Below are 288,358 nucleotides of genomic sequence, written 5' to 3' on the forward strand. Positions count from 1 at the left end.
CATAGATGAGGAAACCAAAGAGCTAAGAGGTTAAGTAACATAACCAAGATTACACAGCTAACTGAGCAGCAGAGCCTGAGATCAGACCCAGCATCTGGGGCCAGAGTCTGTGCTCTTATTCCCCTTTGTCACTGTCTTTGAGTTAAATTGTGTCTTTTTAATTTTTCACCATTTCTAATGCTATTGCAAATGCAGAATTATTAATTTATTCATCAAAATTATTCACGGTAACTGATTTTGATATTAAGGTGCTATAGTTTCGATCTGGCATGTCCCCAAAGGTCCGTATGTTAAAGGCTTGGTCCCCAGCCTGTGGTGCTACTGGGAGGTGGTGGAACCTTCAGCAGGTAGGGCCTAGTAGAAGGAAGTTGGGTCATTGGGGGGTGCCCTTGGAATTGGCTTTAGGATGCTGGTCTCTATCTCTTCCTCTCTCTTTTGCCTCCCAGCCACCATGAGATAAATAGATCTCCTCTGCTACAAACTTCTGCCATGAGGTACAGTGCCACCACAAAGCCCAAAGCCATGGGGCCAAGTGATCATGAACTGAGAAACAATAAGAAAAAATAAACCTTTGTTCCTCATATGTTGATTATCTTAGGTATTTTGTTACAGCCACAGAAAGCTGACTAACACATAGGCAATGTGGATTTTTTTCAGGACTTTTCTTACTAGTTCTTTGGAAAAATGGTTGTGGAATTTAAAATAGTTTTAAATATGGATAAAGAATGAGAAGGATAAGAAGGAGCACTCCTATCTCCCCTTGTCTTCATGTTGAATTATAGTCATCCCTCAAAATAGAGCATGAACATACACTTCACCTCTTATACGAAGCTTTCTTGGTCAATTCTGGAGTTCCTTCCTCTACTACTACCACAGCTTATGCATGTATCTATAATTGTACTGATTATATTGCATTGTAACTATTGTGTATCTCATGTGTGACCCCTACTTGACAGGAAGAGCTAAGACAGAATCTGTCTTATGTATCTGTCATGTGTGAATTTCTACAATGAAGTCAAAAAACAACAAAGGCTACTGAACTGTTAGAAGAAAGATGCTTACATTAAAATGGATTTCTTTTATTTGAAGTGTCTTTATTATGGCTGATTGGGCAGAGGTAACAAGAGAGAAACTTCTGCAGGCACATGATCACTGACAGCTACTTTTATACAATTCTTATCTGAACTATTGGGGGTGCAAAAATATGGAATGACTTAGCTGCATTCATTCCAAAGAATAGATATTACAGCATGAAATATTTGTAATCCACTCTTTTAAGATTAATGTGAGGCAGGCTTCATTTATTTATCATTGATTATAAAATCTTTTTAGGTCTAAGTTTTTAAGAGACATATAACATTGTGACTTGATTTTTTTTACTATTTGACTTTATTGTATCTTATGTATTTAATCATAAACTGCATATTTGCTTTTTGTTTTCTACATCCTGTTATTTCTGTCACTGTGATTTCTATAGACAATATCATTATTCATAGTACAACAATGACCAAACTACACTGGATCTCAGGGGAAGGAACATAGGGCAGCATAGTACTACAGCTCAATTACACATGGAAAAGCAAATATATTTTATAACAACTTAACTCTCACTGTTTAAGCACTATTTTTATAAGAATAAAAGCAATTATATTGCATAATCTTCAATTAAAATCAGTTAAAAACTGTTATAGCTTTAATATGCTGTAATTCATCTAAGAGTCAACATTATCAATTTTTAAAATCCCAATTTATGTAATTTCTGTGGTTGAATATTTATTAATTCTGAATTAAAGCAAAACTTAAAGCTACTTCTAAATAGTTTCTTGAATTTGTTATAAGAGCTATTTTCACTTTAAATACTTTTTCTTTAGGGGATTTTTTTGTTTTGTTTTGTAGTACTGGGGATTAACCCCAGGGCCTTAGGTATGCTAGGCAAGTGGTTACCACTTGAGTCATGCTCTCCAGCAACTTTAAATATTCTTGAGTCAAGATTTAGAATTTGTTTTGCCACTCAAATGTCATTAAATATACTTTAATATGTTTAAATTAAAAAGATACTGGTGTTTATAATATTTTTACTATAAGCCTTTTAGATCCTGGACCTCTAGGATCCCTGGGGGCTTTTTTAGGAACTTGTGGTAAATATTTAATGGAGGATGTGAGCTTTCTTTTTTATCTTAATCTTTGTTTTTCCAGAAAGGATATTATGTTGTCCATTCATATTCACTCTGTATTCTGATTTATACAGAGTGGTATTCTGTGGTAGACTTATGGAACCTAACTTCCCAATTCCCAAAGGTTCTGTATGTTATGAATGTTTGCCTATAATAGATAGTGTAGAGTCTATTGAGCAAGCTGAAACAATTGGAAAGTCACAGGATGTCAAAAGAAACAATTTCCTTTCTTAAAACTACATTTACAACTAATTATGAAGATTTGAGTTAATATAGAACCAGACTTTTCCTGCAAATGTAGTAGACTTCTCCATGGATATCCTGAGCTGTTAAAAATCAAAACTGTAATTTTTGTGGGATCATCTTGGATTTCTTGCTTTGTTTTCTGAGAGGGGGGTCTTACTATGTTGTCCAGGCTGGGTATCAAACTTATGGGCTCAAGTGGTTCTCCTGCTTGAGTCTCTTCAGTGTTGGGACTGCAGGCATGAGCCATTGTACTTGGCTTATTTTGTTTTTCTTTAATGTTTTTAAATGTGTAGCTGCTCTATTTTAAAACAATAACAGGGAATGTTTTAAATACCCATAACACCATCATCCTTAAAATTTCATTATTTTATGTTTTGCATGAGATTTGTTTTGCATGTGGCTATGTAGTAGCATTATAATCTTAATAGCATAGCTCTTCCCTCATATCTATATTTATATATAAATGCCTGGTATCACTATTAGGCGTTTTAACACAGAATGGATGACCGAAGAAAAATAAGTAATCATTCATCTTTGAAATGGCCAAATCTTTTTACACCTCTCTTTGCAAACTGTGCATACCCATCATGCTTTGCTCCTAACAGCAAATAGTAAGGCTAACTCTGGTCATTACCAGTACTTCCTCTTGTGTAAGTCGAAGTTGACCTCCTTCAACCTATGTTCAAGCCATTTTGGTTGATCTTTCTCTGGGGCTTAGAGTGCATCCAGCAAACGTGGACTTTTGATTCATTGGTCACAAACAAAGGCTAAAAATCTTACAAGGAGATAAAACTCAAATTTGTTTTATCTTAGGTTAGGAGTCAGAGTTGTTTCAGCCCCATGGAGACTCTGAACTTGATTTTGAACTTATTGCCTGGTGCTTCAGAGCAGTGGGATCAATATTTTGAGGCATTTTTTTCAAGACTAAAAATTCCAAATCAACCTCAGCAAGCTGAACTAAACTTCATTTGGCTTTAACAATTCAAGCCCTCAAAATTTTTTGCCAGTTATTTTGAAAGTTATCTTATCTTCTCATTAATGTGTATGTTTTGTTTGAAGAATAGGTGTTTCACACATTTGCTAAAGTGTTGACATACTATGCTCATGAAATACTATAAACTTATAATAAAAAGTTACTGAACTATTATAGGAAGTAAAATATTTATGATACAGAGAGCCATTGTTAAGAGAGTAATAGCAGATGTTCCTTAAAAATGTTTTCCAGAGACTAGGTGTGGTGACTAATGCCTGTAATCCTAGTTACTTAGGAGGCAGAGATCAGGAGGATCTTGGTTGAATCAGCCCATGTAAAAAATGAGTGAGACCCCCATCTCAACAAATAAGTTGGGCATGTTGAGACACTTCTGTAATTCCAGCTATGCAAGAAGGATAGCTAAGAGGATTGTGGTCTGAGGCCAGTCTGGGCAAAAAGGGAGATCCTATCTAAATGAAAAAAAAAAGCTAAACTAAAGTAAAAAGGGCTGGAGCCAGGTTCAAGTGTGCAAGGCCCTGAGTTCAAACCCCAGAGCCACCAAAAATAAAAAATGTTTCCTGATTATTATCACATATCACTATATAGAGACTTTTTAATTCAATATCCATTAATTATTAGATAGCTCTTAGAAACATACTAAATCATACATTACCTACTGTTTTTCACATTGTGTTTATCATTTATTATCTCTTGGCTATCTTTCTATGTTAGTATTTGTCACATACTAACATAGTATTTGTAAAATACTAACATAGCAGTAAAATCTACTGCACTCTGTTCATTGGCCACATATTCCTTAATATATATTATATAACATATAATAATATATATTATATATACATATATATGTATCATGATTTTTTTAAAGAAATCTAATGATGGGCACATAAGTTGTTGCCAGGTTTGCTTTGTTTCTTTGTTTTGTTTTGCCATGCCAATTTTGCTTTTAAACACATCTGGGTACACTTAGAGCCCAGTTTTAAGGCATTAAAAACAACTAATGGAGTAACACTGTTTACATATATTCCATTCTCATCAGCACGTCACATCTTTATTAGCAGCAGACCAATCTCGCAATAAATAATATTTCAAAAACCTTCAGTCCTTAAGGTAAGAGCATTTGTTCATAACTCAAGGATACTGCCCTGCAGTGACCCTCAGCACGCTCCTTTACGATCCACTGAATGGCGGTCCTAATGATTCCTTGACCATTATACAGCTCATCAGTTTACCAACCCTCACCTAATTACCTCATCTGACTCTCACAGCAATGTGGTGTTCGCAGGACAGGTTATAGGAAAAACTGGTACTGACTTAGAAATTTGTACTGCCTGAAATAGTTATTTAGAGTGTATGTCCTTTGTTCTGCTAACTGAGGAGTCAAAGCCACTGTCATGAAAGAAGTGTTATATCATACTGGTACCTGAATGCCAAAAAACACTTTCATGTCACTTCAATAACTGATGTTGCTAATTTGCTATCCAGTTCTCAGGCATTTATTTGATTCTCTGGTATCTAGAGATTAGACTCACCAGGCACTTATTAACTAAGTGCTCCAGTAATTGCCATTCCTGAACTGAGCCTTTAAAAGACATTATGCAGCAGTTGTTAATGGTTAGTGAGTTTCAGTGCCAGTTTTCTTCATTTGGAATTTGTAGACCAGAGGGCAAAGGTGGAAAAGAAGGTTCATAGAACCAACAGGACAGTGCCTGCTAAGACCTTAGAAATTCCTATCCCTACTCATTTTTTCTTAGCCCCATGACCTTTCCTTTATCCAGTGCCTATAATGGCTGGGATATGTGTCTCTCATTTCTCAAATTCCTGGGAGGAAGCAGGCTCTTTTGCAGGGAGAGAAAACCATTGTTATCTTGCCTCTTGCTTTGGGAAAGGAAGCAATACTGAATAACATGACTGTTGCCATAGCTGCAAACTTAGGTTGTCTCATTAGGAGATTTAAGCCCACCCTCAATTTCGCTGAGAATGCACTTCTGAATTTCCTTTCTCCTACATCTACTGTAACAAGCCCAGGACCTCAAAAATCAGTTCCCGTATCTGAAATATTATGAGATCCTGTCCAATTCAGGCACTGCTTAATAAATACGGTAACAATTTCTAACCAGCCATGATTCTGCAGAGTGGCTGCATTAATACTTAAAACAAGTTTTGAAATTCTGGTGCTCTGTTCTCTTTTATCAACATAGTTGCAAGAAGGTGATCTGCCCCATCCCATCTGCCCAATATTACTTTGTACTGGTCAAAGTGGAGTTGACCATCAATCAAGCTGTCTCTTTCCTGTTGTGTGCAGTAACTAGCTCATTTCCCCCCTTCTGCTTTCCTTTATACTGTAACTTTTCCCTTCAAGTCCTCCTCTCTTGCATATCTGAACTCTAATCAAGTTTTGAGGACAAGACCTTAAGTCCTACATGAAGCCTTCCCTGCTATGACAGATGGCTCTGCTGCTATATGTATTCAGGCAGAGAGAACACAACACCTTTCTGCACATTCTGATGTCTTTCCCTTTCCAAACCATGGTTGAGTTACTAAATATGTACCATTGAGAATCAAGCTCTTAAAACAATAACCTGTTTATTGAGTTGCAGTGATGATAGTAGGTACCAGAGTACAGCATCCCATGTGCATTCTCTATTCTTAGGGCCTTTGCTCTCAACAAAGTGAGAGGATGTACTGATGAGCAGTACGCACCTCTGGGCCTATCAGAAGAATCCTGGTGAAGGTAGGAGTGAGGAGTAGTGGTTGATCAGTTTCTTATGCAAGTAGTGTCTGGGAATAGTGCATAGTTCCAGACTGATCAGTGCTCTACCCTTACTGTTTGATGAGCAAATTCCCCTTTCAAGTACAAGAATGACCTCTGGGCCTTCACACGTTTCACTGACTCAGAATATTTCAGGTATGACCACACCATGTCTGGCTGAAATTTCACCAATAATTTCTAGTTTAGAATGGTCTATTTAATAAGTCTAATAAACAAAAGTATTTTTAATTCAGGAAATTTGAAAAATACAAGAAGTGTGGAGTATTTGGAGTGTGAGCATTTCCTATGACAATTTAACCTCACTTCACTGGGTTAATCCTATGACCTACCTAACTTAAGATTTAAAGTCATGTTACATGTTAATTGTTCAAAACGGATCTTGTAACTATAATATAAACTCTCAAGGGCAAAAAGATGACACAAGTGACTTGTACCTCTCAGAACTCTTAGTATAATTCTGAGTATATCAATATATTAACTATGTACTCACTGATTGACGTCACAACCATCTTTAGAATAAAGTGTTTAACTTCTAATTCAATAGGTCTTAAGTAAGAAAGAGATGGTGAATTGATTGAAATTAGGGGAAGAGGACTGGGAGAATGGTTCAAGTGGTAAAGTACCTGCCTAGCAAGCATGAGAAGAAACAAAATTTGTCTTAGATAGTTTGAAGGAAGAGACTTTAATGAAGTAACTACTCAAATACACATAGGCAAAGTTAAGACAAGAGACAATGTATGGTGAGGTATGAGAAGACCAGCTACAAAAGGAAAACCATTATGTCTCCTGGGGCTAAAGAAAAAAAAAAAAGAATGAAAAAAGTCAGAAGAACCAGTGAGACTGGGAGCTGGGGAAGAAGGCCAATCTGCAGAGTGTGATTGGGAGTGATGGAGTTGACAAGAGATGCGGTGCCAAAGCAGAGACAGGCAAGAAATGCCCACTTTTCCCCTCAGATACCCACTGCAGTCCTGCTCAAAAAAGAGTCATTGAGATGTAGTCAGCAAATTCCTGCCTTATGAGGCAATGAGCAGGCAGAGAAGGGTAGAAGAAAAATGGAGGCAGAGCAGACTGAGGTAGGACTGGGCAGGATTGGCAAAAACTACCACAGAAGGTTTTCATTATAAAAGGGGACAAGACAAAGGTTGAGTGATAATTACCTATGGGATAGGAGATACCTGGTAACCAAATATTATCAGAAAAAAACTAGATAGTCTAACAGCCAAATTTAGGCCCTGATACGGTGTTAATTTTCTTCAGTAAATCTCTTTGAATACAATCTGAATAAAGAGAATAAATACTCTGGTATACTCAAAGTTTTAAATTTTCCCAATGTTAAGCCAGGAAATAAATAGGCATATCTACCACTCAAGGTAATGAATAAAATTCATTTCCACCCATAACACCATCATACCCAAAAAGTGGGGGCTGCATACTTAATGAGTATCTCTGGATTTTTTGTTTTGTTTTGGGCTGTAAAGTAACAGGACAAACATGTACATCCTGTAGGAAGAAAATAATATGAATAATATATAACAATCCTCTATATATTTAAATTTATTTTATATTTTTTGGTGCTGGAGTTTGAACTCAGGGCCTCATACTTTGCTAGGCAGGCACTCTACTACTTGAGCCACACCCCTAGCTCAAAATTTTATTTTATATTTATCTTAACACTTTTACTTTAATTTAATGCCTATTCATGACTACAGAGGTGTTAGTACATATTTACATAAACAGAATCACAGAATTAAAAGACATCAAAGGTCTTATGTTCTACCATTTGGTTTAACAGATCAACAACTCCTACAAATTAGGTTACCTGCCTTTTATCAGACAGATACTGATGGCAAAGTCAGACCAGAATGCAAATAGTCTGCATCCTAATCCAATTACTCATATTTCTAGAAATGTTTGATTTGGCTCTTATTAAGTTGCAAAAGAGTACAGGGGTTAAGATCAAGATTTGGAATTAGGCAGATTCAGATCTAGCTGGATTTTAGGCAAATGATAAATTCTTGCTGATACTCCATTTCCTCCCCTTTAAAGATGAAATGATTGTAGAATACCTACCCCAGTTGGATGGATATCAGTGGACTGAGAAAATAAATGTTCATCATAATGTTTGGTACACAGTGAATGCCCAGTAAATAAAGCTATTACATAGTTATCATAAAAGTGTTTTTATCTTCTTTTAAAACAACTGATAATTTAGTCATAAAAAATGATCAAAAAAGAATTTGAGAAGTACTACACAAGGAATAAGAAACTCTTAAATCAAAAACAGAAACTCTAAATAAATCAGAAGAAGTATAGTAAAGAATGAGGGAAACTACTTAATTGGGCTCGGAGGAATACAAAAGTCCTAACAGAGTAAATGAATTGATTTTATGTTTTTCTACATATTTACTAAGGAAACATCACCAAGAGTCTTGCTTTCAAATTATAAATTTTTAAAATAGACTTTGTTTTATGGCAGTTTTAGGTTTATAGAAAAATAAATTACTTTTTGATTCACAGCAATTGATACTACTGGACTCAGTGAAAGTTAAAAATATCTGAAATGGATAAAGCATTATGTAGATTAAGGAGTATACTTCCTATGAATAAACAGTGACCTAGTTAACACACCAGAAAGAGATGAGTCAACAGAACTTGATCTACCTAGGTTTTTAAAAGAATGTCAAGGGCAAACTGCAATTGCTAGCCAAGTTGTATACACTGTTATGGCAAACTTTTCAGGGAACTGATGGATTGCCTATCTGATTTCTATCGAAAATAAAGAGTCACAGGCTTAGTTATGGAATTTATAGATAGTATCACAGAATACTGGACAAACTAGTTGAACTTGTAACTAAAGGGCAGGACCATAAAAATGTAAAAACAACCTTCTGGAGGAAAGGCAGCATAACCTGTAAGGGGTTCATGCAGAAACATTGTGAACTTGCTTATTAAAATGAAGAAAGATGATATATGAATCAATAAGCACATCTTAATTTGGAGAAGCATAAAGAACAAGATTTCAGAGATCCATCTGTGTTGGGACACATAGATTTAAAATTTGTGTAATCTGAAATCTAGAATACTGTTTTCATAGATGATTGAGAGTTCTTCCAGTAGAAAATACCAACTATAGCAATGGGACAAAAATGACGAAAAAAATCTGGGTTGAATAAGTAGGTAGTAATGTAGCAACTCACATTTCCTTAAACTTACCTTGAGGAGTTGACATAAGTTTTTAGGGGAGGGGATTTCAGGGGTGCTAGGATGAAAGGAAGGCTCTCTATATCTCAAGCCCTAGTGTTCATTCTAAACTAGGTAAGTACTGGGCTAAGGATAGAGGTGGCCCACTTTCTCTCTGAATCTGAAATGTGGGATGTTTTGTCAATCCAAAGAAGTCTTCCTGTAGGAGTTGGGTGGGCAGAAGGACTATGAATACAGGCTTTCCCCTTAAGGGTAAATGTTTTGTGAAGATTTAGCTAAAAAAAAATAGGTACCCTAATAGACTCTTTTGTTTTGTTGAGACAGGGACTCACTGTGTAGCTAAGGATAGCCTCAAACTTTCTGTAAGGATGCTGGCCTTGAGCTCATCATCCTCCTGCCTCAGCTTCCTGAGTGCTGGGATAACAGATGTGTACCACCATTACTGGTTCCTATTATTCTCTTAAGGGTTCAGTCAACTCATGGGCAAGCTTTGAAGCTAACTTTAACTGGGATCTCCAAAGGCCTTTGAAGGGTTGCATAATAAGCCTTTGTGCAATGAAAAGCATTTTTAATAGACTAGGAGTTTATCCCAGCATCTATATGATAAATCCAAGGTCAGTGATAATCTGCAGTCCAGTTTATGGGACTAAACTACTAAAATGTAGTAGCTCAAAGGATTCAGAGATCACTCAGCATGAAGTATAAAAGATTTTCCATTTGGATGCTAGCATCTCTGTTTTGCGGTCTTTTTATACTTGATAAGATCACAGAGCTGGTATGGTATGTCTCTTAAAAAGTTCACTGTTTTGGATGCTTTAAAGGGAATGAATGCATTTTGGAAACATTTTAAAAGTCAGTTTCCCTAATTGTTACATAGTCTAATGTTTCTTTTGTGTTTATATAGTTCCTCATTTTTGCAGCACTGGGATTTAACATAGGTCCTAAGGCATGCTAAGGAAGTGTTCTACCACTGAGCTATTCCCCCAGCCCTGCATGGCTCCTCCTAAGCAGTTGAATACAAGGTTACACTAAAAGGAGTGGAAAGGATGCAATCAATTTTCACATTTGTAAATGAAACAGAAAACTGAGTTATCTTTCATTTACTATGTACTGGGGTTTTATTTTATACTTCATTTAAATATTATAGCAAGTCCTTCAGGTATTATTACTATTCACATTGTTAGGTTGGGAAATGGAAGCCAGGAATATTAACAACTTATTCAATGTTTCCTGGCTGGACTAAGAGGACTCAAAGTCAAAGTCTGACTCTGTCCTTGGTGTTTTTAACATTCCTAATGGATTTAAGAACTTACTGATACTCTTAAAGTTCATGCTGGTATTTGACTGTGATTGCCATTAACATAACAAAGGCAATTTCATTAAAATACTTTTTCATTTTTATCTTTAATCATCTTTAGTCTCTATTTTTAAAATGTTTTCATTTTATTCTTCATTCAGTTTTACACTTAGTAAACATCTACCATTATAGCTTATAAAACTATTTTTCAACAGGGACATGTTGCAAAATGTCATGACTATTCATGTGCTGCTTCTGGTGCTTTCAAATAAATTTGTTTTGTGGTGCCCACTCTATTGCATTTTTGAGTAGGTTGTAAATCTTGTTAAAACCAATAAAAATATAATTTCAAAATGTTTCAAAAGCAATCTCTCATGTCACTAGAGCCTCAAATCCTTTGTTTTTACTTTCTTGTTCAGTGCAAAAAGCATTTGACAAAAATATTTTTTGTCTTTAAAGACAATTTTTTCTGATTAGAAAAATACATGCTCACACGAAAGAATTTAGATTATGTATAAAGTTATAAAGAAAAAATCTCAAACTCCATTACCTAGAGATAAAATATGATGAAAAATTTTAATGCACACACACTGTTCTTTTAAATATGTGAGATCAAATAGTTAATTCTTGTTTATTTTAGGGGGTAGTAGAGGAATCTCAAATAATTTAAAATTATATATATGCATACACACACACATACAGTCACATAAGATATTCATGTTTTCAAAGGATTTCTCTAAATTTCATACACTTCTCTACATGGTAACTATGAGAAGCTGTGATGATAAGCAAAAATTTCACTAATTTTTCTAGCTGAGAATTGAAAAATGATAATTGCAGGTAATAGAAATTTTGTTATTTTTGTATGTTTTTATCTTTTGTTTATAATGTGTAATCACTATATACAAACCAAATAACATATAAAAGTCTTAAAAATGGCTAACATTTTCTGAGTGTTTTCTATGTGTCAGACACTGTTCTATATTAATTCACTAATTCCTTTCAACTCTATATAAAGTAGAGGATATTATTTATTCTCCCTTTTACAAATAAAAAACCCTAGGCATCCAGAGGCTAATTTGCTCAGAGTCTTGGTTTACCAAGAAAATAATCATGGCAAACTAGCATGGTTTTTATTTGTTCATTTGGTGTTTGCTTTAAGTGGCAAATGAAGATGATGAATTAGGGCCTTGGCATGGACATATTTTACACACAAACACACATATTCATCTTCACTTCAGGAAAAGAAATGATTGTCTCATATGCTGTTCTTGCAAATGAAGTAGGTAAAGGTGGTGAATGAACCTAAAGAGAATCAGGTTGAACCCCTGGGCTGACAGGGCAGATTGGGGGATCAGGATCAAGGACATGGAGTTATTAAATGACAAAGCTGAGATGCAAACCAAGGGAAAATATCACCAAAGCCCATATTGTACCACTAGCCTCAGTTGTCTCTATGAAATATAAAGAAGAAAGCCTAAGTCCTCTGATTCCGCGACAGTGATAACAGATACCATAATGGTGGTAAACTTATTTCCAGCCTTTTTGATGCAGGGCTCCCCTGTGTCTGATAAAAATTTTGGCAGAATGACTTGTGACCCCCCCGGAACAGGAAACCATGGAAGGCTTATAAAGAACCACTTTAAGGCCAATTCTCATTTACCTCCCTATCTTTTCAGATGGCGTCATAAGCCAGTTTCTCGTTGGGTCAGAGGTGGTATGAGGTTTTCTGCCTTTCCCTCTGCAAAGCAATTATCATGCTAACTATCCAAAGTCAGTCCACATTTCACAGGCTAAAGGCACAGACCTCCGTAAGACTTCCTCACATCAGATGCTAGCTACAAAAGTAGGGGTTCCCAGACCACCCTCCATGCCCAACCAACTGGCTACAAATTCAAGGGGTTCCACTATCCCCTTGCATCTAAAAATTCAGTAGAATGAGTCACAGAACTCAGGAAAGTCTATCCTTAGGATTATGTTCTTACTATAAAAGACAGAAATCAGGGACAGTCAATTGAAGAGATACATAGGACAAAGTCTGCAATGGTCCCAAATGTGAACATTCTATGTGCTTAGGTTATTTTGGCCTCCTGGCACATCACTGTATGTTCACCAAACAAGGGAGTTTACTTGAGCCTTAGTGTATGGAGTTTTTGTTCAGGATGCTGAACATAGGCTTGATTGGTGACTCATTGGCTATGTGACTGAAATCAGTCTCTGAGCCCTTTCTCCTCTCCAGAGTTTAGCCTGATATCATTTGGCACAATCTTCTAACATAGTTGATCTTTCTTGTGTGGCCTGTCTCTATCCTGAGCCATCTCATTAGCATAAACTCAGGTATAGTCTAAGAGTCTACCATAAAAATAACAAAGACATACTTATCTCTTGGGAATTCCAAGGATTTAGGTTACTTCCCAGAAACCAGGAACAAAGGTTAGCCAAAATTCTTTATTCTATGATACCTCTTCCCCTCCTAGCATACAACTGTAGTCTATAAAACTGCTTAGCTGCAGCATGCAATTGGCTCCCTAGAAACAGGAGCCACTCATTGCATTATCATCCAGTCCCTTTGGTTTCTCTATGGTTCCACTGGACAAGGAACAGGAAGGAACTGGTAGTTTTGCTATATTTTCTTTCCTTAACTATGTAAGCAATAAATTGCCTGAATTTTAGAAGGACTTGTTTCTTTTTTTGGCCAAATATGCTAGCCTTTCTTGACTGATCATGTACAGAAATAATAAAAATCACAGGGGGATATATAAAGGGAATTATGTGTTCAATTTGCTTTAGCAGTTTTGACTTTTAAGAGCATGTAAGCTAGGTGTGGTGGTTCAAACATGTAAAACTAGCTGCTGAGGAGGTATCAGGAGCATCTCTATCAGAGACCAGCACATTCAATAAGTTCATGAGACTCCAACTCAACCAATGTTTGGGTGCAGTGGTAAGTGCCTGTCATTCCCAAATACTCAGGAAGCCAAATAGGAGGATCATAGTCCAGGTCAGCCCAGGTGTAAAGTAAGAGCCTAATCTCAAAATTTAAAACAAAGACAAAAACAAAAGATGGGGGTGTGGGTTAAGAGGCAGAGCACCTGCCTAGGAGGCCTTGAGTTCAACACTCCCCCTCCCCACACTTACTAACAAAAAAACATGCAAATGGAAGCCAGCCATAGTGGCACACACCTGTAGTCCCAATACTTGGGAGGCTGAGACATGATTTCAAGGCCAGCCTGGGCTACATAGCAAGACTCTGTCTCAAACAAACAAATAAAAAAACATACAAAGGAGATTTTCAGGCCATATATGAAACTCAAGCATGGAAGAAAGTGGTAAAAGTGAGTTGTGCAGAGGCAATGGCTGACTCCATAGGAAAGGATGATTTCTAGGAAGGAGATAAGGCAGAGAAGCTAATAGTGAAGGACTACTGTGATGTAGCTCAGACATAAGTTATCCTAAAATATGTGAATAAAAAATGACTGTAGGCATCTTATATCCAACCTCTTCTCTGATAGAAGTCTTTTCTACATCATCTCAAGAACTGGTCATATAGCTAGTTTCTGATGTAGTCGATGTAGTGAGGAAGAGCTCAGCCAATTAGTCTCAGGGTAACCAATTCCTTTCATATAAATCAAAACATTTTTGCATTCTTTCTCACATTGAGCAGAAAGCTGTGTTTAGTAAATTTTATTATTGATCTTTTACCATCTCATGGAGCACAAATTCTCAAGTTTTCTATGCTTAGCGACAGATCTGCCACAAAGTCAACCATAATGTCCTCCCTTGATTTGTGTTAAGCAAATGAAACATCTGCCTTCAGCCATGCTCACAGGCCTGTCTTGGGCCTCAGCACCGTGGTAATTCTGCTATCTCATCAGCATCTTTCTTAGACTATCCAGATCCTGTTTCATCAGTGCAGAGTACAATAGAATTACTCTTTCCAATAAAATAGCTTATTTCACTTTTTTTTAAATAAATGTAGTTTGTAAACTTAATCTACTTCCAGAAAGAATATGAAGAGGATAGGAAAATGAAATGTATTAATGTCTCATTGTATTTTACTATAACTGAGTTATAAATTGAATATCTACTATTAGTAATATTTCTAAATAATTTTATTTGGTTTGTATTATTAAAATAATACATACTTTGTTTAAAAATTCAAACAATGGTATTAAGGAAAAGTTTTTTTAAAAAATCTCCCTGACTCAGCTGGGTGCCCATGGCTCATGCCTGAATCCTCACTACGCAGGAGGCAGAGATCACGAGAATCAACTTTTAAAGACAGCCTGGACAAATAGTTCACGAGACCCTGTCTCAAAAAAACCCATCATAAAAAATGAGTGGCTCAAGTTGTAGGGCCTGAGTTCAAACCCCAGTACCAACTCCCCCCAAAAAACCCTCTGGTCCCTTTTCTCTAAAGACAATCACAATTTATTTTTTGAATCCACTTAGGATTTTCTTCTGTATTAAGCATATTTCCATGTCAGCACTAAGAATCTACCTCATTCTTTTTAACAGATGCATTGTATTTTATTGTTATGGTTACACATATTTAGCCAATCCTATACTGATAAGGCATATAGGTTGCATTTTATTTTTTTCATTTTAAAGCAATACAAAAAAGTCATTTCTTGTGTTTCTTTGAATACTTGAGAAAATAATACCTGTAGAATACATTTCTTGAAGTAGATTTACTATGTCAAATTTACATATACAGATCTTGAAAGGGCATACTAATGTACATTTCTACTGTGTGGTATAGCTTATTTTCCCATGTACCAAACTTTGAAATAACTGCAAATCTAATGGTTGACAAATGGAATATAATTTGAGCTGGATCTCTTCTATTTCTGCCTCCAGATCTACCCTGCAGACTTCTTTTCCCTGATCTTTGCCCAGAATGACAATCTGTATGGACCACATCACTGGGTTCCTGTGTCTAGCTTTCTACATGCCAGCTTTAGGAAGGGAACACCAGCAGGAGATGGGGTGGTAGGGTGAGGAGGGTTGAGGTATTTATTTCCTGGGCTGGCTTCTCGGGGGATGTCTGTGGGCTGGCTATGACCCTTAAGCAAAGAACTGCTCAAGCCTTTCTCTTCCCATAGCCTTCTGTCTCCAGGCTCTAGCCAGAGTGTTTTCCTCCTGTTCTTTTTGGCATAGATGGAATAGCTATTCTGATGGTTTAAGTATTTCCCTCTCCATCTTTGTTAAAGGTAGTATCTTTATTAAGCACTCCTCAAAGTACCAATGTGAGTGTTCTGTTTCCTATTAGTTCTTGTTCCTGAGACTTTAGCCTAAAGAGATTTCCCCAACTCTGCAAATGATTCCATGAACTATTTCTATGCTCGTCAAAACCCTTTTGTTCTTAATTGTATTAGTGAGTCTGTCTGAGGGGACTACAGAGGTGAGAGAGGTAAAGAAAATGTTAAAGAATGAAAAATATTGAAACAACCCATTTATATGTGAATATAATATAATGCACTGTAAGGTAAGCTTTTGAATATTAGGGGAGCATGGTGATAGAGAATGAGTAAATAATGGGGGGAGGAGGTTAATTTGATTAAAACATAATATATACAGGCCAGAAGTACCAAGGCAAAACTTCCTTGGTCTATCAATATACACTTAAAAAAATGAAGGGCAAGAGGGAAAAACAGGTCTTTTTCAGGAGTGGGTACCAGTGGGAGGTGGGGGGTCATAAGGAAAAGGGGATTGAGGGTGAATATGATGGATGTATTTATATCCATATATGAAAATAGAAGAACGAAACCTGTTGAAATTGTTCTAAGAAGGGGGAGGGGGAAGAGGGAGAAAAATGGAGGGGATAAATTATGATATATTGTAAGCATATATGTAAATATCACAATATATTCCCCTGTAAAACTATGCTGCAAAAACCTTTTTATTCTAGTTAGAGCAGATTCTGTTGTTTGTTCTAGCTAACTGGCTAAGGAGCCCTGATTCAATCAAGTAATTTCTACCTAAGGATAACTGTTAATTATTTATTGAGCACTCACTGTGTGCCAGACATTGTCTTGCTATTGTCGATGGGAAAGTAAACAAGATAGAAAAAGTTCTTCTTCATGGGGCTATATTCCAAAAGTAAACTAATAAATACATAATATTATCTTAGATAGTGTTGAATATACTATGAGAAAAATGAAGCGAATTAAGTGGAGGGTTAGTGACTATGGATGTGCAGATACTTTATAAAGAATGTTCACGAGATGTCTCTAAAGAGATGAAATTTGAGCACAGAACTGAATGATGACAAGGAACACTGGATGTGAAGATGTTGGACATATGTGTTCCAGGCAGAAGGAACACAAAAGGGCAAAGGCCCTGTGTTTGCAGCAAGCCTGCCATGTTTGAAAAGCAGCAGGAAAAACAGGGTGTCTTCAGGTTGTGTGGCAAGTATGTGGTTTGCTTGACCTACAACCATTAGCCCTTCTTGCTTGCTGCAAGAGGTCTAATTTTGTTCAGTCACAATATGCAGAAGCACAGGATGAACCACCAGGTCTAAGCCAGTCACAAAAGTCCAGTTTCAAACTGTCAGTGATTGATTGATTTGACCAATCACTGTGCACATAGGCTAGGTTTGACCAAAGAGACATTAGAATTTTTTTGGGAGGGAGGGGCTCCTGAGAAATTTTTCCCTGATAAGAAACAGGCATACAAGGGAAAATTCCTCAGTCTTCTTCACTCCCTTTTTGCTCTGGATGCTCTTTGTCTGAATGTGATACCTGGAAATATAACAATCTAACAACTGTGAGACAATAAACAAGGTTTAAAATACAACACTTGAAGGTGGCAAAGTAAAAGGACAGAAAAGACCTTAATAATACCATGGACCTCCCAAACCAATCACCTCAGACTTCTTGTTAAGCAAATAAAAAATGTTCTTACAATTTACGTCACCATTAACTGGAGTTCATATTCCTTGCAGTTGATAACATACCAACCCACACAGTAGGAAATGGCAACCAAGGTAGAGAGAAAAACAGGGGTCAGATCATACTGGTCCTCTTACAGCAAGATATGAAGTTGATTTTATTCTAAGTGTAAGAGATATTAGTAGAGAACTCAACCAATATAGGCAAATTACACTTAATTCTTAATTAAAGTAAGATTTTGAGAAGGTTAGTCAGTTTGACTGGGTTAAGGAATACCTGAATATTTGGTAAAGCTTTATTTCTGAGTGTGTCTGTGGGCATGTTTCTAGAAGAGACTGGCATTTCAATCAGTGGACTAAATAAAGATTTACCCTCACCAGTGTGGGCAGGCACCATTTAATCTGTGGAGGGCCTAGGTAGAACACAAAGGCAGAGGAAAGCAGAATTCTTTCTTTTTTGGAGCTGAATCAGTCATCTCCTAATCTTGGGCATCAAACTACAGGTTCTCAGGCCTTTGGACTTGTACTAGCAGTAACATCATTGGCTTTCCTAGATCTCAGGACTTTTAGACTAAAACTGAATTATATTCTGAGTTTTGCTGGCTCTCCAGTTTTCTTGATCTTCATAATCACAACAGCCATGATAGCTCTGTCTACCTACCTACGTACCTACCTATCAAGATACATATATCATTTACTGGCTTTGTTTTCTGGAGAACCCTGACTATTTTTACCATTTCCATTTTAGTATTTAGAGAAATTACTATTTAGAACCAGATTAAAAGAAATAACAAGCCTCATAAATAACCCACGACATCTATTTTTACTAAAAGCCTCAAATGCTGAGACTTTCTAACCTCTTAACGCTTGGGAGTATCTTTAACACAGGTTCTAGGTATTGGGTCCATCTGCTTTGGCCATGTCAGAGTCTTTACCAATTATGTTCTGCTTCAGAGAGTTTGCAATTGCCATATTAAAGACTCATATTCTTATGAGTTAGTTCAGAATTTCAGCTTCAGCCACATTTCTTTGAAAAGAAGGAAATTTCCTTTCATAAGCACGGCTATCCTGAATACCTTGGGTGTTGTTTTTCTCTTAGCTGGTACCAAAAGAGTCACAAAATGAGATAGCTCATTTAAAATATTTTCCTCATGGTTGTTCTGTTCTCCCATTCAGGAAAAAGATTATTGGTTACCATGGCAATCAGCTTCCACAGCATTCCGGTCTAAGTAACTGCACAGGTATAGCACAAGCTTTACTCTACATCTTTACTGGAGTTCTCTGCAGATCTGTATCTTTTCCCAGCCTGTTTTCTGTAACTGCTGTTTAAAACAACCAAATAACCTAAAGTCCAGCCAGGTAATTTTTCAAGGGCACTGTATCTCCTGAGTATTAAAAAAATGTACACAAGAGTTGTACATCAGTTTCCTCTAATTTTGCTCAATGCAGGCCCTCAACAGCACCTAACTGAAAACCTTCTGGTATCTTTCACAAACCTTGAGATATCTTCGTATTTCATTGACCATGTGTGGAAAACGAGCAATGAATTTATAATAAAAATGAGAGCAGGAGATAGTTCTATGAAATCATTTCCCAAGTTCTATATCATAGTTTTTCTGTGGATAATTCTCCAACTTCCCTCCCTCAACTCCCAAACCATTCTGATAAAAAAAGGCACAGATTCTTTCAGAAGAGTAAAAATTGTCCTTAAGCCATTGCCTTTGAGATGCCAAACACTTGTCTTCCCACCCTTGAGTCTTCTTTTGTCCAACTGAAGAGACTTTTCAACTATCCTGTTTCTGTTGAGTGCATTATTGATAATAATAAAAGATGAGTTTACATGAGCTAAACACAATTTAATGGTGCCCTGGATCTGCTAAATTGTGGATGATGTGGAATGATTTTGCTGAGTCCACTGGAAAAATTGTTTCCCTATAACACTTTCATTCTGTTCTTAGCAGTACTTTTAGTCTTTGCTGGTTATTTAGTTTCTTCATAATTATGTGTCATAAACTAGGGATCCTGAGAGTTCTATTGCATGGAGAGAGATCTTTCTACCTATTATTTCTATGTCTTTATTTAAGTCTTAGTATTTGGTAATTAGAAATACTATTTGGTAATTAGAAAGGGAGCTTCAAAGGGAGTTGCTATTATTTAATGTTAGACAATTAAAAATAGAATCTGACTTTAGCTCTCTTTCCTGCAATATTTTCTATCTCATGAATGACTTTTCATTGAAACAGACATCTCATGATCAATCTATGAACACCCATTGGAGACTGACATCTCCTATTAAGGGCAAGGAAGGAAACTGGGTAACTGAAACAGATGCCTACACCCACAGATTCTAAAATCAGAGGGTATTCATAAACCGCCCCACAAATTTTCAGAGTGTAGTGGGAAACAGGAACTGTGAAAAATTCGAAATGCTACCAAAGTAGTTTCTTCCTCTTCCGGTAAAAGAAAATACATTACTTTCTAGGAAGCTCACTACTTTAAAAAAATACAAAGAAATTAGACGTGGGAATTCATGGCTAGAATTTGGGTTACCTCAGCTCATTTTAGGACATAAGATATTTACTTATCCATGGGAAGTTATAGAATGGGGCTCTATAATTTATTTACTTATCCATGGGAAGTTATACAATGGGGAAGAAAAGGCATCTATTTTATTTTTTTTTGAGAAGATATCCCACTTTATATAAAATGTTTCAAGGTTTTACCTTCTTGTTTGGGTATGTGCTCAAATGTACTTCTTGATGTGCTAATCCTACACAAGCTAGAAAGAAAAAAATTGTTTAATTATAGGTAGACTTTTATAAATTAAGAGGTAGAAGCTAATAATCACAAGAACTTTAATTACATCACAGTGAGCCATTAGTATATGTAGAGAAAAGATGTTCTCAATTTTCAGTGGACAAAAGACAGCTGAGAAGAAAACATGTAGCTGTGAAAAGTAGAAACTGTAATGAAGGGTCAGCATTCTAAAGGCACAGAGGCAGCTGGCAAGCTGCTTTGACAGCTGGGTGAAGATTAGTTGGGTAAAGACTAAATGGTAGGATGGGTGAAGATTGGTTGGGTAAAGACTAAATGGTAGGAAGTTGTGATGAAAGGTTAGCATTAAGTATTTGAAAATGGTAAAGTGAGAGTTTTATTTAGCATGGGGGGGAAGAAATGGAAAGAGGAAATTACTCAGCTCAGATAGGAAACAGTTTGTAGAGAAATTTTTGTAGCATAATAGTATAATTTATATTTTAATTTGCAGGGGCCAAGGGATGACATTATTTGAAGAATGAAAGTTTTATTGTTTTAATATTTTATGCAAAGTAAAAAGCTCCATTTGTTTGAAATCTTAGTACAAGTTCCTATTAATATGATAATAATATATATTAGACAAATTGGCAAGCAGGGATTTGCTTTTCATTTACCTTTCATTATAACTTTCTAAAAACCTCACTACTTTTATTATTTCAAATTATAAGCAAGATTATGATACTACAATGTGAAGATGACCAGAAAGCTTGAATCAGTTGCCAGTTGACCCTAACTTTTTTGTTTGTGGCCTTTAATCTTGGGTTCTGAACTTGAGCCAAAAAATGTAAATGTAGAAAGCTGCAAAACTCATGTTTCTTAGTTAGGAATCATGTGAATTACTTTACATTAAAAAGGCTTTTATAAAACCTCGCATAGTAAGCTGGGTGTGGTTGCTCGTGCCTGCAATACAACACTTGGAAGGCTGAGGCATGAGGATCTTGAGTTCAAGGGTAACCTGGCTACCTGTCCAGACCCTGTATCAAAAACCAAAGCAAAACTAAAACAAAACATCCACACATAGTATACACTTTATGGAGATTTAGTTTCTTTTATTGGAACTTCACTGATACTGATTAGTTAAATCTCCTACTTATGACTTCATCCGTGGGTAATCCTACATGCTGGGTCTTACAGGTTACCTCAGATTCTGAGTATTCTGTTTAATGCCAAATGCTGTGTCCAGATTTTGGTTTGTAAAATATGGACACTGAATTTATAGATTAATTCTGAAATAGTAATAGCTTTTGGCAGTATGTAGTAATCCTATGTCTGGGACATGACTATTATTTTTAAGTCAAGTGAAATCAAAGTTCAGTGTTTGAATCTACACAATAAAAAGCTATCTTAAAACAATGAGGCCATTAACAATCTTTATAGTAATTCACAATTTGAAAAGTACTCATGATTTTTATAGATATAACATATAGCTATAAACCTATAGATAGCTACTCATCCTTATATAGGAAATAAAAAATTAACACATTTAAGAAATACTGTATTTATATGATTAAGACTAAGAAAGAAAATAACCTAAATGTGTGTGTTCTTTCATTCAGACTGGAATTCATATTCTTGATTACCTACAACTGAGAGGGTCACTGGTATTTGGTACATATATGATGATAGTTATCTGAGCGAGTTTTGCTTTAATGAGTTTGATTCATTACACCATGCCAAACTATCTTGGAAACTAAAACATTTAGATCGTTTGATGACCTTCTTCTCCTTTAATTGCTATCCCTTATAACATTACAAGGTTTGTTTGTGGATCTGCTTTTTATTAGTCTCTATTTAGGTAACCACTAGCGGGGGGCGGGGGTAATGAGGGACTTTAAAAGTCGACTATGTCCAGAATGGTACTTATGACTTCCTTCTATAATTAAGGCGATTATTCCCAAGTTTCACTGGCAGTGTATTTACCAGCAGTGATCAGTCTCTCCCTCCCACATCCCCCTGCTGGTTGGGACCTGAGCAGCCCAGGGATGCAGCCGCCACAGGGGTGGGAGTGGGAGATGGGATATTACCCGCTTGACACTTCGGCACTGTTGCTACTAATGATTCACTCGTGTTTGGCACATTTGTGGCAAGGAAATCTCCTCCCGCCGCTTCCTTCTTCCAGCTCCTCTCGGGCTGTCTCCTGCGCTTTGGCCTTTACGGAGAAGCAAGAGCAGGTGGGCACAGACCAGCTCGCGAGTCCTCCTCCCCCTGCTCCTTCCCTAATTTAGCAGTACTTCCGGCCGCGTGACATCATCCCCCGCACCCGGGTGACGTGAGCGGCGGGTGACGTGTGTGCGGAGAGCAGCGCGCTGACGTTGCTATTTAAAGGTCCTCCTGCGGGGAGGATGGAGACACAGCGCGAGCACCTGGTGTGGAGGGCGGAGGAGGTTGTGGCGGCAGGGAGCGGGGCCGGGAGCCAGCGAAGAAGCAGAGCGCGCTGCCCGACCACCGCCGGCCACTAGGGGGGCGGGGAAGGAAGGAAGGACGGACTGACGGACCGGACTGCCGGCCTAGCGCCCCACAAGGGCCGACGCGGCCCCTGATTCCCCCAACCTCACCGCGCTTGGTGGCTGTGCCGTCTCCCCGCCCCCCGGCCCCTTGGGACGGGTGCGTGTCCCAGCCCCGGCGGCGGCGGCGGCGGCGGCGGCTGCGGCGGAGGCCCAGCGACCGCTCCGCCCCCTCCCGCAAGCAGGGGGCGGGGCCACGCTCGCCCCTCGCTTTCCCCGCCCCCCGCAGCCCGCTCGGCTGCCGCGCTCGCCTCTTGCCCGCGGAGCTGACTGGGGAAGCGTCACCCTGCGCTCTGCAAGCGGCTCCGTGGAGGTGGAGGCAGCAGCGACGGGGCTCCCGGCTGCCCGGGCCAGCGCTGTGCTGCTCAGCCCAGCGGGAGCCGGAGGCTGGCGGAAGCGGCCGGTGGTGCAAGTGTGAGGAGGCAGCGGCGGGCCCGGGGAATGTGAGGCGGCGCGGAGCGTGAGAGACGAGCAGGGTGGGGGCGCTGGAGCGGCGGCGCTCACGGCTTCGACCCCCGCTGCCCTGCCACCGCCGCGGCGTTAGCCTCCCGCCTCAGCCCGGGTGGGCGCCAGTCAGCTCTTCAGCTCCTACCACTGCCGCCGCTGCCCGGGTGCCCCGGAGCTGGGGGTTGCGTGCCGCGCGGGCAGCGCGGGTCTTGGCGTTCTGATTCATTCATTCTCCGCCCGGCCGTGCTCCGAAGACGGGAGGGACGAGTGGGGGCAGCCGCGAATGAAGAGCGGGGTGCGAGCCGGGCTCCATTGTGCTCGGCGGCGGCGGGGCGCGGGAAGGGGTTGAGGGAGAGGGATCGGGCCCCTCCCTCTACTCCCCGGCGCGCTGCGCCCCCAGCCTGCTGCCAGCCTGGAAATGGCTCCGTTGATTCTCTCTGGGAGAATGAATCGATCGTGCCCAGCCTTCTCTTCCTCCTCTGCTTCGCTCGGCTTCCAGTCTTAGGAGGGGAGAAATTTAAAAGACAGATTCCAATGTGGAGTGCGGTGCACGTCGCGAGCTGCGGGGTTTGCACTTCCAAGAGATTTTTCTATATAGTTTTTTTTCCTTCCCCGAGTGTGAGCGCAGGGAAGCAGCAGCGTTGCTGCTTTTAGGATTTTTGTTAAAGTGCACGTCGCGTTGGGTTGCACGCTGCACCCCCAGCGACCTGGTGGGGTGGAGAAATCTGAACCCACAGCCTTAGCACCGAAAAGGCCGAGTTACCTGGCTCTCCTCGAGTGTGGAGGAGGACATGAGCGAAATGACCAGCGAACTCGTGTTTTTATAGGACTCTGTGAAGCTGGTTTCTGCGTTTTCCTACGTGTACACTCACTCATTTTGTGGAATAGTTGGCCGCTGTATCTTCCGCGCAGCAGTTTAACTACGATAATAAGCAAATGCCGCCTCGGTTTGAACGTATTCTTATCGACGAGAGAGAAGTCATTTTATCTAAGAGAACTAATTGAATTGCCAGCATCTTTGAAGTCCCTCCCTCCACACCCCACCCCCGGACAAGATCTCGGGAGGGTGGAAAAGCAACTGCGAAATAGCAGACGGAGAAATTCCTTTGGAAGTTATTCCGTAGCATAAGAGCAGAAACTTCAGAGCAAGTTTTCATTGGGCAAAATGGGGTAAGGATCTTTGCTTGTCACAGCTTTAAATCTATTTATGTACGTGTGTCACTGAGCGACAGTGCTGCCTGTTTTCAACAAACGTGCCCCTCTGCTAAGCGGGTCCGACTTTAACATAGGTGTCCTGACCTTTTAACAAGTTTTTGCATTTTTATAGAGTGGCACCAGAGATCGGAATTAAGGACCGTTTGCATATTGCTTGTAACTTAATTATAGTGTTATTAGAAATATTGACAAAGAACGCACGTTACCTAGTCTCACTTAATTGATCAAGCCGCTGCATAAGTGTGTTGCCAAAATCATGTCACTTCGGGTTTTGTTGACGGTTTCTTTCAAAGAGAAGCACTGCATTCCTTTAGTACTTTGGAAGTAAACCAGTTGCACAAAGGAGCGATTGTGCCGAGTGGTTAGACGACATCCTTGAAACGCATCCAGTGTAAATTGTTGCCCTCGCCGTGCCCTCTGCTTTGCCCTTGACTAGCTAAGCTAAAATGCAGCGTTGATATACTGGGGCATTAAGACGAAAATCCTAAAGTGTGGCTGCGGCGGTGGCCCCGTGCGGTGCACTCTGTAGACCCGGGCTGGGCAGGGAAAGCTGTGTTGGAGGAATTTGTGCACTTTTTCTGTTTTTCGCTTTTAAAGCTCAGCCCTTCAGTGTGTGCCAACAATCTCATCAGATCTACACCTTTCACTTCCACGAGTGCACTCCCCAACTTCTAACTCTTTCCCCTGTCGCTTGCTAAAATGCTAGTGACTCCTGTTAATGTAAACTGGAATCCTGTAATTACTCATTTCTCTAACAGATGGCCCGTGCTTTCCGTCACAGAGGAAATTACAGAATTTTCTTTTTTGTTGGTTCAACAAACACATCTGAAGTGCAGTTGAGGGACAGGGCTTGACATAATGGATTCCGAAATTCGTTGTGACGGTTTAGGGGTGTACACACGCTGTAAAGTGCTTGGATAGTACCTTTTTCCGGGAGTGAGAATTTGAAGTTATTAACTTTGAAAGATTTGAACATATGTTACAGGAGTCCTTCCTCAGGAAATAATAAGGTGGTAATTGTTTTTAAGACTTAAACGTCAGGTGATTCGAATATATGTAACTTGCATGATTTGGGGTACTGCTAAGTGTAATTAAAATACCTTACTCTATTTCTAGTGCTGCTATTAGTAGCTTGGTAACCTGAGGCAAATTACTTAACCTCTATGGACTGTAAAATGAAGGGGTTAGATAAGATGACTTTTAAAGACTTCCAACCTGTAAAGATGAATTGTTTTCTTTTCCTTCCCTTTCACCCATTTACTGGCTGGTTTCTTGAAGTAGATCTTTCAGATGGAGAGATTTTTTTTTTTTTCTCTCCCCTATGCTGTTTAGGCACTTAAGTTGTGAAATAATGGCATTTGAAAAATGTTTTGTTGCACCAATTTTAAATGAGAGAAAATACTGAAAAATACCAATATTAAAATCTTTGAAATATGGCTTCCTTTGAGCATCTGCAGCTTCACTGCTTAAAATGTGTTTAAAACGTGTTGGAGCGCCGCGTGCATACAAAATCAAGTGGCAGTTTTTCATGTTGGAGGTTGCATCCTCCAGACTGAAGCAGTAGCATCATGGAAGAAAATCAGTTTTCCACCACTTTTAAACTCCGTGAATGCCCTTCATTTTTCCAAGGGAGGCATGAGATGGTCTTCACATGAAAGAGACTAGTGTTTAAAATATGAAAGAAGCTTCCTACAAAACACCTTTCCAGATGCAGCATAATTAAACTTGCTTAGAAGTGAGTTGTTTGCCCTTTATTGATAACTTTTAAAGGTAGACTTAAGAGAAAAAGAAGCAAGCATTTGCAGTGTTATTTTCCAAAGTCTGTATTTGGGAATAAGACTCTCATTGAGAGTGACTTGTTTTATCTGAGTTGTTGAAAGAGGGAGGGTAAGTGGAAATAAGAACATACAGCAAAGAAATTTGGTAGAAGTTTCCACTTTGTAGGTGCTTATACCTAGTAAATGTAGAATAAACATAGTCGCCTGGACCTATTTAAAACAAAAGGAAACAGCTTTAAATGGCCTTTTAAGTTTTACCCAGGCAGTCCTAAATTACCTCACTCTGACAGCTACCTAAAATTTAATATTGTGGATAAAGAGTTTCACGTTACAAATACATTTTTGATTAATGTTAGGTTATAATAGGATTTGTCTTTGCCTTAATTATGGATATAATTAGGGGCAAAGCCTAAGCAAAGGAATTATTTTTAATAAAATGAGTGATTAGGCAGAAAAAATTGTGGCTTCTTTTATAGTTTATGAACTATGTAGATAGGAAAAGAACAGCTGAAACAGATAGTTGGCAGTCTGTCAAAGTATCTTGGATGTTGCATGAACTGTTTTTAATTCGAGTGAAGGCAGACAAAGTATGGATTTGTAAAAAAAAGAAAGAAAAAAAAGTGTATCATGTACTTTAAAAATAAAGGCACTTATGTATGCAAGATGAAGCCCATGAAAGGCTTCCATGTTTCAGTGAGGAGCTTGTTAGACTTGGCCTCCCGTCACCCCTCCTGCCCAAGTAGTATCTCATACTGAGAGCAGTGAGTCAGTAGCTATTTCAGAACTATTAGAGTAGACAACAGAAATCATGTAACTTCAACCAGTTGTTTCTTGCTACCTTTTGTTTTTACTTAGCTTATACTGGCAAACTAGTGTCCTCCAATTAAGAGCTAGTTTTATATAAAATGGACTTCTCCTTGGTAATGGAGTCTGATAGCAGTGTGTGTAATTATCTGGCTTTAGGAACCTTGAGCCACTCCTCTTTCTCCTCATAACTTCCTGAAACATGGAAGTGGATGCTGCTACATTGCAACCTGAACTGATCCCCTTTTTTTGCCAAAAGACAGGAAGCTGGCATTTCTTTCTGCCTGAGGCTGCAGGGGGTTCTGATCTCTGAGGGTTGTAGCAAAAATGAGGAAATCTTCATCCACAACTGCAGTATGAATGTGTTTTGTTGCATAAGCAACCATCCTACCATTCCTGTCAACAAAGAAGTTCTTCAAGTCCTTAATTATTTGTTCATTTAAATTTTCAGCATCTTTTTTTGTGACCCAATGGACTCAGATCAGTGCTGCGAGACTAGTAAAACAAGCTCCTTCTCTGGAGTTTATAGTTTAGAACCTGGGATGATAGTCAAGTTTAAAATAAAAAATAGTGAAATGTTTAGGAAGTTACGAAGTAGGGCATTGTAGAGGTACCAAGTGTGTGTGTGTGTGTGTGTGTGAGAGAGAGAGAGAGAGAGAAAGAGAGAGAGAGATTGACATTGATTTAAGAGAATTCACTGCTTTTGGAAGGGTAAAAAGTTTTTGTGGAGCTGGTAGTAGATATTACATACTGAAAGGTGAGTATAAATGGGCTTGTAGACACATGAGGGGTATTCAAGGCAGAACAGTGATTGACAGCGCTAAGAAGAGGAACTGCAAAAAAAGTTTGCCATACTGGAGGCATGGCTCAAGCACAAGGCTGTGAGTTCAAGCCCTAGTATTACCTAAAAAGTTTGGCATGAACTGAGCTTTGTTTGCTTAGGCTCCCTTGGGTATAGTGAAATAGGTCTAGAGCCTTGTAGACCAAATGAAAGACTGGGTATGCTATAGCTGGTGCATTTCAAGCTTTTTAAAGGTATGACCCATTAGTAACACATTTTTTATATTGTGATCTAGTACTCATAAATGATAAAATGGCACAAAGTAATAACCTTATTTTGTGTGATACATTTTGGTAGTTTCTATTGTGTTTCATTTTTAAGAAGAAATGGTGGGAACCCACTAAGTTGATTTAACAACCTTATGGTGGCAATTGACAGATTGTCAAGAACACTGTTCTTGGTGGTAGGAACTAATACAGGGTTTTAAGCAAAGTAGTAACACGAAGGATCAGGGAAGTAGTGTAAGAAAAGTTTTTAAAACCTAGTTTTGTATGTTGTGTCCTGTGGAAATACCAAGTGGAACAATGAACTCTGGCTAGGTAGAGGAAGTAGAAAATTGGGCAGGCCCTGGAAAGTTCCAAAGTGGAGAGGGGAGGTATGGTGATTGAGAGAAGTGACTGAGTAGGTCTCTTTAGAATTAGGGCATTTCATGTTCAGAGTTAAAATGTTGGAAACAGCCTGGTATGTTTCTAACAGGCATTCACTCTCAGTTGGGTCATAAAATAGTGAATTTGAGAGTCAAGGGATTAACAAAAGGAATTTATACTTAGTTTGTAGTTTTAAGTGATCGACTATAAAAATGATTAAAAGGTAGTAACATTGCAAAAAGTCCAGTCTCTCTTCTATTATATGATTTTTTTTCCAATCCTCTGGTGTTTAGCTGAAGTATTTACTTTTAGATATTAAATTGATTTATTATATAAAATTAATCCAGCTAACTAGACTGAAGAGTGGGAAGATGAGTCCCAAATATTTAATATTTTCAGATATAATTTTTCCTGATGTAATCTTAAAATGACTGTTTTAAATAGCTTGAGTATATCTTGATATCCTCAAAGTTAGGGCCTGTCTAGTTGAATGAAATGTACAGTTTTTTGTTTGTGTTGCTTATTTGTTATCCCTTTGACCTGTGGCTAATACAGTATAGTGACCCCTTGCAGTTTCTAGATTGTGGAATGAGCAAAATTTTTCTACTGATCTAAATGACTTTACTGTTAATTTACAAATTGAGTAATTTTGAGGCATTGTAAGGCTTCAAGTTTTTTTTTCCAGAAGAAGCTACATGTGACCAGGGAGCATTTAGGTAGATTTTAGCCCATCTACAAGAATTATGATAAAATTTTCAATTTTTTTTCTTAATTTTTAATTTTTTTTGAAACTGGGTCTGGTAACCTAGACCTGGAATGCATGATCTTTCTCCCTCAGTCTGTCAAGTGCTGGGATTACAGGTATGCACCACCACTCCCAGGGAAATGGTCAAATCTTACTGAATGGTATTGCAAGACCAGATAAAACTTTAAAAAAAAAAGCGAATCAATCATTTAATGGTCTATAATATGTAAATCGTGTATTTAACATCTTAATTTTAGGCAAAAAACCTTAAATTTTACAACACACCCTTCCATATATTGTGTATTAGGACATTGTGATCACTTTTTGTTAAGAGATGAATTTATTGACAAACTTGTCAATAAATTAATTAATTTCTTAATTTTAGCATTTCATGCCTCTTGATACTCTTTTTCCTGTCTGTCGTAACTAACATCTTGGATATTTCTGTGTACCTAAATAAAATGAGAAAGGAAAAAAAGATGAAACTGATAAGAATCAATGCTGCTTGTTTTTTAAGCAATATATTTGAGGGAAGAAATTAAAGCCATGGCATATGTCATTTTTAAGGTTTTGGTTTTTGCTTTACTTGTCAGTTTGGTTATTTTCCATCTTATGTATTTGGTGGTACTGGAGTTTGAACTCAGGGCCTCACACTTATTAGGAAGATGTTCTTCACTTGAGCTACACCCCCAGCCCATCTGCTATTCTCTGTCTTATTTTGGAAGTTTCCAAAAATCTGTTCACTTCTCTGGTAAGTGTAATTTAGAGTTAAGTTTGTAGGGCATCTTTTTGGTGACCTTGCAGAGGAGAAAACAACAATGTATTCTTCCTCAGGAGTTTATTTTCTTCCATCATGAAGCTATTATGGCTTTTGTATACCTATAATAATCTTAAATCTATGGAACTAAATTTTGGCTTGGGTTAGTGTAGAATTGAATTTCATTTATGCTTTTAACTATCTTTCCTCTTTTAAGGTAGGCTGCTCAAAGAAAGCAAAAAGTCATTACTTGCTTTCTTGTATTAGAAAATAAAAATCATTTATAAAATGCAGAAAATATCAGTTTAATCAATATTTTATCTTTGTAGTACAGTTTATCTTTGCAGTTTCTCCAGCTTTTGAAAAAGTGACCTTAATCTCTTAATACCTAATATTAGCTCAAAATAGCTCTGCTTTGTGGATGTCTTATTTTAATGTTCTTTTGTAAAACATGAAGATCTTCTACATTATCTTTGAAAGGGTTGGCACCAAGTCCTTAAGGCAGTATGATTGTAAGTATTGAGGGCTTTTTGTAAAATTAAAGCAAAAAGCTGCTGAGGAACCACAGATAACAAAACAGTTCCATTACTTTATATAATAGTCACTTAGAGTCAGGTTTATCATACCATGTCTGTTGGAGTATCTGGATCTATGTGTTTACATGCCTCACAGGATAGTGTTCTTGACTGTTTCTCCCCCAAAAGGGCTTGTTCCTAATTTCTCACTGCCTTTAATTGGAGTCTTAATAGAAAGGTAGTCAGAGTAGCAGCTTGCCTAGCACACTGAGGCCCTGGGTTCAATCCCCAGCAGCACCAGGGCGGCAGGGCGAGGAAGCTGTGGGAACCACAGCATTGATATACATCTCTGTGGATATGTATATTGTGTTTCCTAACAGACTGGTTCATAGTACAGCACACATATGTGTAACATTGGCTAAAAGGATTTGGGAGAATTAGAGCCCATTTTTAGTATACAGAAGATCATGATTCCTAGCAACTGGGATGTGCCAGGTATTTTTCTTCTAATTTTTCTAAGTAAGGTGTTGCACCTTTTTACTTTCACATTTAAGTATGCCTCAGTCTTACTTAAATTAAGTACATATTGTTCTGTTTCACTTAAGTATTTTTGAGAAATTTGAGGGTTATTCTATAAGACTTTTTATAATTTGGAATTTTCTGCCCTAGTTACTTTCAGTTTCTCCCATTATGCTTTTAGGATTATTTCAAATTGATTATCAAAGATCTCAAAATACCTTGATTTGAAGTTTCTCAGTCTGCCTGTATGGAAGATAAGTTTGTACATTCTTACTTAAACTTACATGGGATAATTATTTTGAACCTACTATAATATTTAAATATGCTCAGCCTATCCCTTTACCTTTTCTGTGCTTCCTTTTTGCTTATTCTTTTGTAAAACTGTGTTTTCTTTCTTTCTTTGTTGTTCTGAATCTGTCTCTTGATTTTAACATTAAAATTCTTATTCTTCACTTAATTATCTGTCAGCCTTCAGCATGTTTACAGAATGATGATTCCACCTACTCTTGTTTACTCGGTCTTGCCAGGGATCCATATATGTGAAGCTGAATGGCAGGACTCCCAAGTCACCCTCAAACTTACATCTATTGAGATTCTGTTCATTTAAACAACAACAAGCAGTTTTAGATCATGCAGGTTGCCTTTGTCCTTACTCTACTGGTAATCTATACAATTTTAGTTGTCTGTTTTCATTGTTGCTTTTACTTGTTATTAATGTTAAATAATGTGCCACTGTTCCTATATTACTCTGGGGCAAATAGACATTAATGATAACATTGTTTAATTTTATTTTGTTACTTTAGTGTATTCTGAGTAATCAGTATGTGATCTGTAGATAGTTATAGGTTATTTCTATGGTAGAAAGCTAGTCTAAAAAACATTTTCAAAGAAGGATACAGTTGTCAATTAGATTCCAGGATGCAAAAATGTGTAGTTTTTATAACCTCAACAATATTAAATATTCTGTTTATGTATAAAAAGATTTGAAGGAGGGCTGGGGGTGTGGCTCAGTATATTCACCTAGCATGCCTGAGGCCTTGGGCTCAATCCCCAACATGAGGGAGTAAAAATAGATTTGAGTGAGATTCATTAAAGGGCTACCATGGTTGTTTCTGGAAGAAAAGATTGTGAAGCTTTGTTGAGTCTTTATGAATTGTTCAGTTTCTTTAAGATGGATACATTTAAGATTACAGCTTTTCTTGAGATTTAAGAGTGATTTTTAAAAAAGATACTACATACCTTCTATTCCTTATTATAGATTGTTATATCTACAGTACAGTTTTATCAGGATTAGTCACTGTTCCTACCTATAGATTTGTAGGTGTTTGTATCAGTTTTAGTTTCTTTATCTCAACTTTTATTTCAGTACTCTTTTCAAGATTGGCTGCAGAAATATTTACTACTTAAGCAAAAATGGTTTCTTAAGTGTAAAGAGCATTTCTGTTGTCATTTATCAAAGTATTAATACTAATCTGCACTTTTTATGGAAAAAGAGTTCAAAGGGAATGTGACTTATGGGAGGTTACAGAGCCAGGAACTGGCAGAACATCTGCTACATCTTCCAGCTCTTCAGGGCTCTTTGCATGCAGGAGATACTAATGGATACTCATACATAGAGAGATTCATTTGGAGAGGAGCTTCCAATGCCTCAGTTCTTTAAATGCCTCAGAGTTCTTTAAAAAAAAGCAAACATTCTTGTTTAGTGCAAGCTTAGTATCTTGGTGAGTTCCTTAAATGTATGTCTCTTGCTTTCCTTCTAAATGGTAAAGAACCTGCATTTTAATTTTTGTGTAATTAAATCTCTGCTCAATGCAGTATATTTTAAGTTTACTGAAGTTTTTATAAATAATTTGACATTGTGATGTGTTTAGTATAGCATTTCCTAAGTTGATCTTAAATTGTGTATTTTATAAGTCAAACTGCGTTAACTGCCCTTGTAGTTATTGGGCACAGGAGCCTCTGGAATATCTGTTTCTCTGAATATCTCAAATCAGAAAAAGAAAACATGAGACATTATTTTGACACATTTTTCTTAGAGCTTAAAAGTAGAGACCAATAAGTGGAAGGATCCCAGATGTAACATATTACATAATTTCTGAATCATGAGGTAGCTAAACGTTACTTGATTTTCTCACTCATTTGTAAGAGAAGGTTGTATTTAAAATTATTATTCTTTTGGAGTTACTTTGCTCTAAATTGCAAAACTAATGCTATCATTGGCTAGTCAGAAAACTTGTGATAGTATTAGGTATGCTGGTAGGGACTGTGGGAAAGTGGAGAGAACATATCCTATCTAAAAGCATCATTTTAAAAATTGTCTGGCTTACAAAACACATCTGAAGTCTGATCCCTTATTTATTCAGCAAACATTTTTTTGAGCTGTTACTGTATGTTAGCAACTGTGACATAATCTAGCTCAGATACAGTAAGTTTGGAAAAGCTTTAACTCTGAGCTAAAGAAGGAAGACCAGATTGTAGTATGACACTGACATAAATTAATATTAGGTCAAGGATTCTTAGTTGTGAACCTACATCAGAATCACCTAGAGGGCTTGTTAAAAAGAAAATAGATTGCTGGGCTTCCTTCACCCCCAGAACTTTTCATTCAGTGGACTAGGAGTAGGGTGCACAAATTTGTTCTTCCAACAGATTCACAGGTGATGCTGATGCTGTTTGTTGGTCTAAGGTCCAGACTTACTTTGAGAAAGATTGCATTGATAAATGAAGCTCACAAAGGTGAAAAACTCTTGTCCATTTGAAAGCTTCACTGAAGCGCTCTCTCTCTCTCTCTCTCTCTCTCTCTCTCTCTCTCTCTCTCTCTCTGTTTTCAACAGTTAAGAACTATAATTTTGAACTGGGGTCAGGGGACACATCTGAGTTTGAGTTAGCCACCTATCTATTTTTTTTAGTAAGATGTAAGATCCAAGACAACTTGAACTGATCTCTGTTACTGATGGCTTTTAGCAATTCTTCCCAGGTTTATTCATTTCTTGTTCAGAGTTTCTTCTGCTTTCTGGCATTTCTACATGCACTGATTTTTAAACTACCTGAGACTACTTTGACTTCTGAAGTTTTCTACCTTAGGAGGAAATATGATTTCCTTCTAAGTTGTTTATTTTACTTAGATATTCTTAATGTTCTCCCACATGCCATAAATACTACTTTTCTATTGTGTGATCAATTAACAAAATTTTACTGACTTAAAATACACCTATTTATTATCTTACTGTTTCCATGGGTCAGGAATGTAAGCATTAGTTACCTGGATCTCCCTCTCAGGGTCTCATAAGGTAACAATGGAGGCAATTGTCACTAGAGCCTCATCCTTGGAGAGGCATCTTCTTTCCTTCTTCTGTGGTTGTCACCAGAATTTATTTCCTTGCTTGCAGCTGTTCAACTCACAGAGGCTGTGTCTTCAAGGCCAGCAAGAAGAGCCTCTCTCTGATTCATAGGCCAGAGCACTCAGGAAAGTAATCTTCCTTTTGGTTAACTCAGTCAATTGATTCACAATCTGATCACATAAGTGCTGTTCCATCACAGCCAACTGTTCTACCCTCACTCAGTAGTAAAATATCATGCAGAAAGTGTCCACCAGAGGATGATAATCTTGGAAGCCATCTTAGAATTGGCACACCCCATCACCTGTATATTTTCCAAATCTTCAATTGTCAATATACCCATTCCGTTTTATTTATTTTTTTAAGTCTTTTAAAATCTATAGCCTTCTGTACTCCTGCTCCAGTATGGATTAGTTACTCTTGAGGTATACCATGTAGTTCTCATACTAGAGCATCCCTTAAATTAAAAAAAAAAAATTATCTTTGTTTCCTGGCCAATCTGTTTTTCTCTCTTGGTTTATGCCTTTTATGAAACATATTTTTCTATAGTTTCCTGAGAAGGGAGATAATTTTTTCAAGACATTGTATATATGAAATTTTTCACTGCCTCCCCCACCACTTAATTAAGTATAGATAGCTAGACAAAAAATAACTCCTGTTACTGTTATGAAGATCTTTTTTTTTTTTGGGGGGTGGGGGCTGTACTGGGGTTTGAACTCAGAGCATCACACTTGCTATGCAGGCGCTTTACCACTTGAGCTACTCACCAGCCCAATTGTGAATATTCTTGACTTTCTATAATCTAGTTTTTATTTAGATGTTATTTCTGCTTTTTTCTCTGTTGTTCTATAATTTTATGATGAAACAGTGTGGGATTTTTTGTTTGTTTATGTAATTTACTTATTTTGCAGTGCTGGGGATTGAACCTAGGGCCTCCCACATGCTAGGCAAGCTCTTGACCCCTGAGCTGTACCAGCCCTGTTTTTTTATTTTCATTTTTTTTTAATCACTTGTTCTTTCAGACTTTGGTAGGCCCCTTAACCTGGCAACTCACCTCCCTAAATCTGGGACATTTTCTTATATTTTTAAGAAATATTTTCTTTTGTCTTCCCCCATCCTTGTTTTGTTTTGTAACAGGATGCTGCTGTCTAGTCCAGCCTGGCTTCGAACTTTTGATCCTCCTGCCTCAGCTTCCTGAATGCCAGGATTACAGTGTGAGTCGCCATGCCTAGTGGAAATATTTTTTCTCTGCTCTTTATGAACTGCTATTAGCTGGATAGTAAACATCCTTTTCATCTTATCTACCACTGTGTCTTTCTATTCTGCATTCTTTTGTTTTCTAGTGTTGGGGATTGAATCCCAGGGTTGAGCATGCTAGGCAAGCACTCTACCATTAAACTACAAGTCCAGCCCTTATTCTACCTTTTAGGAGAATTTACTTCACTTGGTCTTCTAACTCTTATACTGGATTTTAAATTTCTTTGTAATTTTTAATTTCTGAGACCTCTATATTTTATTTATTTGAGGACTTGTAGTATTTTGAAGTTTTGTTTTCTATTCCTTAGTCTGTCTTTTGTGATCCTTTTTTGTTGATTTAGTTTCTTAAGGCATTTTGGAAACATTCCTATAATATCTGGTAATCTCAGTTATGTAGCTGATTAAAAATTTTATGAATCAGTGAGGTCTGTCACTCATTTGACTTCATGTTTTGGTATTTAGGCAATGGACTGGCTTTTCCTTGGACAGTCTCCAAGTGTCTTAACTGTTCAATATTTTTAGAGAAGAATCTTTATAACCTCCCACCCCTGCACACACACAAGCACACGTACCTTTGGCATTCTGAGGCAGGGTAAGTATATTTTCCCATTGTATATGATGGAGAGATTATCTGCTAAAATCTGAAAACCATGAAGGGGTTTTTGAGAGGGCAACCAGAATGCTGTCATTTTGGGCTCCACTACAGTTTTCTGCTGTAGTTGACTGACTGGGAGCTGAGGAGGGGTGAAGGGTCTCATTGCTCTGTTAGTTAAGCTTTCATTTCAGTCCCCCAATTTCATTCCCATACCTCACACCTCCTATGCAGTCCTTTTTTCACTTAGTTCTCTTTTTGCAGGCATTGTACAGTTTTCTTGGCTTCACCAAGTCAGGTACTGTTCCTGTATTTTCCATCCTTGAAAAGTGTATTAAAATGACTTATGCACTGTTACCACTTTTTCTGTTCTTTAATGTTATGAGTTTATACCTTCTTTTTCCCTTCACTTTTATTTTAAAGGAATTTTAGAAAGGAAGATAAATGTGTGCAATTAATTTGCCATGTTCTACCAGAATCACTGAACCCTTAGCTCTTGAATTTATATACAGTATCCTTCAGAATGTGTTGACACTGTTGATAATTAATTGATTGAAGTTTGGTAGATGATTAAGTGTTGACTTTCTAAAAATCTCTGCCTGTAACCAACACCTAAAAACTCAATGTATGATGAAAGCACATTTTAAAATTGGTCATCAACCCAAACCTCAGCATAACAGAGAACTTACTCTCTCAACTGTATGGCATAACTAAGGCATTGCTACAGTTTGTCCTCTAACACTGTGCCTCTTCAACGCTTGTGGGAAAAAAAAAAAAAAGAAAAGCACTTAATTTGTGTTGTGAGTCACGCTAGGCAATGGCAATACAAAGATGAGTACATAGACATATAAACAGTACTGTGATTTAAGTACTGTAATAGAGACGTACATTGTGCTTGAGAGCACAGGGAGGGTAGTGCACACCTCCGCCTTGGAAGGTCAGAGACGTTTCATATAGCCAGATACACTTGTTTTGAGAATTAGAAAACAAGAGTTGGGGAGGAGGGAGATGTGTGAGGAGGATTGTTAGGACATTTCAGGCAGGGTGGAGGTAGAGATGAAGTATGCTAGTTAGAAAATTGAGGTAGTTAAGGGAGATGTGACTAGAAAGGTAGTCAGAGACCAGATCATGACTGTGTCATATTAGGGAGATTGTACTTTTCCTATAGGTTAATGGTTTTCATGTGTTTTTGATTACCTAGATACATAGATACTTTGAACACTTTCCTTTCATATGTGAATATTTATAAATTACATATCCTATGTGTGTGTATATATTTATGTATATACATATTTATATAAAATAGGCACATTTATTATAATAAAACATAAAATGGAAATGAAAGAAGAGGAAAACTAACTTTTTCTGCACCTTCAGAAACTATTTCAGTAATGGTGAACAGTAGAACAATTTCAAGCTGGTAGTTATTAGTATGCTCACATTTTAGATTACTCAGATTGCAATATGGAAGAAATATTGAACTTGTTGGAGAGGTGGATCTGTGTAAGAATTTAACTTCAAAGTAGGTTATTTGTAGCAATTTAGTCAGGAATAATGACTTGAATTAAAACAGTAGAATAGGACCTGGATTCAAGAGCTGTAAGTAGTGTTGTCTATAGGAGTTGGCAGTGAACTAGATTATATGGAGGATGGAGGCAGTAAGGAGATTGGCTTGCTTGGCCTATAGTTGAGTTAGGGAACCAGGAAGAGAGAATCAAGTTTTCAGCCAGATGAGTTGGTGAATTGATTGAAACTTAATGTATTTATGCTCATCCGTGTTGGGAGTATCTTATGTTGGATATCTAGGACAGGCATTTGGTAAAAAAGAACTTGGGTGGGGCCAGAGTTCGGGAATCATTAGACTATGTAAGTATTGGTTGATGCTCTGAATGTGGATGAGCTCATTCAGTGTATTTATAAAAGAAAGCAGATCAGGCATCTCTGGGAATATCTAAGGGGCAGGCAAAGAAGTGGAGAGAGCTGTCAGGTGAGTGTCACAAAAGCTAAGAGAGTGACTTTCAAGAAATGAGTGGCTAGGATCAGCTGTAGCAAAATCATCAAATGAGACAAGAAGTAACAATTAGATTGGTTAAACAGTGGTCTTTTGAGGACCTTGAGAAGTTTGAGCAGCTTATAATGAAAAATCAGATTGCCACAGAGTGAGGGTAATGAGGAATGAGGAAGCAGACTAGAAATGTAGACTTCTATAAGAATAAGTATCTGAAACAGAGTGTACCTCTGGGAAGTGCTTAGGCTCAGAAAATTTGTTTGGTTTTGTTTACAAAATAGGATTAAGCACTGGGAAAGGAGTTCATAGCTTGGGTTATTTAAAAATTACGCAGAGGCATAATTATTGAGGAAACAGATGAGAGTGCAGTGTGGAATACAGGTGAAATAGTTAACTGTAAGTAGGAGAATATCTTCATAAACTGAAGGGAAGGATGTAAGGAAAAAATGTAACTAGATGAGTTTGCAGGTTAAAGGGCAGGAAACTGTTAGGAAATCCCACAGCTGACAGACTCCATTTCTTCAATTTGTTCATTTATTCATCTAACAAATAAATTTGTCAGGCACTGTTCTAAGTGTATGAGATACATCTTTAAACAATGAGCCAAGCTTCATGAAACATTCTAGTGAGTAATAAAAGACAAAGCTATCTGCTGAGTATAGAGAATATAAAGGATAGTAAGAGCCTTGGGAAGAGGTGGAAGAATGGGAGAGACTGCTAAACATGAACAGTGAGCAGCTTAGAGGACCCACCTGAGGTGAGCCACACGTTTCCATGCTCTTGAAAGCAGTCTAAGTCTAAGTTACTACTGCACCTGAGTAGGGAGAAGGGTTTTTATGGTCTCCATTCTTCTGAAAACAAAGTATGAAAGGGTTATGATTAATTTTTGTAGTGTTCTATTCAGTTATTGTGTTATGTATCTTTTTTCTCTCCAATTTAGTTGCCCTTTTTCTTCTATAGAGAACATTCTGTTATCTGGGAAGACAAGCCTCATAAGTGTTAAGTCTGCCAGAATACCACCAGTTTCTTAATATTTGATGTCTTTTCTGTGAAAACATCCCGAAGTCAAGTCCTTTGGAAAGTCTCTGTGCTTTGGGCTGGGACTACCTTTAATATATATATTCTCATCTCCCACTTGTGCCCAGTACACATACCACATACAGGACACGTTTACTCATGGAGAACCAAAGTGAATAAAGATTCTTAAGAGTTTTCTTTTTCTTTTTTCATTCCTAAGAGTAAGAGCTAATTGATATAATTACTTAAACGTTGCTCTGGTCTTACTGAGAACTGAGTATATTATTATTATTTTGGAAACAATTTTGCAACTTACTCTATCTCTTACTCTTGATAAGTATTTTCAATTTTTCTGGATAAGGTAAGCTTTTGTTTTCTTTCTAATCACTCAGTACCTGTGCCCCTATAAAATCTAATCTTATGATAGCTTGGATAGTGTATTTTTGTATGAGGATTTACATGCTGAGTTATATCTTAACTAGTTCATTAAACTTATTTTTTTTAATTGACTAAGAACAGAAGCTTCACAATGACATAGATTTTTAGCCTTTGTCCTATAAAATGCAATTTCATCACCAAGCTCTAAATTGGTTGGATTTGTTCCTCTTTTTATAAGTTTTGAGTTTTTGCTCTTAAGATAGGGATTTAAGCCATAGAAACAGCGTAACAGTGCAGGCTGACCAGTTTAGCAATCAAGTGAGGTCTCTAGAGCCAAACAATGGCTACATTTAAATTACTGATTCCCTTATTAGCTGTGATCTTGGGCAAGTTATTTAAGCTTTGTGTGTCACAGTTTCCTCATTTGAAAAGGTGATAGCATTATGAAGATAAAGAGATAAAATATTTAAAATGTTGTTAAAATAGTGTTTTTGTGGTATGTAGTACTTAATAAACATAGCTATTACTTTCTGTGGGATTTTAGGTTTTTCAACATTTCCTTTATTTTGTACATAAGAAAAACAACTGATTGAGCAGTTCCAGAACTGTTCCAGAACTGTTCATTAAGAATGAAATATCAGAAGACAAATTTTCTTTTGCAAACATCACAGAAACTCATAACACATGCAACACAGAGTAAGTATTCAGTAATATTTCTAGAATTTATATTTATATTTCTTTAAATTCTAAGTAAAGAACATGAAAAAACTTTTTTTTTTTTTGGGAGGGGCAATTTTTGGGATTGAACCCAGGGTTTCACTTATGCTAAACATGTGCGTACTGCTGACTATGTCCCCAACCCCTCCAAACATTTTTAAAAGCCTTGGTACTACTGAAGGTCAAAAATAAGTTTGTGGAATTTATCTGTCCTTTTCCAAAGAACTCATCTATTTGTCTATTTATGTTTTTTCTTTTTTGATTTTTTTTGAGACAGGGTCTTGCCATCTAGCACAAGTTAGCCTGAAGCTCTGTCATCCAGACTGGCCTGAAGTCATGATCCTCCTGCCTCTGTTTCTCCTCAAATACTGAGATTATAGTCATGCACCACCACACACGGTGTGGTTGGTTCTTTTGTTTGTTTTGGTGTTACTGGGTTTGAACTCACAGCCTCATGCTGTTAGGCACGTGCCTACCTCTTGATGAACCACACCCCCAGCCATTTTTTGTTTTTCCTATTCTTTCAGGGACATTCTGGAGTGTTTTTGCCTGGGATTGGCCTCAGGCTGTGACCCTCCTACCTACAGCCTCCCATGTAGCTTGGATCACAGACCTGTACCACCACACCCTGCTTATTGGTTGAGATGGGGTCTCAATAACTTTTTGCTAGGGATGGCCTTGGAACCATGATTCTCCTGATTTTTACCTCTTGACTAGATGGGATTAAAGGCATGAGCCTCTGCACCTGGCCCTGGATTGGCTTTTCTGTACATGCTAGGCAAGTAGTCTGCCAGTGAGTTAATGTTCTAATTTTATTGGTCCTCATATTCTGATTTTAGGGGCCTCAGTAGAACCATGAAAGTATTAATTTCCACTAAGAAAGTTAAGTTTTGACTGTTACATATGATATGAATAAATGCTAATACTACTTTAATAAATTGTATAAAATACACTTATTTTCATGAGAAGTCTTGTCTGTATAGCTGAGCCACTGTATTTGTTCAACTATGGGAAAGCATTCAAATAGCTAATTTGGTTTTATTTATTAATCTATTCTCCAGTTGTGGGAAGCCTTAAGATCAGATATTATTGAATTACTCAGACTGGAGTTTAATATATAAGAAGATAAATTAAAAAAATTTAAAAAACACCCAACAGAAAACCATGTTCATATTTATTACCTAAAAATGTTTCTAAATTCTTATGATAGCATTAATTTAATTATAAGTGTCATAAGGGCAGGGACTGCCTTGTCTATGAATTTATTCACTAAACATATATTGGTATATGTTTGACCCTCTCAAATGTTTGAGGCTGTGGGTTTTTTTGTTTTGTTGTCAGTATTGGGGTTTGAACTCAGGGCCTTCATCTGCTAAGCAGGTGTTCTACCATTTGAGCCACGCCACAAGCGTTTTTTGCTTTAGTTATTTTTTGAATAGGGTCTTGTTTTTATGTCTGGGCTGGCCTGTACCATGATTCTCCTATTTATGCTTCCCTCATAGCTTGGCTGACAGGCATGAGTCACCATGCCCAGCTTTTTATTGTTGAGATGAGGTCTCACTAACTGTTTGTCCAGGCTGGCCTTGAATTGTGATATACTTCATTGCCGACTCCCAAGTAGCTAGGATTACAGGCATGAGCCACTGTGCCTGGTAGAGACTGATTTCGTATAAGTTGTATCTTCAGTGCTTGGCACGTGACAGGCTTTCAAAAATATCTGTCCCCACCACAACCTTTAAATGCTTCAGAGACTGATTATAGGAATCTACTAGCCAGTTACTTCTGGAGGCTGTCAGTGAAATTATTCTAGGAAGCTTCATGTTTCCTCTGTGGGTTAGTTGGCATAGGTCTTAAGAGTCTTTGGAGTATCTTAAGCATTTGAATGAAAATTCAGTTCATCTAAACATGTTGCTTTATACTACCTTGACACCAGAGGGGCTATTTTTTCTTCTGATAGTTTTTATGGTTGACTTGCTAAATTGCCCAACCTGGCCTCAATATCTCTATCCTTCTTCCTGATTCCTCTAGTAGCCAGGATTACAGGTGTGCACCACCAGGCCTGGCTCCTTTAGTAGGTTTTTAAATTTTTTCTTTGCAGTACTGGGGCTTGAACTCAGGGCCTTCACCTTGAGCCATTCTGCCAGTCCTCCTTTTTTTGGTGATAGTTTTTTTCTAGATAGGGTCTTGTGAACTATTTGGCCAGGATGGCTTTGAACTGTGATCCTCCTGATCTCTGCCTCCTGAGTAGCTAGGATTATAGGCATGAGCCACCGGCATCCTGGCTCTTTTAGTAGTTTTAAATGTTGTGGTTTAACTTCAGCAGAAGTAAAAAATTATAGAAGTGTGTATTAACTTTTTACATAGATTTTTCATGGAGATAGTAGGCTCTTAGAGATAGTTCTTTTTTTTCTTTTTAATGTTTTATTTTCCTTTGTTTTCAGGTACAAAATGGCCTCTTGTAAGTGGTACCAGTATGTTTTTTTTTTTAAAGTGAGAGAGCTGAGAATCGTGTCCAGAGTCTCAATCCAAGCTGGTGGCAGAGCCTAGCCCTCTTTAGATTGCTTTGTGTGCTTTCCTTTAGAAAGAGAAATGCCCACCATTAATATAGCAATCCATTAGTACAGTGCCATTCTAGAAATGGGTTGGTTTTTGATTTTATATGCTTCTGAAATGATTTTGCGACTTCTCCTTTTCTGAATCCTCTCAGCACTTGATCTTGCTTTTCCTAAAGCACTTATCATTTTCCATTTATATTGTAATTGTTTTCTATTAAAAAAATTTTTTCCCCATTGGGCATGTGATGTATGGCCATAATCCCAGCATTTGGGAGGTGGAGTCAGGAAGACTGCAAATTCAAGGTCAGCCTAGGCTACATAGCGAGTTTGAATCCAGGTTATGCTATATAATGAGACCCTGCCTCAAAAAAAAAAAAAGCCCATTTTTTTTTAAGGTGAAATTTCTTTAAAAATAGGGTCTGTTTATGTTTTCTCTTCATTTAATTTTCTCATCTCTTAGCAGAATACCTGGCATACACTTGGTATTCAAATAATAACATGTACTCAAGAGTGATTGTATTCTGGGTTTGGTAACTTTGCAAACCCACAGTAATGTGTGTAGTCTACACTTTAGGAAGCTCTTTGCCTTAACATCAGATGTAGGTTTGAATCCTGGCTCCGTCTTCAGCTTGGTTGTATGATCTTGATCTTAACGTTGTTCTCATTTATTAAGTGGGAGCATGTGCCCGGTCCAGCTTTAAGATTTAAATTAAATGTATACAGTGTCTGTAGCCTGATCTACTGATAGCCACTCAATGAATGGTCATTATTGCTATTACATTTGACACTTGTTTTCTGTTAGTAGTCTACATTTCAGATACAATTAGAGAACACTATTACTTATTACTGTGTGAAGGACATACAAGAAAGAGAAAGGTCTATGGTGGAGAGTTGACAGTGTTACGGTATTGTCATCACATGCTAGTGTGGGTGTTTTGGCTTGCTAATTGATTACTTAAGGTGTTTGGTATTATACTATAGAACTTATTTACTACCTGAAAACTAGAGACTGATGTATGAACTAGAGTGTTAATTTGTTAATAAGTCAACACATTCTTTCTCATAGGAAAAAAATGCCACTGTGGAAGCCAAATTCTATTCAGAGAGTTGCCTGATGAATAAGGATAGTTGACTAGCTATTTAGTACTACACTGGTTTCACACCTCCACCTCTCCCTGCCACTTGAATATGTCAGGGTTCCCTTGCCTGATGAGAGTATGAAGGCACTGCCTAATCACCTCTCACAAACCCCTGTTCTAACTTGTATAGTTATCTGCTTTCAGATGGCATGTTGATGAAGGGAAAAGCAAAACACTGGAGGAAGTTTTATGCTTAGTCATAGTCCTGTCATTTCTGCTTTTGTTGGATTTTGGGAACTTAGACTCCTCTTTTTCTTTTTTTTTAAGGTACTGGGGATTCTACCCAGGGCCTTGCACTTGGAAACCCTCTACCACTCAAACCATATATCCAGTCCTTTTGTTTGTATTTTTTTGTTTTTGAGACAGGGTCTCCCTAAATTTGCCCAGCAACCTGGAACTTGCAATCCTCCTGCCTCTGCCTCCGAGTAGCTTAGATTACAGGCATGTACTACCACACTGGGCCAAACACCCACATTAAAAAAAAAAACTTTGTATTAAGTTTTAAGTGTTTAAAAAAGGAAAGATTATTATATGATTAACACCTATGTATCTATCACCTAGCTTAACAGTTATTAACATATGGCTCATATTATTTTTTCTACACTACCTATCCTCTGGATCATTTTTAAGCAGATTCTAGACATCATGAATTTTACCTGTAAACACTTGAACATATATCACTAAGATGTAAAGGCTTTTTTAAAATTAAAAAATCCACAAAACCTTTTAACAAAAAAAGAACCCCTAATAATTCCTTAATGTCTAATCAGTGATCAGAGTTCCCTGATTGCCTCATCAAGGCATTTTTTTTTTTTTAACCATTAGATTGTTCAAATCAGCTTCCAAATAAGGTCATACCATGTTGGATATGGACCATACAATGCATTTACTTGATGTGTTCTTGAGTCTCTTTTAATCATTAATAATCACCTTCTTTCCCTTCCTTTTTTTACTCTTTATTTATCAAATTTGTCCTATGTAATTTTTCACATTCTGTATTCGGCAGGCTGCATCTTCATAGTATCATTTAACGTGATCCTGTGTTCTCTTTCTGGTAAATCTGTATCTAGATTAGGAGTGATCAAATTTAGATTTGATTGTTTTTGCTCTAGTAATACATCATGTGATCTATTTCCTGTCTTTTGCATTACACTCAGAAACACATAACAATGTCTTGCCATTTCTCTTTATAATAAAGACTGATCCATTACAAAATATTTTTCAGTGAAACCATTATATTTTGATTCTTCCTAATTTTATTCTCAAGGAGTACCTTGCTTTCAAACATTATTGATTTTCTTCTGATGTGCAGAACAAGGATCCTTTAATACAAGTTGGATTACATACTACCCTGCTTAAAACTCTTTAATGTGCTGTTGCTCATAATCTAATACCTAAACCTGCTACTATAGTCTGTAAGGATCTGCATAACCTGTGCTTGATCTGCCTGTCTAAACATCCTGTTGTCATTTTGTCCTTTGAGAGGCAGTGTGGCATTATTGTTAATAGCATGGGCTCTTGCATTAGATTGAGCTTGTGATCATGGGCAGGTCACTTAACTACTTTTCTGTTTTTTTCATGTATAAAATTGATGTTCTTATAGTATCTTCCATTGGGATTGTAATGATTAAATAACATAAATCATTTACAACAGTGCCTGTGTATCAAGTGCCAAATGTTAGCTATTGTGGTTGCTGCTGATGTGTTGTTTTTTTTATCTCTGTGTTCCAGCCACACTGTACTTTTCATTTTTCTGGACCTGCCAAGCTCTTGATAACCTCAAGATCTTAGTACTTTGTTCTCATTATCTCTTACCATCCCCAAAATTAGTGACTTAAAACAATGGCAATCATTTATTTGTAATTTGGGCAGGGCTTATGAGGGAATGGCATGTCTCTGCCCTAATAGCATTGGTTGGGCTGTAGGATCTTTCAAAGTGTTCCCCATGAGGTTGGCAAGCTAGTATTGACTCTTGGGGTAGGGGAGCAGTCAGCTGAGGTTGGAGGCCTCAGTACCTCTCCATAGGCCACTGGGATTTCTTTATAGACTGGTGGCTGGGTTCTAAGAGTAAGTATCCTAAGACCTAAGCTGAAGCTAAATGGCCTATTACAACCCAGACTCAGAAATACAGTGTCACTGTTTTGTTTTGTTTTTCTCCTGGTTGTCCTGGGATTTTGAACTCAGGGACTCACTCTTGCTAGATAGACCCTCTACCACTTGAGCCTGCCTGTAACCCTACAGTGTCACTTTTGTCTCCTTATTTTGGTCCTGACAGTCATTACAAGCTCACCCAACTTTTAAGGAAGCTCACATAGGCTCACCTTTTGATAAGGAGATGGCAAAGATTCAGTAGAGGGATAGGAGATATTGTTGCAGCCGTTTCTGGACACTGCACTTGATGTTGCTTGAATCTGAAACTATTATCCCTCAGATTCACACTCCTTAGCTAACTAGGTTCCCCTTCTTCCATTCCCATTGTATGCCCTCTTTTTCTTAGCTCTTTATTTTTCTTGGCAACACTTACATTGTTCATACTTATGTCTTTAAATCAGTGAGGGTTAGGCCCCCTCATGTACCCAGTGCCTAGCATTGTATCTATTGAAATGTTAAAATATATTATTTGTGATCTAGAAATCCAAACCCTTTATATCACATTTACACTTAGGAAAGCATGTTTCAAATTTTATGAGAAGGAAAGAGACAAATAGAAACACCAGGAGTCAGTTCTTCAGTACCTCATGTTTTTTTGTCCTATTGCTTCACTCAGGGTGATGACGGGGTGGAAAGGAGAAAGATTTATGTGTAAATTTTATGGAGGATGGGTGAAAGGAGAAAGTAGTTCAAATAGCTGAATTCCCTTCCTACTTGCCCTTCCTAACTTAAAAAATTTGGACCTACAAATCCATTTTCAATTTCTCTAGTACCCTGTTCATGCAAGAGAATTCCAGTTGGTCCTTAAAATATTTATGTTGAGAAGGAAACATGATGGCTAAGAAATATTCAGTACTCTCAGGGAACAGCCAAACAGATGTACTTTACTCAAGGTAAACCAGCCAGGGCCCGAGCCCACTCAGAGCCAATGTTCTTTTACTTTTGGCACAGTCCTAATAAGATTGGTTGGTTATCAGTTCTCTCAGGAGACTGGGTAGCGAACAGGTAACAGCAGGAAGAATGGCTGTTCATAGCCTCAGACAAAGATAGTTTTTAAAAAAACACTTTGAGTAATGATATTATAGCCTAGGAACCATAATGCTGTGGGGGTAGGAGTTCCTGTACATTTTAAAGGATTTTGTTCACCTAACCAATACTGCATGTAACGTTGCTGGGTATTGGATGAACAAAATATTCAGGGTCTCTTCCCTCACACAGCTTGCACTCTGGGGATGGGGGAAGACTGTGACTGATGTTTGCGAGACATATATTCTTCTATCCTTTCTTTTGATCTGTGTATGTCTTTACATTTAAAATGGTTTTCTTGTAGGCATTATATAGTTGAGTATTGTTTTAGATCCAGTTTGACAGTCTCTGCTTTTTAATTGGGGTGTTTGGCCATTTACATTTAATATGATTGTTGATCTGGTTGGGTTTAAATATCCTATGTTAAGTTTTTTATGTGTTCTACCTGTTCTTTGTTCCCCTCTCTCCTCTCTGTTTTGCCTTAGTTTAGATTGTTTAAATGATTTGCTTTTATTTCTTTTGTTGACTTACTTTGTTGAATCCATGGATGGGAAGCCCATGGAGGGGCAACTGTATAGTATTGTTCCCATGCCTTTGTGCTATTATTACATGTTTTACTTCTATTACTGCCATAAACCCCAAAATACATTATTAGCTTTTACTTCAACAATTACCTCTTAAAGAGACTCTAAAAATAAGAAAAAATGTTGTATTTATCCACATATTTATGACTTTTCTTGGTCTTTAATCCTTTGAGTAGATCCAGATATTGATTTAAAATTCACTTATAAAATTAATCACTAACCATTTTGAAGTGTCTAATTCAGTGGCATTTAGCATATTCACAGTGTTGTGTAACCATCACCTCCATTTAATTCCATGACAAAGCCTAAAACTTTTTTATTTTTGCAGTACTGGGAATTGAACCCTGGGTCTCTCTGGCAAGTGTTCTGTCACTTGAGTCATGCCCCAACCCTTTTGTTTTTTATTTTGTTTTTGAGATAGGGCCGTGAACTCACAGTCCTTCTGCCTGCCTCCTGAATAGCTGGAATTACAGGGGTGTGCTGCCACACTGTTCTTTATCTCTGAAAGATGTTTTTGCCAGGTAGAGAATTTTAGGTTGGTGGGGGTTTTTTGTTTGTTTTGTTTTTCTCTCTGCGCTTTGAAATTACTCTGTTTTCTAGTTTGCATTGTGTCTGTGAGAAGTCAGCTACCAGTCTTAACTTTGTTTTTCTATATGGAATGTGCCCCACCACTCAATAAGACTGTGTTTAAGAGTTCCTCTTTTGTCATTGGATTTTCTTATATTTAGGTTTGTTGAGCTTTGGAGGTCTAGGGTTTTATAGTGTTACCAAATTTGAAAAAAATTAAACCAAACTCTCTTCAAGTACTTTCTTCTATCCCTCTTCCTTTCAGAAATAAACTGCTTAAAGTTATTCTACAGTAATCACCTTGGTACTCTATTTCTCAGTGTTTATCCTCCATCCTTCATTTCTGTTTCTGTGTCTTTATGTTAAGTAGTTTTGTTTTCTGCGGTGGTTAATCTGCTGGTGACTTCCTCCAGTATATTTTTTTGTCTCAGGCCTTGACTTTTCATCTCTAGAAAATTGATCTGGGGCTTGTTTATATATTCAAGTCTCTAACTGCTTCCGTTTTCTTCTACCTCCTTGAACATGTGGACTATACTTATAACAACTATATTAATGTTTGCCAGTCCACCGTATACTACATTTGTGGGTATGTTTCTGTTTTTTTTTATCTTTGCTTTTTATAAATTATATTATACTTACTTACTGAATTTTTTTTTAACTTTATTCATTGCAGAGGATGGAACCTAAGGCTTTATACATGATAGTGAGTGCTCTAACACTGAACTAAAGCCCTGGTCCCTGAAGTTTTTTTTTTTCTTTAAGTGTCAGTTTATTGAAGTCTTTGGTTGATCTTCCCCTTTTTCATCAACTGTTTACATTTTTACCCTGTGAAGTGTGTTTTTCTCCTGTATATTTGTTAATTATTAAAAAATACTTAATTATTATGATTCACAAGATTATTTTAAAAGTCAAATCATTTTCCAAAAATTAATAAGTGCTTTCTAAATTAGACTATACAACCCATTTTGTAAAATTTATTTTTATGGAATACAGCCTTTCTAACTGATTATGTGTATAAGAATCCTATAATGGTTTAGAAAGCTTTACGGAAAATATATACAACTTCCTCACAAGTATAGTTAGTAGAGAATTATATTTTAAAAACCAAAACAAGACATTTTCCAGGAAAAACTCCTTTCTTGGAAACCAAAGAGGTGGACTAGCTATAACATTTTATCTTGACAGTGCATTCAAGGTTTTGAAATAGTGATGTTATGGATGAATTTTGATGTACTGGAATTATTAGTTTGAATGACACCCAAAAGCAAATTAAGGGCATGAGTTTAAAATGATCCAGGTTGGTTAACAAATACTGTTTCTTCTTTAAAAATTTATTCATATGTGCATACATTGGGCCATTTCTCCCCCCTGCCTCCCCTACCCCCTATCCCCTTCTCCTCCAGGCAAAACCTAATCTGCCCTCTTCTCCAATTTTGTTGAAGAGAGGATATAAGCAATAATAAGAAAGACAGGGTTTTTGCTAGTTTAACATAAGGATAGCTATACAGAGAGATTCCTAGCGTTGCTTCCATGCACATGTGTATTACAACCCGAATTGATTCATCTCTACCTGATCTTTTCATTAGTTCCCCATCACCTTCCCATATTGACCTCTGCCGCTTAAGGTTACTGTATTAGCTCCTCTATGGTGGGCATGACAAACACTTTCAAGTTTTGGGTTTCCTACCTTTCCCTATTCCTCATGTATGTGTTCTCCCCTTAGTGTGTGACCCATGTCCAATAATATTACTACATTTGTTTTAGGTCTAAAGTCTGCATATGAGGGAGAACATACGATTTTTGGTTTTCTGAGCCTGGCTAACTTCGCTTAAGATGAAGTTCTCCAGTTCCACCCATTTACTTCCGAATGATAAGATTTCATTCTTCTTCATGGCTGAGTAAAATTCCATTGTGTATAAATACCACATTTTCTTAATCCATTCGTCAGTAGTGGGGCATCTTGGCTGTTTCCATAACTTGGCTATTGTGAACAGTGCTGCAATAAACATGGGTGTGCAGGTGCCTCTGGAGTAACCTGTGTTGCATTCCTTTGGGTGTATCCCCAGGAGTGGGGTTGCTGGATCATATGGCAGATTTGTGTTTAATTTTTTAAGAAGTCTTCGTAATGTTCTCCAGAGTGGTTGCACCAGCTTGCATTCCCACCAGCAGTGTATGAGGGTTCCTTTTTCCTTACATCCTCACCAACATTTATTGTTAGTGTTTTTGATGATGGCTATTCTAACAGGGGTGAGGTGGAATCTTAGTGTGGTTTTGATTTGCATTTCCTTTATGGCCAGAGATAGTGAGCATTTTCTTCATGTGTTTTTTGGCTATTTGGATTTCTTCTTTTGAACAAGTTCTGTTTAGTTCAGTTGTCCATTTCTTATTGGTTCATTGATTTTGGGAGAGTTTAGTTTTCTGAGTTACCTGTATATTCTGGTTATCAGTTCTTTCTCTAATGTATAGCTGGCAAATATTTTCTCCCACTCTGTGGGTGGTCTCTTCAGTTTAGAGGCCATTTCTTTTGTTGTGCAGAAGCGTTTTAATTTTATGTAGTCCCATTTGTCCATCCTTTCTCTTAGTTGCTGAGCTGCTGAGGTTCTATTGAGGAAGTCCTTGTCTATACCTATTGCTTCCAGAGCATTCCTGCTCTTTTTCTGTACTAGCTTCAGAGTTTCAGGTCTGATATTAAGGTCCTTGATCCATTTTGAGTTGATACTAGTACAGGGTGATAAACATGGATCTAGTTTCAGTTTTCTGCAGGCAGATAACCACTTTTCCCAGCAACATTTGTTGAAGAGGCTGTCTATTTTCCTTGTATGTTTTTGGTGCCTTTGTCAAAAATAAGGTGGGCATAGCTGTGTGGATTCATATCCAGGTCCTCTATTCTGTTCCACTGGTCTTCATGTCTTATTTTTGTGCCAGTACCATGCTGTTTTTATTGCTATAGCTCTGTAGTATAGTCTGAAGTCAAGTATTGTGATAACTCCAGCGTTGTTCTTTTTGTTTTGAGAATTGCCTTGGCTATTCATGGTCTCTTGTGTTTCTAAATGAACTTTACAGTAGATTTTTCAATCTCTGTGATAAATGTCATTGGGGTACAAATACTGTTTCAAGTGAAGCTTTTCTAATGCCAGTAACTGGCTTTGTCATGCAGTGCAACTTGATCATTTCTTGATCCTTCTCGGTTTTTGGTGAGGGTTGCTTTGTAGGTTACATCTCTAAAGCTCTTTTTAGCATTACTTTCTAATGAGATTCTTTTTCCTTTTTTATTAGAGTACATTAATTATACAGAGGGGGCTCATTTTGATATTTCCATACAGGCATACAATGCACTTTGATCAAGTTGACCCCTTCATTGCTCTTTCTTCTCTTTTCCTTCCACTTTTTAAACAATTTTGATGAGTTCCATTATCCTATTTTCTAACTAAATTTTGGTGATTTCTCTTGAAAAATTTTCCAGAAAAATCTTCATTGGCACACTGCTTACCAAATACTGACATGTAAGAGGCCCCTTTCTCCCTCAGTAATATGACATGAAACATAAAGATACAGTTATTTGTAGTCAAGAGACTCTAAAATAAGAGTACAGTGTGCCTCAATGCATATTTGTTGGAGTTCTACAGCAAAGTTACGTAAAACTCAGTGCAAAGCAGTAAGAGAGACCTGAAATGGTAATTAAAAGATGTGGGTTCTAATTCTAACTCTAAAAGCATAGTTTTAAGTGCAAAATGGTCTCATTAAAATAGTCGTATCTATTGTACAAGATTAAGTTATATATCAGTCAAGATATTATATGCCAAAAAAAAAAAACTCTGAAAAGCACCTTACTTTACCAAAGCAATAATTTTTTAACTTTTTGTTACCCAGTCTCTGACATAACCTAAAGGTTTGCCTTCATCAGCTTGCTACTTCCTGTCTGACATCTCAGCAAGGAAGGAGAAAACAAAACCATGATAAAGACTGGTAAAACAGTCTTATGAAGCATTCTTATAGCTCCTGGCTAACCTTGGATTTATGATTTACTATGGACCTTTTAAAAAAAACTCTCCTTATCTTTTATTATAATTAAAAGGTAGCCACATAAAGAATATACTGAAGAATCTGTGTCATTCTCTTCTTTTAAGTCGCATGTATTGACTCTCAAAACTCTTAGACATTTCAGATGTTTTCCCAAAGATCTGTCCAAACCCCTGAAATACTTTAAATGACAATTGATTAGTTTACTGATTACTCTTTGAACACTGGATATTCTGAGAACCTCCTTGTTCAAGTTGATTTGAATAGATTGCGTTAGAGCAGAATATTGCTTCCTTTGAAGTTTGTGTTCTAAAAAAAATCCAGAGTCAGTGGCCTAGTATCCAGCCCATAGAAGAGATGGGAACATAGAGGTTCTGCAACAGTAAAGATCAGTTTATTTTGGCCAAATTAGCAGAGAAAGACAAAATCTTTTTCTGTTGGCAAGTAAATGGTACCAACAAAACAGTGTATTTAAAGATACTTATATTTTAGTGTGTGTTCTGCCAAAGCAAGCACAAAGATTTAAAGTTCAAAAGATATATTTAGATGTTTTTCCCTGTAAAAGTAACTTATCTAATAAAGTCTCTGAATTGACTAACTTATTGTTAAGGTCAGTGTGGAAGGAGTCCTGTAAATTCAAAAGGTCACAGGTGAGGCTAGACTGTCTTGTTAAAATCCTTTTTATTTTCATCATTTCAACTGGAGAAAATGTAGAAATAAGGCACAGAAGAGCAGTGTTGTCTGTACCTGGCGATAAATTCCTGAGCAGTGTTGATTGAATTCCTATTTGTATATTTGAGAGCTTGATATTTGGGGTCATTGTGCTGCTACTATGGTTAGGTACAATATTTCAGTAACAATGCTGAGGTGACTGAACAACATGGTACTGTTATCCAGAGTAAGTGATAAGCTATTGATTCATCTTCATAAATGCCTCTGCTGGAATTTTGTTGACAGAGGTAGAATAGTAAGGCAACATAACTTCAGTTAATGTGCATGTTAAACATTTTTAAGGGTACTTTGGTGTTTTCATGAGATTTATGTGCATGGTACCACTTTTACTTATATTTTGAATACAATTTGTACTAGAATTCTTGGATTGATAAGTGTAGTTTGGAAGAATTCAAAAGCTTATTTTTAGTCATTACATTTATCATCATTATTGAGCTGTCCTTGAGGGAAAATAACTCTTATCTATGAAATTTTGAAAGAATGATTCCACCTGTAACAGAGTAAAAATAATAGTTGTTAGCCTGTTGAATTAATATATTGGTCTTTGAGACTAGAAGTTGATTATTTATTCCACAGTGTCTCATAGGTGTTTCAGAAACTGGCTAGATTCCATCACATATAATATTCTGAAAAGTAGGACATGATAGGCAGAATGTGTAATTTGATAAAAATGTAAGATTTACATATGTAAAAATACTTTTCTGCTTTTTTCTTCACTGTTTTTTCTATCTCGATTTTGTTTCTGGAAAAACTTCTAAGGATTTAATTCTTCTAGCATTTATTGAACATCTCCTGTGGGCCAGGCATAGGTATGGTGAGAGGTAAACTCAGGTTTGTATAATAAAAGAGTTCTTCCATCCAATGAGTCATTATGAAGATAAAGATACAGGCTCTAGAGTCAGACTTTGTGTGAATGCCAATAATATAATGTGTCAGGTTAATTATATAGCCTCTTCATGCTTAGGTTCCTCATCTTTAAAAGGAAGAGAATAGTAACTACTCGCAAAGGTTGAAAAGATTAACACCTGCATAGTATTAGATCCATGTGTGCCTATGTAGTAAGCTCTCAGTAACCAAAGAATTTACCATATATCCATTTTATAACTTTAGGCCTTCGTCTCCAAGTTTCAGAGCAGTATATTTAAATTTCTTAATTTGAATTGTCCAATCTGTGGCTTCCCTCCTTTGGCCCAAATGAGTGAAGTTGTTGAACAATTTATTGTGTGCTTTTTTTTTATTGTTTTTTTATTCATATGTGCATACAAGGCTTGGGTCATTTCTCCCCCCTGCCCCCACCCCCTCCCTTACTAACCATTCTGCTCTCTTCCTCTCCCCCTTACCCCCTCAATACCCGGCAGAAACTATTTTGTCCTTATCTCTAATTTTGTTGAAGAGAGAGTATAACCCATAATAGGAAGGGACAAGGGTTTTTGCTGGTTGAGATAAGGATAGCTATACAGGGAGTTGACTCACATTGATTTCCTATGCGTGTGTGTTACCTTCTAGGTTAATTCTTTTTGATCTAACCTTTTCTCTAGTTCCTGGTCCCCTTCTCCTATTGGCCTCAGTTGCTTTTAAGGTATCTGCTTTAGTTTCTCTGTGTTAAGGGCAACAAATGCTAGCTAGTTTTTTAGGTGTCTTACCTATCCTCATCCCTCCCTTGTGTGCTCTCGCTTTTATCATGTGCTCAAAGTCCAATCCCCTTGTTGTGTTTGCCCTTGATCTAATATCCACATACGAGGGAGAACATATGATTTTTGGTCTTTTGGGCCAGGCTAACCTCACTCAGAATGATGTTCTCCAATTCCATCCATTTACCAGCGAATGATAACATTTCGTTTTTCTTTATGGTTGCATAAAATTCCATTGTGTATAGATACTACATTTTCTTAATCCATTCATCAGTGGTGGGGCATCTTGGCTGTTTCCATAACTTGGCTATTGTGAATAGTTCTGCAATAAACATGGATGTGCAGGTGCCTCTGGAGTAACCTGTGTCACAGTCTTGTGGGTATATCCCCAAGAGTGGTATTGCTGGATCAAATGGTAGATCAATGTTTAGCTTTTTAAGTAGCCTCCAAATTTTTTTCCAGAGTGATTGTACTAGTTCACATTCCCACCATCAGTGTAAGAGGGTTCCTTTTTCCCCACATCCTCGCCAACACCTGTTGTTGGTGGTGTTGCTAATGATGGCTATTCTAACAGGGGTGAGGTAGAATCTTAGTGTGGTTTTAATTTGCATTTCCTTTATTGCTAGAGATGGTGAGCATTTTTTCATGTGTTTTTTTGGCCATTTGAATTTCTTCTTTTGAGAAAGTTCTGTTTAGTTCACTTGCCCATTTCTTTATTGGTTCATTAGTTTTGGGAGAATTTAGTTTTTTAAGGTCCCTATATATTCTGGTTATCAGTCCTTTGTCTGATGTGTAGCTGGCAAATATTTTCTCCCACTCTGTGGGTGTTCTCTTCAGTTTAGAGACCATTTCTTTTGATGAACAGAAGCTTTTTCGTTTTTTGAGGTCCCATTTATCTATGCTATCTCTTAGTTGCTGTGTTGCTGGGGTTTCGTTGAGAAAGTTCTTACCTATACCTACTAACTCCAGAGTATTTCCTACTCTTTCCTGTATCAACTTTGTGGTCTGATATTAAGATCCTTGATCCATTTTGAGTTAATATTGGTATAGGGTGATATACATGGATCTAGTTTTAGTTTTTTGCAGACTGCTAACCAGTTTTCCCAGCATATTGTGTGCTTTTAATTTATAAAAGGTATACTATTGATACCAGATAATTCCAACTGCAAAAGGTTAAAAACTGGCAAGTTTTTTTTTCTGTCACTGTTACTTTATTTGATTCAATATCTATTTAGGCCATTTAGTTTTTATTACATTAGGTCTGTAACCTTTTCTGTACAGAATTTCTACAGAGAATTTTCAATATTTCTTAAAACCAGGAACATGACAAAACAGGATAGTTAAAAATACAGTGCTTAATGCACAAGGCCCTGGGTTTGATCCCCAGTACCAGAAAAATAAAATTAAATTAAAAAAAATATGGATAGTGATGAAATGAAACAGATGACTAGATGTAGCAGACACCTGAGGAATAATGGAAAATTGAACATAACTGAGTTTCTTAGCAAAGAAATGAATATATTGAGTTGTAATCTTGTTTGGGAATAACAGCAAGCAGATAAGTTTTTTTTCCTGAGAGCTGTCAGATACAGTGACATATACTAAGAAATACAGTAATCCAATGGGAGTTTTGTTTATCAATATGTTAAGAGATTCAAGGAAAAACTATAAACCTTTTAAATTTTTTAAAGACAAGGTCATGCTGTGTACCCCAGGCTGGCCTCGAACTTGAGATCTTCCTGCCTCAGCCTCTCAGGTGCTGGTAATATAGGAATGTACCACCATGCCTAGCTGAGAACCATAAATCTTAATTCACTGAAGGCATTCTAGGGAATTGAGATAATCAGAAATTTGCTCTCTGACCATATTAATATTCTATAGTGGGAAAGAATTTAGATTTAGAAAATTTAGAATAATTTACATACCCTTAAATACTTTTATAATTCTGCACCTGAGGATTCAACCAACTGAAAATGTTTGGGAAAAAAAGTCTACTGAACATGTACAGACTTACTTTCTTGTCACTATTCTTAAAGTAATTCAGTATAACTACTTAAGTAGCATTTGTATTATGTGTTAGAAGTAATCTAGAGATGACTTAAAATGTTCGGGAGGATGTGTGTATGTTATATGCAGATACTCTGACTTCTTATATAAGGACTTGCGCATCCACCTAGGTCCTGGAACCAGTTCCCTGCGGATACTGTAGGGTACTATGACAGCAGAAGAGAGTGATTTAGGGTACTGGGAATAGCACGAAGTCACTTCTTTAAGTGTTAGAGTTTAGCTTATAAATTCATAAAAAACCTTGCATTCCTCACCATACTCTAGCCGTGATGGAAAATTGTTGCAGTGTGATATGCTCTGCTCATGCTTTTGTTTCTAGTACCATTGTTATTAAAAACACTCCCCTCATTTCTTAAGAAGTATAGCTATCTCCCTCTTCCCTCCCTCCCTTCCTCCCTCCATTCCTCCTTACCTTCCTGTCTTTCTCCTTTCCCTTCTTTTCCTTTTTAGATGATTGACTTTCTTAAAGTTGATAGTTTGTGGGGCCCCTTAGAGCAAGCTTGCAGGTTCACAGTTAAAATCATAGAAGTAGTTATAGGTCACTTGTTGGGTAGGAAAACTTTAGGCATTGCTATAGACCAATTGATGGAAAACTGCATCAATGGAGATTTGTGGCTGGTTTCTTTTGTAGGAAGCAGTCTATAGGCAAACTTGTCCTCAAGAGAGCAGTGAAGGGGAAGGGCATTCAAGTATGATATATTTGATACATTGTACTCCAATATACCCCCACCCAGCACAACAATAATAAAAGAAAAAAAGAAAGAAAAATCTGTATTTTCTGTATGAATCCAGTGTCACTAGGTCTGTAGTTATTTTTAACTGGTATTCACTTTTTTTTTTCATTGAAGGCATCATTTAGTAGTAATACAAACCTATTGTTCAGTGAAATGTTAACGCATTTTTCGAGCTGTGTTTTTAAAAGCAAGTTAATAAATTGGATTAAAATTGTTTGCTTAAGCATTTTTTTCTTATGTAATACATACTCACATACAAAATTATAAATTGTTGATAATCCACCACCGAAAAGTCTTGAGCATTTTAGAGTCTAATCTTTCATTCATTATTTTTTTAAGTGTTTAGTAAGTGCCAGGTATTTGAGTTGCTGAAGACATATAACAATTAATAAAACAGACAAAATCCTTTTCCTTGATGAAATTATACATTAGTTGGGGAAAAGGGGTAATAAATACATTGTGTTATCGGATACTGATAAATGTTGTGGAGCAAAAGTAAAAGAGAATAACAAGGAGTCCTGGAAGAGGAGAGGAAGGGACAGCAATATGTATAGACAGTGGCCAGGTTCTACCTCACTGAGAAGATAAGATTTGAGCAAAGATCGGGAGGTGGGGGAAGATGCTGGTATATCTGAGGGATAAGGTACTTCAAGCAGAGGCCTTGAGATAGGGTGAGGGGTGCCTGACATGTTTGAAAAATATCAGGAAGGCCAGTGTGGCTAGTGCAGATGAGGACAGGGGCACATAAGGTTGGAAGGGGGGAGGGGTAGCCATATCTTAACGGCAGTTCTCCCTCCTTGCAATATATTGAATCACCTTGAAAGCTTTTAGAAACCATTGATGCTAGACTGCCCTACTTAGACCATTGATTCTGGGGATGGAGGCTGGTTTGTAATGTATAGCCAGAGTTGAAAAACACTGGTAAAAGGTCATTAGGTCATATTAAGAACATTGTCTTTTACTGTGTGTGAGATGTGAAGTCATTGAGGGATTTTGAGGAACTATCCACCTGACTTGAGTTTTATTATTTAAAAAACCAGTTTATATTAGGAAAATTTCTAGACATAGAGAAAAGTTACCACTATCTGTCCACTTCAGTAGTAATCTACATTTTGTCATACTTGCTTTATTTTACTGTCCACCCCCTTTTTTCCTAGAAAATTTTAATGACAGCTTGGCCTTTAGAAGTCATTCTGGCTTTTATGTGGAGAGAGGGGGAGGCAGGGGAAGGGAGGAAGTAACTTTATCTACCACTTCCTCTTTTCCTTTGCATATGGCCACATTTACACTGTATCCACTTGTTTATGAACTATTTTCATTTACTGTTTTTAACATTTTATGTCACTGAATATTCTGTAACTTTGCTTTTCATGACTATATACTATTCCATTAGATAGATATACCATAATTTATTTGATCTTTTATTATTAGACATTTAAATTTATATCCTTTTGTTATAAAATATGGTGCTACACCCCTGTAGGTAAATCTCTGCACATGTCCATGATTCTTTCCTTATTGTAAATTACTGGACTAGGATTGCTGTGTCAAAGGATATGTACAGAAATTGAAAGGCTTTTGATATACACTGTCAAAGGGTTTTCTAGAAAGACCTTACCAATTTATACTCCCACACACTGTTTCTGAAAGTGTCAGGTTTCTTTAAACTCTCACTAACATTTAATTCTGCCAGGAAAAAAATTTCCTATTTTGATAGGTGAAAAAAAAAAACCTCATAGTTTCAATTTGCTGTTCTTTGATTTCACGTGAGGTAGACATCCATTTTCACTTACATTTTAAAAATAATTGTTATACCATTTGCTAGCTGTGTGCTTGAAGTCACTTAGGATCTCTGTTTTTCTACTATAAAATAGGTATTATACACCTGCTTTATAGGGTTTTCATGAACATGAAAGCATTTTGAATGCCTAAGTTTTTAAACATTTTGACTGTGATCCACAGTTAAAAAAAATCTTACATTGTGGCAAGCATATGCAAATATGCAGCCAAAAATTTCATGAACGACAGACACACCCTTCCCAAGTGTGATGCACTTTGATGTTTTACATTTTTACATTCACATTTATTTTATCACATCCCTCTGGATTGTGACCTAGGGTTTGAAAAGCACCGCTGTAAGTTATTCCCTTTACCTCTAATAAAATTTACTTTTAGGGAAGGTAAATATGGAAAATGCCCCAGATGTAGTATATTGTATTCCTATATCAAATGCTAAACACCTTCACAGTTAGATGATGCCATAAATGATGGGATGATCTAATGCTTTTGATCAGAAACACCACATCGCTACAGGGACTATATTTGCAAATTCCCAAATTGGGACACATCATCTCATAAAAGAATTTTTTTCTATAGTTTTTATTAACTGAGAAGCTGACAAAAATGGATAATTTAAATCACATTTAGTTATTTTTAATGCAACCCCCCCCCAACAGAAAAAGGGAGCATGAAACTGAATAATACTAGGAAATTGAGGATGTGTTACTGCCGTACATAAAATACCAGATGCTGTTTATTGGTAGACTTACAACTAAGTGACTGGAGGCTGCTCAGAAGGAATTAGCTAGCTGTAGTTGGTAGGTGTGAGTAGAGAACACTTGATCAGATGAAAGCAAGTGTCTTTTAAAGTGCGAGAGGTGTTGGAATGAACATGTACAGAGAAATAGGTGGGAATGGATTGTGGGGTTTACTATTTGAACCCCCCCCCCCAAGGAGTTTGCCTAATGACAGTAGAACTGCATCTTACTCTTGACGTCTAGTTTAAGGATGCTTTATTTAAATTGTTTTTTGATGCTGGGCCAGAACAGTTTAAATGTTAAATAAGTTAAAAGTTTAAGGTATTTGGCACTCTTGTACTCCCTCCCCTCCCTCTCCACGCAGCCACAATGGAAAAATTTAGAGGAATGTCAGAAACATTTCATATATAAAAAGAAAAACTAAATTTTATACTGAAGAACCCTTGGGAAAAAGCAAATTGTGTATGCTGTATCTATACTATTTTCATTTTCAAACATTAAATACCATCAAATTTAGAACAGTAAGAAACTCAGCCTGACTCTAGTGAGTGTTGACATTAATTATGTTTATACATGTCGTTAGTATTGGATATATAGGATGCTCCCATGCCTGTGGTCTGAAGACTGAATTTTAGATTGTGGCTTTTTTTACTATCTGGAGCTAAAATACGGTTTAAATAAGCTCAGAAATGAGTGCAGAAATTCATTACGCTCAAATGGCCCAGAATTCTAGGAATAGCTGCTTAGCCACATGAGTAATCAGAGATCTGTAAATTCAGATAACAGTGAAGTACCATTTCATGCCCATATAAGTTGGCACACATTAAAGCTGCTACCTGGACATTACTGAGTGTTATAGAATATAATAAGACTTAGTGTAAGTTGGTACAGTTGCTAGGAAGAGCAGTTTGAATATACGTTACGGTACGTGCCCTGTGGGGGAATTTTGCTGCTTACATGTGTGCCCAAGAAGACATAGGGAAGCATTGTTTGTAATAGTGTAAAAATGGGAACTTGCATGTCTATCAGTAAGGAAATGGCTACATACAATATTGTCTAGTCCAGGATTCTCCATTAGAAATACGATCTGAGCAACATGCAATTTTAATTTACTTTTAAAGTTCAAAAAGGATGAAGTCAATTTTAATGTATCTTGAGGAAGTATATTATCCTTTAAGGTGATTATTATAAAAATCATTGACATAGTCTACATTTTTTTTTTCATACTGTCTCTTAAATCCTTCATGTATTTTAATTTAGAGCACATCTCAATTTGGTTGTTAAATTTTCATCCTGAATACTTGATCTGAATTTAAATTTCATGAAATTTACTGTTGGTAAAAGATTAACATACCCAAGTTTTTCCATACATACTGAAACATTTTTCAGTAACCAAATAGAGTATCGGATAAAGTTTAATTCACTTTTACCATTATACTGGTCTTATTTCAAATGCTCAGTGATAGAGTAGTGGTATGGGTAGTGCCATCTAATTATAGCATGTTAAAATAAATTGCCTGTATATGTGTAAAATAAAATGTGACTGATTACTCAAATTTTGCAGTGTTAGTAAGAGCTAGAGAAGTTGTGCGAGGTTTTATTGTTTGTTTTGAACAGTTTTAAATATTCAGAATAATACAGGGTACTAGTACAACACCCATGTATCCATTTTGCAGATGTTAACATTTTGCCATGGTACCTTTATATCTTTCTCTTCAGTCCTGGGTTTATTATTTAGAATATTTTTTTGCTTCAATATTATATAAATTGAGTATTCACTTGTTTAGTTTATAGCAGGTATCAAAGAAAGGTGACCTTGAGATTATTATTGTTCCTTGAGGGTGATTATATAACATAGACTGGAAATGGGGGTGTGGCTCAAGTGGTAAAGTGCTTGAGGCCCTAGGTTCATTTCCCAGTACTGCCAAAAAAAAAAGAAGGAAACAAAAACTTAAATGGACTTTTAATGTTTAATTCTTTTATAAAGTTTTAAAGAACTAGGTGTCTATTGGGAAATAATTTTTTTTTAGAGTTTTAGTAATGTGTCACCTATATTAACAAGAATTTAACTCTAGTATTACAAGAAGGCTGTTTCCCTGATATATACTGTTAGTTATTTTAGCTTTATTTAGTAGAAATCATGTGGGGAGAAAAAATATTTAAAGTTTAATAAAACTGAAAATATAATACTAATTTAAAATGTAATCATAAAAATGTAACTTTAAATATTTATCAGACATAGTTCCTGATAGACTTAAAAACACCTAGTATTTTAAATGGGGTTTTGAAATGGATAGGGTTTTAAATGCATAGGAGAGGCAGAGAAAATGTCACTTGGCAGTTATCTAAAAAATAACAAACCAGCTTCTTTGAACATTGACAGTGCTGCTTAAGTACATACATTGTGTGGGTTTGCTCACTCTTTACACTAATTGTCACTTTCTCCCTTAATCTTTTAAATGCAGTAACCAAATAAAGTGCCTAATATTTACATGCTAAAGTCTTTTTACAGTTAGTGCTGTGGTTTACTGAAAGCCCTGAGGTAAATAATATCTTCTCAAAATGAGAGATGATATGTTAGGAATATAAACAGTGTTGCTACTGTTGAAGTGTGTTTTATTTAATCATATTAATTTCCAAATGAAAAAATTTATTTGGTATCTACTTGAAATATGTCAATTAAATGAAATACTTCATGTCACAAAAGTATTTGATGTTCAATTCTTGTAATGCAAATAGTGATTTAAGGAACAATTTTTCATTTGAATGTATGGCTAACCAGTTAAAAGATGAAGGAAGGGGGAAGAAATGGCCCACACAATGTATGCACATATGAACAAATTAATAATAAAAAAAACAAGGAATTCAGGTCATACAATTAAAAAAAAAAATCCTTCCAGAAGATATTTTGTGGTGCTGGTGTCACATTTTAAGTCTGTATCTCTCTGTTACAGCAATGTCACTTTACAACTTTGAAATTGCTGCATAGAAACTGGCCAGTTTTAAAAAGCATGGACCTGTTAGGTTTTTAGTTCATCACTAGATGGAGTTCTTGCAATATAACTATGTATTGGGTAGGCTTTAGTAGAATAATCTTTGCTTTCCTCAAAGTAGGCATAAGTATTTTTTTAAATGAACATTCTCTATATAAGCAATCAGCTGTTAAATATATAACATGGTCATAGGAATATGTAGTTGGTAGTACGCTGTTTATGCAGCCTTTAGCAACATCAAACAGGTATTTTGGCTAATAAGGTTTTTCTTAGGTAGGGTTGTATATGTGTGTGTGTTTGAGAGAGAGAAAAAGAGAGAGAGAGGGAGGGAGGGAGAGAGAGAGACAGAGAGACTGATTGAAAGTAGTTCCTTGATAATTATGATTAACATTATTTACTTGTGCAGGTCAGTTCTTTTTACAAAATCCTAATGCTTGAGCTCCTGCTTACCTGAAGACTTGCTGTGCCACCTCACAGTAACACTGAAACTAAATTCTTCAGGCATTACCAAGGAAGTAATGCCTGAAGAATTAAATGGCCGTTAGGTAAATGGTTTGTCCATTCCTTGACTTACCGTTGCTGTTGTCCTTAATTTTAGCCTTACCAAGTGTTGTTCAGCTTGCTGCTTTAAACTCTAAAAACTAGGCCAAAAAGAGAAATAATTTTGTCTTTCTATGTACTTACTGTCTTCAAGGAGAGTATTTTCATCACGAGTTGGATGTACCTTCTGCTCTTTCGTCCTGAAGTTAGGCATGTTTGCATTGTTGCTCCTCTTCTACCTTTCCTTTTTTCTGCTCTATAAATAACAGAAACACTTTCTTACCATGTGCTGTTTAACCAGTTGAGTTTCAAGCTTTTAAAAACTGTCACTTTCTGGTTCTTTGGTAGTCTTTGAAAATGACCTTTAAAGCATTTGTTTCTTATATTGTTAACATAAGTCTATCCACAGTGACATTTCAAAAGATAATTTAATACCTGTACAAGGTTTTAAGTAGTAGTTAAAGAATTATAAAGAAAAATACTAGTCCCCTACCCCATCCCCTTCTTCATCAGCCCCATTCCCAGAGGCAACTACTTTTAAAAATTCCAATTCTTATTTCTTTTGGTGGTTGTGTCCATATAGCTAATAAGGTCTTATCCTGCTGTTTTTTGGGTTGAAAACATTGGAGCTTGAATCCTTGTAGCAGAAAGTCAGCTGATAGTGACTTTTTCCTCTTCTTTACCTCCTACTCATCTCCATACAGTCATTGTTACAACCTTCTTGACTGGCTGCTCTACAATTTAAATGGGACCTCAAAAACCTAGTTATGTGTACTGTGCAGTTGTTAGGAAGTTCTTGAAGAACCAGTCTGTAATTAGCCAGCCAGGAATTCTGGAGGACCACACTAATTATATTTTATTGGGAAGCATGTTATTGCAGAGTTCCTTACCTGTAAACATCTTTCTTCAATTGCCATTTGTGTAACTTTTAAAATGACAACTGTTACAGTTAGGAAATGTGTTTTATCACAGTTGAAGCCTGGAGGCAAGCTGCTTCATAGGTTTGGTGACATAATCAAAGAACCAAATTCTTTGTTTTTCCATCTGCTCTTAAAATGTTAGCCATGTTCTCAGGTATGCTCTCCTTAGGGTAGTAAGATGACCTATTATGTGAGGTAATTATCCCATCTTATGTGAGTAAGTGTCTCTTGTGAGTGTTCCTAGAGTCTTCCGTCAAACTTTTCCTAGTTATTTCATTTACCAGAATTGCTTCAGAGACCCAGTTCTAAACCAGCTTCTGTCAAGAATGGGGTTGCTATGATTAGCCTAAATGTAGAGGAGGGTGGAGTGTCTGAGGTTATTAGGGAGGAGCTAGGAAGCAAAATTGGTGGATAGTAAGCCAACAATGTCTGCAACAATCAAACCCTCAGTGGAAAACCTTGTTTCTAACAGTTCTGTCAGGCCACTCTCTTTTGAAAAATTAAGTAGAAAGTCCAGTTATTTCAAACCATGTCCTTTGTAATATCCTTTGCTACAGTATCTATTTTGTACTTATACCTACATATTTGAAAGCACATTTGTTGGAAATTATCATTTCTCTTCCTTCTCTTGAATTTGATTATATTTATTGGATCTATACCTTTGTACTTCCCTGGAATAAAGATTTATTGAGTAATCACACAATATTTGCAAAAACATAAACTTCAGTGGTAATTTTTAAGTAACATTATCATTGATTTTTTTTTAAACCAAAGCTATCCAAATGGCAAGTGTTGATATTTTTCCCCCTTTTTTTTCTAGTTCTAGAACTTAGCTATCTCCTGGCAAATTAGTCTTTTTTGCTTTGCTTCATTGTTTTTTATTACCCTCATTTCTTTTTTATTGCAGATGCCTAAAAACTAAATGTAGTAATTTTTATGTCAATAATAATGAGTTTGAATAAGCCTCACTTTTAAAACAAAATTCCAATTTTACTGTTTTTTCTGTTATCTTATACTTAAGTCTTCTACTTCCACATCTGTGTTGTTTTAGAATCACTGTATTAGTACATTTACAGAATTTTAGTCCAAGACGAAGAACTTCAGAATTACTCGTATACCAGTTCTCCAGAACAAACCAACAGGAAAATACTCCAGAAAGCTTTTCTATATCAGTGCACTAGATTGAACTGCTTACTGTTCTGGTTTATGTGTAAGAAATGACCATGTAAGTGATTCTTTAGGATTAAACCGTGTATGTATGTGTGTGTAGTTTTTGCTTTTCTAAGCTAGTTTAAAGTATTTCATACCAAATCTATTTGCTATTAAAATTTGGGTTTTAGATTAATGTTCAGTTTCTTACAAGAGTTTCTTTACTGTTGCCATTACCAAATAAGTCATCAATTTTATACTATTGTTATATATATTTTCTAATGACTTTTACTGCCCAATTAGTAATATCAGTAGTAATGGTAGAAGTTCAAAACCAATTATCAGTGAGATAATATTTACCTTGAAAATTGTCGATTCTCATATTCTGGTTTGAAATGTAAGTTCTATGTCATGTTAATGTGTTACATGAAAATGAATTCTGATGTCAAATAATTTTCCACCTGCTAGATTATTCAGGGTTAAGTGGATTTCTTTATTGCAGGACTTCTTAAGATTGTTACTATTGTCATGTGTGTTTTAAATAATTCAAAACCAATTTAAATATGAAGCCCTTATTTCTCAGACTGTTGTTTCATAGAACACTTTTTGAGAAACACTGGGATTTGTTCCAGTTAGTGTTTGTGTAAAATATTGTAAAGGAATAAGGCACTTTACCTTTATAAGTGACATCCAGTATATTAAAAAAGACTACTAATTTAACATTTAGATACCTGGAACAATCAGTTTCAACTGTATGTCAAGTATTTTGAAGAAAATAAAAATCTTGAGTATTAGGTATGCCTTCTTGCTGCTGCTTCTACAGCTTTTCACTAAATGTTACTTATTGACATGAGTAATGTTGAAATAGACTGGTCATAGATCTAGTATTCCCAAACTTCTCCAGCTTGATTTTCTCTGCCAAGTTCTAAACAAGTGTTAAGTTTCTGACCCAGCATTTCTGCGTGGAAACTCTGAGCTTCTCCTCTCCCCTTCTGTTCCCCCAATCTCAGACCTTACTTTCTGTTTTCTGTCTTGGTAAATGGCATTGTTATCTTTTCAGTCACCCAAACTAGGAATCCAAGAGACTCAGATTCCTCTTTCTTCAGGATCCTGTATCAGAATTTCCCAATTATGGTGCAGCTAACGTTCTGGACTAGATAATTCTTTGCTGTTGGGAGTTGTCCTGTGCATTGTAGATGTGTAGCAGCATTTCTGGCTGCTACCAAATACATGTCAACAGCAAGCCATGGTCTTGTGCATGCTAGGTAAGCACAATGCTGCCAGATTTGTCTTCTGAAATACAAAACTATTTCCTGATTATAATTTCAGTCACTTCCAATAGAAATCCTTATGAACTGGCTCCGCTCCTCTATTTCTTCATGCTAGTATCCATACTAAAGTTCTTGCTAAACACAACAGTGTACTTTGTTCTCTTCTTACTGTGACATAATTTATTTCAAACTCTTCCTAAGTATCAGTCTCTCTGTCATAACCCTTAGTCATTTATTTTCAGATAATCTATGATGATGAAGAGCATTTTTTTTTTAACATGTCCCTCTTTCCTCACCAAATTGAATTTTTCAAGGGCAGGCATCATCTCCACTTTTTTTTTTTAATCTCCTCCTCCCTTTTGTGGTACTGGGGATCTTGCTTAGCAAGATGTCCTAGCCAAGCAATCTACCACTGAGCCACACCTCCACCTTCCATCTCAGTTCTTGGCATGTAGTAGATACTCACTAAAAGTTTGAATCATTTCTAGTATGCCCTATTAGATGTGGTTACTTTTAGGAACTCTCTTCCCTATATTGGTGAAAATTGTTTTCCTACTCTTTATCATCCAGACTGCAATAGGTTGGCTTTTGACCCCAGAAATCTTGAATCACAACTCTCTTTAAGAAGCCACTTATTCAGAAGAGACTTGAAGAAAAGCCTGTACTTGGTAGATTTTCAAATGTCATTTCCTTATAACTAGTTAAAAGATTTTTATTCTGAAAGAAATTAAATTACAAGGATTAATTAAATTGGGTTGATAGGATGTGGAGAATCTTTACTGGACTCAAAACTGCATTTCTATTGAGTACAGATTTGTTAATTGATCACAGAAAGCTTGAAAAAGCAGTATCATTATTTTAATAACTAATTTGGCTTTTAAGATAATACTGATTAGAACACATTCCTATTATCACCAGCCTGGGCTTCAAATTTATTCCCTATCTCATCAAATGAAAACAACAACAAAAAAGTAATTGGGTATAATAGCTCACGTTTGTAGTCTTAGCTACTCAGGAAGCAGAGATTGAGAGGATTGTGGTCCAAGTTGGCTCTGGCATGAACATGAGTCCTTATTAGAAAAGCAAAAAGGGCAAAGACCCAAAGCAAAAGACCTAAGTGGTAGAGAGCACCTGCCTAGCAAGCTTGAGGCCCCAAGTTCAAACCCCAGTACCACCAAAAAAAGAAATAAAAAACTAAGTATCAAATGAGTAAAGAATAGCGTCCCACTTCCCTTCCTTATATTCAGTATTAGAGTTTTATATACAGTCATTAGATTTCATTGTGAGTTGGAACTAGCCACAGTCGATCAATGACAGTTTAACCTGGAACTTTAATTAAAAGGTTAAAAAAATAGTGGCTGCAGAGCTTCTGGAAGATAATTCAAGTTGTAACAACAGCCTCTCTGCCAGTCAAGGATTAAAGATGGGGAAAATGGGAAAGATTAAGCCCTCTCAAACTCAGAATTCTTCATTTTGGCACAGTGTGTTGAATACTAATAATTATTTCTTAAGTGAATCTGTATATAATATCAGTTAAGCAAGAAGGAATGACTTTCTGCTTTGTTTTTTAGGGAGTGACACACAGTATATCAATTCCCTTTGAAAGAATTCTTTAATAAGAAAAATTAAAGCTGGACATGTGATCCCAGTGCTGTAATCCTAGCACTTACAACACTGAGGCTAGATGATAGAGGAGGCTAGCCTGGTTAACATACATAGTGAGACATTGTCACTAAAAAAATAAATTAAAAAATAAATAAATGAAAAAATTATGTTGGAGGTTTCCAGAAATAAAACTAGGAAAGAGACAGGTTACCTACAGGTACAGTTCATCTTCCTTACACCAGCACTGAGGGCCAAAGGACACAGAGGACATGATGTGGTGACCAGCCCATTATGATGAAAACCTGAAGACCCACTTTTGCCAAGTACCCAGATCTATGTTGACTGCGTTGCTCATCTTTGTTTTCTGTACTCTCCTTTCTTTAATATTTGAATAATATTTAAAATGAAACATTTAATTTTAATCATTAAATATAACCAGTTAAAATTCTCTTTAGGATCTTGAACTGCTTCAGAAAAGAAAAATATATAATGAAATGAAAGAGATTATAAGTGGACTGGGAAAAAAGCAGCAACAACAACCTGATAAATGCTGTTTCCAAAAGAGTTTTCACTCAGAACTTAAGTTTTGCATTATAATGCTTCTGTTACATATAGGTCATCTCATGCCTGCTTTTCATACTGTCATAATTTTTGAACATATATTTTTGATTAGTTGTGAATATATTTTATATTTTGAAAATGTACATTGTTAGTTTTGGCTCTTTAAATAGTGTTTTTTAAATATTTTGTACATCTACAAGGCCCTACTTGATCTAAAAAAAAATTAATGGTTTTAAGAGCCTTTGTTTTCTATATACTTTCCAGTATAGTATATGGATGTGTAGTATACAAAGTGTAAACTTTCTCAGTGAGTTGTCTATTACCAGAATGAAGTAGTTTTAAGTGAGTAAAACTGTTAATCTTATGAGGGTCAAATATAAGATCCTTGTTTTTTTTTTTTTTTTAATAGTATATTGTTATTACTGTTCACAGTAGTTTTGATCTGTAAAGGTGCAAGGAACATGAAGTTAGCAAATACTGAACTGTTGCCCCTAAGGAAAATACAGCATCATGTTTCTGTAAGCTCACAGCATGTTTATAAGCTAGTCAGTACATAACATTGTTTTATGTGTGTTATTATTTTTTTTTTTTGTCCCACATAGTTTCACTGGTAGCCCCAGGCCGGGCCCCAAACTCCCTCCTGCTTGTTTTGCAAGTGCTGGGATTATAGTCGTGCAGCACTCTACTTAGTTAATGTGTGTTTTTGTTTATATCTTGTTGCTGAGTTAACATTAAACTCACGGCCAACAACAGTATAACTCATGCCTAAATGAAGCTTATCTAACATACATCTTCTCAGTAAATCATATCCAGCTTTCTTGTACCTAGAAACAGACAAAACCCTTTAGCATTTTGTGGAGGGGGCATTTTAAATAGTGAAAGTGCCAACAGTAAGCATAAAAACCATGGTAGCAAACAGATTGCAAAAGGGATGCTTGTTTATATAGTATAAGTGCTGAGAAAAGAAGGCAGAATATTCTCATGTTCACCTTGAGATGAAAAGGTGCATATTGGGTGACTCATGCTTTTCCACTGCTCTGTAGATACGTCTTAAAAAATGCCACAAATTAATTTTGATGTTTCAGATAAACTTTAGGTGGTGAATTCATGTACATAGAACCCATAACAAAGATGGACAATAATTGTTTTAAGGAACCTTATAACTGAATACTTAGTATCCACATTGGAAAGGAAATTTCTCTTATTTTCCAGTATGTGGAAGTTGTTGGCTATTCAGAGTCATCCTTACAGTTTTCATATTCTCTTGTTGAGTGGGATAAAACTGTCTCTTTCATTTTGTCATTTTCTTTTCTGCCCTGCAGGGAACAACCTATCTTCAGCACTCGAGCTCATGTCTTCCAGATTGACCCAAACACAAAGAAGAACTGGGTACCCACCAGCAAGCATGCAGTTACTGTGTCTTATTTTTATGACAGCACAAGAAATGTGTATAGGATAATCAGTTTAGATGGCTCAAAGGTAAGTTACATTTTAAATAATCTTGTGTTGCATTACGTAGTATAGCATTTCAGTTTCATTCAGATTTTTATATTCATTAAAGTAAAATATTTCCATTTGAATTTTTAAACTTAACCTTAAGAAACAAAACCAATCATTCTGAGTAAAATATATTTTTGTTCACTAAATTGCTTATATTAATCACCATCATCTTTCCAGATATACTTCCATGTTAGTCAGTTTTTCAGTATTGCAACAGAATACCTGACATAGGCTACTTATGAAGAAAGACGAATTTAGCTCACAGTTTGGATGGCTGAAAGTCCAAAGGGCACAGCCCAGTCTTGGCAAGAACCACCCCTTGGTTAGGCACTGCATGTATCAGATAGTGGTGGTGGGAGTGTACTGGGAAGTAAGTAATTACATCTTATACAAGGACTGAGAGTTGAGTGGGGCCATGCTTGCTCTTTCTGGAGAGTTCAAGAAGTCTCATTGAGAGCTGCTTTTCAGGTGTACACTCCCAGTGACCTGTGGGCTGCACTAGGCCCACCCTTGAAGCTCTATGATACCACCCTCCAAACACATAAGCCTTTGGGTGAACACAGGTAAACTAAACTCAAATTATAGCAGCTTCTATAGAGTAGTAGGTAGTAGACTCCTTAAATCATATGAAGTCTGTTAATGTCTTCCTTATCTGAAGAGAAGCATCAAGACAGAAACCCTAAGGTTATTTTTAGGAGAGGCAGGTAGTGTAATAGTTAAGAGCAATAACTGCCGGGGTTCAGGTCTCAGCTCTGCCAGTACTGAGTATTTTGACTTGGAGCAAATTACTTCTCTGAGCCTCATTGTTCTTGCTTCAGTATTTCTAGTTGTAAGGATTAAGTGAACTAATATCTGTAGAACACTTAAATAGTGCCTAGTGCGTAGTATACTCTTCAAAGGGAGTAAAGTATAATTTATTCTTAATGATTGTTGTGTAAGTGACTTGCATAATGAAATTGTACCCCCACCCCAAGTGTGGTGGTACAGGTCTGTAATCCCAGCTATTGGGAGGCAGAGGTAAAAAGATGAATTCAAGGCCATCCTGGGCTACATAGTGAGTTTCTGGTCAACCTGTGCTACTTAGCAAGATCCTTTCTCAAAAAAACCAAAAACAACAACAATAAGAAAAACCACAAAAAACAAGGCCTTGAGATACAGCTCAGTGGCAGAGCACTTGCGTAGCATGTGCAAGGCCTTTTGGTCAATCCTTAGCACTGAAAAACAAAATAAAACAAAAAATCCAAATATCCCTTTCTGGATGTAAAGTATGTAGAAAGATGAGATTTCTGTTTTTCTCCAAGCTTTCTTAAAGCCATGAGACCTTTCTAGGCCCCCCTAATTCAGTGTAGGGGTTAACTGCACAGACTGGAGCCAAACTGTGTCATTTGACATTTTGTCCCACTATTTGTTAGCAGTATTATTACCGAGCTCAGTAGTCCTAAGAAGACACTGGTCCAGAAGACTCCAAGTCCTTGTTGTCACCTGAACAGAGAACTGGACAGAGACACAAATTGCAAAACAGTAACAAAACTTTATTGGAAGAAAAAGAAAGAAACAGTGAGAGAAAAGAAAAGCAGTGGGCCCCTGCCTGATAGCAAGGAGGATTGATTAGCAAAACTTTATTGAAAGAAAAGGAAAGAAGGAAGCACTGCAAGGGAGTGGTGGGCCCTTGCCAGGTGGCACAAAAGTATTGACATTTTTTGTTTAAGTCCAATTTATAAGTTGTAAGGCGGGAAAAATCTGGGCAGTCCTTAGGGAGGGGCTAGGGTAGCTGGCAGGTTTATTTAACACAACCTTGTGACATAACAAGGGTTATTCTACCCATGTGCTTAGGCTAATTTTTGAGCCTTTAATTGTATGTATGAGATGTGACTGACATTCATGAGGTCCTAAGTAAGAGAACTTGGCCTGGGAGGCCAAATTGGGGGCAGGTCCCCCCCCTTATTTTTTAACAAGGAAGACCCATAGGTGCCTTTTCTGGATGCTGTCTCATAATGATATTTCCCATGCCAGATGATTTACAATTTAGAGGGGATTTGTTGGTCTAGAGATGGTTCAGGGCTATGCTGGGGTGCTTGTTAGAGAAGAGACCCCCTGGTAAGTTGTTTTCCCTGCCTGCTAACCTGCCTCAAATATAACCGTGAGGGAGGGTATTCAACCTCTGAATACCTCAGCTTTCTCATTTGTAAAAGGAGCTAAAAAACAAAACAATCTACATTATTATAGCATAGCATCATTGCAAAGAGTAAATTCAGGAAAAAGCACAAGGTGTATACAGTAATCATTCTAAAAATACTTGCTGTTAGTGTTATTAATGTTATTAGGTTATTAATTGTATCCTGCCTAGTAGGTTTTAGAGAATAAAAGAACATTTAATTTAGTGCTAAACTTTTAGTATGTTTTTTTTTCAGTCTCATGATTTCCTTATCTTTTAAACCAGATTATAGATTTTAGGGGCTATGTGTATTTTGTGTCTTTGTAAGTGACTGTCCTGGACTTATTTGCATAATTAACCCTCATTTCATTTTTACTTGGAGTATTTAAAAGATTTGAAAAGTCTCGGCCAAAAGGCCGAGAAGCGATTAGTAACAGTTAATTTCTGTGAAGCATTATTTAGCAAATAGTAATTTTGCATATTTTGTAACTTTGGTTTAGAGAAATGCAACAGATATTAAATATTATTATCTCATACTTTAGAGTTAATTTCTTTTCCCTGACTGAACCTTCAATTTCTATTGTCTGTTTTATCTCTTGGCCCAACCACAGATAAAATGTTTTATTAGATACGAGATATAAATGGTTTATGGAAGTAAAAGTCTATGTCCAAGAAAAGAAACTGTATGGAAATGATTAGACTACAGTTGTTAATTTAACCCTCAGCAGATTAAAACACTGAGTTATTTTCAAGGAAGTAATTTAGTGGTTAAATAATCCTCCTCTGTTCTTCCCTCTGAGGTAACAGAACTATTGTTTTCGGCATTTCCATTTCTGAATATACTTTGCTTGTAATTATTAGAATTTAAGCAACTCTTTTTGAAAAGAGAAAAAAGTTTTGTGTTGTTCTTTTCAATAAAACATCTCTCCTATACCAAGTTAAATTTTCTATCACATTTTCATTTTCTAGTTACTTTTCTAAACTAATTCTGTGAATGACAGCAGTGGTTTATTTGACTTGACTGAACAGCAGTTTTTCTCCTTCCACCCCCAACTCCATCTCTTTACTTCATGGTTGAGTTGGAAAGCCTGTAGGTACCCTGAGTAGAAAACGTACATTTGTTCTCATGTAGTGCCTATACTGTGCATGTGAAGTTTGCCTGAAGGTTTTCTGATCCTGCCTCAGAGTCATTAGCATGGCCTAGGGCCAGGATCCAGGCACTATATGATCTGAAATGACGCAGCATTTCTGCTGCTTCCCTTTAGAAGAAAAAGTCTCTAGAGTTGAGGAACATCTTTATGGTAAACCATTAAAATTTTCTTTTAATGGGTTCATAGTAGTGTTCTATTTAAAGACTCCCAAGAAATAAATTTTTTAAGTGTGGGATTATCTATTGTTGTAAGGTTTTTCTTTGGTGATAAAGGAAGGTAATACAAAGGAAAGGAAAGGTTCAGAGTGGAGATTAAAATGGGACTGTTTAACAAAGCAGAAAGAAGTTAATTTTAAACAGTTAAAATGAGAGTTAGTGACCAACAATCCATTGGTCAGTTTTCTTAAATGCCTATAAAACCTATTGCCACCTGACTTTTTTGAGAGTTACCAGGATCATGTGTAATATATGCCCTTATCGTCTTGAAAACCTTCAGGTTCCAGCTCAAATGTTCCTCAGAGAAGAATGAGGGGCCACCAGATCTAAAGTGGTGACTGCCAGTCTTTATCTGCTTGTCTTCCACTCTCTGCCACATCTGTCTTAGGAGCTTCATAGCACACTCTAAAACTAGTGTCAGCTTTTTCTTTACTTGTGCACTGACTGACTACTTTTACAGAACAAAATCCATGATTATATTGCCTCTCTTACTGTATCTCAGACTTTTAGAATTATGCTCAGCATTTAATAGGTACTCAGTAAAAGTGTTGAATAAATGGATGATCCCTTACTATTTGTTAATATTTTTTTCATTTAATCTTTCATTTGATAACAGCCTCACCAATTAGAGTAGTTGTTAGCCACATTTTACATATCTAAAACATTATGCTGGTAAGAAGCTATTTTGAACTGAAGGGTAAGGAAGCTGTAGATCTGAATATGTAAATTTTAAGGATAGGGCTCTCATATGAATTAATAGATAGCACATGTACTTTTTGTGAGAGAAAGGAATGGGCCAGTTTCTATTTTACTTTCGACTTTGGTAGGTGTTCATGTATTCGTTATCATAACTGTCAGTACTGCACAGTTCATAAACATTTTCATTTATGCTGTTATTTACATGGTAAATTTAGTTGTTCTGAAAATTGTCATTCCACATTTAATAGTTTGCCAAATGACTGCCTATGGATTGGATTTGAAAATACGTATCTTTTTATTATTGTTGGAATTATATTTTAATATTAATTTTTGAGGGCATTAGACTACCTAACTAAAAATAACTCTACTTTTCTGTTACTGGCAGAGCATAAATTAATATGGTATTATAGTTAAAAATTATTATGGTGATCACCAAAGTTAGTATTTAGTAACATATTAAAAATACTAATTTTCTAAGAAATTATGTGTTAAACAGAAATGATATTGTCATCACTCTATACTATATTGTGAAGAAAGAAATTTTAGTATATACTTGCATTTGTTTTTATCTTGAGTAAAGAAAAAAGTGCTGAATGACTAAAAGTCTTTTCTGTATCACAATATATTTCAGGTAAATCAACTTTAAGAAAACAATTGCTTATAGATTTTAGAAAATTAACATAGTTTTTTCTATTGTTTTTTGTATTCATTTTTGAAACATAGCATGGGACCCTGGTATCAAACATCTAAGCACTATTAAGACAAAGACCTATTTTTTTCACATGAATATCACCCCAAATTAATAAATAATAATCCTAAACATTTGAAGGAAAAAAACTGAGCACACTAAAAACTGAAATTTTTTAGATTATAAGAAAACTTATTTTGAATATAAGATGTTGACATTTTTAATGGACAGAGAACCATTATATTTATTTTAGTTACAATATTTCCACATTGTCACTTACAATGCTAGAAACTACTACTACAGTTATCTTTAGATATTTAACATTGTGTCTTATTAGTGATCCTAAATTTTTATGTAACTGAATAGTCTGCATTTAATATCCATTTGCTAAATTTTGGCTGGTTGCTCATACTGATTTTATTTTTCAGGCAATAATAAATAGCACCATCACTCCAAACATGACATTTACTAAAACATCTCAAAAGTTTGGCCAGTGGGCCGATAGCCGGGCAAACACTGTATATGGACTGGGATTCTCCTCTGAGCATCATCTTTCAAAAGTAAGTTAGGTCATGTTGCAGTGAAAATCTTTATCTTTAACTCATATGTCTTAAATATATAACAGCAAACTGAGGGAGGCTATAAAATACAAGAGAAAATTGTTTAATTTTCTCAGTACAGCTGTAGTGATTTTAAAGCAAGAAGCAAGAGATCATTGGATTCTTCTGTTGCTTGGAAGTTTTATTGTATACGTTAAAACAGTCACCATTGTCTGAGAAGGATTTTTGTGACTAATTATCTGTATGGCAGGAAATAAAAGGTGAGATTTATCACTTCAGAGGGATTTTGCTCAGACATTATTACTCATTAGTTGGAAATGTTCTGTAAAGACAGGCAGACACATGGCTGGTGGAGTGACCCAAGTGGTAAGGGTGGCTGCCTTGCAAGCATGAGGCCCTGAATTCAAGCCCCAGTGCCGCTAAAAAAAAAAAAGATACACACCAAGCTCTTAGAAATTATGAAACTGAAGATGAGTCTGGGTTTGGTAGCACACAACTATAAGCCCAGCTACTTGAGAAGTAGGGATCAAGAGGAGCATGGTTCGAGGCCAGCCTGGACAAAATATTCAACAAACAAACTAGGCATGGTGGCTTATGTCTGTAATCCCAACTATGTGGGAAGCAAAGGTAGGAGGATCATGATCTGAGGCCAACACTGGGCAAAAAGCTTGAGACTTTCCCTAAAAAATAACTAAAGAAAAAAAGAGCTGCACATGTGGCCCAGGTGGTAGAGCACCTACCAAGTAAGAATGAGGCCCTAAGTTCAAATCCCAGTACTGCAAAACAACAAAATAAAAATCTGAGGCTGAAAGTGATATAAATTTCAGCTTTTGATATGATAACAGGCACATACAATTAATTGTGTTTAGGGGAAATTGTGCTTTATCTGGGTATAGAGTTGCTGAAGTGATGCAGTGCAGAGTGATGTCCTGTAGACACCATGAGGAATTTTATTGCTTCCTGTGGGTTTCTAAGAATCAGCATCTTCTGAATAGCAATTTTTGTTTTGAAATTCCTTTGTGGAGTGTTGTGTTGTTTTCTGGTGCCGAGCATTAGCTGGTTAGAAATCTTTAGTGATGGATTTTAGTTATGTCAGGGATAACTGTATATTTGTAATATTGAAAATAAAATGTCTTACATGAGAGTTATGTTTTAGTAATAGTTTAAAGTGTTTTCTCAGTACTGTGATATTAATAAGTAGACTTAAATTCAGTTTTCTCAGTGACATACAACCAGAATATAGATAACCTAGCAGATACCAGATTTCAACTTCATTGTAATAGTGTTGTTTTTGAAAGGGATTTGTCAAAGGACTTCTTTTTCTGTCATTATCATATAGTTGAGATATCTATATATCTATACATATGTATAGATATATATATATATACACATATATATATAAAATATCAAATCTGAATTGCTTTGGAAGGCTGTGCTGCTTGTGTAAGAGTTGGTTATTCAGAAAATGAAAGAAAATTGAGGTAAAATTGGGCATTGTGACTCAGTATTTGGTTGATGTATACAGTCTTTATACATTCAGTTTGCAGAAAAGTTTCAGGAGTTTAAAGAAGCTGCTCGACTAGCAAAGGAGAAATCACAAGAGAAGATGGAACTTACCAGTACACCTTCACAGGTAAGAACTTCATTTTATTTTTATTTATGAGTCTTATTCATTTCTGATGGCATCCTTTATGCCAGAGTTAAATTTAGGAAAATTATGTCAGATTTTCCAAAGTGGATATAGAACTGCATTCTTTAGTTAATCTCTACTGGTAGAGAAATAGTTTTTTCTATATGTCATTGTCTACAAGAACATGTTAAAAAATCAGTTTAGTAATTAAAACTTAGATTATTTAATGTGCGTAACAACTTACAAGCTAGTTTCATTAGTTTCATTGGGCTCTAAACTATCAGGATAGTTTACTGTAGTACCTGGCATCTGGCCCTGAGCTGATTAAAGTAGAGCAATAGTGTCTGTGAGGTGTGCATGCCAGATAAAGGAAGATAGGGTTCTTTGATATCAAAAGCATGCTCCCTTCTCAGCCTTTGGTGTCTCAAAGTATTGGTTAGCCCTGGGTGAGAGAGGTAGTTTCTCCCAAGCCAGAAAGATATTTTTAAGATAAAAAATATAACCAGGCATCAGAGGCTTACCACCTATAATCCTAGCTATTTAGGAGGCTAAGAATGGGAGGTTCATGATTTAAAGCCAACCTGGGCAAAAAGTTTGTGAGACCTCATCTTAACCAATAACTGGACACAGTTGGACACACCTGTCATCCCAAGCTACATGGGATGCTAAGATTAACAGGCCAGTCCAGGCTAAAAAGTTTACACGATCCCATCTCAATATTAAAAAGCTTGATATTTTGGCATGGGCCTGCCATCCCAGCTACTACAGCAAGCATACAATAGAAGGTCCAGGCTGGCCTGGTCAAAAAAAAATGAGACCCAGTCTCCAAAGTAACTAGGGCAAAATAGGCTATAGGTGTGGCTCAAACAGGAGAGTGCCTGCCTTTCAAATGTGAAGCCCTGAGTTCAAACTCCAGGAAAAAAAAAATCAGAATATCATAGAATACAGAAAAATTTAAAAATATAAACTATGTCATACTCCTTGGTTAGCACTGTCCCCAAAGGTTAGAGATTATACAAAAGTATCACTTTTTCCTTTAATAAATTACCTCTTACTATCCATCAGAATATTTCTTTAGTTGGAAATTGTATCTCTAAGTAAGGTTCATTAAGTATTCACTTTATATTTCAGTTTTGATGTGTGATTTTTTTTTTGGTGGCGCTGTGGTTTGAACCTAGGGGCCTCCAACTTACTGGGCAAGTGCTCTTCCACTGGATCCGTACCTCCAACCTCCTCCCTTTTTTTCATTTTGATTTTGAAATAGAATCTCATTAATTTTGCCCAAACTGGTCTCAAACTTGTGATCCTCCTGTCTCTGCCTCCTGAGTGTCTGGAATTACAGGTGTATACCACCATGCCCAGCTTCAATTTCTTTTAAATAATAGGCTTTTTAACAATTAACTTTTATTGCAACTTTAATCTTGAGTAGGGCTAGTTCTGTAGTAATTGTTTCTGAAGTATACTCTATACTTTTTTTATGAAAAGGAAGAATATATGGAATTTTCCTTTTTCCTCTCTCTCTTCCTCACACCATGTAGCCCATGCTAACCTTGAACTTATGATTCTCTTGCCTTCATCTCCTGAGTGCTAGGATTAAGAGTTACGCACCACCATGCCAGCCTACGTGGAATTTTCTTGAAGTAAATAGGAATTATCTTGGCATTTAGTGAATAGCCAAATGAACAGTTGAGAAAATACTTTGTCCTTCTTCTTCCTCCCTGCCTCTGGCACACAACTCTATTTGGTAAATCCATTAACACAAAGAGAAAAGAAAAGCTCTGTTAAGTGTGCTTAAAGTACATGTTTCCCCCCACATTAAAGGTTTATTCCAAATTGAAGCCAAAGCTCCACCCTACCTTCATATTTGCTATAACGTGGAGTAACTTGGATGATACTTGAAGCAGTATATTAATACTTTTAAGCATAAAAGTCTATTTAAAATTAAGTACCAGTACATTTTGGGAGCTCTTATTCCTCAGGTGAATAATTGTATTATTACAAGAAAATGTAACAAGTAGCATATTGAATAAGAGAATGTTCGAGGGATTTCAATAAAATGAAAGTAGATTAAACTTTGCCATTGTGCTTATTTAGTTCCTGTGTCTCTAACCATAACTTGTAGTTTTTGCAAGTTGCTGGCATACCTGCTCCTCTTTGGTGGAAAGAATGTCTTTAAGCCTTTACTTTCATAAAGAGATACATCAAAGTTACTTGTATTTGGAAAATGCTGTGAAAAAAAAAAAGAATTGGAGAAATATCTCTAAGTTCATCAGCACTTGAGAGCCCAAATATATAGACCTTAATTTATCTTCAGAACACTTGATGTCTGATTATTAATTGATTATACCCAAGCCAGAGACAATAGTAAAAAAAAGTATTACTTTCATTTCTCTTTTTTCCCCCTTCCCCCTTTTTGTGACCATCTAACATTTGTTTCATTTGAATTACATGATCCTTGGCAACTCCTGTCGTACCTAAAAAGGGAGCTTGATTTACTGGTTTAACCTAATCTGCTAAATTAATGCTGTGCTTGATAAGTGGACTGTTACTCAGGAATTCAGCAAAGAGGAGGCTAAATGGGATATTTAATAGTTTAGGTGAAATAATCGATGATAGCGTGCACTTAGTTGGTCATAGCTTTTGTTTTTATTTGAGGAGGCACAGTTAGCACACAGGTTAAAAGTATTTACATAATGTCATAGTTCGGTCATAGAGTGCTTGCCTATCATGTACCAGCCCCTGGGTTCAATCCACTTTTACTGTCACTCTGGAATCTTGGGGAAAGTTGCTTAACCCAAGTGTCCACTGTCTATAACACAAGTATTACATTAATTATTTTGAAGAATTGTTGGGGAATGCATATAATAATGACAGTGTCATAATCGCTAATGCTGTGGACTTTAGAGCTTGGATTTTAATGTTGTACCAAACAAACCCTTAACTAGTTTTATGAATTTAGGCAAGTTACTGTTTTTCTTCATCTGTAAAATGGAAACAACAGCATGGTCTTAGTAAGGTTATTGTGAAAATTCAATGAGGATTAGATAATCCTTAGCATATAGTAAATGCTCAATAATAGACACCTGTTACTGGTCGTGTGATTATAATGGCAAGGATACTGATATAAAGCCCTTAAATAGCATGTGACACATAACAGTTACCTAGAAAAACACAGATGCCTTGATTGTATACACCTTGCCTTCAGATTCCCTGGAAGCCTTATTAAAACACAAATTGTTGAATACTACCCCACAGTTTCTTATTTAGTAGGTCTGAGATGAGGATGAATCACTTGTGTTTCTCACATCTTAGGAAATGATAATGGGACCACATTTTGAAAAGCAGTGCTTCTCAACCTCCCTAAAGGCTTGAGATGAAAGGTATCTGGCATTTAGAGCAAAGTTATCCACTTTACCATTCTTAGACTCTTAGCTAAGGTTATGCACTTGGCTTAATCTATAGGGAATTAAAGGTAGGATGAATCTGACAAGGTAGCCAATAGCTGACAGTCAGGAGATTGTAGTAAGTCTTGGTGAGGTTGTAGAGCAGGGAGAATGGGAGTAGGATAGATAGATTGAGACAATAGGAAGTTGTACAGCATAAGCTCTCCTGTTGGAATCAAAACCAGTAGTAGTTGATCCATTAATCAAAGTCAGTTAATGTGAGAAATTGTTTTTTAAAAGAACCCTTACAATTTAAAAATTAAAATTCAGTAATAAAATGTTTTACTTACTCACTAAGTCACTAACTCTTTGATTTAAATCCTTTGAATATGATCTGTTGATGGGCATCCCTCCTTATCTTTTTTATATAAACTGTTCAGATAGTTGAATTGTCTGCAATTCCCAGGTTTTTCCCCCACTTCCTCTTCTTTTAGGTAGAGCTAACCCTTTGCACTTGCAAAGAAATCTGAGTGTGATATTAGATCTTTATGTTATTTTTCTAACATAGTGTAGTGTATTATATATGATATTATATAATGGGACATACCATATTATACATGTGTAATTCAGTTGTGGGTTTTAATTTTTAGCCATTTGGTTTTTAGTTATTTCAAAGTATTTCATTTGGTTTTCCGTAAAATAACTTCTAGTTTTGCATTTCAAGTTTCATTAACTTACATAATATTTAATTCAGTTATTAATTATATAAATAGAATTGGGATAAACAGTTTGGGGACAAATACAGCTGGTTCTTGTTAAGCATCTAATGCAACTGGTGGATGTAAAATACATAAGCAGAAAGAGGATTAACCCACTAGCATCCATTTAGTGAAGGAGGAGCATGGTTAATGCAGAGTCAGAGGTTTTGAAGTTTTTGAACATGTTGGAGACTTTGCACATGGTAGGCAAATACTGTACCACTTAACTACATCCTCAGCCCTGCAGAAACTTTTATGGTTGTCAGAAAATGGGATTTCAGAGATGGCACCTCTGAGTAGGGACCAAGAATAGGAAGAATTTATAGAGGATTATGGTATGTCTCCCTGGATCTTAGTCTGTCTTTTATAAATCCACTTGCCCTTTCTGGTCTCTTGCCTACCATTGCTTTCCATTTCCACTGGCATGGGAACTCAAAATCATTAGCTCCTTCAGGAGATTTTCATCTCAGAGTCTCTGCACAGAAAAGAGTGGTGGTCTCATCTTCATTTAAGTGGGAAAGACTGGAGTGGAATGAGGCTTCAGTGAATGTTTGTTAAATGAGAAAGAAAGGGCTATGTTTTACTTGAGCCAAAAAAGTGAAACTGTAACGAAATTTTAATTTCAAACTTGATTGGAATTAGATGGAAAGTGATAGTGGTATTGGGTCTAATGGAGAATAGAGATGCTGCCCAGTGCCTCCCACCCTGCCTTATAGAGTAGGTGGTGATACTTGATACTGCCAGTACTGGCCAAGGTGATTTCCCTTCCTTTCTTCTTCTTTTTTTTTGACAGGGTCTTGCTATGAAGTCCAGGCTAGCCTTGAACTCTCTGTCCCTCTACCTCAGCTTCCCAAGTGCTGTGATTACAGATGTGTGCCTAGCTAGTAATTTCTTTTTCATATGATTCAGAGCACTACTAGTCTTTTTGACTTTCTTATCATTTTGTAAATGGATAGGAAGAGGGAATTCTTAAGACGCACTTCCTGAATCTTACATCTGTGCTCAGGCTTCCTTTTTTTTAATTTAAATTTTTAAAAATAATGTACTCACATCTGTTTTGGCTTCCCGGATACTGAGATTTTAATTTCCAGAAATTTATTTTTATTTACTCTATCATTTTTGCATTTTTCTCTCTCTGATTGTTGGGTTTTTTTGTTTTGTTTTGTTTTGTTTTAAGTGAGGATATGGGGAGACTTTCCCAGAAACAAAGTGAAAGATGAGTGGTTTCATTTTCTCAAAATAGGATGTAAAAGCAGTAGAGAGGCTCATTAGATATGGTTTTATGTTTTAGTTTTGCTTTTTTCATTTTTTAATAAAATGAAACTTTATATATACATATAGACGTGCATACTTATATACTCATAAGTGTGTATATATCCCAAAGAAGATATTATTTGATAATTTTTGCCTTATATTTATACTACAAAATTAGCCAGCCATATCAGCTAAAGAATCTCTTCCCAAAGAGAAGTTATCCATTTTTTTCTCAGATGTTTGTAATGCAATACATGTACCCTCAAGTTTTTAATTTTAACACTTGATTGAATGATATAAAATGGTTTTGTAGAAAGAGTAGGGTTTCTTTAAAGAATAATTAAAGTTGAATGTTCAGAAAATTATACAAATTTAGAATGAAAAGGAACTAGATATTAGAATATGTTAAGTAAAAACAAATTTCACAGTGCTATTTTTAGCATACATAACATTTCTGGAAGTTTTCACACAATACTTTTGGGTTCTTGTGGGGCATTTGGAGGGAAAATAGTGTTTTATTTTCCTTTTATGTTTTTATGTGCTATTGGAACCTTATCTTGTTCTTATAAGCAAATATTAACATCATTTTAAATCTTTTTTAAAAATTATTATTTGCATGGGCCTATTGGTTTTCATTTGACTTGTAAATGATTTTCTGTTGTCACATTATACTATACACTTCTTATGCATTGGCTGTCAGTTAATGGAAACAAAGAGGATGTAGGAGAAAGATTTAATAAGAATGAAAGGTTAAAATAGAGATTCCACTGATAACTGAAAAATAGTTCCTTTCGTGCAGTGGCATGCACCTCTCATGCCAACATTTGGGAGACAAGGATGGGATGCCTTGACAGCCTGGGCAACTTACCAAGACCCTGTTTCAAAAAAAAAAAAAAGAAAGAAAGAGGGAGGGAGGGAAGGAGAAAGAAAGAGAGAAAGAGAAAAGAGGAAGAAAGAAGAGAAAAGAAAAAAATACCATTATGGTACTTATTGTTAAAATACTTAAATGTGTAATAGAATACACATGGCAATATAAAATCAGAAATCACCCAAAAGAAAGTCTCATCACTTAAATATTTTCCATAATATTTACCCAAGCATGAGTCAGTATTTCATTTCTGAAGTTTTATTGTTTAGGGATCATAATAAGTTCACCAAGCTGTTCTTCAGCAGTCTGGTGCTAGGACCTCCCATGGCTAGCAGATTATCAAATTGCCCCTCATTCAGATTTCTGATACTAAGTTTGGATAATCTCATGATGGTGGACATAAGAATAAGTGTCAGCTTGGGCTTCACATTAAATTTTATTTATTTTCCAGAGGAATAAATTAAATTTAGTTTGATAGGCAAGTCTCGATTTAAAGTAAAACTAAGAGGAAATTTTGTGAAGAAAAATAATTCTGTTGTGAATACCAGAAAAGATCGGCTAAAATGCACTAGCATACAGAGGTGTTTCTGCTTACTTTCTGAATTGCTCTGTAGGAATTGAAAAATAGGGCAAATTAAAATTTCAACTTGCTAAAGATTTTATTCTCCTCTTTGCCTTTGTTCTTTCCTCATTCTCTTCTCCTTCTCCTATTCCTTAGTTCTTCCTCCAAAATAAAATCATGTCTTGCGTTTTTGCGGGTTTCTTTTCTTGTATGTGTGTATGTGTTGCAACAGGGCTTTACTATGTAGCCCTGGCTGGCTTTGAACATGTGATCCTTATGCCTACCCTCCTGGGTGAGGTACACTATGATTACAGATGTGAGCCAGCTGATCCTTTTTTCTTCTGAAGTAATTATTTGCGTTATCTTTTTGTGTTGACCAATTATTTCTTATATTGACCCAAAAATTTTCAGGGTTTTGAAACTACATTTCTAAATTATGTTATGCTTACAATTCTGAAGTGTATTATGTTTTGGTGAATTTTCTTATGAGTTGCTTTGTTTCATAATTTTTTCTCTTTCAACATTTTTTTAGGTCTTTGATCCAAATTTTAATTGAAATTTAGTTCATAAAAACAGTCACATTAGAGTCAGTTTTAACTTTAAGATAACATTGTGCACCTGAACAAAAGTGTAACTGTTTTTTATCCTTCCAACTCCTTCTCTTTAAGGAATCAGCAGGCGGGGATCTTCAATCTCCTTTAACACCAGAAAGTATCAATGGAACAGATGATGAAAGAACACCTGATGTGACACAGAACTCAGAGCCAAGGACTGAACCAACTCAGAATGCGTTGCCATTTTCACATAGGTACAGATTCAATGCAACAATCATGATTAAGTAAAATGTGTAAATGTGGAAATTTATTTGGTTTCAGAAACTCTCAAAATTACAACCTTTCAGTGCAGGTTAGATTTCTTCTTCTATTACTTTATCATTCAAAGTTGCTAAGACGGACCGGAGTGAACATTTTCTTTATCTGTGTAGAAAAAGGAGTATTGAGCTAATTGTAGGAGAAATTATTTTTCAGTGAAACAAGATATTGTAAATCCCTTCTCCCTATTTTTTTAAATATAGCCCTGTAAAGACCTCCTTTGTTAACTTGTTTTCTTTTTTCATATATCTTCTTTTAGGTTTATAAGTTGTATTTTTTTTTTTAAAATAGGTTCTCACTCTGAGGTTAAACCTTACCATAGTCTTAGAGGTGATCCCATAGCGTGATTTCTCTGAAGAAATCAGAAGGGAAACTTCTAGCATGGGCCTGTTACTGGTTGTGGCAGATTTAGTTTTTGTATACCAATATGAGATAAAGCTTCCTTTGCTTCTGAATTTTAAAGGAATTTGGTATTTTAAAAGATACAGTTTGTCCTAAATATATTTCAAACAAGTTACCTTAATTATTGCCTATTTGTGGTATTTTTAGGATGTAAGGAGACCTAATGCAAATATAAAACAAATCTTTCTGAAAGTTCATTTTTAGCCTTATTTGAATCCTTTTCACTGAATAGTTTTAGGTAAAACAACCAAATGAAATTTGGAATTTAAGACCGCTTTTCCATGTAATAATTGAGGTTAGCAGACAGAGCTTATAATTTTGAGGAACATCCTAATTTAATAAAAAGGATTTACTTGTACATTTTGGGGGAGACCAATTTTTAGAAACTCAGATTCTTTGGCATATTAAGACTTGCACAGTGAGCTATTTTAAACTCTTCCTCATGAGAATTTAGACTTCGATTGTAATTTATTAAATATTAGGGTATCAAACATATTAGAGACTCATATTGAGGGACCTTGTGATTAGGCTGGGAAAGAAGAAAATGAATATAAGAAGTTTTTTGGGTTTTTTTTTTTTTAAGGAGTGAACAGGGAAAAACTTTGATGATGAGAGTACTCTAATTTTTGGTAAAAATGCTAATAATTTTACATAAAATAGTAGACATCTATCAAAGTTATAGGTTTCATCCTTTAACTACTGCAATGTAAGTGTATTTTCTTTTGAAATAGAGACACCTGAACAGGAGAAAGGTTTTAGTTCCCCTAATCTGAAGACTGTATGTTTACATTGATTTGTTAAGAATACAGTTTTTGTAATCTTACAAAAAAATTATACTCTTTAATTACAAATAAAGAATAATAATGTGGGTTGGAGCGCGGTTCAACTGGTAGAGTGCTTGCTTAGTCAAGAGCAAGGCCCTGAGTTCAAGCCCTGGTACTGAAAGAAAAGAATAATGTTAAGTATGAAGTCTTAAAAATATTTTAATTATGTTGAAGGAAGGAGAACTTTCCTGACTTTTAAATTATGAGTAACATATTCATTTGGTATCCTTAACTGAACATAATTTTATGCTTGATTTCTTTAACACCTAAATTGAGCCATCTGCATTAAACACAGTGTCATGCAGAAATAAGTCTGTTTCCAGTTGACTTTGTATACCTGGAAGTTTCTAAATGCTTACTGCTTTGTTCATCAGTCCTTAGCATTTGGCATTGCTTACCTGGAACTGGTTTTCATGTACTGCTTTTTCTCTGATTATAGGAGTCTAGTAGGAGTCACTTTAACTTAATTCAGAATAGAGTTCTTTGACTCTTGGAATTTATTGATTTGTCATGGAGTTGTTTGACAGAGTCATAAATATAAAGCGTAGCAGGCCAATTTAAGCTTTGTTAAAGGATTATGTAATCTGAGAGTTCTATTATTTTAAGAAGACTATAACATTTAGAAGATTACTCCCTGAACTTATTTTGATTTAATATTAATATTCAACTAGTTCCTTGATTGAAATCAAGATTTCCATGTGAGACAGATTATTTTATAGCTAATACTAGAATCTCAGAATGTCAGAGATAGAAAAGACCTCAAAAATGGTGTAATCCAGAATTTTCCAAACTGTAGTAACTTGAAATCAATTTAATAGATTATTCATGGCATTCTGAAAATGAAACCAAGTAAAAAAAAATCTGAGTAAAATTCATATCGAGTAGCAATGGTTTCAGTAATATGCATTTTTGTGTATGTGCTAAATTATGGTATAAAAATGACAAAGTTTGAAAGCATGTGCCTTTGGCTCCATGAATAGATTAAATCCCAGAGTCGACATGGTTGTCTTCAGTCACACAGTTCATTAATAAAAACTTCAAGTTGACAACTCAGCTCTTTTGATTCCAGTATGTACTATCAGCTAGTTAGTGGTACATTTAAGGCAAATAACCAACCTAAGCACATTATTTTGTCATGATGCCTGTTATTGTTTCTATCCTGGAACACTGTATAGAAATATGATCAGTGTTTCATGAATTAGTGGCAGAAAGAATATTAGAATATATTTTATTTAAATTGGAAACTCCCAAGTATTTAAATTGTATACACTGTTCTTTTATTTTTTTAACCCTTGGTAAAGAAAGACAATTAAAATCTATGTTACTAACTAAAGAGACTAAATAGCAAAAAAAAAATTTTGGTTTTGCCAATATTTCTCTATTCTTGTTGATCCCATTTTGCTGCTAACTAGGGAACAAAACCAGTAGAATGTCTTTTTTAAAAATGTGGGAACATAGAAAATAGTGATCTAGTCAGTCCAAATAATTAAGAATTGACTGTGATAATAGCTACTTGTGCTCTTAAAATTACAATTTTATGCCTAAATCTCATGAATCATTATGAGATTATTAGTTAATATATCAAAATAAGACCTTCACTTTCATTTGACCTTGAAAATTTTAGCAATGTGGTTTAGAGTTCTGTACTTTTTGGAAGCTTTATTTTAAAAAAGTTATTAGGTAGCTTAGCAAGATTTTTTTCTTTTAGTATTTATAACTTTTTATTACAAAAAATTTCGCCAGGGCCAGTGGCTCATGCCTGAATCTTAGCTACTCAGGAAGCAGAGATCAGGAGGATCATGGTTTGAAGCCAGCCCAGGCAAAGAGTTCACGAGACCTTATCTCGAAAAAACCCATCACAAAAAAGATCTGGTGTGGTGATTCAAGGTGTAGGCCCTGAGTTCAAACCCCAGTATGGCAAAAAAAAAAAAAACCAAAAATTCAAATATGTATGAGATAGAATACAATAATGAGCTCCCATGAACATATTACCCAGCCTTAACAGTTATGAAAAAAAAATCCAATTTTTTTCATATCTTTTTTTTAATCTTCACCCTCCTCGGTCCTCTACCACTGTAATTTTTTGGGGTGAGATGGGGTCAGGAATCAAACCCAGGTCCTCATAAATGCTAGACAAGTACTCTGTATTATTTTAAAAGCAAATCCTAGAAAAATAATTTAATTCACAGATAATTTTGTTATTATTTGGTGGTACTCAGGGCCTTGCACTTGCTTGGCTGGCACTGTACCACTTGAACCATCCTCCCATCCCCAGCCATTTTAATAGCATCTCATTTATGCCTGGGTGGGCCTGGACTGTGACCTTCCCAATGACACATCCCTCATAGTTGGGATGACAGGTACACACCACTACAACTAGCTTTTTATTGGTCAAGATGTGTCTCAACTATTTTTTTGCCCAGGCTGACCTCAATCTGAGAGCTTTCCTATCTCTGCCTCTCAAGTAACAGGAATTATAGATACGAGCTGCCAAAATTATTTTTGAGCTTAAAAAATTTACATACTAAACTATTATAACTTTTTATATGATATGTGATTCAATGGCATAATAGGTACTTTGAGTTATTCACTATTCGATTTTTTTCTTGTCACCCTTCACACTTTCTTGAATGATTCTAGTGAGTTTCATTCTGTTTTCATACATCTATGAAGTACTTCCATCATATTCATCCTCCCCCCTGCCATTGGCTTCTTTGATTTTTAATTATATTTCTTTTTTTTTGTTTTGTTTTTCTTTTTAAGAAGCTTTTTTTGTTGTTGTTCATTTATTCACATGTGCATACATTGTTTGTGTCATTTCTCCACTCTGCCACCCTCCCCCGCCCTTTTCCCCCTCCCCCACCCTTCCCCCCTCCTCCACCCTTTTCCCCCTCCCCCCCTCAGTTCCAGGCAGGTCCTGTTCTGCCCTCCTCACTAATTTTGTTGAAGAAAAGACATAAGCATAATAAGACAGGGCGTTTTTGCTAGTTAAGGATAGCTATACAGAGAGATTCCTACTATTGCTTTCGTGTACCCATGTGTTACAACCCATGTTGATTCAACTCTAACTGATCTTTACATTGATTCCTGATCCCCTGCTCATGATAACCTGTCATTTTAAGGTTTCTGTATTAGTTCCTCTGGAGTGGGGAAATCAAACGCTTTCATGTTTTGGTTTTTCTACCTATTCCTGTATCTCCCGTATGTGCTCTCCCCTTGTCTTGTGATCCAAGTCCAACCACATTGCTGCATTTGCCCTAGATCTAAAGTCTGCATATGAGGGAGAACATACGATTTTTGGTCTTCTGAGCCTGGCTGACCTCGCTCAGAATGATGTTCTCCAGTTCCATCCATTTACCTGCAAATGATAAGATTTCATTCTTCTTCATAGCTGAGTAAAATTCCATTGTGTATAAATACCACATTTTCTTAATCCGTTCGTCAGTGGTGGGGCATCTTGGTTGTTTCTATAACTTGGCTATTGTGAATAGTGCCGCAATAAACATGGGTGTGAAGGTGCCACTGGAGTAACCTGTGTCGCATTCCTTTGGGTATATCCCCAGTAGTGGGATTGCTGGATCCATATGGTGGTCTATGTTTAGATTTTTAAGAAGTCTCCAGATTTTTTTCCAGAGTGGTTGCACCAGCTTGCATTCCTACCAGCAGTGGATTAGGACTCCTTTTTCCCCACATCCTTGCCAACACCTGTTGTTGGTGGTGTTTTTGATTCTGGCTATTCTAACAGGGGTGAGGTGGAATCTTAGTGTGGTTTTGATTTGCATTTCCTTTATGGCCAGAGATGATAAGCATTTTTTCATGTGTTTTTTGGCCATTTGAATCTCTTCTTTTGAACAAGTTCTGTTTAGTTCAGTTGCCCATTTCTTAATTGGTTCATTGTTAGGAGAGTTTAGTTTCTTAAGTTCCCTGTATATTCTTTAATTATATTTCTAAACTAAATTTTAAATGTATGGCTACACCATACTTCTTAGTCAAGTGCTATAGTACTGTTTTATGTCCTTGTTATAAACTATGCAAAAATATTATTATCAAATAAGTTTCAGTGAATACTTTTTTAGTATACTTCTTTAAATGTAAAATAGGGAGATCGTGAGAATGAAATGTTTACTAATTTCTTTGGAGTTAATGTTATTAAATTTTATCTGAATTGCTCTTTTGATAATATCCTTTTGAGATTGAATAGATGTACACAGACAAACTGAAGTCTTCAGGGCATCCTTTGAGACCATGAGTCTTAGATTAGCTATAGTCTAAGGTAGCTATATCCTCATGGACTAGCATTTATATCTGGGCAAAGATTTTGTTCTCTCATTGAAAGGAATTTTTTTGATTTATATGGTCAGCTGTATGGAAGTCTAGAATTTGTTATTTCCTACAAATAATAAAAAACAGATTTAAAAAGATTAAAACTACTTACAATCCTTCTGGAAATAGTTAATTTTATAATTTTCTGTTGGAGTATAACACTGAAATGTAATACTGAAAAGTTAAGTTTTTATTTGGTTCGTTATACTTGTATGATCCTCACATATACAGTATAATTTTGATAAATAGCTGCTATCATATTTTTGACAGTTTGGAACAGACATACGTTAGCAGTTTGTGAAGTTATTTTTGTACCCATAAATTTTGATAAGTTTGATTAATGTGTGGAAAATATGTTCTTTAAAGCACTGATTATATTTAGATTCTTTTAATTTTGGATAATGTATTATGGTGCTGCTAGACTTTATGCATTTTGGAGGTACTGCATGTATCTTCTGTTCTGTTAGAGATTTTTCTGTCACTTCACATGTGTTTGTATGTTTCTAACAGATACTCATTAAAGATGTATGCAGAAATGTTACTTTTTATTATATTGAGTTTGCTTTAAATCAGTGTGACTACAATTTTACCAAAGGTTAGGACATCTGGGTGGGTTCACTCCATTATGGTTATTATCAAAGTTTCAGAAAGCTACTACTTTAAAATTGTGGCTAGGGATTTTTATACAATTTCTTCTCTTTCTTTTCTTTCTTTTTGAGAGTATAGACAAGAAATTTATTAAGAGAAAGAACAAAGTTCTCACATGAGACGGGGCGGGGTCACAAGCAGGGTGCTCCTTTTATACAATTTTAAAAACTAAATTTCATTGGAAATTTTATATACCATTTTAACTAAAACACAAAAATATAAAAATATGTTAAATACATAGAAAGTTCTTTATGTTTAGTTAAATGCAGTTTATGCTTTGAAGATGTTACAAATAGGAAAAAGGTGAATGATGCTAAGAGATCTGAGTACTATATACTATCCACACTGTGATATCTGTCCCTCTTTTATGGGCAGAAAGCAAAACCTAGAAAGTTATGAACTAAAGTAAAAATAATTTACGTAGATAATTTTTGGATAAAACTGTAGAAGTTGGGTGCTGGTAGCTCATGCTTTATAATCTCAACTACTTGGGAGGCAGAGATCAGGAGGATCACACTTTGAAGCCAGCCCTAGGAAACAGTTTGCAATAGCCTATCTGGAAAATACCCAACACACACACAAAAAAGGACTGGCAGAGTGGCTCAAGTGGTAGAGTGCCTGCCTATCAAGCATGAAGCCCTGAGTTCAAAGGCCAGTCCCTGTCCTCCACCCCCATCCCCCCCCCCCAAAATAAAACTACAGAAAGCTGGGAGTTGATTTCACAAAACTGACTTTATCATTGATATAATTACAGGTGAAAAATCTAAGTTGTAGAAATCCCTCAACTTTCAAAAATTAGATTAGGTTTTCAAAGTTTCCTTTACCATAATCATGAGTGGGTAACATTTTATAAGAAATGCTTTAGTAATATGGCAATATAAATACTATTCGCCATTGTCTGGAAACCGATGATAAATATATGATATATCTATCATATATTTAAAAACTCTTGGTCAAGTGTTTTTTCAGTTTCCTAAATAGATTTACTTAAATTGACTACCTTGAATTTTTGAAAATCTTCTAAACGATTTTGAGGAAAATGTTAATACTTGCTAAAGTATTTTGTTACACATTATCACTTGATAATAGGTTATTCACAAGAAGAAAACACTATTACTCATGTGAGATAAAGTCAGTATTAAGTCACCTCCAACGGGGACTAGTCCCTTTTCTGTTCCGTACCATTATTAACGGGGGAGAATGTTCATCACTCCATCCCTAGGGATTTTCAGTTTTTGTTTTCATGATGACTAGCTGTATTTAAAGGTGTGACAATTTGCCATGGGTTAGATTGATCCTAGATTAATTATGATCTCTTCCCTATTATGGGCTTTAAAAAATTCCTTTTTTCCTCTTTCTGTTCAAGGCAGACCACAGTGGGAATTCCATTGGGAAGGAGGTTTGTGATATGTAAAGTCTGCTGTAGCATACAAGGAAAAATGCTTTTCTTTTGGATTTGGCTTTCTATCTTTCCTATTAGCAGAGTAGTAAAGACCACGATCAAGGTGTGAACCTAAACAGAGGTCAGGCAACCCACATAAAATGTGTGAAATGTGTGGTATATATGACAGTAAGGAATGGTGAGGTCTGTGGTAGATTATAAAAAGTTTATCTAAAGATACTGAAGTCTTAAAAAATGAAACCATGGGTCTAGGTGACCCATCTGGTTTCTAGTCTAGACTTTCAAAGGAATCCTTGTAAAGATTGGGGACAACTCTTGCTTCTTGGGGATCATACATTAGACTTACAGTTCATATGAAAATAAGTTGGCAATTCACTGAAGTGTATTGAAAGTAGTTATGCTCCAGTGAGTACCTTCCTTATAAAGAATGTGTAAAGTGTAGATATGACTGACAATTGAAATGATTGTACATTGTGCTTTTGTTTCCATCTGTTTGCCGTTTTCCATTTAGCTTGGCCATATATCCAGTGTCAATTTAGTGTCCTAAATTGAAGTTTAAAAGTTGGTATTAGACCTTTGGAGATAGAAGGAACTTAGCTGTTAATCATTTAACTACTTCATTTTAGAGAAATGGAAGCAAATCCAGAGAAGAGGTATTCAGCAACATTATTTGTTAATGGCCAGGTTTGATCAGAGAGATCTCCAGAGGTATTAATCACTAGAGTCTTTCCTGGTTGAGTCAGCTCTCCCTCTACTAAGCTCCAAGAAATTTTGTTTTTTGTATAACTTTTCATATACTTACCATCCTGATTTTTATCATTGTTTGACACATTTAACGTTACATGTTAACCTCTTCTAATCAGAAATTCTCAGCTTCTGAACTAGGCCTTGTCAACTTTCATATAGTTTCTAGCCATTTTAGGTATGACAGAATAAATAAGTTTACTGAGCAAATAAATGCTTTTCCTATTAACTGAGATGACAGAAAGGGATAAATAAGTTGGTATAACTTGATCATTAACGTCAAAAATATATATTGGGCAGAGCTAACAAAGATACTAATTTGAAGAGTAATTAACTTAATGCTGTGATTCTAGCAGAATCCACTTTAGCTGTTAATATTGCTTTCACTATTCTTCATTAACAGCTTATGCAACTTTCACATAGTGAATTTTTATCACCTCCCAAAAAACCCTGTACCCATTAACAGTCACTCCGTTTCCCTGTAGTCACACTTTCACCTCCTGCAACCCTAAACAACCACTTAATATACTTTCTGTCTGTATAGATTTCCCTATTTTGCACATTTCATATAAATGGCATCATATAATATGTGTTTGGTCATATGGTAAGTCTGTGTTTACCCTTTGGAGGAACTGCCAAACTGTTGTGCAAAGCAGCTGAACCATTTTATATCTGCACTAGCAGTGTATAAAGGTTCCAGTTTCTCCACATTGCACCAGCACTTTACTTTCTGTTTCCTACCCCTACCCCTGGTGCTGGTGAATGAACCCAGGGCCTTGTGCATGCCATGTAAGTGCTTTACCACTATGCTACTCCTACTGTCCTCTTGTCTTTTTTTCTTTTGTTTTTTCCTTTAAATCAGTCACAGCCATCCTGGTGAGTGTGGTGGCATCTTATTGTGACTTCGATTTTCATTTTCCTGGTGGCTAATGATGTGTGTCATTTCATGTACTTAGTGACCACTTTTGTATTTCTTTAGAGAAATGGGTATTTGGGTCCTTTGCCCATTTTAATTGGTTTGCTTGTCTCTCTATTTCTGAGTTATAAGAGTTCTTTATATATTCTAGATATCAACCATTTACCAGGTAAATGTCTTGCAAATTATTTCTCCAGTTCTATAGGTTATCTCTTCACTTTTTTTTTGATGTTCTGTTATATAGTACAGAAGTTTTTAAATTTACTTAATTTTGATTTATCTATTTTTTTTCTTTAGTTACTGGTGCTTTTTGTGTCAAACCTAAGAAATCATTGCCTAATCCAAGGTCATAAGATTTACACCTATCTTTTCTTCTGAGTTTTCACTCTTCTATTTAGGCCTTTGATCCATTTTGAACTAATTTTTCTGTATGTTGTGAAGTGGACCTACCTTCATTTTTTTGCATGTGATTATCCAGTTGTCCCAGCACTGTTTTCTGACATTGCTATTCTTTATCCACTAAAATGTCTTGGCACCTTTATCAAAAGCTAGTTGGCCATAAATATGAAGGTTTTCTCTAGACTCGTAGTTGTATTCCACTCATCCAGCCTAATCCTTATACCAGTACTACACTCTCTTAATTACCGTAGCTGTGTGCTGAGTTTTGAAATTGCGAAGTATGATCATCCAACCTTGTTCTTCCTTTGCAAGATTATATGACTCTTCTGAGTACCTAAAATTTCCATGCAGATTTTAGAGCATAGAAATTCCCTATGAATTTCCATAAAGAAAGTAGTTGGGATTCTGGTAAGGATTGTTTTAAAATGAATTCCTTAGGATTTTCTATATAAAATTAAGTCATCTGCAAATAGATACAGTTTTACTGTTTCCTTCCCAATCTGGATGTCTTTTATTTCTTTTTCATGACTAGTGTCCTGATTAGAACCTCCACTATAATATTAAGTTGAGGTAACAAGAGTGGACGTCCTTATCTTGTTTCTGACCTTACAGGGAAATGCTCAGATTCTCACTGCTACAATGTCAGCTGTGCAGTTTTTATAGATGCTCTTTTTTCAGAGTGAGCAAGTTTTCCCCGTGCTTCTTTCTTTTTAGCAATTTCCATTAATACTTACTCCTCTGATTGGTGATTTCCTTTCTCATCCCTCCATAATCTGGTGGCTTTAGTATTTCATGCACTGCATTTACTTGCTAAATGCTTACTTCTGAAAAGATAATTCATAGGTTATTTTAAAGGAAAAAAAGACCTGGATTAAGGGGAAAATTCTTATTAAAATGACATTTTTTAAAAGTGTTTACCATTGGGCCTCATTTTTCCTGTATAAAAATTTGAAGCCTTTCTGTCTTCTAGCCTTTTCTCTTTCTCCAAAGCATTTGAAGCAATTCATACAGAGGATAGGAATAAAGTACATTTAATATCTGATTTTTTGGAGGTGGACTATTGGGTTTTTTTCAGTATTAGTTACTGAAAGAAAATAACTGATTAAATTATGCCTTTTTAAAAATGGAGAATATAAATACTCCTTTTAAATTGTAACACTGCAGTTATAAAGCGTTTTCTCATTAAACATAGTATATACATACTAAAAGTTATTCATTTCAAACAACTGATTTCTAATGTAATTAGCACTCTAGAAAAGACTCATTTTTTATGGCACTATAGAAATGTCACTGATGAGTATTTCAAATGATCTGTTATGTGATCAATACTTGCTGTATCTCAACAGTGTTCTACCTAGTTTATCATAGAGGGATTCTGGATGCAAGTATTTTTTTAGAGTATTCAGCATACTCATGTTATTCTTGAAACAATACAGTGATACTGCAACCATATCATAGGATATTTTAAAGGCTGGGCAAACAAGGTAAAAAATTAAGACACTAAATAAATTAATCCAGAAATTTTAAGTCTCATTTAGCTAGGGCTCCAAAAGGATTTGTTTTTAAATTTTCAATAATAAAATTTTCCCTGAAAAAAAAAAAAGTTTTCCCTCACACTTAGTGTGAGACCGTAGTCATAGTTACAGAACTTGATGCCCTCATTGTTGCTGTGTGGCCTCTAACGTGAGGTTAACCGCACTCACTGCCTGTTAGCAAATGAGTCTTTAAAAAGCATATTTGATCCTGTGACTTAATAGTTTTTCTTATAATTGGATCATTCTAAGGTATGCTTTACTTACAAGTTAACTTACTATTAAAGAGACCAACCACATAAGGCCTCTTGGGCTCTAGTAAATAATAGATTTTTTTCTCTAGAGATACAGAGAATGGATATTAATTATTTGTTAATTATGTGAAGAACTATATCATCAGGTTTTGTCTGATTCCAAGAACACTGCTGTTGTACTGTGGTCATACCTTTTTGTTGTTTTTTGTTTTTGAGACAGCATGTCACTATGAAGCCTAGGCTGGCTTCAAACTTGCAATCCTGCGTCAGCCTCCCAATTGCTGGGATTATAGGTGTGCACCACCTCACCCGGCTAATAGTCTAGTCATGGTTTTCAGCTTTTTTTTTTTTCTTATCATATTGTTGTAGTGGAGGTACATTGTGACATTTACAAAGTTCCTACAACATATCATAATTGAATTCATGCCTCCATCAGTTTCTTTTATTTCCCCTTCTTTTAAAAGGTATAGATAAAGTATTCTGTCATTATTAATATGGTTGGAAAGTAGGGTCCATTGCAAGGAAGGGAAATGACCTTTTTTGGTACTTTATTTTAGAAGTTTTGTAATCCTTAGACCTTCTGGTTGTCAACTCCTGAGCTAGTACTGGACAGATTGTCACATTTGGGTGTTTTTGGAGAGAGAGAGTTATCTTGAGCAATACATGATAACAAAAACCATTAAATACCTAAGTAGACTCTCATCCCTTTCCCCAACTACTACTTAAAAAAATTCTATTTAAACATTTCTTTCTTTATGGAAAAGCTGGACTCCCTTACATCCTGATACCTGCTGGGTAATTGTTTTTTGAAACTCAGAAAAAATCAGTTCTTCAAGCTGAACTTTTCCCTACTGTGAAGACAGCCAATTTTCCTTGGTGGATGACTTCTGTGACCACCTTTAGCTGTGGAGCTTAGTGGAGTCACCATTTCTTTTGAAAGAAGAGAATCTGCGGTTTTATTCTAATTGAAAAGATGCAAATAATTCCTGACCGAAACTAACATGGAAGAAACATGACAATTTAAAAAGACCCAGTCATCGCAATTTTAACTTTGAAGAATCAAAAGAAATAGTGCTTTTTAAAGAAGACACTTAGCTGTTTGAATTCTTGTGTGTGTCTAGTTATCTCCATATAGAGGAAGAAAAAAAAAATGACTTGGCATGGCATCTCATATTTTATTCCTTTAGCAAAATGCTATAATTCTTGCTTCGCTAATTTTTAGAAGACTTAAAAGCCCTTTAATGAAGAAAAATTTCCATTTGTTGAGACTTAAAGTAGCTATTATTCCTGATGAAGACAGTAAAAAATAAGCAACCTAATTCTCCTGGACTTCTAAGTAGAACTAGTTTATAGATGTCATTTTTAAAAGACTTACAAGTATAGCTACGTTTCTACATGCAATCTGATCCATGTAATCTTGCTCGGTTTCATCTGTTGTCATATGAAAACACCTCCCTACCTCACAGGGATGTTGTGAGGCAAAGTTTAAATGTTCTTAAGAAAAGTTTAGAAATTATAACTCTCATCTATTTCTTTGTTGATAGTTTCATAATATTCTTTTGTTTATTTTTAAATTTCCAAGTTATGAATGGATATTAGGTAACATTTTAAAATGAAGATAATAAAATTGTATTTGATTTACCAGTGAACATCCTTGTATGAAGAAAAGCTGCATGAAATGTTAAATTGATTCTTTTTAAAACAAGAGCTTTTATACAATTACAATTAAAGGAAAGCTAAAGTAAAAATGTCTGGTTTCCCCTTTTATTTAGTTGGGATTTAATTAATCCGTACTCTTCAGATACCAGGTAACCCAATTCATCAAATTTTAATGATAGAAAATGAGAAATACAATGAAATAGATACAATTTTTAAAAAAATGTAAATCCTGAAATGATGTTCATGCATATGGAGATTCCCAGAATTTAGACTTTCATAAGTACTGAGTAAAACTCTTCGTTATTAAATAGAGGTGAAATCTCAGTAATATTTTCATGAAAATCGGATTACTATAGGAATAGATACTTGAAAACACTTGTTTCATATCACAGCACAAAGATGCAAAAGAAAATTCTCATCTAAATAAGGGGAAAATGTTGAAGTACGAGTTAAAATTTATGCATAGAATATTCTTAAAAGCCTGCAAAGTTTGTTTTCATTTGTCCAATTTCATTTTCATAACATAGTCAAAAGTAAATAGGTAATGTTTTCTGCTTCACATATATCAACCCATTAGTTTTTTTGAAGTTACAGCCTGGGTATATTGATTGCATGAATTATCAGAGGGCTCCCAGACCCAAGGTTTAAAGTTCCGATCAGATTTCTACTTTCTACTATTTATTCTTAGTATCAAAAGACAAACCAAGGTAAAGTGAATTGAGGGATCCAAGCTTATTAAGCTGATATTTGTAAACAAATAATTTAACATTTCTTTTGTTAAATTACCTTATCATTTGAGTATTTGTTTTATAACTTTATATGCTGTAACCAAAAGAAAAGGACATAGTTCTAGGGTAAGAGTGTTGAGATTTTTGTTGTTTTTTTTTGTGGTGCTGGGGATCAAATCCAGGGCTTTGTATATGCTAGACAAATGTTCTACCACTGAGCCTACCAGCTAGGGAACTAGTAACATCTTTAGATGAGCAGCCTTACAAACTTCACCAGAGACCCTACTACTCTCACTGTCCTGCTCACCACCTATCACTCACTCACATTGTTGAACTTACTAACTTTGTGTAGGAATGGGAACCATAGAAGGAACCTTTCCTGTGCTGTTCAGTTTAGTGAAGGAAATTGCTTTGATTACTCCCCACCCTATCACTACTCCGGACTGAGAATTGAACTCAGGGCCTTGGGTATGGTAGGCAAGTACCCTACCACACAGCTACAACCCCAGCCTTATTGTTCCTTTTAAATAGTTTCATCTAAGCATTTTTTATATATCCATACTTGATAAGAGTGGTATAAATTGGTACATAATATAGTATTCCTTATCCATTTTAATGTATATGTGTTTGAATACAGCAATGAGAATAATACAGAAATTCTGATCTCATAATAAAAATTATATAAACAGCCATATAGTGATTTTGAGGATAACCATGAAATCATTGATAAATTTTATATATAAGAATTAATAAAAATAAAGCTTCTTAAAACTAATACTGAAACTTGCTTTTTGTACACCAAAAATGTAGTATAATTATAAGAAGTCATTTTTTATTAAAATATTTAGAGAAAACGTGCGTTCCCCCTGTAATATGATAGCATCTAACATAATAAGTGTGCTTTTCTAGCCAATATATCATATAAAGCAAATGTGAAAGTTAGTGAGTATGTGCTTCAGAAAAAAATGAAGAAATGTAAAGTATTATTACCTTAACAGTATTACTTTTCTAGCATTTAAATCCTAAGAGGGAATTCTTGTACCAGTTCCCATTTTATTATGGGAATAGTTTATAGAATACATCTTGAGCATGAAATAATTTAAGGAATAATTTCCTGGGAAGAATGTGAATTTAAGTTGAGCATTCTTGATCCAAAGATTGAAAATTTGAAACCTTTCATGTGCCAACATGATGCCACAAATGGAGAATTCCACATCATAGCCAAAACATAGGCAGACTAAAAATGTTATTTAACATTTTTAATAACGTAAATGTTAATAACGTAAATGTTATTTAACATATACGTTCAGACTATGTGTTTTAGGGGTATATGCAACATAAATGCATTTCATGTTTAGACTTGGGTTATATTCCCAAGTTACCTCATTATACATATGCAAATATCCCAAAATCGGAAACACTTCTAGTTCCAGTTAGCCTGTGTTATAATGGTATTGTCATCATTTTGTTGGTCTCTAAAAATGCATCGTGTTCTGACCATATCCCTCTCAAAAATGAAGGGATTGTTCTTGGATTCTTCTGGCTCTGCCACCAATAGTTTGCACTTATAGGCAGATGACTTCATTTTTCTATTAGGTAAGGTTGGGATGTGATTTTTCTAAGTACCCTTGTCTTGATTATCTTAACATCATCTTGTCTTTAATCAAGTTTATAATCATTAAAACAGTGCTGTTACTGTGCTACATAAAAGAACCAATTACATAAGGCAATTTGCAATCTCCGTTTTTAAATAGAACATTAGGTAAAAGTACTATCTTATACTTTTTGCACACACAATTAGTTTTTTACAATTCCTTCAAAATGGATTCAAAATGTGTGATCCATTCATTACTTTTCAACAATAGATTCATTTAATTAGAACACTAGTATAAGAGATTATATAATATCAAACATCTTGGAATGTATTATTCTTACAAGTTTCAGAACTATACTGCTCTCTGATATCTAGACTTATATATGGTAAAGGCTAGATTAATAACTTAGAGGTTGAATTAAATCTTCTAAATTGCAAATGGATTGTAGCAGTAAATCATTATCAGTCTAACTGGAAGAGTAACTCAGTGAGGCCCTGGGTGGAGTTTATTCCCCAGCACCAAAAGAAGAAAAGAAACAAAAAATCAAACTGAAAAAAAATTTTTTTCTAGGGGCTCTCTTAGCATGAGGATATCAACTAGTAGAAAATGGTGAAGTCAGATACTACTGTTCTTTGGGAAAGCAAGATGTAAGCATTTAGTAAGTGATGCCTTGCTATACCTGGAAAAATAGTATAGACATCTAGCACCCCAAATAGTATTAATTGATATCTCATCGTGAGTCACACCCAGGCTAGTACAAGTTGTAGACTGGTTTATAGAGATAAAGCATTATACAGAATGAGGCCAGGGGAGAATACCCCTTGCATTTAGTTCACTGAAATTCAGTGATATCAAATGAGAGAAAGACCATCTTGTTTTTCTTCCTTTATTCATCTTCCTGAAGAGATTATTTTGTAATCATTTATTTACCAATATCAGTTTAAGACTCTGAATGCTAGGTCATGTGCATTATCCTTAGTACTTTTTTTTTTTTTTTTAATCATAATGGGGCTTGAGCCCAGGCCTTCGCACATGCTAGGCAAATATGTTCTGCCAGTTGAGACACACTGTCAATCCTTTTGTTTGTAGTTTGTTTTTTGAGATAGTGTTTCAATTTGGTAATTTTTCCCAAGATGGCCTTGAACTCCTTCTGTCTCTGGAATAGCTAGGATTATAGGCTGTACCACCATGCCCAGGTTATCTTTAGTACTTTTTTTTTAAAATATGGAATACACGAATTTCCATATCATCCTTGTAATCGTCTCTGTATTGTTCCAATTTTAGTATATGAGCTGCTAAAGCAAGCATTCCTTAGTACTGTTAAAGGTTAAGTGATACAATGTACATGGAAGTCTGTTCATTAAATGGCCTTGTCAGGTTTATATTTAATCCTATGTTTTTATAAATTTTGATAATTTTGTTTCTACTTATTTTGTTTTACAATGGTCTCATGAGAAGAAACAGATAGCTACCCATTTTTCACCAAAAAAATGTGAGGCATTAGGAGATTTGGGAATTTTTTGAAAATCCATAGGAAGGAGAGTTAAAATTTGACAGATTCTTTGCTTTTCTTCCTCAGTCTTTTTCGAATAAGTCTTGAAGAAATTTTAATTCTCCAAATGGAGACCAGACATCAAAAAGATGATAATTAGCAGGACTTACTCATTTTTTGGCACAAAATAGGTTATGGGATGTTTAAAATGTATGCTTGAAATTCAGCAATGAGTGTTGAGTATGTAGGCATTTTATACATTTGAGAACATACTGTACATTTAGGTTTAGTCAACGTGATCGTGTCTATTATATGATTGTAGGACTTAATTGATACATATCTTAATAGAGTTTAGTATATTTACTTGTGTGTGTTTTTATGGAAGTGCGTGTGTAGACATAGTTTTATTTGCAAAGCAAAATTATTAGGGAATCTTAGATTTAAATTATTTACATAAGTTTAGGCTATAGTAAAATTTACTTGTACATTATATGATTTCTTTACTCCTTAGCGTATTGATTTGGTAATATAATTAAGAATACAGTCTGTATGTTTACCAAAAAGCTTGCTAAAGCTTTTAGTTTTCTTTAAAGATAATGTAATATAAGCAAATAGAGCTTAAACAATATTTCTGGCTGGGTGCAGTGGCTCACAGCTATAATCCTAGCTACTTGGAAACTGAAGATTGGGAGATCACAGTTTGAGGCTAGCTCAGGCAAAAAGTTAGTGAGACCCCCACCTCAACCAGTATAAACTGGTCATCCCAGCTACATGGGAAGTGTAAATAGGAAGATCACACAGTTCAGGCCAGCCCAGGCATAAACATGAGAACTTACTCAAAAAATACCAAAGCAAAAAGGGTTGGGGGTATGACTGAAGTGGTAGGGCACCTGCCTAGCAAGTGAAAGGTCCCGAGTTCAAACCCCAGTACCACTAAACAAAATGAAACAAAGCAAAAAAAACCCAATGTTTCTGAAACCATCAAAGCCTCAGCAAACATTGAAATCCTGTTATAAGAGTTCTCAGATTTGCATGTAGGAGTATAGCAACCTTGCAGCATCTAGAGGGAGCCTTGTAACAGGTCATTTCTTGGGAGCATCAAGTTGACTCTTGCAACATAGCTTCAAAGGCATTCTGCAAAATATGGTTATAATAGGCAAGGGGCATAGATCATATGGAATAGTGCTTGCCTAGCATGAGTGATGCCCTGGGTTCAATCCTCAGTATCACAACAAACAATAATGTAGTTACAGGTCTGGGATTGTTCTCCAGTGTGCCAGTAAATCTAAAGCATATCCAAAGGTGGGACTCCACAGTTATCTTTGTGGAGTATTTTATATGTGTGTGTATATACATATATAGCCACGTGTGTTGTGGGCAGAATCACCATAAGCTCATGCACATAAGGCTCTAGCGATCAAGGTCTCTCTGCATGTCAGCCCTCTGGCAGTTACCTATGCATGTCTGTTGTAATACTCATCATTAAAGGTCATTTCCTGAGCATGTCTTTCTGTAGGCACAGTGATGAATCACATGGCTCCCAAGCAGCTTCCGGAGTCAGCAGAGACAGTGTAGATGATGCAGACGTGGTGATCCTCTGGGTCATCTGGAAGCTCTGAAGGAAAACCTCCTAGCTTTCTCCATGGCTATGTCAACAGTCATGACCTCGTATTGTCCCATGTATTCTTGATAAATATTTAAGTGCTAGGTACTTTGGATACATCAGTAAACAAGAAAAAATGTCTCCTCTCTTTTTTTTTTTTTGACAGTACTGGGGTTTGAACTCAGAGCTTCACACTTTGTAGACAGATGTTCTACCTTTTGAACCACACCTGGCTTTTTTTTCTCTCCAGTGCTCTGTATGGAATACTAGGGGCCCTTGCACCTGCCAGGCAGGTGCTTTACCATTGAGCTGCACTCCTAGCCTAACCAGTGTTCTTAAACTTAAGTAGAGGAGTAAGAAAAATAATTAGACAAGTAACTTTATAACTGATGAAAAATGCTACAAAAGAAGAGATCATTATGAGGGGGAGAGGGCAGGTGGTAGTATCACTGGATTATAAGAGTAGGCCTCGTGCGTTATACATCCCTGTAGTCAGTAGAAGTTGGTCTAAAAAAGAAAGGATGGGGCATTCCAGGCAGAGGGAAGGGGCATCTGCTTTAGTCTTGAAGCAATTAGGTGTTTAGTGCTCTCATCTAGGTCATAGTGATGATGACAAGAAAAAAAATCTATAGCTTGGGATAGAAGAGATGTGAGGAGTATCTACTATTTAGCATTGAAAGTAAGGGAGCAGGAAGAAAAAGATATTTCTTTTTCTGTAGCCTGTGAGCTTTTTGAAGACAATAGCCGTGTTTATTCATTCTCAAATCACATTGCCCAGTAGCGTGCATGGCACATTGTAGATGTGCAATAAATATTTGTTGAGTCAGGTGACTACTTAGTTGTTTCTTCTTTATTTTTCCCCTGCAGTTAGGGTAGAAAGACCTTGAGGATGAGAGAAGAAGTGTTTTATACCGCTATATCCTCCAAAATATTGGACACATTAAAGACAATCCATAGTGTTGATTTATTACATTTAATATACTGGTTGCTTGAATTAAATTCAGAAATTACACAAACTGACAACCTATTTAGGTACACAGTGATTGTCAGATACTGGCATCACATATAAATAAATGTTCATGCAAATAAAAACTAGCTACCTTCTTTAATTATTTTACATCTGTTTTTTCCATATAAAACTCCAGAGCCAAAATATATAAATGCCCAAAGTTTATAGAATTTGTTACATGATTCTCAGTTGCTAAAAGTTATTGAGGCAGAGATACTTCTGATTGTTACAAATCCAGAATGTCATCTAGCTCTGTGTGTTTAGGTTCTCTGTGAATACAGTGGTAATTAGTATTGTAAATAGAATCTAAAATAAGTTTTTCTTTCTTCACTTTATTCTTTTTACAGAAATGTGTCTGAAAGAGTAATTTAACTCTTGAAAGGTAAATGTGTTTTTTTTGCTGGGGTGGGGCTAGGAGGGTAGCTCTGTGGTAGATCACTTGCCTAGCTTGCATGAGATCTGGATTTGATTTCCATCCCCTGGTCCAAAAAAAATAAACATTTTTTAAGTTGCATATGAAATTCATTGCTATATGTCATGCCATTTTAATATTTTTAAAGAAATTCAGCATGGCAGCTAGGTCTTCTGATCTGTTCCTACATAGTTTCTTCTAATGGTTTCATTTGTTCTCTGTAAATCAGTAATAATCACAGAGATAATTTAGTTAGTTGAAAAATGAGAAATCACAAGCACATAAAATAAGGTATTTACAGAAATAGCTCATTAATATGAGTGAACACAATGTGTATGGTAAATGCTCTTCACAGCTTGGAATATGTGGTCAGTTGGAATAGTTTTCTGAAAGCTGTTAATATGCTAAGTAAGCATCTGGAAGCACATTTTAATAATAAGAGCCTAGTTTTAGTAGAATCTGCATTTATCCATAGAAAGCAACCTAGCAAATATTAATAGAAGTGCCTGAAGTAGTTCCATAAATACATTCAAATGTGGTATAATATTATTTGTCATATAAATATAAGCAAAGCATTCAGTCTTCCATCTTCACAACAGACAGCCTTCAAGAGTTGGAGCTCAACTTTAACATTTTCATTTCTGATTAGTATGAGCTGATTATCACTATTTTTATTAACCCATCTTCCAAACTCATGGGAAAACAGTCATCTATTTTGCTGTGATCTCTGTATAGCATTTTCAGAACCCTTAAACATAGGACTACATATAATTGATTGTAGATTATCCAAAAGGCAATGAAGCAGAGGAAACACATGTTAAAAAAGAAATTATAGCTCAGTTGGAAAAACCATAAGATAGGAGTCATAGTTCAAGTCGTAGCACTTTTGCTTGTATATGGAAGACAGTCCCCCTCTATTATAGCATTTGGATTTAGTAGTCTTTGTTAGTTAATTTAGATTTACAATTGATGAAACTTGGTATAAATTAAACCAAATTCACTGGTCTTGATATCATTTGTGACAATTTCACACAAAGAAAAACTCTTTCATTGCAAATTACCCAAGAGGGTATGAGACAGGTCAAGGGAAACTGAGTTTTTGTGAAACATATGTTCAGGTTTCACTGTTACTAGAAGAACAGCATAGCAGATTTCCTGCTGACAGATTTTAGTTGTATTATCTTTTTTTTTTTTTTATAGCTAAAGTGGTGACTGTTGCTGAACTAACATGGAGTTAGAGTACAGCCAGACTTCATCACCTTGGCCAATAAAGTTGGTTTTCAGGAGTTCTAGAGACTTTTCCTTTGATCTGGGCTGATCAGGAAGGTCTTTAGAAGAAAAATTAAAAAGCTCAGCTTGATAATAGCCAAGTAATCAGTAATGTACTAAGCTATTATTCGGGGCTCTATTATTTCTTCTTCCTCAGGGTCATTTTTATATCACAGCCCTTACCTGTGCATATTATTCATGCAGCTTATATACGCACTAATAAATGGAGTTGGTGATGATTCTTAGTTGCCTTAACTAGCAAACAGTAATAGAAACAAACTTTTGTTCATGCTTTAAATGTTAAGTAATTTAAAATCCTTTGATTCTGACCTCTTCCTCAAAAGCAAATTTAAGCTAAAATGCAAATTTCTCTGATTCTGAATGCCACATAAAGAGCAATTAAAGTATTGATTACTCCTAAATTCTAAAAGTTGAAAAGTTTTATAGCTAGATACTAGGAAACAGGTTTTACTATAAAAGGTCTGTTTATTTCCACCTGTTATAGCTTTAGCAAAACTTCTAATACCCTCTTTTCAAAACTGCCATTACCTAGAGTGATTTCTGCTTTCCCCTAACAATGCTAAATGTTGTACCAAGTAATTCTCAGGGTGAATTTTTTTTTAAGTGATCTGCTTTACAAAGAAATATTTTAGCCACCTATCAAAACTGAATCAGATTATAGTAAAAATATTTATTTGTCTTAAATAGATTATAATGATTATAATGCTATTACTTATAAATGAGAGAACAGGCTTGAAATTAATCTTCTTGCAAAAGATAGATGTACATTCATAAGAGTTGAAAGAAACAAATTTTCACTTAATACATAAGACAATTTTCCTCCAGGTATCTCCCCAGTAGAATAATCCAGTATCATGCGGTGAATGAAAGCTTTTAGCTTTTTCTTTTAAAAAAAAGAAATCGGCACAAATACTGACTTATATGGATGTATTACTCACAGTTTTACCTTGGGTCAATTCTGTTTCTCTTTTCACTTAAAGGTCAGCAGTGAGTCTATAGAATAGCTTTTTATTGCCTTCTCTCAGATCTGGCCCCGCACCTTCCAAATTCACTGATGTAGGAAAACTCTGGTTTATGTTAAAATAGTAAAAATACCTCTAAAGCAATTTGAGCCTTTCACACATAAATGTCTTTGAACAAGAAGTAAGCATCCATACCTCCTACCTTTCAGGGAATAGACTGTTAACAAATTTTCAAAGGGAATCGTTAGAAGATTTGGAGCATGGTGACAGGAACCAGTAGTGAGAATGGAAAGTGGAAATGAAATTAGGATCCCCATTGTCTTTCACCTTTGTTATTTCCATTTCTCAGCCATAACTACATTAGCACACATGGCAAAGACCTCAGGAGGCACTATGCCAAGCAAGCTGTATACAGATGTGAGCAGACACATCTGTAGGGGCTGTAATACAGAGCCATCACCAATGCATGCATAGAAACACTGCTCTCGCTGCCAAGATCAGAGTTAGGGGAGCCATGGTGTTTCTGAGGGCCACTTATGGGTCTCTCCATCTTGGCGAATAAAACTGGAGGCAGAGCTAGACTTCCCTCTCACATCAAATGGGAAATTGCAGTAAAGCACAGTGTTTGATGAGGTATACATCATGTAGTTCAGATTCAGGTTTCATAGCTTCTCTTCTCCCCCTCATAAACAGAAGGCAACCATACTGCTTTTGAGAATCATTACTGTTCACTTATTTTCTCATTCCTTCATCAAACTTGCTAAATTTATTGAGGTCTACACCAAAGAATTAAACTTGTAATGTATGTATAATACCTTAATCATTGAATGTGTAGCTGATACGGGTTTGATTTAAATTACATCTACTTCAGTTACATACATCACTAATCAGAGTGCCTGGAGGCTGGGTGTGGTGGCTCAACCTGTAATACTACCTACTCAGGAGGTGGAACTAATTGAATAATGGTTCCGGGCCAGCTCAGGAAAAAGTTCTGGAGAGTCCAGTCTCAGCCGGTGGCTGGGCCCACTAGCGTGCACCTGTCATCCCAGCTACATAGATAAGCACAATTAGAATCACAAACTGGCTGGGCATAAAGTGAAACCCTATCTCAAAAGTAAAGCAGTAAGGGCTGGGAGTGTGGCTCAAGTTAGTAGAGTGTCTGCCTAGCAGGTATGAGGCCATGAGTTCAACTTCCCAGGGCCACCAAAAAAAAAAAAAAATAATAATAATGTTAAATGTTTTTTAGCTTTTTTTTTTTAACTCACCAAAGATTCTTTCAGTGTTCTTTTTGTTTATGCATATAGGGACGGTACTAATATTTGAGCTTCTATTACATGTTTTATGTAAGCTATTTACTTAAAATCACCCTGTGAAGATAGTTGTTATTAATTCTCCTTTTGCAAGTGAGGAAACTGAGACCTAGTAAGGGTAAATAATGTGCCCAGAGGTCCATAGTTAGCACGTGAGTAGAGCAGTGATTTAAACTAAGTCATCAAACTCCCAAGCCTGTGCTTTTTACTATGTTTGAACAGTTTATTCTTTTCCCTTTTTTAAAAATTATTGTTGTACTTGGAGTACCTTGTGACATTTATAAAAGTTCTTACAATATATCATAATTGAATTCACCCCCTCCATCATTCTCCTTTATCCCCCCTCTCCATTCCTAGAATAGTTTCAACAGGTCTCATTTTTCCATTTTCATACATGAGTACAGAATATTTCCACCACATTCACCTCCTACACCCTCTCCTTACATCCTCCCCCTCCCACTGGTACCAGTTCCCAGACTGGGCCTGTTTTACCTTCCTGTTCTCACTTTTTGAAAAAAGATGTCTAAGGTAGCTATACAGGGAGTTGCATTATGACATTTCCATGTATATGTGTATTATAACCCAAATTGGTTCATCCCCTCTGTTTTTCTTCCTTCTACCTTAGTCCTCTTCTTATGGTGATTTCAACAAGTTTAATAGTTCTATATTCGTTTTTGTATAGAAAGTACATCAACCATATTCACCTTCTTAACAGTTTGTTCTTGCTTCTTGTATATATTTAACAAAATTCTTCACAACTCAGATATACAGGTTGGAAAAGATATACATTGTACATTTTGAAGTAATTTGATTAATTTTATAACTTCCTTTAATTTTTTTTTTATTTGAAAGAGTCCAATTTATTACAGGATAGGAACAGGCTCCTAATATTGGGACAAACTTCAGTTTAACAAGTGCTGAATCCCAGGTACTTTCTCATGTCACACTCTTGTCAGTGCACTTTTGAAAGCACAGTGGAGAAGGGTTTTAACTACAGTATTTTCTTTTTTGAATTTCGTCTTGAATACAGAAACAGGTCAATGCATTTTTTACTCTACCTGCACTAAAAACAACAAAAACCTAAGAACAGGACACTGGAGTTAGCACTTCCTGTTCTGCAGAGGAGCTTACCTTCCACCTTATTAACTATCTCATTCCCACCTTGATAACGTGGATGTGGCCTATAACACAAAAGAGCAATAATGAGTATAAAGAAATTGCAAACATGGTACATTGTTGGCTAACTGTAAAATTCGCCATTTCCAATGTTTTGGCAGTTCCACAAAAACTTAACGTAAAGTTACAATATGACCCACCAGTTTGTCAGCTAGTCCTCCGAAGAAAACTGGAAACATGTTTATACAAAAACCTATACATGAGTGTTCATGGTAGCACTATTCACAATAGCATAAAAATGGGAAACAACACAAATGTTCAAAAACTGGTCAGTGCATAAGCAAAATGTGGCATGTCCGTAGAATGGAATGTGTAAGGCAAATGTAGGCCCCAAAGTGACCACGTGGAGAGGAGTGATCTGGCCAAGAGATTCTTTATTGCCGGGTGGGAGAGGGAGAGAGCCGAGAGAAAGGAGGGGGAGCAGGGACTTAAATACCCCTCAGTGAGACTCGGCATGATCTGATTGGTTAGGATCTTATGGTTCATGCTGACTGGAGATTGGGGCAGAAGGAGGATTCAAGCTAGACTTGAGGCAGGACCATGACCCTGGAAAACAGAAGCTTAAGGGTGTAGTAAGAACCGAAACCTATCGGTGTCATTATTGCCCACATTCCTCCCTTTTTTGTTGTTAAGGAAGAAGGGTGTTGTGTTCGCTCTGGCTTCTTCGAGCTCGCAAGGGGCGGCGTAGGGGAAGGGAGGTTTAGTTGGCAAACAGTGTTGGGGTGCTGAGCCTCATGATGGCGTACACCCAGGCTCTGAAAATGAAAATTTCCTCTTCCCTGAAGTTGATGAAGGTCCCTTGTAGCCATAGGTCATAAAGAGTCTCGAGCCAATCCTCCGACCTCCACATGGTGGGTATCAGCCAACTATCCTCACGTATAACTTCTTTTAAAAGCCACTGGTATTTCACTTTCTTTCCATAAACTAAGTTATATTTTATCTGGTTTACAATTCCTTTAATTTTAAGACACAATTATATTTGCATTCTGCCAAGAAAAAGTATTGTCAATGAAGCTATGACTTTGGTAGCTCTGTTAGACATAGGTTTTAATATACGCTACCTTTTGCACATGTAATACATGCAAAATAAATGGTTTAAGAAGTTCTTGTCATTCATATTCAGAGTCTTTGACTTCTGATTGACCTTTTTTTTTGGTGGTGGCGGAGAGTTGTAGTGCTTGGCAAGCACTCTACTTCTTGAACCATGCCCCCAGTCCTTTTTGCTTTAGTTTAAGTTTAGTTTTTAGATCACATCTCACACTTTTGCCCAGCAGTCCTCGAACTGTGATCCTACTATGTCTACCTCTCAAGTAGCTGATATTACGGCATACACTGTCACGCCTGTCTGTGATTCACTTTTAAAAAGAATTTTTATTATCATATTATTGTTGTACTAAGAGAATATGGTAGCATTTATAAAAGTGCTTACAATATATCTTAAATTCACCCCCTCCATTATTCTCCTTTATCCCCTCTTTCCCTCATTCTTAGAATAGTTTCAGCAGGTCTCATTTTTCCATATTCAAACATGTATACATAATATTTCCTATAATTTATGTTCATATTTTTCAATCTTCTATTATCTTTTTGTGCCATCAAGAGCATTGATGATACTGATACAGACAGATCCTCTACCACTTGAGCCACACCCCCAGCCCTTTTTTGCTTTAGTTATCTCCCCCTCTCCCAATAGGAACTCTTTTTTTTTTGCCTGGGGCTGTTAAAAGCTTTATTACTTAAATTCCATTTCAGTTCTAAGTTTTTAGAACTGTGATGCAGAATATTATCAAGTGATTTCCAGTTCACTACAGAAACTGCCTTTAAAGCTTCACTAGTAAACATGCATCTTAATCTGTTTACCCATGCTCACAACTTCTGTATTGTATGTTAATCTATATATACCAAGCTATGTGCAAAGATGGTGAATGGTCAGACAGGGAAGGAATCTGAGATGGAAAGTAAGACTGGGAAGATTACCATGGCATACATTAAAAAAAAAGCAAGGGTCAGAGGAGTCAGTGTTAGAAGCAGGTGCTGATGGGAATATAAAGAATGGACCAATATGAGCATCTTGGTAAGAGGACCACTGATGGTGTCATGTGCCTTATCATCCCAGCATCTGGGAGACGGGAATTTAAAGCCATAGTGGGCTGCATACAAGTAAAACCCTCCCTCCAAAATAATTAATTAATTAATAAAAAGGAAGAAGAAAAGGAAGATCCAGTTAGCCTAATTAATTAGTTAATGAGTTACAAAAATTACAGTAAACTTTGGCCAGTTAGAAAATTCCTTTTTTTGTTTTTGTTTTTGGGTTTTTTTGTTTTTTTTTTTTTTTGCAGTACTGGGGTTTGAACTCAAGACCTACACTTTGAGCCACTCCACCAGCCCTTGTGATGGGTTTTTTCAAGATAGGGTCTTTCCAACTGTTTGCCAGGGCTGGCTTTGAACCATAATCCTTCTGATCTCTGCCTCCTGAGTAGTTAGGGTTATAGGCTGAGCCACTGGCACCTGGCTGTTTTGAATACTAGGCTATTTGCCTTACAGGATCTGAAATCCTTATTCATTCAAGTATTTCCAAAATACTTACTATTTATAAACAAGCTTATAGTGTTTTCACTTAAGAGGAATTTCTTTCCTTTAAAAGGACAGCTTAAATTTTATTAGAAACAAAAATCCAGACCCAGAGCTATTATATGTATCAGTATTTAAGTAGAACTAGGTTGAGCCAAAAGGCTAATGTGAAAGCACAAAGGTGGCATACAAGGAGGTTTAAGTCAGTGTTGGTTACTTCCGTGCTTCCTGTTGGGGGTGGGAAGTGAGGAGAGAAACCAGCAGGCAGATACAGAGACAAGGCAGAACTCAGTGTTGTCATAGTTAGGGACGGATCTTACTCCTGGAAGAGAATCATGTTGAGAAAAAAGCCTATTGCCACCTGATTTTAAATCCTTTTTCAAAAGATCATCTGAGTATTTTTTCTTAGTCCTACCATTCTGCAGACTGATGACTAATCCAGAGCCCACCAGGCGTGGGAGAGAGGCAGCTTTCTTAAACTCTGTGTGAGACCCTTCACACACAGGTTTCCTCGAGAGGTTAAGTACATACATGGCTTATGCATTCACCTCTATTAAAGTACTTTTTCTTCTTTATTTTTATAATCAATTTATCAGGTTTAATACCTTCTCACAAAAATTTGACTTTGATAAAGGAAAACTGTAAAAGGTCCAGTGAAGTAATGTTTCCAACAATGTTTTTTGAATGTTTTGAATTCCCTCTAGATTTGAAGCCAACAGGAAGCCAGCTGGTCCTTTCTGAAAGGCAACTTTATAGAACAGTCACAAGAATAAAGAATTGTTGCCCTTATCCCAACATTCAGACATGAAATCACAGGAGTGTTTCAGTATCTCTGAATTACTGGTATCTTCTACTAGACAATTCAGCTTTCTTTATGAATAATTAAGGTAAAATTATCAAAAATATACCTATAAAAAAAGGACCCAATTAGCCCCCAGAGAACCCTAACTTTTTAAAAGAATATTCCTGAAATGTAAGGTGCAACTTAAAATTTTAGTATCAGAGCTAATCCTAAGGTATTAATTACTACTAAATATCAATCTAATAGGAAGGAGTCAGTATTTTAAGAGTTGAGGATTAAAGAAAGGAACATAAGGTTTTTTTCAAAATTATTGTGCAAATTATTAAAATGTGTGTGTAAGAATTAACTGCATCTGAGAGCTCAAGTGTTGGAACCTCTTTCAGGATAACCTTTGGTATTTATTGTAAGCTGAAATTCTATAAGGTATTTATATAAGTACTTATATACTTGATGGCAAAAGAAATATATAAAAAACTATAAAGAGAAAGCAAGGGAGGTTAACAAAAATATTTCCTAAATTGTATTTCACCCCATGTTCTGGAAAGACAGATTACATAAGAAACAGCTTATAAAGTGGAAGATGCAAGAAATGTTTTCTGAAAGATTCAGATTTACCAAGTGATAACATTTTAATATTGCAGATAGCATTAAGAACATGTATTTATTTATCTTGGAATCAAGTACAAGAAAAGGCAGAAACATAAAAACAGCATTCATTTCAGGATTATTAAGTTTTAGATTGTTATGGTTTACTGTTGTCTTATATTCTCTGCATAAAAGTATCTGATAGGAATTTTTTCTTCATTTATTTTCTTATTTTAGTGCAGTCATCTGTGCTTTGGGACTTTGCAAAGTAAAGAAGGAAAGGACTAATGAAAATTAAGTAGTTTATCAGTGGTCAGATCTTACTACTTAATATATTGGAAACTCAAGCCACATTCATGGAAACAAAGTAAACAAGCTGTAGTATTTCAAGACTGGGTACTCTCATCTTTTTCTGTCCTGCTCCCATGGCTTGCTTCAATCCCTTTCTGCCCCAAGCCACTCTTTCTTTCATTATGCCTTGTTCATATCCCCTTTCTTACTGTGTTTCCCTGCCTCTTTAATTGTACTCCCCCATCTACTTCTTATCACCATCTCTAATTGCTTCCCTACCCCTCCTTTACATTTTTGACTCAGAATAGCACAGCTATTGTGCTTCCTACCCACCCAGTTTCTTCCCGTGCCAAAAAATATAGACATGAGTGGAGCAGCTTAAAGACCATTCATTCTACCCAGCCTAAGAAGGCCTGTCTTTCCAGTTCGTCTAATTATTTGTAATCCTACAGTCACAGAAATAACATCTAAAAGTAAGGGGTTTTTTTGTTCCTTCGCTAATGTAATTTTTAAAAATTGAAGTATAATTTACATAGAAGAGCATTTATCCTTTTAAATATATAGTTTTATGAATTTTGACAAATTTGGACTGTTACATAGCCACCAACGTGATCAAGGTAAGGAAGAGTTCCATCACCCTAAAAAATTCTCACATGCTCTTTCATAGTCAACCCCTCTCCCCATCCCCAATCTCTATAACTTTTTTCATTTTGTAAATCTGAAATGCAGTACTCACTTAAAAAAAAAAATCTCCCTACTCTCTCCTCCCCCCACTCTTGGCACCCACCCTTCTACTTTCTGCCTCTGGGTTTGACTATTCTAGGTACCTCATATAAGTAGAACCATGTAATATTTCTCTTTTTGTGCTGGTTTGTTGTACTTAGCCTAGTGTCTTCAAGGTTGATCCATGTTGGAGCATGTGTCAGAATTTCCCTGTATTTTCAGAATGAGTAATAATTCCTTTTTGTGTGTATATACCACATTTTGTTTATCCAACCATCTGTTGATAGACACTTGTATTGCTTCTACCTTTTGGGTATAATGCATAACGCTGCTATGAACGTGGGCATATGAAAGTCTCTTTGAAACCTTGCTTTCCCTTCTTCTGGGCATATGCCCAGAAGTTAGAACTGCTGGAATATATGATAATTGTATTCCTAACTTTTTGAGGATACTGTTTTCTATAGCAGTTGTACTATTTTATATTCCTACCAACAATACACAGGGTTGTATTGTTTCTCCACATCCTGGATGTGAAGTGGTATCTCATTGTAGTTTTGGTTTGTATTTTCCTAGTGAGTAGTGATACTGATCATCTTTTCAAGTGCTTACTGGCCATTTGTGTATCTTCTTTGGAGTATGTCTATTCAAGTCCTTTACCCATTGTCTCTTTTGTTGTTTTTTAATTGGAGTGAGTTCTTTTATGTATTCTGAATATTAACCCTTTTCAGATATGTGATTTACAAGTATTTTCTTCCGTTCTTTGTTGCCTTATCACTCTGTTGATTGTGTCCCTTAATACATTTTGCTTTTTATTTTTTATGTAGTCCAAGTTATCTATTTTTCCCTTTTGGTACCTGAGCCATATTCAAGAAATCATAGTAAGTTAAATGTCATGAAGCTTTCTCCAATGATTTCTTCTTAAGAGTTTTATAGTTTCAGTTCTCATGTTGAGATCTATGATCTATTTTGAGTTAATTTTTGTTTATGATATAAGGGAAGGATTTAACCTAAATTTTTTGCATTCAGGCATTTGCAAATCATCCAGTTTTCCCATAACTACTAGTTGAAAAGACTGTTCTTTCCCTATTATGTAGTCTTGGAGCACATGTTAAAAATCAGTTGCCCATATGTGTAAGGGTTTATTTCTAGATTCCCTATTCCATTGGTCTATATGTCTGTTTTTATACCAGTACTTTTTTTGCTTTGATAATTGTAGTTTTGAAATCAGGAAATATGAATCTTCAACTTTGTTCCTTTTAAGATTAAGTTCCTTAAGAGGCCACAAAAATTTTAGGATAATTTTTTTATTTCTGCAAAAAAATCATTGAGATTTTGATAGAGATTACATTGAATCTGCAGATGACTCTTGGCACTATTGCCATTTTTAGCAATACTGAGTCTTCTAATCCAGGCATATGAAATATCTTTCCATTTATTTATGTCATTATTTCTTTCATCAACATTTCATACTTTTTACATGTACAAATAATTCCCCTCCTTGGTTAAGTTTACTCCTGAGCATTTTATTCTGTGTAATGCTACTGTAAATGGAATTTAAAAAATTTTTCTTTTTTGGATTTCTCCTTGCTAGTTTATAGAAATCCATTTGATTTTTACATGTTGATGATGTTGCTTGCAACTTTACTGAACTCATTATTTTAACCTTTTTTTTTTTTGAAAGGGAGGGGATAGATTCTTCAGAGATTTCCAAAGATCATGTTGTCTGCAAACAGAGATCATTTTATTTCTACCTTTCCAATTTGGATTAATTTCTTTTTCTTGCTTAATTGCTCTGTCTAGGACTTCTAGTACTTTGTTGAATTTAAAATGTCAGGCATCCTTTTCTTTTTCCTGATCTTAAAGGAAAAGCTTTCACTATTGAGTATGTTGTTAGCTATGGAATTTTCATGTAAGGTTTTTTTTTATTATGTTGCAGTAGCTTTTTCTTCTGCATATATTTTTTTAGTGTTTTTTATCATGCAAGGTTATTGAATTTTTGTTAAACATTTTTCGATATCAACTGAAATAATAATGTGTTTTTTCCTTCATTGTTCCAACCTGGTGTATTGTACTGATTTTTATATATTGAACTATTCTTGCATTCCAGGATCTCTCTTCACTTAAAATGGTGTCTTTCAAAAGTAGTTTTTAATTTTATGATGTCCCTTTCACAGTTTTTTTAAATGGACTGTGCTTTTGGCACTGTACATGAAAATCTTTTCCTAAATCAGGTTTTACAAAGATTTTTCTCCTGAAAATTTTATAGTTATATATTGTATAGTTTTATAATTTTACTTAATTTTTATAGATTATATGATGGATTGAGATTTGTTTATTGTATTCATTTTAATAATTTCTAGATATTTTCATTTCTGTGAAGGTCCATGGTTCTGTCTAGAATCATATTCTTTCACCTAAAGAACTTCCTTTGATGTTCCTTACAGTGTGTGTTTGATGGGAATGAATTCTCTGATCTCTCATTTGTCCAAAAAACTCTTTTTTTTTTTCATCTTCATTTTGAAAGATATTTTCCCTGCGTGAGTTCTGGTTAGAAAATTGTTTTCTTTTGCACTATCACTCCATAGTTTTCTGGATTGCCTAGTTTGTGATGAGAAGCCTACAGTAATTGTTAATTTGTCCCCCAGTCTATATTATAGTTTTTGTGCATTTTGAATCTGGTTTGATATCTTATTTCTCTGCTTTTATATCTTAAACTGTTTTTGGACCTTCTTCTCTTCTGTCTAGTCTTCCAGTTACACACTTGTTAAGTAGTTTCATATTGCTCCACATGTTTGGGTTCTCTGTTCTTTTTTCTCTTTGTGTTTCAGTTTGACTAATGTCTAGTGATCTATTTTCAAGTTCACTGACTTTTGGGGCAGCTATGTCAAATTCATTGAACCTCCAAGGCATTCTTCATCTCTGTTAATCATATTCTTTATTTCTAACATTTTCATTTGACTCATGTTTCCATTGCTGTGCTCAAGTTCATAATCTGCTACAGCATGATGTCCTCCTTTTCCAATAAAGCCTTTAACATGGCCATTTTACTTTCTTGTTTGATATACCCAATATTGCTGAGGATGTATTGATTGCTTTCTCTAACAGTGAGAGTTTTTTTCCCTTGCTTTCTGGTACATACTGTAATTTTTAAAATTGAATGTCAGACATTGTGTGTAAGACAGAATGTTGTGTAGTATAGTTAGTTGTCCCTCAACATCCACAGTAGGTATTGAGGACCTCCGATTGATACCAGAATCTGTGGATGCTCAGGTCCTTTATATCAAATGTATAAACATATAACCTAACACATATTTGCATATAACCTATTTTAACTCATCCGTATGTGAATTATAATACCTAATACTATGTATATGGTATTTATATGGTCGTATTGCATATATGTATTGTTTAGGAAATAATGACAAAAAAATCTGTACATGTTCAGTACTGACACAAGCTTTTTTTTCTCCCAATATTTCCAGTACGGATTGGAAGTCCGTTGGTTGAACCCATTATTCATGGGTTCCATGAATGATGGAGGGCTGACTGTTTTCTCTTACAAGTGGGTATGACTCCTCCTCTGCTAAAGTGTTAGTATGGGAGTTAAATTATTCTACTCATCAAGAGTTGAACAAGATTTGGATTTTGTTTGTCCCTTTATCCATCACTAATAGTCCCTTATGCTTAGGGTTAAGGTTGAGTTGCTAGAGGGTTTTTCTCATAGCTGATCCCTAGTCAGGTTTTTGTCTTTCTTATGTCTCATAAGAAGTCTCTTTATGCTTTTAATCTCCCCACAACAGGAAGCTGCTATTAGTTTGATGGTAAATTCAGAGTAGGGCTCTCCTGTGTCTTTGTCCAGCCTCATCTGGTGTAGGTCTTGTTTCCCAGGGCTTCAGAGGTGGGACTTTCTCAGTGATGTTGCCCTCCCAGAGGTTGGAGACCTCTGAATTCAAAACTATTTTCTGTTTTTCCTGTAGTTAAAGAGTCTTACTCTTTTTATTCCCAGTCATAACAGGCCTTCACCTGAGTGGGTTTGAGAATACTTTCTCCCAGGAGCTTAAGGCTTTTTGTTACATGGAGGAGAAAAGTCCTGGGCAGGCTTTGTGGCTTTGAACAGTGGTGGCCTCTCCCTTTATCCGGGATGCTCTCTCTTACCTCCCTCCCTGCTTTCAATCTTTTTCTTGCAGTAAAGAGCCAGCAAGAGGCTGCAAACATCCATTATGTCTTGGCTTCTAGGAGTCTTAGAAATGCTTTTGATAGCTCAGAAACAAATACCATTCTAAGCGTGAAATTACTTTATTGACACAGGTAGAGAATAAATGGCCTTTACACTGCCCTAGATTATATCATTAGTGTTTTGTTTCAGATTTTACCAGATTTACGTCTTAAACTTGAGGCTCCTGGATCTAAATAACAACCATATGAAAATTCTAGAATGAATTTGAAGAATGTGGTAATCTACTTTAAACACAATTTCAGTGGTCAGATCCTTCAAAGTAATTTATGTAATGTTACAGCTACCTAGTTGCTCATAGAGAATGCTTTTTATTGTTCACATAAAAATGTATTACTGGAGCCAGGCACTGATGGTTCATACCTGTAGTCGTAGCTACTTGGAGGCAGAGATCAGGAGGACTGAGGTTCAGGGTCAGCCTGGGCAAAAATTGAGACCCTACCTCAAAAATACCCATCACACACACAAAAAAAAAGGGTTGGCAGTGGTAGAGCCTAACAAGTGTGAGGCCCTGAGTTCAAACCCCAGTACTAAGTAAAACTAAAAAGTATTCCTCGGCTGGAGGTATAGCTCAGTCATAGAGCACTTTTCCAGCATCTGTGAGACGCCTGGGTTCATACCCCAGCACCATTAAAAAAAGTATTCCTGTCAGTATTAATTTGAAAATTACACCAAGAAAGGAATCTTGTTCAGGAATACTAACCATTTCTTGACCAGGTTCTCTTTAGATTCTCCAGGTCCCATATATTCATGTTTTATATAGGAAATTCACGTTACCTTGCATGCACGTATGGTTAGTTTAAAAATGGAAACCAAGCTGGGTACTCACACCTATAATTGCTGTTCGAAGCTGGCCCAGGCAAATAGTTCACGAGACCCTATCTTGAAAAACCCTTCATAAAATAGGGCTGGCAGAGTGGCTCAAGGTGAAGGCCCTGAGTTCAAGCCCCGGTGCCACAAAAAAAAAAAAAGGAAGCCAAGAAACTACATATGATTATGCTACTCAAGCCAAATGTGAAATGCCATGCCTAATGTGAAGGCCAAGATTTTTTTTTGTAAATTTTTTTTGGAGGGGTAAGTACTTGGATTTGAATTCAGGGCCTCTTGAATCACAAACCCACTCCTTTTGTCTTCAGTTTTTTTCAAATAGGATGTTAGGCTTTTTACATGGGCTGCCCTCAGACCTCAATCTTTCTACTTCTACCTCAGTAGTAGCTGGGACCACAGGCACGCACAACCACTCCTCCTTGTTTTTGAGACAGGGTTTTGTTAGCTTTTAGCCCCGTCTGGCCTTGAACCACAATTCTCCTATTTCTACCTCCTGAATAAACTGGGATTACAGACATGTACCACCATGCCTGGCCTTACATGTAAGATTTTTATTAGTGTTAAAGATTGAAGTGTTACAAAATTTACTACTTTTTATTATTAATTTAATCTTAGTTTGGTTTCATACTTATTGTATAATGATTGCCTTTACTTTTTTGTGTAGTTAGTGCATTGACTAAGCCTATACAGATTGACAAGCCCAGACTGCTAGAAAGTGGAAGGTAGGTAGTAGAACTGAAAAGCACTTGTTGAAGACCCAGATCAACAGAAGAGAAAAATGCAGTCTTATAGACAGATTCTGAATGTAGGAAAATATAAGCAAAAAGTCATGGAAAAGTAGAATAAGAATCTGATTGGAAAGAAGAGACTTCCAGAAAAGCCAGCTGCCTAGAACAGGAAATAGAAGGCACATACTTCAGTCTAGGAAGATGGGGCAAATTGACAGGCAGCAGATACAGTGTGGATTTAAAAACATTATATGTAGTAGCCAAGCAGTGGTACCTCATGACTGTAATTCTAGCTACTTGGGAGACTGAGGTCAGGAGGATCACAGTTTGAGGCCATCCCAGGCAAATAGTTCATGAAACCCCCATCTCCAAAATATCCAGAGCAAAATGTAGGACTGTAAGTATGGCTCAAGCAGCAGAGTGCCTGCTTTGCAAGTGCAAAGCCCTGAGTTTAAATACCAGTCCTACCAAAAAATTCATTAATTTAAAAATAAGTAAATAAATAAAGACATTATGTATATTAGATTTGTTAGATTGACCTAACAAATACCACAATGTGGCTTAAACAACAGAAATTTATTTTTCTCCCTGTTGAAGAGGCCATAATTTCTGAGATACAAGGGGTCAACAGGATTATTGCAGAAGGCTGGTCTTTCCTTATACATGTCTCCTAATCTTCTCTTGTAAGAATGTCCTGTAATGAATTAGAGTTGATGAATGAATTGGGCCCACCCTAGTGACCTCATTTAACTCTACTTGGCTCTTGAAAATCCTTTCTCCAAATACAGTTATACGGTGAAGTCTGAGGATTAGAATTTTGATTTATGAATTTAGAGACTGGGGACACAAGTTATCCCATAAATAAAGACTTGAAAAACTGGCCAGAAAGGTAGAAAACTTGTAGGAGAACTTTGTCCAGTAGAACTCTGTCATGATTAGGTGTTCTGTATCTTTGCTGGCCAGTATGGTAGCCACTAGTTATATTTGTCTGTTCAGTGCATGAAATGTGCCTAATGAGGCTGAGAAACTGAATTTTTAACTTTATTTAATTTTGAGCAATTTCAGTTTCCCTGGCCATAATGCAGCTCATGGCTAACATTCGGACAATGAAAACTTGATTAATCTCTATTTAACATAGAAAGAACTAAGCTCAAAATTCAAGGTGTTTGAGAGGAGATCACAGGTATTGGCACAGGCCCCATCTTAACAAAAAGTTAGTGAAAGATCCCATTTCAGCAAACAAGCTCGGTGATATTTGCTTGTAATCCCAGTTACACAGAGGCATAGGTAGGAGAGTGGGGTCTAGGCCAGCCCAGGCAAAAACAAAAGATCCTGTCCAAAGAATAAAGCAAGTGGCTCAAGTGGTAGAATACTTGCCCAGAAAGAATGAGGCCCTGAGTTCAAATTCTAGTACTGCCAAAAGGGGGGAAAAAGTGGTTGAGACATTAGTCTGAGATCACACAAATAATTATTGAATTAACTGATGTATAGACTGAATTACTAAATTCTTAATGCATTTTTGTGCCTATAGACTATAAAAACCTAGAAAAGTAACACCCTCATTTTTGTTCTTTCTCCGTTATAAAGACATGTGGTGATCCATCTTACTTTATAATTGTGCAGTTTTGATGAATGGATTTTAGAAACAAGTTCTCAAAATCATTTTTATTCCTCTTAATTTTTTAAAAAGTTTTGATGTTTTATAGAGCAAATTATATTAGTTTAACAAGATTTCAGTTGTCAGATTGAAGAGTCCATTTAAACAAAGCTTACCTCTAATTAGAGCAGGTGAATAGATACATGCTTTGTTCAAAAACTGTACAAATGAAAAAATTCATTCCACAGAGAAAGAATTAGAAAAGAATTTCCATTTTAGGGATAGAAATGAGTTGTTAAATTATTAGTTTATCTTCTTGTTTTGCTGTCCTTTCATGTTTTGATGAGATTTTCTCAGTTAGTAAACCTTAGGAACATTTTTAACTTTTCATTCAAAACTAATTTTAGACCTAAGGGAAAGCTGCAAAACCTGTGAGAGTCCCCATAAACCCTACACCCAACGTTCCATAATGTTAACCTTTTATATGATCATAATGACCATAATGTAGTTATCAAACTCAGGAAGTTAGCATTGATCCAGTACTACTAACTAAATCTCAGTTTTCACCAGTGATCTTTCCAATTAAATCAATCTCTCTTTCCTTTTTTTTTTGTTTTTTTTTTTTTTTTTGTTCAGTGCTGGGGTCTCCCATGCTAGGCAAGACCCTACCACTGAACTGTATATCCCTAGCCCCAATGTCTCATTTCTGTTCCAGGAATCTATCTAGCATCCTACATTGAATTTGCATTTCATTGTTATTTCTTCCTAGTTTCCTCCATTCCATTCCTTAGTATTGTCTTTTCTTTACATTTTTGATGAGTTTTCATCACTTTGCTTTGTGTCCTTAAGTTTGGGTTTGTATGATGTTTTCTTCCTATTTGATTAATATTAAATATGTTTGTAGGTTTTCCTCCCAAGAATATAGGAAATGATCATCTGTTCTTCTCTGTGCATTGTGCGTTGGGGCTCATGCAGATGTGTTTTCAAACTCTTGATGGGCTTTGGTAACTTTGATGATGGAAACCACTTTCTTTAAAGATAGATTAATATTACTACAAAATATCAGTTCCTCCAAACACGCCCTGTGATATGAATGACTTGCAAACACAAAGACAGTGTGAAAGAAAGCTGTAAGCATCACTAGTTGGTTAATAGGATGAGATCAGTAGAATTTCACCAACAACCTTTTTCTTTCAAAAGAGGCAATTCTTTCTTCATTGGGAAGTTAAGAGAGAGGTCTTCACAACTAATAGAATTGGTTTTATAATAGCAAATAGTCTCGGTTTTGATATTTAACTCTAGGTAACTTATCAAGTGTAGTTCTAAATGAAGAAAGGGGAATTGCTTCGTCTGAATTATATCAGAAGCTAAGTCATTAGAATCAATCTCTAGTGTGGGCATACCTTATAAAATTAGTTTATTGCAATAAATTTTGGGTTTTTTTGACATTTTAGAATTCCAAATAAGATGATATAAATCAATAATTTCTAAAGAAATATCACATTACATACCCCAAATCTTATTGTCACTTAAACATATTGTCATTAAGGAATGGATTTCATTAAGGAATGGGTTTGTACTGGAGACTTTTGATACCTTTAAACATACAGTACATTGTTGGATGTTGTTTTAGATTTAGGGGGATAGGGTGATAATGTTCATTTTTACAAAGAAAGTGGGTAGATACCTGTATCTGTTATAATAAAGGTGGGAACTATTCCATGTTCTAGTACTCTGATACTTTTTGTATTTCTTCACTTGCCACATTTTCTTCACTAGGAACTGACAGGTTCCTAGTAAAGTATTTGGGTTTTTACTGTTTGGGGTTCTCTTTGGAAACATTCTGAAGACTATAAACCCGACAATGCAAGTGAGCACTGCTGTGCCTGTAGAAACAGTATTCAGTGTAATAGATAGAATTTTCTCTTTATTTTAGTTCAGCCATCAGCAAACACTGGGAAGCTGAGTTGGCTACTCTCAAAGGAAATAATGCCAAACTCACTGCAGCCCTGCTGGAGTCCACTGCCAATGTGAAACAATGGAAACAGCAACTTGCTGCCTATCAAGAGGAAGCAGAACGTCTGCACAAGCGGGTAAGTTCAGGGGCTGCTGTCAGGGACTCAGAGATAACAGGTTTCCTTGATCCAAACAAATCTACATGTAGATTCAGCACATAGACATCTGGTCATTGCTTGTCAGGACATACATATGGGTTGTATTCAGTGAGTTTGTTTGGTTAAGGAAAATATTTCCAGGGTTAGCCACACTGGCTCACACTTGTAATTTCAGCTACTTGAGAGGAGGAATTAGGAGGATCAAGATTTGAGGCCAGTCCAGGCAAAAAGTTAGAGACCCTATCTCAAATAATAAGCCGGGTATAGTAATGCATTTCTGAGGTGGAAGTAGGAGGATTGTGGTCTGAGGTCAGCGCTGGGCATAAGTTCAAAACACTACCCCCCAAAACTAAAGCACAATGGGCTGGGGGTGGGACTCAAGTGGTAGAACCCTTGGAGGCCCTGAGTTCAAACTCCCATACCACTAAAAGCAAATAAACAAAAGTTCTGGTAGTTTAATGAGAATGAAGACTATACAGCTTTTGAAATCAAATGAACTTACTGAAGATTCCAGTTTTGCCACCTTTTGCTGTATGACCTTTGGTAAGTTACTTCTTTGTTTCAGCTCAGTATTTTCATCTGTAACATGGGAATAATAGGAACTCTGTATAATTTCTGAGAAAATTAATTAAAACCCAAATTGGCATTTAATTACTATAAGTCAAAAATGAATATTCTTTTGGGCATGGTGACTCAAGGCTGACATCCTCTACTGGAGAGGTGGAGATCAGGACAATTGCTATTCAAGACCAGCCCGGACAAAAAATTCAGGAGAACTCATTTCAACCAGTAAAAGATGGACATAGAGGCATGTCCCTGTCATCCCAACTGAATGGAATAGGAAGATAAGATCCGGACCAGCTGGGGCATAAACTCAAGACCCTATATGAAAAATAATTAAAGCAAAAAGGGCTGGGGATGTGTCTCCAGTGGTGCAGTACTGGCCTACCAAGTGCAAGGTGCTCAGTTAAAACCCCAGTACTGCCAAAGATAATAGGTATACTGTCTGGGTACATTGGTGCATATGTATAGTCCCAGATACTCCAGAGGCTAAGGCAGGAGGATTGCTTGAGCCCAGGAATTCAGTGTGTGCCTGGCCAATGTAGCAAGACACTGTCTCAAAAATACCCAAACATATTCTGTAAAATTCCTGTGAACATAATTAAAAGAGACACTTAAGTGGTATGTAGTTGTACTGACTCTGTAGGTTACAATGAATCAATGAAAGGCTTTTATTATTTTATTTTTTGCTTTTTAAAGAAGGAAAAATTTGAAAAATACAGGTAGAAAATTCTTTATAAAAATTGTTAATGATAGAGATCTGAGACAAAAAGTCAGAATCCTAATTCTATTAATTATATATATATTCATCCAGTAGGAGGCAAATGCCACTAGTTTTTCTCTTTTTTTCCTCTGGTACTGGGGTTTGAACTCAGAGCCTTGTGTTTGGGAGGCAGACTGTCTACCATTTGAACCACACCCCTTGCCTGAATTTACCTTTTTCAAAAAGGATGCCAAATAAGTGAACTCCATAGATAACAGGGAATGGCTTAGCAACAATACAACATTAGGAGTGTAGTAGGATGACAGATGTAAATAGAAATGGAGTAGAGACAAGGAAAGAGAATTAGAGCCCTGAGTAAATGTCATCCACACTGTAGGTAAACATTAGCTCTGGAGGGAGGAAAGGGAAAGGAGTTGCTTAATGGGCATAACCTTTAAGTTTTGTAAGATGAGAAAGTTCTGAGATCAGTTCCTCAATAATATGAATATACTTAAAATACTACTGAACTGTGCACTTAAAAATGATTAAGGTGAAAATTTTTGTTGTTTTTTATCCCAATACAAAACTAACTAAAGACAAATAAATCATTAGCAATAAATATTTATTGAGGAGCTATCTTGTCTCCTTATTGTGTAATTCCTTCCCATAAAGAATTTTTGCACCAGTCAACTGAATATTAAAGAATTAATTTTTAAAAAATAAAGAAATGCTGAGTGTAGTAGTTGTCACTTGTAATTCTGGACTGCAGAGATTGAGACAAGAGTATCAATCTTGCCTGAAAAAAATTTGAAAAAAAAAAAAAAAGAGGAAGGAAGGAGGGAGAGAGGGTCTTTTTATTTATTCTCATATTTATACTTTCCAATACTTTTCTTTCTATAGGTCTGAATTTCCATCAAATGTCATTTCCCTATAGCTTAAATAACTCCTTCAGCATTTTTTATGAGGAAGATTTTCTGGGAACAAATTATCAGGTTTTTTGGCTTGGTTTTGTGCAGTACTTGGAATCAAACTCAGGACCTTGTGCATTCTAGGCAAGCGCTGTGTCACTGAGCTACACCTCCAACCCCATTATCTCAGATTTTTGTCTTGGCTGTAGGTTTCAATTTCCAGTTTTTTAAAAACAATTTTTGATTCATATTGGACATTGTAAATGAGGTATTGTAGAGACCCTAGATTCCATTACCTTCCTGTGAAGAGTGTTGAATCACTTAGTACTAGGATCTGTATCTTTAAGTCATAACCTTCTAAGGTTTCACTGGAAAGCTTGAACTGTTTACCAAGGCCCTCTAATTTGGCAGGAGTAAAACTTCTGCTGTCTTCGCTGTGGCAAGCTTTGTGACAGCTTAGTTCTTTCAGCCTTCCAGCTTTTTCTCCATTCCTCTGGACTCCTCCAATCTCACCTGTGTGTACTCATTGAGGCATTAGTTAAAGATTTGTGGGACGTCTGTATGTTTATTTGGGATCTTCCTTTCACTCATATCCTTCAATTTCTAGCCACTCCAGCTACTCTAAGGAATCCCAAAATGCTGAGGCTTTGAAGGAGAATAATACTGAGGTTTCTGCTTGAGTTCTTTCAAGCAACACATCCAACCTGGCGATTGACTATTTTCTTTCAGTCTTTTGCCCAATTTGGTGGCTTCTCAGGGCTTTCAGTCAATTTCTTTTTCTTTTGTAAATATTTTGCCCACAGTCTGAAGTTGTTATCTGTGGTAAGATTATTCTAATAAAAATCACTTCATCCTTATCAGATTGTTATTTAATCAGACAGAGAAATCTTATATATATATTAAACAATAAGTAAATAATTCCCAAGGTTTTTGATCAGATGCTTCATTTTATGAACCTCAGGGCAGGGGAGCTTTGCAATAGGAATAGCTTTTTGGAGAAAGTAAGTGGATGCTGAGCTGGGAGGTGATGTTTTGGTATGATCAGAATGGTCTTCAGAGGTGAGAAAGGACATTCTAGTTAAGTCAATAACATGGGCATGGATGGTTTGTTCTTAGAAAGGAGATCTGTGTCTCCTAAGTGACATACATATCTTGACCAGAGAAGATGCTTAAATAGGTTGGGGCCAGTTTATGGAGGGCCTGAAGGTTTAGATTTGATATTGTAAAAAAGATGAGCCCTTGAAAGACTTTGAATAGGAGAGCCACGCAATGAAAGATGAATCTGTTAGCAGTTGCAAAATAGGCAAAGATAACCAAAGGTAATTATTAAAGTCCACTGGGGAGCCATTGCTTTTGGTCAGGCCTAAGTGACAAGGGTCTGTACAGTGAAATCAGGATATGAATAGAAAGGAAGAACATTATGAGAAGTAGATTAACAGAATGTAGAAAGTAATTAGCTATTTAGAAAATTCAAGAGACGGGTTATTTACTCTGCTTCCGTAATGGTCTGAAATTTACTGTAGTCTACACATTCAGAATGTAAAGCTTAATGTGTATAAAGAGCTGCGATTGCGTGTGTGTATGTGTTTGTTTACATGATTTCTGTCTATATTGATCTGTTTTAGATGGTGTGACTTTTAAGGACACTGCCCTTTTCTGTTGACTTAGAAAGTACTTACTAAGAATTACATTGTTTTTCGGGCTCTGATTAAATTCTTACTGACTAAAGAACTGTTAAGTTGGATTTTAAGCATATCTTTTCTCTCAGCTTCTCTTACATTTTGTAAATGTATTTGAAAAAAATTCTCACTTCCGCAAGACTAATTTTCAAAACCAATATTTAATTTGAAGACTACAAATGGAGAAGGCAGATGACTACAACTGATCTTAGGTATATTGTTAGAAAAAAAATGTTTTTAATTTGTTATTGTTTTTGTGGTGCTACGGATCAAATCCAGGGCCTTGTGCTTGCTAGGCAAGCCCACTACCTGAGCTGCACTCCAGTCCTAAGAACAAATTTTTAAAGAAAGCTTCCGTTATAGGACTTCTCTACTGTGATAAATTACTTATGCTGTCCTAACCTGTCCCATGATCAAGCATGGAAATAATTATTTCCTTTGTTCTTTTTCCCTTATCTTAAATATATCTTTTAAAAATCTATTCATTTTGTGCTGAGTGTTTTAATAGTTCTCAAAATTAGTTACCATATATTGATCCAAATTCATTATTTACTTATCAGGAACTTACTGTGTTTTCAGCAAGAAACTCTTTGAAATTGCCATTTAATTTAACCTGTGTTCTCATTTAATTTTAGGTGACTGAACTTGAATGTGTTAGTAGCCAAGCAAATGCAGTGCATACCCATAAGACAGAATTAAATCAGACAATACAAGAACTGGAAGAGACATTGAAAGAAAAGGAAGAGGTATTTGCCACTTTTCATTCATCTGTAATCCTTCTTATGTATGTATATAAAATACTAGAGTCTGTGTCAAATTTAAAGTTATTTTATGGAATAAAATAAAATTACTAACTTTTGGGGGGGATGAAATTTTTCTTGAGTATTATGAAGCTTGGTCCTATTTTCTCCAGTTTTGTTTCTGTTACTGTGAAATACATTAAATTGCGGGGAGGCAGTCATGCTGAAAGACTGCTTTTTGCCTAATGTATGAGGGTTGCATTCATTCAATCAACAGAAAATCATTAAAGAGTAAATGAATTTTACAGTCTTTTGCTTTCTGTAGTTTCCAGTCAAAAGCTTTACTATCCTGGGAAAGAATTGTATCTCAAACTTGAAGCAATCATAAAAGGTCAGATTGTCATTTCTAAACAGTGCTATTACCAAAGCCATCAAGTTAGATTTGTTGTTTAGGATCATTCTGAGCTGGGCATGGTGGTGCACTTCTGTAACCCCAGCACTCAAGAGGCTGAGGCAGAAGGATCTTGAGTTCAGGGTCAGCCTGGACTGCATGGCAAGATTATCTCAAAAACAAAACAAAGCAAAAAAGATCATTCTATTCTGGATAACACACCTATAAGGATGAACTCATCCCTATAAAATCCAGTAAAGGAATTTTTAAAAAATTATTACTTTCTAAGATCTGGAACAATGATTTCAGGGAAAAATGAGGCTTTCCTTTTCCTTGATATAGCTTAAATGTTATTAAAGACATTACTCTCTCTTTTTCAGGAAATAGAAAGATTAAAACAAGAAATTGATAATGCCAGAGAACTACAAGAACAGAGGGACTCTCTCACTCAGAAACTGCAGGTGAGCTACAATAAAATATTTTATTCATTTTTTTCATTCTTTCACATAGTGTTGGCTTTTTTTCTGAGACTTCATTTTGTAGGTTTTAGACGTTTTTCTTTTCTAGTACAGTCTTTGATTTTTCAAAAATTATTTGATAACTTCATCTAAGTAGCTTATAACTTACTGGTGGCCATTTATAAATTGTTGTTAGTAAGTTCCTTTTGAAATTTATACTTTTACCATAAAAAGTACCCTGAATTTAAAGACAATTTGTCAAAAGATTTCATTCAATTTAGGAACTCTGCAAATTTTTTATACTGAACTAATGTACAATTTATAGCAGTAGTTTGCCCTAATGGAATACAAGGTTAATTTTACAGCTATATCCTGAAATTGTCAATAACAGTCTTACCCATTCTTTCACTGAATATCCAGAAGTTATTATCAAAACCAGCCTACCTGTCACAGGGCTGGGAGGTTTTCAGAAAACCTGATAAATTCTGTAAGACTAAGACTCAGAAATAAACTTTTTTTTTTTCCTGGTTAGAAGGAAATTCCTCTATTATAGCCTAGACCCTCTCACCTAAGCATTTCTTATTTACCAAAAATTCTAACAGCTCAGATTTCCATTCATAAACTTAGTCTAGAAAACTGGAATGAGCATTAAATTCCTTGGATGGTAAAGAACTTGTGAAATTGCAATATATGAAATTTAATTGGTGGTGTGAATATGGGTAGAAAAATCATAGCTATGGTTAAATTAAGAATATATGATACAGGTTTCTAATATCCAAGTTTTTGATATTTGGATATTTCTAAACATAGGCTCATTGTAAAAGATTTAGAACAATATACTTAGCAGAGTAAAAAAAAAAAAAAAATCAATCCTAATCCCTCCATTTTAAGACAGAGAATTTGGCATTTCCTTTCTCCAGTGTTTGTTTAGATAATAGTTTCTTTACCTGGCTTTTTCCTCCATCATTCATGTGATAGAAGTTTATGTTGTTTTCAATGTTATACTATAATACATAGTGTCACAGTGAATGTTTTTATATAAACATTTGCCTTTCTGGTGATTTCTTTAAGATGAACTTTTAAAAGACAGTGATGTGAATGTTTTACAATATCTTATACTGATAAATAGATAGGGCACCCCCTGATTATTGGTCTCCCATCATCTTTACTATCTCATAGGAGATAAAGGAATAATCTTTTGAGGGGGCTTGACCTTTTTCATACATGCTCGGCTATCTCTGTACCTCTGAATTACACACTTAGTCCTAGCTCACTTCTTTTTTTTTTCATTAGCCTGAACAATTTTCTGTATGTTTATGGTCCTTATCTTTCTGTATCTTGAGGGCACCAATTGCACTTTCACCTTAAAGCAAATGAAGTGTCCTTTCCTGGAAATCGGAGCCCCCTAGATCTTCATATGCTTGACTTCTCCCTGTTATTTGGTCTTAACTCGGATGTTAATTTCTCTGTTTTGCCAATTTAAGCACTTACCTGCAGATCCCCTCTCCCCTGCACCAAGTGTTCTTTGTAATAGTACCCTGTTTTCTTTTTTTAACTTTTTTCATTGTTGTGCTGAGTAGAGATACATTGTGGCATTTACAAGAGTTCTTACAATGTATCAAACATATCATACTTGAATTTACCCCCTCCACCATTGTCCTTTATCCCCCTTTCCTCATTCCTGGAATAGTTTCAGCAGGTATCATTTTTGCATTTACATATATGTAGACACAGTATTTGCACTATATTTACCCTCCCATCCCCTTTCTCCACCTCCTCCCCACTCCCTCTGGTACTAGCCTCCCCAGGCAAGACCTACTCCACCCTCCTGTTCTCTGATTTTGAAAAGAGAAGAAACAATAACATTTTTGCTTGTTTAAGATAGCTGCACAGGGAGTTTCCTTATGGCACTTCCATGTATTATAGCCCTAATTCGTTCATCTCTATTTTTCTTCTTTCTACGTTAGTCACTTTCTTATTGTGGTTTCAACAGGTTTAAAAATTCTACTTTCATTCTTATTTAAAGAATACCTCAACCATATTCCAACTAGTATTTATACTGTCTGAAAGGATCATTTGTTTTCTTCCACTTTATTTTTAAATTTTTTTATTTTGAAATAACTTCAGTCTTATAGAAAAGCTACAAAAATAATAAAAAGATTATTTGATATTCTTCATTTACATTCCCCAGTGTTTATATTTTTGTCATATTTGCTGTGCTTTATCGTTCCAAATCTCTCTCTCTCTGTCTCAAACTCTTTAAGTTGTACATACCCTTCTACCTCTAAACACTTCAAGTATATGTTTTCTAAGAATAAAAGCCTTCTGTTACATAACCATCAAGATCAAGAAATTATCCACATATCTCAGTCAAATTTCCATTATTATCATAATTATCTCCTTTATAACTAAATTTTAAAATTGTTTTCCTGGTCCATGATTCATTCTAAAATCATGTTATATTTAGTTTTAATGTCTCTTTATTCTGATGTTCAAATTATCCCAGATTTGGCCAGTGGGGTCCCCTTCAATCTAGAATCTCTGTCCTTTTGATGCAGTCTATCATTCTTTGAAGAACTCCATGTTCTAGCACATAATAAATAAATATTCCAAGTTCATATTAAAATTTCTCACCCACAGCCTTAGAATTCACTACTTCTTTAGGAGCCCTCCTAATTTCTCTTAGCAAAGATTAGTATTTAGAACCAAGATCTGAAAGGTGGGGATGTAGCTTACTAGAGGAGCATGTGTAAGACCCTGGGTTCAATCCCCACCATCACTCAAAACAAAACAAAAACAAGATCTGGGCACTAGGTGTGCTTGTTGCTGTTGAGGTGTTGTTATTTCTAAGCCCTTTTGTAAACAATTAGAAGTATATATATAACTTCACTTAAGATGATGTTCTCCAGTTCCATCCATTTATCTGAAAATGACAAAATTTCATTCTTCTTTATGGCTGAATAAAATTCCATTGTGTGTAAATATCACATTTTCTTAATCCATTCCTCAGTAATGGGGCATCTTGGCTGTTTCCATAGCTTAGCTATTGTGAATAGTGCTGCAATAAACATGGGTGTGCAGGTGCCTTTATTGTAACCCGACTTACATTCCTTCAAGTATATCCCTAGGAGTAGTATTGCTGGATCATATGACCATTCTGTTTTTAGATTTTTGAGGAGCTTCCATACTGTTTTCCATAGTGGTTGTAATAATTTACTAAAATAAATCCTTGCTAATCTTCTTTTAAAAAATTTAAAAACTGAAAATTTCCTCCTAGCCTTCCATTACAGTTGAGTACTATGGACTGATAGGTGAGAAATGATAGTTTTAATTTGTTTCTCTTACTATGAGCAAGGTTGTAGCCTTCCCCATCTCCATATTTATAACTCTTTTCCTCAATACTAAAAAACTTGATTCTTATTATCAACAATATATTTATTCAATCCTAGAAAACACAGAAAGTAGTTTCCAAATGGCTAATCAATATCACTTCAAAAAGTAAAACCTGCTAACTAGAGATCAATGTAATCTTTATTTTTAACCTATGTTTAAAAGTTGGTTGGGTTAGTTGTTCCTCTCTTCAGTTAGTTAAGCTATTCATTTTAAATAATTACATTCATTTGCATTTTAGTTTTTCCAGCCATTCTTCTTGATTTTAAGTATGTTTGTAGTTACTAAGTATATGAAAAATTAACATGGTTTCAAAGTCAGAACCATTCAAAAAGGATATCTTAGAGACATGTCATTCCATTCAAACCGGTATACCAGTTTCATCCCCATCCTTCTTGCTCCATTCCCTCTACCCTTAGGATAACCAATCTTATTATTTCCTGGCTTGTCTTTTCTATGTGACCCCATGTATGCATGAAGTTTTTCATTCCCCCCCCTTTTGTTATACAAATGGTTACATACTCCAGATTACTTTTTACATGTTTTCAACTAAAATATCTTCTGAAAATCACTCTATGATTTCATAGAGATCTCACTTATTCTTTTTTATAGCTGCCTTTGACATTATGTTGTTTCCAGTATTCTGCAATAATACTAGGATGAGTAACCTTGTATATAGGTATTTTGTTATTGTTGGAGATGTATCTTCTGGGTAAATCCTTAGAAGCCAGATTTCTAAGTGAGAAAGTAAATACTTGCATGGTTTTGTTAAATATTATCAAATTCTCTACCAGAAGGGGTTGTACCATTTCCCACTCCTATCAGCTGTGTGTGACTGTTCTTCGATTTTTTTTTTCACTAACAAAGTATTTTGTCATTCTTTTTTACATTTTGGCAATGTCTAATAGCTTCAATTTACTTCCCTTATGAAAGAGGTTCAGCATCTTTCATAAAAGACTCTTAAAGACCACTTCTGTGTCTTTTTGTATGTGTGAATTGTCTACTCATATCTTTTGTCCTTTTCTCTACAGAGTTATTAGTCGCTTTCTCCCCAAATTTCAAGTGTTTCTTTATATAACTGTGATGATATGTTAGAAACATTTTCTCTATGTCATTGTCTTTTAACAATGATGATGTTTTATGCAGTCAAACTTACTTTTTTTTTTTCCTTTTGGCTTGTAAAACATAGAAAAAGTTCTTTTCTGCATTCAGGGTGTTATTTAGGAATTCACATTTCCCTATAATAGGGAAATTTCATTTTTTACATTTAGGTCTCTGATCCTTTTGGCAAGGATTCTTTTGTGTGTGGTGTAAAATATGGATCTAATTTTTTTTTCTAAATATCTATCCAGTAATCTCATTGCTATTTATTTAAAATTTGATGTTTTTTTCCTGTGATTTAATATACTCAATTTTCTTATGTATTTTGCTCTATGTTTTGAACTTGTATTCAGTTCCTTTGGTCACTCTTATCTATTCATGCATCAACACCAATTGCTGTAATTATAGAAGTTTTAAAATCCAGTAGGACTAGTCATTCCTCAGAGCTTTTAGTTTTCATTGGTTTTCTAAGTGTTCTTGCATACTTTTCTTTAGGAACATTGATATTTGCTATTTTGTGCCTTATTACTTATAATTATTTTGTGATATTCATATGTGATATTGGTCTGTATTTTCTTTCTTTGGCAAGTGTGGCTATATTATAAGATTTAGGTATCAAGATTATATTTGATTCATAAACTAATTTAGTGGGTTGTCTTCATGTCTGTGCTCTAGAATGACTCATGTCACATTGGAACTGTCTGGTCTATGAAGGGTTAACAGAATCCACCTGGATTTGTGTGGGGTAATTTACTCTATTCCTTCTACAGTGAGTGGTCTGTTTAAACTTTCAGTCTAGGTTTTCAAACATCTGATGGGATCTCTTATAATTTATTTTAAGCAGATTATGTATGTTTTCTTTATCTGTTTCTTTCTTGAGTAAGGTTAGTACTGTAATGGTATGCCTAGTTTGTTAATTTTTTTTTTGTTGTTGTGGGCTTTTTTTTTTTTTTTTTGGTACAAAATTTGGACTCAGCCTCATTCTTGCCAGGCAGGAGCTCTACTGCTTGAGCCACTCCACCAGCCCTTTTTGTGTTGGGTATTTTCGGGATAGGATCTCTGGAACTATTTGCCTGTACTGTCTTTGAACCATAATCTTCCTGATCTCTACCTCCTGAGAAGCTAGGATTATAGGCACCTGGCTTTGTTAAGTTTTTAAAAAATAAGATTTTGATTTTTTTAATCAGTGCTACTGCTTTTCTATCCTCTACCTTACGAATTTCTATTTTTTCTTTTTTTTTAATTCCTGACTTATCCTTTGTTTGGTTTATTTTTTAAAATTCTCTTTCTAGCATTTTGAAATGGGATTTAACTCCTTTTTTTTTTTATTCTATCACTTATATGTGTTTAAAGCTATAGATTTTCTTCCATCATTGCTTTAAGTGTGACTTACAGGTTGTGATACTTAATGTTTTTGTTATTCTGTAATTTTGGTTTTATTTCTCTTTCACTTAAGAGATATTTAAAGGCTGGTGGTATTGCTCAAGTGGTAGAGCACCTGTTTAGCAAGTGTAATTCAAACCCTAGTGCTGGGGAAAAAAAAAAGTAAAAGGTATTTAAAAGAAGGTTTCTAAATTTCTTGGTAGAAGGACTTTTTCATTTACATTTAGCCATTAATTTCTAATTTTATTTCTTTGTGATCATAGGATTTTATTTGTAGAATTTCTTCCTTACATAATTTACTACTGGTTTTTTGTGAACTAATAGCTGGTCAGGTTTTGTGAATGCTTCTTGTGTTTCATATGTGCATATGGTTGGAGGGTGCTTTTAAAGACAATTGAAAATACTTTTATAAGTATCTCATTTATGTTAACTGATACCATTGCTATGTTTGGCTGCCACTTGTCTTTATTTTATATAATAATTTCTATATGTAGCAATGACTTTTTTCTTTATATAATGTATTGTTTGTTTTTTAAAAATATCTTTTAATATTTCAGATGGTCTTTGTTGCAGTTGTTACTTTTCAATGTACACCTTTAAAAAATACTCCTATGGCTGCGTATGTAGCTTACTATGTACAAGGTCCTAGGTTTGATCCCCGTCACCTCCCTCATCCAAACCAATGAATAAATAAAAATGTTCTTAGTTACCTGTGTTCATATTTAAACTTTTGCCCTCTGGCTTATTAGTTTTTAATGGTATCCTCTGATTCTGAGCTATGACATATAAATAATAATGACTTTATTCTGCTTTTCTGTTTCCCTTACCTTGTATTTCCTATATTATAGTTGCTTATTTCTACTTTGTGATAATGCTCAACATACTATATTATTTTAAACTAGCAAAACCTTTGTTTTATTCTTTGACACACATTAAATATATTAATGCTCACAGTCTTAATCCACTGCTATAGCAGAATAATACAGACTGGGTAATTTAAAAAGAACAAACATTGATTTCCTGTAGTCGTGGATGCTGGGAAGTCCAGTTCAAAGCACTAGCTGGTTTGTTGTCTGGTGAGCACTACCCTCTGCTTCCCACACTGCACCTTGCTGCTGCATCCTCCAGAGGGGAGGAATGCTGTGTCCTCACATGGCAGAAGGGCAAGTGAGCCAAATAGTGAAGGCTCTGTTTTTGTAAGGGCCTTAATCCCACTCATGCATGGATGAGTCTCATTATCTCTTCAAGGCCCCACCTCTTAGTACCATCACATTGGCCTTAAGTTGAAATACCAGAATTTTGCAGGGTGCACATTCAGATCATAGCACTTGCCATCACTCCTTTTTCTGAAGTTTACACAATAATCTCTTGACTGGAGGAACTTATCCTCTTACGAAAGGTTCCAGAGGAGCTCACAAATACATATTTTCTGAGCTCTTGCATATTGGAGCCATTTAGTGAGTACTTGAATGGCAGCTTGGCACAATATAAAATCCTTGGTTGATCATTTTCTTTCTTTGACTTACATGAAAATTATACTCCATTATTGCCTTGTTGTTATGTATTGGTTTTGGGAAGTCTGGCTTTGGCCTAATTCTCTGGCCTCCAGTCTAATTTTCTGGCCTTTTAAATTTGGAACTCATTTTGCTTGCATTCTTTTAAGGATTTTTGTCTTATTTTTGTTGTTTTGCGACAGGGTCTCACTGTGTACCACAAGCTACCTGGAACTTACGATCTTCCTGCCTCTGCTTCCCTAGTGCACAGATTATAGGCATGTGGCATCAAACCCAGATTCATTTATTTTTATTTTGTTTTGTTTTTTAGCAGTTATGGTATTTGAACTCAAGGCCTTGTGCTTGCTAGGCAGGTGCACTACCACTTGAGCCACATCTCCAGTCCTTTTTTGCTTTAATTATTTTTTAGGTAAGGTCTCACATTTTGCCCTTGCTGGCCTCAGAGTGCAGTCCTCCTACCTATTGCCTCTTGTTTAGCTGAAACCATAGGCACTAATCACCATGCCAAGTTTACTGATTAAGAATAGGTCTCGATAACTTTTTGCTCAAACCACAATCTTTCAGAACTCCACCTCGTTAGTAGCTGGAATTATAGTGTGAGTTACCACATTCAGCCCATTTTTAAATAAAGTTAGATTTACTATAGTTTTTGGAATCGATTGTCAAGGGTCAGTTTTCTCTGGTATGCAGTGGACCATTTAAATCTGGGCATCTTCATTTATTTCAGAGTTTTCTCAGAGCTGGGGATATAGCTGAGTCGTAGAGTGCTTGCCTAGCATGCACGAGGCCCTGACTTGGATCTTCAATACTGTTAAAAAAAAAAAAAAAGTTTTCTTACATAAAATTTTAAGTATTCTGTCCATTGGAACAGAAGTTCTCAAGGAACTCCAATTATACTTTGGGTTGTCTTTTCTTGAATTCTGTTTCAATCTTTTTTATTCTGCTCTCCCTACTTTGTCTTACTTTCACTCTCTTGAATTTTTAAAAATAATTTGTAAGAAATAATAACTGAATTTAAAAGGTTTTATTAAAACCTATTTTCCAGGACTGGGAATGTAGCTCAGTAGTAGAGTGCTTGCCTAGAACGTACCAATGTCCTGGGTTCCAGCCCCAGCAATACAAATAAAAATAAAATAAAAACTACTTTCTTTTGTGTTCATTTCTGGTATAATTTTGTCTTTCTCCTATTTTTCACCCCTCCCCATTTCTATTTTTAGTTTTTGAATATCTAACTCAAACTCTTTTTGAATGTTTCACTGGGGTGTTTTGTTAAGATTTTTGTCTGCTTTGCAGTTGGTTTGGGGTAGATTTTTATTTTCATTTACTGAAGTGTTTTGCATATTTTCCATTTTCTTATAATAGTTTGTATAAATGAAGATTGCTTGCACCTTTGGATTTTGTGGATAGAATGGCACTTTTTGATGGTCTATAAACTCATAGATCAAAATATGCTCTTTTGAGGAGGTTGTGTGTCTTTCAATATTTTTATTTTGTTTTGTAAGTTCTTAAATTTTATTGCATTGATTCTTTTTCCCTTTACTATTCCAAAGGCTCTTTTCCTTTTACCCTCTTCTCAAAAGTGTCTATTGCCTTTCTAAGACTGCTTCTTCACATTTCATATACACTGGTAGGTCCCTTTTTTATAAATCACTCTACTCTACCAGGTCAGTTCCCCCCCAACCCCCAGTGTTTTGGCACTCATAGTGGTCCTTTGTAGAGTTATCATCATTCAGTCTTAGGTCTTTCATCTTCTCTTCACTCTTTCATACATTGTCCTTACAGTTCTGCCCTCCCTCAGCATAGGGTTAGGATGCAAGCTTAAGTAATACCTCTGTAGATGCTGAATCCTATACTTTCTAATGGCAGGTAATTTGATGCTTATATTGTTCTGTGTCTTCTAGTTATATTGAAGTCATGAAATTCTCATGGTTTTATTCCTGTTACATGTTGATATAGTTTGGGGAGGATGGTTGGTAGAAGTTGGTGTACACATTCACCTTACCCAAGCTATCCAGAAATCTCTTCTGTTTATTTATTGCCAGTTTCTTCCTTCTAGAATGCATGTTTTTTAGTGATAATTAGTATTATCACTTTTACTGATCTCAAGGTATCTTCCAATGGATACACAAGTGTGTAAAGGTGAGTATTAGAACAAATAAATATGATTTTAACTTAATCACTTAAGCAACATATGGTAGTTACCAAGTGGGCATGGGTAAATGAAATCTTTCTAGGGTGTCTTAAATTCAAAGACAAGATTCTAAGGATATATTGTGACAGTTTCCTTCCTTAAGATAGGCTTTACATCTCTGTTCCTCAGACTGTAGTTGAGAAGGTTCAGCATGGAAATGACCACTATGCAGAACACAGATAGCACTCTGTTTTGCTAGCTAGACTTGGGTGTCATATAACAGTTCCATAATAGAAAGTGACTGCGATGAGGTGGGAGGTGCAGGTGGAGAAGACCTGATGTCACCTTCAGTGGTGGGAACATACATGTGGCAGAGCACAATGGCAAATACTTTGAACACAGAGCCAGAAAAGATGGAGTGGATAATTTCAATAAAGGAAATATCTGAACAGGAAAGTTTCAACAAAGGAGTGGAATCACAGAAAAAGTAATGTATTTGATTTGGTCCACAGAAACACAGATTCAGTAAACAAGTAGTAAATCTCTAAGCATTCATAAAGCCACCAACATAGAAGGCCCCACTAAGAGAATGCTGACTCTGCAGGATATTTGGATGGAATTGAACAGGGATAAGCAGATGGCAGCATAGCAATTGTAGGCCATGGCAGTCAGCAAAAAGCACTTGGAGGTCCCAAATGTCACTGCACAACAGAGTTGGGCTTCACAACCAGCTTCAGGAGGGCTGTTCCGTGTCCAAGAAATCCTATAAGCATTATAGGGGTCACTGATAGGACAATTCAATGTCCACAAAAGTCAGATGGCTGAGGAATAGGTTCATGGTGTATGAAGCTGGGCATAGCTTCTTCTTAAAGTGATTGTGCTAATATTGCCTACTAAAGTAACAACATATGTTCCTAGAAATATCACAAAGCAGATGACACAGTATAGGGTCCTCTGTCAACCCCAAAATAATTAAGTCTGTCATAGTGATGTGGTTTCTACTCTCCATGACTTATGTAAATTGATCCTCAAAAATGAAATCTAATAAGGACTACAGTGCCAGGCACACAACAGGCACATCATAATTGTTTGCAGAGTTGAATTTTTCTATATTCTTTTGATTTTTTTTTTTCTTTCCTGTGGCAGTACTGGGTTTGAACTCAGGGCTTCATGCTTGCTAGGCAGGCGCCCTACCACTTGAGCCACTGTATGATAATTATTTATTCTTAATTCCAGTAGATGGTAGGACATGGAACCTAGTAATTGTCCTCTGGGCAAATAAATTATATTCAGGTTTTCAAAGTAATATTTGGTGTAAATGTTTCAGTTCTTCAGTCCTTTCAGAGAAAACTGAAGACATGTCATGAAACTGCTCCATAATACCTTCCTAGCTGTTGGATTTGTGCATATTGCTCAACATGCTTCCTTGAGTCTCAGTTTCAGAGGTGTTAGTCCATCATGGCAGGGAGGGCATGGCAGAGCAGTTCACATAGTGGCCAGACAGCAGAGAGAGCCTAGAGTGTATGCCCTACTAAAGAAAGGATCATCTTTGCATTATACACTGCTTTCCCTCCAGTAACTAGTAATAGAAGATATTCAGTAACTAATTGTCAGATAACTTCTTGTGTATGTGTATCTTTTGCCCATTTTCCTTGATAAAAAAGATGTATTTAAATTAGTCTTGAATAGCTGGGCACCAGTGGCTTATACCTATAATCCTAGTTACTCAGGAGGCAGACATCAGGAGGATTGAGGTTTGAAGCCAGCCCAGGCAAATCATTCATGAGACCTTATCTTGAAAAAAACCATCACAAAAAAGGGTTGGTGGCATGGCTCAAGGTGTAGGTACTGAGTTCAAACCCCAGTACAGAAAAAAAAAAACTTGGTGATTTATATATCGTGTTATGTATAAAGGTTAATTTAATAAAGCATTAGTATTATCTTACTCAAAAAATATAAGTTGTGAATCAGGTATCAATAAAGACAATTTTCTGTGGCTTTTATTTAGATCAAATAATATAGCATTTAAATTTAGAAAAAAATGTCAGGTGCTGATGCCTCATGCCTGTTATCTTAGCTACTCAGGAGTCAGAGATCAGGAGGGATTGTGGTTTGAAGCTCACCCAGGCAAACAGTTCAAAAGACCCTATCTCAAAAAATCCCAACACAATCAAAAAAAGGTGGGGGCTAATGGAATGGCTCAAGCAGTAGAGCGCCTGCCTCCCAAGTGTAAGGCCCTGAGTTCAATCAAGCCCCAGTACCACCAAAAAGTTAAATTAATTTAATTAGCTAATTTATTGAAAAGCTGCTCTGGTCCCATTGGTGGTCAGAATTGTGTAATTTTCTTTAATCTTTCTAATGTTAACTTATAATTTACTCTGTATCTAATAAATACCTTCTGCCCAGTAGAATTTTATATTTTCAGTTTTGCCCTTTAAAGCACTCAAAGGGGAGTTAGAAATTCTGGTGTACAGTTCTTTGTAAAGTGTGAGCCAACCCTTTGGTACCCCTAGTGTGTGCCATTATCCCAGTAAAGGAAAAGAGGAAATTAGTAAGCAAAAAATAATAGTGAGTGGGATTGAGTTTGGGAGATGGAATGAAAGCAAGAAGGGGAGGTTTGGAAAATAATGGATGCAGGATGGACAACTGGAAAAGCTTGCTGCCGATGTCCAAAGTTATGTCTGGTTGGCCCTTCTTCCCTAGGTTGTCTGTTCTTGCCTTAGGGACACAGTCTCTTCCTAAAAATAGCCTAGCAGTGTCAACATTGTACCAGATCCCTTTTGTTATCTAGCTAGCAAATCAAATGCAAATGGCTTAGATTTGAAAGCTCCTTCTAGAAGGCAGTTTTCATAACTGAGGGAATTTTTTTGTTTTGCTTGGTCCCATTGAACATGCTTGGATGTTCTACTGGTTAGCAAGGAAAACAAGAGAGCCTTTCATTTTTAAGGAAGGCTTTAGAGGGCAAGCTGGGCGGAGGCTGATGAAATGGGTGTTTGCTAGTGAATGATATTTGGTCTATTTTTGTAGTTGGACACACTCTATCATCAAGCTTATTGTTTAAGCTGGCAATAGAGCATGCTGTGTGATCATGAGTGGAATTTTTACATTTGATCCTAAGATCTGTTTCCTCCCTCATAGTTTAGAGCCTTTATGGATTTGCCTTCTGAATTTATAAATATTTCATTAATTTCGGATTCTGTTCTCACTTTACTTATCTGCACCTTGTACATTATTCAGAGAACAAAGATTAGAAACATATATGGTTAACCTCTAACAGTAAATGCTTTGAGATTGTGTTGGGTCTTTAAATTTTTCATTTATAAACCATCATAGATGGTCATCTGTGACATCCTTGCTTGAGTCTTACTCATAATTATCTGTCAAAACATGTGATTAAGGCCAGGTTCAGTAGCTCATCTACTTGGGAGGTGGAGATAAGATTGTGGGTCAAGACCAGCCCCTGGGGAGAGGGTAATAAGATCTTGTCTCAAAAAACACACCAGGCATGGTGGTACAAACCTATAATCCCAGCTACCCAGGAGACATAGGTAGAAGGATCATGGTTCAAGGCCCACGTGGACAAAAAGCATGACACCCTATCTGAAAAATAACTAAAGCAAGAAGATGGGATTGTGGTTCAAGTGGGAGAGTGCTTACCTAGCAAGCTTGAGGCCCTCAGTTAAAATCCCAATGCTGTCCCCAATTCTAAGTGAACTGTTATCTTCTTTTTAAATGTGTTCCAGCCAATTTCCCAATTATTTTTGTCAAAACTTTCATTTTTGAAGATAATGTAATAATAATTCTTTTGGAAAAAAAGTGCCCAGAATCCCAACTCCATCTTCTACTTGTACGCTAGTTGCTGTGTTTGTCCTCATGCACACAGTGTTTGCACAGTTGTCCAGAGCTGCTTCGTATTGTGTTGTCTTTTTGCCACTTAACATTTGCCAGGTTGCCTTTCATAATGCAGTCTTTTGATTTCCACTGTCCTTTGGTCTTGATAGAATTTCTTTAGAAATTTACATTTAAATGGTATATTAACATTTGAAATACCTTATTTTCTGGGGCTGACTGTTCTATAACTAATGCCAAATGTTTTCCCTTGTTCTGTATAATTTGCATGTTTGAATGTGATTTGTGTTCCTCACTTCTTTCCTCTCAAAAATAAAAGTGAGCTTTCCAGAAAGATTTTATAACTTTCAATTGATTTCTTACCTGAATAGTTTATTTTTAAAAAGTAATAGTTGGCATTCTGCCATTTGTTAAATTTGATTTTTTTTAACTGAAATCAATAGTTGAACTTCTTTATTTTGTGTTTTACTTTCATTTCATTATATTTGTCATGCTTAGAAACATTGTTAAAAGCTAGTAACCCCTAAATAATTCTCAGTTATGCCAGAGTTTATTCTGTATCTTTTTGTTTTGTTTGTTTTGGGGAGTTTTTTTGGGGGGGCGGATTTGAACTTGTGGCCTCAAATTTATTAGGCAGGCACTCTACCACGACCACTTTTTGCTTTAGTTATTTTTCGGGTAAGTTCTCGACTTTTTCCCAGGGCAGGCCTTGGACTGCAGTCCTCCTACTTATGTCTTCTGCATAGCTGGGATGACAGACAAACGTCTGCCACCACATCCAGCTTATTGTTTGAGATGGAATCTCACTTTTTGCCTGGACTGGCTTCAAACTGCAATTCTCCTGATCTCTGCCTCCTGAGTAGCTGTATCAGAATTTTTTTTTTGAAGTGTTTTTTATTGTCTTGAACTTTGCTTCCCTTTTGTTATTTTTTTTCTTTCTGTGGTTTTCAGAATAGTGAAATTGTCAGCGTTATACTTCTCTAATATGTATACTTGCTGTATACCTTTATTAACAGTGTTTAGCAATGGAACTATTTATTTATTTACTTATTTTTAGTAAGTCTGGAGTTTGAGCTCAGGGCTTTGCATTTACAAAGCAGGTGTTCTACCTCTTGAGGCACACCTCCAGTCCATATACTCTGATTATATGGAGATGGGAGTCTCAGGAAGTATTTGCCCTGGCTGGACTCAAATTGTGATCTTCCCAGTCTCAACCTCCCAAGTAGTGAGGATTCCAGGTATGAGCCACCAGCACCTGGCTAACCTATATCCTTACATTGTAGTCCTTTGATATTGAGACAAACAGAATAATTAACATTGTCAGAGAATCCTACAATTTGTAAGTTACTTTCTTCTCTAACTCATTCTCCAGAGTTACCAATGAGGAGAAAAACTTAATTCATCTCTTTTTCCTCTGCCTGCTTTCACTTGGAATTGTTCACAGCTATGTATTACCAAAAGTAGGTAGACAACAGTAAAAATGAGATGTAAATAATCCACAAAATGGATATTCAGTCCTATCTTGTGTGTGAAGTACCTAGTAGTGAGTCACTGACAGTTTGTTGGGTATAGACAGATTCTTAAACAAGCTGGTCCATAAAACCACATGGCTCTAGCTGGCCTAATGTGGAATCTCCTTAAATGGTGCTCAGTTGCGCTTCAGAAGCTCATCCTGATTACACACATTGCTTACAGACTTACTACACTATACTGTAATAGCAGAAAGTATATTCTCTATGTGATGGATTGACACATGTATGTGTGTTACACTTTTGTTTCTGAAGGAAGTAGAAATTCGGAACAAAGACCTGGAGGGCCAACTCTCTGACTTAGAGCAACGTCTGGAGAAGAGTCAGAATGAACAAGAAGCTTTTCGCAATAACCTGAAGACACTCTTAGAAATTCTGGATGGAAAAATATTTGAACTAACAGAATTACGGGATAACTTGGCCAAGCTACTAGAATGCAGCTAAGGAAAGTGAAATTTCAGTGCCAGTTGATTAAAAGATACACTATCTCTCTTCACAGGACTGTTGGGCTCTGCATCAAGATTGCACAAAAAATTTTGAGTATCATCCCTCCAGGAGGAGGATCTTTTGAAAATTGGAATTGTATATTTCAGTGTAAATTTTAGAATTCAGCTTGTAGCTAGTTGGGGATAAAAAAGATGAAAAACTTGAACTACAAATTACCTCCATGTATATTATTGGCCATAGTTAACTAGAAAGTTATAAATAGACACTTAATGCAATCTTTTTTTTCCTGATATTAGCCAGTGGGAGAATTAACAATGTCTGGGTCACATCTCCTTTTTATGTTCAACACAGTGAAGATTACCTGCTTTTTAATTAATTTATTTATGATATCTAGACCTGTGTTTTGTGCAAAAACTGAGTAAACGAAAGCCCTGTCTTTTGTTGTAATCTGAATAATTTCTCAGGATATTTTTGTACTGCTTCGCAGTGCCATTACCAATTAATTCTTGCCAGGAGTGAGAGAGAGCTGCATCTTCAATTGAAAAACACTATAAATGGGTGTATAGAGTTCTTCCTTTTTTTGTACTGGAAGATTTTTCACTCTGGTGACTACTCTGGTACACTCTGGTGTTCTCTAATTTTGTCTGTTGTATAGTTTACTTTTCCATATTGATTCCATGTATTTCTGAGAAGATACTGTCTCCCATTTTATTACACATTTTAAAGCCAACTAACAAAGGCAGCTGAGTCCCTCAGAAATTTTTCTTTTTAAATTTCTAATAAATTTGACACACAACTAAAATACAGCAGCCCGTCATTGGCGGTCTGGTCTAGCAATGTTAGGTATATTTACAGAAAATATGCAGTTACATTCATTTATATATTTTGCAAGAAATCTTTTCTGAATGATCAATGCATTTCAATTTACGAATAATAATGGTTATTGGGGAATTGTTTATTATAGATAATTTTAAGGTGTATAGCTATTTTCAAGGGGATCCATTTACATCGAATAGCCGACAAAAGAACTGTATTTGACTTGTGACCATGGCAGATGGAGATGGAGTCATGTACTCTGTCTGGTTCTTCATATCAACCACATCTTATCCAAAACCTCACAAGGCAATATTCTGAACTGCTAACCAGGCGTTTCAAAACAGGAATTAAATTCAACAGGCTCTTCACAGGGAGCAGGTTTTAATGTTGTGTTGATGTAATTTTAAAAGACTTTTAGCAAACATGCATTTCTTTATATATTTCTTTTTCAAAGCTATTTTAAAAGTAAGCCAAGTGCTGTCTGGTCTGCTTATGGAGTAGGAACTGCATCAGAGTACATATATTCTTGCTGTACAATGCCTGTGATGTTGAGGAGGGTTCTTAGTGTATGCTTGAGTATCTGACTCTGCGGAGTTGATGAATGCACTGATTTTTTGTTTGTACCCCCAATGATTGAATTGTTAAGTACAAAATTAAGCTAATTATCAATTTGTAATCAGTTTTCACTCATAAACAGCTACTCAACACTAGATAATTTTGTTTTCTATTCATGTGTATGTACATAAATACATACATACTAATTTACATTAGAGTGAAAAATAAATGGTTTGTTTCTAAAGTTAGTTTCTACAGTGAGTTTCCAGGTGTCTCTGACACTTACTCATCATGTATTATACGTGCAATAACATCATGTAAGTTGCCTCCATCTATTTTAGGATATTTTCCTTACCCATTTATTATATGGAGAATAATTTAGGTACACATGCTCAGAGCCAAGATACTTCTCTGATAAATCAGGTAATAAAATTTATTTGATAGATAGAATTTTGAAGTAGATATGATTTTACCCATGAGTTTTTGAGTAACAAAGAACACCAGGTTTTAATTTAAATAGGAGACTAGCACTAAGGATCAGGGAATTTAGTTATGAAGAGTTAAAAAAAAATCTAAAAATAAAAATCACAGTGTAAACTGTTGAAATGGTAAGTGAATTATTTTAATGATGTAATAAAATATTTTTAAATTTTGACATAATGGTCATTTAATGGGAAAATAATTCACCAAAATGTCTCCACTTGAATTGTATTGATAATGTGAGACATAAGTATAATTCAATATATACATATACCCATATGTATATACAGAAAATTATTTTTAATATTTTCCTACTGATATGAAATTTAAAATTGGGAATTTTGTGAGTGTTTTCCTTGTCCAATAGAGTTTAAATGTTGCTTTTTTTTTTTTAAAGCAATTTAACAACTTCTTGAGGGCTGCACCTTTAAATTCCCACATTGTCAGTTGACATGTACAGTATATGGGATAAGGTGGACACAAGTGCACATATAAATAAACCTTCTTATTAAGACTATTTTAAATGCTCATTTATAGTAGGAGTATCTAGAAATCATCTCTACATGTCATAATTAGGTTATGTGCCTACTGTAGTTTTTCCATTTCTGTATTATAAAATAATGTTTGCATATTAAAATTGATTTTTCCCAGAGACAAGTATTATATAATGTATCTATATTTAGATCAAACTGGTAATATATTTATCAGGACACAATGTTGGGGACTGAACATGTGGACTTGCAATGGCACGGAGGAGGGTAGTAGAGATGATCCCATTGTGTATAAGTTACATGGTAACTACGAGTTCTTGTACAAAAATGAAAACTGGAAAAAAAAATACAGTTTTTATTTTGAAATACATTTGTTGTTCTCTGGAGAATGTACTCATCTTTTTTTCCTTCAGTCTTTTGCCAATATTTCAAAGCATTTACTTAAATCTCATAGGTGCTACTGGATCTTGCATTCGTGTGTGATGTTGTGAAATCCTGACTTTGACATAAAAGGTTTTATAAGTATTTTCCTGCCTGGAAAATTAATTTTTATACTTCTTCTCCCCTGCTCCCTCTCATTTCTCTCCAGATGAAAAAAAGTTCACCAAGTTGTACCCTCCTTGTCCCTAGCTATAGACAGTCTGCAGCAGCATCATAGATTCCATGTTTCACGGTCATCCAACTGTTGGGAAACAGAGGAAAAGCTGTTTCTTTTTTCAGGTGAAATTAAAAGGCACACTCAAAATTAAGCCAGCACAGCCACCTTTTAAAACTCATTCCTTTGCCCTGTTAAAATTCAATCTATTCTTTACCATGCATGCCTTTGTCTTCCATGTTTTTATTCTACTCTGGAGTATGTCCTCCAGCTGCTTTATGATTCTGATTTTTCTGCCCATATGGAAGGGGGGGCAGGCCACAGGGAAAGATTTTGAGTTTGTTGTTCTTTTAACCCTTTTGTTTATTTGATATGCAATGATTTTAACATGCTGAAATTTTATGCTTAAAGACATGAAATAGTTTTCGCTGAGCTTTTGTCTTTTGCATAGGTAGCATTGTTCCTTTATTATTCATGAGATAAATTAATTTAAAATCTTTTTTTGTTTTTCTGTGCTGGGGATCAAATCCAGGGCCTCGCATATGCTAGGCAAATACTCTGCCACTAAGCTATACCTCAGCCCTATATAAAATCTTAATGAAGAAAACTTTCAGGTAAGAAGTAATTGAGATTGACACATTTTTTAAAATTCTCAATGCTATAACATTATTAGGTATTTGTTGAGAAGAATATTTTAGTAATGATTAGAAAAGAATCATTAACATCAAAAGTACATGTATCCTTCATCTTACTCTAAATTGTGAAAGTGTATTTCAAAAAGTATATTCCTCTTAAATTGCACTTCAAAAAATTTTCAAAACACACTCATCCCACTGTCTTAAAAATTTTAAGCCAGCTAGGTATGGTGGGTAACACCTAAAATCCTAACTACTTGGGAGGTGGAGATTGGAAGGATTGCAGTTTGGCAAGACCCCCTCCCCTCACTCAGTAAAAGCGGATATGGTGGTTCATGCCTGTCATCTCAGGTACATGGGAAGCATAAATAGGAGGGATGTGATCCAGGCTGGCCTAGGCATTAATGTGAGAGACCCCATTCAAAAAATACCAACAGCAAAAAGAGCTGGGGATGTGGCTCAAATGGTAGAGCACCTGTCTGGGAAGCTACAGGCCCTGAGTTCAAACCCTATTTCTGCCAAAAAATTTTTTAAGCCAGAGTGGTAGCACATATCTCTAATCCCCAGTACTTGGAGGCCAGAGTGGGAGGACTGATGCTTCAAGACCAGCCTGGGTACATAGCAAGACCTTGTCTCAAAAAAATTTAAATACCATAGAGGGAATGTAGGCTACTTAGAATTGACACAGCTTTCTACAAAAATGGATCCAGTACAATGCTTTGACCTCATAAGGGAAATGAGTAAAATAAAATTTTACAAAACGTCTTCATTAGACCTTAAGCTTTTCATAACAGCTTTTTTGTCTTGTTTTTTGAGACAGGGTTCATTGGCCTGGAACTTGTGATCCTCCTTCCTTAGCCTCCCAGGTGTTGGGATTGTAGATATGCACCACCATATCTGGCTGACATTTCTTTATGAGATGTATAGATGTCATACAAATACATAGTAAATTAAAAAATGAATATTTCACAATTTTTGTTGTAGATATATATAACCTAGTAAAACAGCTAAAAATTTTTTCCAAGAAAATTCTAATCAACACTGCACTGCTTAATGATTTTTGCTTAAGGGCACTAGATAGAAAAAAACACATGTTAAGGGAGGGTTGAGGAGATTTTAATGGTAGAGTATGTGCTTAGCATGCACAATGACCTGGGTTAAATCTCTAGAATCATTCCTCTCAAAAACAAAAAGGAAATAAAAAAGACAGAGAAAAAGGGAAAAAAAGAAAACACATTTTAGGCTTGGGGTGTGGCTTAAGGGTAGAGCACCTGCCTAGCAAGCACGAGGCCCTGAGTTCAAACCCCAGTACTGCCAAAACAACAAAACAAACCACTCAGGTTCACAGAAAGAGAATATGCAAAAAAACCCAAATACCAAGATGGGTTAATAATCAATCGATGGGCATCAGTAGCATTTATAACCTGGAGAAAAGAAGACAAAATAGAAAAAGGTAGAGGGAAGAGAAAAAGGGAGCTTGGAGAAAAGCAAAAAGAAAACACATTTTAAGTCATTTTTACCAAAAATTTACCAAGAAGAAAATTCCATCTAAACTAAAATAGATGGCCACAAACACCCAAGTGACTTCTAGTCAATTCCCTGATCTCTGTAAGGTCCCTTCTATCCTTTAGATTAAAGGATATCTTTCAAGCCTGGCATGGTGGCAGGTACCTGTAGTCCAGAGTACTCGGAATAATAAGGCAGGAGGTTACTTGAGCCCAGGAGTTAAAGGCCTGGCTAGGCCCATCTGTTTAAAAGGAAAAAAGTAGATGGGGGAGAAAACTGTTCTATGAAAGCAGAGCTGGCAAAAAAGAATAGAAACACAATGACTTATGTAGCCACAGACACAAAGTACTCCCCCACCTACTCCCTATCTTGTTTTTGCTTTTAACTCGACAAATTGAAATTGCCCTAATGAATTTCAGAGATTTTTCAGAAGACACCAAAACTCACGACTCACCATTTTGTGGGATTCTGACCTACTTTTGTCAGGTATTTTAATGTCAGGAAAACAAATTTACTCTGTTTTCTCCTAATAGCATCAAGTCAAGGTAATATGTGTCTAATAAATACAAAAAATGTCTTTTGTGAATAGTTTTTCTATCAGCTGTCATTTTTCTTGTTATCTGTGTACTGCATACTCATATAGTAAGTTGTGTCTTTATGACTTGTGGATGTGACTTATTTGATGGTTCTGTCTTCACACAGAATGACTACCTCAGAACACTTGGCTAGAATGCAGATGTGCTGGAAGTGAATGCTTTCGCTACAACTTCAGTGTGAAATGGAGCAGCAAAGAGTAATTGCTGAATGTTTCCTCTGTGAGGCACTGTCCCAGTTGATTGTCATCTTACTTCTATTTGCAGTGGCCCTTCTAGGGCTGTTCCTTTGGGAGGCAAGGAAGGGGAAGGGCTCAAAGCATTGCACCTGCTATGTTCCACAGTTATCAGTCTGGCCATCTTGTATACCAATCAAAAGGAAGTCTTGCTCATAATTTTGGTACAAATTTTCATCTAGGTTGTCTGACTTGCCTCTTGAGAATATGTTAGGACACTTTTTTCTGATACTGGGATTTGAACCCAGAGCCTCACCCTTACTAGACAGGCACTCTGCCATTTGAGCCATTCCCTAGCACTTTTATTTTTCAGATAGAGTCTCACGTTTTTGCCTGGGACTGGCCTCAGACTGTGACCCTTCTACTTAGACCTCCAACGAAGCTGGGGTTACAGGCACACACCACCTTACCCAGCTTGTTGATTGAAGTGGAGGGGGTTTCCCTAACTTACTTTTTGCCCAGCTTGACCTCAAACTGCAATCCCCCCAATCTCTGACTCCTGAGTAGCTGAGATTACAGGTATGTACAACCAGGACTTGCCTATTAGGGCACTTCTTAACTATTTTGTGTTTGCTCTTTTTGAACTTCTTTGGCCTTCTTTATGCTAGCAATTCTTGCCATTAAGTCAGAAATCATACATTCTTTGCAGGTATCTTATTTATGGACCATGTTTTAGTACCAATCTAAAGAAGAAAAAAATTCCAATAATCTAACAATGAGTAATTCTTCTTAGGCAGTATTTTAGTCTATTAAATGTAAGGAGTAGACTTTATAAAGGCTTTCAGAAAGCAGCTCATCTCTTAAATTCCATAGTAAAACAAGTTGTAAATCTGGAGAGCACATCACCATCCCCCTACAGTTCACTGGGATGTGGGCTTTGCTGTCAGTTCTGGGTGACTGTGGTCAGTGCTGGTTCTGTAGAAGGTAAAGCCTCTCCAGCTCGATCAAACCACTAGGCCAGTGGCAGAAATTAACTCCAGGCATTTTTATATAGTTTCTAGTGGAGCAGACAACAACTATTAAAGCACTTGTATTGTGCTGAACATGGAAAATAATAACCCTCCAAGATTTTATGTAGCACATTGTCAGCCTTTTTATTGTGATAAAATATTCATAACATGAAATTCACTATTTAAACTATCTGAAGTGTACATTTGTAGTGTTGTGTTATCACCACCACTGTTGTTTCCAGAACTTCTCATCATCCTTGGTAAGCTCTGTTCTACTTTATGCCTGTATGGTTTGCTTACTCTGGTTGCCTCGTAGAAGTGGGATATTTGTTTTATGTTTGACTTGTTTCACTTAGCATGGTAAGGTCAAGATTCATTATTTACTCTTTTCTAAATCATTTATTGAGCACCTACTATGACAGACTCCATTTTGGAGCAGAGACTGGAGAGATTTTCATAGTTTAGTGGAGGACAAAGTTACCTTCCCCTGCATAAGTGTTGTGATAAAGAACACTAGCATGAAGCTGCCTAGAAGGAAAGAGGGTTGGGAAGTATTTCCCAGAGATGACCCTCCTTGAGTTGCTGAAGGAATGGGAGCTAGCTAGTTGTCAGAGTGAAAGACGATAGCAGAGAGTAAGTTATTTGTAGAGGCACTGAGACAAGACAGGCATGTGCCACCAAACCCAGCCTTTTATTGATTGAGATGGAGTCTCACTTTTTGCCTAGGTTGGCCTTATACTGCAATCCTCCCAATCTCCACCTCCTTAGTAGCTGGGATTCAGTGTGAGCCCAGGCAGTTCTACAAAATCACACTGATCCCTGCTGAGAGAATGTGTTATGGCAGTGGCAGTGGGGATGGAAGAGATGCAGTGATGGATTCAGAGGGTATTTAGGAGGTAGACCTCAAATTAGTGGGAATTCTTGATTAATTAAGAAAAGTGTGGGGTGGCTCCTGGATCTCTTGAATTGGATAACCAGACAGTAGTGAATTCAAGATGGGGTAGAAGCTTGGTTTTGATGGAGGCAAGGAAGTAGACACAAAAGATGAATGAGTTAGTTTCTTTTCAGATGTATTTTTTTCTTCTGTGCTGGAATGGCTGAAATAGTTAAGTTTTGAGTTTAGTATGCATATAGGATATCCAGGTACAGCTGTAGGTTTAGATGGTACATAGGAAATATTAGCTGAAGATAGATAATCAGGAATTGTGTATAATTGAGGGCATGAAAAATGGAAAGAATACAGGGTAGTAGAAATGGCCTGGTGCAGCTTGAGAAAGAGGACTAGCCAAAAGGGATGGGTGGCCAACCAGAAGACTGGGGCCTTATGGAAGCCTGGTATGGAATTTCAGATTTCACAGAAAAATAAATCAGTTCATCAACTCTTGTCTCAGGATAATGGTATTCGGACTGTGTTCTTTTGAGATCTTTCATGTTAATGCTTAATATTAGGATATCTTTTAACTTTAAGGGTGTTAAAACCCAACAAACTCAAATGTCTAACTTTTTAAAACATTGAAATCCTATAACCATCAATACCAGGTTAGCTTTTTTGTGCAGATGCCAGAATAAGGCTATGTCTGGTGAACTGAAGAGCTTCCTGGTATTTCAAGGTGAGCTGGTAAAGAATTGCTGCTATTTCTCGATTTGAACCATAATGTTCTCAGTGTGTACAACTGAACCAAAATACAGAAGGCAACTTTTGTCTGCTGTAGACCCATCTCAAACACTTCATTGTGTGAATACCTTGTTTTCCTTATTGACTTAAGATTAAATGTTATAGAATTATTTGTTAATACATAGTAGTCATCACTAAGACCAGGTAAGTTTGCATTCACATTGCTATAGAAATTTTAGAAAGTTAATGATTTTGTTATCTTAAATGTTCCTAACTTTCTTTTTCTTACTAATTCATAAGCAGACAACTAACTGCATGCAAATGATCTTCAGTGGAAATTATCTCAAATGATGATGACAAAAAAAAATATTCAAATGGTAACAAGAACAGCAAATATGTGTTTGGTTTCAGACTGCTCTATGGTACTTGATTTTTATTTCTAGTTTAAGTTACATTTAAAATTCCTTGAGTAGATACAATTTGTTCTACTTGGGTAATAAATTGAGGATGTTCAGCATTCCAGGAAGAAAAAAAAAGGACTGCCAGAATTCATAACTGGCTCCAAATAATCTATAGAACTTGAATGTCACTTGTGAATTGTCAAGTAAACAATAACTTTTAAATCACTGTTTTCATATTTTTCTACTTAGTGATTAACCTTGGTCTCCTTTAGTGGAGCCTTTACTTTAAAGTATGTTCTGTGCGTTAAAAGCTCAGCACTGTGTGAGTAGCATAGTTCATAGTTCATGGTGCATGGGCAACTGTACCTCTCACAACAGTTTTCACAGCAGTTTTGTGACCTAAGTGTTACCGCCATCCCCATTTTAAAGATGGGAAGTCTGGGGTTCAACAAGATCAGCCAAGTGAAAAGCAGACTAAGACGACACACAGGCCTCTGCCTTCTCTGCCAGTGTGCCTGAACTGTGACCTGCAGATGTTTTTTAAGAAGGTAGGTACAAAAGTCTATTAATTTCCTGTATTTAGCAATAATCACCAAATGAGAAGAATCTGATGATTTGTTTCACGACTCACAGTGATACAGCTTTGAGTTTCTCTCTCCCTATCTCTGCCCTTTTTAAGAAAAAAAGCTTGTTTTATTTATGTAAGTGGTTCATGTGTACTTTATTTTGGTAATGTTTCCAATAATACAGATAAAGCAAGTCACCCTTGACTTCTCAGTTCTGTCTCTTGAAATTATTTGAAGACATGCCACAGTTGTCTAGCATTCTGTATAAATCATATGCAACATATATGTATCTATTGAAACAGTTTAGTTGGAGGAAACTGTATCATCTGGTATATATTCTAAAATTCGCCTTTATTTTTTTTTTTTTGCAGCATCAGGGATTTGAACTCAGGGCCTCACACTTGCTAGGCAGGCATTCTTACCACTTGAGCCACTCTGCCAGCCCTTTTTTGTGGTGGATTTTTTCAAGATAGGGTATCAAGAATTAATTGCCTGGGGCTGGCTTTGAACCACAGTCCTCCTTATCTCTGCCCCCTGAGTAGCTAGGATTATAGGGATGAGCCACCAGTGCCAGGGTAGAATTGCATTTTTTGAACCTGCCCAAGTTGATACTTACAGATCTACCTTTTTTCCTTTAGAGTATTCCATTTTGTAGATATATTACATTTTAAATGTTTCCATATTTTTCTTCTCTTTTTTTTATCTTACCCTCTTCTCCCCTATCTCAAGATTACTTGTTAAATGATAGTAGCAGCAGCATGAGTTAGCACCCAGTTTGCAGATGTCTCACAGAGCTTCTTTATCCACATAACCATTGGAGAAAATGAATTCTGAATGATCCTGAAAACTAAAACTCAAAAAAAAATTTTTTGACTGGCCTTAGTGAAACTCTTTCTAAATTATGCCATACACAACATCTAGCAGTGTGTTTCAGACAGTAATCATTTAATATTTAATATGTTGAATGACTGAACATGTGTCCTGCCTTAGAAAAAGAGAGAACACCCACCCCATGTAAATGTTAACCTTGGCTTACTGACTTGGTTTATCAACTGTTGTGATCATGTCCCCCTCTGACTGAGGATGCAAGGTGACCTCTGAGGGAAGGCTGGGCAGTTTAAACTCAAACTTCTGTACTCTAATCCTTCCAAGTGGGGAAGAGGAGGGTGGGACAAAATGGAAAGAATAACCAGGGAAATGCTTATATTGTGGTATAACCAGATGACATCTCCTTCTTTTTTTTTTTTTTTTGACATCTCCTTCTTAAATCAGGAGCCTGATTGTTGGTTTTGTCTCTGATAGCATCTCTTACTAGTTGGCTGTTAAAACGTTTCATAAGCACCCACAATGTCACAAGGCAGTGTGCTAGGCCCAGGCAATAGAAAGCTGAGAACATAGTCCCACTCAAGAGCATATAGTCTAGTGTAGTAGGTGAATATGTCAGTCAGCCATCAGTGTTAGGAAAGGAGCGTGCACAAGAGGGAACTGGCCAGTGTTGTGGGGAAGGTAGCATCTGAGCTGAGATGTAAAAGATGAACAGATGTCCCATGGGACAATGGAAAGTGATCAGAGGAAAGTGAGCTTCACATTCAAATCCACAGTCCTAAATCCCTGGCTGAGCTCATCAGACAGATTCCAGACTGTGGACTTTGTCACCTGCCCTCCATAGTAGTCTTGACTTTCCCAGAGTCCCTGGACGCCACTCTCCCAGGGAGTAACATGACTGGAGTGACTGGGATTACATTTTAGAGAAAGTAAGTTCTTGACTACAAAATCACAAATGGCTTAGGCAAAGGTTATTCCAGACTGGATTTAGAAAGACCTTTTTTTTTTAATTGTAGCAGTCCAGGTAAGAGAGACCCAGAACACTGGAAGTAATGAAGACTAGCTGGACTAAAATGTGAGACGTTCAAGAGCTATGTCTCCAGATGTTTTACACTTTTGTTCAGTTTTTCCTTTCCTGGAATTTATTCTTCCTTTCTCTATACAGTTCCCACTCCTAATTTAGGCATCCATGGAAGTGCTGTAGTCCTTTTGTGATCCTGATTGGGTTGTTATATAGTATTAAAGGGGTCACTTCTCTCTGCTCTTTTCCCACAATTGAGATTTTAAAAATACACCTCCCATATGAGAGGGAGGTGAGTGTCACTAATGAAGGGCCCTGAACACCGCCTCCCCCCTCTGGTTGACTCAGCAGCCTGAGATGGGAGCTTGGGGATAAAAGAGAATCCTCATCCTTGGGGACAGGGGCCGAAGAGCAGAGGACACCTATGCCTCAGGGGCCAGGTTTGAAGAATTCACCTGAGCAGGACTGTACCACGGCCACTGAGGAGAAACAGCTGCGTGTTCTAGGCTGAGCAAGCCTCCAGCATATTCCTGGGGACCGAGTCCCTGTCTAGCCCTCCAGCAGAGGTGGAAATAGTTTACAGAAGAGTTGCTACTTCTGGATAGAGGTTGGGGTGAGGAGGACATAGGTTACCTCAGTGGATCTGGAACCAGAGAAGATGGACATGCCAGTGGATGCTGAGGGAGAAAAGTTCAACAACCAGGATCCTAGGGAACCCAGCTGTCCATGCAAAGGCCAGCATCTGTGGGGAGTCAAAAATCAGGACCCACCACTTCCTCAGCCCCCACCGAGTACACAACATGGAACTCATAGATAACCTGTGTGGGGAAGGGGGGGGAGGGGAGCCCTAAATTGGCTGAGTTTATCTTGAGTTGACAAAAGCCATATTTCCTCTTGCCAGGCAGAATACATATATTTTAGAACAAAGTGTAAATGAACAAAGCGACATTCTTCTCATTTCCTAGTTGTGGCCTGAGAAAATGTTACCTACTCTCAGTAGAACACAGGCTGTAGAAACTGGAGGAAATGTCTCCAAGCTTCTGGATCTGGCTGGAAGAATGGTAAGTTCTGTTTGGCTGCGTGGAGTTTGTGGTGCTTCTGTAGAGGTCTCACAGCTCTGAAACTTGGGGGAGAGCAGCAATGGGAGAAACTGGGAGTTTTCAGAAAAAGGCAGTAGTAAGTCCATGAGTGGATGAAATCAGAGGCCTAGCAAGCCCTGCAATTGAACAGGTGTGAAGAGAAAAAGGCGTTAGAAAGGAGTTGGTAAAGCCATCCAAACATCCTAAAGAAGAACTAGTAGGTGACACCAGATAATCTAATGGTTGACTGTCATTTAATTTTGTACTAAACCAGTTGCACTTAGCCTAATGGTAGTTGAGGGTTACAAACTACAATGCCTTATGAAACCTTCTTACTGATAAGGCAACTATTAGCCTCACAGCCATACTGGAGGCCACATTCTGACTGTGTGGGCATCAGGGATCCAATTCCCAGGGACTAATCTGAGGTGGTGTGGTGCAGCCTTGATCATCTCCGTGGCGCTACCACAGGAAGAGGATGGCTCACACCAGGGAACACTGCTGCCTGCCTTGCCAGTGTGCTGTCAGAACTGCTTTCCCTATTTTATACAGTTTTCTTTTTAAGAAAAGACCTTTGTCAAATTGATTTCTGTGATTTCTTTTTGACCTGTGCTCCTTCTAGGAAATGAGACCTACATAAATCCATCATTCTCTCATCACCCTGCCTGCTAGAAGGCTCAAGACCTGGTCTTGGGCTTAACTACTATATTGCTCCCCAGATAGTTCTTCTGATTCTACTTTTTAATCCCTCATTTGTTTTCCCTCCTCCCATTTTACGATCATTTGCTTGTTCTTGTTATACTGGTCTGATGGCATCTATCTATATAGCTATATAGATTTTTTTGTGATACTGGGGATTGAACCCAGGGTCTTTTGCGTGCTTAGGTTAAGTAGGTAAGCAACTATACCACTGAGCTAACATCCCAGACCTTTTTTTTTTTAAAAACAACACAAAAAAAGCTTTCTTTTGAGATAGGTCCTTGCTAAGTTGCCCGGGCTGACCACAATCTTGCAGTCCTCCTGCCTCAGCCTCACAAGTAGCCAGGATTACAGCTGCATGCCACCACCCTCAGCTGTATATTTATATCATAAGCAACTTCAAATGTTTTTTCTAATTTGGCAAAATACAGAATAGCTGATTAAAAATAAAGACTAGGTCATTATAATTTTACAATTTTTAACTGTATCTCTAAAGCTGATCATTCACCTGTTAGTGCTATCTTCATTTATTAGTTACATAGTTCATTCTGATGAATAATTGTTTTTTCCAATAGTCAATCTGTGTATCGACAGCAATAGCAAAATTTAAACATTTGATTGCATGATGGTACCAGCATTTAAAGAAGTAAAAGTAACAAAAGTCCAGTGATATAAGGAAGCTTTCCTCTTTAGCCTATTATCTCTGCTTATCCATCATGACCATTTTGCTTAGGAGTAGCTGCTAATCTTGTAAATTATCACTATGAAAATTTCCTTCTCCCAATCTGTCATCAGAGCTGATCTCTCAAGCTTCTATTTTAACTACTTAACTGTCATAAGAATTCAACAGGAGTAAAAAAACATTCCCTGGTGCTGTGTTGGCTTTACACATGCTTTCATTCACTGTGTGTTAGACTATCACATGCTTTATGGTATCAGGATCTACTTTTTGACTTCATCAGCCATGAAGATACAAGGTAAAGACAGAACTATTGAAAGACCTTTTGTCCAAACCAAATTTTCCCCAAGAGCCCTGCCAAATACTGCTCCTGGGCACGATGCTGCCTCCCGCAGAGTGAAGAGCATGCAGTGTAGTCCTCTGCTTCAGTAGCCCAGTGAGCCAGGGCAGAATGCAGTTACCAACCTTCCCTGCTTTAATTTTCACAATTGAGATGGCCCTGAGCTACTTCAGCTGGAAGTTAGGTGAGACTCTCCTTTGAATAAATAACTTGCATATCCCAGGACTCCATGTAGCCTTGGTCCTCGGCCAGTGCCTGCTAACTGTTCGGTTATGTCCCAACAAAGAGAACAAGTCCATACTCCCCTTGGCTAATGATTTGTTTATCAAACCAAGCCTGAGACATAGGCTTGACACTCAAGCCTATAATTCATTTTATTTTCTTAACAGACTTTACTATCTGAAAGAGAAACTGCTATAGGGAAGGAGAATAAGAGCCAGTACTGAACATGTAGCATGTGTTGGGCATTCTGCATATCGTGTCATTTGGTCCCTCTAATAGCCCTGCAGAGGTGAGTAGTGGCTCTGCCTCACAGGAAAGCACCTAGGGCCTTCAGGAAGTTAGTGATCACCCAACACCACAGAACTAGTGAAGGATGGACTCCAGGTTGAACTCCAGTGGGCTTGCCTGTCATCCCTAAGAGGGGTCTATTTCTTTCCTCATCCACAGCAATGAGAGAAAAAAAGGAAAAATATAATCGAAGAAATGGAGCTGACTGCTCACTTTCGAGGCTGTTGCTGGAGTCTGTAAGGCAGCGTTGTTGGATTCTATTGTGTCCTGCGTTGCTGACCACAAATCATTCTCCCCTTTCTTTTACCTGGTTGGTTATTTGATTCCCAAGACTGAGTTATAAGTTTGGGGGTGAAAAAAACGAGCTGAGCCCATGAAGTGCTCACACCACCACCCCTCAAGTGCCTGGCTTCTGAGATGCCTTGCTTTACCCGTAAGGGGAAATACGTTCAGAGAATGGCACACAATGCACTCAACGACAGGTTTTTGGGAAGCCAGACCCTGGAGTTCTGGAAACTACCAATGCTGGCAGTAATTCTTAGTATTTCCACTCCCATCTCCCAATCCATCTGGTAAGACCCCCCAGGGCTATGGAGTAGGGATCCCACAATGGGTGGCGCAACCTGTTGTCCATTGAGAAAACTTCTTAGTCTCTCCCCACACACCTTCTCCACAAAGAGTCCCTTCAACTTAGATTTCAACATGAAAATTTGAGGTCCACCTTCCCTGAGTTTTGTTGCACACTGGGAGCTGACAGGGTCTTCACGGCCAGCATATGCATTGGTCCCTTAAAAACAGGCAGCATGGTCTGGTGGGGTGGCTCAAGTGGTAAAGGGCCTCCCTAGCAAGCATGAGGCCCTGAGTTTAAAAAAAAAAAAGCAGCATGAAGTGCAGGGAAGCACAAAAGAGCCTTTGAGACTCAGCTTAATCTCCAAGCTCCACAGCAAGCACAAGGATGATGGCTTTTGTTTTCTCTGCAGAGCCTCCGCTTTGCCTGAGAAAACTGATGAATGTGACAGTGTGATAAAGATAAGAGTTCTCAGCAAGCTGTTATTTACTGTCAAGAAAAAGAATTATACCAAGGAAGATGACCAGTATATTCTTCTCATATCACAAATTGTCCTTTCAATGTTGTTTTCTTAGAGGAGTGAAAGTAATTTTATTTGTTGCTGAGTTTATGGTCAATTATTTTCAGGTAACGTGTTTTTGCTCAAAATATTTTCTGATCTACCTGACTACAACTCTTAAAATGTCATGCATCAAGTGTTCTGCCTAAAATAAGATTTACTGTTACCGCTGATGGTCTCACAGACATCCCTCCCAAACCATGGCTAGTATCTACAATAGAAAGCAAATACGAATAATTTTTAACTCACAACTTAATTCTAATTTAATTGATTTTTAGTTAGAATTTTAAGCTTTTGTTTCCAATTAAGAAAAAGATGTGGTCAATGATTTTATTCTGTTTTTATTAAAAATGAGAATGAAAAAGGGGACAGGTATTTTCACTAGATTCCAGTGCATAAATTTGAGCAAGATCCCTTACTAGCAGTTTTGCCTTCCATAAGGCATGAAGTGTCCCCATAAAGGTGTCGGGCTGCTCCAACGCCCAAGCCACAGACCATTGTACATTTCTGGCCCTAGGGAGAAGTGAGGCCTCTTCAAATGTCGATTAAATTTTAAGATCTTGGGGGGACTGTCAGAAGCTCATGCTAAACCTTTGCCTCACCAGACTGCAGGTGGAGATGTGGTGCCACCCAGTACAAATGATGACAAAAGTCATTTCCAACTGTGATGGTCCACAGTATAACAATAAGAGCTGCACAGCTCTTCTTAGCATTTCCTCCTATGAAGAACTCCACACACTTGAATTTGCCATACAGTGTTCTTGACACATGCGAAGACACACCTTGTGTCTCTTGAGCAGGTGCCTTCATCTCCCAAACCCCAATTTCCTCCTCTGAAATGGTTTATAACTCGTACAACCTCAAAACATTAAGGGGAGAGGGTGAAAAATCAATGCCGCTAAAGAAACTAAGGTTCCTCTCTCTGAAGGCAAAGGTATGCCTGGCAGTCACTTACACTCTGTCTCAAAAAATTGAGAACTTTCTTTAAGCATGTATCTACCATATCCAGTCATTCTACTCCTAGCTGTTTACTCAAGAAAAATAAAAATGTGTGTCCACACAAAGACTTGCACATGTATCTTCATTCACAATAACCCCAACTGGAAATCCCCATCAGGAGTGAATGAATAAACAAAACACAGTACTACATCTGTACAACAGATTAAAAACAAACAACTTGCATCTTGAATCTTATTTTGCTGATGGAAAGACATCAGATACAGGCATGTACCTGTGATCCCAGCTACTCAGGAGGCAGAGATTGGGGGTGCAAAAAAACCCACAAGATCCTCTAGGAAAGATAAGCAAAAGGCAGGGGGCATGGCTCTAGTGGTACAGCACCTACCTAGCAAGCACAAGGCCCTGAATTTAAACCCCAGTACTGCCAAAAAAAAAAAAAAAAAAGAATATGCACTATTTGTGTAAAATTCTAGAGAATGCAATCTAATCTAATCATGGCAAAAAGCAGCTCAGTGGTTGCCTGTGACCAGCATTGACCCAGAAGAGTACAGGACCTTTGGGAATGCTGGGGATGATATTTATCTTGATTGTGACAGCAGTTTCATGGTGTACTTTAAGTGGATACAACTTACATGTAAATTATGTCAATAAAATTATCAGGAACATTTTTTGTAGGTTGTCTATTAAATCTGAGGCTTGAAGACAAGACAATGAGTGGCGAATTATGTGGGGCCATGATTTTTAAAAAATATTGATGACCCAACACTTGAAGAAACAGTGATAAGGAGTATCAGCTTTCTGGAAAGCCCTGTGGTTTCTGGGCAGCGTATGTGATTTGGTGGGAAGAGGACTGAATTTATAGTTTGGTGTAAGCTGCCGAGAACAAAGAATTGCCCTGGGGACTAAGTAGGGTTTGGTGGTGGTTGCGGTAGATTGCTCAGAGCCAGCAGAGAGGAGCAAGCTGACCAGTGACAGGCAATCCTTTTCTTTTCACCCTGCCAGTGGTGTATCTGCTGAAGCATAGATTCCTTTCCACTTTTTTCCTTTAAGCCATTAAATGACACACTTCATTTTGCTTTTTGTTTTTAATTTCCTGGTGATCCTGGGGTTTGAACTCAGATCCTCAAGCTTGCTAGCCGGGCACTCTACCACTTGGCCATACTACCAGCTCCGTTCCTTTTTGACTTTTATTCAGAAACTGGAAGGCTGTAGAGCACATTCTTGCTTAACTGAGCACCTGTAGTGACCTCCTTTAGTTGGCATGACTCATAAGACTCCCAGGGTGGGAAATTTAAAGGAACCTGAGCTTCCTCTGTCCAACCTCAGGTCTAGGAGGTGGAAACAGAAGGTAAGTGGCCTAGACTCTCACCTCCAGAACAGGACGAAAGTTGCTGCCCACCCAGAGCATCTCCACTGCATTCTACTCCCTCCATGCCTTGCTGAGAATGTGCCCAGTGTCTTTAGCTTTCTAAACCCAGACCCTGAATCCAGGCTTGGCTTGCTGCACTTTTTTTGTTGTTTTTTGAGTCATTGTCCTGCTATGTAGCCTGGGTTGGCCTCAAACTTACAATCTTCCTACCTGTGTCTCAGCCTCACAAATACTACGATTGCAGGTTTGAACCACCAAGCCCAGCTATGCTGCAGTCCTTTTAAATGAAAGCTGTAAACTGGCTGGATTCTAGCTGAGAGAGGGGCAGCAAATAATCAGATCTGACCAACTGCGAGGAAGTATAAGGGTCGAACCTCAGCATGTGAGGGAACGAACGACAGGCATTTGTGACTATTGTAGGACTTGGCAGCAATTAGCAAGCCTAGTGCATGGTGGAAGTGACCATGCTAAATTTCCATTCTTATTTGCATTTGTAAAACACAGAATAAAGTTATTTCTTGGGTAGAGCTGTCTCTGTGACTGGGAATTGCTTCTTGGTCATTACCACTCCTTTTATTCCTCACATATTTTTTCTTTGATGGCTATTGAAGTAGCAAGATATTTTATACAGAGAGAACATTCATCACTGCACATTCTTGACTCAAGTTGAATCACATTCTTCCAGTCAGCCACTGCCAGGGAGTAAATTGGGCTTTTTCAGAAACTGAACTAACATTCAGTCCAACATGGCTCTAATTTTTAAGTTTCATCTTGATAGTGATAAGACCCAGGCCTGAGCCTGTCCTCTTCCCCTCACATTGGGCCTGAAGCACCTAGTTTCTCTTGCAGGTCATGGTTTTCTCCGTCTCCTGGTGACACTGCACAGCAAATGGGCCTGGGACTGGTTTGGTAGACAGAAATGCCAGTTGCGTAAGTTAGCAGTGTTCTGGCCCTTTGGATTACAAAGCTGCTAACATAGTGGTGCTCTTCACACAGACTTCCAGAAAATCAGCTGCAGTTTGACAGAATGTCCAGGATGGGAACTTCTAGGAGGAACACATTAGGTTATTGGATTCAACCCACAGGGAGAGAGCAACACCTTTCCTGATGCCTAGGGGACTCCAGGAGTGACAGCATACACCCCTTCAGTGACGGCGTCTTTCTGTACCGGTGGTTGTCTTCTCCTGAGGCTGAATTGCATTGTGGCAGATACCTTGTGTGTTTGAGACATGTTAAGTGTAGGTGTAACATGGGTGTCCAGCACTTTCCACTCTACTGAGCACAAGCCAGAGTCCGGGTCTGTTTTGTAACCCATCTCCACCACCTTGCATTGTAAACATGTTTCTAGCATAACATATTATGGTGCATTGCAGCTGAGGCCTCACTCCTAACCATGCCATGTTATGTGGCAGCATCTTTTTTTAATTAAAAAAATTTTTTTTCTGCAAACCATCTAAAATATCAAAAAAAAAAAGATGAGCATTCACACACACACACACACACACACACACACAGCCAATTACTGTGTAAACCAGAAAGAAGTCTGAGATGTGTTATTTCTATTGGAGCACTAAATTCGGCTCTAATTTTCTGCCAACTAATGTAAAACAAAAAAAAGTTAAACATGCTAGATTATAAGGTTCTTACTGTTTTGTAGAGCAAAACACTCTGGTAAGTGAATTCTAGAATTCTAATAAAAGACCTATGTTGGAGATTTTTTAAAAAGCTGTGAAATGAAATACCTATTCAAAAATGTACAGACAGGTTATTGAACTATTATAACTGAACCCCAGCTCACTCTAATAAAGACATAACCTGACATTCCACAGATGGTCTTTGTGTCCCTCTTCCCGTAAAGCTCTTCCCTGAAAGGTGACAACCATCGTGACTCACAGGAATCACCTCTTTGCTTTTCTCTTTAATATCCCTAAACACTGTAGTTTTACTTTTGTCTATTTTTTTTAACTTTGTATGACTGGAAATTCAGTTTAAATTTTATTAAGAAAGCTTACTGGAACTCTGATTTCTAGTAATTTAGACACTGTTGGATTTTCCACACATATAACCATAATTTCTGCCAAAAAGCGTCAATTTTCTTATCTTTATAGTTTTGTTTTCTTGCCTGACTGCAACATTAGTACCTCTGGCACAACAGTGAAGAATACTGGTAGTAGAAGGCATCCTTGTTTTCTCTACAACCTTAAGAGGCTCCACTACTGCGTGGTACACAGGACATTTTGTTTACAAGAGAAAGACTGGAGAAATCTATTGGCTTGCCTGCCTCAGGCAGAAAGTGACCCATATTATCCTCTCTTTTATTTCATTGGGTAGAATTAATTACATGGTCTTCTAAAAGCAATGGTGCGAGCAAATGTAGGGAGGGTTGATATCAAGTTAGCATGACTGCCACATACAGAGTGGGAAGTTCTTAGTAAGGACATCTTTGGTGGAAACCTACAGGATGATGCATTGGTTCACAGGGCTGCTATAACAAAGTACCACAGGCAAGGTGGCTTAAACGACAAATTCACTGTCTCACAGTTGGAGGTGATGTCAGGATTGGCTCCTTCTAAGTGCTGTGAGGGAAAAAGGATTTCTCATTCTCTTCTTTTTATGCCTACTGCTTGTCTTCCCCCGTATGTGTCAGGATCCAAACTTCCCTTTTTAGGCTGGTGGAGTGGCTCAAGTGGCAGGGCACCTACATAGTAAGCACTAGGCCGATACACTATATTGGATTGGGGTCCACTCTAACGACTGAAACTTCACTACCTCTGTGAAGACTTGGGTGTGGTGGCACACATCTGTAATCACAGCACACAGGAGGCTAAAGCATCATGAGCTTGAGGGCAGCCTGGGCTACACAGCACTGGCCTAAAAAGCCTCTAAATGAGGTCGCATTCTTAGGTACTGGGATAAGGACTTGAGCATATGAATTTTGGGGAGACACAGTTGGTCAAGCTAAAAAACGTAAAAAAAGGAGAGGGAGGCAAACAGTGCTAGGAAGATGGAAGAGTACATGCATAGCAGGTGGTGAGGGAAATAAAGGAGAAAGGGAAGAACGAAATGTTATCATTCGCAGGTAAATGGATGGAACTGGAGAACATCATTCTGAGCGAGGTTAGCCTGGCCCAGAAGACCAAACATCGTATGTTCTCCCTCATATGCGAACTTTAGATCTAGGGCAAATACAGCATTGTTACTGGACTTGGGTCGCATGATAAGGGGAGAGCATATACGGGAGGAATGGGGATAGATAGGAAACCCAACACTTGAGTGTTTGATGTCCCCACTGCAAAGGAACTAATATAGTAACCTTAAAACAACAGAGGTCAATATGGGAAGGTGACCCAGTAGTAGTGATGTCAGGTAGAGATGAATCAATACACTTGTGCATGGAAGCAATGCTAGGAATCTCTCTGTATAAGCTATCCTTATGTCAACTAGCAAAAACGCTATGTCTATTATTGGTTATGTCTTCAACAAAATTGGAGAAAAGGGCAGAAAAGGTTCTGCCTGGAAGCCAAGGAGGGTGGGGGGAGAGGGATGGGGGGGTTGGGGGGGAGAAATGGCCCAAACAATGTATGTACATATGATTAAATGAATAAAAAAAAAAAGAAAGGGGGCAGATTATAAGGGTCAAGTCACATGGACCCTGTAGTCCATTCTTCAGGTAACTGAAGGGTTTTATGCAGGTGAGAGAGGTGACCTCACTGATTTTTGGGAGTAGCAGTGGAAAGGTCAGTTGGAAATGAGTGCAGAAGTCAAGGTGAGATATGAAGGTGGTCTGGAGCAGAGCTGGTAGGGGATAGAGAACTGCTTTTGTGCCAGATGTTAGGTAAACTTGATAGGATCACCATTTCTGGATGGGCTGTCTGAGGTATGTGAGGAATCCAAAGTAAGAGATCATGAAACAGGTGAATGCATACAGACATGGTGAGTGAGAGGTGCAGGCCAGAAAAAGATTTTAAGTTGGGAATAATTACGATAATGGATGTTATTTATTCATGAGAAAGCACAGAGAGGAAGAGTTATGAAGAGGGCCTAGACACACTTAGGAACAGCTAGGTATCTCAACCATCCATGAAAGCCAGCATGTAAAACTTATCAGACAAAGCTGGGCTGAGTGAGAAGCACTTCAAGAGCCAGTGCCATAGATCCAGTGCGGCCCGCACCTGTTTTTCAAGAGGTCAGTCACACAGTGGACTGTACAGAAGACCAAATGATTTATCTGAAAGGCTATTTAAATCATTGAACACTTAGACAGATCGGATGCCAGGGTGGGTCTTTAGGTATGAAGAAGATCATTCGGGCCTAAAACATTCAGAGGAACTAGATCACTGTACCCCAGAACTACGTCCAGGGTCTGCCACCATCCTCAAGATCATAAGCTGCACCCAGGTGCTAGGCTGGAGCTTCTTCCCCTGCCTCCTGCTCCCCTCCCAAGTTACCCTAGAGGTGGCCTATTTAATGGCATCAGTTTGCTCATCTAGTTTGATGTGTACATTTACCACTGTAGCACACCTGCAAAAAAAGACTTAGGAGCAGGCCTTTTTATTCCAGATCTTTTATAAAAAGCTATAAAGGATAAAAGGTGTCTTCTATAGTTTTTGTTTCTCATCAGTCTTTGATTACACAAAACAAATGGACAGACCAAGATCTGTGCCCTTAAGTATCAGCAGCTTTTTAACTGCTGTTAGTGTTAAACCACTGACAAAACCTGGCCAGTGTCTGCTGGGCTCTAGTCAGCTAGTTCCAAGTTTGCAAGTAATCTCTCTCAATTCAGATGACCACTGAATGAAAGCATTTTGAACATCTGATTTTGGAAAACAACATTTCCAAACTTTTTAGATATTTACACAACACAAATAACAATGCTACTAGCACAAATAAAGCTTTCATTAAAACATTCATAACAAACAACACTTAGTGAGAGCCAGTCCCTGGGTCCCGCCTCATGCATTATAACATTACCAAAATGCGTAAGTTGCTACATTCCTCTTTGAAATGGAACTACCTACCACCAGTGCTATTTTAAACAAACAAAATCCAGTTAATTCAAATAAATATCCTTTATTAAAGAAAAAAGGAATATTGTTAAGCACCAAAACTGTAGTTGTTACATTGCCTGTACAATAAGAGAAAGGTGACTGCAATCCTTGGTATATAAGTACTTAACTCTGAAGTCATGAGTGTAAAAACCATGAAATACAAAGCAATACAAGAATTACAATGCAGAAAGCTGCACTAAAGAGCAAAAGGCAACAGTCAAAAACAATTATGGGAGGTTTCAGAGTATTGCTGGAAATGCTTGCTTAGTATTTTCTTTGTACTTTCAATACTTTAGAATGTTAACTGAACATATGTAAGTATTAAGAATGCATTTGCAATACATGTGCATGGTCCTTTTAATATAATGGTGGTTAAAGCCATCCTTAAAAGCCAAGCACAATGTGCTAGTGTTTTGCTTCTCTACAATATTGCACAAAGCTAGTAATGGGGAATCAGCTTGCCATAGTAATTTTCATTGACCCAGAACGACTAAAAAATGTCAGTTTCATTAGCCCTAGTGGGCTTTTATTCATGCAAAATGATCTGCAGCCTTCCATTTCTCATAAACTATATATATATATATATATATATATATATATAGTTTCACACTTGGCAATACATACAGTACAGTGAGAAATTCAGTAAGTCAGGAGGGATATGTCAGTCAAAGGAGTCAGAAGTCACTGTGTGGCTGCACTGTCTACCCCTCTTGGCTCACACAAATGAAAGGACAATGCCACTTTGTGATTATGGAAACTTCTTAAAAACAAAGTTAACATTGGGAAAAAGGTGGAAAAATTTGTTATACCCTTTGATACTTAACCATAGGACATGCAAGTAAAAAATTTTAAAAACTGAGCTCTACAACCAATACCCATATATTTTTGTCATCTAAACATCACTTTTCAAGGCCTTCCTACCTACCCTCAACTCCCCAAACTGAGCCACTCTTTGTTGTACCTGAATTTACAAAAACAAACAAAACTTCCCCATATCCTCAAAACAAATGACTGCTTTGAGATTCAGTGTGAAACAACATCCATAAACTCTTCAACATGTCGGCCTCAGAGGTATTTACTGTACATGCACCTTACAGTAGCATAATAAATGTGCTTGTAAAACGAAGGAGGGAATCATTTTTAAATCTAGAATTCAATCAATGAAATCATACAGTGCCAAGTTGTATATCTACTGTGGGCAAAACAGAAAATTCTAGAATAAGCATTCTTTGAAATAACACAATGGGCAAACATTTAGTGTACACATGAACACAAAAATGGATCTGGACTCTCTCCCATCTTTAAAAACTGTTTACATACATGATACTTTAGGCAACAATATAAAATCATTTTGTAGGAAAAACTTTTAAATTACACTATATTTATAAGGTAAAAAATAACATTGCTTCATTTTACAAAGCAATTAAGCAGAGACTCCTCTTAATGTGTTTTAACTGAAGAGGAGTTTGCAGCAAAGTTCAGAAGTGACTACTGAGTTGTCAGTAGCACTAAGTGAAATGCAAGGTGCTCCTGCCTTCTTACCCTCTTCTATCCGAAAAAAAAATCTGATTGTTCCTTTTCTAACACTATGCAGTTTTTTTTCTACAATAAGCTATAAGTTGGAAATAAAGTCTGTTTAAAATGCATTTAACTTCATATTATTCCTTACATTTAGTGCAAGAATTTGGTAAAATTAAAGGTTTCTGCTTTCAGTATTAAGTGGTTGCAGTTTAACAAGGTGTCTACAATGATTTTGAAATCATTTTACAGTGTTTGATGTTTTTGGTTTTTTGGGGTTTTTTGTTTGTTTTTTTTAAGAAATAATCTGGTAAAATACTAAGAAATCTCAATTCCCTGATAGGGCCTTTCAGGACCCAATAGTACTTTACAGACTGCTATCTGGTGTTAAAAGCGTAACACTTAAATAAAAAGCTGGGGAAAGAAAAACAAAACAAAAACTTGTATTTGTAGAAAGAAAAGGTTTTCTAAGGCTAAAAGCATTGATTTAAATTAATACAAACATACTGGGTGAATATAATTTAAAAATAGGCTTAGAGAATGTGTAACATTTAATTGCATTAACTGCATACTAATCCCCTTCCATCCCAGAAAGGAAGCTGTTCACTAGTTTGTGTTCCACTGATTTAAGAGTTTTGCTTCCAGTATCTACAATGACCAAAGCGTGCTTCGTAACTTAACACATTTTATGACATAACATGGCCATGCCATGTGTTACCAAATAGTGCCAAACAGTTCAACTTTGTAAAAAAAAGAATGTTCCCCCTCCATTATCAAGTCAGCAAAAGTGCACATGGAATGAGAAAAGCTCCACATTCCCTCTACAGAAATCCCACACCTTAATGACCTCCAGCTGGATCTGTGAGTCTCCTTAAAAATGCATCTTACAGACCTGTTTCAGCTCCACAATAAAGTAAGGAATGATTGTTTTTATGCTGCTCACAAACTGAGTAAGCCTACAAAATATGCTTCAGAGACAACTTCTTAAGAATCCTCATTAGCCAGGTGTTTCTTCATACTACTACAACCAACCAGGATTTTAAATCATTAGGAATACCTTTTCTATGCTACATTGGTAGCGTGTATACACGTCATTTTGATTGCATTAGTAGAGGAAATATGTGAAATTACATCCAAATGAGCAGTCACATTAACCTCACAACACCCCCAACTCATCATCTACTTGTTTTCCCTATTTTAAATATAGTGCAATTGAGACTAGATTGGTAAATTAACTTATGAATTAACTGTATAAGCATGCAGCTGTTTGTGGAAATAAAAAGGACACATTAACAAAAGTATTAACTGTCAAATATTCTGAACTATACAAAAAGTAAAGGCAAGTTTCCAATTGGAAACTTTTGATCTGCAAGTATTATGATAACCAAATATATATAAATTTAATATGAAAGCCAAAGTCCCTCATTTTATTAGGGATAAGAAAAAAAAGTAAATTTAACTATGCTTACATAATTTCTGTGGTGTTTTAAAACTGGTTTTTAATTAATGAGTTCAACTGGTAGTCATATCTGGATGGGCAAATGGACATCAGTTCTTTGAAATCCGAATTTTTCTCCCAGTGCTGGAGATCAAACACAGGGCCTGACACATGCTAAATGAGCACTGTATGACTCAACTGGGGGTGTAGTACACCCCCAGCCCAAGAACCTGAATCTTGAAGCAGAGAAATGGACATATTTGCAGAAGTTTACCAAAAAATGAACACAGCTGGCTGCCAATAACGCTCCAACCTATTGTCAAGTGTGAGGAGCCTGGAGCGCTCCTCTAGTGGGAACTCTGCAAGCTGAGGATGCATGCTTGCATGTTGGTGGAGTTCGGTACACCCTCCAGTACATGCCAGAGACTTATACACGTGGCTCAGGAAGATGTACCACAGGATCAGGGTGTGAGCCGCATGGCAGCTCCACAGGGTCCTTCTGAAAAGTGAGCCTGTTTTCTAAAGGAATCCAGCTGTCACACTAAATGGTTAGAAATTTTCTCTCCACACATAAAAGTGCCAGTGGCCTTTGTTGTTGCTAATTTAACACTATATCCCTCTGTATTTTTCTAAAGTTGAAAAAAACCAAAACTTAGATTATGAATAAGCATCTAAAAAACTAGATCCATGAAATATATGTAGCTCCATAAAAACTGAATGTATGAAATTGATACTTTTAAGGTCTGTAAATGTAAGATTTTTCAAATACATTAGCAATGTAACCAATGGCGCTTTAGGTTTTGGGTTTTTTTTTTTTTTTTTTTTTTAATAAGTTGAATGCTTTATTGAAGTTAGAAAGGACATGTGTGCTGACACCCACCTTGGGATATTTATACATTAGGTCTGTATTTTGAATGTTCTAAGATGTGGGAATTATGCTATGTGCCCTGACGCTACACAGAAGCTCCTAGTGATAAATTTATCTCTAACATTAACATGCAAAGATTTTGTTTCTGACCTGTGACCAGAAAATTTTCTCTATTATTATTTTAAAGAAAATACCCTTTAAAAATGACAGAAGTGTGAGCAGTTTTTAACCAATTCATACACACTGAGGAACTGTTCATTCAGTACTGCTTTTCTGGGAGTAGGCCAGAGAACTGCCTTATTAAGAAAAAAATTCCTTTTGGTATTTCAGTCCTTAACTCTGTCCACATAAAAGTCACGATCTGTCTTAGGCAGCAGAGTCCTGTAAACTGGGTCCAACATATCTACCTTCACAGGCAAGACCACAACCATCCTGCTTGACCATCCTGACGGGTCTATTCACATAACATACCCTTCAAGATTCCATTACAGCAAAATCAGCACCTAGAGCTACATGTGTTTAAAAACTTAGTGACAATTACAAAGACTGTCTACTAAAGTTCCATTCAAAACATCTGAAGATGGTGAAATGCCAGCCAAATAGGCTTTTCTGCTTGTCTACTTTCTGCACCTTTGCAGAGCGCATTTTTCATTGTGGAGCATAACAGTAAAAACTTAAAATGGTGCACAATAAAGCGCTATGATTTGTATCCCTATTATATAGAATCCTGAGTTTTGATTCTCAATAGGAAAGTCATCAGTTATAGTAATCAAGCAACAGTTCAAACAAAAAGACTAAAAATAATTTGAAATATGAAATTACAAAGTATTGCTTTTCATAAACAGATGCACATAAAATTCAAACTATTATAAATTCAGAATTATGAAAAGCTATTTAAAAGCATGGAAATTTCAACTTCAAACCCTTACAAAGTATAAGACTGTGGCCTTCTAAAAATATGCCTTGTTAAACACATCACGTTGTGGTATACACATTAATAGGTATATCTCTGTGGCTTTTCACATGTTAAACATCTTTATGAAAATTCCACTGGAGATGACTGGAAATTTTTAGTGCATTCCCACCTTCTAATTCTTGACCTAAAGCTACAGTGATAACTTCTTTTTCAGAGTGTTGCACTATAAGCCGATATGGAAGAAACTGTTTTTCAGCAGATGTCTTTTCGTACACTGAAAGATGAATCCCAAAGCAGTCCCAAAACAGTTCACAGTAGATCTCTGTCAACCCAGTGTTCTTCCAATTCATAGTGACCCCTAGCTTAACTGGCCATGACAAGGATGTAAGTGGGTAGATGGGAAGAGAAAGTGCACGAAGAACAGCCATCTCCAAGGCCTTTTCTTCATTGCAGTCGTGTGCATTGCACATCTAAAACCCATGCCAGTTTGCTATCAATGGAATGACTGGAAAAGGAATAACCCGCCAACCGTGCTTTCTTTTTTCTCAACACACTCAGCCGATGTACTTTGGTGCTAATGAAATCCAACTGTGAAACCAAGAGCTTAAACTTGTTTTCCAAAAGAAATGGAACCAATCTTCATCTGTAGGTATTTTTCTTCTGTTAAGTCACCTGTTTGCAAACAAAATAATACACTGCATTAAAAGAAGTCTTTTAAACGTAGTACATATGTGCTCTCATACCCTTGGTACTATCCAGTAGGAACACTTGAGGGTTTTTTTTTTTTTTGAATAGTCTCTTATGTAGCATGCTGTACAGGAAAACTTTTTTTAAAGGACATGTCTCTATTCTTAAAGTAATAAAAATGAAAACAAAATAATTTTAATACGTTGATTGTGATTACTGTTAAGATTCATTTTCATTCCTTTTTCAGTATCATTTTATGCCAGAACTACATATTACAGCATAAATTCAGTCTCGAATATTTGTCTCAAAATGAAAGATCTTTAAAACTCAATAGAGAGAGACTGTTTCTGTGACACTGACATTTAGGGTATGAGATAAAAACTGGTCTTTAAGTGGGTATGTTTTTATCATGCTTTTTATTCAAAAATATTATGTTTCAGATATATGAACTTACCTACAGCACAGGGGTATATATATATATATAAAATGAACTAATTATCAGACAAAAATAGACATTCTCATGAATAAAGTACCAACTTATTTTGTTACAGTTCTGCGTTTTTTTCAGAGTTGGGGACTGAGTCCGGGTACAGCTAGGCAAGCACTCTACTACTGAACTACATCCCTCACCTCTAGAGTTCTACATTTCCTAACATTACAGCTACATATGGATACTAAGCAACTGAAATGTGGCTGGTGTAACTGAGAAATTAAAATTTTTAGTTTGATTTAAATAAAAAACTCAAAACAGTATAAAATACATTTCTATTAAATATATTCTTGTTTTAGGACATTTTACTTTAACCAATGAAAACTTAGCATCCAAACTGAGATGTGCTACTATCAAAGTGTAAAATAAGGACTGCACTTAGAATCAAAACCTGGACTTACTACCCCGCAAAAAGAAGGAGTGCGGAGAGGTGTAGGTCAGTGGCACAGCACTTATCTAGCTTGTGCAAGGCCATGGGTTGGATCCCTAGCACTGTGAGGTTAGGAAAAAAGGGAGATAAAAAAAAAAAAAAAAAGGAAGAAAACAAAAACTGTGGATTTTACTTCATGATTTTTTTTATGTTGATTACATGCTGAAAAATACTATTTGGGCTACTAATTAATGTATTAGTCTTTAAATGATATAGTGGCTCCCATTGTATTTCTATTGTACAGCATAGCTGTAGTTATTTAGTAAGTTTAAAAAAGATCCCATAGGAAACAAACTAGAAACTTAAAGTCCATATAATTTCCTATTTAGAAATCTCCTTGAAGGAAGCCAGGCACAGTGGCTAAAGCCTATAATCCAGCTAATTAGAAGGCTGAGATTGGGAGGATGGTGGAGACTAGCATGGGCAAAAAGTTCACTAGACCCCATTTCAACCAATGGCTGGTGTTGGGGCGTGCCTGTCATCCCAGGTATTTGGGGAAGCACAAACAGCAGGACTGTGGCGTAGGACAGCCCAGACATAAAGTGAGGCCCTATCTTAAAAAATAACTAATGCAAAAAGGTCTGGTGTAGTGACTCAAGTGTTAGAGGACCCACCTACCAAGCGCAAGTTCCCGAATTTGACCTCCCTTTCCCTCCCCCGCCCAAAAAAATAAAGCCAAATTTGTCTTTCGGGTGAATTTGACATTAAGTGTACGTATGGATGACAAAAGAAAAATTGTTTAAAAGCATTTGGGAGTCCAAAAAACATTAGATCATACAAAGTGACTGAAATCAGGGCCTCTATATATGTTAACAGCAGTAAAACAGACCATGGTACCACTGAATATTGAATGAAGCACAGTAAAGGGAATGCGACACCACATATTAAGAATGTGATTTTTCACTTTTTTATAAGCTTGGTGCAGATGATACTGGTAAGGGGCTTGGTAGAGAGGTACTAGAGGAATATTTTCCTGATGAATCCATGCCCAGTGGCATAGGCGAAATTGCTTTTTGTAGTATTTTATTTGATATAACCAAGTAATATCAGTCATATATTTTATCATTTTTTATTTTGGTGATAATAGGGTTTTAAACTCAAGGCCTCACACGTGCCAGGCAAGTGCTCTACCACTGGCCCATTTTGCATCTTCTCCATTACTTTTCAGATGCTTTTTGTCTGGGCTGGCTTTGAACCACAATCCTATCTCCACCTCCCAAGTAGCTGAGATTCACAATCCTCTTGCCTCAGTCTCCTGAGTGCTGGGATGTACCACCATAACCAGCTAAGTCTTTCTTCTTTTGATGAATGTTGTGAAACCCAGAGAAACAGTCAATCAAGAGAGCATAATAACAAATGGAACATGGTTGCATACTCTGTACATTTTGCACTAATAACCGTATTTCAGCTGTAATCATCACCAGTCCTATATCCTATTTAATTTGTACCATGTGTTATTGATTTGAAATATTTAGTAGTTTGTGCCATAGTTTGTTTAAAAGTAGTGAACTGCAACTCTCTTACTACTTAGCAGAAAGCCATATGTGTAACCAAATATTATCTTAGTACATACAAGGGACAAGATATATGTATAATTTTTATATACTTATTAATGATAGCTGCAAATTCATCTAGGCAATGCAGTAACTGTGATGTACCTAAGTAGTTTTTTGTTGTTGTTGTTGTTGTTTTGTTTGTTTTTTTAAGGTTTAGAAAGCTAACTAACCAGACAATGTGATCATTTTTCTAATACTCATCTTAGAAAACTCCTCTGTGGGTAGCTAAGAAGACATCAAATAATAAACATAACAGCTTCAGTTACAAAAAGCCTTTCCTGCTTAAGACAAGAATAAAACTGCCCCTTTACTTAGGATACAGCTCTACTGGAAACATTTTTAATGAGCAAGATATAAAAAACATGAGATTTACATAGCAATAGTCCTTTAAAAGTGCTTTTTCTGTTATCTTCATTTCAAGAAACTATAGAGTTAAGTAAAACCTGAAATTTACAAATTTATCATCCATGGTATAATTGAGCTGTACAATAAACAATAGGCCTCAGACTCAATAAGAAATACTGGACTCCATTATCCAATATAAAAGCTGTATTACTGAATACTACTAAAGACAACAGGCCATTTACTTGTTAGTTTTCCCAGTCTGTGCAAGGCAGAGCCTCCTCTTCGTCCTCTGACTCAGGGGATGCTTCTTTGATTCTTCTTAGAGCTTCATGGATGCTCCGTGTTAGAGGGTCTGTATCAGGCAGAAGTGTGAAGGATTCTCTCAAAACTTCCTTCTGCACCTTCTTCAATTTTACTCCTTTCCTTATTTGTGCCAAGATGTTATTGCTATCATCCTCATCAGGAAAAGGAGGCAGAGTTCGCTGTTCAACCTTTTTCAGATGAAAACTACCACGTTTCAAGGACGCTAGCACCTCATCCATGGGCGAGCTCACTTTAGAAAATGAAACAGAACAATTAGTTAAGATTAAACCTGAAAGTCAAACAATGTGAATGTCCTCTGGAGTGTTGGACTATGGAATTCCAAGACACTGAACACCAGCTATAAAGTGGAACAGAAGGTGTGAGCAGGTTACCAGTGCAAAAGAGATCCTCATTTATCCATTTTTTTTTTTTTTAAAATCCCCTTTGGCATACTGGGGTTTTAACTCGGGGCCTTATGCTTACTAGGCCAGCTCCTCACTTATCCTTGTTTCAAAATCTCCCAAGATTCAAATTCCATAGCAGGTGTTCTTGCTGTTCCTATCATTTCCCATGTGAGACAAGTGAGCAGACTGGGAGCCTGAGGGGTGGTCTTAGAAATATGATGGTGAGACTCTCAAATGACTCCCTTACCACACCTGTCCAATCCAAATTCAGTGATCAGATTACACATTTCATTAAAAAAAAATTGAATGTTGGTTCAGTATGGTGATTGTGCTTTTTAATGTAGTTGTGTGACATGTAAAATTCTACTCAGATTATGGTAGGCAATATTTTACAGAAATAAAATAGAAAACATATATGCAAATTGCTTTATGTACATTGTTTATCCCATGCAAACTGAAAGTTCCTCAAAGGGCAAGGCCATTCAGTTCCTGTTATTTTTAGGGATACTTTAATGAGATATATTTGACATAAATAAACTGCACATATTACTCCCTATCCTTCTTTTCCTTTTTATACAAACACACGTTTAGGTCTTCAATACCAAAGTGTGACCAAATGTCATGTGATCTTACCCTCTTTCTTACGTGAATACTTTACTTCTTAACTTTGTATTTTTGTGGGATAGAAACCAAGGTCTTGCACATGCTAGCTAGGTGTACCGCCCTTGATCTACACCCCAGCTACTGAGTATGTCTCTCCCAGGTTTAAAATAAGAGTTTTTCCTAACACAAACCAGAGCCATCCAACAAAATTTAGGTTATGTATCACTTCAGAAGATGTATTTTTAAAACATACCTAACAGCTCAAGAAGATACACATTTCTGTGTATCTGTACACCTTTGTTGCTCTGGGTTGGGAAGAATTTGTCTCTGCTGAGAACTTAAAAACTGATTTACTAAGAAATAAGTCTCAAAAATAATGTTTTAGAATGAAATACAAAGTTCTTTCCATGCCTTACTTAACCCAGATGGTCTTGGAAGCGTCTTGTTCACTCACCTCTTCTCCTCTGCAAACTTTCAGCAGTCTTTCTGAGCTTCTTCCGGGCACTAACCAGCTGGCTGCTATCGAAGAGGTGTGCTGAGGGGGCGCTGGCTGACTTTGGGATCCGCTTTTCATTTCCCTCTTTTCTAGGCAGACCTTTCTCCAGTGTCTCTGCGGTGGTGGCAGCATATTCATCCTTTGCAACAGGCAGAGGTGGTGGGGGTGGGGGAGGAGGTGGAGGTGGAGGGGGCGGAGGGGGTGTTGGAGGAAGAGGTGGTGGGGGTGAATCTATGGTAACAGAACATGGTTCAAGGTCATTACTAGTCAAAAGTGGAAGAGATGCAGTGGGAGGCAGTTCAGAGGTAACACCACTGAGAGGTAATGAAGTGGCTTCAAGTTGTGCTAATGAAGTATCTTCAAGTTGTGCAAGGCTCTGGGGTTCTGCTGTCTGAGGTGACCCAAGCTGGCCTCTTCCTTCTCTCACCTCTTCTGTTTTCTCCTCTCCCTGCAACACTCTTGGTAGAGAGTCACACTGATCTTCACGGGGCACAGGACTTGCTGCACTTTTTCTTCTTGCATGGGCCAGTCGTAATCTGGTTGATTTAAGTATGACTTGTCCAGGGTACCTCTAAAATATCAAAAGTTATTATAATTGAACACTTATATTAAAAACAATTTATGAACAAATGGCTATTTCCTTCTTCAACTGACAAAGATTTTTTTTTAACTGCTTTGTAATTTTTCAGGGGGAAAAAAACTTAGAACATCAATGCTACTTTTCAAACAGTTATCACCAACTCCTTTATTATCTGCTTATCAAATATGGTAAGGCCTTGCTCCCTCTTTTCTACCTCAGAAACCATATTTAAAACTGCCATGTGATTTTTAAAAATCTTTAATGAATTACTAATTTCAATGTAAAAAAAATAAATAGTATGCAAAATACAAAACAAACAATGTCAAACATAAATGGCATGCAGAAAGCTAAGAAACTCATTAGTTTACTATATGTTTTCAAATGCTTAAAGATAAGAATTGAAACAACTTTTATAACAGGTTACATGACATTTCTTTAAAACTGTTAACACTATATGCCTATTATGATAAAATGAAGGAAAGGAAATTTTTTTAGAGTACCGACATACAGTAACATTTTATAACTCTCACTGAAGGAATACTTAGCATTAATGCCATTTGGTAGACAACATTTACTTAATGCAAGGCCTATGCTTTTACTAGGGGTGCCCTCGCTAACCCCTTTTCACTGTAATCCTAAGAGGACTTAATCAAAAGTTCATTTCACCTGTAAGGTGATCCCTCAGCACACAGCAACTAAAGCCATGGGGCTTCAGCATGGTTCTGAAGAGGTTTTCAGTGTCCTGAGTTACAGGTTTAGCCTGGCAAGGGAACTGCTCAAGCATTTCTCATATGTATTGATCCACCCTCTTGTCCTGACAATGGTCACTCCATGGATTAACAACACAGGTTGATATAAATTTTATATTATAAATATAAATAATATCCATTACAAATATTTTTATAAAACTCAAAGGGAATTCAGGCTTCCCAGACCCCCTTTAACAACCCTCATATACTCCTGAAGCTGTGTATCAGGGTCACAAGAATAATAATTCTAGAAGCAACCAAAGGAAAGAGAGCCATGCAATCAAAACTGTTAAAAAAAGTGCCATGGTTATAATACATTCTAAATAGAAATCTGTATCTGTTTGAAAGCAATGAAAAACAATAAATGGACCATACATTCATTACCTGCTTAAATGTTCGAAGTCTATCCAGTGTTTTCTGTCTTTCTTGGCTAACCCAGGCACTTTTTCTTTCCTCTTCATCATGTAATTTTTCTCTCTTCTGGTAAAAAATTAATAATGATTCCATTATGTTGCACCCTATTTGTTTTTGACAGAATGGGGGTGGTGGGTGGTGAAAATTCACCCAGTAGGTAAATGGGTAAGAGAGTGCTTCATTGAACAAATCTTTTACAACATGAAATACTATGTTTTTAATCCAAATCATTGTTTTAAAATTCCCACTAATATCATAAAATTTTAAAAATTAAATCTTCTGTAAATTAAAAATGGTTTATCTTGGGAATTTTGGCTAAAACACTTTTAGTAAAAAATACTTTGGAAGGCAGAGGGCAGATTGCAAAGGTTGTTTTTTCTAATTCAATATGGTTGACTTTAAAAATAAAATCAGGTGAAGGAAACTACCAGCTGGAACCACAGCTGTCTGCACACATGTGTGACATGATCTTCTCTTCCTTAATATGTGGATGGTTAAGACCACAGTATTCAACAGCACTGTGTGTCTATGTGACACATGGACATACACATGACCTCCTGTAAACACAGGAGGTCAGCAAACTACAAGCCACAGGTTAGCTGCCTGTTTTTATAAATGAAGATTTACTGGAGAACAAAAATAAAATCAGCAACCACTTGTTCAGTAATTTAGGTATTGCATATTGTTCCAGCCAATATAACCATAAGTTAGAAAAAATATGCTTCAAGCAGTATCCATAAATCCTATGGCTTAATATCATACCTTGTAGTTGGCAGTTATCTACACAGAAGTTTATAATTTTCCCCATATTGTTGAATCATCTAGAAGCTGTATAATAAAATCTTATTTGGCAGAATATGTTTTAGTTAAAAAATGAAAAGCCTTCCTAGATAGGCAGATAGGTTACAAATTTTCTTTGTTTTTAAAAACTGGAGCCATCTCCCACAAAACCAGATAATTTCACATAAATATTAATGTCACCAGGCATGCTGGTGCATACTTATAATTCCAGCAATTGGGAAACAGAGGCCAAGATGGTCCTGAGTTTGAGGCCAGCCTGAGCTACATAGTGAGACTCAGTCTTAAACAAAAGAAATTAACCTGTCTTCTAGTCTTCTATGACCATTCTTTTCAAATTCAGCCCTCCACTATTCTCTTATTGGATTGCTTCACTTTTCTCTCCCATCAGCTTTTCCCTAGAAAACATAATGTCTAATGACACTTACTGTTATTTGCCTTAAGTGACTATATCAAAATCTAAGAAGATAAAGAGATTTCCTATTTTTGTTTTCTTAAAAATGTAATGGGGAAGGAAATGGGCAGCCTATGGATGAGAGGAAACTGAAAATAAAGATATGTAATAGGCTAATTATTTCAAGTGTAACATAGTAATACTTACTTACATATAAGAATTTTTTTAAAAAATTCAGAGTTTGAAATAAATTAGCATGTACCCAAAGTAAGACAGGTAGAAGATGAACAAAAAACCAAAAACCTCTATTAGCAAAACTGGAAAATGTTTCCAGGGCAATGATGATCATTCTTCAGGTTATCTAGTGACTACTATTAGAATAGTAAGTTGGATGCCCACAAGGAACCTTCTAATTAAAAACACCAAATGCCATCATGACTCTTTCTCCTTCTTTGAAACTAACTAAAAACAAAGAAAATCTGAGAAGAAAATGCTATCTGCAAATAAAACAAGGAGATGGTATTAACTTCAAGTTACACATTATAGTGCAAACCTGCCAAATACTATAAAACTTCTAGTATTGATAGTCACCTTCAGAATGCTCTAAAAAGTAACATCACAATTCTAAAGTACTCATTAACTTTCCTCAGTGATAGGACTGAGGAAACATGGGCGGGTCACAGAAGAAGATGAGAATGATCCTCTACATATCTGATTCCTTACCACAAAATACAGTACGGTGGGTGTGGACAAAGGAGAAGGAACAAACAAGACAGTAAAACATTAGCTTTACTTTCAAAAACCCCTCACTGCTTAAGGAAAACTGCAGAGTAAGGCAGGGTAAAGGAAGGAGAGTTTTAATACTCTCCAAATATTGACAGAGACAGTCTATGACATAAGGACTTTCCATAAATCACATGGGAAACCACATGGGCCTCATGAGTGGCAATGGGTTGGGGGAAGGAGTAACAGTTAACCCTCTGAGTAGGAGAAAGGACACTCCCAGATTCATTCTGACCCACTCATGGTGAGAAACAATGACAAGAGAAATGGCAAGGTTTGCAGTAGCAGATCTCCACATTCATACTTGGCGGGAGAAGGTTACGACTATCACATAAGAGCTACAGTGGAAACAGGCCTGAAAAGAGACCCTGAAAGACAGGCTTAAAGTCATCACACAAATAAAACAGAAAAAACAAAAACAACTAGATGAACTTAACTACAAAACAACATCACACTAAGAATTCAATATAAGTTGGGCTCCAGTGACTCATGCCTGCAATGCTAGCTATAGCTACTCTACAGACAGAGATCAGAAGGATCAATCGCAGTTCGAAGACAACCCTGGGCAAATTGTCACAAGACCTTATCTAAAAACCCACTACAAAAAAAGGGTTGGTGGAGCAGCTCAAGGTGTAGGCACTGAGTTTAAGCCCAAGAACTTAAAAAAAAAAAAAAAAAAATGGTGTGGTCGTCATTGGTAATCTATATAGAACCTAAGAGACTCCAGAAAGAGCCAGGAAAACATGATGTACGACCATCACCTAGTAAAGCACTGGACTTCAGAATAAAGAAAAATTCTCTGGCTATCAGAAAAATCAGGTGCCCTGCAGGGTGAGGACCTAAGAACTCTTCATTACCCCTCTTTAATACTTCAAATTACAGTATGGCAGTGTCTCCAAAATATTTTTGGAAAAGAAATGGCCTACATGATGCATTCAGGTTGTCCTTTATGTCAAAGGACACAAATAGCCATTCCCAAAGCATGCAAGAATTCAGAAATATAGCCACCATAAAACTTTCCTGAAATAATACCTTAATGAAATCTAACCAATTCCAAGATGAAAACTAAAACTCACAAATAGAGAAGCTGCTAAGAAGATTACCAATAAGCACTCAACTCAAAACTGAATCTAAACTACTGAGAAACAGGAGTATATGACAAAAATTGTCTAATATTATCTTTACATTAAAACATTTACATGACAATTCACAGCATATTGAGTGCTGCAGGAAACTGGAGTTGGAAGAATGTATGAGGGCAACAATTTCTTCATCTTTCATATCATGAATCCAAAATCAAAATGGGTTTGAAAACTCTGATCACAGTATTTAGTGTTTTTCCAAATCTTCCTGTCAAAAAACCTATGTAAATTCTAATAGTTCTTTCAGATTCACACTTAAAATCCTCCTTTAGAAATAACATCAGTTTTAGAATTGATTTTTTTTCTGTGCAATTTTTGACAGTTTTTAATCTTTTATAATGCTCATGAATCTCTTTTTATATATGCAATAAAGGTTTTTTTAGCTGTAGGAATGGTTAAGAAACTTTGTAAGCCACTAATTAAAACTGCTCCTAAGGGCTGGTGAAGTGGCTCAAGTGGCAGAGCACCTGCCTAGCAAGCATGAGGCCGAGTTCAAACCATGATGACACCAAAAAAAAAAAAAAAAAAAAAAAAACACACACACACAAACCTGCTCATAATACCAGGATCCAAAAAGTAGTAGTGAGGAAATGTTTAGGACCTATTTTAACATTTACTATAAATGATCAGAATTTATACATAGACATCAACATATTCAAGAAAAAAACTTGTTTTTAAAAAAAATAGGACTAATTAAGATGACAGAGTAGAAAAAGTCATGTAGCATGTGAAAATATCACCTAAGTTAGCAAAATAGCAGGAGCTTGCTAAGATCAATTCAATTCTTCCATCCAACATTTAGTCATCACCAGTCCAACCAGGCACTGTGATAAGCACCAGAGGAAAGGCAGAGATTTGTGACTGAGGTAGGGAAGAGTGGGTATGTTCAATAGACATGGGTTTAGTGCTGTCAAACAGCAAGGACGAGTTCATGTTTTCTAACTTGGTCAACTATGGGTGGGTAGTGATTGAGAGTGCAACAGAAAAGGGCTGGGTGTTGTGGAGTGGGGAGGACAAATAATCTAATGAGGTATTAAGACAACCTGGACTTGTGACAAAGAACAGTTTCAGTACTAGTAAAAGCTATGTTCAGAACATCAAGCTTAATCCATATATGAAAACATTCCTCGAGAAATTGTGCAGGCAGGCACTCCAGGAAGTTAAGCTAAGAACAGTGTCAGGATTTAAGTGAAATTCTTGGCAGAAGGATGCAGTAGTGCTTTGTTAGCTGTGTGACTGAAGGGCAGGTGACTGGTATGTAGATGCTGATTAGGTAATGTCTTGAGAAGTACTTCCTAATGGGCTGCACTGTCACACTGTCACAGAAATCAGTTTTACTTTCTGGCTCTTAGAGTTTCCATTAATCATTTCGAATTTTTCAGTACTATATTTGTATGATACATTCTCTTTATCCTTGTCTTCTTTCAGAAACCAGAAAAATCTTTTGCCTTTGGGGAATTATCTGAGCGGGTCATAAGAATTCTCAAAGATCAATTATTAACAGATACAAAGCCAGGCAGTCTCAGGTGCCAGAAGACTAGCTACACAATCTTACAGGTTTCCAGATGGGAAAACAAAGAGAAGATATGGACTGAGCTCTGCATTAAAAGCAGACATTAAGGCTCCGTGTGGACCCTCCCTTTGGAAAGGGAAGGCCAGAACTGCTCAAGGACAGTGATGCAAGAGCATGCTCCACCCCGTCCTGCCCCACACCCACTTCTGTTCCAGAGTTGGAGCACAAAACCCTCCCACCCAGCTGAGTCAGCACAAACAAGTTACAAACTCTAACGTGTGTCTGGGAAACACCTGGGATTGGGAGTAAGCTTGCATCTTCCCAAGTCTAGACACACATCGTGGGTTCCCAAGGGAACGACAAGTTTTCCTAAGGCTTATACTGTAGCAATGATGCCAGGGATGAATAGATTGCTCTGTACTTAGAGAAAAGCATTTTATCTAGTAGACAGTGGTGCTGAAGTGTTGAGGAAAAAACGTTATTTATATGAGAAACTTAAGAGTTTCCAATGGTGAACCTGATCTCTAAACACAATGTATAAATCCGATGGATACAGCATTGAGATAAATTAGCTGATTAACATATTGTTGATTTGTCAGTTGATATACTCTAAGTCAAATCTATTAGAATCTAAAAGATCCCAGATGGAGAGAGAATGGTTCTGACTCCTGAAGCATGAACTGATGAGTTTGTGTGGGGAGGCAGAATTTTTACAGCACAGAGTATAACATGGCAGTACTGTGCCTGAGAGCACAGCCAGCAGCTAGGAGGTCTGCAATGGATACCAGTTTTCCCCTTTACTACCTTGGATAACTTTGGCTAAGTCACTTATGACTCCATAAAATGAAGCTAAATCTTTTTTGCTTGTTTGTTTCAATGTAGTACTGGGGTTTGAACTCAGGGCTTCACACTTGCTAGGCATTTGCACTACCACTTGAGGCACTCTGCCAGCCATGAATTTGCCCTTGAAGGAGTGGGAGTGGGAGTAGGGAGTAGTGCTGGACAGCAACACAGGCGGCTTTAGGTTTCCATTAATACCCCTTACTGCTCTGAGTACAAGTTACCCAGGTATGCTCATCTTATGAAAATTCAATTTATACACTTTTCTATTTGTATATTTAACCTTCAGTAAAAGCATTCATTAACAATGCATGGTTTTTCAGAAGCTGGAGATAAGGGCTGGTGAAGTGGCTCAAGTGGTACAGCGCCTGCTTAGCAAGTGGAAGGGAGGGAGGGTGAGAGGGAAGAAACGAAATTTGGCATGCCTATTTCTTCTGTGCTCTTGATCTTAAGCAACCAAGCAGTCAAGACTGCAAGTGTGAGCCACCAGCACCCAGCTAACCTTCATGTTTTTGTTACTTTTTTAGGCGTTTATACTGTTGAAACAATAAAGTTAACATCTAGGGATCTGTATTACTAGTAATTGACCACCCAAGAAATTCTAATAAAGATGATTTAAAACTAGCTTTGAAAAGCAATGGTCTATTTTGATCTAAGCCAACTATAATTTTCCTTTAAGCTGTGCATATTAAATTAGAAGACTAGTTGGTTAGTAGATTCAGGGTTCAGTCTCTGACATTAGGTATTTCATCTGAGGTTGGTATTGGGCCAAATTCTAAGATGACATTTATTTTTGAAATATTAATTTCATCATTTTACCTTTCTCTGCTCCACAGAAGTGTTTGGGGGAAAGATCAGAATGGTTAAGGGGTCATTTATCCACCAAAATATTGACACAGCATCAGAAATTTTTAAATCTTCATATAAAAAAAGACCCATTAAGTGTATATCATCAATAACTAAGGAACTAATGCAAATTCAGATGGGGACAGTAGTGGGTATCCTTATTTACCTAGCTGCCTTGCTGGTACCTTATCTAATCTTATCAAGCAGTTTCTGACCTACAGAAATAGAAATGAAAAATAAAAGGACATTAATTTGATGTTTTTAGCTTCTAGGAGAAAGGTGATTTTATAGGATTGGAGAGTTTGAGTAATTTTGTGTATTTAAAAGATTAAGAATAAGGGGCAAGGTTAGCTAAAATGTGCCAGGATGAGCTTAAAGGATACATTTAAACCCAATGAGCTGTACTGTGATGCTGAAGAAAGAAAATCTTTAAAATAAGCAAACAAGAGATATGGTCATGTTGGCATTTTTTATATTTAATTAAATATAAATTATTGGTGTCAACTAATTTAGGACATGTATGGAGGGAGTCCTACTACATGGTGAAGTTCAGAAAAACTGAGAATAGAGAGGGTTTCTAATAAAATACAATGTGACCTATAATACTCTCAGCAATCTAGGAATCAAGAGGGAAAATTCCTCAATTTGATAAAGAACATTTACCAAAAATCCTGGGGAAATCCTCAGGAAAAAGGCAAATGTGTCCCTTCTCACCTCTCCTTTTCATCATTGTAATGAAAATCCTAGCTAATGCAGTAAGGCACAAGTAAGTAGACAGATGACAGATGATGTATGGATGGATGGATGGATGGATGGATGGATAGACAGATGTTATGCAGACTGGGAAGAAAATTGGTTTTGTTTGTAAAAAATCAAAAGAAAAATCAATATGAAAACAGTAACTGTTGAAGAAGCCAACATAGCAAGGCTACTATATACAACTCTACTGCTTTCTACTGTGTCAGCAGTGAAACCAACCAGTTTGAAATTAAAAACATAATACTATTACATTACTACCACCATTCCCAAGAGGGGAATGCACTATGTGCATAAGTACTAAATGAAGAAAACTATAAAACTGATGAATGAATTAAAAGAATTACGTAAGTGGAAAGATACTGCTCAATATTGTAGAGAGATGTCAGTTCTATGCAGTCCCAATCAATATTCTGGAAGTTATTTTTTGGGTATTGGCAAGCTCATTCTAAAATTTACATGGAGGAGCAAAAGACCTACATCAACAGTACAGAACAGGGAGCCCAAAAACAGACCAATTTCAATAGGATCATCCAATCTTTGACAAAGGGACAAAGACTGTTTTAAGACTATCTCTTAAACAAATAATGATGAAGCAACTAGGTATGAAGAAAAGAAAGAAGGGAGAAGAAGAAATATCATTATCATCTAGACAGACTTTATCCCCTCACAAAAACTAGAACCTTGGACTTTGCTAAACTTAAAAACCTCTACACGAGGAACAGCGCTGTCTAGAAAATGAGGGCTGGGTATTGGTGGCTCACACCTATAATCCTAGCTACTCAGAAGGCAGAGATTAGGAGGATCGATTTGAAGCCAGCCTCAGCAAATAGTCCGCAAGACCCTATCTTGAAAAAACCCTTTACAAAAAAGGGCTGGTGGAGTGGCTCAAGGTGTAGGCCCTGAGTTCAAGCCCCAGTAGCGGAAAAAAAGAAAAAAATGAGAAGACAAGCCACAGACTGGGAAGAAATATTTGCGAAGGACACATCTCATAAAGGATTATTATCCAAAACACGTGAAGAATTCTGAAAACTCAACAATAAGAAAACCCAACTAAAAACTGAGCAATAGATCTGACCAAATGCTAAGTAAGATAAGCAGACAGCAAATGAGCATATGAAAAACACTCTACATCGTATGTCATTTGGGAATTGTAAACAATGAGACACCATTACAGTTATTAGAACAGCTAAAATTCAAACCCTGATCACAGCCAACAGCTCGAGACAGGATGATAAACAGAGCTCTCATTTATTGCTGGCAGGAATGAAAATTAGTCCAGTTACTTTGAAAGACAGGTTAGTACTTATCCAAATGAGCTCAAACTTCTGTGCATAGAAAACCTGCATGGATAGCCATAGCAGCTTTATTCACAACTGCCAAGGCTTGGAAGCAACCAAGACGCCCCTCGCTAGGTGAGTAGATAAACTGTGTTATATTTACGCAGTGGAATATCATTCATGACTAAAAATAAATAAGTCATCAAGCCACAAAGATACAGAGGAACCTTAAATCCATACTAGTAAGTGATAAGTAAAAGAAGGCCAAACTGAAAGCCTATATACACTAACTCCAACCACACATAGTTAGAGCATTGAAACTGTTCTGTATGGTGCTGTAGTAATAGACTCGTGTTATTATATACTTGTCAAAGCCAGTAGACAATACAACATCAAAAAAGAAACCTAATGTTAACAGTGACCTCTCGGCAGTAATGATGTGACTGACTGCAATACTGGTTTACTGACTGCAACAAATATACCACTCTGCTGGTAGAGGAGGCTGTGTGTGTGTTGGGAGATAAGTGGGTAGAGGCATATAGGAATTCTGTATTCACCACTCAATTCTGCCTAAAAACTGCTCTCACATATATTTATGTAAATAGAATACATAATATATATAACATAGATACAGATATATACATACACACACACATACTAATGCTAGCATCTAGTTATATGATTCTCATTCTCAGATCTCTATCCACTCAGACACATGAAAAGTAAGTTCTATTCCAAGTCTCCAAGAGTCTGAACTTACTAGTTGTACTGTGTGATGGGTTCTATATTCATCTTCGCTCCGACAACGCTGCTGGAATTTTTCACTGTGTTTTGCAATACATATTTCCTATAAATATATAAAACATGTTTTAATACAAGTGAAACTCAGAAAGGTTTATTTGATAAATTTGCAAAGTACCAAGCAAACCACCTGTTGTTTCCCATCTGTACTGTTGAAGAACTATACACCAACCAATCAGGATCTTACAAAACACTCGTATATTAAACCATTAACTTCTATACATTTCCTGATGTCTCTTGTTATTGGGTGGGTGGGTGGGTAGGGAGACAAGGTAGAAGGGGTTATTGTCCTCATACAATCTTGAAGTTCCCTTTTAGTGACAAAGTCTGTGGACAGAAGATTCTACATCTCATTATTCTCTTTAAACAAGTCTGGGCAAGAAAGAACACAACACAATTACTGCCATGTGTGTGTTCTCTTAGCTTTCTCTGATGAAGATCATGATTTTGTCCAGACTGGTTTGAACAATTATCAGGAGACCTGAATCTTTTGGTCATAGTTCTCAGAGCTAAAAGAAACCTTGAAGAGTCAGAAGTTGAAATTACAGAAAAGAAATCATTTAAAGCAATGTGAACTGTAAGCATCATATATAAAATGAAGATTTTGCAATAAATTTTGGCAAATGTGCGTCTTTGTAATCTGAGTGGCAACCTTTTAGCAGTACCATGCTTAATCTTCATTTACCCCCTTCCCTCTTTCTCTCTTTTCTTTCCTCCCTCCCTTTCTTTTTTATAAGTAATAGACAAGTTTATTTTGGCTCAAAGTTCTACTCCAAGGTCAAGGTGGAGGGACCACAGGTAAAGATAATCTTCTCTTTTTCTTCCTCTCTTTTATTAGCATATATTAATCCTACAAAGGGCTTTCACTGTGGTATTTCTATGCATGCATACAATTTTGGTCAAATTTACCCTCTTATTTTATCTCTCCTATCATCACCCCCTAACCTCCATGGGTTTCCCTGTTCTATTTTCATACATTACCCTATGTCTTTCTTGACATAACTATCTATCCTTAGAAGTCTTCTAGGTAAAAAAAAGGTTAACATTAGTTCCCAATATTCTCAAAACTATACCAAAATAATCACTCTTTCAATCAGAGAAAATAATAATCTTTAAAGACAGTAAACTGTATTTTAAAGCAAATGTGTGTATCACATTCTTTACCTGTTCTGGTTCACTCTACTGCCTAACAAGAAATCTGTCTATTGCAGTCAGGAAAACAAAAGTAGTATCATGTAATGCCATGATACAGAGAACACAGTGACACAAGCTTCTAAATCACACAGACCTATGATCAAATCCTACGATCCCTAGTCACTCTAGGGGCTTGTGCGTGGGTGATTTATTCAACTATTAGAAAGAAGCCTTGGTTCCCTTGGTTGTAAAATGAGTATACAAGTCTATGATTCTTACAGAATTATTTTGAGGTCAGAAATGTTTTGAAATTCCCATCTTTTTCATATTTTAGAATGGTGGTATGTCGCATACACCATATATTATTATGTAATTACTTGGGCAGGAGCTGAAGCAATATCCTATAATAAGTAATACTAATTATATTTGCAGTAAAATGTATGAATAGTCAAAGTAAGTGAGATTAAGACTATAACTTCATTTCAGTTCAGGTCTACTTCTGCCACCAAATGAAGTATGAAAATGCTAATTTCAGGCAAGGGATTACTTTATTTGGCTATTGGAAATAAAAAGATAAAATACATACAGAACAATGTTATTTCTATTACTCTTCTTGAAACAATTTTAATCAGTGGCCAACACCACTCTTTCAAGTAGCAAGGCAAAGACCATGATTTCCTTACTGGTAGATCTTTTTGGCCATGTAATCCTACTACAGATGCCAGACAAACCAAGTAGCAGGGAGCCAATGAACCTGAGCACTCTGATATGTAAGCAAGGTATAGGATGTTGTTGTTCAGAGAGGCATGTTTTTATCTTTAAAAAAAAAAAAAAAGCAAAAACAAAAAATCCCCATACATTTCATCATCATCTTTTAAGTGGTTTCATGTCATTCTTCCCTCCCCTCTGAAATCTTACTACCTCAACTGGTGGGCTAGCAGGGCAGGGTGTAAGCATAAATGGACAGATCTTTCAGGGATGAGTTCCCCTACCTCAGACTTAGATTAACATAATAATGAATGAAGCTGGGTGCCAGCGGCTCACACCTGCAATCCTAACTATTTGAGAGGCTGGATTGGTAGATCAAGGGCAGGCCAGACAAGTAGTTTGATAGACTCCACCATCTCCAAAATAACCAGAGTAAAATGGACTGGAGTTGTGGCTAGCTCAAGCAGTAGAGTGCCTGCTTTGCAGTGTGAAGCCCTGAGTTCAAATCCCAGTCCCACAAAAAAAAATAGCATGCAGAATGAAGATGCTGTTAGATTGATGATTGATACATGCTAATACATTCCATAGAGGGAAAAGTTGAGGGGAGAATTTAGTTTGATTCAGACTCTTCATGCCACCAGAGTAATGCTTTGTGTGTCTGGTCACAAGATGACTCCTCTTAATTACTTCCCTGTGTGCAATCAGTTCCTTCCGCCTCCCCTTGGTCTCTACTCTAGACATCTACTGCTCCTCTTAGACCACTGTAATCTACCTCTTACTCCCAGCTCTCTCCCAAACTCAACATAAGGCCCCTATAGTCTCAAATACTAGATGTCACAGAACTCCCTCACCTTATTTTTTTGTCTCCTTTGGCCTCTTGGGAGTGCCTGCTACTGCTGATCACCTCATTCTGTGGAATCATCTTTCTTCATTTCATACTCTCCTGCTTCTTCTGACTCAGACTACGCTTTATCTCAATCTCTCTTTTTTTTTTTGGCGGTACTGGGGTTTAAACTCAGGGCTTCATGCTTGTTAGGCAGGCACTCTACCACTTGAGCCACTCTGCCAGCCCTTCCTCTTTTTTTGTTTGATCTCTTTCTTCTGCAGACTCACAAATGTTCCCCAGGCTTCTTTCCTATGGGCCTCTTCTCACACTACCTGAGACTTGCTAAATTCTTCAGAACATGTGCTCTTTATAATGTCTTGTCACCCTCTCTCCAAGAATGTTGTGCTGAGATTTGCATTCTGAATTATAAAAATATTAAGTAGCATGAAGTTTTTCTTCAAACTACACATCTCCCCTGTTCAACCATCTTCCCCTTTCTCTTCCCTATCAATCACCCCACCACTATCACTGCAAAGAATCACCTCAATACCTTCTTCTGGAATCCTAAGGCCCAACTGTGTCATGGCCATCTCTACCTGGATGTCCCAAACCCTTCAGATGCTAGACTGAAACTTGGCTCATCACCTCAAAAGCAGTATGTGCTCTTCCTCTGGGTTTTTCATCATGACTGGTGGGATCATACACACCCAAACACCCATTCAAAAGCCTAATGGGAAAGCTAATACGGAATAGCTCATCTTCTCTCCTTCAATACAAACCACTAAGACCTACTGCCTTCCTATTTCTGAACAGGGTCACAACTGAACACTTCACAGATTTGCCTACTCCTACCAGCTGTACCACCCCTATCTCTGTTAACATCCCAACTTTACTGAAGTTGAGGATAATGACACCTTCCAACAAGAACTTTTTAGTTCTCCCTATACCTTATTTTCATGTTGCGATACCTTTCTAAAATATTAATCTGTTTATGTTGTCCCTTTGCTTAAGACTTTTCAGTAATTCTCCTCATCTTCAGAACGAAGTGCCCGGGCCTATTAATGTGACATACAAAATTTCCATCACCCTGTCCCTTGCAGCATCACCCTGTCCCTTGCAGCATCTCTCACCATCAACAGTGACCTGACCATGCTGTGTTATTCTTCAGTGCCTTGTGAAAAGCTCTTGTGTTCTGCTTAGAATTATCACCAGCATATCACTTACTTACCAAATTTCTATTCAGTTGTTAAAACCCAGTCCAACTGTCATCTCTCCTAACAAACCTTTCCTCATTCCCTTCTCTTGCTCTTTTGACAGAGTGCTCACTGTACGTGATCACATGGTTTGCCTTTCTCTATGTGACTGGGAGAAGTAGGGGCTGTGCCTTGCTCATCTTTGTATCCCAAGTCTAACAGTGTGCCTAATACACTGTTGAATTAAAATGAATCATACAGGATTTTCAAAACAAAAAGTTTTCAAAAATTTTCAGGTTCAGGTTCACCAACTCCAACTTATCTCTGAAGTAGTGTGTTAAATACTTGAAACTAACATATAAAAACAGTCCTTCTAGCCAGGCACCAGTGATCACGCCTGTAATCCTAGCTACTTGGGAGGCTGAGACAGGGAAGAGCGCAGCTCAAGGTCAGCTCAGGCAAAGACCCCATCTCAACTAACAGCGGGGTGTAGTGGTGTGCAACTGTCATCCCAAGCTATGCAGAAGCTGGTATTGGGAGAATTGTGGTTCCAGACCAGTTTAAGCAAAAAGTGAGACCCTATCTCCAAAATTACCAGAGGAAAAAGGGCTGGATCATGGCTCAAGCAGTAGAGTATCTAGGTTCAAACTCCAGTACTGTCAAATGAACAAAAACAGAAAACAGCACTTCTGATTTTTCATTAAAAATTTGCTCTTCTAAGACCTTTATTTACATTTCATTTTCCCTTAAAGCCTTCTCTATAAACATGGTAAGACTGCTAGAATCAAGACAAGGTTGACCTACTTGGTGCAAGCTGGATCCTACACCATGCTACCATCAGGTCCAGAGTTGAGATAATAGTGGGTTTTAATGACCACTATCACCATGGAAATAAGAAGGGCAAAGAATTATGTGAATTATGTAAAAGCCATAACTCTGAGACTAACATAATAGAAGGTTCTGGAATACTGAAATATTGCAGGAAAATGCTTTTAAGGTACACAAGCTTTTTACTCTAGAAACAGGAGAAGTCTTTTATTTTCTGTGGAATCCCTAAAATATGGTCAAGAACAGGAAGACAGACTCACAGAACATGATACACTTTTGTTAGAATGTTTGAGCTCACAGCAAATCAGTATCACACAGTCATCAGTTTGGTCCAGGTCTTACAGATGGTTCTAGATTCCAAACCCACATTCATAGTGACTAATAACAACCCACGACAGCCACTTGTGGATAGGGAGCAAAACATTTTCTAAGACATAGGAAGAATTACATTTCCACAAACGGAATCACTCCAGATATCAAGAATGACCAAGGATTCTGAAATATGATTTAAGTTAAAACAAACTCCTTGAGACTGAAGTCAGAATCAAGACTTGTAGATTGCCCTAGCCACCTTAATTATGTCATGTGGCACTCTACAGTCCCATGAGACGCTCTAGCAGAGTCGCCCTCATGGTTGCTAGAGGTAAAGAGCACATTCCAACTGACTGTTTAAAAGGGCAATTCTGAGAGGAATATAAATGTTTAATATAATGAACTGTGTACTGAACAGAGGTAATGATTATTTTGTTTTTAAAATGTTCAAGTATTAGGGTCAGAGGTGTGGCTGAAATGGCAGCATGCCTTGCAAGCATGAAACTGTGAGTTCAAACCCCAGTACAGCAAAAATCAAACAAAAAACCCCAAAATTTCAAGCATTAGTGACAAATCACATTAGAATTATTATCTATTAGTCAAGAATCAAGTAATGAATAAAAGCAAGATTTTACTACCTTTTTATTTCTGAGGTAGGCTTTCTTGGCTGAGACACGTCCCCGTCTTGCTTCCAACTGGCGTGCCTTCTGCTGTAGTTTCTGTAGTTCTTCCCTCTGTGCATGCACAGATGCTGCCATCTCTTCCTTCTCCAGCATGGCCTCCATGCTTTCGTAAGTGTCATAGTACACCACTTCATCTCTCTTTTCTGTTACCGAGCAGCAGCAAGGGGTTGTGGTTATAAAGAGCAGCTTCTTTATAAAATGTTGATTAATAGGAAATACACCTTGTAAACTGAATGTGTGCAAAGTGTTTGTTTAGCAGTGTCTAGCACACCATGCTCTATAATTCTAGACTTTACTCTCCTCCCCACTCCATCCCTACAAAATTCAAAATGTTTACAAAATTCAGAGGCTGGGTAACTTTTACAAAATATTTTACAAAGATAACCAAAACCAACACACAGTTGCATCGTATGGACTTTTTTTTACTTCAGAGATGCCTTTGAAATGTTTATGCTTAGACTTAATAAAAAAAAGTCTTAGCAAAAGAAACCTAGCTGGCATTCACTTACATTTTCTCCATGTATGCAATCTGTTGAGGACTCATGTGTGAAATACACATCATACCTGATATAAGTCTTTTGATGCTTTCCAGTTGTGCTGTCAACAGTAACTCTTCACACTTCAAGATTTCGAACTGTACTTCATACAGCTGAAGTTGTAGATCATAGTAATCAGCTTCTAACTGATCCAATCGAGCTATGGCTTCAGTACCACCCTGTAAACTCTGCATCTGCAATGAAAATAAACACTTCTAGGTGGTGAACACAAGAAAAAAAGTCAAGGTATGATTAGACATTAATACTAATCAGCAGTTGCTCTAAGAAAGAAACATAGGCAAGAAATCCAAACTTTTAATCCCAGTGTAGAACAATGGTACAGTATTGCTTAAGCACACAGGCAACACAGAGAGATGCCATCTCAAAATGGAAGGAAGGGGAAAGAAGGGGAAAGGAGGGGAGGGGGGCGGAGAAGAGGAAAGAGAAAGAAACCCACATTCATAAACAAAACTTACACACACACACCAGCAATAATGAAGTCCTACCATTTGGTTTTGGAAGTAGGTAAATAAAAGTAAAAATAAGATTACTGATGTTTATATCACAGCTCATTCATATGTAAGGGTGACAATATAACCTTACTGTCCTGACATGAATATCAATGGTTTGTTTTATCTCAAAAGCAGATAATAAATTATGTAGCTATCCTTTCCATATAAGATATATGAAAAAGACTAGGTCATACACTTAGGTATTTACCACAGAGAGGTAAAAGTTGCTGGCAGAGTGGCTCAAGCAATAAGAACGCCTGCCTAGCAAGTGTGAGGCCCTGAGTTCAAACCCCAGTGCTGCCAAAAAACAAACAAACAAAAACCAGAGAGGTAAAAGTTAATTAATCCATATTTCTGGGACTTTGCTTTGCTCCATGATCAGCTGGGCTTCTGGGATCTGCTGGCTGGAAAGTGAGGTGAGTGTGTATAAGTAGAGTAACATGAATTGCTTTAGATGAAAAACTGCTAAAATCTATAGATAACATAACTATTAAGTAAATGCAGGCAGGGTCTGAGACTGAATCTGAAGTGGGAGTCAGAAGTGTGTGGGCATGGTTCATGAAGTGGATACCTCTTACAATCAGGCTAATTTTTGGCCCTGAAGAGAGAGGAAACTCTTTTGAGAGGCATCTGCAGGAAGCCACTGACAGAAAAGTGTGCTTCAGATTTTGATTCCTAACCCTACTGTTTCCGTGAATTTCCATTCGGCTCTATGAGAAGGCCACTGCAAGAAGCCGCTTGAAAGGAGTCTGTGAGATGTGAGATACACCAGGTTGCTGGTGTGAGACAGTAAGCATTCTGCCAAGAACATTTCTGCCAGAACACAGCACCACTGCTCTGGCAGCTTACAGTTCTCTTAAAGCCCAGGAACCTCTGTCCTGGGCTCTGGCAACATTGCTGAGGAGGCCCTGGCCTCAAGTACCTTCACAGGAAATGACCACCAAAGGCAGAGAGGGGAGGAACAGAAAGGAAAATCAGAGGAATGTCTGTGAGCTCATCTGAGGCCTCATTTGGGCCCAGAATACCAGAGAGATATTCAGGGGTTCTGGGATAGCCATGGGTGGCAAAGACAGTAAACTTGTATTACCGCTAAATGATCCCTTCTGTCTTGTCGATGTTGATGAAAACATGCTAGCACACAAATAAAGTATATTTTAAACAAGAGTCCAGCTTTTTCTTTATAATATGGGTATTTGCACAGATTTACCCAATAATAGAATATTTTTAATACATAATTTCAAACACCTTTAACAAGAATTTTGGTGGAGTGGCTCAAGGTATAGGCCCTGAGTTCAAACCCCAGTAGTACAAAAAAAAAAAAAGGAATTTGATATGAAAAGTAATGGTTAGGTTCTGGTCTAAAAATGAACCAAGTGAAGCTGGGCACTGGTGTAACTCCTGTAACTCCAGCTGCTCAGGAGATAGAGATCAGGAGGACCACAGTTCAAGGCCAGTTTTTGAGACCCTATCTTGAAAATACCAACACAAAAAAGAGCTGGCAGAGTAGTTCAAGTAGTAGAGCGCCTGCCTAGCAAGTGCAAAGCCCTGAGTTCAAAAACCAGTATTGCTCCCTCAAGAAAAAAAAAAAAAAGACCAGGTGAATTAAATATGGTTAAATACTTTACTTAATAATGTTTAATAAGTAAATACTTAACAAATTATCTGACTTGCAAGCTCATGGATGGTATTTTTGCATCAGGAAATATTTTAAAGTGACAAACAGCAAACAACAAAGAGGGCTTAACCATAGTGGCTAGGGAGGCATGTTCACAACATGAAGTCATGCTATTTATGTCCTAAGTTATAAAATAAGAGCCTAGAATAGTATCTGCTTTTACACTTCCAGTCTCACTTAAATTATACATCCCTTTCCATACTGTCTTGGGGGCTCCCGTCCAGCCCTGGAGACCACCTCCAGAATGGATTTTCCTCTGTTACCCACATACATTCTGTGGTAACACAGCATACAAACAGGTAAAATACCTGTTAGAAGACTTTATTTTCTAGGTAAGGAATCAATTTAAGTTAAAAACAGTGAAAATCAATCTCAAATCAGCTCAAGTCCAGGCTATCCATTTGTTTACCATGTTCACAATGCTATGCAGATTTCCCCAAGCACTAAAGCTGTCTCCCCTGTCAAATCCTTTGGCTAAGGAAGAAAGTTAGAAAAACCTCTGCTAACAATACTTTACACTGCCAACTGCCTCGAATGCAGTACTCTGATGGATACCTTAAAATCACCTGAGATGCACAATACTATCAGAACACAGCCACCTTCAAATATCCAAACTGAGAAAGAAAGTATTCTCTTATAAGCTTCATCCCCATTTTCTGGTTCAGTAAGTTCTATCCAAAGCAAGAGTACAAAGGTAAATGGATTCTAAGGACAAAACCAGAGCCCATTAAATCCCAGCTCCTAAGAGAACAACAGGACAGTGGTAGGCCCTGGGAAAAGCTAAAGAGTTGTAGGGTTAGAGTACCCAGGAAGCTAGTAAGAAAGGAATGGCATGAGTCAGAGAAACATGACAGGAGGGGGAGGGGTTGTAAGGCGAGGGAGATGAAATGGTGCTCTGAGGTTTAGAATGCCTTTAAAATGAAGGCAAAATCTGAGTATAAGGCATGAAAAAATGGGTGGGATGAGCATCCTGTTCCAAATCTCTTTGTGACATCTAAAATTTTCCTGTCCTCAGCTGACTAAAGGAAAGGGAACTCAAGACAATGGTGCTACGGAGGCAGAATAGGTGGGTGCCATAATTGGGGCATCTTTGTTATACCATGGGGCAGGACTCTCCGGAGCAAGAAGAAAGCACAAATAAGTTTAAGTGCTAAATGAAAATGTGGCTACTTTACATTTTTACTTAGATCAACTTTACCCTCCTAAACAAAAATACTTTAAACATCACCTCTCCCCATCCCCCTTGCCAAGACCAATCTGGGCACCAGCAGCTCACTCCTGTAATCCTAGAGGAAGAGATCAAGAGGATCACAGTTCCAGGACAGCCCAGGCAAATAGTTCCCAAGACCCCATCTCAAACACAAACAACACAAAAAAAGGACTGGTGGAGTGGCTCAAGTGGTAGAGCACCTGCCTAGCAAGTGTGAGGCCCTGAGTTCAAACTGCAGTACGAGGAGTAAAAAATAAAAGAAAGAAAAAACAAGCCAAACACTTCCCAATGTGACCTGACAGACTCAATTTTCCCAATGTCTACACAGTGCTTTTTTTCTGTAGGTAATATTAGGGAATACCACTCTAAAAATTAAGGAAAAGGAAACAAAGGCAGGTGTATGTACAGGAAATGATGTACCAATTCTGATCCACATATTCATGTAAGTACAACACACACTATTGATTTACAAGAAGTGTAATAATGGTAAGTTTTTATATGTACCTATTTTGACTGACTCTACTATCTTCTGAAACCTGACAGAAAGCAATTTATACAAACGAATGACTGTTTTCACCTACTGTGCTAGAAAATCCCCGACATGACTACGTTTCACTAGTAGAACAGTAACACATCTGCTTCATATATTACCTTTCTAAAATTCTGAAAAACTTGGAATTCTGAAACACATGTGGCTTCAGGGACTTCAGAGAATGGCTTCTGTGCATGTAGCATGAAGGACTGTGCCTAAGAACCAAGTGAGATGATGCATATGAAGCACTGAGGGCAGACTTACATTACACTCACGGAAAACATTCTGAAGTATCTGGAATTTCACTCATCATTTCAATCTTTAAAATGTTTTCATTTTGTCACATTAGGAAAGGTTTTTTTTGTTTTTAAAATAACCTAAAGGGACAAAACACCTGTACACCCAAGTTTAATTCTGCACTATTCACAAAAGTCAGGTTGTTGAGCCTTTGTGCCCATCAATGAATGAACGGATAAAGAAAATGTGGTGAACAATGTAATACACATGGAATTTCATTTAGACATAAAGAAGAATGAAATTATGTCGTTTGTAGGGAAATCGATGTGTCATGTTACATAAAATAACCCAGTCTCACAGATGAGCACCACATGTTTTTCTCATATGTGGATTTGGGGGAAAGGATGTGAATGTAGAAAAGAGGGATTATTAGGGATGTGGGAGGGGAAAGGGGGGAAAGAGGAAAAAAAAGACTAATGGTGTAAATATGATCAAAGAACATTATATGGATGTACAGAAGTGTCACAATAAAACTGCTTACTTTGTACAATTAAAATAATGATCCAATGGGAGTAAATAGGTATGTGAAACTGTATGTTTCACATGAGCAGGGAGAGAGTTAAGGTCAGCTTTCCAAAAGCCAACAGTAGGTGGTATGTTATCAAAAGTTATTTCCCTACCTAAAGAGAGAAAATAATCCTTTTCTAGTCATTTGTAGTTTTTCAAACATTTTTCTCTGCAAATGCCACTTATAAAAGTAAGCCACTGAGCTGGGCATAGTGGTACACACCTGTAATCTCAACACCCAGGAGGCTGAGGCAGGAGATGGCAAATCTGAGGCAACCTGGGCTAATTGAAACCCTGTATTCAAAAAAAGAAAGAAAAGAAAAAGAGTGGCAATCAATCCATTGCTTCCTATATTTGAAAATGGTCTCTAAATGATTAACAGAGGCCATGCATCCATAATCCCAAGTAGAATACGTAGTGCAACTGGTGAAAACCAACCACATGCCAATCAGCATCAGAGACAATTGTTTGAACACAGTTGTAAAAAGACAAAGTGTCCATATATTCATACCTATGGATTCTTCTGTCTTATGCTTTATACTCGTAAGCCATGCATAGGTTCAACAGTTTATAATTCTTTTGATCATCACAACATCTTAGTAGAAGTAGTATGTCCTGTCTACATGTTACAGATGAAGAAACTGAGACACAGAAAGGTTCAAATGATGGCCTATATCATGCTGATAACATATGGTACACCTATATTACCAATCTTTTCATGATTTTTCACTAACATTTTTAACCATGAAAATGCTCAAATATTCCTAAATTCTTTGAAATGATTATGTTATCTTCTCATACCATTTTTCCCACGTAAGCAATCCATACAGTTCATTATTTCCAACTGATACTAAAAAAATAGCTAGGTGTCAGTACATAAGCAGGAAATCTTAAATGAGACTGTGTCATAAATTTTCAAACCAACCAATTTTTATCAGTGAATATATGTAAAATGTAAGTATGTGATAGAATATACAGTAAACACAGGAATTCCTGAACTTATAATTAAAAATCAGAGTTTCTAAAACAACCTGTATTTCAAATTAGGTGATCCTGAGAGAAACCTTTTGCTTTTTAGGGCTTAGTATGGTTTGAATGTATCCCCTAAGGTTTCATGTATTAGAAGTTTGGTGATGATGTTTGGAGGTGGGGCTGAACAGAAGGTGATTATATCATTGAGGACATCACCCCTGGAAGGGATTAATGCTGATCTCATTAATGTCTCATGTCTGTAATCCTAGCTTCTCAAGAGGCAGAGATCAGGAGGATTGAGGTTCAAAGCCAGACCTAGGCAACAGTTTGTGAGCTCTCAAAAAAAAAAAACTTCACCAAAAAGGGCTGGTGGAAAACGCTAAAGTTGATACAGGAAAGAGTAGGAAATACTCTGGAGTTAGTAGGTATAGGTAAGAATTTTCTCAATGGAATCCCAGAAGCACAGCAACTAAGAGATAGCATAAATAAATGGGACTTCATAAAACTAAAAAGCTTCTGCTCATCAAAAGAAATGGTCTCTAAACTGAAGAGAACACCCACAGAGTGGGAGAAAATATTTGCCAGCTACACATCAAAGGACTGATAGCCAGAATATATAGGGAACTTAAAAAACTAAATTCTCCCAAAACTAATGAACCAATAAAGAAATGGGCAAGTGAGATAAACAGAACTTTCTCAAAAGAAGAAATTCAAATGGCCAAAAAAACACATGAAAAAATGTTCACCATCTCTAGCAATAAAGAAAATGCAAATTAAAACCACACTAAGATTCCACTTCACCCCTGTTAGAATAGCCATCATTAGCAACACCACCAACAGGTGTTGGTAAGGATGCGGGGGGGAAAAAGAACCCTCTTACACTGTTGGTGGGAATGTAAACTAGTACAATCACTCTGGAAAAAAAATTGGAGGCTACTTAAAAAGCTAAACATTGATCTACCATTTGATCCAGCAATACCACTCTTGGGGATATACCCAAAAGACTAGGACACAGGTTACTCCAGAGGCACCTGCATACCCGTGTTTATTGCAGCACTATTCACAATAGCCAAGTTATGGAAACAGCCAAGATGCCCCACTACTGACCAATGGATCAAGAAAATGTGGTATCTATACACAATGGAATTTTATGCAGCCATGAAGAAGAACGAAATGTTATCATTCGCTGGTAAATGGATGGAATTGGAGAACATCATTCTGAGTGAGGTTAGCCTGGCACAAAAGACCAAAAATCGTATGTTCTCCCTCATATGTGGACATTAGATCAAGGGCAAACACAACAAGGGGATTGAACTTTGATCACAAGATAAAAGCGAGAGCACACAAGGGAGATATGAGGATAGGTAAGACACCTAAAAAATTAGCTAGCATTTGTTGCCCTCAATGCAGAGAAACTAAAGCAGATACCTTAAAAGCAACTGAGGCCAACAGGAAAAGGGGACCAGGAACTAGAAAAAAGCTTAGATCAAAAAGAATTAACCTAGAAGGTAACACACATGCACAGGAAATCAATGTGAGTCAATGCCCTGTATAGCTATCCTTATCTCAACCAGCAAAAACCCTTGTTCCTTCCTATTATTGCTTATACTCTCTCTACAACAAAATTAGAGATAAGGGCAAAATAGTTTCTGGTGGGTATTGAGGGGGTGGGGGGAGAGAGAGGGGGCGGAGTGGGTGGTAAGGGAGGGGGTGGTGGCAGGGGGGAGAAATGACCCAAGCATTGTATGCAGATATGAATTAAAAAAAAAAGAGGCTGGTGGAGTGGCTCAAAGTGTGGACCCTGACTTTAAACACCAGTACCACAAAAAAAAGAGTATGTTATTACAGAATGAGATACCACCACACACTTGGGCCCTCTGGATGAGGCTACTTCCCCTTCTGTTTATTGTCATGGTGTGACTAAAGGCAACTCTCCAGAGGCCAACCATATGGGGAAGCTTAACTTTTTTTTCTTTCTTTTGGCATTCAAAAAAAAAAAACTTTTTTATAATCATATTATTCTTGTACTGAGGGTACATTGTGACATTTATAAAATGAAGCTTGACCTTGAACTTTCAAGCTCCAAAAATGTGTGCTAAATAAATCTTTTTTTTTTTTAAATATCTTGCTTCAGGTATTTTACTATAGCAATAGGAAATGGATCAATCTGAGGACTTTCTTCAACTATGAAAAGAAAATCAGCCTACTCCATGCCATCTTGAGGGTCTCATTTAGCATTCTTGCTGTTGCTGTTTTGCCATGGCTTTTCAAAGTAATGTAGATATGTCTCCCGCCTCACACACACACACAAGAAGAGAAAAGGAAACTGCAGCAGAAATGCCTCACGGGAACATGAGATGGGCTGAAATCCTTCAAAGAGATTCTGAGTACAAAGTGTGAAACAATTTCCAGGACAAGTTCCAATTCTACCTATTAATAGTGGCAAATAATAAAAATATAAGGGGAAAGCAAAAATCACAACTTAAAATGTATTAACAAAAAGATTTCTTTCTAGATCACAGGTAAGATCCTCATAGATTACCTCATACACTATTTTTCAAGTAACAAAAGATAAGCATAAGTACTTTAAAATGTCATTGATCCAAGTGTGGTAGTGCCCACCTATAATTCCTCCTTTCAAGGTGGAGGCAGAAGTATCACAAGTTCAAGGCTAGCCTGGACTAGGTCACAAAATCCTGTCTCGTCAATCAATCAATCAATCAATGTCATTGAGGATCATTTTGATGTAATTCCTAAACCAGAAATAGTTTTATAAAGCAATACATTTTACATAAAACTACATTAATAAGAGTAGACATGAGTTTGTTCTTCTCTAAGAACTAGAATGTACTATTTTCACAAATATATATTCAATGTTTTAAAACCAATATGGACAACTCACAGAATGGGAGAAAATATTTGCAAATCATATATTGGATGACAGACATGAATTCAGAAAACTAGTAATATGAATGCTTGCAGCACCATTATTTATAATATTTCTAAAAATAGAAACAATCTAAATTGGTCATTTGTGATAAAATACTTCAGGCATCAAGACAAAAATAAGTACCGATGCATTTAACAAACTGGGTGACACTTGAAACATTATTCTAAGTAGGGGAAAAAACTGGCCAAATGGTGATATGCTTGCTGTCTAATTCCATTTATATGAAATGTCCAGAATAGCATAATCTATAGAGCCAGAAAGTAGATTAATGGCTATCTTTAGGTGGGGGGGAAGGGAATTTGGGAGGTAAAATTGGAGAATGAGTGCTAATGGACACCACAGGTTCTGGTTTTGCTTTTTTGTTAATGTACTAAAAACCATTTACTTATACTCTCTAGATGGATAAACTGTACAGTATGTGAATATCTCTAAAATGGTTTTATTTTATTTAACTTTGATGATGATGATAATGATGCCAGGGACAGAAACCTTCTGTATTTTAGGCTACCAAGCTATACCCCCCCAGTCCAAAAGTGATTTTTAAAAACATTTTGGGTTACAAAATACAAGTATAATGATGAATCAAATAATTCTATTTTCCCTAATTCTCGAGGCATCATTGCTTTTTAAAAATAACTAACATAAATTAAACTCCCTAGCTCATTCCACTCGGACCAATAAAAGCGTAATATTTCTTGCCATGCTTGCCAGCCTACTAAAGATGGCTGCAGTGCAATCTAGGCCTGACCGTCACCAATCTCCTTAATTAAGTCCTCAACTTCCTGAGTGCCCTGTATCCCTGAATAGTTTTATAAGCAGTAACTTCACCTTGCCAAAACCTAAGTGTCGGTTTAACTTTTCTCAATGTCATGCTGCCTTCAATTTAGTCCTCTCATTAGTGTACTTAAGGGGCCGAATTCCTGGTATTTTTATTAACTTCTGAGAAATGCCTGGGTTTCTACTGTCAACAATGAAGTCAAGTTTGAAAAGCAGTTTCCCAAATAAGGAATCAGGGATAAGGGTGATCCTAAAATGCATTCTCCACAAATTAGCCAGAGCAATAGTTCCATGCTGAATTTCTTGTTGTTGTGGTTTTGGGGATTTTTGCAGATACTGGGGTTTGAACTCAGGGCCTTGAGTTCTTGCTAGGCAGGTGCTCTACCACTTATGTCATACCCCCAGCTCTTTTTGCTTTAGTTTTCATTTTTCGCATTAGGTATAGTGGTTTTGCCCAGGGTAGCCTTGGACCGCAATCTGCCTATCTTCATTCCCTGCCATGCCATGCTTCTTTTTGTTTGTTTGTTTGTTTTTTAGTTTTAGAGTTTTTGTTTGTTTTGGCAGTACTGTGGTTTGAATTCCAGGCTTTTATCACTTGAACCACACCTCCAGCCCCAGACTTGTGTTTTGATTCAGTCTTGCTAAGTTTTTGTCCAGGGTGGCTTCAAACCACAATCCTTCCATCTTTGCTGATTTTAAGATAAAATGGGAACTTCTTGACATGGCACATGGTACAGCGGCTAGCCCCAAACTGCTTACTTAGCCAATCTCATCTCTTACCTTTCCTTTTGGCCTTTGCTAGGATGCCTGGAACAAGCAAATGTCTTCCTTCACCTATGACTAGGTCAAACTGGTCCACCTTGTATCTGATGAATCTTACAGCTCATTTTCACATTATACTTGTCTTGCCTCACAATACGACCCCTAAACACAATGGCTGCATCTTACTCATGCCTTTTTAAAAAATCAATTGTTTTTTGTGTCAGTGTGGAGATAATTCATTTCTTTATCCCTATCACCCACTGAAACTCTTGGGAAAAATTAGTAGTCAACAGAAGCATTTGAGCTGGACAGAATTCTAAAAGTCAGGAAACAATGGCAAAGGAAAGAGCTAAAAATGGCCCTTATGTTTTGGGCCTGAGCTGCCTTGAAGAACCATGGGTACTTTGTAGAAGACCCTGCTATGGATAAATGAAAAAGCTTGGTTGTATGGTTTGTTGCACTCTACCCCCAGCCCCTGCCACCAAAAAAAGGTGATTTCTCTGGGTGTTGGTGGCTCACACCTATTATCCTAGTTACTCAGGAGGCAGAGATCAAGAGGATTGCGGTTTAAAGCCAGCCCAGTTCGAAAGACCCTATCTCCAAAAACCCCCATTACAAAAAGGACTGGTGGAGTGGCTGAAGGTGTAGGCCCTGAGCTCAAACCCCAGAACCACAAAAAAAAAAAATGTAATCTCGTTTTTAAATGACCTAAAAAATAACATAAAAATAAAATTTAAAAAATAATATATGCTATAATAAACTTAATTACTATAAGGTAGAAAATGGATAAAGAAAAGTGAGGAGAAAACAACCCAAAATTTAAAAACTCAAACACTTTTTGTCTTTGAAATACTGAATTTTAACAATGGTACAAAAGAATAGGTATGCCTAATATGCCATCTAAATCGACTTCTGAGGCTCACCTCTCTCATGCTAGCTTTAACTCCCTCCCCCCTTCAACCATCTGCCCCACTGCCACACTGGGGACTGAACTCAGGGTCTCCTGTTTGCTAGGCAAGTGATATACCACTTGAGCCACACCCCCAGTCCATTAGCTTTAATCTTAAACTATACACTTTCCTCATTTCCAAAAGTATTATACTTCTAGTCCCTAACATTTACTTCTTCTACTTAATATTTATAGAAACTATCAGCAAATGACTAATATAGACAGACAGACAGATACAGACAGATGACAGACAGACAGACAGGTAGATAGGTGCCTTTTCAGTAAAAGCAATGTGTTCTAGCCCAGCTTAATAATTCTAAAACAGACAGCATTTTGAAATAATGGCACAAGAGGTAAACAAAAATAACAGACATCTAACAGTTTCAGTACTTTGAAGCATGACTTGGGCACCAGTGGTATACTAGTGCTGCATTGTACATAATGAGAAATACTAAACTGATGAACAAGACAATGAAAAAAGTGGTTAATAATTTTTAAAACACCATCTTAGAGATGTTTTGAATAAAAAGATCAGCCACACTTGAGGATTTTAAGATTATTCCCAGCTTAAGTGATCTCTCATAGGAACAAAACTTTGAGTTCTTCCTCTCTAGCTTTCTCCATGAAGAGGTCTTAATAAAGCTTGGTCAAGAAAAGTGAACCTCTGTTAACCTTGTTTTGTTCCTAGAGGAAAAAAATAGGGAGCTCCAAAGGTGATGGTATGGACATGATACAATCAATTCTAACACAGCACTACTGCTTTACAATTTCCCTAAGGTTCTCTAGCAGTGAAGCTTGCCATTGGCCTTTCTGTTCAACAGTGTACTACTGCCAACCATCACACAGAGATACTGTGAAGTTCCATATGTGCCCAACTCTTTTATTAGAGGCAATTCAAGTCCTTGCTCTATCGTAAGTGTTTACTTCATGGAGAAAGCACATGATTACCAATTGCTTGTGAAATCAGAAAAACATCAGCTTTGAACAAGGTAAAAATAGCAAGTCTTAAGTATTTTTAAAATATATATTTATGTATACATATGTATGTATTTTTAAAATATATATTTATGTATACATATGTATGTATTTTTTCCTAATGGTTTCAGTTACCTCTTCTTTTAGTGCGTGTTTCCTCTGTTCCAAACAGATCTCTTTTGCTCTCATCATCTGCAAGGTCTCTTTGGAAACTGCATACTGGAGTTTTTCCATACGTTCAGCCGCTGCAGCCCATGATGCTTTACCAAATTTCTTCTGATCTGCTCGCATTCGATCGTACACAGCTATTAATAATTTTTAAAGAGACATTAAATATAAAACAACTTGGTGCTAAAGAATCGGACAATCCTAAGATTGTGCACACTTAAATCCTACCCCCACAATACATTACCTACAACTCCTCTAAAATATAACTCAATGATATCATACATTCTCTGATGCCTTCAATTTACTCTCAGAAATAATGTTCTACAGCTAAAACTTAATTGTCTAATTACTTAAAAAGTTTTAAAATATTTTTAATATATCTAGTGTTGATAACTTTCATCTATAAAAACTTTATTCTGTGAATGTTTATACTTTCTCCTAGGTATGTTGAAACCAGAGCCATGACTATCCAAGATTAAAAACATTCAAATCTGTGTTCCACATCTTATCACTGTGCCCTTCAAAAATACTGTAATAACCTCACATATGAAGAGCCAAATCCTAGATGGTAGCACAGCATTCATCCACAGAAGGTGAAAATGGAATAATCAATTCCCAAAGAAACGCAGCCTTCTCCCTTCCCCTAAGGGAAGTATCTTTGTAGTTTGCCATAACGAAGATAATGCTGGTAATCAAACACCTAACACATTCTTGTTAAAGAAGTATACCACAGATAGCATGGTACCAGGGCCTTATGTGATTAACCCTAACATCCTTATGCCCAACCAAACTTCAATAAGTGTAAGATTCTCATCATAAAATGTAGGCAATTTGATTACTACCAAATGTAATACTGGATATATTCACTGGTGGTTTTTTACATTTTCAGAAGTGATTAATTCTGTATTGCTACTATGTCCTAATCATCTTTTGCAAGAAGAATATAGTTCAGTAACCATTGCCTCAGAATTTGAAGAAATCCTTTATTAAATAGTAATGTATGCAAATGCTTAAAAGGTCTACTTGTACAGTTATAACTAGTCAGTTCTCCCCCATCCCTAGTGCCAATACAAAAATGCAACTAATTTTTAACCATTTCATCTGGTTGCTTCCATACAGGAATATGCTGTTTCTTGACTTACAGCTTTTAAAAATCATCCGCTGAATTTCTATTATGATGGATGAGGAATCTGTTTACTTAGAATCTGCATTTCTAAATAGTTACATCATTATTTTTGGTTTCTCTGAGTTTTGTTGCTGTTGTTGTTTTGATGGTCCTTCAATGCTAATAATAGGAGGTAATGTTCTCAAGTCATAATCTCTTTGAACCTCAATTTTAGAGTCTTTAACAAAAATCTATTCTGTTCACTGAATATCAAATATGACTCTGCCATTTTTTAAATTTCTGCCCATCTCTTAAAACTGTATTAGAATGTTAAAGCAACTGTAAGGGCAGTATCATAGAGTGCATTGTAGGAGAAAAACAGTGCTGGACTTGGAGTTCAGTAGCTAGTTTTCAATTAAAATCCGAGGTCCACCCATATACACCATAAATGGTGTGTATCTTTGTCAAGAAACTCAGCCATTCTTGGGCTCAATTCCCTTAAGTAAAGAAATACAGTAACTAATCCAAGGGCTTAACCGTGGTTTAAATGACGAAAGGATAGGCATATAGATGTCTCTCCCATTTCATACAGCAACATTAACTCAATCAACCCTCTATTTTGTTTCATTTTTCCTTTTTTTATGCACATACTACCATAGCCATCAATATTTATGTTACATTATTTTCAAAGTACTTAGCCATATTTTTATCCATCTGTCCAGAAATCTTAGAGAATAGGTAAATTATGCATTACCAACACATTTTGTATAGACATAAGAAACTTATGTTCTTTAAGTTATTCAGTTCAAAGTTGTTACCAGTTCCAAGTTGTTACCTGCTACATTAGCTACTCAATATTTTATCTTCCAAAATCTTTGGATAAAATATATTCTCCATTTAATTACTGTTTATTTCATGAGGAATTATTTTTAAATAGCCTGGGATTAAGAAGGTATTAGAAACTATTAATATGGAATATTTGGAATACCTCTAGAAAAGCATTATGACTCCCTAAAACAGTTCTCTACCTTTGTCAGCAAGAATAAAAATTCTTGCTAAGATAACCATTTACACTATGAGGCTCACAATACTGCTGCTGCGATATTTCTCCTAGTGTAACCATTATACTACCTTGAAAAGTTTGAGAGGCAATAGTACTGGTATTCACAGAGTAGCAATGTTATATCTATTTTTAAAGCACAAAGATCTAGTACATGAATACTTGTCATAAACAGGCCCATCTGAAGTATTTCTAAAAGCTGAATAGTAATATATCAAAATTAGCTTGCACGTGAGGCTTGTATAGGAAAGAAGTACAAGAGCCTCGCACTTCATGTGGTGGCCCACATCTGTGATCCCAGCTACTTGAGGGGCTGATGCAGGAGGATCATTCAAGTCCAAGCTGGGCGCTGGTGAACTCATGCCTGTAATTCTAATTACTTGAAGGCTGAAATTGAGAGGATCAAAGTTCAAGACCAGCTCAAACTAAAAGTTCCTGAGACCTACTCTCCAAAATAACTAAAGGAAAATGGACTAGAGTGGCTGAAATGGTAGAGCACCTGCTTTTCAAGTGTGAAGCTCTGAGTTCAAACCACAGTCCCATCAGAAAGACTGAGGCCAGCCTGGACTCCATACAGCAAGTTTGAGGCATACCTGGGCAACAGAGGAAGATCCTATCTCAAGAAAGAAAGAGAGAGACTCTGAGAAACACAAGAGATTGTTTTACTATTCTTCTAAAAAAGGAGAAAGTAGAAAATTACCTAAATGGGGACATAAAGGAAGACTATTACTCTCAGAAACTTAAAATTATAGAAAGATCTTCATTCTGTTTCTCTTACATGTGTAAAAAAGGGAAATAAAAAGTCAAACAAAGTCACCATCTTTTATTCAGACTCAAAGGCTTCCTGGCAGGGAAAAAGTCATAAGAACTGAGATAGTAAGAAGTCCAAAATTACTTTGATGAAGCATGTAGAACTCTAGAATGATGAGAAGTTATAAATAAGAGCAATAATCCAAATTGTTTATACAGAATCCAAAATAACAAACTGAATTATATACATTGCGCTTATATAACAATCTGTATGCAGAACGACAAAGACACACAAAGTAGTCAAATACAGCTGAGGTATTACAGAAGTGAGGTTTTTCTCACTAATGTTTTAAGTTTTCTGTAATGGTTATGGTATTTTTAACTATAATACAAAGTTTTTAAGAAGAAAAACAATGGAGAAGAGTGTATCTAAGAAAGCAGACTCTAAAGGAAGTCAGTTATAATATAACTGTTTACAGTACATGTAAGCACCTTCGAAACTGTTTAAAAAGTATTATTAATATAATGTAGCACTATTTTCCCACTGTTTAATTTTCAAAATTATCCTACAGCTCTGAGGTAAATAAATAACCAGGATAGCTGGGTCACCTATAAGTCTAACTTTACAAAAAACTACGAAAGCATTTTCCAGAGGGACTGAATTTTTTCTTTCTCTTTGGCAATGCAGGAAGAGTTCCAGTTACTCTATTATTGACTCATGGCAGTCTCTTCCTGTGCTTATTTGCTACTCTTATCTTCTGGTTAACTGTCTAAGTCCCTGTTCCACCTTTACACTGGATTGTTTTCTTATTGTTTAGCTGACAGTTCTTTATATACCCTAGATACAAGTCTTTTGTCAATATTTCTCTCAAATACTCTTATGTTTTCACCTCTTAACAGTGTCTCGCAGAGTTAAAGATTTAAACTTTAAAGCAATCCATTTTATCAAGTATTTCATTGATAGTCTATGCTCTTTATCACTTTCAGCTTTTATAGTTTTTATCTTTTGTGTCATTTCAAAGAACTCTCTGCCTTACAGAGACTTATGTAACTCTTAGAAACAGATTTTTTTCTTTCATGTTTTCCTCTGGAAGTTTTATTCCATTACATTCTACATTTGAATATATAATCCAATTTTAATTCAAAGGTGTGAGGTTTAGGTAAAAGTTCATTTTCTGCATATAGATGGTCAAATGTTTCAGTATCAGATGTTTCTTCATAACTTGCTTTATCAAAGATTAAATGGCCAGATTTGTGTGTCTACTTCTGTACTCTCTATTCTCTTCCACTGATTTAAAAGAAGGTATATGGATGTACTTGTACCTAAAAAGACTGAAAGGCTAGACCTTAATTTGCTAATAGTGTCTATTCCTGAACTCTTAGGATGAGCAATCCTTATGTACTTTTCTGTGTGATTACTCTGAACATAAAACATTTTCTCTTCAAAATTGCCCAATAAGAGTAACTTTACTGGAAAACTTACCTTTCTGAGCTTTAGCAGTTATTTCAAAATATTTGACAGTAAGATCTTGAATAGATAGTACAGCCATGTGAGCTTTCCGCTGCCAGTCGGCATCTTCTTTTTGTAGACTCTCAATTCTTCGAGGTCCTAGATAGTCATTCTCCATGGAAATCTGCAGAGATAAGGGAAAAATGAGCTCACTTTTTTCCTTTTACTAATTCCACAATATTTGCTCAATATTTATGTGCTGAGCACTGATGTGGTGCTGACAAAAATACTACTTGTTCTAATCTGCTCTAGGAGACACTATTAATTTTAAAGCAAATAAATTTACAGTGATTCTGAACATATGACATACAATTCCATTTCCCATTCCTCCCTTTCTATCATCTTCCATCCTCTCTCCACCTGAACTGGAGAAGGTAAGCAATTTATTTCCTCCCTTACGATAACTGTATTTCAAGTTAAGAATTATTTGTTCAAATAAATATTTAATTAATTTAAGTACATTAAATAAGATATTGAAAACTAAGATTTTAACACTGATAATATACAAAAATCAGGCAATATGTATGCTGAAAAAGACTCTGAATAAATTATTTTTCCCAGTGCTGGGGACTGAACACAGGGCCTCAAGCACTCTACCTCTAAGCTATACTCCCAGCCCTTTTGGATAAAAATAACAAAGAAAAAAACTAGCTATGTATGACAAAAGTCACAAAAACAAAAAAACAAAGGGAAGTTAAAAACAAATGATGGTTAGGAAAATAACAGGTGAATGTTGAAACAAATACCAGCATTCTTCTAAGTACGACCCAACTTATATTTTAACATGGAAGATAAAATCCAGTAAGAATAACAATGGATCATTTTTACTTACAATCCTGCTGTACAATATATTCAGAAAAGACCCTAAAATAATAAAGGACTCTGCAGCATGGCCCAAGCAGAACTACCTAGGGAGTGGGAACCCCTGAGAGAGGAAAGGAAGGGAGGGAAAGGAGGCAAGTGAGGGAAGGGGAGGGAGGGAAGGAGAGGAGAGTGGTACTGGACTATACAGGAAGCTAAGGCAGGAGGATCAGCAGTTCAAGACTAGCCTGAGCTACATTATGATACCCTGTCTCACAAACAAAAATATTCCTTTACTGTCCAAATTTTCTTCATTGAATATACGTATATACATGTGTATATATATATATATATATATCAATCACAATCATAAGCAAGAAGAAAATGATTTTCACTCTTCTTGAGTTCATAAGCCATACCAACTAAACAGGATGAAGACACATTTTCCCAGAGGTTTCCTGTTTCTAGTCAAGCAAACAATGAGCTCATGTTTTCATATATGAAGCTGGTAGAAGGCAAAATGTTGAGTTACCTCTTTTTTCCAACATGCAGGGGAGGGAGGGGAAGTAGAGATATGATCAGGTGGAAAGTGGAATAACACGGACTTCCATTCTGTACTATAACAACAGTGCCAAGCAATGAAAATTAAGCCCAGAATAGCATCTTGGGTTCTTGACAGCAATTTGTCACTTATATGAACTGCATTTTATTTTCTACAAAAGATGATTACTCTGCTTCCCACTTCAGGAGTCAAAGATAGTACACATGGTGCTTCAGAAAGTACAAATGAGTAAAGTACAATCTAATTGGGGGTGGGGCAGAGATATTTGTAATGCAGAAATCTGTTTTCAAATTAGCAGACATGGCTCTATTATTTATTAGCAATCAGATCTTTTGACAAATTACTTATTAAGTCAATTATCCATTCAAAATGGTAACAGGGCCTGGTGTGATGGTACTTAAAAAGGCTGAGGCAGGAGGATTGTAAGATCAAGGCCAGCCTGGGCTCCACAGCAAAATTCTCTCAAAAAAAAAGCAAAAAACAAGACTGAAGGAGTGGCTCAAAGCAACTACCTACTAAGTATGAGGCCCTAAGTTCAAAAACCCCAGTTCAACATCCCCTCCCTGTAAAAAAACCAAAAAAACCTCAATGATGATTGGTGACAGCAGTATATTCAGTCTAGTGGACAAAGAATTACAATAAAATATAAAAAATGTCACAACCAGAGAACACTAGGAATAGGGCTTGGAGATGAAGTGGACAGACCTTCTGAAGGGGATGGTGGTAAGTAGATTCACAGATAGCAAGTAAAATTTTAACTAGGTATTAAAGATAATGACATTTGTCCCTGAGAAAAAAATGATAAAGGTATTTTAGGACAATCAGGGAAAAAAAGTATCAGAGAGAAACAATGTATTTAGTTGTTTAGATCAGGACAGACTTCATTGAAGTTTATAAGTACAGATGTCTTTAAAGGAGGGGGAGGGGATTTTGGCAGATACATATAGAGTACATGAGGAAAGAGGGCCCTAAAAGGCATACTGGGGGTAAGAAGCATCCTAAGCAAAAGCTTCGAGGCAGGTACAGGCACTGCATAATAAGGGATAAAGAGTAGTCCAGTCAAGCAGGAACTTAGGTAAAACAGATAAAAGCAACAGGAGATAAAACTAGAAAAATAGGTTGTGGCCATTTTGAGGTCTTTAAATGTCAGGCTGGGGAGTGTGTACTTAATTTGATAGGCAACAAGGAACCACTGTGGGATTCTAAGAAGTGTATATGTAGACTCGATGTTATGAATGAAGGACCTGTCCTGGAGGACACACTTGCTACAAAATCATCAAGGTTTGCTTTTCTCTTTAAAAAGCGTAACTAGAGAAGCAATATTTACAAGTGTGGGATACAGGAGTTAAACAGTGCTGTGAGTCATGAGGTAACTTCTTACTCAGGACACCAAGGCAGAAATCCTTTGTTAATGATTTGGTTAAGCCTATCTTCTACTCACAATGGGAGTAAGCTGTTACAGCTTCAGACAAGAAACGCTAAATCCTTTATTATCTGAAGCCACCCTGTGCTCCACTGCCTTCACATATTTAAACATACAGAACACGAATCTTTTGGTATGCTTTTCTTCTAAGCTGTTTTTGAGCTCACCTCTCAACCTCACTTCTCAACATCTATCAAGTATGAGGATATACATAAATTCTTGACCAGCATCTCCAAGTCTAATTTCTGCCTTGCAATGCTAGAGTTTGGGATCTGCCAATAGGAGAGGGTGGAGGGGGGAGAGACTTGCTTCTTCCTATCTGCAGCCATTGACTTTGCTGTTCTTTTGAGCATCATCCCCATACCTGCTCCTTCACCCCAGCATTAGCAGCTCCTTCCTGAAGCAGCAACAACAAAATCTAATCTGCAGTTTTTTCAACCCTATCCTCACAGTGCGATTCTACCCCTATTCCAAGTCAAACCAGCACTAGGAATCCTAAAACTCTCCTCCCAATAATCTGGGTATCCCTAAAGATTGCGGGCACTATGGGAGCAATGTCCTTTTCATCAGAGGGCAGCTCCACTGAACCTGACCTCTATGGTTACATTTTAATAATTCTAACCCCTTCCCTTTGTTCCACAGCCCTTCTTACAATGGCTCTTCTCTGAAGTGGCTAACAGTTACTGTCTTAACTTCTTACTCATGGTTCATTTTATACCTAGTTAACAAATCTTTATATTAAATGCCCTCTGTTGAAATAACTAGCTGGATTTTTCTAATCAGATCCCAATAGATATAACTGTGGAATAGAACTTCAATAAACAGAACAAAGAAGGTGTAAGAATCAAAATTCCTAACAAACCATCAAGACAGAGATCATTCTCACTGCATGGTTAAAAACTGCATCCTTGATCAACAGAAAACAGGGAGGAGGAAACCCATAAGTGTGATATTGTGCATTACGGTTTTAGAGGAAGGAAAAAGTTAAAAAAAAATCTATGGTAATTATGTAAAGACAATTTGAACACTGCTGTTAGATTAATATCTTCACTTCACTGTATACATATATTCACAAATACATAGAACACAAACATTCTATGTTTTTTTTTCCCTATGCTGTTTTCAACTGGCTTAAGCTTAGTAGCTGTAAAACTGCAGCCAATTGTTAAGAACCTTGTTTAACAGTTTTATGCACCTAGCCATTAAGCAATGATACTGTTGCGTTCTTTTCCTAACTTGGTAAATTTGAAGATGCACACCATTGGTCAGCAGGATCATGTGCTAAAACAATGACAGCTCTGTTTTGAATTTCAGAACAAGAGAAAAAACAGTGCCTATTTTAACATGGAAAAAAGTGTGTGTAGTTTTAGGTAGCTAGGAGAAAGAAAGTATTTTATAAATACACTTGCTAGGATACTGAGTTTTATGGGGAACTTACTATATTATTTGTTGGGCTACTGAGGTGAGGGAAACCTATCTTACTTTCTTTGGTGAAGCAAATGCCAAGATAAACTTGTGAATATACTTACTAACATAGTAGCACTCACAATGCAAATTTTCTAGGTCCTGGGGTTGCTTGAAGAGCTTCTTAAGATCCCAGGCAAAAGTGTGAAATTAATTATGTGTGTGTGTGTATATATATATATACATATATATGTATATATGTATATATATATATAAATAATATGTAATATGTATCTTTTTCTTTTTTTTTTTTTTTAATGTGAGTATTGTAATCCAAGCTGCTCAAGAGACTAAGGCAGGAGGATCACAAGTTCGAGAGGCCAGCCTGGGCAGTATATTTAAGAAAAAAAAAAGTAAGAGGGCTAAGGATATAGTGGTAGAATGCCTAAGCATGTACAAGGCCTTGGGTTTGATCCCCAGCCATACATACGATAAGGGATTAATTTCCAAAACATATGAAGAACTCGATAAACAAAACCCAATTAAAAATGGAAAAAAGAGCCTGAGCACACAAGAAGACATACAAACAGCCAACAGGGATATGAAAAATGTTCAGTATGAAAAAGACAACAAATGTTGGACCTCTGCACGCTGTTGGTGGGAATGTACATCACTATAGCCATTATGGAAGAGAGCATGGAAATTCTTCAGAAAATTAAAGACAGAACTACCACATGATCTACCCATCTCACTTCTGGACATGTATCCAAAATATGTTCAGACAGCTTCACTCTCATGTCCACTGCAGCACTAGTCACAACAGCGGAGACAGAATCAACCTAAGTGTTCAACAGATGAATAGATAATGAAAATGTGCTCTCCCCCCTTTCTCTCTCTCACACACACACAGAGAGAGAGAGAGAGAACACAGAAAACAGGCTGACAAGATTAAAAAAAAAAAAAAAAAAAGAAACTCTGTCTCTTGTGACAATATGGATAAACCTAGAAGACATTTAGAGGAAAATAAGCCAGACACAGAAAAGACAAATACTGCATAATCTCATTTGTATGTGGAATCTAAAAATCTGAACTCAAAAAGCAGATGGTAAGATAGGAGTTATTAGAGTTGATATGGGGATAAAGAGGTTGGGACCTTGCAAAGATGTTGAAGAAAGCAGTATTTCAGTTAGGAGGAATAGGTTCAAGAGATTTATACAATATGGTAACTATAGTTAACAATGCATTCTTGAAAATCCATAACAGATTTTAAATGTTCTCACCACATAAGTACATGAGATAATGAATAATGTTAACAAGGTCAATTGACACACAATGTATTAACTATAAAAATATGTTGTACATAATAAACATTAATACAATTTTGTCAATCTGAAATTTTAATTTCAAAATAAAAACATTTAAGGTCCTAGAATTTTGATTTTTTTTTTTTTGGTGGCACTGGAGTTTTGAACTCAGGGCTTCATGCTTGGTTTTGTTGTTGTTGTTGTTGTTGTTGTCTTTGTTTTTGGCATACTAGAGTTTTAAACTCAGAGCTTCACACTTGCTAGGCAGATGCTCTAATACTTGAGACACTCTGCCAGCCCTGTTTTTTTTGTGTTGGGTATTTTCAAGATAGGGTCTCTCAAATTATTTGCCAGAGCTGGCTTCGAACTGTCATCCTCCTGTTCTTTGCCTCCCAAGCAGCTAGGAATACAGGCATAAGCCACCAACACCCAACCAGGAATTTTAATTTTAATCAATAGACAATTAAATAGGATCTAACTACTATGGTTTGGTACAGTTTACGTATGTCCTCCAAAGGTTCAATTGCTAGAGGCTTTGCTCCCAGGATAGTGGTACTGGGAGCTGGTGGAACCTTTACGAGGTGGGTTAGTTTGGTTTAGGGTGTGGCTCAGAAGGGATGGTGGGACTCCATTTTCTCACTGTACAAGGGTTTGAACTCAGGGCTTCATGCTTGCTAGGCAGGTACTCTACCACTTGAGCCACACCTCTTCCTCCTCCAGTCTCTCTCTGGCTTTCTGATCTTGTCCTCACACACATGTTCTCACCACTGCATCTACCATGAGGAGATGTAAACAATGGGCACCCTCGGGTGAGCTAAATGAACTTTTTTCCTCCCACTGCTAGGAATTAAACTCAGAGCTTCATGCTTTGCTAGGTAAGTGCTCAAACCACTTTTCTTTATAAAATTAGCTTGCCTCAGGCACTTTATTTTAATAACAGAAAACTGACAAGCCGGCATTTAAACATTATTGAGTTACCTAATCTATTAATATGCTCTACTTCTTCATTTATTTAGGCATCCTGTAATTTCTCTCAAAGTTATTTTTTGTAAGTTTGGTAAAATTTGAGGAAACAGTAGGAAATATTCAATTGCCTACCAATTGTAGAAATTATATATTATTTCTGCTTTCATTATGATAATTACTATAAATTACATGCACTAATTTTTGAATATTAAACAATTTCTTAAATGAATCCCTCTTAATCATAGTATACCATTCTTTTTATAGATCTATAAAAAAGATATACATGGGCTCACTGGATCCCATGTCCTTGCATGATGTTAAGAATTAAAATAATATATTCATAGGGAGATATGTATCTGTATTTTCTTTCTGTAATAGGTTAATTTCAATTTATGAGGATAACTGCTGGTCTCATAAAATGAGGTGGAAGTATTTTCTTATCTTTATTTTCTGAAAGTCTATCTAGGATCAGTATTATTTCTTCCTCAAGTGTGTGAAATCTCCAATGATGTTAATTGAACCTGGAGTTTTCTTTAGGAAAGGTTTTAAATTACAAATTCAATTTTGTTAACAGACACAGGGCTACCAAAATATTTGTCTTCTTGAATCCATTTTGATAACTTACTTTTCTAAGGTGGGCCCAAAAACAAATTTAAAAGTCAAAAATTTTAAAGCTCTGTCCTTAAACCATTGTAACTGCTTTTTTGTTTGTCTGTTTATAGATTTTGGAGATAGCCTCTCATTTATGTAACCCATGCCTCAAACAAGCAATCCTCCTGCCTCAGCTTCCCAAATGTTAGGATTCAGGATTGTGCCACAAAACACCATAAGCATTGTTAACTTTCCTAACAAGTTCTTTCCAAAAGAAATGTTTCCAAAAGTTCTGGTAAAGAAGCCCAGGACTACACAGTATCCAGAACATCACGGGGGGACACAGGGATCTCCTAATGTGTTAAAGAGAACATACTACTTTCCAGCCTGTTCTCAACCCTGGCTACTCAGAAGCATCACCGTTTGACATGTCTTAATGAGATATTGAAGCTGTACCCCAACAGGAGAAAGGACCAAGTATCTGTCTGAGGCCCTCACACTTGCTAGGCAAGTGTTCTACCACTTGAGCCACACCCTCAGTCCAAGCTGCTTTAGAAATTAACGTGCATGACTGGGGAGGAGAGTACAGGTCATGACAACAGGGTCATGAATATGATCGAAGTACATTATATATGTGCATGAAAATGTCACAATGAAACCCATTATTGTACAATTCATAAACACTAATAATAAAGAAAAAAAGAAGCAAGAAAGAAACCACATGCCCTTAGTAATCAATTCAAATAGCACCTAAAGGTAAAAAATGAAAAGTGAAAAACCACTCTTAAGTTTCTTATACATCCCAGGCTGGCAGAGTGGCTCAAGTGGTAGAGTGCCTACCTAGCAAGCATGAGGCCCTGAGCTCAAACCTCAGTGCCACAAAAGAAAAGACAAAACAAAAAAGGAGTTTTCCAGCAATATTTTTAATTTACATATCATTACTTTTTAATGTTTATAGTTTTATTTTTAAAGATTTAAACACATTGCTATCCTTGCTTTTCTCAGTTAATAAAAAATTCTGATGGAGAAGGGTGGATAAAGGAGAATGGTGGAGGGGTAAATAAGTATGATATTATTTGATATACTGCAGGAACTTTTTTAAATGCCATAATGTATTCCAACACAATAAAAAAAAAAAAAACAGGAGAAAAAAATCTTAACCCAGGGCACTGGTGGCTCTCGCCTATAATCCTAACTACTCAGGAGGCAGAGATCAGGAAGATTACAGTTTGAGGCCAGCCCCAGGCAAACAGTTCTTGAGACCCTATCTCAAAAAAAAAAAAACATCACAAACAAGGGCTGATAGAGAGGCTCAAGGTGTTAACAGAGTTCAAACCCCAGTACTGAAAGAAAAAAAAAAAGATGCACAGTCAGCCAGGCTGAAAACTATGAAGTAGGTAGTAAAGGTTACTATTTACCTTGATCTGCTGTCTTCGTAGCATCGCAAGTTCTCTCATGTCTCGGAATGGCTGCAGTAAATACTGATAGAGTTCAGTTGTGGCTTCTGCAAGACTGCTGTAGGCTTCGTCCTCCATCTGATACAAATCCAGAAGCTCCACCATGCTCTCTATATTCTTGTGCTTGTCCAAGAGCTGTGAGCAAGAATGTTTCAGTGTTAAGAAAATCAAATATAATAAGCAATAAATACTGTACTTGCTTTTAACTCTCTTGTTATTTTAGTACCCCGGAACCCTAAAACACAGAAGCAAGAGGGAACTAAAAGGCATTGGTGCTTTTTGCCACTCATCTCCACACTTAAGTATGTAAGCCCTCAAGACCACAGCCTGATTTGCTAGGGAAGAAGGTTCTCCATACTATCTGCCTAGCCTTTACTCTTCAAATTTTTCTACCATCTAGTAATGTTCTCCAATTTTATTAAAACAAACCCCAAAACATTTCATTTCTGATCCACAAAGCAATTTACCTGCTCTTGACAATATTACTTTATAATTTCCCCAAATTTTGTCACTGCTTTCCTCATCAAAATTTGGAACACTTCCTCAGCAACTCTGTTCAATTCAAGTCCATCACCCTCACTTAAGAACAGGGTGGAGAATGAAAAAGCCTCTAATGAAGAACTTAAGGCTGCCAGTAGATGTCTGTGGCTGTCTCCGCATTATGTGGCATTCATGTGTACGTGTCTGTGCATGGATGTGTGTGTATTCATTCACTCGTCAAATGCTCTGCTTCTAATACAGACATATTAGGCACTAACTAGCCTAGACAGAAAGCACACAGAAACACAGTCCTGGTCCCCATGGACCTTATAATTATAGGGAATAAACAGAAACCAATTATTTTTTAAATTTGGAATTGTGATAAATATAAAAGTTTTTAAAAGAATAGAAGCATAGGTCCTATGAGAGAATAAGAAGCAGAGAGGTGTTAAAAGAAAATTCTATTTACGTAATTATTCTTTTTTTTTTTTGGTGGGACTGGGGTTGGAATTTGGGGCCTTGTGCTTGCTAGCTACCACTTGAGCCACTCTTTCCCTAGCTTGTTTTTTAGTTATTTTTCAGGTAGGGTCTCACATTTTGGCCTGGAGCTGAGCTGGCCTGGACCAAAATGTCCTACCTATGCCTTCTACATAGCTGGGACTACAGGTGCAGATCACCACCTTGGCTTATTAATTAAGATGAGGTCACACTTTGTCCAGTTTAGCCTCAAAGTGCTACCCTCTCAATCTGTCTCCTGAGTAGCTGGGATTATAGCTGTGAGCCACCATGCCCAACATACTTATTCTTTTTTGACACAGGGTCTCACCATGTACCCCAGTCTGGCTTCAAACTTGTGACCCTTCTGCCTCAGCCTCCAGAGTGCTGGGATTACAGAGGTGTGCCACCATGCCTGGATCACACACTTATTCTTAGTTTCTGTTTATCTGGCAGCAGTTATCATCTTCCCAAAGCACAAAATTTTTCTATTCTTCCCCATACCCGTAAGTTTCCACAACTATCTTCCCCCCATTTTCTTGCTTTTAGTTAAAATATCATTTTATTCATATAATTATAATGAATTTAGACTTTAGACTCATGTCCTGCCCAGGGTTTTTGGCACAAAGTGCAACAGTATCTAGATATTTAGTTTTCTGCCTACATCACTAATCGTCATTATAAATCAGGTAATCTACATTAAACTGCTTGAATAGCTATCATTTTAAGGCAACTGCAGCTCCAACTCTCACAGCTCCTGTGAAGAATCCCCATTTCTCGTACTGGCTAACTAGTTCTTTCAGACCAACCCTCCTATAACATTAACTATAAACAGGGCAAAATGCCAAAAATTAACAGGAAGCACTACAGAATGACCAAAGTAGGTAAAAACTGAGGGGGCTTGGAAGCAGGGAATGCCCCAGGTGAATTTTTCTATTCATACGTTTTCCTCTGATATAGACCCCAGTAGGTACCAAAAGAAGAGAGAGGTGCAGCTAAGCCTCAGAATCCTGTAGTCTTAGTGTTTAAAGACTCACAGGAAAGCGTTCAAGGAGGAGAACAAGAGGGACAATGCTAAAAGGAGAAAGCCTGAAAGAAACTTCAACTTTGTATTTGTATTTCTACTCAAATCTCTGGCTGATGAGTGAACTATCGACGCATGTGACAGGGTCTAAGCAGTTCAGTACTTTATAGATTTAAAAATTTGTATTTCAGCCACAACCTTCTGCAAAGAAGACAGTCTGCAGTTTGAATCCAATCAAGTTAACTAATAATCAAAGCAAAAAGTAAAAATCAGTATTCTCTAGAACATAACTATAAGTATTACTTCTAAATTCCAGGATGCAATAGAAAACAACTCAGTACTCAAAGCACAACTGATGGAGAGCAGGCACAAGATGAAGCAGGCTTAGATTAGCGGATGATTTCAGAGCAGCTAGTCAGTGACACTAATGAACGTGAAATACACTCATAAAGAACAGACTTGTGGAGTGGCACAAGCAGAGGAGTGCCTGCCTAGCAAGCCTGAGGTCCTGAGCTCAAACTCCACACCACCAAAAAAAAAAAAAAGGCATAGACCTTTTTTTTTTGTTGTTTTGTCTGTTTTATGAGCCAGGGACTCTCTAAAACCCAGGTTGACCTCAAATTCAGTCTCCTGCCTCAGCATCTCAAAAGCCAAGATTACAAACATGAACCCATGGAGACTGGGTGGGGGGTGGAGTCTTAGGAACTATTTGCATAGCCTCCCAAGTAGCTATGATTATAGGCGTGAGCCACTAGCATCCAGCCTATGCTTTCTTTTTTTTAAAATACTCTATTCTTTCTTTACTTCCCAAAGGTATTCTGATTTACAAATCAAAAGGGAAAGTCAATGATCTCCTTTGCCATAATACCCAAAACTACTTAACTTTTGTAAAAGATGAGGTAAGACCCAGGCTCCAGTGGCTCACGCCTGTAATCCTATATACTCAGCAGGCAGAGATCAGGAGGACTGAGGTTCAAAGCCAGCCCTGGGTACAAAAAAAAAAAAGAAAAGAAAAAGAGCAGAGTGGCTCAAGGTGTAGACCCTGAGTTCAAGCCCCAGTAATGCCAAAAGGAAAAAAAAAAACAAAGAAACAATAGTGAAGTAAGGATGAAGGGGATTAAGAAAGCCAGGGGAAGAATTAATGTATCATACAAATGAGTTTTAGGGCTAGGGTATGGCTCTAGTGGTAGAGCACCTACCTAGCAAACATTAGGATCTGAATTCAAACCCCAGTACTCCCAAAAAAAAGAAAAATTGACAAATGAGTATAACAAATCATAAACTGTCCTTTTACAGATTTTAAAGTAATAATTCTCTCCTTGAAAGAAAAAGTACTTTCATAGAAGCCCTTTTCCTTTTTTTTCTTCGAAATGGAATACTTTAAGATGATGACTTTCTACCCAAATTTTCAGGGACAGCGAAACTGTAAAAAGAATGACCAAAAAAAACACCATTGTAGCAACATCCCCCCAATAATTAAGTTCCCCCAATTATTCACAAGTAAGTCATTTACAAGTGACCAAATGCCACAATTCAAAACTGAAAAAACCCCTAAGACACTAGGCTTCTTTGAGCTCTTCTTTCGGGGCACACTTTTTTCTTTTGGTGACAGTGGGCATCGAAGTCAGGGCCTCCCACTTGCCAGGCAAGCACTGTACCACCCAAGAATGCTGCAAGCTCCTCAGGAACATGAAGTAAATGCAGTACAACAATTTAGATGCCATTTTCTGCCAAAACAAAACGTCAAGTTATTCTATGCTTAGTCATTAAATCACAGTAAGCTACACAAATACATGCAGTAACTAGGCAGAGAATCAGTTGTTTTCAAACACTTGTTATTTCCCATGCCTTTCATCCTCCAACAGGGTAATACTTTAGAAACCTATTATGCAGCAACTAAACTCTACTCTTCAGAGAAGCCCAGGACTTCTCATCTAACACTGCTAATTTATTAATCTGTCTTTGCTATAATGTTTCATGTTTTCCCAGCTCTAGATTACTCCAGAAGCAATTATAACTTCTACTGATCCATGTACTTTAATCTAAGTATCTGAGAATAATCTTAAAATAAATGAAATGCATTTAAAACTGCATTTCAGAAGATACAACTTACTAAACAGACTTTAGTCTAAATCATTTCCTGCGATTCATAATGAAAGAATTCAACAGGGGGCTGGGGGTGTGGCTCAGTGGTAAAATGCACAACAAGCATGAGGCCCTGCTTTTAATCCCCAGGAACACAATAAAAAGCAAAAATAACAGGAGAAAGAAAAATCACTAATTACATAATTCAATTTTCTATTTTGGTAAGCAAATTCCAATAAAATCCAGGAAATTAACAAACTGAGCAGCAGACATTCACAGGTTATGAACTGTTAAAATGTACAAGAAATCATAATTAATGCACACAAAAGAATATAGAAATTATAGTGTAAACTGGATTTCCAGGACTGAGAATGTTAAGAAAAACTGCCTGAAATTAAAATGTGTAAGATGCATGTAAATGAGGAAACTGGGGGTTTGCTAAATTTGAGAGGATTCACTGAATATCACTAAGAGTGCAGATGGACGTGAATGTGAATGTAACATCCGGCAAAGAAGTTTAGAAGGGCTCAAGAGCAGCCAGCACAGCAAAAACACAATCCAGCAGAAAGGACAGATGGACAGCAGGGACTGGAAAGTAAAATTCTGGATTATTTCTGCTTCAAAATCTGACATCTCTTGTGCAATTTTAGAAAATCATTTTGTTAAATTGAATTACAGAGACATTAAGTAGAATTTTAAAATGCATTAGTTAATTAGCCTAGTAAGAAAAACAGATACTGCCTTTCCTTTTTTCATGTTTTCCTAGCAGATACCTTTTTTATTAGTTCCTAATCTTAATACTGGTAAGAATCAGCTCTTAACCTAGAAGGTGTCAACTACCTTGTATCTGAAGCAAAACTGCCTCAAGCAAAAATGTCTCTACTGTAGACTCACAACTTTCATCGGGCTCTGAAAGGAGTCCATTAATAACATAAAGAAAAAAAATGTTTTCAGTTGAGCTTATAAAACTAGTGAGTGGAATAGTGGGCATTTACCTGAGGCTGGGAATGGGAAGAGATTGCTTAATGGGTACAAAGGCACAGTCAGAAGGAAAAAGTGTTAGTGTTGTATTACACAGAGGGTGACTTCAGTTAACAATATTGTATAGTAAATCCAACTAGGAAAGAAAATTTTGAATGCTTGTTTGGCAGTATTGGGGTTTGAAGTCAGGGCCTCGCACATGTGAGGCAGGCACTCCACAACTTAAGCCATGTCTCCAACCTGTATTTTGAATGTCTGTATCACAAAGAAATGATAAATGTGTGAGATGATAAATAACCCAGGGTAGATCAATATATAATGCATAAATTACTAGAACTTCACAGTATACCCCAGTCTACTATCTACTATATGTCTCTAAAAAAAATTTTTTTTCAAGACTCCCTAAAAAAAAAATCACATCAAGAGAGAAAACTGTCAAGTGATCCTATGCTGCTTACTCCCTTCAATCACAGTTGGTGCTAGGGCCATCTCTTTGAGCTCAGAATTATAAAACTGATACTATTTGTTTTAGCTTTCTGTCACTGTGACAAAATTCCTGAGAAAATTAACTTTTTTTTTTTTTTTTTGTGGTACTGGAGTTTGAACTCAGGGCCTCAAGCTTGGTAGGCAGGTGCTCTATTCTACCACTTGAGCCACTCCGCCAGCTGAAATTTAACTTTTTTAAAATAGGAAAGATCCATCAGAGATTTCAGACTGTGGTTGACTGGGACACTTGTTTTGGGGCCTATAGCAAGACAGACTTAAATCAAGGTGGGTGTGTGGGGGAGCAAAGCTGCTCAGCTCTTGGTGTCCAGGAAGCAAAGAAGGGGCTGGGATCCCAAATATCCCCTTCAAGGATATGCTCCAATGACCTGAATGCCTTCCATTAGGTCCCACCTCCTAAAGTTCTACCACCCGCCAATAGCATGTGGTGACCAAGCATTTACCATATGGGCCTTTGAAATACATTTAAGATCAAACCACAGCACTATACTGGAAGATCTTGGAGTAATTTGTAAATTTCTAATATGAAATTTCAGCAACAATCTCTTGCACATAGATTAACAACATTTTTTCTCCAATGTGATGTATTGATTGCCTCTATGCAGGTGTTCTACCACTTGAGCCTCACCCCCTTTCTTTTTTCCTTAATAATAGATGCTTAAGAAAGAATATACAGGTATGGGGGATTTAGCTCAATGGAAAAGTGCCTACCTGGCAAGCCCTGAGTTCAGTCCCCAGCAACGAAGAGGGGGAAAAAAGCAATATACTCCCGAAGTAAAGAGACTAAGGCAGGAAATATATATGTATATTTAAAAAAAAAAACAGCCAGATATCAGTGACTCAAGCCTGTAATCCTAGCTACCTGGGAGGCTGAAATGAGAATCTCAGTTCAAGGCCAGCCCAGGCAAATAGTTCCTAAGACCCTCACCTCCAAGATAACCAAAGCAAAATGGACTGGAGGTATGGCTCAAACAGTAGAGCTCCTGCTTGCAAAAAAGTAGGCCTGAATTCAAACCACAGTCCCATTAAAAAAAAGAAAAAGAGAGAAAGAGAGAAAGTCTGGGCATGGTGGTACATATCTGCAATCCCAGCACTGGGAAGGCTGAACGCTGAAGCAAGATTTCAAGTTTCACACCAATGTGGGCCACATAGTGAGGGCCTGTCTCAAAAGAGCAGCAATATCATGGCTGAGGGCACAGTTCAGTGATATAGAGCTTGCCTGACATGTACAAGGCCCTAAGTTTGATCCCTAGCACTGCAAAAACTTTAACAAGAAAAGTAACATACAAATCTTTACATTATATGTTCACCACTAAATTATTATTAAAACATGCAGTAATTATGTGCTTGTAAAAAGACACAAGGAACCTATCCCAGCAATAAAAGTGGACCTGTGGCCCTTGGAACTCCCTTTGTTTCCCTGACTTACAAACAAGGACTAACACCACACATTTCCATATTTAAAGAACAGTGCCTGGTCTCTGTTCTTGTTTTATAAAACTACTGAATCATTTGTTTCTGTGTAATTATTTGTTAATATTGTTAATGAAATCTAATTTTATTTGAGGTTTTTTTATTTGAGGTGTTTTGGGGCAGCACTGGAGTTTGAACTCCGGGTCTCCTGCTTGCTAGGAAGTACACTACTGCTTTAGTCACTCCACGAGCCCTGTGAAATCTAATTTTAGAAAGTATAAGGGCTATTGACAGTAATGACCCAAAATGATATTTAGGTTCTTCACTTTGTAAACAAGTAGTGTAAATTTGACTGCATTTTTACTAAGTAAACACATAACCTTCCATTAAGAGGTAAAAACATGTTCATATATAAATGTAATGCAGAAACCAACTTTAAATCAGATCAAAGAATATGTACTGAGCACATACTCCATACACTGGGAGAGAAAAGGCATCTAAAAATAACAGCAAAATCTTTGTTTCTTAAAGGCTTACCATTTTAAAGAAGAGGTGGGGTTCAAAAGAGAACAACCTGTGGTGATGCTTGTAACCCTAGCACTCAGGAAGAGGAGGCAGTAGGATCTGTGGTTTTGAGGACAGCCTGAGTTACAAAGCAAGGTCCTGCCTCATCTAAAAAAAAGAAAAAGAAAAAGAAAAAAAAAGCTCTGACATAAGGCCTCTCTGGTTTCTGGTTTTCTAATAGAAATTCCCAATTTCTCACATGAATCAGAAATGACTTTCTGTAAGAAGGAAGGCACTTGAAATGGCCCCAGAAAAAAAGGAAGAACTACACAACCAACAATAGGACAGTATTAGGGGGTGGCATCCTGTACAATAGAGCAAAAATAAGAATATATGGTGAGTTCAGCAAATAGTGGATAAAAGAGCTTGAACAGAATCAAAGAGTTCATGTAAAGAACAGACCAAGATTAAGACTGGCATACCAACAAGGTTTAGTGACCCTGAAAGCGAGAAATCTGAACTCTGTCTACAGGACAAAATACAGTGAAAATGAGTCATGGAATGACTCAGTTTGCTGCTCATGTGTATTTGTTAACACTGGAAAGGTGAATAAGAAAGAAGGTATGTAAAGTAGTACTTTAAAACAGTATGCTACACTGCAAGGATGACACTGGAGGAGAAAGGTAAACCAGTCCAGGGTGGAAGTACTGAAAGATGGGACTGGGTAGAGAAGCAACAAGGAGAGCAGTAACATGGAAATCAGGGAAAGTTATTCCAGTTGTTTAGGTGGTTGTTTTGTTTTTTGATTTTTCCCTTTTCTAGTACTGGGGACTGAACTCAAGGTCTTGAACTTGCTATGCAAGTGCTCTGCCATGAGTCACACCCAGTCCTTTTTCTTGCTTTTCAGTTCTAAAATTTGTAATGAACATTTCTGGATCAGTATGCATTTAAAAATCAATATGCACACATAACTACTTCTTTCCCGCACGCTGGGGAAAAAGCCTAATGTAAAAGCAATCAAATGCCCTAATAATCTATGGCTTCTAGGAACCATAAGCAACGAGTTGAAAGAAACAAATAATCTGGTAATTGATAGGATCAGAGTAATTCTAGGAAAACTGTATATTCAGACAAAGGCTCCTGCTCCACTCAAGAGCCACATACCAAATCAGGAATGACAGCAGAGGATGTGCTCCGGGTAACGGACCAAACAGAAAGAAAGCAGGACATCCAGGTGCAAGGGAAGGTTGGAAATATAGGACTAGAGCTCTAGGATGGAGGATGACCACAGAAAGGAGAGTGAAATTTCACTTAAGAAGTATCTTAGGGCTGGTGGAGTGGCTCAAGTGGTAGTGTCTGCCTAGCAAGCATATGGCCCTGAGTTCAAACCTCAGTACCACAAAAAAAAAAAAAGAATGAAATATCTTAAAGAAGGGTGCCAGTGGTTCATGCCTGCAATTCTACCTACTAAGGAGGGAGAGATCAGGAGGATCATGGTTCAAAGCCAGCCCAGGCAAAAGTTCGAGACCATCTCGAAAAACACCCATCACAAAAAAGGGCTGGCAGAATGGCTCAAGCAGTAAGAGCGCCTGCCTAGCAAACATGAGGTTGTGGGTTCACACCCCAGGACCCCATCAAAAAAAAAAAAGGAAGTATCTTATGACTTTAGGGACACCCACACAAATGTGCAGCTATCAAATATCTTTTTTTTTTTTTTTTTGGCAACACTGGAGTTTGAACTCAGGGCCTCATGCTTGCTAGCAGGTACTCTAGCACCTGAGCTACTCTGCCAGCTCCAAACACCACTTTTTAAGACAACCTATTTATTTGTTACACAGGAAAATAATAAAAATCAACAACTTAGGCTGGGTAGCTCAAGTCCTAGAGCTCTGGCCTTGCATACAGGAGTGAGTTTGAATCCCAAGACCACCTCAAATTTTGAGTTGTCCCAAACAGTGTATACACATAATGAACAAATACAAAAACAATTTTAAAAAAAGTTATTTCTTTTTCCAAGATATGAAAATATACTTTGTCCTAAAGATATTGCAGTATATCCAGGCCTGTTGTACTATTCTACTCATTAAGCCAGAAAGAAGCTGAGTATCATCACCGGGAAAAAACACACACACACACACACACACACACACACACACACACACACACACACACACACTAACAGAGCTGTTCTTTGGTAGATTGGGATAATGAGGCTCTTACACTTGACACATACTCTTCTATAATGAGTTCATATTTCAAAAAGTGAACATTAGAAAACTGGTTCAGTTAGATAACTTATCTATATACTGTATTTATACATATAATTTAGGGATGAGATGAAGCAAAATCTGTATTAACCATCTGTCAGTATTATACCCCAAAGTACTGAACCTTTCCTATAATAAAAACACAAAATCTAATAGCATACCTCTATAATAAAAAAGCATAATATAGAACATTAAAATCATGTGCCACATAGCATTTCAATCAACTACAGACCGAATATGTGAGGGCAATCTCATGGGATTATGTTGCTGAAATTTTCTTTTGCCTCAGAACGTCACACCATCATAAAGTTACAGTACAAGACACTATTCACACGGTTCTGATGACAGTGGTGTGAAGAAACCAACTGCACTGCCAGTTGTATTAAAGTATAGCACATACAACTAACTGTGTATATTCTTCTAATGATAATAAACTGTTATTGGTTTACATATTGCTATACTATACCTTTAATCTTTAGAATGTACTCCTACTTATTAAAAAAAAAAAAGGTAACCCTCCCCCCAAAAAAAGCCTACCCACTTGGTAGGCTGAGGCAGGAAGACTGCGAGTCTGAGGCTAGCCTATGTTACACGGTGAGCCCTTGTCTCAAATAGCAAACAAACAAAAATCCTTGACTGTGAAATAGCCTCACACAAGTCTCAAACAGGTATTTCAGGAGAAGGTACTGTTTAAAAGAACTTGATAGCTCGATGTGTGTTCTTGCCTCTGAATCAGACTGGAACACAGTGCTGATGCTCTTGACTCTCTACAGGCCTAGGCTAATGTGTTACTTATCACACACGGCCATGGGTTAGTTCTCAACCAGCACAGAGTATTTAAACTCAAAATTAAAAACCCTAGGGCTAAGGGTATATAACTCAGAGGTATAGAACTTGCCTAGCATGCAAGAGGCCTGGGATTTGAATCTTAATGACAAAAAAAAAAAAAAAAAAAAAAAGCCTTAAAAATAGAAAAAAGCTGAAATTCAACTTTTATACACCTGTTTCAAAAAAACTAAAAACATTAAATGACTTGCTGAACATGAAAAAGAAAGTATATAATAAAAAGATATAAAGAAAACATTTTGTACAGCTATATAATGTGTTCGTGTTTTAAGAGAAAGGTTCTTAACAAATGAAAAGTTTGAAAAACTTAAAAGATTCAGGGCACTATGGCTCATCCCTGTAATCCCAGCACTCAGGAAGCTAAAGCAGGAGGATAGAAAGTTACAGGCCAGCCTGGGTTACATAGCAAGACTGTGTCAAAAAAAAAAAAAACTTAAAAGTAAAAAAGCTACAGTAAGCTAATCTTGATTATTGAAATTTTTTTGTGAAATTTAGTATACTCTAAGTGTACAGTGTTCATCAAGTTTAGCACAGTGGACAGGGCTATCCTGAACCTCACACTCACTCACTACTCACCGACCTGCCCACAGCAACTCCCAGTCCTGCAAGTTCCACTCACGCCAAGTGCCTAACATGGAAATACCATTTTTTTATCTTTTATGCTGTCTTTTACAGTACCTACCACCATGTTACCTCCACCTACAGTACTCCAAACAGTAATGAACTGTGCAGATTTATAGTCTAGAAACCGTGCCATGTAGCCTCGGTGTACAGAAGGCCATACAGCAGGTTTGTGTAAGTATACTCTGATGGTCAAGCAAAACAAAATTTCCAAAGAAACTGACTCATCAAAAAAAAAAAAAAAAAAACAATCTCAGGGCTGGTAGAGTGCTTCAAGTGGTAGAGCACCTGCCTAGCAAGCCTGAGGCCCTGAGTTCAAGTCCCAGTACCATTAAAAAAAATCTCTTCAGAAGGGTAGATAAAGAATGATGGATGGAATGAATTCAACTATGATATACTGTAAGAACTTCTGTAAATGTCACAATGTACCCCAGTGGAACAATAATAGAGATGAATTTTTAAAAATCTCTTCATGAGAAGTAAAATTTTTAGACCCTCTGAGAAGCATAATGAAGCTGAGTGTGGAAGCCCATGTCTGTAATCCCAGCACTTGGGAGGAACAAGAGTTCAAGGCCAGCCTGAGCCACCCAGGGAGACCCTGCCTCAAAAAAACAAGAAAAAGAAAAAAGAAAGGTAGAGAGGAAAATCACTTACAGGCAGTTTCTCAATTATCAAACATGTTGTACTCAAAAGCCACAGAGAAGGTGGGCACTGGTGGTTCACGCCTGTAATCCTAGTTACTCAGAGGGCAGAGATCAGGAGGCTTGAGGTTCCTGATCTCTTGATCTCTTGAGGTTCCTAAAGCCAGCCCAGGCAAATAGTTTGCAAGATCCTATTTTGAAAAACCCTTCACAAAAAAGGGCTGGTGGAGTAGTGCTAGGAATCAAACCCAGGGCCTCACTCGTGCTATGCCCATCCTCTACCACTGAACCAGCCCCAACAACTATTTATTGAATAAATTATGATGGCAACTTAAAGGTAATTTAAGGGCTTCAAGAGGTCAACACTATTTCTGCAACAGTTATTTCAACTGGATTATCTGCAAATTGTGATCAGGTTGTCTGGGATGCTTACAATCAAAAGAAACAGAATATAGAGAAAATAGAGAAGAGTCAACAAGGAAATTGACCTTAAAAAGTACTGGTAGCAAGGCATGGTAATGCACACCTTAGTCCCAGCTACCTGGGAGGCTGAGGCAGGAGGAACATTTGAGCCAAGGATTTTAAAGTCAACCTACATTGTAAGAACTTTTGTAACTGCCAGGCAGCAGTGGCTCCCGCCTGTGATCCTAGCTAATCAGGAGGCAGAGATCAGGAGGATCATGGTTCAAAGCCAGCCAGGCACATAGTCTATGAGACCCTACCTGGAAAAACCCATCACAAAAAAGGCCCTGAGTTCAATCCCCAGTACCACATACACACACAAAAATCTACTGTAATGCCACAATGTACTCCCACTCGGCACAACAACAACAAAAAAATTTTTAGCTCCAAAAACAAAATAAATAAATGAAGTCAGCTTAGGCAACATAGTGAGACTGTCTCAAAAACAGACAGAAAAGCCTAAACAAACAATAAAGGAGCTGGGGATGAAGCTCAATGGTAGAGAACTTGCTTAGTATGTGTGAGGCCCTGACACCGGAGGGAAAAAACAAAACACCTGAAATCACAATTATAAACGACTGTATCAAAAGGCTCACTCACCATTTCCCATCCAGCCAACCATAACAACATGCGTAAGCACCATGAAGGGGCTTGGGAACCGTGGAGTATGACCAACCTTTCACTCTTTTCTTCTTGTAATGACATTGTCACTGTTTGAAAATATCTCACCTAGAGGTTAGCCTGGCCCAAAAGACCAAAAATCGTATGTTCCCCCTCATATGCGGACATTAGATCAAGGGGATTGGACTTTGAGCACATGATAAAGCAAGAGCACACAAGGAAGGGGTGAGGATAGGTAAGACACCCAAAAAACTAGAATAGCATTTGTTGCCCTCAACACAGAGAAACTAAAGCAGATACTTTAAAGCAACTGAGGCCAATAGGAGAAGGGGACCAGGAACTAGAGAAAAGGTTAGATCAAAAAGAATTAACCTAGAAGGTAACAGACACGCACAGGAAATTAATGCGAGTCAATACCTGTATAGCCATCCTTATCTCAACTAGCAAAAACCCTTGGTCCTTCCTATTATTGCTTATACTCTCTCTACAACAAAATTAGACATAAGGGCAAAATAGTTTCTGCTAGGTATGGTGGGGGGGGAAGGGGGAGAAATGACACAAACATTGTATGCACTATGAATAAAATAAAAATTTAAAAAAGGAGAAAATATCTCACCTACATGGCACCAGCTTCCATTATTACCAACCTGGTTTTTAGTAGAAACAGGTTAGGGTTGGAGGAACCCAGCAGTCAGTCATTGAGTTGCCTTAGAAATCAGCCGATGAATTAAAGAATTATCAGGACAGCAGCTGTTATTTATGGTGGGTTTCTATGTGGCAGGCATGAGGTAGGTGCATTCTGTTTCTTACTAACATGATGATGTAGGGATAACTATCATGTCACTTTAGAAATCAAGAACCAGAGGCTGAGACTCGTTAACTTTTTAGTTTCCAGTTAAGTCAGTGGAAAACAGAAAGCGTAAGCCTGACCCACCCCCAGAATAACTCAAGCTCTTAACCCCCAGATGGCCTCTACTCATGACCAGTCTTTCCCCCGCCCCCCAATACTTTTGTTAGAACTTTGTACTGGCTAGACAGGTGCTCTACCACTTGAGTCACACCTCCAGTCATGGTCAGTCTTTTCACCAATCTTTTGAACCAAAGTAAACAAAATATTTTATGGGAAAGAGGTAAACTAGAGTAGCTGAAGAATAGTGCAGTTAAACAAGATGAAAAAAGAATAAAATCCTAACTTCATTTTGGAATTTCTTCCAGTTTCAATTTCTAAACTTACAAACATAATGACACTTCAAATAGGAAAAACTGTACCTGTACCCAACTCATTTAACACAATTTCCAACAAGATAAATAAAATGGCCTTACTTAATTAGCTTCAGGTCTCACAAAGCCAAAGGAGAGAGTAAGATGGCAAGAGTCAACTCCAAGGAACCCCAGAGAGCAGAGACTTTATAACATTCTGTTTACGGAAGCTTGCCGAGGCACCTAGGGAGCTGGCACATAATTTCCTTTTCATAGAATAATGAATGTTATTCATTCCCAGGAAAATTTAAAGTTTAAATATTGCTATTGTAATGTTAATTTATGCTTTCTCTTAATCCTTCATTAACCTTACTTGTCATAACCTTTTCATTTAGCAACCCCTATACCAAAATTCATTTAACTAGCAGAAAAGGAGGCAGGTAGGATTTCCAAACTAAAAATAAAGTTAGCATCCCTATTCTCCCTACTCTTCTGGTCTATTCAGAAAATTTTAGCCAGTTAGGAAGATAATTTTTCTAGTACAGTTATAAAGGGAAGAACAGTATAAGAGTAACTAAATTCAATGTTATGGACTAATGATTCAGAATGGGAATAAAAGTGATAGGAGGATGGAAGAGTCTGATTTTAGGAAGTGGTAGAGAATATACCAAATTTTCTTGTTCTACTATTGGGGGGGGGCACTATTAGGAAATGTTATTGTGAGAAAAATAAATTTTCTTTCAAATAAGATGCATCTATGAAAACTTTTAAGGAGAATTATCAGTCAATCTAAGGCAACTTACTTCTGGACCAGGTTAATATAGAATTTAGAATATTTAAATATCAATGTAAAATGTGACCATCCTGTAGTTTTAGAGAAAGATTTTTATAAATGAGTCATTGACTCAGAGCTTTATGTATTATACAGGAGGCACAAATTTAAATTAGGCTACACTGGAATTAGAAAGTTCTCTAAGTCTAGACAAAATAGACTAGTCTTCAGCAGGGCACTATTACTGCTTTTGTCTAGTGGTGAGATACTTACCATATATATTTCAATTTGACAACAATTATTTGTTACATTTATCCTTAAAATCATTCTCTTCTGTGAAACGTCCAGTCCATTAAGCCTGTTTTTATTCATAGTCTATTTTACAAAACCTCACTACAGGCTGGCAGAACGGCTCAAGTGGTAGAGTGTCTATTAGCAATCATGAGGCCCTGAGTTTAAAAAAACCTTCACTACAGCCTGCAAGGTCTACTGTATCCAATTAGACCCATACATAACTTAAAATTAAAGGACAAGCATAAAAAAAGCAATTCCCCACATTTAAGAAAAGTCCTGAGCCAAGGGTGTAGTTCAGAGGTAGAGCCTCTGCCCAGAGCTCAAGAGGCCCTGAGTTAGATCTCCAGCACCTTAAAAAAACAAAACAACAACCCTCTAACCCCTTAGCTGTGTGAAGAAGAAGAATGAAGAATACTGACTAGATTGATACATACTAGCTTAGATTAGGAATTTTGTCACAACAATGCAGTGACTAACAATCTTCAAAGCCTGTATCTCTTACCCTTGCAAATTAATTTTTCTCCTTTCAATAACTATGAGGGAACTGAGCAGAAACAAGAGCCATAGGAAACTTCCCACTAGGAAAAAAAAAAAAAACAGGCAGGCATACATTTAACATTTAACCATCAACAGATGGCAAGTCCCACTACCAATAGTATTTTATAGTCAACAAAAGGTCAAATAAAGCAGCAATGGAGAACAGTAACAAACTGATTTAAGTTATACGCAAGGATTTGGGAAATAAAGGCAGCTAATTTAAATATAGCAGTTGCTATGTCTGACAGCTCAATCCTCCCATGAACCTTATCCCTTCTAATACATACACATACACACACACACAAACTTGTAATCACATTACTGAGTTGTTTGTCCAAGTTGGTCTTGCTTTATTTAGCAAAGATGAAACATGCCCAGATTTCTTATCTGAAATATCTAATGGACTAGCCATCATGTGATATTAAACAGCAATAGAGAAACACCACATAAATTAATTATCAGAAAGGCTGCTGTCCTGCCACAAGCATCCATGTTTTCACTTTACTAAAATGCTAACCCAGAAGCATAGATTCATCTTTTTCCCTGTATTTATCTTTTTTAAGAGATATGAAAAATGGCAAAAGTTCATTTAGACACAGAAATGAAAGAAATGGTTAACATCAAAATATTTTAACATCATCCAGCTTTCAAATCTGGATGAATCACACACACACACACACACACACACACACAAAGAATCCCACAAAATTCACTTAGTGTCCTTATTCCTTAATTATGCTTACTGTAACAGCAATCTGTAGTATTTTCAGCAGAGAATATGATTAGACAAGGCATCAAACTACACCAGGTTCCAAAAGGCTGCAACCCCTTATGTCTTCACCATGTAATATCCTGTCTTCCAATGCCTCCAGCCAAGAACTGGCAGAAAGACAGCTCTAAGCACTGCAAGCACATTATGCCTTCTCTGAGCCTGCTTCTCCTATTTACCTATACCTAATCCTGAGTCATGTCTTCCTGGCCCAATGAAAGACAGCATCCTAATCCTCTTACTACACTGTCATTTCTCTAACATATTAAGTTTTTCAGGAAAATTAGGAAAGCCATAATTGGAAGGGACGGTAAGCAGCCTTCTGTTAAACAACCTCCAAATTCAGGAGTCGTTTCTCGCTGAGACTTGAGGTACTGGGGCTTGAACTCAAGGTCTTGTGCTTGCTAGGCTCTACCACTTGAGCCTTTCGGCCAGACCTTTTTTGTGATGGGTACTGTCGAGATAGGGTCTTGCCTGGGGCTGGCTTCAACTGCATTCTTTCTGACCTCTGTCTGCTGAGTATCCAGGATTGCAGGCTTGAGCCACAGGCACCAAGCGGATGAGGCATTTTAAAACATAATAAAACTGACTGAGGGTTGGGGTATAACCCAGTGGTAGAATGCCTGCCTCAAATATGCAAAGACTCAAGAAGAATTCCAGTACCACACAAAAAGATCAGGAGAAGTTTGGGCACACTAACATAAACCATCTTTGCATCCATTTCTTCTAAAACACAATATGCAGAATGTCCCACTAATGAATTTGAAATAAAATGAGTTACCTTCAATTAAAAGTCATTACTAAACTGGGTAGCTTTTTGAGTACACGGCCTTGCACAAGCTAGGCAAGTGTTCTACCACTAAGCTATACCCCCAGCCCTACTAGAATTTTAAAATGTACTAGCATGACATCTAATGTCTTCAGGGAGCGAACATAGTAGGCCTTTGAATTAAGAAACCAAACAAGTGTCAAGATATGGCAGCAAAGGCACAAGTTTGGGTCAAGACAAATTGGTGTGAATCTGAATTTGGTCACTCCTAAACAGCTTAATTTAGGCCTAATCCACGTAGCCTCTTTAAGTCTTAGCTTCTTCAATACGATAGACGTCCAATACCCATTTGGGCTGGGCTTGGCGGTAGAGTGCTTGCCTAGTGTGCAAAAGGCCCTGTGCTCAATCCCCAGTGCCTAGAGGGGGCGGGGAAGACATTTATTTCAGAGATAGTGGAAAGGGTAAAAAGAAAAGGTACGTAAAGGACCCAATACCTAAGTGGTGCCAATAAATAAAAGTTACAATCTCTGAAAAAGCTGAGTGAAGAGCTCTGGAGAATCTTCCAGGAGCTACTTTCATAAGTGCCAGGTATCTGCTAGGAGCTTTATCATATAGTCTCATTTTATGTGTAAACTACCCTTTGGGCATTTTCCCAGTTCCCACTTTCCTGGGTTTTTTGTTTTTTGGTGGTACTGGAGTTCAAACTCAGGTAGGCAGGCGCTCTACCACCTGAACCACTCTGCCAGCCCAGGTCTTTCTGATTCAAACACTTAGGTAAGCTGTTTGTGTGCCTTTTTGAAAGCATGCTGCCCTCAAACAGTGGTTTCAACTGGAAAATTAAAATTTAACACATTTTTGTAAAAATAAATTCCAAAGTAGATACTGTTTTTTTTAATCTTAAGCCTTCCACCATAACTGAGGTTTACTATCTAAAGCACCACAATTAATAACTTCAGTAGTAGCTGTGATTATACAGAAACCATTATTTACAAACTCCAGTTCATCAAAGTAAGCCAAATAATGGGCCACCCATGCACACAGTGTAATACAAACCACAGCTCTAACCAACAACCAAGGCCTAACCGCTGAACTGGTCAGAGGCCTTGGTAGCACTTGCATTCACTCAGAGATTGAATACAGGTCCCAAAGTAAACTCCTGGAAAAGTCCGAGACAAACCTGCCAGTAACAAATTCACATTTTATTTGGATTGAGGCTTTAAGTAGTATATAATCTAACAACTCTTCTGTCATCTAAAAATGTTTATTAGTATTGTGTAAGTTGGGAATCCTCCCAAACTAGTAATTTCCAGTCGGATGACCAAAGTTCTGAATCAGTAACAAAAATCTTATGCAGAAAACAAAGACATGGGAGTTTTACAGATCCCACATTAAACCTTAAGGGTATTCCAAAAATTAAACTCCAATACAGGAGTTTAACTGTAATCTTACAAAGCAGATAATTCATTGGTTTTTTGTTCTTGATTTTGTTTTTTGAGACAGGGTTTCACTGTGCTGCCCTGGTGAGTCTTGAAATCCTGAGTCCAGTGATACTACTGCCTCCACCTACAGCATACCAGATTACAGGTGTGAACCACCACATCTAGCTACAATAGTGGTGGGTTGTTTTATTTTGTTTTGTGGTACTGGGGATTGAACCCAAGGCCACATGAATGCCAGGCAAACACTAAACCACTGAGCTACATCCCCAGCCCTATGACAGTGGCTTTAAAGTTCTTTTCTGAAGATCTTTAAAAGTTTGATAAAAAAGCTGGATACCAGTGACTCACACCTGTAATGCTAGCTACTTGGGAGCAAAGATCAGGAGAATCAAGGTTCGAGGCCAGCCCAAACAAATAGTTCTTAAGACCCTATCTCAAAATACCCAACACACATACACACACAGGGCTGGTGGAGTGGCTCATGTGATAGAGTGCCTGTCTACCAAGTGTAAGACCCTGAGTTCAAACCTCCACACTGTCAAAAAAAGTTTGATAAAGGCCTTTCTCCAAAAATCTGCACATGTCTACAGATATAAAATTCTGCATGTTAATTAAGGTAACTTAGTAAAGCCCTTCCATAGCCCTTCTTAAGGATGGAGAATTTACCAGCCCCAGATAAAGAACTCTCATTTTAAAACTTATTAATAAGTCAGGACTGGTGTTATACACACACCTGTAATCAAGGTGAAGAGATTGAGGCAGGAGGATAGAGTTCAAGGCCAACCTGAGCTACACAGCAAGCTCTCATCTCAAAGAAAAAAAAAAAATTTTCTAACATTTTAAAAAGATTTTCTCCTACTTCTTAAAGCCCTTGAAGAAGTTACACTTACCAATTTATAAAAATTGTACCTACACACAACTTTACATTACAAGGGTACATCTTCCATGATATTTAAATTCTTGTAAAAGAAACATCTAGTGTCCTTTATCCACTAATATTAAGATGTTGAGGGACTAGAGGATGTAACTCAGTGGTAGTGTGACCAAGGCCCTCAGTTCAATCCCCAGACAGGGAGGAGGTGGGTGCGGGGGAGAGGAGAAAGAGACAGAGAACCAGAACAAGAAAGAGAAGGAACAAGAGCAAAGAAGAGAATTCCAAGATATTGTCAAGGCCAGTGACCTTGAGAAGTTTACAATATAGTTGCATAGTTTTAATTAAAAAAAAAAAACAAAAAACAAAAAAAAATTCAACAATTTACTGACCACTTTGAACAAAAATAGGTGTGGTTTTTATAGATAGGAAAAGTTAAACTACAGGAAAAAAGGACCAAAACGTGTTTGATCTATAACATATACCTAGCTTGAAATCCATCATCATCAATTCCAGAAGTTAAGAGAACTTGAGACATGGAATGAAAGAAAACACTGAATTAGGTACCATTAATAAACTCCATAGAATACAACCATAATTTCATAGAATACAACCATAATTTCTGTGAATAGTTTACCTAAAAAAAAAAATCTCTCTCACAGACACAGACACACACACACACACACACACACACACACACACACACACGTACGTATATGTGGGCAGCGGCAACACATGTCTGTAATTCCAGCACTTGGGAGGTTCTAGAGTTCAAGGCCAGCCATCTCAGAAAAGAAACAGCATATGGCTCAGTGGCAGAGCACTTTGCCTAACATGCCCAAGGTCCTGGGCTCCATCCCCAGCACCACCAAAAGTGAGTCTCGCCATTTCTCAACATATTTATCAGCTAGTGCAAGGCAGGGTATGGATTATGAGCTAACTTATTTGCTGTCCTCAAGAGCAATTTTCTAATACTGTTCAACTACATGAAAAACACAAAATTTACACATTTTGAGTTGTTTCCCAAAACATAAAATACTCTCCAAAAGGTTGATTTGGGGGCTGAGGGTGTAGCAGAGCACCCACCTAGCAAGAACAAGGCACTGAGTTCAAACTCCAGTATGAAAGTTTAATAATTTTTTTCTCTATTAGAGGATAAAACATGTGGCCAACAGAATTTTAATGAAGAAAATATATTCTTTTTAAGATGTCATCCTCATAGTTAATGAGTCCTGGAATAGTAACAGTGTTTATGGAAGCTCATTTTTGACCCTTGAGTTCATTTTTTATTTAGGTATTTGTGCACGCATACTGTACTGGGGTTTGAATTCAGAGCTTTGCAGGCTGGGGGAATGGCTCAAGGGGCAGAGTACTTGCTAAGCAAGTGCAAGGCCATGAGTTCAAACCCCAGTACCACCACCAAAAAAAAAGCAGGTGCTCTGCCACTTGGCCACACCTCCAGCCCCCACTTGAATTTAAAAAACAGGGACAGCCACTTTACCTGAGTATCATTTATGTTGAAATCAGTCAGGTCTACTTATTTAGGAGTGAAAAAAATTGTAGTTTATAAAAAACTATTATACATACATATTTATGTAACTGAGTAAGAGAAAGAAGCATTAACTTTGTTCCAGTACTTTAAACAAAATACGCGTTACTATTAACGAAACACTAAAAAATATACGTGATTTGTCACTTCCTTCCAAAAAGACTGCAGAGCGAAATGACAGAGGGAATGAAAACAGATCCCTGGAACTCCAGAATCAGGTCATAGTGCCTGCACAACGTTTAGCACAATGTAAACCAACCTGAAGGAGTGAAAACTCTGGATACAGGAAGTTGTGAAAGTACTGCCTTGTAAGTAACAAAAGAAGGGTTTCTCCAAATACTCAAGTCTAGCAAAGAAAAATGTCTACTATCCTGTGAAACCGCCAGCGGCTCCAACTTCCTGGCCTAAGAGCAACATTCAAGTATTACATGTATGTAGGATTTATGTAGACAGATCATCACACTGTCAGGAATAAAATCACTGTTACTAGTATTTCCCCACCCCAAGTCCATCCTGAATTTGTACTAATCCTAAAAATAGTAAACTGCTTTGAGAAACTACCTGTACTGTCCATCAGGAGAAACTAGTTCTAAATACTTCAGTAACACTCCTTCAGCAGAAGCTGCTAAGTAGGCATGACTAAGTTATAAGCACTGCAGAGCTCCACAAGTAAGAGCCATCCAGGCATTTCCCCTCATTATTTCCTGTTATTTGAAGGATTAAATGGTTTGAAAAGCCCGTTGCACTCTTTTTAGTGTCCCAACAAGTACAAAAGCATAAAGAGATTCCTACCCAGGACTTTTTTCTCTCTAAAACAGACTTGAGATAATCCGGATATATATTTTCATCCCATTGTCAATTGTTGGGCTGTGGTTTGTTTGTTTGTGGCGAGGGGAGTCCTGGGGTTTGAACTCAGGGCCTCACACTTGCTAGGCAGGTGCTCTACCACCCGAGCCACTCCACTAGCCCTGTCTTGTGTGTTTCGAGATAGGGTCTCTTAAACTATTTGACTGGGCTGGCCTCAAACCGAGATCCTCCTGATCTCTGCCTCTTGTATAGCTATGACTAAAAACGTGAGCCACCAGCTCCTGGCAGTTGGTTCTTTTTCATTTGGACAAGTCACTATTTAAAAATGAATTTAAGGCTGAGGGTGTAGCTCAGTGGTAGAGCACAAGTCACTATTTAAAAATGAATTTAGGGCTGAGGGTGTAGCTCAGTGGTAGAGCACAGGTCTAGCATGCTCACTGCCCAGGACTCCATTCCCAGCACTCAAAATAAATACGAATGTGCCCACGATACCAAAGCTGTGGCAGAAGGAAAACAGAAGCAGATCAACTTTGCTCCATGACGGCAGGAAGAGTTGGTTTATCTGTGCAGTTATTGCTGGAACAAGCTTTAGGAGCAGGAATGAGCCTAAGTTTACAAGACACCCTTTTTCCTGATTGGCTTTAATATCATTACCAGCCCCGAGTAGTAAACCGAGTGCGCTTACTCTACAGAATCCCTTTGAAAAATGGGGGAGGGAAATCTACGGACTTCTCAAAGGTCCTTTCACAAGGCCTTTTATGTTAAGGCACCCCGGAAAGGCGTGAAGGGGGAAGCAGCCCAAGAAGCCCGGTCCCTTTCCTTTCGCCCCCAGGAGCACCCCCACAGCGCTGGCGCAGCCAAGTAGGTCCTCACCTCCTGGATGCGCTTCCGGGCGCGCTGCAGCACTTCCTCGTAGCCCTTCTGCCGCAGCTCGCTCAGGCTCTCGTAATACTCCTCAGGATCATCGGTCTCGGTGAAGAGCACCTGGGAAAGGATTTTCCAGCCGCAGGTGTCCAGGCCGTGGCCCAGGTAGACCTGGAGCTGGTAACACAGCGTGTCGATCTCCTGCTCAGTCATCTCGGGGGCGCCCCCGAACAGCACGGTCCACATGCCGGAGGGCTCTTCGGGGAACACCGGCAGGCAAGGCTCCAGCTGCGAGTTCACGGAGCACAGCTGCTGGTGCACGGCGCGCAGATCCTGGAAGGAGAAGAGCCCGGCCCAGCTGCACTCCTCGGCCGGGGACTCCAGCTCGGCGGCGGGCGGTGGCTGCTCTTCGTCCTCCCGCACCATTTCCAGCACCTCGATCTCCTCGGAGACCGCTCCGGACGAGCTCACGACCCGCACGGAGGACATCGGGGCCTCCCTGGGCGCCGGCGGGGCGGGTGCCACCGCCTCTCTCCGCACCGGGCTGGGTTTGGTCCGCGCGGGGCTTTGGAGAGGACTCTCCGCCCCTTTGCCGGCCGGGCTCCGCACCGGCGGGTCCCCGCGAGGACTGCGCGCGATGCGCGGAGAGCCACCCTCCGCCCAGGCCGGGCTCCTCCGGGGCCCAGGACTCCTGGCCAGCGCCGCGGGGCCACCGATCTCGGGCCGGCCTCTGCCCGCCGGGCTGCCGGGGCCGCGGGTCCCGTCGGATGCGGGTGCGCCGGTCTCGGCGCCCCCTCGTGCCCCCACCGGTTCCCGGGAGCCGCTCCTCTGCCTCTGCGCTGTCCGGTTGTGGCAGGTTATGGCAAACTTGCCCTCAATTTCGTTCCAGGCCACAATGAAGACGAACTTGTGCTTCTCGTGCTCATCAAACACATGGGGCCGCACGGCCACCCAGTCCGACTCGAGTGTCTCCTCCAGCGCAAACGACATGGTGGCTCGGGCGCCGGGCCGCGGGGAGGGCCCCGGGCCAGCCCGCCCCAGGTCTCTGCGGCTGGCTTCGCCGCGCCCCCTGCTCACCCTCGCCGGGCGCCTTCAGCCATCTTAGCGCCGGCCCACCGGCCGGCTCCCTGCGCTCGCTCGTCCTGTCCCTTGCCCTCGGACCGCCGAGCTTCTTTGTGGCGCGGCTCCCGGGAAAGACAATACGCGTCTCCGGAGCAGGTAGTTCACATGGTCACGTGCGGCCGGATCTGTTTACAAGCCCCGCGCTGCCGCAGCGCCGGGCCGAGGGCCGCCCCGCCGCCCCCTGCGCGAGGCCGCGGGACTGTGTCTGTGGCTCTCGGGAGGCGAGGCGCCGGGGCCGGGGCGGCGCGGAGTACGGCTTCGCCGCTCGCGGGGCCGAGCCCTCCGCCCCTGCTCTTCCTCCTCCCCACCGCGCCGAGCCGGCCTGACCCACCGACGCGTCTCCTAAAGTCTGCGCTTCAGCATCGCCACAATGTTGCCATTCGGCTGCTGACGTCAGCGGCTCCACGAGGGACGTAAACACGGGCACGTGCCGCACGCTAGTGACGCGACGGCGCGCTCCCCGCGTGCGCGCGCACCGTCCCGCTCCGCCCCTTCGCGTCGCCCCCGACGCCACACGCGAGCGGCTTTGCTCCCGACTCTCCTTGCTGCTCAGCCTCCTCCTAAACAAGGCCTGGAGCTCTGGCAGGCCCGCCGCAGGCTCCCAGGGTATTGAGAGTGGCAGGTGTGTCCTGCGGCACAGGTGGTCTCGGACCCCCGGCGAAAGAGGAACAAAGGCAGAGAAACTGAGACGTTTCGAAGTCCAGGCATTCAAAGGGACCCTCTTGGTGTAGATTTGCCTCCATTGGTCCTGGGGGAATCGCCATAAGTCCTGTGTTTAGAAACAACTATCATGCCACAACACGGGAACGCCAAACTTTTTTGGGCTCCCCCCGAACTGTTGGGTTCTCCCCTAACATCCGTGAGACAAAATTAAGATATGAAAGGGAAATACCATAAGACAACTCAGGAGAACTCTCTAAAAAATGAAATTTCAGTCATGTCCTAGAAGTATGAACATTTATGTGTCGGTTCACTAGTGTCTTATTGATTCAGGTGTCATGATTGTGTACTATTCTGTGAACCTTGTTTGTAGGTCACTGGGCTTCTGTCCCTTTTGAAGTTGTATTAAATTATCAGAGTTCCCAGAACGTACATGCAAAGAACTACCAACTTAAACTTTGATGAAATATATTCTTAAAATTGCCTAGTAGGTTTAATAATTCAGTTTATATTATGGACATTTTCTTTCTTACTCATGTCCAAGTCACAGGTCAGGTGCTCTGCACCACAGCAAAGCACAATGGCAATTTTTCTTTTACTTTTAGAATTACTTACTTTTATCCATATTTGTAAAATGTGTGTGAAACCATTTGAATTACTGTTGCATTGTCAGCTACACTTTTCCCTGAAAAAAAATAGGGAAAAGTTTTAGCACTGTCACTTGGCTGAACATCTTAGATCCATAGATCTGCTTTGACACCTCATGTCTCCCCTCTCCCCCAAAAAAGGTACTTTGAGTAGGATGAGCAGAAAGGATAAAGGACTTTGGTCTTTAACTGTTTTACCCTTCTTTATATGAAACCAATCTTGCAACTGTGAGCTTGTGTCGACTTTCAAATGCAAATCAAAGACATAACTTTTAAAATACTGGAAAATATTGAATAATAAGGGATGGGAGGGAAGGTAATACAGGGGGTTAACTGACCAAAGTACAGTGTATTCACAACTGAGATACTCTGAGAAATCCCTCTGAACACTGACTTTGGAATTAAGAATGGACAGATCCATAAAAATGAAGGAGGGTGAAATTGTAGCTGTGCTTTGTATTCATATGCAACATGGAACAATGAAATCTTTTGCAGTTGTTTTAGATAGGGTGGAGAGGGAGAGAGATGGTAGGAACAAACGTAACCATTGCTCTATGTAAGGCTATTCAGAAATATGACAATCCCCTCTGTACAGTTAATGTATGCTACTAAAAATGAGAGAAAAAATACAGGAAGAAGTCTAGGCATGTAGCTCTAGTGGCAGCGCTCAGCTAGCATGCATGAGGCCCTGGGTTCAAAAATAATAAGCCAGATGCCAGTGACCTGCATCTGTTTCCCTAGCTACTCAGGAGGCAGAGATCAGAAGGATCAGGGTTCAAAGCCAGCCCAGGCAAATAGTTCCAGAGACCCCCATCTTGGAAAAACCCATCACGAAAACAGAGCTGGTGGAGTGGTTCAAGGCATAGGCCCTGAGTTCAACCCCCAGTACAACAAAAATAAATAAATATAATGAAATGAAGTACTGGAAGAAAAAGAGAAAACCTACTGCAAATCAAAATCATCAACTGAGCCAGACAAAAGCACATTATAGAAAACTTTCCCTTTTCTGTGAAAAAGTCACTGCTAAAAGTTTTTCTGATAAAATTACTGACATGATCACTAGCTCTCTTTGTTCAATACTTTACACGTAAGTAAGAATCCAGAGAATACATGCTAAAATGTTTTTAACAAATTTTATGTACATATATATTAAAAGTATAGTATGTATACACAGATACAAAATGGCATCTTATCCCAGGAGGGCCAGTGAAGAGTTGTTCATGGTTACACAGGTGTCAAGTGTTTTCCCCCAACACTCTAGTCACTATGTTTTGTCCAAAGAGAAGTTTCAATGTTTCTTGTTTCCTCTATCTTAGTAATTGTTATCCTAGAAATGAAAAAAAAACAAACCAAAATTCCCATGACAGATTACTGTAATACTCTACAGTTCTTTATTTAGGTCTGTATCCGATTGTCAAGCAAGATATCTAAATGTATAAATTACTCCCTGGGAATAAGTAAAGCTACAGAAAAACCACAAACACACCATCCCAGCTTTGAAAGGGCTTGAAAACTATTATCTGTTTACGTTTTTTAAACTATTGAGGATTGTTGAATAATCTGGGAAATGCTTTCGTTAGACCTTTTAATAAAACTGTGATTGTTTTATAGCGACTTTCAATTACATGGCAGTGTCCTGCACATGTTCATTTTTATCCTCACAATAACAATGTAATGTAGGTGTGAAAGGAATAAATATCTTTAATTTTATATGTGTGAAAAAACAGTTCTGGTTAGTCAGGTGCTACATCCTAGAGTTAGAAGCAGTGTTCAGGGGCCAATCTCCAAATCCACTGCCATCTCAGTTGAATTCTCCCAGTCCCTGAAAAGAAGTTAGAAATGCAGCAGTTTTGGGGAGGGGATAACATTTGTGAAAGTGGCAGAAGCAGGATTGAACAGGCTAACTCTACAGGCAAAGATTGCCCCTTTAAAGGGGTTCCCCTTTAGCTGGTGAAGTGGCTTAAGCAGTAAGAGCTCCTGCCTAGCAACCATAAGGCCCTGAGTTCAAACCCCAGTGCCACCAAAAAGACGGGGAGGGGGGCTCTCTCCATTTAGTGAAAGTAGTTAGGCCTTGCTCCATTGTTGGCTAGGGACCAGCCTGAGAAAAATGTAGGATGAAAACCTGAAGCTGACTCCGAAGACCCAAATAGCTGGAGACTCAATTTATCACACTCCTTCCAGCTGAGTGAGCCCTTTCTTGAAAGAGGATTTGATTGACACATCACATCTGCCACAGTTTACCTTGTGGGCCACTTGGATTCACTCCATAAAAACGCAGGAGCAGCAGCTCCAGCTCCTCCAGGGCAGTGGTAGGCCTCTCTTCCCGAAGGGAAGTTGAGAAGAGAAAGGTTTGCAGGGTGAATCACAGCCATGGTAATAGTTGATATTTTGGCCACAACTGGTACTCAATGACTTCCTTCCTCTGCTCTCCATACCAAAGTGGCCACCTGCTGCCCTCAGTTGCTCACCTGGTGGTGTGTCCCAAACGCTAATTCCTGTGAGGTCTGATTCTTGCTAATGTTATCCATGTGTAGTCTCCATTGCTCTATCTGTCACAATTAGTCAAGGTTATATCATGGAGCACCCAAGTGGATCTCTTGAATTTCCACACACATTCTTCCCTATTCCCATCATGTGATAGCAATCCTGCCCCCGATTGATCAGGGTCAATTAGGTCAAGATGGTGGCTTTGAATTTTCCTGGCTAGAGAGCCCAAAGTGTCCAAGGGAAGCTGCAGCCTGTAGTTCACAGAGACCCTAATTATGTCCCCTGGCATTGGGATCAGAACCACTAATCCTGAAGAATTTAGAGCTCTGGGTGCCCCCTTGGGAGTTATCTTGAAAGTACAGTAAGGCCACTCCTGCTTCTTCCTGTTGGTTCTCAGACTCATGTATTATATTCTACCAGACACGATGTCTCATAAGGTATGTAATTCAATATCTGTACCATGTCCTGGAGGATGGTACGCCCATCCTTTCAGGGTATTGCCTCTGAGCTACTGCATACTGCCAATACTCCATTTAGCCAGTAGCCTCTAGAGGAGGCAGTAGTGTAATTATATGACCAGAGGATCTACAAAATGGGTTCTATGGTAAGATACTATGTCATTTCAAGTCTATAGATTGAGCAGTCTGTAAGTGGCTTGATGGTGGTGCTGGCTGAAGCCTTCAGGCAGGGATAGCACATCCTTGCTTTCTATTCCCATGAGAAAAAACACTGACCCCCTCCAAGAGGAAAGAAAAGGATTCCATGTAATAGTCCATATGCTACCAAGTGACTGGTTGGCCTCCTCAAGGAATGCCATCCTGGGGACTCAGCTTCAATGTCTGTTGCTGGCAGCTTGAACCTTCAGATCAGCAGTCACAAGAAAAGCCTTGGTAAGTGGTAACCCATGTTTTTCAGCCTATGCACAGCATCCGTGTCTGGCACTGTAGCCCATGTCATCTGCTTACCATGCCAGTGAACATCAACTGGTCAAGTTATTTTGGTGCCCATGCCATGTAGATACTTTGTGATGGGCATTACATATGATTTTTAAAGAATCTTCATACCTTGTGTCCACACTTATATGTCCATGTACCTGTCTCCTCCCTAGACCTCCTTGTCTCTGATATTTTCTCTTTACAGGCTCCTAACCATTCAACACTGACCATGAATTCATATACACTTTGATTCTGTGTCACTTCTTTCCCACAAAGTGGATGGCCATGTGTACATCCTGAAATCTTCCCACCTGTCCACTGGGAAGATTTGTCTTTCACACAGTGTCTCATGACTGTCTTTCCAGTCATCTCTGAATAAGGCTATAATGAGGACAGCATTTTACATCTTCATCCACATATGGAATCATAATAAACCAAGTTAGGAGATTTTCCTCCCCTCTCAGCTAGTTGAATAGGAGTACCGTAGGGCCATGGTGGGCTGGTGGAATGGCTCAAGCAGTAGAGTGCCTGTCTACTGTAGAGGTCCTGAGTTCAAACTCCAGTACTGAAAAAAAAAATCTGGCCTAAAGATTACTGCTGCTATGTAGTAGATGGTACTATAGATGTCATGGAGTTCTGGACTCACTGCCCATGTCTCATGCTTATGTCATCTTCTCCTATTCATGTTTAATCCCAGATGTACCATTTCCATCTTATGATGGATGCTACTGAGCTACTTTATAACTTGTTCCCAACTCAGTCCAGACTCATGGTCCCTTGGTCTCCCAAGGTCAAGTGTTCCAACTATATCCAGGCCCATTAGCATTTTTTTTTTTTACAAAAGTTTTGTTAACTCTCTGCTGTAGATGCTCTCTATAACCCAGGAGCCTGGGTTGCGATTCTTCTACTGGGACTTGCCCTAAACTTCACACCATGATTTTTCATACTCCTGACATCTTGAAGAACACAAAGTGTACTGGGATCATTTGTCCCAAACATCTGGACTGCATGCCCAGCAGCCAGGATCTGCTGCAGAGCTGTTCTATTCTGGGTCGCTGATATATTTGATAGGTTGGAACAATTTTCCTAGCTATAAACTGTATTACCTCCAAAGCCCATAAGGCCTAATAGTCTTTGTGTTTCCTTCATTGATTCCTATAGTAGGGTGCATGATGCTGCAATCTGTCTTTTACTTTTAAGGGAATGTCTTGGAATACACCTTACCATAGAATGAGTTCCTGCATTGGCAAGTACCTAAATTTTTGTAGTTTTTCTCCCTTCCTCTGGAGCACATGTGACTTATCAAGGACACCAGCATGTTAGCTCCCTATAACTTATCCTGCTAGCCCAGCATGATGTCATCAATATAATGAATCAATGTGATGTTCTGTGATATATCCAGATGGTCCAGATGTCTTCAGGCTACATTATAACAGATGGTTAGAGAGTGGACATGACCCTAAGGCAAACTGGTTCTGATCTTTCCTGGCTGAGATCGAAAAGAACACATTTGCCAAATCAAGGGCTTCATGTTTCATACCAGAGTCTATATTATCTGTACTAGCAAAGAGACCACATCTGGCTAAACAGCTGTGTTCAGAGCTATTTTGTGTTTTAGCTAGCAATAGTCTCTAGGAGCCATCTGGTTTCTGCAAAGGCCCAGACTAGCAAATGAAACAGAGATATGATAAGGAAACCACGCCTAGCTCTTTAAGAGCAGCTCCTTTCTGCCATCACTCTCCAGTGTTGTACTATTTTTTATTCACTTGCCTAGTGAGTGGGAAGCAGGCAGTTTTGGAGATTTTGGCGTGGCTCTCCCTACTATGATCACTTTCTAACAGGTCCAATGTGTGTGCTACTCCAACTGCCACAAATGTCCATCCCAAATACACATTTGGGGACTGGGGAAATGAGTACCACACGATTCTTCAGACTCTTAGCTCCTGTATGCCTTCACTCTAACACAGAAACCATGATGAAGCTTCAGGTCATTGGGGATCAGTGTCAAGTTTGACCCTGTCTCTAGTAGTCCATGCAGACAGAACCCCAGTGAATAGTTAGTCAATAGCTAGAGATCCCTTCAGAGAAGTGCTTGGAAATCACTATGTATTACAGGATTCTTCACAATGAGATCCAGTCATCATTTTGGTCAATGGGCACCAGGCCTGAAAACTGAACACTTGTTCAGGTCCAGAAGCTCTCTTTCTCTCTGTTTCTCTCTCTCTTTTTTTTTTTTTTTTTGTGGTAGTGTTGGGAATCAAACCTATGTCTCCAAGAATGCTAGGCAAGCACTCTACTACTGAGCCACACCTCGGGCCATTGACTATGTTCTATTAACAGAGTCGTAAGCATGGACAGCAGCTTCTCACGTTGATGGCCTCTATTGCAGAGGGCTCTTCAACCTCCTTGCTATTGAAAAACCAAGTTCTTGAGCACTTGTTCTGCCATTAACCCTCATCTGCAGAGGAGAACCACACCGAACTTCACCATGATGCTGGGGCCCCCAACCAGCACATATCCAATGCCCTTGGTGAATGGTGAGTCCTGTGAGCCTTCCTGGGGAATACTCTCATTATTCTGGCCCTCCAGAGTATCCCTATTCTGGCATTCTCATTTCCTGAGCCTTTTTCTCCCTTACTGATTCATCTTCAATGGAAAGTCAATCATTTGCATTCAGTATCCATGAAGACCGTTATTCTTTGTTCTTTTTTCTTTCTTTCTTTCTTTTTTCTTTTGTGTGTGTGTGTGTTTGTGTATGTGCTGGGCTAATCTCTACCACTGAAATATCTGCAGCCCTTTCGCAGGCTTCTAGAAGTAGCCCTAGCAGCAAAATTTCACCTAGAATTCCAGCTTGGATTTCAAATTCCATTGTTCTGAGAGAGTGACTCCTTAGGTTATAAGCAATGCTCATTACCCCTAGCTTTTCATTTTCAATCTATAAGTGATAATGCAAGTTCATAGCAACCGTCCAATCCTAATCCCTTATTCCCCTTATATTTAAAAAGTATTCTTTGGGTTGGTAGAGTGTCTCAAGTGGTAGAGTGCCTGACAAGCATGAGGCCCTGAGTTCAAACCCCAGTACCACCAAAAAAAAAAAAGGAGATCCATTTCGAAAGTATTCATTTGCATTCCCAGCACTTGTGTGGCAGAGGCAAGAGAACTAACAGTTTGAGACCAGCCTGGACTACATAGAGAATTCAAGGCCAGCCTGAGCTACATAATAAGACCCTGTGTCAAAAAGCAAAACAAGAACAACGAAATTCATATAAAGAATTTTATCTATAGTGCAAACAGAGGGTTATTTGGTTCTCCAGAAGGTCCTGGGCCCCAGTAGGATTGTCCACTTTATAATTCTAGCTCCATTTCTCCTCAGGCTCTGAAGGGTGTGTTCATGGGCGCTGATCAGAGCCATCAACCCTCCAACTGCAGTTAAATCCTTGGTGTTGGTCTGTGTGGGCTTTGTGGACATTTGCTTCCTGGTTTTGGTGGAGCCCTGAAAGCAGCTGGATTCAGAATGTGAGGTTGCTGTCTCCGCAAGGCAGAGGCGAGAGACAGATCCCTTTGTATTTGATCACTACCATCTTTTTTTTTTTTCCTTCAAGACTGGGGTTTGAACTCAGGGCTTCTCACTTGCAAAGAAGGCGCTCTACTCCTTGAGTCACTCCTCCAGGCCATTTTGCTCTGGTTGTTTTAAAGATGGGGTCTCAGAAACTATTTGTCCTGGAGGGCCTCAAACTGAGATCCTTCCAATCTCAGCCTCCCAAGTAGCTAGGATTACAGGCATGCGCCACCGGTGCCCAGTGATTACTACCATCTTGCCCTGATCCTGCTCACTCTGACCTCTGAGTTTAGATTTGCAGCATTTTCTTGTATCCCCCATTCTGACCTTGGTACCTAGTGTCAGTACTTGAAACGGCTATGAGCCAGAAGACAACCAGGTCATGGCTCCTTAGTTGGTTCCCATAATTGATAAGCTTCTCGGTGTAAACTCTCATCTGGTCCACGTGCACCCAAAACACATGGATGTGTTCATGTTGCAGTAGTCCTGTGAGCAAATTCCACAAAAGGTGAATGTGGTTCTCAGGACCATGGTCATGTGGTGAAATACTTGGCTATGGGAGTGGCAGCAGTGGCTGACAGCTGCATGTTTCAACTTCTCTCCCTTGCTTTTTTTTTTTTTTTGGCAGCACTAGGGTTTGAACTCAGAGCTTCAAACTTGCTAGGAAGGAGCTCTTCCTGCTTGAGCCACTCCACCAGCCCTCTCCTTGCAATTTTTTATTGTTTGTTTTTTAATCAGGGTCTCATTATGTAGCCCAGGCTGGCCTTGAACTCTCAATCTTCTTATCTCAGCCTACTGAGTGCTGATGACAAGAATGCACCACCACTCCTGGCATTCCCTTACATTTTTAAATGCTTAAATAATAGCACAGTCAGTACATTCCTGTCCACTGGAACATTGTCCCAACTCATCACCAACAAACATTTTAGAAATGAGCCCTTTCGCCAGGGGCTCTTGGTGCTCTACCCATCGCTCAGAATGGGGTGCTCATTGCTAGTCAGGTGAAGAATGATATGATCCCCAAATCCTCCTCACTCCCTGCTATCAGGGATTACTTCCAGTACCAACTGTGCCAGCTGGGCATCCAGGAAGCAGGCTCTAAGAGGGAGTGAGGGGTGTAATGGTTTCTAGGTAGGAATATTTGCAACAGAAAAATGAAGGCAGGGTTGAGCAGGGGAGTCAGCTTCCTGTAGTGCAGACCTCACGAGGCCTCTGCCAACCAGTGGGGAGCCCTGATCCAAGCTGGTTGGATATGGGTAGGCCCTGGTATAATGACCTTGCTCAGTCATTACATGGAACCACTTCAAGAAGAATGTGACCTTGGCAACCATTGTCACAATCGATCACATACCAAGGTCATTCAAGAAGTATGTGAGTTCAGTTCATAAACTGAGGTGAGTTGATACTTATAATCCAGGAAGTTGAGTGAGGAGGGTCTGGATTTTGAGGGCAGCCTGGGTTATATACCAAGACCCCATCTTAATTAATTAAAATGAAAGATGAGATGAATCCTGAAGATAGTGGAGGTGGGAGGAGGGTTGATAGCTCATCACACTGGATGCCTTTGGGTAGTAAGTTTCTCCTTTTTTAAGGGGCATTTTACTGGTGGTGTACACATCAGCCATGACTACCCATTATAGTCCTCTACATTGTATCAATTGTGGCCAATATTCCAACTCCCAAGTAGTGAGACAAAGGGAGAAAAGAGAGAAGGAAAGACGTGCCCTGCAGTGATGCTGGAGGGCACTGGCAAGGTCATTCAACTTGTATTGTCCCTCCAGAAGGATGCAAGAAAAATCACATCCAGTGAAGTGAATGGAATAGGAAATGAAGGGACAATGTGTCTGCCTGCCTTCTTCCCATTTCTCATTTCCCCAAAGTCAAGTTTCACACCATAGAATGCTTATACTTCTAAGTTGCTACATCCAGCCCTTCAGGAAGCCAGAATTCTGTGTCCTGCAGTGCAGAATCTCAACCAAGACTGGATATGGAAGGTGACTTGCACAGAGAGCTTCACCAAATGGGGCCTACAGCCACTGCACTCTGCAAAGGCAATAACAAATGGGTTGATCTGGAGTGCAAACAGTGCCCACAGAAAGAAAGGCAGCTGGGGAGAGCTAGAAGACAGATAGGGTTGACATCTAACAAATATTTAAAGGTTGATAGTACCTATGAGTAGTAGCATGCTTAATTAAGGACTTTACTATTTCTTTAAAGCTTTAAAAAAATCTGTTATTACAAAAACAACATGCATTCAGTAAAGATATATTTAAAACTACAGATAAACCAAAGCAACAGTTTTTTTTTTTCTTTCAGTAGTGCTGGGGTTTGAACTCAGGGCCTCATACTTGCTAGGCAGGTGCTCTATCACTTGAGCCACTCCAACAGGCAAAACAAGATTTTTTTTAAGCAAGGATTTATTTTAGTATGACAGGATATTTTAGTATGATGGGAGGGGGAGAAAATGCCCTACTTCCCATGCAGGAAATGGATGTAAAGATTCCCAAAACAAGATCTTTTTTTTTGTGGTACTAGGGCTTGAACTCACGGCCTACACCTTGAGCCACACTCCACCAGTCCTTTTTTGTGATGTTTTTTTTCAAGATAGGGTCTCGAGACTATTTGCCTGGGCTGGCTCCAAACCATGATCCTCCTGATCTCTGCCTCCTGAGTAGCTAGAATTACAGCATGAGTCACTGGTACCCAGCTCACCCAAAACAAGAAATTTTAAATGCTACCAACAGATAACACTTTTTAACACTTTAGTATAAGTCAGGTGTGGTGGTTCTATGCCTATAATCACAGCACGCCAGAGGCTGAGCAAGAGAATCTCAAGTTCAAAGTCAGCCTGGGCTGCATAGTAAGATCCTGTCTCAAAAACAAACAAACAAAAGCAAAATTTCCATTGTACATTTGCGCAATAATTTATCTTATCCTCTCAGAACAACATTTACTTGTGTATGTGTGTGTTTGTGTGTACAGGTGGTACTGAAGATCAAGCCCAGGCCAGGACAACAGCTAAATTGCTATCACTTAGACCATGTAGTTGAAACTTTGAGCACATCCTTAATTATCTCCCTTTTTCTTCTTCATGTCCTAGCTAGGGAATCCTTTAAACTCATATACTTAAACATCATGTTAGTTAAGACCCTCCAAGACACAGATAGCAAGTAGGAATAGATGTGCAAGAGGTGTTGAGGGAGGACACCTGTGATGGAGAAGGAAGCCAGAGCAGAAGGAGAGCTGGAGGATGTGTTGCCGGTCTGATGTGTGCAGGGAAGAAGGGGGTCTCAGAAGAAAGCATCATGGAGTACAGTGTGGTCTAATGACCTTTGGTGACCAGTGGAGAACCCTGCATTCACAGCCACCTGTCTGCCTGCTTAGCATCCCTGCCTCCTCAGCCATTGGCTTGGAGCAGCTCGTGGAACCATGGGAAGGGTAGTGGATTCCAAATGCGGCAGCCTGTGCCATCTGCTGACTTTGCTCAGGGAACTAGAGGTATATCCTCATGGCTGCCATGAACACCATCGGTGCTTTGCAGAGCTTCATACTAGTTATTCACCAACTCCTGACACTTGAGGACACAAAGAGGAGTATGAATGTGGTGCTCACATCCTCATCGACTCCAGTTTCAGTGAATTACTGTGCTTGATTTTTCAGAAATTAGACATCAATTTTCAGAATTTCCCAAAGCAGATGTTCAGGCCAGAACTTCATTATTTTATTTGAAATGATTTTTCAGATTCTAAGCTGAATTCTAAGCTAAATACCAAATGGACTTTGGGTTCTTTCTCATTGCATAGAAAATGTTGGTACTCACTTTACTGAGTGATGCAGGAAGTCTGGATCTGATTGTTTAGTAACTTAAAGTCTAGAATCTGAAACAATTTATTGCATTTCTAAACAATGTTTCTGAGAGAATAACATACAATCTCTAAGTACATATTTTCCCTTGCCTGCTTCTCGTTACACTCCTTATTATTTATTCAATTTATTTTAGTTTTTGAAAGGGTCTCACTATGCAGTCCAGGCTGCCCTCAGACTCATGCTCCTCCTGCCTCAGCCTCCCAAGTGCTATCACGCCCCAACAACCCCTAACTTTATTTATATGCATGGTTTTGTATTAGTTTTCTGTGGTTGCTGTAACAAATCACCACAAACTCAATGACTTAAAACACAAAGTATTCCTGGTCTTGAAAAGTGTGAACATTTAAAAAGCCCCACAAATTAATTTTCTCAATGTTCTGGAGGTCAGAAGGCTGAAACGAAGCCCAATGAACTAAGGCTAAGGCCAAGGAGCCTGTGTTTCTCCTGGAGGTTCTCACGCAGAATCTACTTCCGTGTCCTTTCTAGGTTCTAGGTTTTGCCCCTGTATCAGGGCTTGTGGCCTCTTTGCTCCATCTTCTAAGCCAGATATAGTGGGTCAAATCATTTTCTCAGCACATCAGCTTATTTTCTCAGGTACTGATCATGTTTCAGTTGTATATTTCCCTCACTCTTCGACTTCTGTCTCCCTCTTCTTTTTTATTCTATTCTATTTTTGGTGATACAGGGGTTTGAACTCAAGGCCTCACGCTTGCTAGACAGGTGGTCTACCACTTGAGCCAATCCATCAGCCCTCCATCTTCCATTTTTAAGGAAATGGTGATTACATTGGGCTCACCTACAGAATTGAGGATGCTCTATTTAAGGTCAGGTGATTAGCAACTTTTTTCCCCATGGTTCTGGGGATTGAATCTAGGGTCTTGTGTATGCTAGGCAGAGACTCTACCACTGAGCTACACCCCCAGCCCTGATTAGCAATCTGAGTGCTGTCTTCACTCTTCCCACTCCATCTGCGTTGCTTGTAACTTCTAACTTCCTGTATATTCACAGGTTTCAGAGATTGGCACTCGCACATCTTAAGGGGGATAGTGGTCATTATTCTGCCTGTCACAGGTCTCATAGCAACCTCTCCAGTGCAATGTTGTGGTTTTTCTTTTTCCCCCTGTGATGCAAGGGATTAAATCCAGGGCCTTGAACATGCTGAAGGGCGGACTGCAGGAGGTCCACATAGTGCCGAAAGGTGTCATTAGCCAGGGGGAGTAATGCTCCTTTTCCTTCCCAAGAAACAACTGCTGGCACCAGGGAGACATTTTTCCTTCAACATCTGTCCATATCAAAATCTCCACTTCCAGGCAATAAAAAAAGCTATAAAACCCAATTTCCAACCTTACCCAGGGGACCTGCTGCATGACTTTATGCAGCCTTTCCTTTCTCTTCTCTGCAAATAAAACCTTTTTGACCTTTGCTGCTTGAGTCCACCTTTGATTTCACCTAAGAGCAGAACAAAGACCCTAACCACCCGAGTTCCCCTGTGTATCATCTTGGCAACCAGGAAGCGACAGCACTTCTTCATTTGAGGTCAGTACATATTGTGCCAAACTGAAGGGGACTGCCTAGGAAGTGGCCGTTATTGTTTGGCACTCTGATGGAGTGTGTATCAATGCTAGGACTCTATTTCTGAGCTCTACGTCTAGCTCCCTCAATTTTTATTTTTTTGGCAGCAGTAGGTGCTGCACTCAGGGTCACATATTTGATAGGCAGGTACTCTATCTCTTGATCCACTCCCCATCCATTTGGGCTCTGGTCTTTTGGTGGGGAGGGGACACTGGGGTTTGAACTCAGGGCCCTGTGCTTTGCTAGGCAGGCACTCTACTGGTTGAGCTGCTCCACTAGCCTTTTTTTGTGTTGGGTATTTGTGAGATAGGGTTTTTTTGAACTCTTTGTCTGGGAGTGGCTTCGAACCTCGATCCTCTTGATCTCTGCCTCCCAAATAGCTGGAATTACAGGTATGAACCACTGGTGCCCATCTGGCTCTGGTCATTTTTGAGATATGTTCTTGCTTTGTGCTCTGGCTGGCCCATTTATGCTTCCTGGGTAGCTGGGATGACAGGTGCATGCCACAACACTCAGTTTTTATTGGCTGAGATGGGAATCTTGTGAACTTTTTGCTCAGGCTGGTCTCAAACCTCAATGTTCCTGATCTCTGCCTCCCAACTAGCTGAGATTACAGGTGTGAGCCACTGTACTAGGCCTAGCCCCACAATTTTTAAATAAACAACATAGTGTCCTAAGGACTGAAGTTATTACTCAGTGGTAGAGCACTTGCCTGCCATGCTCACGACCCTGGGGTTTGATCTCTAGCACTGCAAAAATAATAATCATATTTTATAGTATTTATGGGCCTATATTTATGTCATAAAAATATTTTATTTGGCAAAAAATCAAATCCAAGGTCTTGTGCATGCTAGGCAAGTGCCTAACTACTGAGCTATAATCCCCAGCCCTCTGTATGTATTTTTAAATGCAAAGGCAGGACACACACCAAGATGCAAACAGTGTTCCCTCTATATAGAAAGGGAAATAACTAAGATTGGGGAGCGAGACAAAGGGGATTTCCAGATATTCATACTGTCTGCATTTGGGCATTGAGCACACGATATTTGTTGTTACTCTTTATTATTCTCTGTATATTTGAGATCATTCATATTTTTAAAGAAATTAAATCTTTCATTTGGAATGGTCTTTCCCTCTGGCTATAATGAAAGTAACCCCATAAATCTATCCCAACACTTGGTTAGCATGGAAAGAAGAAGGCTGGAGCTGTGGCTCAAGTGATAAAACACTTGCCTTGCAAAAATAAAGCTTAGTTCAAACCCAAGCATGACCAAGAAAAATGAAAGGAAGGGGATGTGCTTTGTAAGTATGCCATTGTCTTTTTCTCTGGTATACCCTTATCCAGTTTTTTTTTCCAAATTCAATCATTGATTGAAAAAGACTCTCCTGATGCTTATACTCCCAGTTATTTTTGTAGGTTTTAAACTACGTTGCTTCTGTGGGAGAAGCACTGGGGTACTCAGGCACAGGAATTTCAAGAACTCAGAATGGTAGTTAATTTTGCTACAGCTACACCCTAGATTGCCCCCCTAATTAAAAAAATAACAGCCATGCTAGGGGCATGGCTTAAGTAGTAAAGCACTTGCCTGATATGCATGAGGCCCTGGGTTCAATCCCCAGTAACAAAAAAAGATCAGCCATGCATGGTGGTACACGTCTATAATCCCAGCACCCAGGAGGGTGAGAAGGAGGATCAGGAGTTCAAAGCCAGCACAGGCTACATATCAAGACCCTGTCTCCTTTCTCAATGAAACCCCAGCAGCACAGCAACTAAGAGATAGCATAGATAAATGGGACCTCATAAAACTAAAAAGCTTCTGTTCATCAAAAGAAATGGTCTCTAAACTGAAGAGAACACCCACAGAGTGGGAGAAAATATTTGCCAATTATACATCAGACAAAGGACTGATAACCAGAATATACAGGGAACTTAAAAAACTAAATTCTCCCAAAACTAATGAACCAATAAAGAAATGGGCATGTGAACTAAACAGAACTTTCTCAAAAGAAGAAATTCAAATGGCCAGAAAACACATGAAAAAATGCTCACCATCTCTAGCAATAAAGGAAATGCAAATTAAAACCACGCTAAGATTCCACCTCACCCCTGTTAGAATAGCCATCATCAGCAACACCACCAACAACAGGTGTTGGCGAGGATGCGGGGAAAAAGGAACCCTCTTACACTGTTGGTGGGGATGTAGACTAGTACAACCACTCTGGAAAAAAATTTGGAGGCTACTTAAAAAGCTGGACATCGATCTACCATTTGATCCAGCAATACCACTCTTGGGGATATACCCAAAAGACTGTTACTCCAGAGGCACCTGCACATCCATGTTTATTGCGGCACTATTCACAATAGCCAAGTTATGGAAACAGCCAAGATGCCCCAGCACTGACGAATGGATTAAGAAAATGTGGTATGTATACACAATGGAATTTTATGCAGCCATGAAGAAGAACGAAATGTTATCATTCGCTGGTAAATGGATGGAATTGGAGAACATCATTCTGAGTGAGGTTAGCCTGGCCCAAAAGACCAAAAATCGTATGTTCTCCCTCATATGTGGACATTAGATCAAGGGCAAACACAACAAGGGAATTGGACTATGAGCACATGATAAAAGCGAGAGCACACAAGGGAGGGGTGAGGATAGGTAAGACACCTAAAAAACTAGCTAGCATTTGTTGCCCTTAATGCAGAGAAACTAAAGCAGATACCTTAAAGCAACTGAGGCCAATAGGAAAAGGGGACCAGGAACTAGAGAAAAGGTTAGATCAAAAAGAATTAACCTAGAAGGTAACACACACGCACAGGAAATCAATGTGAGTCAATGTCCTGTATAGCTATCCTTATCTCAACCAGCAAAACCCCTTGTTCCTTCCTATTATTGCTTATACTCTCTCTACAACAAAATTAGAGATAAGGGCAAAATAGTTTCTGCTGGGTATTGAGGGGGGGAGCGGGAGGGGGTGGCGTGGGTGGTAAGGGAGGGGGTGGGGGCAGGGGGGAGAAATGAACCAAGCCTTGTATGCACATATGAATAATAAAAGAAAAAAAAAAAAGAAAATCTGAAATATAACACAAATACTATCACAGACATTGGTAAACAGGTAAATATAAACAAATGCTATGTATCTAAGAACATAATAATAATAATAATGCTTCTTTGGGGAAAATAAAAACAGACTTAAAATACTGGAAAAAAGAAAAAAAAGACCCTGTCTCTAAAAGAGAAAGATGGGGCCCATGCTGATAGAAGACAAGATACAGTACTTCTTGGTCAGGGTTTTATCCTAAGATCCTGTGCAGATACAAAAATCTGTGTAGGGCTGGCAGAGTGGCTCAAGTGGTTGAGCACCTGTCTAGCAAGTGTGAGGCCCTGAGTTCAAATCCCAGAACTGCAAAAAAAGTCTGTGTATGCTCATGACATAATTTGCATTAACCTATGAATACTTTAAATCATCTCTAGATTACCGATAATACCTAATGCAATATAAATGTTATATAAATAGTATTGTTTAAGGAATTACGACAAGAAAAAATCTTCATGCTCAGTATAGTTAAAAATGTTTTTACTATTTTTATTAGCATACATCAATAATAGAAGGGTTTCTTTGTGATAACATCATAGATGAATACAGTACACTTTGAACTGTATAGATGCAATTTTAAAAAATTTTCCAATTGAAATTGGTCTAATCCACAGAGACAAAGGGCCACTGCCTTCTGAGCTTCTCTTCCACCCCTAGAATGGTGGAAAACTGGTTTTGGATGGCATCAGAACTCAACCTATAAAAGGAGAACAGTATGGCTGCAGTACAAGTTGGTCAGGGGCCAACAGTTTCTGATCAATTGGCCCCAGTGACAGACATTATCCTCCTCTGATGCCAGAAATGACCAGTAATGCTCCCACCTTCCATTCCTGTGTTTTGTCATGCTGTCACAGAGGGCCATTTTGTATAGATATGTACTGTTTGTCCTACAAAATCACAAAATATTCAATATACTCAGTTTTCCTAACTGCCGGATGAATAGCCATTTATAGCTCTAGTTTTACTGCTAATATTGTAAACTATCCAACCTATTATGTAACACATTTTATATTTTTATTACCTGCCAAGAATAACATTTCAGTTCAGGAGCCATGTCTATGACTAGTCAAGATGGTGAAGCAAGAAGAGTTTTCTGGGGTAGTCTTTGTTTTGTTTTGTTTCTTTTTTTGAGGTACTTGGGTTTGAACTTGGGCCTACACCTTAAGCCACTCCACCAGCCCTTCTTTTGTGAAGGGTTTTTTAAGACGGGGTCTTGAAAACTTTTTCCCTGGGCTGGCTTCAAACTGTGATCCTCCTGATCTCTGCTTCCTTGCCTCCTGAGTAACTAGGATCATTCTGACTCTTCTCTGTCTCCCATCTCAGCCCCCCTTTTTTTCGTTACTGGATCAGCTGTTGTGTTCTACTCTGTTTTGCAAAAGAAAGCAGCTTTTGTGAGAGCTGGTGGTAATCGGTTTTTGCCAGAATTTCTCAAAATGTGATGTGGTGGCCAGCCTCCAAGATGACCCCCTGTGATCCCCATTATTTAACGTTCTTGTCTAGTTCCTCCCATATTACATAAAGGTTGGTCTATGTGACCAACAGAATATGGCCAAAGGAATAGCGTGTCTCATCCAAGGTTAGGTTACTGAAGACAGGATTTCCATCATAGATCTCAATTTCTCACTCTCTCTCATCGCTATCACTCTGTCTCTATCTACAGTCACCTAAACTGGAGGAAATACGTGATCATGTTGTGAGTAGCCCTTTGGAGAGGTTCACATGCAGAGCCTGGAATCTCTGGGCAACAAGCATGAACTCGAAACTGGAAGTCAGATTCTTTAGCCAGTTGAGCCTTGAGATAAATTTAGCCTCTGGGAACAGTTTAAACACAACCTCATGACAGACCCTGAGGCAGTACTATCTAGCTAAGCTGCTCTAAAATTCTTTTTTTTCTTTTGTTATTCATATGTGCATACAAGGCTTGGGTCATTTCTCCTCCCTGCCCCCACCCCCTCCCTTACCACCCACTGCACACCCTCCCTCTCCCCCTCACCCCCTCAATACCCAGCAGATACTATTTTGCCCTTATTTCTTGACCTTCAGGAAACGTGCAAGATAGCAAATATGTGTCCTTTAAAGTTGCTAAATTTGAGTAATTTGTTATGCAGCAATAGATGCTTAATACCTATAATCTGTATCAGAATTCTCTGGAGAGCTTAACATATAATTCCTTCCTCATATCTGAATGAAACACATCTTTGAAGGAAGAGCTAGAAACCTATATTTTAAACAAACTTCTGGCGTGATACTTTTTTTTTTGAGACAGGGACTCCATATGTAGCACAGGTTGGTCTGGAACTTGTGTGATCCTCTTATTTCAAGCATCTGTCACCACTCCTGACTGGGGTGATTCTTACGTACTCTTAAATTTGAGAACTACTGGACAACAGAGCAAGACCCTGTCTTAAAAAAACAAAACAAAACAAAAATTGAGAACTCCTGACATGACTTTAATTCATTAGCATTACTTCTTCCAAATGTATTTGCATTTTCATTTTAGTTCCTAAGATTTAAAGGAACAAGTAGTAACAATTTAAAGGAACAAGTGGTTAAGCTTAGGGTTTAACCACTAAGCTTACAGATTCTTGATGCTTTTGAGTTCAAGACATTATTTCAAATATTTTAACTTTTTTTCTTTTTGGCAGTACTGAGGTTTGAACTCAAAGCCTCACACTTGTTAGGCAGGAGCTTTACCACTTGAGCCACTCTACCAGCCCCAAGTTTTGTAACTCTTGACTGTATGTTTGAAGTAGTTAAAAGACTGAATGAACAGGCTGGGGATGTAGCTCTGGTAGAATGCCTGCCTAGCATGCACAAGGCTCTGGATTCTATTCCCAGTACCAAAAATAAATAAAAACAAAAAAACCCTGAATGAACACTAAGCAAGGCAGAAATAATTACAACCCAGTCACTCCAATTACAGACTCATCCATGAAACACACCACTCCCTTGGTTGCCCTTCAGAAATGTACTTCTCTATATGTAGTCACTCACAAACTCAAGAGGCCAAATTTATCCACGTTCCAGAGAGATTATGCCCAGCTCTGTGCTAGACATGGTATTCAGTCTCACCCTTATTTTCACATTCTTCTATATGCTATATCCTATGCCTGACCCAACGCAATGTCCCATTGGTAAAAGATTCGAACTGGTAGGTGAGAACCAAATTCTTTCTTTCTTTATTATCTATGTTATATATAATAAACTATATATTATATATGTTATAATATATTATACATAATAAAATATATATTATATACGTTATATTATATATTATATATATATATATATAGGTGGACTGAGGTTTTAATTCAGGGCTTTGCACTTGCAAAGCAGGTGCTCTACTGCTTGAGCCACACCTATGGTCCATATTTCTCTGGTTATTTTGGAGATGGGGGGCATCTTTTGAACTATTTGTTGAGCTGGCCTTGAACCATGATCCTCCCAATCTCAGTCTTCCAAGTAGCTAGGATGACATGTGTGAGCCACCAGTGCTAGCATGCCCAAACTCTTGATTACTCAGCACGAGAAGTGGTTACTATATTAGTCAGAGTTCTGACACAAGAACATTTGCACAGCTCTGTTAGCACACTTAAGGCAAGGGGTGGGCTGGGTTCCCGGAACTAGAGACAGAGAGTGGACTATGTGGATAGGGTCACCTTAAAGAAGCTGAAGTCTTTAATGTGGAGGAGACATCCAGCCTCTAGGAAGGTAGCAGAAAAATAATACCTTCACATCCAATCTCCAGGCAGTGCTGTCCATTACTCAAGCCCAACAGGAAGGCAGAAGGCAAGGGTCCATTGAAGCACTTCATAGACATCAGCCTATGGGAGGATGGGTGAAAGTGGATCCAGAAGAAGGATGAGGGGAAATAGGAGGTATCTGGCACAGTCATCCACATGTGCATAAAGTTAGCCTGAATTTTTTTTAGTTCTAAAATGTACTGCTTTGAGGCAGGGGGTGTGGCTCAGTGGGAGAGGGTTTACCTAGCACCATGAGGCCCTGAGTTCCATACCCAGCCCACAGATAAATAAATAAAATAAACTACTTCAAACTCAGTGAGATACAGCTTATTTAACAATGTTGAGTTGGGGGAATGCTTGTTTGTTTGATTTGTTCAAATCTTTATGATCGCAGCCTGGTGTCAGGCTCATACCTATAATCCTAGCTACTCAGGAAGCAGAGATTGGGAGGATCACAGTTCAAAACCAATCTGGGCAGATAGTTTGAGAAACACTATATCAAAAATACCCAACACAAACAGGGCTGGTGGAATGGCTCAAGTAGTAGAGCACCTGCCTAGCAAGTATGAGGCCTTGAGTCCAAACCTCAGTGTCACCATTATGATCACAAACATGGGAGTCACATCCTCTTCTAGAATTTGTTTCTGAGGCAAGTCTTAGTATTTTTATTCTATTTTACTGTGGCTTTTCTCTTCTTGGTGGTTTTAACTAAAAAGTATGTAGAGGAAACAGGTTACCAGAAGCTGTATATGTGAACAGGTGACAAAGTTGGAGGAAATGAAGGTGTTCTAGACATATAGTACAGTGTTGGTTGGGGAAGAGTCAGAAGTAAAAGTGAGACCTCTATAATAAGTGGCCTTTGAGCATACAGACTTATGGCAGGTGGAAGAAAATAAATGAATGTTTTGGAACACAAAAAATGAATGGTGGATTTACTTGCCCAGTCTTCACATTTACTAAGCGTGGTCAGGGATGGTTTCCCACCTGGGGAGGTATATAGGGCCTTTGAGGGTGGACATTGAGTATTGTTTATTTTTATAGACACAACTCCCTGGAATGTGGTATGTGTGGAGAGGAGGGACCTCTGGGAAGTTAGAATAATAGACTCTGGGATTGGCCAGGGATCTCCCGCTATTACAAGATTCTACTTTACAATACTCCCACCTTATAACTTCCAGTCATGGCAAGGTGGCCCATGTTGATGGTGGTCAGTGCTTCTTCCTTTGGCATCTTTTTCACATGTTGCCTACTTTGTAAAATCATCATATTATTGTTGTACTGGGGGTACAATGTGACATTTATACCTACTTAATCATTATAAAGCATCCTTTCTTATGGGCAGAGATACATTTTTACAACTTCTTCCCACTGGTTCTGTAGAGGAAAAAAGGTTATATTTTCCCTCACCCACTGCAAAGTTTAATGGTGAAGCATCTATAACAAGAGACTGCTTAACAAAAGAAAAACCTATGCAAATTTACTTATTACCAGTTTTATGCAACATGGGAGCCTTCAGAAATGAAGACCCAAAGAAGCAGGGAACACCATGTATTCAAGCTTAGGTTTGATGAAGAGTGGGTCACCATACAGAGGTGCGATTGCACAAAGCGTCTGTGATCTAACAACAATGAGCCAGGGAGAACTTAGCAAGCCTGTTTGTTCAGATTCTTCTTGGCGTCTCTGTGTCTTTGAGGATAAGCATGATCCTCTCCTGCCAGGATAGGGAGCGCACTTCTGGAATGAAGGTTTTATGACCTGCTTCAGGGGAGAAGGAAAATGGGTGGGAAGGCCTGAAAGACCTTTCTGCTTTTGCTGCTCTCCAAGTGCCAAAGTACCTTATTTGGGAGATGGTGTGTCCTGAACCCACCAGTTTTCTTTCTACCATTAGGAAAGGCAGATAGTAGACTATTCCCTCTTCTGTATGAAAAGTTTTCTGAACATTGTCCTTCTTCTTCCAGCTTTCTTTTATCTTGGTGAAATAATTAATGATGATAATAAAGAGATGTGTACAACATTTTTTGGCCCACTAGGAACTGGGCACTGGATGATGTTTTGTATGAACTATTGTTAATCTTTATAAAAACATTATGAGATCAGTTTTTTGCCTTTCTTGTTTTGGTGGTGGTACTGGGATTTGAACTCAGGGCCTCATACTTGAGCTGTATCCCCAGTCCTGTTTTGCTTTGGTTACTTTTCAGATAGGGTCTCATGCTTTTTGCTGGGACTGGCCTCAGAGGGTGATCCTCTTACCTATGCCTGCTGCATAGATGGAATTACAGACATACATCATCACCTCACCTGGCTCTTTGTTAAGATAGGATCTCCCTAACTTTTTCCCTGGGGCTGGCCTAGAACCCAATCCTTCCAATCTCTACCTCCCTCACCCCCCACAGTAGCTAGGTTTACAGATGTACACGACCACACTTGACTGTGATCAGTATTTTCATTGTATGGAGGAGTAAGATCACAGAACTTGTATGTGGCTGAGCTGAAATGTGGAAAGCAGATGTGTGAGTCCAAGCTCCATATTCTTTCCCATCTCAGTTCCTTCCTTTCTCAGACATGGTCAACATCCTAGTCACTCTCTGAATTTGTGTTTCCCAGCATGCTGTTTTTCAAAATCTGGTCAAGCAAGATAATCATCTTTGTTATGACAGAAGAAAATACACTTGGAAAACAGTCTTCAAAATAGAATGAAGGGAGTTTCCTCGGAAAGACCGAGCAGGAACGGAGCGCAGCGGAGCGCAGTCTTCCGAGCATCAGCTCTGGCATCCGCCCGGGTGTCAGAGTTCACCACACTTAAGTGTCTTCTCATCGTAGCAGCGGTATTGCAGCATGTTGTGCTCTGAAATGCCCATTGTGACAAATGAGTCAGACTACAGATTTTTAAACTAGTCTCAAGAAAATGTAGTAATTGAAAAAAAATAGAATGAAGGAATTCTGTACTTCAGGATTTCCTAGATCCTTAGTCTGCAAAGTGCATCAGGCTTTTGGAGGAGGAAGACAGTGTGTTGGTATTCAAGTGGTCTTGTCATTCTTTTGGGGGGAGAAGATTTGCAGACTTAGGCTTACCAGTATTCACTTTGGTGCACACTGCTCTTGATATATTTTTCTTCATTATTATTGTTCTAGTACACTAAACAGAACATGATATCTTTCAGGTTATTAACCAGTTAAAAAAAAAACAACTAACCAAAATCCCTATTATAAGATACAGCTTCAGCAATGGGTGGTAGATTGTTTACCAAGCATGCACAAGCCCAGGCTTTGATTCCCCACCACACACACACACACACACACACACACACACACACACACACGTACACACGCAGCCACATCGTATTGTTTAAGATGAGTGTGGTGGTACAATTTGTAATCCTAGCATTTAGGAAGCTGAGGCAGGAAGATCTCAAGTTCAAGGCTAGCCTGGGCTACATAGTGAGACCTGTCTCAAAAAAATTAGTTTTTGAAGCATCATATTTGTGAACAATAGTTATAGAAAGAAGACCTTACACTTTGGGGAGATACAGTCCATCTTACAGAACTAATGTCTACAAAGCTCGCTTGGGAAAATCTAGCTTGGTATCTGGCTTACAGAGCTCCCAGCCTTAGAGGTGCAAAGGAAGGTCACATTCTGGCAGGCTGGGATCTCTATGACACATTTTTTTTTTTTTTTTTTTTTTTTGTGGTACTGGTGTTTGGTATCAGGGCCTACACCTTGAGCCCTTTTATGTGAAGGGTTTTTCAAGATAGGATCTTGTGAACTGTTTTCCTGGGCTGGCTTCAAATCAAATCACTGTCCTCCTGATCTCTGCCTTTTGAGTAGCTAAGATTACAAGCATGAGCCACTGGTGCCCAGCTCTGTGATGTTTTTGAGTCCTTGAAAAGAGAGGAATTCATCCAAATCTGTAAGTGCTGCAGATGAAGTCTGGTGATGAGTTCTTGGCTTGGCTTGGCTTCCCAGCCTTGAAAGGCTTTTACAAATCTACTCTCAGGGCAGGAAATGTAGGCTAGTGGTAGGGACTGTGTGTTAGGATGTGCGGGGCCTTGGGTTTCCATCCCCAGCAATGGGAAAAAACAAAACAAAACAAAAAAGCCAAAGCTTACTCTCAGATTTCTTCTTCTCCTTTTTTTTTTTTTTTCGATATCTTTTTTTCTTTATTCATTTATTCATATGTGCATACATTGTTTGGGTCATTTCTCCTCCCTGCCCCTCCCCTACCCCCTTTGCTTCCAGGCAGAAGCTGTTCTGCCCTTTTCTCCAATTTTGTTGAAGAGTAGACATAAGCAATATTAAGAAAGACATAGTGTTTTTGCTAGTTAACTCTCAGATTTCTTACGAAAATTTCCAGCAAAGCAAACTGAATAAAGCCCATAATGGCAAATCCCATTCTTGTTATTCCTGTGTCAGTGAGCAAGACAAATCTAACAAGACTGGGCCTGGTGTAGACTCAAGAGTGATCTTGCTGGCAGAGACAACTTAGTCTTGGGCCTGGCAGATTTGTTTCCATCTCCTGTGAGACCGGAGGCCTCTGTGAAAAAGAACCCCACCAGATCCTCAGTCAGGTTAAGAAGCATCCAAGCTTGGTCCCCCACTTTGTATGTATTGGAGCAGGAGAAGAATAAACCTGTAGTCTCAAACAAACTGTGTCTAACAAGCTCAGTGAGTGTGGACTGCAGCAACCAAACAAAGAAGGCACAGATTTCTAGACAACAAAGCCTCTAAGAATGACACCTTCCTGCAGTCACCCACCCAATCTTCCACTTAACCACGAAATACTGCTCCTTTTAGTGCATGGGATCACCTTGACTTATTGCAGTTTAATCAATGGAGATGAATACATCTCTGATAATAAGACATGTCACTTTGTAACCAAGGCTTTGCACATGCTAGATAAGCACTTTACTGCTTGAGTCACACTCCTTGCCCTTTTGTTGGTATTTTGTGTTTGAGATAAGGTCTTGCTAACTGTCCTCGTTGGCCTCAAACTTACAATCCTCCTGCCCCTGCTTCCTCAGTAGCTGGGATTATAGGTGTGTACCAACACATTGGCATTATTTTTTCTTTTTTTGCGATAGTGTCTGACTATGTAGGCCAGGCTCGCCTCAAACTTGACATCCTCCTGCCTCTGCCTCTCAAATACTGAGATGACAGGCATACGCCACCATGCTCAGCACGTGCTGAAATTTATAACGAGGATATGGGAGATAAACAATTGGATGTTTTTGTTTTTCGGTGGTACTGGGGTTTGAACTCAGGGCCTTGGGCTCACTAGGCAAGCATTCTACCACTTAAGCTATACTTCTACCTTAATTCAAATTTTTTTAAAAAGAATACTCTCACAGATTTCTCTTTGATCAAAAAGGGATGACTATTAAAAACTCTGGCTGTAGCTGGGCTCACACCTATAATCCTAGCTACTCAGGAGGCAGCAATCAGGAGGATAGAGGTTCAAAGTTAGCCCCGGGCAAATAGTTCTAGGGTTGGGAGCATCCATCACAAAAAGGGCTGGCTCCAGCAGTAAGAGCACCTTCCTGGTAACCTGAAGTCTGCCATAAAAAACAACTACAAAAAAACCCACTCTGGGCACGGTGGTGACACATGTCTGTAATCCCAGTACTCTGGAGGTTGAGGCAAGAAGACGGTGAATTCAAAGCCCGCTTGGGTTACATAGTGAGACCCCATCTCAAAAACAACAACACAAACAACAAAAATAAAAACAACTTTGTGTTTCATACAGCACCATTGTGAGTTATCAGGACATGGTCCTATTAGTAGTCTTGGAGCTCTACTGCATCTCTTTGCTAACCACAGGGGACTGATGACTGTGGAAGCCATCTCCACGCATGTTGCCTGTCCATAAATTGGGCTGGATCCCATCGGCTTTCATTCATTGCCAGTGTCAGCAAGTCAGTTCTTCTCTGTTTCCTTGTTATCTAGCCACCATCCTCCAAGCTAATGTTTTGAGTTTCTCCCTCTCCTTTCTGACTTAGCATCACCAGGAACTTAATTCTACTAGGAATGAATTCCACTGGGAACGAATTACATTGGGAACTAATTCCATGGATTCTGTGCAGATCCTCGGGAGTCCCCGGTCACCTTATAGCTGGCCTTTCCTAGGATCTGAAGAAGCACTGAGCGTTAAAGCCCAACAACTTAGTAAGCACTTCAAGGTATCCATCACTGCAGCAGTGTGCCCATGGCCCTGGCTTCTCTGTGAACTGGCCACTGAGTGGGCCACCAAAGGAATGTGGCAAAATGCTCTGGTCATGTCTGCTCTGTAGACAGCATTACCAAGAACTTCTCCCACCTTTGCTCTAAAGAACACAACCGGTATTGAGTTCAATTTTCATCTATCTACCTTTTAGATTTTATTACAACCTTTTAGATTACTAGTCTCTATTTAATTTTAATTTATTTTTGGTGCTGGGGAAAACCATCAGAAACCTGTTACTCAGGAGCCTGTGACACACAGTACCTGAAATAGCCTTTTCTTGGGTCTCTGAGATAGTCCTTTGTTCTTCTAGGGGAGTGAGTGCTACTGTGAATTTTGTCTCATTGCTCAGGTATTTTTTTTAGGGTGCTGAATCGAACCCAGGGCCTAGCACATGCTAGTCAAGCAAATGCTCTATCACTGAGCCATGGCCTCAGTTCTTTATTTTAAACATCCCTTTTAAAAAGAGCTCTAGCCCTAGGATAACAGATCCTTTCCACCTCCTCTCCCTGGTGATCCTACTGACTTCGCAGAAACAACACCCTCCAGAGTCACCAGGAAACTATTTCTTAGACCCTGTTACACCCAACTTAGATTTATGACCCTGAGTTTTCAGTGACAAATGATACCTTTCATCTTGAACCAAACGGAGACTGACAATGTTGAATTGTACTTAGGCCTGGAAAACAGGTTGAAGCTAAGAAATCTCGAGTTTCATTAATCTCAAATGAAAATATTTTCAGATGTCTTTTTAAAAAAAGAAAGAAAGAGGGCTGAACATGTGGCTCAAGTGGTAGAGAGCTTGCTTAAGGTCCTGAGTTCAAACTTAGACACGGTCAAAAAAAAAAAGAAAGAGAAAAAAGAAGGAAGGAAGGAAGGAGGGAAGAAGGTGGGCTGGGGATGTAGCTTAGTGGCGGAGCATTTGCCTAGCACTTAAGAAGGTCTGGGTTCAATCCCTAGCACTGAAAATAAAAAGTTAAGAAAAAAGGAAGAAATTCCCTTATTTTTCTACCGTCCTTCTTATAATTCACATGGAGCTCGTGGATGTCCCTCTGGGTTACCGAGGACAAGGCCAAGACACTGACCTTCCAGATTTCTATCCTCTCTTTAATAAATGACTAGCTGAATCTCTTTGCTCGTGGAATCCATATTGGAAGAAAATGCTTGTCGATCAAACTTTGGTTATGATACTTGCCTTCCTTCAGACCCTAAATGTGCCTCTGAGACACATACAGCCCCTCCTTAAGCACCCCTCCTGAAAATAAGTTGACCTCAGGGAAAGCATTCTCTAACCTGCTGTCTATTTATGCCCTCTCTACCCTTTCATTCCACACCCCCACACCCCCACACATGGCTCTCTCTACTTTTCCTTTTTGTTTTCAGAGACAGGGTCTTACTAGGCTGGCCTCAAACTCATGATCCCCCTACCTCAGCCTCCCAAGTGCTGGGATTACTAGTATGTGCCACCACTCCCAGCTCCAAATGTGCTTCTTTCTAGTTTTGTTTGTTCTTCCTAAAAGGAAATCCCTTTATGGCTAGCCTTTGAAATATTTGTGAGTCTTACTATTAGAGTTCTTCCTTTTGCCATAGTGTATTTCCTACCCTCCATTTGCATTTGGAATAGTCTCCACCTAAATCAGATTTGTTTTTCATTTGCCACGCACAACTATTTTATTCCCTTGAAAGCAGTGAATTAGGACTGGAGGTGTGGCTCAAGTGGTAGAGTGCCCACTTTGCAAGCATGAAGCCCTAGGTCAAACACTTTCCCTTCCCCCCTAAAAAATAAAAATAAATAAGATTTAAAAAAGCAGCAAAATAATCTTGTCTTTTGATAGAAGTAAGAATGTTTTCTTTCTGCTACGCCTAGGTAATCTTAAGATTTGAGAAAAATTAAAAAGTGATTCAAAGCTGGGAACTGTGGGGTCCCAATTGTCTCGGCACTGGGGAGGCTGAGGTGGAGGGATCACTTGGGCCCAGGAGTTCAAGACCAGTCTGGGCAACATGGAGAGACTGTCCCAAGAGCAAAACAAAACTCAGGAAAATAAAATTAGTTCCCTTCCTTTCCCCCCACCCCCCTCTTGAATTGCAGGCAGTAACTCCAGATAACCTGTCAGGGTTTTGTTTTTTTTTTTTTTTTTTTTTTTTTTGTCTAACATCTCTTCCACTTCTTCCCACTTGGCCAGTATGGTATAGGAAAGTGGAGAAAAATCTGCCATCTTGGTTTTAGTCATTACATACTTGGGTAGATTATTTACCCTCCCAGTGCCTTAGGGCCTCCATCTGAAAACTGGAAATAATAATATCCCTCCCAGGGAACTCTGAAGGCTTGTCACACCCTACAGCTGTAAGCACTTTGTGTGATTAACTTTTTATTTTTATTTTTTTTTTTCATTTTTCTTTTATTATTCATATGTGCATACAAGGCTTGGTTTATTTCTCCCCCCTGCCCCCACCCCCTCCCTTACCACCCACTCCACCCCCTCCCGCTCCCCCCTCAATACCCAGCAGAAACTATTTTGCCCTTGTCTCTAATTTTGTTGTAGAGAGAGTATAAGCAATAATAGGAAGGAACAAGGGGTTTTGCTGGTTGAGATAAGGATAGCTATACAGGGCATTGACTCACATTGATTTCCTGTGCATGGGTGTTACCTTCTAGGTTAATTCTTTTTAATCTAACCTTTTCTCTAGTTCCTGGTCCCCTTTTCCTATTGGCCTCAGTTGCTTTAAGGTATCTGCTTTAGTTTCTCTGCGTTAAGGGCAACAAATGCTAGCTAGTTTTTTAGGTGTCTTACCTATCCTCACCCCTCCCTTGTGTGCTCTCGCTTTTATCATGTGCTCATAGTCCAATCCCCTTGTGTTTGCCCTTGATCTAATGTCCACATATGAGGGAGAACATACGATTTTTGGTCTTTTGAGCCAGGCTAACCTCACTCAGAATGATGTTCTCCAATTCCATCCATTTACCAGCGAATGATAACATTTCGTTCTTCTTCATGGCTGCATAAAATTCCATTGTGTATAGATACCACATTTTCTTAATCCATTCGTCAGTGCTGGGGCATCTTGGCTGTTTCCATAACTTGGCTATTGTGAATAGTGCCGCAATAAACATGGATGTGCAGGTGCCTCTGGAGTAACAGTCTTTTGGGTATATCCCCAAGAGTGGTATTGCTGGATCAAATGGTAGATCGATGTCCAGCTTTTTAAGTAGCCTCCAAATTTTTTTCCAGAGTGGTTGTACTAGTCTACATTCCCACCAACAGTGTAAGAGGGTTCCTTTTTCCCCGCATCCTCGCCAACACCTGTTGTTGGTGGTGTTGCTGATGATGGCTATTCTAACAGGGGTGAGGTGGAATCTTAGTGTGGTTTTAATTTGCATTTCCTTTATTGCTAGAGATGGTGAGCATTTTTTCATGTGTTTTCTGGCCATTTGAATTTCTTCTTTTGAGAAAGTTCTGTTTAGTTCACATGCCCATTTCTTTATTGGTTCATTAGTTTTGGGAGAATTTAGTTTTTTAAGTTCCCTGTATATTCTGGTTATCAGTCCTTTGTCTGATGTATAATTGGCAAATATTTTCTCCCACTCTGTGGGTGTTCTCTTCAGTTTAGAGACCATTTCTTTTGATGAACAGAAGCTTTTTAGTTTTATGAGGTCCCATTTATCTATGCTATCTCTTACTTGCTGTGCTGCTGGGGTTTCATTGAGAAAGTTCTTACCTATACCTACTAACTCCAGAGTATTTCCTACTTTTTCTTGTATCAACTTAAGAGTTTGTGGTCTGATATTAAGATCCTTGATCCATTTTGAGTTAATCTTGGTATAGGGTGATATACATGGATCTAGTTTCAGTTTTTTGCAGACTGCTAACCAGTTTTCCCAGCAGTTTTTGTTGAAGAGGCTGCTATTTCTCCATCAGATATTTTTAGCTCCTTTGTCAAAGATAAGTTGCTTATAGTTGTGTGGCTTCATATCTGGATCCTCTATTCTGTTCCACTGGTCTTCTTGTCTGTTTTTGTGCCAGTACCATGCTGTTTTTATTATTATTGCTTTGTAATATAGTTTGAAGTCAGGTATTGTGATACCTCCTGCATTGTTCTTTTGACTGAGTATTGCCTTGGCTATTCGTGGCCTCTTGTGTTTCCATATAAATTTAACAGTAGATTTTTCAATCTCTTTGATGAATGTCATTGGAATTTTGATGGGAATTGCATTAAACATGTAGATTACTTTTGGGAGTATAGACATTTTTACTATGTTGATTCTACCAATCCATGAGCATGGGAGATCTCTCCACTTTCTATAGTCTTCCTCAATCTCTTTCTTCAGAAGTGTATAGTTTTCCTTGTAGAGGTCTTTCACATCTTTTGTTAGGTTTACACCTAGGTATTTGATTTTTTTTGAGGCTATTGTAAATGGAATTGTTTTCATACATTCTTTTTCCGTTTGCTCATTGTTAGTGTATAGAAATGCTAATGATTTTTCTATGTTGATTTTATATCCTGCTACCTTGCTATAGCTATTGATGATGTCTAGAAGCTTCTGAGTAGAGTTTTTTGGGTCTTTAAGGTATAGGATCATGTCGTCTGCAAATAGGGATATTTTGACAGTTTCTTTACCTATTTGTATTCCTTTTATTCCTTCTTCTTGCCTAATTGCTCTGGCTAGGAATTCCAGTACTATGTTGAATAGTAGTGGAGATAGTGGGCATCCTTGTCTGGTTCCTGATTTTAGAGGGAATGGTTTTAATTTTTCTCCGTTAAGTATAATGCTGGCTGTAGGTTTGTCATATATAGCTTTTATAATGTTGAGGAACTTTCCTTCTATTCCTAGTTTTCTTAGAGCTTTTATCATGAAATGATGTTGGATCTTATCAAAGGCTTTTTCTGCATCTATTGAGATGATCAAGTGGTTTTTGTCTTTGCTTCTGTTAATGTGATTAACTTTTTAACCCTCACTACAATCCTATGAGGTCAGAACTCTTCTTAGTCCCACTTTATGGAAAGGAACCTGTAGCTGAGTGACTTGTCCAAATTTGTCCTATTGATACTCCCTTAATCACATCACTATACTTAGACAAGTTGATATGGTGACAGGATTAAATGAGATAACCATGCAAAATCCTTAGGCTGGTGTTGATGGTGCTAAATATTATCTGAGCCTGTGACCCTGGGAAACTGTGTGGTTAAAGAAATGCCCCTCTCTTTGTATTCTGATATTGGTTATTTCAATGGACCACCCATCCCCATCTGACTTAGATAAGACTCACCAGGCCCCTCCTGTTTGCCCAGGACAAGGTCAGACATGGACCCTTCAGAGCCCCATCCTCTTTCAGATATGACCTAGAGCTAGCTTACAACCCCCTTTTCACAGCCGCTTCTGAAAACAGCATTGGAATAGCAATGAAAGCAGACTAAATGTGCACCAACATGGACTAATCAAATAAATTATAGTCCAACATGAGATGGAACTCAGGCAAATTTTATTTTTACTTACTTGTTTTTCTTCTTTATTTTATTATTTTTGTGGTACTGGGGCTTGAACTCAGGGCCTTCACCTTGAGCCACTCTTCCAGCCCTATTTTTGTGAAGGGTTTTTCAAGATAGGGTCTTGAAAATTATTTGTCTGGGCTGGCTTTGAACCGAGACCCCCTGATCTCTGCCTTCTGAGTGGCTAGGATTACAGGTGTGAGTCACCAGCACCCATCTCTTTTTTACCTTTTTTTTTTGAGACAGAGTTTCACTATGTAGCCCAGGTGTGCCTCAAACTTACTATTCTCCTGCCTCTGCTTTCAAGTACTGGGATTATGGAAGTGTAGCACCATACCTGGCTGCAACTAAAAATGAAGTAGTGATCTGATGTAGGCAGGTAGAAAGGAAGCAACAACACAAAGGAGCCAGACTGCAGATGGAGCACCATATCAGGATACATTTTGCCAAACATCCTGCTTCACCATTGCCCTGGAGTAACAGTTGACTATGGTTGAAACTACTTCTTGGTACGGTGGCCAGCAGTCACCAAACATGACCCCAACAGGGACTTTCCCAACTCTAGAGGTTAGCCAGAGGCTTCATTTACATCTGATTATAATTGTAGTTTCATGCATGTACCTCCTCTCGAATCACCTTCTTGGCTTGGAGGATACCTTATGGGGTAAGCCACTCCGCATTCCCCAGTTCTTGGAAATGCCCTCCCCAAAATTTCTTGGAACACTCCACAGTTATGCACACGTCATCAGTTTAATCACTATGTTTAAGATCTGAGAGCTTGGCGCTCTTGACTACTTAGTTAAGCTGCCTGCCCTCAGTTTCCTCTCCCTATGTGGAGGAAAGGAAATTCCTTTTGTGTTTTGTGTTTAATAACCAGTTAATTTGGCAAGAAAATGACTATAATATTTTCTGAACTCTAATCAATGTTTGATCTTGCAGAAAGAAGATCTTGCAGATATGGCTAGATTTGTAAGGCCTTGTGCTATAGTTTGGATCTTGAATGTCCCTGAAGGGCCCTTGTGGTAAAGGATTAGTCTCCAGCTCAGGTGCTGTTGGGAGGTGGTGAAAACCTTTAAAATGTGGACCACAGTAGAAATTTTTAGGTCACCTGGGGGCGCTGGGAGTATACCCTCAAAGAGAATTGTGGGACAGCAACAATCTCTTCTCTTTCATCTCTGGCCACGAAGAGAACAGGCCTCCTCCACCATACCCTCCTCCCATGACAATTTGTGACACTGTAGGTTCAAAGGATTGGGTTAACTGGTGATTGACTGAAACCTCAAAATCTGTGAAGTCACATCTGTAATCCCAGCCCTCAGAAAGTGGAGGCAGGAAGATGGAGATTTTTAAGGCCAGTTTGGGCTACATAGCAAGACTCTATCTCAAAAAAACAAACAAAAAGGCCAGCCAGGTGCCAGTAGCTCACGCCTGAAATCTTAGGTAACCAGGAGGCAGAGATCATGAGGATCTCAGTTTGAAGCTAGCGAGGCAAAATAGTTTATGTGACCCTATCTTGAAAAAAACCCATCACAAACAAGGGCTAGGGGAGTGGCTCAAGGTGTAGGCCCTGAGTTCAAACCCCAGTACCACAAAAAAAAAAAAAAAAAAGCAAGCAAGAAAAAGAAGAATCCTGTGAGTTAAATTTAAACCTTTCCTCTTTTTAAGATGATTTATCTCAAGTATTTGTTACAGTAACTTGGAAAGCTGACTAACACACTTTGGCAATAGGCTTCAGGCAAACACAAGGATATTTTACCCCTCCCGAGCAGGTAGTGATTGTCTGTCTGTCAGTCCCTTCTCCCAGTCTTCAGCATTTGCACAGTCATGCTTTGGCAGGGATGTGACTGAACGTGCCATGGGCTGTGCCCCAGTAGAGGGACCATGACCTCTTACTCTCCTGTTTCATGCAGCAAACATGGGAGTATCTCCTAGATGTGCCTTGGTCCAAAGCAGCCTGAGCATCACAACAGCTGCCCATAACCTGGAGATGTTGTTGCCAACACTGTGAAATTGAGTATAGGGTATTTCCTCATATCTGAGAAATGCCATTTCCTGCTGTGTAGAAAAAAACAACTCAGACTCAGTTTCTCCTGCTGTACATTCACACAGAGATCACTTTTTTGACCTCAAAGATGTAGGGATTTCTTCCCACCAGCAAGCAAGCACTGCTGCTGCAGCAAACACTAGCAGGATGTCTTCTAAGTCGACTCAGTTGTCATACTGCCTGGAGACAGTGTCAGACCTAAAGGTCTCCATCCCCAAGACTGCCTCCCAACACACCTCAGTTGCCAATTGCAAACTCTGTGCTTCTAATCAACTGGATATAAATGCAGGTTCCCACAACCTCCTTCCTGGGTTCAGTTTGCTAGAGGGGTTCCCAGAACTCGGGGAAACAGCTTTATTTCTTTATTAGAATGGACATTATGAAGGACACAGATGAAGAGGTGCACAGGGAGAAGTCTGAGGGAAGAGGCATGCCTGCGCCAGGAGCACCACCTTGTTCTGCTATCCAGCAGTTCTCTAAACCCTGTCCTCCTGGGCTTCAATGGGAGCTCACTACCCTGGTGTAATTTATCAAGTCATTGGGTCACTTGTGATCAATTTAACCTTCAGTCCGTCTCTCCTCCTCAGAGATTGGGGGCTGGGATGAAAACTTTAATCCTGCCTTGGTCTTTAGGGTGACCAGCCCCCATCCTGAAGCTATCCAGGGGCTGCCAGCCACCAAGTCAACTCATTCACTTACCAAAGTGCTTAACTCTACCAGAAAAAGACACTGTCTGCTTCAGAGATTCAAGGGGTTTAGGGGATTTATGCCAAGAAATAGGGTCAAAGACTAAATGTGTTTTCACAACATCACTCCTGAAAACCAGGTTGACCTGGCTACTCATTGGACAATTCTTACTGTTGGTCTTTGGAGGGTTTGATAAATATCCCTAACTTTTTTGCTTTTTTGGGGATGGGGAAGGGTTTGAGATAGGATCTTACTAAACAGCCCTGGCTAGTTTCACACTTGTGATCCTCCTGCCTCAGCTTCTGAAGTGCTAGAATTACAGGAGTATGTCAACACCATGCAAGGCCGGGGTCCATTAACTCTTCCAGTCTTTAAATAACCCTCTTTTGACACCCTTTCAAAATTCAAGGGAACCAAAAAAGAAAAAAAAGAAGGTGGTGAGATTGAATAACAATCTCAAGGGTTATGAAACAGGACTATGTTTTATCTACTCTGTTCTATAATTATGCTTCTTTAATGAGGTAGGCCACAGTTTTGTTTTTGGCAGTACTGGGGTCTGAACTCATGGCCTTGCACTTGCTAGGCTGCCTTTCTACCACCTGAGCCCTTTTTGCTTTATTTTTCAAATAAGCTCTTGTGTTTATACCTGGGATGGCCTGGACCTTGATCCTCCTATTTATGCCTCCCGTTTGGCTGGTGTGCACCACCACAGCTTATTGATTGAGATGGGGTCTCTTGAACGCTTTTGTCCCAGCTGGCCTCAAACCGTAATCCTCCTGATTTCCGCTCCCTGAGTACCTGGGATTATAGGTATAAGCCATTTCACCCAGCCCAAGGGAGGTTTTGTGTGTGTGTGTGTGGTACTGGGGCTTGAACTCATGGCCTTTACCTTGAGCCATTCCACCAGCCCTATTTTTGTGAGGGGGTTTTTCGAGATAGGGTCTGGCTTCAAACCAAGATCGTCCTAATCTCTGCCTCCTAAGTGGGTAAGACTACAGGCATGAGCCACCAGCACCCAGCAGGAGCGTACTTTTTAATGACCAGAATGCAAGCTCTTTTATCAATGCAAACAGCACAGGTATGACTCTGTATGTCTAAGATAAAGTTTTAATGTATGTATTATAGGAAGTCTATACAATTGTTCCTACTATCTAATGTCCACCATAAAGAATGACTCGAGTGTTGTTGACTGCTTTCCCTGGACATTCACCAGAATTTAAATAACTTCTGCAGCAGGTCAAGATTACACAGGTGGCTAACTGTCCATTCTGCAACTAACTCACTCTGACAGGCAGTCAGGAAATGGTGTTGCTCAGAATCAAATGGCCCTTGGGAGTATGATGGGACTTTTTCCATGGCCGAGTGGCAAAACAGAAGCTTCCTGCTCTGAACAATGACTGGGTCAAGCTTATCTCTACCAGGCTCTGCCTAAGCAGATGCAGAGAGCTAGGAAGACAGACAAGTGTCCTGCAACTCTGCAGGTAAGTGCATTTCTTCTGGAATCTCACCCCATTACTAGAACAAAGGCAAAGGTGTTTCTTGAGGGAATTTTGGCTTCGGCCCATGTATTCTGGGGCATACCTCCCTCAGAGCAGAGTTTTAGCAGGTTTCTCAGCTTGCCTAATAGGAAGTCAGTCTTGCTACCTGCTTGCTTTCTGTATTTTCTATCAGTCTGGAATATTAAATGCTAATAACTTTGGGTTGTCATTGAAGAATAACCTTGAATTTTTGGGTATTTCACATTTTTTGGTGATGCAAAGCAAGTGCTCTACCACTGAGTTACATCCCCAGTTCCACACCCATGCCCTTTAGACTTTGAGACATTTATTTACTTTCCTACATGGACTACGTCATGATTTCAAATGACTAAACCTTATATATTCTCAGGAAAAAAAACAGCATTATTAAGTGACTCTATATGGAACCTTGTGGAGAATGTCAATCTTTGGTCATATTGTTAGGAGAGCTTGGCTTCACAGCCCTGCAGCCTTCTTTGAAATGACCTGTCATCTACTTATTGGTGAATTTTAAGATCTGCCTATGCCAAGTGTGGTGGTACATGCCTGTAATCCCAGCACTTAGGAGGCTGAAGCAGGAGGATAGCAAGTTTGAGGTCAGCTTAGGCTACACAGTGAGTTCCAGACTAGCCCAGACTACACAGTGAGAACCCATCTTGAAAAACCAAGCAATAACAACAACAATAAAGTGATGTGTCTATATATTACCTCAGATCACCAAAAAACTATACATTTATGTGACATTAACTTAGTTCTCTCTAGAATCCCTGTAACTGAGTTTATCTTTTAGAGTGTAAGGGTTTGATTTGCTATAAAACCACTGAAGTTAGAAACAAAAATATTCTCTACTGTTTCTTATGTAAGGCCTTGTAGGAAGGGTTATTTTATTTTAGAATGTGGTGCTAGGGAAAAATTGATTTCCTTATTTCCTGTTCCAAAAGTTATACAGCACATTGTGTCACTCATTCTGGCTAGCAGGAATGGAATTGATCTCTCAGTTACCACATTGGGTTGAGACTAGAATGCATGTTTCCTCCTCATTTAATGATTTTGGTATTGCATACCTATCCCAATAAGTGTATTTGTGTGTGTTTCTTGTTGGTATCCATTATTTTAGAGGAGATAACTATCCAAAAGCAAAAATTCTAGGATCAAAGGGCATAAACACTTTTAAGATTTTCTTTGGACTTCTTTTTGGCAGCCCTGGGTTTTGAACTTAGGGTCTCATGCTTGCTAGACGGTGCTCTTACTCCTTGAGCCACTCCGCCAACAAGTTTTGTGTGTGTGTGTGTGTGTGTGTGTATGTTGTGTGTGTGTGTGTGTGATAGTGTCTCAAACGTAGCCCAGATTGGCCTTGAACTCTTGAGCCTCCTGTCTTGGCTTTCCAAATGCTGGGATTACAGGCATGTACAACCTATACCTGGTCTTCTACTTCTTTTCTTGTTATTGTACTATTCCTATTCAGTATTGAATAAAAGTGGTGATGTTGCTATCAATCAGAAGCTGAAAAACAAAAGAATTTTATTTGGGGTTAGAGAAATGCACTTTGGGAAAACAGATCAGAGTTCTGAATGAATGCTCCAAAGACACTCAGCTTGAACCAGGTTTTTTTTTTTTGCAGTACTGGGGTTTGAACTCTGGGCCTATACCTTGAGCCACTCCTTGAGCCTTTTTTTGAGAGAGTTCTTGAAGAACTATTTGTCTGGACTGGCTTCAAACCTTGATCCTCCTAATCTCTGCCTCCTGAGTAGCTAGGGTTACAGGCGTGAGTCACCAGTGTCCATCTTGAACCTGGCTTTTCAAGGGAATGAACAGAAAGCTAGGGTGAAGGAAATCCCATGAGTTATGTGAAAAGAAGGGTAACTGGTGTAGTGGGGTTGTCCTAACACTAAGCTGTACATCACTAGGTTATTCGTGTTGGGTTGTCCCTAGGTAGAAAGTTTGTTAGTTATTTGTGACAGTCACTCAGCTGCAACATCCAATAAAAAATGTTAATGGTTTTCAGGCCTTGGGCCAGTTCAAAGGTTAGCATTGCTATATCAATTTTCTTGAGCTTATGTCAAGAGTCAACTTTTCCCAGCAGTAATCTAATATATGTGTAGACTCTGGTCCTCTAAGGTGCTCTCTGAAAGTTACTTATTTATTTATTTTTGGTGGTACTGAGGTTTGAACTCACGGCCTCCTGCTGTTGTGATTTGTGATTTGTACATGTTAGGCAAGCACTCCACCACTGAGCTAAGCCCCAGCTCCCAGAATAGAAAGTTTTAATCAAATAATATTAACAGCCAGACTTTAAATGACCAAACTTCCTATTAGTCAGCTTTTCCTCACTGTGACAAAATATCTGAGAAAACAATTTAAGGCAGGAAAGTCTTAGTTTGGCTCACGATTTCAAGGTTTCAGTCCATGGTCACTTGGTTCCATTGCTACTGAGCCCATGTGTGATAAGGCAGAACATCAGGTTGGGGGGCAAAGTGGCTCACCTCCTGCAGACAAGAGGCAGAGGGGGTCTGAAAAAGGGGCTGAGGATAAGATATACCCTTCAAAACCACATTCCCAGTGACCTACTTCCTCCAACAAGGCCCTACCTCTTGTTTCCTCCATCTCCCAATAATGCCATCAAATGTGAATCTAGCAATGGATTAATTCACAGATTAGGTCAGAGGCTTCAACACATGAGCTTTGGGGGATATTTTATAGTTAAACCACAACAATTTCCAAACACAAGTGTTCCAAACATGAGCAGCCTTGGGATGCTTAATGGGCCCCTTGATGAGGTGCGAGAAATGCCTGCAGCACATCTATAAGGACAAGAAGTTCGATGCCCCCAGAAAAGGCACACGAGGTCTTTCACAGGCCTGCCCATCTTCTTCTCTTACATCAAGTGACCCTGCTACCTGGCAGGGACACCTTCAAGACCAACACTGAAAACACAGATTCCCTCATGGAGTTTGGAGCACTTGCGACTTCCAGGTCCAGAATTTGCTAGCAGAGGAGGACATGGAGGAGCAAGTGTGCAAGGAGCAGGAGGTGAAGAGCAGAACAACCAGGAAGGCACACGAGAACTGAGCCAAAGACACTGAGCTGCAGATGGAGGTTCTGAAGAACCTGCAGGAGCTCCAGGCCCTGAGCCAGAAGTAGCCACCCACTCTGTTTTCCCCGGCTCCCCTCCACCTGCCATGGCCTGCAAGGCTTCATTGTGGTGACAACAGTACTAGGGTGGGGGCGGCTAAGCAGAGCAGGAGGAGGATGGGAACGGCTGGCAGCTTTGCTGGAGGAGTCCAGGACACTGTGCTGCTTCTACCCGCCCCTACCCCACCATCATCCTGCACCAGGTCTCACAGATCCAGACGAAGGGGTAAAGCTGGGAGGGGAGGGTGGGCTACTTTGGCAGCAGGTCCTGGCAGTGGGAGCTGGTCAGGGGGAAGAGAGAGTTGGGTGGTAACACAGGGCAGGGCCAGGAAGTCCCTGCCCGCAATGATCTGAAAACAGCTCTTTCCTGACAAGGACAGTGTGGTCTGCAGCAGAAGCAAGAAGGCAATGAACCCTCCACCTGGGATAACCATGCCTGTTCCCTGAGCTGGCCTGCCAGGAGACTGACCTTGCATTTGTGGTTTACTTCCGGCTGCTCTATTCTGTTCCATTGTCCTGTAAGTTATTTTTATGCAAATATTTATTTACTTTTTGTTTTTTCCCTGATATTCCTTTCATAGCATAAGTCAAAAACTTAACTTGTCTTGAGTATTTCCTATTTTTTACAAATTCAAACCCTGCAGGATTATCAATAATACATTTTGCTTTAGCTACATTCCATACATACGGGTGTATTGCGTTTTTATCATTCCTTTTATTTTTATGTCATATATTTCTTAGACCTGTGAATTTAAATGTATTTTATTGGCATATTTCATAAGTTGTAAATTCTGAAGTTGGAAAACTTGAAGTCACCTTGATTGACTGAGAAATCTGACCCTAGGTAGGAGATGGGTAAATCCTGGTCGGATGTGTCTGTGAGGGCGTTTCCAGAGACAAGTGGATCTTGAGAGTTCTGACCTAAAGAATGGTTTCATCCACTGATGGATTCAAAATTGGAAGAGACTACTGAGAGGTGGTGGCACTGTGGAAGATGGGGTTGGGTTGGAAAAAGATCACTGTGGTGTCTTGGGTCTGTACCTTGCCCCAGCTCCTTCACGTTACCACTCCCCTCTGCCCCCTCCATGACCTGATGTGAGCTTCTCTGTCATGCCCTTACCACCACGATGGGTTGAAATCTCTGAACCTGTGAGCAAAATAAGTCTTTCCTCCCTTCACTTATTTCTGTCAGATATGTGGTCACATAATGAAGTCTAAAATAAAAATGAATATACAACTTTGAATGAATTTGAAGCCAGATTTTCTCAGAGTGGCTAAATAAAGTTTTAAAAAGCAAATAACAATAGAAGAAAACGTTCGTGTACAAAACCAGAAGTACAAACATAGGGTACTAGACCTGGTTAATAGACCTATTTTGCAATAGTTCAACTCTAAAGTACCTAAATGTACACCAGCACTCTGGAGGTAGGGTTGTGAGTTTGAGGTCAGCTGGGCTACATAGTGAGACCCTGTCTTAAAACAATAAACAAACAAACAAATAAACAAGCAACATAATGCTGACAGTTACTAAAGAAAACTACTTTTAAAAAGTACTTTTAAAAAGTTTTTTTTCCTCTTTTATTCATATGTGCATATAATATTTGGGTCATTCCTCCCCCTTTCCCCCTAAAAGTTTTAAAAGCAGTAGAGTAGCTCAAGTAGTAGAGTGCCTGATTAGCAAGCATGAGACCCTGAGTTCAAACCCCAGTACCACCAAAAAAAACCCCATAAATAAATAAAAGATAAAAAGCACAATCTGAGTACATCCTCATTTAACCAATTTCATTTAAATTTAGACGTGCAGAAAGGCCTAGATCTATCCAGAGTTAGCTACACCCAATATGTCACTACATGAATTTTTTTCTCCTTCCTTTCTCCCTTCCTCCCTCCCTCCCTCCCTCTCTTCCTTCCCCCCCTTCTTACCTCTCTGTCTCTCTTGGTCTCTGTCTCTGTCTGTTTCTCTCTCTCTCTTTTTTCTTTTTCTTATTATTTTTCCATGGTGCTGGCTGAAGAACCCAGGGTGTGTGCACACTAAAGATGCTACCACTGAGCTACATACCCAGCTGCTTGATGAATTTTCTGAAGAAAACACAGAAGAATGCCAGTAAGACTTAGAAGAAAACATGGAGGAATAAAGTTCTAATTGCTATACATGTGTGTTTTTGACCATAGAGGGAACCTTTTTATAGATAAGTTACAAAGTAAAGGTAAATAAACAATTCTACACATGGTGGCTCACACCTGTAATCCTAGCTACTCAGGAGGCAGAGATCAGGAGGATCGCAGTTTGAGGCCAGCCCAGACAAATAGTGTGCGAAACCCTATCTCGAACAATCCTTTACAGAAAAAATAGGGCTGGTTGAGTGGCTCAAGGTGTAGGCCCTGAGTTCAAGCTCTGGTACTGCAAAAAAAGAAAAAAAAAAAAGAAATGGAACACATTCTGTACAATATCTTCACTTCACTGTTATACTTTGAGCAAACTCTGCATAGCTCACTGGACTTCCTTCGTCAATATCTGCTTCCCTAATAATTTTGCTGGCCTCTTCATCTAACTTTTCTCCAAGGCCATGTCACATGGGGAAGCTGTCTTGCACTAATACAGGTGTTGCCGTCCTTGTGAAACACACAGAACACTGCTCTAATTTCTTCTCCACGGCTGTGTCTTTTGTTCTTGCCAACATTGTCAAAAAAGCAGGGCAGTCAATTGTGCCAGTGCCATTGGCACCTATCTCATTCATCATTCCCTAAAACTGCTTCTGTGGGATTCTGCCCAGACACCTCATTATAGTTCCCATTCCTTTCTTGTAGTTCGGTGGCTGCCCTTGTCAAATAGTGGGAAAGCTTCCTTGAATCTGATCTTGACGGTTGCTCAGTCATCTGTAAGAAAGATCTACCAGTTTCCAAGACATGACCACACAGCCACTCGATTTGCTGACTGTACTTGGACTCTGAAAATGTATTTTAATCAGGAAATTCTGTTATTTACAAGTACATGGATGAATCTAGAGGATGTGCTAAGTTCAACAAGCCAGGAGCAGAGCTTATAGACGGAATGGAACTTATGAAGAGAATAAGCCAGATAGACAAAGACCGATGGTGAGGACTTGGAGGTGGAGCTCAGTGGTACAGCATTTGCCTAGCATGTGTGAGGCCCTGGGCTCCATCCCCAGCACGTGTGTGTGTGTGTGTGTGTGTGTGTTTGTGTAGAATGGGACAAGACTGTATGATCTCACTTATATGTGAACTCTGAAAAAAAATAAATCCTCAGAAGTATAGTGAGCCAGGTGCCAGTGGCTCACACCTGTAATCCTAGCTACCTGGGAGGCTGAGATCAGGATGGCAGTTTCAGACCAACCCAGGGAAAAAAAGCTTATGACACACCATTTCAATGCAAAAGCAGCTGGGCGTGGTGGTGCATGTTGACACTTTACCATAACAAAATGGTCTAAGTTTTTTATTTTATCTTGTTTTGATCTAAAAGTTCATTTTGTCTGATCTGAATCTAGGGATGCTAGCTCTTTCTTTCGTCTTTTTGGTTTATGAGTAAACACTTAGTATCACTAATCGTCAGGGAAATGCAAATCAAAATGATAATGAGATATTACATAGAATGGCTATTATCAAAAAGACAAAAGACAGCAAGTGTTGATGGAGATGAGAAGAAATTGTACACTTGTGCACTGTTGCAGGAATGTAAAATGGGATAGCCACTGTTGTTGTTCTTCCAAAAATACCCTAAAGACAAAAGTCAGGTGCTGTGGGTCAAGCCTGTAATCCCAGCTACTTGGGAGATGGAAATCAGGAGAATTGAGACTTAAGGTCAGCCTGGCAAAAGTTGGGGAGACCCTATTGCAACCATTAAGT

The 288,358-nt window shown here is 37.9% G+C and overlaps 2 protein-coding genes, 1 long non-coding RNA gene and 2 pseudogenes across 3 annotated transcripts; 2 read left to right on the forward strand and 3 right to left on the reverse strand.

The window, feature by feature from the left end:
• Nucleotides 1-23,982: 23,982 nt before the first annotated feature.
• On the forward strand, nucleotides 23,983-148,288 carry Homer1 (homer scaffold protein 1). The gene is made up of 9 exons (XM_074077223.1): nucleotides 23,983-24,509; nucleotides 70,512-70,668; nucleotides 76,026-76,157; nucleotides 77,698-77,790; nucleotides 85,281-85,420; nucleotides 124,460-124,616; nucleotides 129,124-129,234; nucleotides 130,000-130,080; nucleotides 145,230-148,288. Exons 1-9 carry the CDS (start codon nucleotides 24,505-24,507, stop codon nucleotides 145,416-145,418), a joined length of 1,065 nt encoding a protein of 354 aa, XP_073933324.1. The 5' UTR covers nucleotides 23,983-24,504; the 3' UTR covers nucleotides 145,419-148,288.
• Nucleotides 102,129-102,214, reverse strand: LOC141424472 (U6 spliceosomal RNA; annotated as a pseudogene).
• LOC109675262 (olfactory receptor 5P53-like) lies at nucleotides 139,680-141,443 on the reverse strand (annotated as a pseudogene).
• A 20,235-nt stretch (nucleotides 148,289-168,523) lies between the features above and the next one.
• Jmy (junction mediating and regulatory protein, p53 cofactor) lies at nucleotides 168,524-245,271 on the reverse strand. Its single transcript, XM_020152034.2, has 11 exons — nucleotides 243,731-245,271; nucleotides 220,868-221,041; nucleotides 212,372-212,522; nucleotides 207,941-208,110; nucleotides 195,716-195,881; nucleotides 195,107-195,294; nucleotides 189,427-189,513; nucleotides 180,285-180,380; nucleotides 178,530-179,142; nucleotides 177,008-177,318; nucleotides 168,524-173,929 (listed from the first exon to the last, which is right to left on the reverse strand). The coding sequence occupies exons 1-10, from the start codon at nucleotides 244,709-244,711 to the stop codon at nucleotides 177,011-177,013; spliced, it is 2,934 nt and encodes a 977-aa protein (XP_020007623.1). The 5' UTR covers nucleotides 244,712-245,271; the 3' UTR covers nucleotides 168,524-173,929; nucleotides 177,008-177,010.
• A 39,189-nt stretch (nucleotides 245,272-284,460) lies between these two features.
• Nucleotides 284,461-285,719, forward strand: LOC141423913 (uncharacterized). Its single transcript, XR_012448674.1, has 3 exons — nucleotides 284,461-284,720; nucleotides 284,870-285,012; nucleotides 285,339-285,719. It is a non-coding gene; the product is annotated as an uncharacterized lncRNA (long non-coding RNA).
• Nucleotides 285,720-288,358: the final 2,639 nt, after the last annotated feature.

Source organism: Castor canadensis, chromosome 6 (genome assembly GCF_047511655.1).
Source record: "Castor canadensis chromosome 6, mCasCan1.hap1v2, whole genome shotgun sequence".
In the NCBI taxonomy this organism is placed as follows: Eukaryota; Metazoa; Chordata; class Mammalia; order Rodentia; family Castoridae; genus Castor; species Castor canadensis.

Bases quoted from the DNA above. Each gene is read 5' to 3' on its own strand.
- Homer1 (XM_074077223.1), top strand. The intron at 76,158-77,697 runs GTAAGTTAGGTC...TTATACATTCAG, and splicing joins CTGAGCATCATCTTTCAAAA to TTTGCAGAAAAGTTTCAGGA. The intron at 130,081-145,229 runs GTGAGCTACAAT...TTGTTTCTGAAG, and splicing joins CTCTCACTCAGAAACTGCAG to GAAGTAGAAATTCGGAACAA.
- Jmy (XM_020152034.2), bottom strand. From the start codon at position 244,711: ATGTCGTTTGCGCTGGAGGAGACACTCGAGTCGGACTGGGTGGCCGTG. The intron at 212,523-220,867 runs GTAAATAGTAAC...TTATCTCTGCAG, and splicing joins TACGAAGACAGCAGATCAAG to ATTTCCATGGAGAATGACTA. The intron at 179,143-180,284 runs GTAATGAATGTA...TTGATATTTTAG, and splicing joins GACTTCGAACATTTAAGCAG to AGGTACCCTGGACAAGTCAT.